At 42.5% G+C, this 288,358-nt stretch overlaps 2 protein-coding genes and 1 pseudogene across 5 annotated transcripts; 1 reads left to right on the top strand and 2 right to left on the bottom strand.

The window, feature by feature from the left end:
* Positions 1–6,358: 6,358 nt before the first annotated feature.
* septin5a (septin 5a) lies at positions 6,359–119,088 on the bottom strand. 3 transcript variants are annotated; one of them, XM_078553905.1, is made up of 12 exons: positions 118,989–119,088; positions 89,233–89,322; positions 30,324–30,420; positions 26,268–26,354; positions 22,167–22,290; positions 18,027–18,161; positions 16,223–16,340; positions 14,367–14,468; positions 11,897–11,993; positions 9,825–9,960; positions 7,682–7,784; positions 6,359–6,752 (listed from the first exon to the last, which is right to left on the bottom strand). In XM_078553905.1, exons 3-12 carry the CDS (start codon positions 30,331–30,333, stop codon positions 6,696–6,698), a joined length of 969 nt encoding a protein of 322 aa, XP_078410031.1. In that variant the 5' UTR covers positions 30,334–30,420; positions 89,233–89,322; positions 118,989–119,088; the 3' UTR covers positions 6,359–6,695. The 3 variants fall into 3 exon arrangements, with proteins under 3 accessions (XP_078410031.1, XP_078410030.1, XP_078410032.1); XM_078553904.1 differs by lacking the exon at positions 118,989–119,088 and adding an exon at positions 116,214–116,407; XM_078553906.1 differs by lacking the exons at positions 89,233–89,322; positions 118,989–119,088 and adding an exon at positions 39,520–39,767.
* A 38,777-nt stretch (positions 119,089–157,865) lies between these two features.
* Positions 157,866–283,674, bottom strand: LOC144687585 (septin-2). 2 transcript variants are annotated; one of them, XM_078553908.1, is made up of 13 exons: positions 283,544–283,674; positions 275,092–275,143; positions 265,383–265,482; positions 262,421–262,507; positions 260,473–260,596; positions 235,037–235,171; positions 233,137–233,254; positions 216,906–217,007; positions 215,617–215,762; positions 193,493–193,576; positions 184,626–184,683; positions 165,353–165,463; positions 157,866–160,556 (listed from the first exon to the last, which is right to left on the bottom strand). In XM_078553908.1, the coding sequence occupies exons 2-12, from the start codon at positions 275,110–275,112 to the stop codon at positions 165,383–165,385; spliced, it is 1,056 nt and encodes a 351-aa protein (XP_078410034.1). In that variant the 5' UTR covers positions 275,113–275,143; positions 283,544–283,674; the 3' UTR covers positions 157,866–160,556; positions 165,353–165,382. The 2 variants fall into 2 exon arrangements, with proteins under 2 accessions (XP_078410034.1, XP_078410033.1); XM_078553907.1 differs by lacking the exon at positions 283,544–283,674 and adding an exon at positions 277,688–277,824.
* Positions 252,783–253,071, top strand: LOC144687586 (small ribosomal subunit protein eS28 pseudogene; annotated as a pseudogene).
* Positions 283,675–288,358: the final 4,684 nt, after the last annotated feature.

The raw sequence follows: 288,358 nt of genomic DNA, 5'->3' as shown, positions 1-288,358 counted from the left end.
TTCTATTGTAAAGGCTAAGATGATGTAGTTAGTCAACAAGTCTGCCATTTCCTTATTTTCATGTGAAATATTAACTGCACCTGTTTTAAGTGCCCTGCATTACCCTTTGACCATTTTTCCAATATATTTGTAAATGTTGCTTTGTTAATTTTGATATCCCTCACAAATTTCGCTTTTCATAGCTCTCACTTTGCTGTTCTTTATATCCCTCCCAATTCCCTGGATTCACACTATTCTTGGTATTTTATATGCTCTTCCTTTTAGTTTTATGTTGTCTCTCACCTCATTTATCAGCTATGTTTTTTTTATCTGGTAAGTGGGTGTCTTTATCCTTTGGGTGTGTATTGGTCCTGTATTAAGTTAACTTTTTTGTTGACTGTCTGCCACTGTTCATCTGTAGTTATACCCAATAACAGTTTTGACATGTTTGCTGTCATTCACCTCTGCCTCATTGTATTAAAGTTAGCCTTGACAAAATCCAAAGCCTTGATAATAGCTAAGTGTCTGCTTTTCAAACCTAATATTGAATCTGATCATATTACAATCTTAGTTGCTTAATGATCTAACATCAAGAGGACAGTTATCTAAATGGTTATTTGTGTGTTACTAAATCCAATATTGTCTGTTGCCTTGCGGTTCTAGAACATACTGTTCCAGAAAGCTTTATTGAATGCTCTCAAAAACGACACAACCTTTCTGACTTGAGCTCTTCCGTTCTTTCCAATCTATTCAAAAATTAAAGTCTCCCATTTCAACAAGTAACCTACATTACAGCAGTGACTACACTCCAATAGTAGTTCATTGGCTGTAAAGTAGTTTTAGATGTTCTGAGATTGTGAAAGGCACTATATAAATTCAAAAACAGTGTCACACAACAGACTTGTGAGCAAAATTCTGGTCATGGAATAAAAGGGAAAGTAGGAGCTTGGATAAGAAATTGGCTGAGTGACAGGAAACAGAGTAGTGTTAAATGGTTATTTTTCAGATTGGAGAAAGGTTTGCAGTGGAGTTCCCCAGGGGCCAGTGTTGGGACCCTTGCTCTTCCTGATATATTTAATGATCTATACTGTGGTGTGCAAGGCATGATTTCAAAATTTGCAGATGATATGAAGATTGGAAATGTTGTCAACTGTGATGGGGATAGCTTTGAACTTAAAAAGGATATTGGCATGTTGGTGGATTGGGCAGACAAGTGGCTGATGAAGTGCAATGCAGAGAAGTGTGAGGTGATTAATTTTGGCAGGAAAATATATGGTGAGACAGTGTAAAAGAAAGGGAGAGCCTCGAAATGAGGTGCAGGAACAGAACGACCTCGATGTATCCGTACATAGGTCATTGAAGATGGCAGGGCATGTTGAGAGAGCATTTAATAAGCATATAGTATCTCAGGCTTTATTTATAGGGGCATTGAGTACAAGAGTAAGGAGGTCACGTTGAACTTGTATAAAACACCTGGTAGGCCTCATCTGGAGTACTGCGTACAGTTCTGGGCGCTATACTTGAGGAAGCATGTGAAGGCATTGGAAGAGTACAGAGGAGATTTGCAAGAATGATTCCAGGGATAAAGAACTGTAGCTACAAGGATAGGTTGAAGGGGCTGGGTCTGTTTTCTTTGGTGAAAAGAAGGCTGAGAGGAGATTTGATAGAGGTATTCAAGATTCTGAGGGGTATGGACAGGGTAAATAGTGATAAACTGTTCCCACTCAAGAGAACATCAAGAACTAGAGAGCACAGATTCAAAATAATTGGCAAAACGAGTAAATGTAATGTGAGGAAAACATTTTTCACCCAGGGGGTGGTTGGAGTCTGGAACCAACTCTCTGAGAGGGTGGTGGAGACAGGTTCAATCGAGGTATTCAAAAGGGAATTGGATTGCTACCTGAACAGAGACAATGTGCAAGGTTAAGGGGATAAAGCAGGGGAGAGGGACTGGGTGGAATGCTGTTTCAGAGAGCCAGTGCAGAATCGATGGGCTGAGTGGCCTCCTTCTGCACTGTAAAGATACTGAGATACTGTGATACTGCGAAAATGTTTTTCTCAATGAAACAACTTTGCTTTTGTTACTCTCTAATTTCTGAATTAACACATTCTACCATTTCATCACAGCTCCTTGGAGGTCTGTAGACAACTCCCATTACAGTTCTGGATTCCCTTTTATCCCTCAAATCTAACCACAGAGTCTCTGCTGATTGTTTTTGTTGACCTACATCCATTGTTATTAATGGATGAAGATATGTTTAATCAGTAAGGCTACTACCATTCCTCCTCTTCTGGCTTTCCTATCCTTTCTAAGGAGTTTATAACTTGAAATGTTTTCCAATCATGACCAGTTACAGACATGTCTCAGTGTGGCCTCCATGCCATACACTCTAAACTTTATATGAGCCTGTAATTTATTCAATTTATTTCTTGAACTCTGTGTATTAATATATAAAACTCTTATTTCTGCTAAAGACTCTAACCTTCATTCTGCCCTCTGCTGTCTTTCTCACACCATTTAGCTTGACATGTTTCTTATTTGTCATTCCTATTTAACAACTTTAGTTATTTTATTATTCCCTTCAACAGGGGGTATCTATGTCATTGCTAGTGACCCGATCTTTTTAAAACTTTTTTAAAATCTTTAAACTATCATTTTTGTTCTTGTTTCTGACTGAGTCCTACCCACTGCCATTCCCCACCCCAGCCCCATTTATTAGCTCAAAATTCTTTTGAGCAGTTTATTCATCCTTCCTGCTAATATGCTGGACCCAGCTGGTTCAGGTACAGCCCATCCCAATAGGACTCCCTGTTATCCCACTACTGCTGCCAGTATGCCATGAAATATAACTTTTCCTCTATCCAAGTGTTCATCACCCTGATCTGCTTTGGCCTTATGCCAATTATTGAGATTACCAAGTTTGAGCTTCTGCCGTTTAATTTAGTTTGTAACTCTTGATACTCCCTCAGCGGGACCTCCTTCCCCATGACATTGGTTTTAATGTGAATCACAACAACTGCCTCTGCCTTTCTAAGTCCCTTTCCTGCCATTTCAGGATATTCTTTATTTTCATACAAAGTAGGCAACACACCCTTTGGAATTCTTGATCATGGCTGGTTATTGGATGTCCATGCCGAATGCATTTCTATTCTTCTTCTCTCGCCTTTGGTCAGCCCTCTGCTGTATCATGCCTGGATCATTGTTCTCTTTTATCCTCATGCATTGTACTTGTTGAACAGGACCAAGGTCGCTGGATCCTCCTCAGTTTCCCCTACCCTGCTGACTGACAGTCACACGCCTCCTTCCTGAACCTGTGCTTTCCTCTGAAGTATGACTGTATGCTGGAGAAAACCATTTCTTCCCGTCCCTTATGTATCGAAGTGGCTCTAACTTGTCCTCCAACTCAAAGGGCAAGATTTTTAGGCTTCGATGGGAGCAAGTACAGAGGTAAGTGGGCATGAAGCTTCTTGCCACTGGCCAACGTGCTAGTTTGCATTCACTTGGCTGATAGCCAACTGAATTAGTTAAAGGCCTATTAAAGTCGATTGTCAGACACCAATTGGATGGGCCTTCTGAGGTGTTGGGGACTTGGCCAGCTGTCTGAAGGAAGCCACCCAATGGCAACTTGGGGGACCAACTCTCTTGTCAGGTTAGGGGGCCCTCCCTACTCCCCTGTCCTCAGCTGTGGTCACAGGCAGTGGAAGCCTGCTGAAGACATTTATAAATCTAAAATTATGAAATGTTGGAGGCACCCTTTCTCTCTTACCTGAACTGCAAGCTCCAATCTTCTTCAGCTCTGAGAGCCTGCCCACTGTCCTGAATTGGGCAGTGAGCCCGCTCTCTGGCCACTACTTGGCAAATTCAGGGAAAATCACTGCCGAGTGGCTGTTCCCCATACAGTGCAGGGTCATGACCTCATTTGACCCTGTTATTGGGACCCAACCCAAAAGGCAAAATCCTGTAAAAAAACTCTGAGCTGGAGTATCTCAAGGCAGAGGCATTTCCTGCAGCTGATTGACTGTAAATGTCCACTGACCTATATATTTTAAAGTTGATAACAACAGACTTCCTGTACAACTACTCACCCATTTTTAGAAAATGTCTGTTGTCATTCTGCTTAGCAGGCAACTCCAGTCAGCAGATTCACCCAACACTCAACAAGTTCTATGATGCATTTCAATTTCATTTCTTTTCACCACACCAAACACAAAATTGAATTCATCCCCTGGCCCTATCTTATGCTACATTCTGCCTAGTTTTGCCTTTATTTGCACCTTGAGACATTTGCACTTCTGAGCCTTCGTGCCTGGGAATGTCTAGGGGGATAGATCTTGATATTTAGCTTTGAGATGGTGGTCAGTCCAGCAGTTAGCGTTGCATATGGCTCTCATTACACAGGCATCCTGCCTGTCCCTCTGCTTGGTGATGACACAGTCAATTAGATGCTATTGCATGGAATGGGTGCATCCAAGAGATCTTGTTGTGAATAGGGAGGTGGAAAACTGTGTTGGTGATTATCAGCTCATGCTCAACCAACATCTTCAAGCAAGAACAAGAGAAGCCCAGTGCTGTTACAATTGCCAACACCATTTTTTCCAATGACCCCTTCCCACACCTGGGGCAGAATTTTGCCCTTGGCGTGTGGGATTTGTGGGGGCAGGTGGGGGTGGTCAGGAAGCCGACCACTGCCCGCGATCGACAGCGTACTGCGATTTCACACTGGTGGGCCAATTAAAGCCCACCCAACATGATATGCATGTGGCATTGCTGAGTGCTGCCTGTGCAGGAGGGCGAGAGAGTGCTGAATAATCTCCCTGAGGCATGGAGCTGCCTCAGGGAGATGAAGATATTGAAAAAGTTAATAAAGCACAGAAAAATGTAATGAAATATGTCCCCTCATTTGACTCTGTCAAATGAGCAGGGACATGTTTTTACTTAAAAAATAAAGTTTTTATTTTGTTTGTATTTGCTTTTGGAAACTTCATCCCACCAGTGAGTGAGGTTTCCAAAAAAATGCAAAGGCCGCTTGGCCTTTTCACCTGCCCGCCAACCATTAGGTTGAACAGGCAGTGAAAAATTAATGACAGTTGATAACTTAATGGCCTTAATAGGCCTTTTAATTGTTGGCAGGCGCACTACCGACTCTGACGTGCACCCGCCGACTGAACTATCGCGTGACCGCGCGATGACGTCGGCACTCGCGGCCGACATCATCACGCATCATTTCACGCTTGGTCGGATCGGACACGCGCCCGCCCGCTGAGCTAAAAATTCTGGCCCTGGTGTTCTGCAACAACCCCTGTGTTGAAGTCTCCAAGAGTGAAGGGCTTGTCTTTGTTTGGCATCATAGCAATCATTGTCTTTGTCAAAGATCACTGGGAAGGGGTGGGGTAATATGTAATGTATTCTAACAGAGGAGAATTGTTCTCATTTTTCTTTACAGTGCATTCATGCTGCAACAGTAAGAGTTTTGCTTTGTAGTTAATGGCATACATGTTGCCTGAATCTAGAGTCAAGACCTGAGCTGAAAGCAATTATCTCACTTTCCAGTTGGTTTGGGCGTTAACACTGAATTCACACTACAAATGTTGAGTTTTTGTGTAAAAGAAAGAACTTGCATTTATTGAGACACCTTCCATAAATTCAATGTGTCCTAGAGCCCTTTATATCTAATGAAGTATTTTTGAAGTGTAATCTCTGCGTAGCATGTTCAATGAAAATGCAACATGAATGGTGCCATAGCTTTGGCAAGGAGACCCTTGGAACCTCCAGGGAATGATGCAAATGGACATTTTTAACAATTTATACCATTTCCCTGGGACTTCTACTGAAGATTCAAAGGGAGATCTTGGAGAAGCCCTGCGTAATTTCAGGACCCTTGCGTCTAGTGAAATATCAAGTTTGGTTCATCTTGATAAACATCTCAATGGACTGGGGTCAAATGCTATGTGCAGAGCAAAGAACCATTCACCTGACACCAACCAGGCAATTTTGTTGTGAGACAACTTATGTGAAACCTAGAGTGAACAGCAAATAAAATATCTTCATTCTCATGCTAAACTCTGGTGCAGTAACAGTCCAGTCAGAGCTCAATGGCATGATCAGGCCAGAGGCAGGTTCTGAGCTTTGTCCAATTCTGTCCCAAGGAAGCCCCGAATGTCCCCAGGCTTTGCCCAGTCTCCAGCTGTAGCTTTGGTCAGAGATTGGGCAGAACTCAGGGGAGAAACATAAATGGCCACTTCTGTCATTTCTCCAGGGATTTGACAGAGAAACCCCACTGCCCCCTCATGAAAAACTCAGGCATGTGTCACTGGGTACAAAACGAATACTTGATCAACACTTCTCAACTTTGAATAACACCCACTGCTTAAAGTCAGACCAATTTGAAAACATTTATTAGTAAAGAGTATTTTCCACGTAAGCATTCCGATGCAAATATGTCGCTGAATGATTTTCAATTGTACTGACAAGATATTAAATACAAACCCAAACAAACAAGCAGGATATGTAAATGATATGGTGGCACTAGACAGAGTAGGCCAGACACATGGTCACCCTTGAGCTGTCTCTAGAGTATAACAGAAAACACGGAACACATTCTGTACAGTGCATTTCCCCCCGAGTCATGGCCTGTGTCTTGTTCAGCCTTCTTCATTCCTATTGGATTTGGCTGACAAGGTGAGTACTTGTTCTTCACTCAGTGTCAGTCCGTCACTCACTGGTCCTGCATTTGCTGTTGCATTCGTTGCAACATTTCTTGCATTCGCCGCAGCTATAGAAAGGAAGCCCATATTACTGTCAGTTAATGCTATACATCAGCAACAAGCAGTAACTATACTTTGTACTATTGACCATTACGTGCCAACATCTACATATCAATATTTATCTAGTCGTACAGTAAGACTATGTTTATCTAAAGAGGTTAGGAACACCCATATGCAGATAATGAATAATCCAGATAACATTCTGCATACTAACTAAATATTACACAACATGAAAAGATATTCATTTACTCTGAAAATTGGCACTTGCTATGATGAAACCTTTCTATGTCAGTAACAAGCAGCTTGGCTATTTGGTCAATTCCAAAATTTGGGCTTGGATTTTCGACTTGCTGCCCAGGCGTAAAACTGACATTGTGGATCAGCCACATGTTATAGGAACTGTGGAGTTTTAATTTCTAATGATTTTAATGGAAATCAAAATTGGGGAGCAACTATTTTGGACAGCCAATTTGCAATTCCATACAGGCATCAAGTTGAAAGTGTAGTCCTTTGGTATTCAGATTTGCCATTACTACAAAGCCTACCACTACATCGGGAAACTTGGGGTGGCCAATAAATTCGGCATTGTTGGCATTAGCCATGTCCTGAAAATGAATAAAACTTTACTAATGATCACAGATGAAAGATAGTGCCTGTCAATTAAGAATCTGTTAATAGTATTGCCCATCACTGGGTAATAAAATGTTCCAACTCACGTGATTTGAAAATTGTCACTACATTACACCTTTTAGAAACAATTCAATGCAAAAAGATCAGACAAAAGGAAGGTCAGCAATTAGATAAAGAGCTGAAGTTACAAGAGCGAAATAAACATTTACTGATGAGTCCATTCACACAGATGGTCAGCACCACCAGGCTTCCCAAGGTCGCGGACTATTCAACCACACAACATGGTCTGCACTCCCCAGATACTCACCTCTTCATCCTTCATTTTGATCAGTTTCTCTGTCTCTGCATCTGGAGTTGGCACGGGTAGTAAGGGGAGTGGACTTTCTGCTCGGTTGTCCTGGGTCAATTTACTGGAAAGTTAAAGAAAGAAAAAAATCAGTGGCTTTATTCTGTTCACTTTGAGATGAATCAGGGCCCAATTTCAGAACATTATATTAAGATGAATAAAGAAATTTAGGTGTCTAAATTTCTGAGCTCCAGTCATAAGCAAGAAAACAAATGAAGTCCCCAAAGAAACATTACAAACAGCCTAAAATGTGTGTTGCAGTCATCCTCCAAGGTTCCACCAGTCTCTCACTAGAGTTACAATGGGCGCGCAGAAGAAACCCCCACATAATTTCAGGGCATTAGTCAATTTCTATTTATAATGGAAAAGAATAAGCTTTAAGTCAGTAATTTCTGTAAGAGGTCTCCAATCATATGGCCTAACTTTGGCAAAAGATTGATGAAAACCATGGGAGAAAATGGTGGAAGTGGCTGCTACAACAGATGATGGTTTGAACTTCCATTGAAAGTCTGTCCCTTCAGTGCCTAACACTGTTATTACTGTTAGAGGGGTGTATGCTTTAACCAGCTTTTGCTCACATTCAATGCAGCTGGCCAAGTGATCTGAATAGTTCTGCAATTGGCTTTACATTGATGGAATCTCAACAATGTGACATAGATTTGATCTAATTTAATAGATGAAAGCAGGTGCAGATGAATGCAAAATGGTTTTACGCTGTATAGATCAATGTAGAGGTATAACTACATAAAAAGTGAATGGAATAGAATTATGACATTCAGCATCTGAGTCGCTGCCTGTGTCTCAATTGTGCAATGAGGCAGTTGAAAATGTTGACAAAATACAAAAATACATAGTCAGAACAGTGGAAAGTCAATTTATCGAGGTCATGCTCAGGTTGTACAATAGACTAGTCAAATCGCACCTGAAGCATTTGTACAATTTGGGCTGCCGCACTGCCAGAGGGATATGCAACTATTGGCATTAAGGTTGTTCAGCTAGAAGAGTAGTTGCCAGTGTAAACTGCATGAAACATGAAGAAATATTTAATTACCAAACCTTCTGCAGCTGCATAGAAGATGGTAAAGGAAGCTCCATGAGGTGAATAAACTATTAAACATCTTAGGTATGGTAATCACTGAATATGACCCAATAATTAGGCAGATTAATGGGACCTGAGGTTACAAGTGTAACTTGGTAAAGAATGAATCAAATGGCATAAGTTCAGAAGTTCTTAAAATGGTGGGGGGGTGGGGGGGGCGGGGTGCAATACAATCAGAATAACGGGTAGTTAAGACACGGGTCTGGAATTTCCATGGGGGTTCTCTGGTCTGCCATCGTTTTTGCAGGAAATGTGTGGAACTCCTGGAGAAACAATGTCAATGACCATGTTTGGTCATTTCTCCAGGAGTTCCACTGAATCCTGTCTATGCTAAGATAGGTGGTCAGGAGAATCCCCTTGAAATTTCAGAGTCACAGTCTTACTTTGGATGTTAGGCTGGGAGAGTTGGAATACTGGAGTGACAGGTTTTAATGGGCCTGCAGGACCTCCTTGATTATTTTAAATATATGGTATAATTACAAAAGAAACCAATTGCACAGTTATAATTTGCTCCCCTCAAAGATATAGGCTTTGGAAGTTCACAGTAATTTAATGAGCAATAGACTTGTAATGTTGGACATGGCTTGCATCATTGCATTGCTGATCCATTTCTGAACAAAAGCCATAGCACCTGTGCCACCCTGTTACTATGGCAACAGAGATGAGAAGTGAGAGCTTTTTGCCAGTTGCTGCTCATCAGCCACCGTCAACAGCGATACACAGCTGTCCAGCAACAAACCTCCCTCAGATTTCCCTTCACTTATAACGGTCTTTGTTTGACATCGGCACACAGAAATGCTTTTGAGGTCTGCAACACAGCAGGGTGGTGTCAGCAGTTAGCTGGGATTTGGGGTGCCTGTATTCCTCCATCAAACTTGTGCATCGATGGTTGAATATGCTTTTCTACCACAGTACCTGCAATAGTGCCCATTCAAATTGATAAAGCTTAGTTGTCAGACCTGGTTCCCCACAAGAGGATGAGTGCAAGAGAGATGAAAAACAGACCTGGTCATCTCCTGAATGCACCTGGCTCTGAAATTCTCGTAATGAATGTCCCAGGTCACATCCTTCAGGTCCTGCATGTGTGTCCGGATCAGCATGTTCCGCAGTTTTACAAAGTCACAGTGTGCCTGATTCTCCACTGTGAAAATAAAACAAAAAGGAAACCGTCATTGATTGGCTGCATTCCCAAACTAGGTGCTGTGTTTGTTTGTCTGCACTTTTCCTTTGGAGAACATTATGAAGTAGTAGAAGGATTAGCAGACCACAACATGGATGTATCCTTCATGCTAGCTGATAAGGTAATTAACCCTATAACTGCCCACAGCTCATTTGGCTCAAATATCCCACTGGATTTCCAATGCAGGATTCAGAACTAGAGGTAGTTTTCACTCGACTATGCTGGTTTCCTTGGTACAGTTCATCTGAAATCAGCACAGCCAATGCAAAAGACCATGAAATTTAAAGCACAAATTTCATTCATCGCAAAGCAAATTTCCACCACCTTTTGTGCTAGTTTGAAAAAAACACTACACTAGACTAAACCTGCCTTGCTCACTGAACTGGCTACGCTCTCAGGGTGAATTCATCACCATTGGGATTTTCCATTAATCCCACTTGTTCACAGGTTTCTGTGGAGGCTCCAAAATTTAAGCTGCCTCTTTTGGATACAAGGACTTGAGTAGGCATGATTTAATAGCTTTTGAATGTATTTTCCTCTAAATTTACTAAGAAACTGTGATTATACCACAATATAACCAGCAAATGGTTCTGTACATTTTTAAGGGTAATTTTCAGTCATTTAAAATCAAGTTACTCCCAGCAAATTGATATTGACTAAAAATGCTTCTCTTTTGAGACAACCACATTTTCAGCTGCATTAATTAAACCACACCAAGTTACCATTCTTAATTGTATCAAGGGATAATTTTTAGGGCAATTTTTTAAACAAAATTGCCCATTTGCATCATTTCAAGGCAGATTTAGTGATAGTAAATGTGTTGGGTGAAAACTCAAGAGGAAAAGGAATTTTTTGAAAAGGTTGCAATTTGCAAAATAGAAACTTTACCTTTTGAATTTTAACCTAACCAGTGTGATGCCAAATCAATTTGGGCACAATTTCTTGATTGTGCCCAAAGTGAAAACCCTATTCAATAATGTTTACCATTGCTACTAAGTAGTAGTACAGTTGCTGTTCAATAGGACTCATAATATACCCTTGGGAGCATTTTGGCCAGTAACCCTGTGACATGCAGCATTTAGTGGAAAATGGAAGGGATGGATGTCTGTCGGTTTCTTAGAGAATGCCAGAATGATGTTGCTGGATTTTTGCTTTCACCCCTGTCTTATTTTGCAGTTAGGGAGCAGCCATGGAGTGTTATTAGGATTGTATAATTGAAAGGGATATAGAAACATTTGGTTGTTTTTTAATGTTTTTCATCCTCTCCTGATGGCTCAGCTGAGTAGGGTTGCACAGGCACCAGCAGCCTTACAGTAACCCACTGAAGTGACTAAACCTAATGTGCAAGCCTATATATATATGGAGTGTCAATGGATTATTTGGTTATGGCGTTACCACCATTGAGCTTGAGCTTATCCTCAGCCAACATCCACACATAAGTATCTACAGCAAGAATCACTGGATAGCAATAAGGAATAGCATTATTGTAACCCCTCCCAAGCACATTTACATTAAGGGCAATTATGCCATCCCAACAGTTGTCCCAGCCGAGATTAGCTAACTGAGCAGAAACCATATACTCAACTTGGGATCTTCTCATTTGTATATCTTAGCTCAATATCAGGAAGTGACCATATCTGTTAGGATATCAGATTAGCTGGAAAGTTGCCTTTCATCTATCTTTACATTCAGTGCCATACCACATTGACGTCCGCATTTTTGTTCATTTCTAGCACATTCAGTTTTGTATATTTATGTAATTCCGTTCAAGGACAGAATAAAGTTCTTGCTAAAGAACTTCTCACAGGTCTAACAAAAGTTGCTTCACACATCATGTCCCTTTCTGAACAAGGTCACTTGGAGGTAGGTAAAACTTCCCCTCACAAAGCCGGCTCACCTTCTACAATCCCCCATGGATACAGTCGTCCACGGACCCTCTGACCCCGTGCCTCCACCACTGTGTTGCTGCCGATGACAGCAAAGGGAATGCTGTCCTAAAAAGAAAGAGAAAAAAGAAAGGCTTGCATTTATATAGCACCATTCAAAACCACTGGATGTCCCAAAGTGCTTTACAGCCAATGTAGTACTTTTGAAGTGTAGTCACTGTTATAATATATGCCAGGATTTTCCCCTCGGCAATTTGGGGGCGGGGCCCGCGCGCTGAGGGGAAAATGATGCGGGATGACGTGGGGAGGAATCCCCGACGTCATCCTGGTCCCTTTAAAGTTTTAGGAAGGCAGGCGGACAGCGAAATCAGCTGTCTGCCCGCCGACCTGTCAATGGCCAATTAAGGCCATTGACAGGCTCACTAAGATAATTAAAGACCTGCCCGTCCAACCTTAAGGCTGGCAGACAGGCCAGGAGCCTCAGCAGGCTCCAGGTTATTCGTGAAATTTCATCCACTGGCGGGATGAAGTTTCATGTCCGTTTTTTAAAAATGTAATAAATTTTAAGTGTTTATTATTAACATGTCCCATCTCGTGTGACATTGTCGCATGAGGGGGGACATGTTAATAATTTTAATATTTTTCTGCTTTTAGGCTTTACTTACCTTTCACGAATCTCCCTGAGGCAGAATTTTGCCTCAGGGAGCAGTGCGCTTTTTCGCGTGCATGCGCAAAAGAGCGCACTTTGATAGATGGCGCACAGTGCTTTCTGTCGGGCAACCGCTGGGCGGGCCTTAATTGGCCTGCCCACTCAAAATAGCAGCAGGCCCCGTTCCAGTGGCAGGGTCGGCTGTCCACCCGCCACCTAGCCGGTGGGGCCCGCCCACCATCCGAGGGCAAAATTCTGCCCATGGGAAACAACCAATTTACACACAGCAAGCTCCCACAAACAGCAATGTGTTAATGGCCGTGTAGTTACATAGATTAAGCAATATATATTGTAAGGACACTGGGGTGAACTTCCCTACTCTTCTTCAAAATGGTGCTGTGGATCTCCTACGTTCACCTGAGAGGGCAGATGGGGCCTCATGTAAAGTCTCATCCAAAAGATGCGACCTGTGAGAGTGCAGCACTCCCCCAGTACCGCACTGGAGTGCCAACTTTGATTTTTGTGTTAAGTGGGACTCAAATCCACACATGTCTGACACAGAGGCAGTAGTGTTATCAATTAGACATCATTGACAGCTGAGTCTTGTCATCATTCATGCCTTTGATTGATATTAAGCGGGGTTACTAGAACCGAAAGGCTAAAGTATTTCATAGGGGAGAATTTTCCCCTCATCGGGCAGGCGCGGCGGACGGCCCAGGAGAGGCTGCGCAACAGCCCACGCCCACAATGGAGCCCTGTCACATGAGCAGGAACATGTTAAAAATGAGATTTAAATTTTTATTTTACTTTTAATCAACATTGGAAACGTCATCCCGCCAGCGGATGTGGTTTCCTCAAAAATCCAAAGGCTGCTTGGCCTTTTCACCTGCCTGCCAACCGTAAGGTTGGATGGGCAGGAAAAAATTCACTTTAATTAATTTATTACTGGGCTTAAGAAGCCTCTTAATTGTCAGCGGGTGCGCTGCCGACTCATGCATGCGCCCGCCAACCGAACTAGCACCCGAATGCGCAATGACGTCAGTACGCTCGCCCGACATCATCACGTGCTATCTCATGCTCATGTGTGTCGGGCGCGTGCCCGCATGCCGAGCTGAAAACTCCAGCCCATAATGTCTGACTAAAAAGTTTCTCAAAAAGTGTCTTAATCCACTGATTGATTCACTCCAAATGCAGCAAATTATATTTCAAAATAAAGCCACTCTAACGGAGATTAATTAATAAAGTTAACAGGAACAGAGAGAAAATAACGGAAGATGATCTTGGGTTGAATGCCCCCTGCCCCCTCCATGCTACTGTGTGCTACAGTGGGAGGCTTCAGTTGCAGATCATTACCTGTTCCAATAAGAAGTAAGATGTGAGCACAGAGTTTCTGAGCAGATGAGTTAAAATTGACCAAATGGCCTTCCTCATCTGTAGCTATCGAGTAATGTTGTGATCTTTATTGATTTAGGATACTTCAATACAGTTGGGATGCAGTTCTATTCCATTAAGTTTTATTCTGGGCCCTGGTCAACATACTAAAATGTCTGAAATGATGTCCTATTCGACTCTGTTTGAGGTTTGGACAGGATCCCATTGTCTCTAACCAGGATCAGAATCAGATCATGTTCAATCAAGACAGTGGTCAGAGTAGATACTGATGTTGAAAGTAGCTCAGCCATAGTTACATTTATCTCAACTTTGTCCTTCCCCAGGGTCTGTTTCCTTTGCAACCTACTCCTGATTCATTCCAATAGCTTTGATCTCCTCTCTCCACCCCTTCCTTCCAGTACTATCCTCTTGCATCCCACATCCCTTGAATTCCATCTCACCTTTAGTTCCTTGTCCTGTTGTTTGAACTCATCATCCTCATCTGAATCGCACTCTGGAAATTGATATATTTTAATTCCGTACTGTTCAATTTCATCTCTAATCTACATTGGCACAGGAATGAACATGGCATAGTTAATTTATTAAGAAACTGACAACTGTACTGCAATATTCATGATGACAATATCAGCAAATGCATTTGACATAGTGAAGCCTGTCAATGAGCTTCAGTGGAGGAAACAGACACCAAGTAAGGGTTAGGACAAAGGTAGAGTGTCAAACAATGGTGTGATCAGAGAGATTGTCTTTGAGGAGATTTTAAGACAAGATAGAGGAAGGAAAAGAAGTGGAGGAAGAGAATTTCAGGGTCTGGATGCATGATTACTGAATGCCCTGTCACCAATTCTGGGGCAGGGGAAGGGGCCAACATAACATACAGAGTGAGAGAGACCAAGCACACAAAGGTTGAAAGTGTTGCAGAAATGGTGGAGAGGTTAGATGGGTAGGGGGAGTCCACGAAGGAATTCCTACTGGAGAATGAGGATTTCAACATAGTTGTGGGACGTGTGTGTATAGGGGTTGGTAAGTCCTCGGGTAACAGGCTAGCACAATATAGAACGCCAGCAGGAATTTTGAATGGGTTAGAATTTGTCCAGGGTGGAGCTGGGGAAGCTGGGAAGAAGAAGAATGGAGAGTGTTGAGCTTGGAGATGACATTAAGTATGAGTTAGGGACAAGTATCAACAGATACACACAAGAGGCAAAAACAGTCAACCTTGGTGATGGATAGGACATGAGGGTTGAAGATCTGTTCAGAATCAAAGTCTGTGCACCACTGGGTTCAGCCTGGGCAAACATCCAAAAGGAAACATGGATTTGAAAGCAAGGGAAAAAAGCTTTTTATCTTTGCCAAAAAGGATCGTGGTTATGTCACTGGACTAATGTTGAGGGATCTGGACTAAAAATCCAGGGAATGTGAGTTGAAGTCCCACTGTGAATTTACTTTAAAAATAACTCAAGAAACAAAAAGCTGGAATCAGTAAAAGTGATACTGGTCAGATTGTTAAAAACCCATCTGGCTCACTAATGTCCTTTAGAGAGGTCAGGTCCATATGAGATTCCAGAAGCAAGCTAACGTGGTAACTACACTCTAAAGTAACCTAACAAGGTACTCAGTTGTATCAAATCTCAGGGCAACTAGAGATAGGTAATCAATGCTGGCCTTGTCAGCAATGCCCATATCTTGAGAATTAATTAAAATAAAAGATGGCTCTGATCTTATTGATATTAAGATGAAAAAGTTCTACATTCTCCACAGCTAGGATGCCAGACAGGCAGTCATATTGTATAGCAGCAGTTGTGGAGTTGAGCACAGTGGTGATTGAGGTAACATTAGGTGTCAAGGGCCTACATTTAGAAATTGGCCTCATGTTAAATGATCAAGAGGCTGTGTACAAGTGAGAAAAAAAGAGGCAAAGAATGGAAGAACGGGAACTTGCCATGAGTGACCAGGCTATCAGAGCCGCTGAGTGTATACAGAGCAGATACAGGAAGGACTAGGACAAATCACAGACAAATATACTATTCTTCATCAACACTAATACAGGCTGCACTGCAGATTTGCACCTACTCAATGAGTGAGTGCTGTTCAATCTGATCAGTCAAATTTTGAACTTATCATTAAGACTAAAAACATGGGCCTTTAATAATACTATTTAGGTCCACAGTTAAATGTGTCTCATGGGTTCCTGGCACATTTCCCTGGTTATTAAAATGGGGCCAATAATATTGACAGTGTTTCCATCTGGACACTCTTGTTTTTAGCTCAGAGTTTTTATTTTATGAATGATGTTTCTCACCCTCTCTTTAAGTTTCTTCACCTCGATGGGTGTGAGCGAGTCGGCTTTCGCAATCACTGGCACAATGTTCACTTTCTGGTGTAACGCCTTCATGAACTCAGTGTCCAGCGGCCGCAACCTTAACCCAAACAGAAGGAATAAATTACTCCTCAGACAGACAAATCATCCCTCCTGACAAAGAGAAACTCCTTCAACAGATTACCCTCACACAGACAAACAGATCATCTCAGAGATAAACCACCCCTTCCACACACACACACAGATCCTCCCAGACATAAATCATCCTCTCTCCACACACACAGAGAAACAAATCACCCCAGACATAAATCACCCCTCCCCAAAAAGGTATACAAACTACACCCCAGAGATAGTTAGGTCACACCCTGGTGCAGATGAGAAGTGGTCAGCAGTGGATTTAATGTGGAGCTGGGGGGAGCACTACTGTTCCTCCTTGCTCCACAATAAGCTAAGTAAAATATACAAATTTAGCTTTCTGGTGGCAGTCTCGAATGGACCCTTTTGTTTTTCTACCAAATTCCTGCATGATTAAGGAAATCTCAAACAGGCATCCGATGACCCCCAACTGCCCCATGCATAGGACCAAATGCCTGTTTAGTGCATGTCCGGGATGTTTATAGAAGAACCTTTACTAATATGATTGTCAGGCACTTGGAACGAGTGCATGCATGCCACCTGCCACATTGGGCCCTTAGGCCTTCAATTTACACCTGTAAAATGAGCACAGTGCCATCCAATTTCTGAGTCTTAGAAACCCTCGCCCCAGGCGGAACAAATTAATCACAGAACCAGACTCCCCAACCCCACCCACGCAGCCTAAAATGTGTCCAAACAGATGGAGCAGCACAGTCACAAAACTCAACACTGGCTTGCAACAGAGGCTGAAAAATTTTAAAAGGGCCCCAAGACATACAGAAATATATGGACTGCAGAGGTTCAAGAAGCTGGCTTACCACCACCTTCTCAAGGGCATTTAGGGATGGGCAATAAAAATGCTGGCCTAGCCAGCAACGTCTACATCCCACGAAAGAATAAAAAATAAATCTGTTTGTCTAACTCGCCAACAGATACACAACCTTCTCCCAAAGCCCTTCAATATTTAAAGAACAAACTGAGCATAGAGCTCAACAATGTCCTGCAAACAACCAGATCAACCAATGATTCGATTCCTTCACCCCACCCCACCCCAACTAGGGCTATCTGTACCTTGCTCATCCTGCTTTCTACCCTTAATTAGCACATTCCTTTAGATAATATCACGACCTTCAACACCTCTTTGTCCTTTTGTCTGTGACATCTTTTGGTTATCTCCACCTATCACTGGCCCTCTATCCAGCTCTTCTTGTCCCACATCCCACCCCCCCCACCCCCCTTAAACCAGCTTATATTTCACCCCTTTTCTATTTTTCCTTAGTTCTGCTGAAGAGTCATGCGGACTCAAAACATTAACTGTGCTCCTCTCCACAGATGCTGCCAGACCTGCTGAGTTTTTACAGGTATTTTTGTTTTTGTTTTGGATTTCCAGCATCTGCAGTTTTTTGCTTTTATCAATGATGGCTCCTCCCTGGAGGAGCATCAACCCCTAAATTAACATTAGGTCCAGGCATCTCCCTCCCCTATAGGCACATGTTCCCAATCAGATCCATATTTGTCCTCCTGCCACACTGATACTTTGTCTCACCCCACAACAGCCTTATTGCGCTCCCAACTCTGCCTCACTTATTCAGTAACAAAGAGCCAATAAAAAAACAATACAATTACCCTTCAGCACAACTCTTCCTCTTACCCGTGTCCGTAAGGAGAGATAAAATACAGGCAACAGTGCACTCGGTTATCCTGAATGTTCTTTCTGTTCAGGCCACTCTCATCTCGGAAATATTGTTCAAACTGTTGGTCAATGTAATCGGCTATGGGCTTCCAGCTGCAACAGAAGAGGGAGAGGCTGGAATCAAAGAGTTCTTGTGCTGTGGGTCTTAGTTGCTATGTGGGCCCACAATAGTCAGCAAAGTAGTATCACAGCTATAATGTTCACTGCCCCTGATCAATCTGAGATTGTTAAGAACATATGAAAGCATAGGAACAAGATGAGGACATTCAACCCACAGAGCCCATTCTTTTCAAGCTCGCCCTGCCATCTATCTGTTTCAGCAATCTTTGATATGTTCTCACATGCAGGGTTACAGCCAATGTAGCCGAATTTAGGAATCCAATAGAGTACAGAGTGGGTCTAGACCATTTGTTCCATCAAGCCTGGTCTGTCCAGAGCATATGAATGATTATTCTATCTGACCTCCCCTCAGCCATTGCTAATCAATCCCCCAGGAGGGCTGTTGTGCTGAGGTTTCTGCCTTGCTCTTTGCTCTACATTCCCTATCTCTCTCTAGCTCTTCAGTCTACAGAACCAATCCAGATGCACTGTGCTCTGTTTGGAGTACAGCAACCAGACAATGGGCAGGGTTTTCCGTTTGCAGTAGAGACCCCGATGATGGCGTCAAATGCAGGTCCTGACCCCGCATCATCTCAGGAGCTGCAACCTGACAGGGATTTTTGCAGAATCGGCCTGTTAGTAGCCAGAGTGTGTGCTTGCCATCCAGTTAAGGACAACTAGCAGGCTCTCGAAGCTGGAGGGATAATAGGAGGCCCTCCAGCACTGAAGGCACTGGAGCCTGCCACTGCAGGTAAGGGGGAGAGACGGCACCTCCATTATAAAGTGCCCCCTCAGCACTTTTAAAATATCTGAAATTAAAAATGGCCACAACTGCCAGACCACCATTGTGGAGGGAGAATCCTTCCTTCCATTGAGTGCTCTGCGGCTGAGGCTGTGATCTGGTTGGTATGGCTGTTGGGGAGTTGGAGCGGGCGTGGCGTTCAAAGTGATCCTGGAGTGCTGGCCCTGCTGATCCACCATCTGGAGGCTGCCTCCAGGTGCCTGTGGGCCTCTGATCAATGAGATGTCCTTAACTTCCCTTTTAATGGACTTAACACACTACCCACCACCCACGAGCAAGTAGCCACTCCATGCCCGATCTGGCTGCCAGGAAAATGGCTGAGAGTTGGGACTGTGGTGGGGAACTGGCATGGCAGATGGCATCAGGAAATTCCACACCTGTCTGCCTCCGTTCCTACCCACATATTGGCACCAAAATCCTGCCCTATATATCCAGAATGTGTCTCAAACCAGTAGGCAAGCATGACACTGAATGGTGACTGTCAACAGAAAGAAATAAAACGTAGGTTTGTCATTAAAATTTAGACACATACCTGATGGCCTTAGAGAAGGAGCTGAGGCCTACTGTAACTGGGAGGCACCACAGCGACTGGTGTGTGTGGTTAACACAGGAAGTAATACTGTCAGTTAAATTATTAAGTTCTTTTTAATTTTTTATGCTTTGGGTTTTATAAGTTGTGCCCATCTAAAAAGAGAGCACTTTTGTTTGATCTTCCGTTTGATGACACTGGGGCATTTACAGTTTTTACTTTTCTTTAACGAGGGCCTGTTTTAATTGCACAATATTAGCATGACTCCTTTTGGAATGTGTGTTAGCATCACATTATATGCAGCAAAACATTTTCTTTTAAATGGTGGACCAAGTGGAGCTATAAATACCCTGGAGCTGCCAGAGAAAAAACTGTTAATTCATGCTTTAGAACTTCTTGTTCTAAAGTGATACAGCTCAGCTGTCCCTACACTCATGACTGAATGGGCTGCTCCTGCTCCTTTTAATGTAAGTGAATGATGGATAATATTTATAGCACAGAGATTGAGGTGCATAACTTTTCCGAGCACAAGTTTCATAAATAGAACAAGCTGTGCACTGAGTTTCACTATTTGTATTCCGTGTGGACATTTCAAATACAGAATGCTGATATATATCAGTAGCACTTCTTGTATAAATCCTGATATAAGTATCGAAGCCTGGATATGCACTGCCAATGTATATCTCTATATATTATCAGTCAGGCTCACAGCATGGCTCAGTAATGCATGTTAGAAGCCACATATATTCACACAAAGGGCCCTGTCCTTTGTAGGCAGAAGGAGCATTTCCATGCATTGCACCTTTTTCAATTAAACAAAAGCTTGGGCATCAGCCATTCCCTGGTTTGTTCCCCATGGCTTTGACTAATCAGTCAACCTGCTTGATTTGACTTTGAACAAATGCTTGGCAACTAACTGTTCCTCGCTGCATTCTCAATGTCGATGCCTCTACCAATCAGAGTCCACTTGCCAACCAATCAGCACTCTTCACTCATGCAATATAAATTGTTGTTCCCTTTACTGTTGGTAATCTTGCAATCTGTCCTGATAAGTGCAAGATGAAAAGCTTAGACAGCTTGTCTCTTTTTCCAGCAATACACAAATATATCTCTATAGCACCCATACTCCAGCAACATTGTATCTATTCTAAATGATTCATTCTAATAATTAATAAATCCGATGAGGAAGTCAGGAGAAACTTTTTTAGAGAATGGTTAGAATGTGAACTTTGCTACCATATGGGATAATTGAGGCGAATGGCATAGATGCATTTAAGGGGAAGCAAGACAAGTACAAGAGAAACAAACAAAAGGAAATGGTAATAGGATTGAATGAAGTAAGTGGGAAGAGGCTCATTTGGAGTATAAACACCAGAACAGACCTGTTGGGTCGAGTGGCCTGGTTATGTGTTATATAAATAATATCTAACATAGTGGGAGTAGGCCATCCAGCCCCTCAAGCCATTCACTTAGATCATGGCTGGTCTGTATCTTAAATCCATCTAAGTGCCTTGGTTCTATAACCCTGAACATCCTTGCCTAATAAAAATTGATCAGTCTCAGTTTTAAAAATTTCAGTTGGCACCAAATCATCAGCTTTCTAGGGGTGGGAGTTCTAGGTTTTCACTGCCTTTTGTGTGAAGAACTGCTTCCTCACATCAGCCCTGAACAGGCAGCTCTAATCTTGAGGCTATGTCCCCTTGTCCTGGACTCACCCACCAGGGGAAATAGATTTTCTATATCCACTTTAATCAAATTTCCTCAATTAGATCATCTCTTAATCTTCTATATTCGAGGGCATACAAACCTAGTCCATCCATTCTGTCCTCGTAATTTAACCTTTTTAGGCATGGTGTCATTCTGATGAATCTACTATTGACCCTCTCCAAGGCTAATATATCCTTCCTGAAGTTGTAGTGTCCCAACTGAACACAGTACTGTAAATTGAATCTAATTACAGTTCTGGACAGCTGTAAAATAGCTTCAACCCCCAGATTTTCCATCCTTCTTACCATAAAGGCCAACATTCTATTAGCCTTTTAAATTATTTTTGTACCTGCCACTAGTTTTTACTGATTTCTGTGATTAGACCCTTAAATCTCTCTATTCACCCACAGTTTCTAGTTTCTCGCCATTTAGAAAATATTCTGATCTATCTTTATAAAGCTCGAAATGGATGATGCCACACTTTCCTACGTTGCTACAGTTTTGCCCACTCATATAATCTATCAATTGTTATAATGCAGCAAGCTGGGTGGTGAAGGATGCAACTGGAGCCAACCTTTACACACTTTCATAAGCATTTATTCATGGAGATACACATTGCAAACATGCACCTCCTCACCCTACAACCACAATTTCAGGCTGTTCCTTTTTCTAGGGGTACAAGTGAATCCCAGTTAATGTCCATCATCTGCATCAGTTAAATACAATTAATATACAATTAACATCAATGTCCCTTTACAACTTTCTGCTCCCATCTGCACTATTTACAGTGTCACCCCAATTAGTGCTTTTGTACTATTTATACTAATTTATAGTAACTGTATCCTTAGAGATGTCAGAGATCTGTTCACACCTCCATGTCAACCAAATCACTCAGTGATGGAATTATGTGTTCACGTTTCCATGATAACCTAATCCTCAGTGATGTTGCATTTGTACACACCTTTGTATGTTGTTCACCGCATCCCCAAATCCAGGCGTGTCAACTATCGTCAATTTAAGTTTGACACCTTTCTCTTCAATGTCCACCGTGTGTTTTATAATCTCCACTGTTTGGTTGATCCTTTCTGTAAGAAGGTTGGGGAAAATGTGAGCAGAAAGCTCCTGAAAACCCAAGAATACATAAGCTCCCCATTGCTCCCCACTTCTCAGCATGATATCTGTATTTTCTGATCTCGATGAATCAGAGATGGCTGATTAATCTTTTCCCACCTTTGATTTTTAACCCATGAAGTAAAGGTTGTTCTTTAACCAGATGCTAACTTCCTGTATTAGGACAGGGTAACATTTTGGCACTGGGACATGTGAATGTATCTCAGTAAATGCTGGACAGACATAATACAAAAACACTGCCAACAAGGCTGTTTTGTGCTGCACTCTGCCTTCACATGCAAGTGTGCAAAATTAGGAAACTGCAAGTCAGGTCAACGACCTTTCATCAGAACTGGAAGATGTTAGGGATGAACAGCTTTTAAGGAAGTACATAGCAAGAGAAAAGGGAGGGAGGGAGAAAACGAAACAAAAGGAAGAAGCCTGCAATAGGGTGGAGGGCACGCATGATTAAATGACAAAAATAATGATGGTGCAAAGCAAAATGAGCCGATAATGAGAAAGGGAAAATAAAATGGATAGCTCCAGAGGAGGAATAAATGAATATGTAGAAAAGCAGACATCATGGAAAATCTGGCCAAGCTGTTGCTCAGGACTGTGGCTGAAGAAAAGTAAATACTTGCTTAAAAACCATTCATCCCTAACATCATTCAGTTCTGATAAAGGGTCATTAGCATGAAACTTTATCCATTTCTTTCACCACAGATGCTGTCTGATCTGCTGAGTATTTCATTTTTATTTCAGAGTTCCAACATTCACAATATTTTGCATTTGTTTAGTAGGAGGTTTCTATGACATAGAATATGCAGCATAGAAACAGGCCACATGGCCCAAACAATCCATGTCAGTGTTTACACTCCACTTAAGAATCCTCCCATCCTTCCTGATCTAATTTATGAGAATGGTTCCGGGGATGAGAGATTTCAATTATGAGGATAGATTGGCGAAGCTGGGACTGGTCTCTTGAGAGAAGAGAAGGTTATCAGGAGGTTTGATAGAGGTGTTCAGAATCATAAAGGGGCTGGAGAGAGTATATAGGGAGAAATTGCTCCCATTGGTGGAAGTATTGAGAACCAGAGGACATCCATTCAAGGTAATTGGCAAAAGAAGCAATGGTGATATGAGGAAAAGCCATTTCATGCAGTGAGTGGTTGGGATCTGGAATGCACTGCCAAAGTGTGTGGTGGAAGTGGGTTCAATTGTGGCTTTTAAAGGAAAATGGATAATAATCGAATGAGAAAAAAATTTGCAGGGCTACAGGGAAAAGGCAGCAGAATACGACTAGCTGAGTAGCTCTTATAAAGGTCCAGCGCAGACAGGGCTGAATCATCCCTCACATGCTTACCCAACCTCCCTTTAGATGCATCCATTTTATTCACCTCAACTAGACCCTGTGGAAGCAAGTTTCACTCTCCCCACTCCCTGGGTAATGACATTTCTTCTGAATTTCTACTTGATTTCATGGTGACTATCGTAGATTGATGGCCTCTAGTTTTGCTCTTGCCCACAAGCAGAAACTCTGAGTGACTACTCTATCAAAACCTTTCATAATTTTAAAGACCTTAATCAGGCCACCCCTCAGCATTCTGTTTTCAAGAGAAAAGAGAGCCTGTTTGTCGTTTCCTGAAGAGTGTAACCTCGGTTTTCTGGTATCAGGCTGTAAACCATTTCTGCACCCTCTCCAACCCACCTATATCCTTTTGATAATATGGCAATCAGAACTGTACACAATACTCCAAGTGTGTTCTAACAAGGTTTGATGCAACTTTAGCATATATCTGTACTTCTTAATTCTATCCTTCTAGAAATAAACTCTAGTGTTTGGTTTGCTTTTTTATGGCCTTGTTAACTGATGTCACTACTTTTAGTGATTTGTGTATTTGTCCTCCCAGATCCCTTTGCTCCTCTACATCCTATTTAGATTCTTATTTTCCAAGTAATGTGTGACTACCTATTTTTCTTACCAAAATGTCATGCCTCACATTTGTCCGTGATGAAATGCAGTTGCCAATTATATGCCCATTCTGCAATTTTTTAAATGTTTTCTTATAATCTGTTGCAGACCTCCCACTACTGCCTCACCCCCATTTTGGCGCGATCTGCAAATTTAGAAATTGTGGGCAGAACCTTCCAGGCCCCCCAGCAGCGGGATGCTTGGCAGGCAGGGGGACTGAATTTGGCAGGAAACCAAAAATCAGCTTCCCAGCAGCGGGATGAACTTTATCAATTATGCTCTTGGGACTTTAAAGGCGGGTTAAAGGCAGTCGAGCTTCCTGACGAACATGTTGGGAAGCCCTTTTGCATGTATTAGTATGTCATGCACGCACAATAAAAGGTCACTTTGCCGGGATTAAGTTCGGCCTCCAAATTAAGTTCCCTGCCAGCAAGAAATTAGAACGTTCACATTCACAACTGCGCATAAGTGTCATATACCTGCCGAGGTAGACTTCTTCCATGTTTAACAATGAGTAGCTGCTGCATTGCCCTCTTTGGGGAGCATCTGTTAATGCCAGTCTATGCTTGAGACCAGGTGATGGCAGTGCAAGTTGCATGGATTATGACCAAGGAAGGGAGGGATGGTTAGTGGGGAAGGGTGGAGCAGTGGCCAGGCAAAGGTGGAAGAAATAGTGCGGGCTATTTGGGTGCCCTTTAAATATGGCACACTGGATCTTCGATCCCATGAGTTAACAGCGGGGATGGCGACTTCCTGTCTGCCCTCACCACAAGAAGCAGCGAGCTCCTCATGATGCATATGTAATGAGTTGAACAGCACAAGATCGCGCATGGTCAGCCACCCAACCCCCACCCTCCGCCCAGTGGAAATCACTCACCTCTGCACCCACCAAACTAAGACTCCAGAGCGGAAGATTCCAGCCTGTGATTTTGATTCCAAAGTCTGAATCATTAATAAAAATTGTGAGCAACAGTGGTCCCAGCACTGATCTTGTGCGACCCCACATCTTCCATTTTATCCCTATTGTCTGCTTTCTGCCTGTAGCCAGTTAGCTATCCATTCAGGAGCTTGTTCCTTGACTCTGCATGCCCTAACCTTATTCACTAGATTATGATGTGGCATCTTATTGAAGGATTTTTCAAAATCTAGATAAATTATATCTGCTACAATACTCTTCTATCACCGCTTCAAAGAATTCAAAGAATTGGGTCTCTTTTGAAATCCATGTTCACTATTCATTATTATATTTTTAGTTTCTAAATGTTTTTCTATTTTCTCCTTAACTACAGATTCCATTATTTTTCCTACTACTGATGATAAGGTGGCTGGTCTATAGCCACATGTACATCTTCCATCTCCTATCTTAAATATAGGTATAATGTTAATTATCCACCAATCCTCTGACACATATCTTTTTCTAACAAATTATTAAATCTGTGTAATATTGGCAGGAACCTCCATCCATTTCATAAATGCTGTCCTACTTCATAGGGGGTGCAGTGAGGGGATGTTGGAGAGGGTGTGGAAGTCATAGGCCAATAACCTCCTTAGCTACAGCCTGGGATCCAACAGGATAACAATGCTTTGGATGAAAGCCGGGGTAATGGTCTCCGAGCCATCAAAAATAGAGACCACCTTAGAGGTCCAGTCCAGGTTCCTGTCAGAGACTCCCAAAGAACGACAACCGGACTGGATCAGCCCCCTTTACAAGAGGACATTTTACAATTAAAGATCTATGGAGTGGGGCATTTATTAATGAAATGAGCAGCTTCAGGCCACTGCTGCTTCTATAACCCAGCCGTACCCCATTAAGGAAGGTGCCAATAGCAGCACAGGCACATAACCCATTAAGGTTAAATATGGAGGATTCCTAGAGGCAAATGCAAGCATTTAGTCCAAAATGGCAGTATGTACTTTCACCTCCCTCCACACCATAGAAATGTCTATTATAATATGACTGCAATACAACTCAGCTCTTACCTTCAGCGTTGAGAAGTTTCCTGTCTTTGTAAAGATCTGTAAGGAAGAGACTCTTTACCAAAGTGGATTTTCCCAGCCCTGACTCTCCTGTGGAGGAAACAATAATGAATTTAAAACACAAGCCTGGGGGAGCTAATTTCCTCAAGTACACCTCATAATCAAAAAAATTGTTTCATCCATCGCACACCAGTTTGTCTATTTGACACTCAGATTGACCATCATAACCCTTTCTTTCAAGTTCATCCATCTAAAGCTTTCTTTATTTTGTTACATGGTAAATGAAATTAATACAGTGAAGTATGAAGTGATTCATTTTGGTAAGAAGAATGAGGAGAGGCAATGGCTAGAATATTGTCAGTCTGTCAGGGTCTGGCCCACTGGTTGGAGAACCAGTGGGGAACCCCCATTAGTTCTATGGCAGAGGCCCAATGGAATCAAGTGCTCTTCAGGCACTTTAAGTGGCCGCCATCGGGTCTTGTGCATAATTGAGATCCTTGACCTCATAAGTCCAACCCGCTGAGAGCTGCCAGCCAAGCAGAGGCCAGCAGCTCCTCATGCCACCAGCACCGGGTCGCAGGGGAGGTGGGGCTGAGGATCTGAGACAAGCGTAGGGGGGTGCCTTTCACTCAGTGTGTTTGAGGGACCCTCCTGGGAGGGTGCCAGCCACTGAAAGGCCCTATGCCCTCACCTCTGACCCTACCCCATTCCCCCTCGCCCACAACCCCCACACTGCAATCCCCATCTCATCCTCACTTGCCTTTGGTCTTGAGTCCCTCAGGATCATGGGCCTCTGGTGGTTGCATGCCAGCAGCTGTCACCACTCTCAGTGGCATGGAAGCAGATTCAACAATAACATTCAAAAAAGGAATTGGAGAATTATGTGAAGTGAAAAAAATTGCAGGGTTATAGCAGAAGAGCAGGGGAGTGGGACTAGTTGGACAGCTCTTTCAGAGAGCCAGCACTGGTACAATGGGCAGAAGGTACTTCTTCTCTCCTGTATCATGTATCGTTCTATGCTTCTGTTGCAGTTTAGTAGTTTAAAGTCAAATCGGGTTAAAAAAAAAATCCAGCCAGTAATTCAAAAGAAGCAGCTGTAACCAAACAGTACTAGAGGCATTTTCAGTGCAAAACTGTATGATTTAGCAATTCAAATTAAACAACCTCAAATGAACAGCAATAGACTGTAGCTGATATATGGTTTACCAGTTTCGACTTTCTCCCATAACCTTTCAGATTGCCCATAAATCTTGCATAAAGGATCTTATAAAAGGTTCTCTTCAGGTAAAAATGTATGAAAATGTTCTAAACATAACAATTGATAACATTCAACAACCATCACCAGCATTGCTCAGTCAAAATGGGGATGAAATTGGACATGGGCCGGAACACACAACAGGCACACTGAAATTTTGCTGACTACTATACAAAACTATGACAAGCTGGATATTCAGTTCTATTGAAGTCAATGGAACTTGACATCAGTCAAAGCATAAGATTAGCAATAAATTGAAGACTGCCTACTTTGTGTCCCCACCAACGTTCGATTTCACACCCACATTCCTTATTATTGGAGTTGCACAAAATGTGTTATATGAACATAATTGAGTTTCCCATGAGAAGTCTGACTCAAAGCAGCCTGGCCCTGAAATCATCTGGGAGTTCTGTAACAATGGCAGAGGATCATCAGAAACCCCATAGATGGGGTAGAAATGGCTAAAAATGGGTGTTCATGCTGGTGCTCTGAGGGTTCCACTCATCAAATAAATTTTAAGCAGTGGACCGGGAGAATCACATTGTGTTTTACATCCTGGCTATTTGTTCATTTTCAGCACTTTCTGTTTCAAAATACCACCAACTTTGAGAGAAGCGGTGACATAAAATACAAGACCCTTCAAAAGCATTAAATCTCAAAGTGTTCACCTTTTCCTATCTTTCTGAGGTGGTTAGCAGTATCGTCTATGTTGCTTTTTAAACCCCTGCCACACCTCACCCCCCACCAACCTTCTTCCTCACCACTTTTGAAAACACCTAATCATTTTGGCAAGTGATCCAAGGGATACTGGCATCTATTCAGTAATTGACCCAAGTGGCAGTATCTGGGGAGCCATTTGCAATGGGTAGGGGGCTATTGCATGTTGGGCTGCCAACCAACATTAAAATACATGGGAGGCGATGGATTTCCTTAGTGCTTCTCGCACTCCTTCATTGGAACTTCAACAGACACTCGACCTCTCCACATAGAAAGAGTTTCCACCAAAGAAAGAACAAACCTGCACTTATAAAGCGCTTTTCATGACCGTAGGATGTCCCAAAGCATTAAACAGTCAAATAAGTGCTTTTCAAGTATATTCACTGCTGTAATGCAGGAAAAAAGCATCCAATTTATGCACAGCGAGATCCCACATACAGCAACGTGATTAATGATCGGCTGATCTGTTTAAGTGATGTTGATTGAGGAATAAATATTGGTCAGGACATCAAGGACAACCCTCCTGCTCTTCTTCGAATAGCACTACAGGATCTTTCAAGTCAACTTGAGTTTAATACCTTATCTGGAAAATGGGCCCTTTGTCGGTGCAGCACTCCTTCAGTCTGCAAAGTTATGGTGGTGCAGTGGGGAAAGCGCTAAGAAATATCGCCACCATGCACTTGCCACAAGGGTCATGGGATGGAGACTCAGAGCAGAAACCCTGGTTGACTTTTTCCACTGCCTAGTCTGTGGTGCTGAGACTTATTGTTCCATCCTTACTGCTGCTACCCCAGCTGATGTCAGCTAATTCGGCACAGGCCAAGAGTTGAACCCAGAATTTCCAAAGTTCTATAATCAAGACATTTCCTGTTGTTGTATTTACCCACTGAACCATTATTCCATGTTTACTTTGAATCCACTCTCCTTCTCCACTAGTTTACTATGGCTGCAGTGTGTACTGTACTGCCTACAGGACGCACTTCAGCAACTCACAAAGGTTTCTTCCAACAAAGCATCCTAAAACTGCAACTTCCTGTACCTAGAAAGAGGCAGACAGTAAGTTCATGGGAACACCATCACCTCCATGCTCCCTTCCAAGACAAACACCATCCTGACATATATTACCATGTATTCATCACTGGGTCAAAATTCTGGAACTTCCTGCTGAACAATAGTTTGTGAGTGCCTTCACCACACAGAGTGCAGTCGTTGAAGAAGAAAGCTCTACACCACTATAAATAAATTCCTGGTTTGCCAGCGATGCCCACATCCCGAGAATGAATTTAAAAAACAAAGGTTTGTTTATTCTCATTCAGACCATGTGAATTGCTTTCCTAATAATAGGGTCCTGTGCAGATATTGACAAAGCCAAAGTTCCTAGACAGCTTGGCTAGGGAGACGGTGACATAGTAGTAGCATCATTGGACTAGTAATCCAAAGGCCCAAGCTAATATCCAAATTCCAACACAAGTGGAATTTAAATTCAGTTCATAACCTGGATTGTAAAACTAGTCTCAGTAGCAGTAACTATGAAGCAATTGTTTATTGCTGCATTTTTCTTTTATTTATTCTTTCATGGGATGTGGGCATTGCTGGCAAGGTCAGCATTTGCTGCCCATCCCTAATTGCCCTTGAACTGAATGCCTTGCTAGGCCACTTCAGAGGGCAATTGAGAGTCAGCCACATTGCTGTGGGACTGGAACACATATAGGCCAGACTAGGTAAGGATGGCAGATTTTCTTCTGTGAGGGACATTAGTGAACCAGATGGGTTTTTACAATAATTGATGATAGTTTAATGGTCACCATTACTGAGACTTGCTTTATAATCCAGATTTATTAATTGAGCTGCTATGGTGGGATTTAAACCCATGTTCCAGAGCATTAGGCTTAGACCCCCCCCAATTACTAGTCCAGTGATGTTACCACTAGGCCACTGTCTACCCCCTGTGAAAGCCCATCTACTTCGCCAAACTAACATGCAGGCAAAACAAATTAACTCTTTTGTCTGCTTATGTCACCATTTTGGAATGCCATAGTTATTTTGTTCCACAGGTTTTGAGAAGTGTGAGCAAGTAGCATTCTTACCTGCTACCATTAACGTAAAGTCAAAGCCTTTCTTCACTGATTTACGATGGACCTGGTTGGGAAGTGTAGCAAATCCCACATATTCTTTTTCCACATCCTGAAACAAAAAATAACCAATCGTTAGACATTGGAAAACCTCAAAGGGATAATACACAACAGGGACCAGAGGAGGCTCCAGCTTACCCCAGACATGAGGAACCTTCACAATTCACCTATAGTAAACTACAGTTCCCACTATATTCTCCTTGTTTAACTTACACTGTAAGTTCTTTTTGGTGATTATTTAATGTTGTCAACTACAAGCAACTACAGGCACTACAACCAATAATAATGTTGGGAGTGGAGCAACTTGCCAGTGTCAACAGCCTGCGCCCCAAGTCAGGTACAGAACAAATTAAACACCCAAAAAATGTATCTCAACCAATATCACAGAAGAGCATCCGCTACTGCACCTACTCTAACTTCCCATAACAACCACCCAGTGATCTCTCGAATTGGATGGCCAGTTTAGTCTGAAATGATGCTGTATGATTCTGACCACTTGGACTATTGTTTTTGCTGGGACAGAAGGTGAGGTTTGTTGGAACACCATAGACGGGGTAACTTTGTAATAAACATTTCTGCTCATTTCATGAGGCTGTTGTGGTAATACGAGGAGACACTTACCTTAAGGATCTAAACTGGCTCCTGGTCCAGCAATCTCCCAAATTTAAGATCCCACTCCTTGTGCTCAAACCCCTTTATTGCCTTGCCCCACCCCTAATCTCTGTAACTTCTTACAACCCTCCAGGAACTCTGCCTCTCTGCTATTCTGGCCTTTTGTGCAGTACTATTCATGCACATTAACTAGGGCTACTGCCAGTTTTCCAGTGAAATGAGGAAACAGCTCCAAAGAAATTCTCAGCCAAAGGTTCCACGCATGATTGTCAGATATCTGGGTTATGAAAATCACAGTTAAAATGATTTTCATTTGTGAATCTTTTTGCTGATTGAGGTGAGGGATGTTAGTTATAGAGGACACAACCGTTTTCCATTTCGGGCTCTCTTAGATCAGGCACAAAGTGGCTGCACTCTGTGAGACCCAATGTGTCCCTGCCAAAACATCAGAAGAGCAGCAACTAGTGCAACTGTGTAGCATTTTTAACCCTTTCCAAGATGACCATTTTGAGGACACTTACGGTGATTGCCAACTTAGCATTAAAGGGGTATAAATTTACCTTGAGTGTTAGAGTAAAACAGCAACAGCAGCCATTCTGGCTCAGGCTTCAAGGGCTGTGGAAGTATACAGAAGGGATAAAGATTCAAGGTCCATTGGGCTGTGTGATCAAATAAATGATGGAAGATGAGGTCAAACTACAATTTTAGACACATCTCTGTGCCATGCCCCTGTTTCTCCATCTCCATCAGCATACCACTGTCTTTCAACTATGATTACTGCAAAGTCAAACCAATGGGGTAAAGTGGGGCGGGTGATGCAATTGAGAATGCTCAACATCAACAAGGTGAAAGGGGTGGGTTGACAGTTGAGGGTAAAACTGTTTCTTCAAAAGAGCGTAAGAATAAATAAAGCAACTACAGGCCAGTCAGTTTCTCATCGGTGGTGGGGAAGCTTTTAGAAACAATAATCTGGGACAAAATTAACAGTCAGTTGGACAAATACAAATTGATCAAGGAAAGCCTGCATGGATTTGTTGAAGGTAAGTTGTGTTTAACTAAATTGATCACATTTGTTTGATGAGCTAACAGTGGGAGTTGTTGAGGATAATGTGATTGATGTGGTGTACTTGGACTTCCAAAAGACATTGATAAAATGCCACATAACAGGCTTGTTAGCAAAGTTGAAGTCCATTGTGCTCAAACTGTTGAAGCTGACTGGGCGGGTTGAAAAAGTGGTTAAAAAGTCTTATGGGATCCTGGGCTTTTCAAATAGAGGCAGAGAGTATGTAACCAAGGACATGGGGCAGAATTTTCCATTTGGCGTGTGGGGCCGGGCCCAAGACGCCGGAACGTAAACTGACGTGCGATGACATCAGGCGTGTGTCCCAATATCATCACGCTGTCTCGCGATATTACATTCGGCAGGTGTGCGCCAGAGTCGGCTGTGCGCCCACCAATAATTGATAGGCCTATTAACTCCATTAAACAGGTAATTAACATGAATGTTACGCTGCTCGTCCAACCTAACGGCCAAGCGGCCTTTACATTTTTTAGGAAACCTCATCCACGAGCAGGATGAGGTTTCCTAAAGCTAATAATGATTATAATAAAACTTTTTCTGAAAAATAAAAACATGTCCCATCTCATGTGACACAGTCCACAGCTCCGTGCCTCAGGGAGATTGAAGCGCTCTTTTGTGCATATGCGTGAAAGAGCGCTGGACCCAACTCTCCCTGCTGCCCCTGCCCGCACAGGCAGCGCTCACAGCTCGCGTGTTATGTTGGGTGGGCCTCAATTGGCCCACCTGTGTAAAATGGCAGTGCGGAGCTGATTGCAGGCAGCAGTCGGGTTCCCGACCGCCCCAAACCACTCCTGCCAAGCCTGCCCAACCAATGAAAAATCCTGGCCATTATGATGAACCTTTATAAAACACTGGTTCAGCTTCAACTAGAGTATTGTATCCAATTCTGGGCACTGCACTTTAGAAATAAAAGGGTCAATAGCAGCATGGATACAAAGTTGGCTGAGTCACAGGAAACAGAGAATATTGATAAGCAGTTAATTTTCAGACTGGAGGGAAGTATACAGTGGAATTCTACAGGGATTGTCATGGTGACCACTGTTTCTCTTGATCTATATTAGTGACCTTAGGTTTGAGTGTACAAGGCACAATTTCAACATTTTCAGATGACAAAAAACTTGGAATATTATGAACTGTGAAGAGGACAGTGATGGACTTCAAGAGGATATAGACCGGCTGGTAGAATGGGCAGACTCTTGGCAGATGAAATTTAATGCAGAGAGGCATGAAGTGGTACATTTTGGTTAGAAGTATGAGAGGAGGCAATATAAAATAGAGGACACAATGCTAAAGGCAGTGGAAGAACATATAGGCCTGTGGAGGAACAGATAGGCCTCGGGATATACGTGCTCAAACTGTTGAAGGTGCCTGGGCAGGTTGAGAAAGTGGTTAAAAAGTCATATGGAATCCTGGGCTTTTTTAAATAGACGCAGAGAGTACATAACCAAGGAAGTTATAGTGAAACTTTATAAAACACTAATGCAGCCTCAACTGGGATATTGTATCCAATTCCGGGCACTGCACTTTGGGACGGATGTGAAGACTTTAGCGAGGGTGTAGAAAAGGTTTACAGAATGGTTCCAAGGACTTCAGTTACAAGGATAGATTGGAGAAACTGGGCTTTTTCTCCCTAAAGAAGAGAAGGTTGAAAGGAGTTTTGATAGAGATGTTCAAAATTATGAGGGATCTAGACGGAATTGATAGGGAGATCCCTTTAGCGGAAGTGCTGACTCACCAATTTAAGGTGATTGGCAAAAGGAGCAGCGGTGACATGAGGAGAAACGAGTGGTTAGGACCTGGAACGTGCTGCCTGAGAGTGTGGTTGAGGCAGATTCTATTGGGTTTTCAAAAAGGAATTGGATAAGCAACTGAAGAAAGAAAATAATTGCTGGCCTATGGGGAGCATGTGAGACTATGAGAGTAACAAAGTTGCTCTTGCAAAGACATGGCACGGAAGCCTCTCAAAAATAAAAACAAATGGATTCCATGCTTACAAAGTGCTCAATTATTGAAAATAAGAAAACACAATCAAATACAATCTTGATGTAAATTGAGGTTCCAATTCCAGAGATAGTTACCAAAGCTCAACAACCAGGAGAAAGAATAAGGCAGCAACAACCAATCAGATTCAACTGCCTGCCAAACAAGCTAATTGCGTATAATTCTCAGAAAAGTAATGACCACAACTCAAAACTTCCTTCCCCCCAGTCCTTTCGTTACATGTGATAAAGGAGCAAGATAGTGGAAAGAACATTTTGTATAGATAGAGAGCAAGAGAATTTCTTATCATGTTCCAGAAAAGTTCCAGAGTATTGCACATGCCATGAATTAATTTGAGCACAATCGCTGTGGTTATGTAGTCCAACAAGACTACAACCATTTTGTACACAGCCAACTCCCACAAAGAGCATTGAGATGAAGTATAGTTAGTCTGATTTTTGGTGGTGTGGCTTGAGGGAAAGATGGTCAGAGATGCCTGGAGACCCATTAGTTCTACTTTACCCAGTACCATTATCAACATCTGCCTGAACCACCTGAACAAGGCAGGTAGGGCTTCAGTTTGTCACAACCCAAAGATGGCACTTCCAATAAGCAATTAGTATTGCACTGAAACCTAGATTTGACATCACTGGCCTCCTGCTCAGAGGGATCAGAGCCTAATTTAAACATGAAACCAACTAGTGCTCAGTCCATGGGGTATGGGATGGGCTTCTCTTTGACAACATCTTGGGCTTTGACCTGAATTGCATTTCCTTGACATGGACCATGGACCATACAGCAAATACAGTTGCACCGAGCCCTGAGCTAGCCAGGGCTCCCGAGTCAGTCTGGGATGCCAATTAAGTCAAGGGTCTTGAGTGGATTCTCATGAAAGGACATCTATGCAATGATAATAGTTAATCCCTGATTATTTACTCAATCACTGTTATGTTACCTATTGAAAGCATGCTTTTTCACAATGATACATGTGAGGGTTTGACACCAAATTAATTAATGTTTAGTATCGTGATTTAGTAGATTGTACTGTCCCCAATTCAAACCCCTTGCTGTGAAAGCCAACAAAAGGAAAACACCACTCCTAATGTACACAAGTCCTCTCCAATTGGATTAACAAGTCAGAGAATCTCATCTTCAGGGACGTTGTGCAGGTCACATTTAGAGCGAGTGTGGACTGCCCAGACACATTGCCCATATCAGATTCATAAAGATAATACCAGAACTGAGAAGTTATAACTAACTTAACTTATTGAACAAGCTGAATAAGAGATAAGTGATTGGTGACCTGGTAGTGGTCTTTAAAATTACAGCATGAAGTTGTTTGATAGAGCAAACGAAAGACGTTTCAACTGTGGGGGAATTCAAACAAAGGGCCATAAATACATTATATTCATGAATAAAGTTCACACTAAGGTCCAGAAGTATAATAAGTCATGAAGAAATCTAGAAAGGAATTCTGGAGAAACATCTTTACCCATGGAATAGTTAGAAGGTGGAACTTGTTACCACATGGAGTAGTTCAGGTGAATAGCATAACTGCCTTTAAGGGGATGCGTGAATACTATACAAGGAAGGATGCTGACAAGGTTAGATGAAATATGGTGTGAGAAGACTTGTCTGGGGCATAAACACTGGCAAGACCAGTTGAGTTCAATAGCATGATTCTGCACTGTAAACCCTATTTAAAATAATTTGATGTATTTCTGTTTGTGGGATCTTGCTGTGAGCAAAATGGTGTCTATAATTATCTATATTCAAAGAAAAGTCACTGCCTAATAATTTGTTGTACAAGATGTGTTTTGAGATGGGTTTGAAAGATGATAAAGTGCAATATGAGTATAAGGTTTTCCATTAACCCTTTCACCATCTCACTGCTGGTTTGTAGAAAAGTAAAACCGCCCTGTTCCTCGCAAAGGCAGCGAATCTTTCAAACATTTTTGCTGAGATACACATTAGATTACTTGCCCCAGCTCTTCCCATAAGCAGTGGAACACAGGGAATCAATAGCAACTCTGCCATACCCCCGATTCATGTGGGTGACCCCATTCAGTTTACAGCCACAGTAACAAGAAATGGTGGAACAGAATCAGGTAGCACACAATGAGGCCATTCAGCCCATTGTGCCCAGCCAGCTCTTTGAACAAGTTACCTGATCACTCCTACTCCCCTGCTTTTTCCCTACAAATTTCTTCTGTTCAAGTAAATATCCAATCTTTTTTGAAAGTTACCATTAAATCTACTTTCACCACCCTCACAGGCACTGCTTTCTAAATCAAAATAACTTGCTGCAAAAAATAGAAACTATGGAAAATGTTGTACGGTGTCGGGTGTTGTGTGGTAGGTCTTATTAAGGTATTCTTAGTCTTAGGTAGTTCAACAGCAAGTATTTATCGACTACTAGAAACTATATACATATGTATATTAAAGGGTCCAAGCTAGGAGCTGTCTCCATGCTTGCTTCTACACAAAGCTCTATCCAACACTGCACTGACCCTTAGATGTGAGTCATGTGTTCTCTTACATCGCTTTCTGGCCGGTACTGTACTCAGTCCCACCTTAACCCTTTACGTTCCAGACCCTTATACTACACAAAACTGCTCTACGATTGTTTCTGGTGATCAAAACCAGTTCAGGAGATCACATTTATCATTTTATCCAAACACTTCAGATGGGTGGGAAGCTGAGTTTAACCCAGTCAGGATTTGTACCCAGGTACCTCTGTCCCTCAGTCCAGTGCTCACCTTGCAGAGCTGCCCACCCATATCCTGTAAGCAGATGCCCTCAGTTTCATTGTAGTTTTACTTGGATGTATTCTTCTGCACCCCTTTATAAAACAAACAAAAACAACTTGCATTTGTACAGCGCCTTTTAATGCAACAAAATGTCCCACAGTGCTTCACAGGGGTGTCATCACTCAAAATGTGACAAGAAGCCACATAAGGAGATATTAGGGCCAGTGATCAGAAGCTTGGTCAAAGAGGTAAGTTGTAAGGAGTGTCTGATAGGAGGAGCGAGGTAGAGAGGCAGAGAGATATAGGGAGGGAATTACAGAGCATAGGGCCAAGACTGTCAATGGTGGAGGAATGAAAGATGGGGCTGTACAGGAGGACAGAGCTTCAACAACAACTTCAACAACCTGCATTATTATAAGCAAGCTGCAGACAAGGGCCATTCCCTGAAGCACAGCCACTTTCTGGGAAACTGCATGTTTCCGAAAACTTAAAAGGAATGATGCATAATCCATACAGTTCATACAGGACAACATAAAAAGCTCACTCAGTGTAGTAATCAGTTCAACCTTATGTCTGTAACATGCACAGAGCAAAAGATAAACTGCTGTGTCGAGCTACACGATGGAAAGTCCATTTTATTCTGTAAGATCTGTAATTGCTTAGTGATAGAGCTGTGTGTCATGGATACAGCAGGAGAGATGCAGGATGGGTAGGGGTAGGAGGGGACGGTGTAGAGAGAGACACAATCAGCAGCATTGCCCTGAATCATTTATGACACAGTAGAGGAAGACAGGTTCAGAAACAGCCCTCTGGGACATAAATCCAAATATTCAGCTAATACTGAGCAACTTCAGTGTCACAGGACAGAATCTTATGCTCTGAAGTCTAAATTCAATGGCAGGCATGGAAGTGTGAGTGATTCCCGCTGGGGAAGGGGTGATGGGATGGCTGAACATGCGCCATCTTGTGCTATTTAGCTCATTACTTATTCATCTGTGCAGAGCACAGTGAATCTTGTGGCGGGGGGCGGGCAGGAGGTCGCCCTCCCCACTGTTACCTCATGGACTCCAAGGTCCGGGCGCCATATTTAAAGAGCACCTGGAGAACCTCCTCCACTTCCAAGTCAGCCTGCCTCCCAGAACCAGCCTCTGGCCCACCCTTCCACTCTAACCCCCTCCCTTCCAGCATTCAACAACTTTTGCTACTGGGACCCAATACGGGTGAAGTTATGAGTGATCCCCAAGGAGGTGAAAGCAGCATCTACTGACCTCAAAGTCATGAAGAGGTGAAGCTCGCCAGGTGCACGCCACTTATATACAGTTGTAAAACTGAACGGTCTGATTTCCTGCTGGTGGGGAACTTAATTTGGAGGGGGAGCTTAATTCTGGCAAGGTGGCCTTTTAACGTATGCATGACATGCTAATACATGCAAAAGGGCTTCCTGACATTGTCCATCGGGAAGCTCAACCTGCTTTTAACTCGCCTTTAAAATCCCGAGAGCAGAATTCCAATCACTCATCCCGACGACATGAAACTGATTTTTGGCCTTACGCCAAGTTAGGTTCCCTCGCCTGCTGCTTGAGGGACTGGATGATGCCACCCACAGAGTGGACACCCCGGGATACAATCATCCAGTGCCAGGTTTTCAAAGCGGGGTTGGGGAACCGACAGCCAGATGAATTCTGGGTCCCGATCCCACACCTCAGCAGCCCCGCTCTTGTGAGGCTATTTTAAAATTCAAATGTCGATGCCCAATTAGAGGCACCAAGCACCTTCAGGAGACGGGGGCTGCCTGCGTGGCACCAGCAGTAAAGGCAGGCAGCAGTCATGCTGGGGGCTACAGCTGCCTTGCCGATTAGAGCACGCAGCTCCTCAGAGGGTTAGCAGCATCGGCAGGGCTGAAAGGGACCTTGAAAGGAAAATGAAGGTCCAGCACTCACACTGGTGCACGTGCGTCCCAGGAAAAACAGGTTAAAACCAAAGACAGATAAACTTTAATTAGCCCTGCAGCAAACCCAGCAGCTGTGCGCCAGACTGCTCAGATTGGCTAAAATAAAGTTTCAAAATTCAACTTTGAACTGGGCCGACCCTTTAATAAGCTCCTAAAGAAGCTTAGGGGGCTGTTAATTGGCAGCAAGCGGGATTCCCATTCCCTCCCCTTCCCCCCCAACCCCCCCACACCCCCCACCACCACTCCCCACCAGCCCTTTAAAAATTGCAAACTGTCCTAGACAGTCAAGATCCCAACCAGGAATGTGATTTTCAAATGCCACCCACACCAGGTCTCAAACCCCAGACATTTAAAAATTCAGCCCCCAATGTTTCTGAATGAAGGGGCCTTGGGGGTCCCAGTTACAGCTCCTCACATCACAGTTTCAGAAATTCTTCCCAAAGCGTCTATGATTGCAGCATCTCGCAGATACTTTCATTCAAAGAGGACAGAACCATTCAGCCTGGTTTACACAGTAGATTCCAAACGAGCTCGTGTACCTTGTTTGATCAGAAGAACAAGCATTAGGCGCAACTTGCTTCCCAGCTGAAACTTCTGTGCCCTCATTCCCGCCGCGTGATTCACTGAGGTAATTTGCACAGAAAGTACAAAAAAATCTTTCTGCCGCTTTGTTTTACACTGCCTTCTCCTGTCAAGTTTGTGTGCTTTGCGAGCACCTCCTGCTCCTTTCATTTTAGTTCTTTTCCCCACACTGACCTACCCTAAACCTCACTGTACCTTCAGCCATGCCCGCCGGCACCTTTCTGACACATTCCTGGGAGATAGGAGTCGCTCCACCAAACGCTCCTGGATTATGATGGCATCCATGTCAGAGATCGGATTTCTCCCGACCCAGCAGAGAGACCTCCCCAGCTCTGTCAGACTCCAATGAAACCCTCCTGCCGGAGTGGCCGATCGCAAATGAATTGCAACAGCTTGGTGCCGAGGAAAGACTGGACTGACGAACAGAAACCTGGAATTTCCTGCTCCATGGGCTGCATCAGGAGCGGGGGTGGGGTGACAGCCACAGTCTCATCCAGATAGATTTCCTTCAGCCCCAACTTTAAAGGTTTTAAGAACAGCACTGCTACAGGATGAGATTTTTAAACTTGATGGCTGATTTTCTTAAGCCTCTGCCATTAAACAGAAATCTCAGAGAAAATGCTCCCCAATCATCAAGATGTACACTCAATTCCAGGAAATGTCTGTGATAGGATAGTCACTCCAGCTAAGTGACAGCTTATGAAAAAAATGATTCAATCCCCACCCACCCCCGCTTCCCATTTACAGTTAGTCACTGGGAAGCCCTCTCCTGGAGAAAGATTAACCCTTTCACCCACCTCTGTCTGTCATTGTGAAATACAAGGGAATTAACTCTGTCAGCAATGACTTCTCACTTTCAGGAGAACTGGCCAGCCTTGTTAGAAAATGGAATTAACACTTTCACCCATTTTTCCCCCAATTACAATTACACTACCTCTGAATAGTGGAAATTAGGCTGTTCACCATATTCTGTTTACAGCGAAATGCTGAAGGGCACATTCTCATCCCAAACTCCATATTACAACCAGTTGTATTGTGGGGAAGACTGCAGACAACTTGCACACAGCAAGATCTCACGCACACAATGAGATAATGACCGGATAACTTCTTTTTGTTAAGGTCTTGATTGAGGGAGAAGTATTAGATCTCAGTTCAACATTACACCAGAAAGGTGGCACCTTTGACAGTGCAGCACTCATTCAGTACTCCACTGGAGTGTCAACCTAGATTATGTCCTCAAATCTCTGAAGCAGGGATTTGAGCCCATGAACTTCTGACTCTGAAATGGCAGCATTATCCCTGAGCATCAGCTGGCACGGGAGATTGATTCATTCTCCTCACCCACTGACTGCACTAACATGCCTGACACAGCACAGCAGTGAGAATGGATGTCAGACATATTGGCATATAGTGTAGAATAAGGGCAGAATTTTATGGCCCCACCACAGCAGAAGCAGGGCCATAAAATGTGGCGAGAAATTCAGTAGTCCATTGACTTTGGCAGGACCGTAAAATCCCGCTGGCGTAAAATTCCGCCGTAAGATTCACTAAATGGTTATGAAGGCTAAACGGCAAAACAGGCCCCGCATGACCTCACTTTGGATCAGATCAGCTGTGTTTCATGTAGCTAATCCCAAAGACACAGAACATGCGCCACTCAGGACCCAGTGGGATGAAGTCAATCTCGATCTTAACACCTCCCAATGACGCTGAGCTTTTTTTACCAGAATGAACCTACACTAACTTTGATTTTCTCACTGTTCACAGCAGATTAAGAGGCTCAAAATGGGGCTGTAAAAACATTTAATCTAAATCAATTGAATATTCATGAAAACCCACCCTATACAAAGATGCTCACATACGAAGACACAGATTTGTGATTTGTGCTGCCAATGATATGAATCACCTCGTCCAGATCCAGGAATGCCTGATTAATATGGCAAACCTAGAGAACTACCCAATTTGTTGTAATTTATTATGATGTGGGTGTGGCTGGCTAGGCCAGAATTTATTGCCCATCCCTAACTGCCCTTGAGAAGGTGGTGGTGAGCTGCCTTCTTGAACCGCTGCAGTCCATGTGGTGTGGGCACACCCACAGTGCTGTTAGGAAGGGAGTTCCAGGATTTTGATCCAGCAACAGTGAAGGAGCGACGATATATTTCCAAGTCAGGATGGCGTGTGACTCAGAGGAGAACTTGCAGATGGTGGTGCTCCCATGTATCTGCCGTCCTTGTCCTTCCAGGTGATAGAGGTTGCAGATTTAGAAGATGCTGTCAAAGAAGCCTCAGCAGGTTGCTGCAGTGCATCTTGGAGATGGTACACACTGCTGCCACTGTGCATTGGCAGTGGAGGGAGTGAATGTTTAGTTGTTGATTGGGTGCCCATCAAATGGGTTGCTTTGTCCAGGATGGTGTTAAGCTTCTTACGTGTTGTTGGAGCTGCACTCACCCAGGCAAGTGGAAATTATTTCATCACACTCTTGACTTGTGCCTTGTCGATAGTGGATAAGCTTTGGGGAGTCAGGAGGTGAGTTACTCGCCACAGGATTCCTAGCCTCTGACCTACTCGTGTAACCACAGTATTTATATGGCTGATCCAGTTCAGTTTCTGGTCAATGGTAACCCCAGGATGTTGATAATGAGGATTCAGTGATGGCAATGCCATTGAATGTCAAGAGGAGATGGTTAGATTCTGTCTTGTTGGAAATGGTCATTGCCTGGAACACTGGCCTGGCGTGAATCTTACTTGCTTCTAAAAGCCCAAGCCTGAATGCTGTCCAGTTCTTACTGCACATGGACACAGACTGCTTCAGTATCTGAGGAGTCGCGAATGGTGTTGAACATTGTGCAATCATCAGCGAACATCCCCACTTCTGACCTTACGATGGAAGGAAGGTCATTGATGAAGCAGCTGAAGATGGCTCGGCCTAAGACACTACCCTGAGGAACTCCTGCAGTGATGCCCTGGGACTGAGATGGTTGACCTCCAACAACCACAATCATCTTCCTTTGTGCTAGGTATGACTCTGACCAGTGGAGAATTTTCCCCCTGATTCCCATTGACTTCAGTTTTGCTAGACTGGTGGGATCTGATGAGATTGGTGAGATCTCACTATACAACAGAAAAAAACAACTTACATTTTTACTGCACCTCCCAATGGTAAAACGAACCAAGGCATTTCACAAGAGCATAATCAGACCAAAACTGACACTGAGCCAGAGAAACTGGCAATATGACAGCTAACCAAACGCATGGGAAAAGAGGTAGGTTTTAAACAGAGTTTAAAGAAGGAAAAAGTGTTGAAAAGTGAAGAGATCTGGGGACGGATTTTTAGGGCTTTGTTTCCTAGATAGCTGAAAGCACAATGTCAATGATGCAGTGATGAAATTTAAAGATGCACAAGAGGCCTGAGTTGGAGGAAAGTAGCACTTTTGGAGGTTGGGATGGAGGAGATAAAAAGAGGCAAAGACCTTGGAAAGATTTGAACAGGGGGGTGAGAATTTTAAGACTGAGGTGTTTTGGACCAGGAGCCATGGTAATTCAGTGAGCACAGGACTGATGGATGCAAGTTGAAATATGGGGAGGAGTATTATGGGTAGGGATAAGCATATGGAGGGAGGGAGATCTGAGGCTGACCGTGTGTATTAAAATAACTGATTCTGCAGGTAAAAAAAAATAATGAATGTGGGTTGCAGAAGCAGATCAGCTGAGGCAGGGGTAGAGATGGGCAACATTGCAGAAGTGAAAGATCTTTGTGATGGAGAGAATATGGGATTGGAAGCTTAGCCCCCATAAACCTGTGTGACTCAGTCATGAGATCATGTTTGAAGTATCAGTTTTGATAGGTTCCAATCAGAAGTAATTTTACCTTGTTTTAACCAGGGTTAAGGTAAACAGTTTGTAGTTACTTATGTCTGTTTGGAAACCAGCCTTTAAATTCCTTCAGGAGTCTTTATCAATTTGTACCCATTTACAAGCTTATACTTTCATGAGTGAGTGAAGAAATTTGTGAATCTGTTGCACAACTCCAATACCAACTCATTTGCCTTATACATGGCATTCTCAGCAGAGAAAGAACTGAATGAATCTGAGGATAGTTGATGATGGTCACAAATTGTACCTTAGACAGCTGTCCATCTGAGCCTGAAGGTTGTGGATTCAACTGGTCACCTGTCTCATTGCTTGTTTCTCTGGCTCCAAAGACTCAAGCACAAAATCCAGGCTGACACCTCAGTATAATACTGAGGGAGTGCTGCATTGCCAGAGGTGCTCTCTTTTGGATGAGATATTAAAACCATTAAACAGAGGCCCCATCTACCATCGTAGCTGGATATAAAAGATCTCATGTCACTATTTGAAGAAGAGCAGGGGAGTTCTCGTGGTAATATTTACCTCTCAACCAGCAGCACTGGAAATAGAGTATCCAGACAATATTGGGGCAGAATTTCCTGTTTGTCAGGCCTGACCAAATTGCGGGCGGGCACGGAGCCGCTCGTCACCAACGATTGGGGCCTCACCGCCATTTAATGTGGGCGGGCCAATTAAGGCCCGCCCAGCGTGACATCAGCCGGGAAGCACTATGCGCTCCCTGAGTGGGCGGGGGGGAATCCCTAAAATCGAGAGTGCACTCTTTTGCACATGCACACGAAAGAGCGCACTCATCTCCCTGAGGCTAAGTGCTGCCTCAGGGAGATCGCCTCGACTTTTAAAAATATTAAAAATGGAGAAAAGAAAAATCCCTTACATGTCCCCTCATGTGACAATGTCACATGAGTTGGGACATGTTCATAATTTACAGAATAAATTTATTACAATTTTTAAAACCCTACGTGAAACCTCATCCCGCCACTGGATGAGGTTTCATGTTTTCTCTATTTGCCGCCGGGGCTCCTGGCCGACCCGCCAACCTTAAGGTTGGACGGGCAGGTCCTCTAATTGGTTAATTGATCCTGTCAATGGCCTCAATTGGCCATTGACAGGTTGGCGTGCCCGCAGCTGATTTTGCTGTGCCCCCGCCTTCCTGAAAATTTAAATGAGGCGGGGTGACGTCGGGGGTTCCACCCAATGTCATCCTGCATCATTTTACGTGTCAGCGAGTGGGCCCCGCCCCCTGCTCACAGACGATAAAATTCTGCCCTTGGTGTTCATGGGACATTGTGGTGTGCAAATTGGCTGCTACATTTCCTATATTACAACACTGGCCATATTTCAAATGTACTTCAGTGGCTGTAATGCTTTGGCATGTCCTGAGGTCATGGCAGGCACTAGATAAAGTCTTTTTTCTCTCTCTTTATTGGTCCATTGGACAGGGCAAATACTCAAACAGACCTGCATATTTTACATGGAATATAATGGCCTCCTTTTCCAGAACAGGGGAAAAAGGCCTCAGACTGGAATGTGCTGAAAAGACCATTTTCAGCGAAGAATCTGTGGTCTCCAGTATTGTTTAGAGGTTGTTAATAGTTTGACTGGACATCCATTCGTTGAGTTTATGGCACTTTCACAAAGATGGATGACTTGTTTTTGAAGCTGGGAGGCTCCAGGTGTCTGGAATCACTCACAAGCTGCCAAAAAATTTCTCTGGAAAGATATACATCCGTGTGAAAATGAATGAAAGGCTGCACTCACAGCACAACACTAACACCTTGTTCAAGGCAATCTTTGCACTGGAGTGGAAGCCAGGATATACAGCAAACAAAATAATTTTGGAATTAATTGAAAAGAGTTTTAATAAAATCATAGTCCAGCAGTCCAACAAATAAGTTTAACTTGGCTTGTAAGACAGGGCACTGTGGCATTCTATTAAACTGGAGCTACATCGAGCAAAACTGCAGCCAACACTAGCATGAGAAACAAAGAAATTAGATTTCAGGCTGGTAATGACCAATCTGAATGGCTGAACAATTTTATTTCAATGCAAAACTGTTGTTTGCATTTTCCAGTTTTCTCCTCTCCTTCACCAGAACCATTACTTGTGCATCATGAATTGGAGTTCCCTTCCAAAGTGCCCGTTCCTCATCTGTACGTTTATTGGTGAGTGTTGGCAGAGTACTTGACCATGGAGTTGGGGGGTGTGAGGTATGGGGGTGGTGACATCAACGCCCAGTCTACGCTTCAGGGAATCACCAGGTAGCGACTGGGGAATACAAACCATGATGGCTTTTCCTGCTCCCTGACCCAGGGCACTGCAGTCAATTGTAACACCCCCTAGTGTTACCATGGCTGAGGCAGAGCATGGATCAAACCCGGGAGGTTTTAATTGCACATGGCTCCGATCCACACTGGCCCCTGTTTTAATCATCAGGAAACCTCTACAGAGTTATTGTTTCTCTTCTCTTGTACTCTCAGGTGACCTGCTACAAACTCACATTCCAAAGTATTGTAACAAAATTAAGGATCACATAATCCAAATTCTTATCTCAGTGAACGAATTTCTGAGGAAGGAGACTCCAGTTGCAATCAATGGTTAGTTGTGTAATACAATCATCCCAACTCTTGATCCAAAACCAGGTTAAACTCTAGTGTTTCTCAAAGTAGACACCTGGCTAGGATTCAAATAAGCTAACCCACCATAATCGGGTACAACAGCAACCATCCCACCATAACCAGGCATCAAACTAGCTGTTGTACCTTGATCGGCCATGCTGGCAGTTCACTTCATGCATTTTCCAGGCAGGAGATGACGGGGAAGTGGTTCCTGGACTTTAGAAAATGGGATGGGCCACCGACATGAGAGTAGACATGGGCAAAGGGATTTCCAAAAGGGCGCTGTGGGATGCAAAATGGCTGCCTGTGCACAGGAACACAGAAATTTTCCTTTCGTGCTTGGAGGAGAGTCCTTTGAAGGAAAGTAAAGACAAAAGCCCTACAGTGCCTTCTATGATCTCTGCATCTCCCATTTTTGATTCACCATTGTAATGTCAGAAATATAGCAACCAGTTTGAGCACCGCAAGGTCCCAGAAATAGCAATGCAATAATGATCAGATAATTTTTATTCATGATTAAAGGATAAATATTGGCCAGGACACAGGGGAGGGCTTGATGTTTTTTGAGACAGTGTCTTGGGATTTTTTTACATCCACCAGACAGTGCATAAGTTTATCATCTCATCTGAAAGACAACATATCTGGCAGTGCAGCATTCCCTCAGAACTGCACTGGGGTATCAGCCCAGATCATACACTCAAGTCTTGTTGGAAATCACAGCCTTCTGACACAGAGGCGAGAATGCTGCCATATAGCTATCTAAACAGCTAGAGAGCTGTTTATAGAAAGGTTCTACAATCATTTACTCATCAATGGTCATGAAAATTCAAAGAGGTAGATTTTCAACTTGTCACCAGGCATAACACTAGAGTTTCAGATGGGAATAAGTATCAGGTGGATTTTATAATGGACAGTTCATGTAAAAAGTCATTAATATATCCAGGCAGCAAGTTGATCATCTACCCCAATGTGCCTCAGTTATCTCAATGAGGCTTCCGGCTAATCTGCCACACTTTAGAGAAATCAAATCATGGCAAATGGGACACTCAGAGTCAAAGCAATCTCGAAACCTGTGGGAGTCATTCAAGTGTTGCCCTGATAATCAAGTTACGCCACTCTAGTTCCCACCTATCACTAGTGCCAATAATTTGATATAAAGCCTGCATTCAGAGGCTGACAAACTTTGCAAAAGGACAGCTTGAATTGAAGTCTTTATGACAAAGGAGTTAATTGTTCATTCACATTACGGTGTGAAACTCCAAGCTTCTCATTCTGTGTGACCTTATCTTCCACCAGCCTATCTGGACAGGAGAGAGTTTGGCTCCCAGGCTGGGCCCTGATCCCAGAGTCACTGTGGCTGGAAGGCTTTGTCAGGCATCCTGTTACTATAAATACAGGTTATTCAATTCCTTTGTAGAGGGCTTCTAAATGAAATGGAGCAAGTGCCAAACTCTGACATCACCCAGGGCTGCAGCCAAAGAAGTCATCACCAGCTGGGAGTTCACTATGAACAAGGGAGAAAGGGGGTGAGAGAATAGAGAGAGCAGGAGCTACAATAAAGAGAGGCAAAAGAAAAATAAAAAGAGAGGTAAAGAAATAGGGAAGGGGAAAGAAAAGGTAGGAGTTGGGAGGCAAAGGGCATGTATAAGAGAGGTATAAGAGAGAGGCTGAATCAGAAAGTACAGCACTCGAGCAAAAAAGTTCACAGCAGTCATTACTGTACAGGAGGCCATGTGGCCCATCGAGTATACTGGCACTCTGTAGATAAATACAGTCCACACCACCATTCCATTCCATAGCCCAAGTCTGCCTCCCTAAAGTGTTCATCCACCCACCCCTCAAAACCACTGATCATCTCTGCTTCCAACATCCTCACAGGCGGCGAGTTCCAGGTCTTTACCAATTGCTGTGTTAAAGAAGAATCTTTCCTCACATCCACTCACATCCCTCAGCCAAAACCCCAAATCTGTGTCCCCCAGCTCCTGCGCCAACAGCCCCTCCCTGACCACACCACCCAAACCTGTCACAATCCTGCACACCTCCCCTCAACCTCCCCTGCTCCAAAGAGAATAATCCCTGCCCCTCCGACCCAACCCCCCAGCCAAATTCCCCCATCCCTGGAACCACCCCAGCAAATCCCCTCTGCACCCTCCCACAGACCCCCACATCCCTCCCAAAGTGTGGTGACCAGAACCAGACACAACACTCCATTTGTTGCCAAACCAAATTCCCACAAAAGTCCAGCACAACTTCTATGTTGGAAGGCAGCAATAAGAGAAGAGGGCAAACAGTAACTCGCATTTGTATAGCACCTTTATCAAAGTAAAATGGTTCAAAGTATTTCACAGGAGCATAACCAGACAAAATTTGACACTAATCCACAAAAAGGGAATGAGGTAGCTTTTAAGGCGTGGACTAAAGGAGGACAGAGAACAGCAGAGAGACAGAAAGGTTTAGGGAGGTGATTCCAGAGCAGACGGCCTGGACAACTGAAACCATAGATGTCAATATTGGAGTAAAGGAAATCGGAGATGCACAAAAGGCCAAGATCGGCGGAGTACAGAGATTTCAAAGTCTTGTAGGGTTGGAGGAGGTTACAGAGGTAGAAAGGTGTAAAGCCATGGAGAAATTTGAAAATAAAGATTTGAACTTTAAACTGAGGCACTCCTGAAGCCAATGTAGATCAGTTGTTCTTCAGGGCGACATGAGTTGAGTCAGTGATACAATGTGATGCTTGCTGCTGTGGGTTCAGATCTTCCTGACCAAAGTGGAATTTAATATCCTCATCTGAGGCAAGTTTGGAGGCTGGGGGTCATTTAATCAGGTGAGACAATATCGGGTGTGGACCCCACCACCTTCCTGCCTCTGCTTCTATTAATTCTGAGGCAGGAAGGCTTGTGAACAGTCTTCCTGTTCCAATGCCAATTAAGGCCCTTAATTGGGCAATTAAAGCCCACTTTGGGACCTCATCCAGCCGCCAGCGGTATTCAGCCAGCAGTGGGCACAAAAATGGCTCTGGGTGGCGGTGGGGGGTTTCATTGTCAAGCATTCACTGTCTGGTCGAAGGAACCGGTATCAGGAAGCGGGGCGTGGTTGGCGTGCAGTTCTCAAGCATGGGATTTCCACCTCTGGGGTCCTAAATCTTTCCCTGGGAGAAGGCCTGCTAGTGGCCACTTAAGTGCCTGCCTGGCAGTTAATATAGGGGCCCTCCCAAAGTGGAGGGCACAGGACTCTCGCCAGCTCTCTAGCCAGCCTTCGAGGCTCCTGTAACCTGGATTAAATTTCACCCATGTGCGACAGTGACTCCCTGTGTCCTGGTACAAACCTAGTGCCCCCCCCATTGTTCTTGAATAACATACCATTCCCCATGGTGTTAGTGTTCCTTGCACTGGAATGATATCGGTCTTCTATTTGAAGACAATGGAGAAGAAAAAGTGTGGTGTCAAATGACTGCCATTACTACGAGCTCAGTTTGCACTACTCGTAAACATCAATTTCAAACCCCTTTGTGTTGATGACAGTATATTATCAGGTAAAAAAGTGAAACAGCAATGACATCCCTGGTTCATCCCAGAAAAAGGATCGCAGCAGCCTGCAATGTCTGGTGGTTTCCACAAGAGGAAGCCACAGGATAGCAAGAGCCTGTGACAACCTTCTTCAGCACAAGTCTATTTGCTATTAGGCTGCACACCTCCTGTTGTGTCAGTTTTTCCCCGTTCTTGGCCCAGAAGATGCTGCGTCAGGGCAGTCCCATTAGTGCAATTTTCTTCCTCAGCCTTCACCCCAAAATAACCTGTGCCATAAATCGCTGCAAGTGCCAGCTGATTACAATACGCCAACTTCAACAGTGCACCTAGGGCCTTGGTAAATGACAGGACTAGCATCGTACAGGGTATTTCCTCAAACAATGAGATTTAAGGCCGGGGAAAGAAACAGAGGGACAATGGTGAAGGAAATTGTGTTGAATTAAGAGAGAGAGAAAAACAAGTGACAAAAGGAACAATTAAAATAATTTAAAATTTAAAATTTTGGGCTAAAAATTGGCATTGTTGTTTTCTCAGGCAGCAGGGGCGCAATTCTCGACCTGCCTGTGGAGTTAAGCGGTCCACAAATTTGCTGTCTGACTGTAGCTTATGCTTGAGTGTTTGCCACGCTGCTGACTGCCTCAGCCCTCAGCTGGGAGCCGAGCAGCATGCACTGATATCATGTGGTGCAGCCAGCCTTCTGTTCTTAAGTGCAGTCTGTCCCTCTCAAAGGGAAGCTGCACTGAGTTACAGGAGGCTGCTGCAGAGTACTATCAATGTAATTCTAAATAAGGAAAATGCATCACCAGGGCAGCGAGACGGCTCCAGGATCACAAATGCAGTACTGGAGTGGTGGTGGTAGACAAGAGGAGAGATGTTAAAGGACTGTTAAGGACAGCCTCAGAAGACAGTGGGAGTGTTTGGCTCGTGGGGTCAATTCCCTGTGTCAAGATCTGAGGACCTGGTTAAAATGCCACACAAAGTCTAATGGCCTCACAAGAGTGTTCAAGGTCAGTGAATACATCTTCATATGACATCTCCTGTCCATCGTTCATGCTGCTCAATGCACCACATCACTAAGAGCAGTCCCTGGCACTCAGAGTCTAAGCATAGCAGACAGATAATCCATCTCACCCTCACATTACCAATGCTGCAAGCCTCACCCCCACCTATGGCTTCCTCCGCATACCTCCAGCTATTCAGCTATAGCGGGCACATCACCCAAATACAGTGCAACACAATCACTGACATTTTTCCCTCTCTCTTGCAGGTCAGAATAGAATGGAGGAAAGCAGTGTCGGAGGGCAAGGACTCCTGCATCTCCTGAGCCCTATGGAGGAGATGGTTCTTTGTACCATGGGGCCAGCTGTAACAGAGCCCATGGCATTTGGTGTAGCTGAGAACCATCAGACTGAGGATGACAGTCTGTTCCTGTCTTATTCCCCTTGTCAAACCCCAGCTCACCTTCAGCCTGCTAGCTGGCATGATGAGCAAGGTGCAAATGGTGTGACAATGGACATTCTGCTTTCCATTCCGCCCCTTTTCCTTCTCCCAATCTTCCTCTTCTGATTTTCAGTCACATAGAAACATAGGAAATAGAAGCAGGAGTAGGCCATTCGGCCCTTGAGCCTCCAGCCATTCAACTAGATGTTGGCTGATCTTCTACCTCAAATCCATTTTCCCGCACTATCCTCATATCCGTTGATATGTTTAATATCTAGAAATCCATAGATCTCAGTCTTGAACAAATTCAATGACTGAGCTTCCAGAGCCCCCTGGGTAGGGGTTTCGAAAGATTCACCACCCTCTGAGTGAAGAAATTCCTCCTCATCTCAATCCTAAATGGCCTGCCCTTTATTCTGAGACTGTGTCCCTTTGTTCTAGACTCCCCCACTCCAAGCCAGGGGAAATATCCTTCCTGCATTTACCCTGTCAACCCCAGTGAGAATTTTGTATGCTTCAAGGAAATCACCTCTCATTCTTCTAAACTCCAGAGAATAAAGGCCGAGACTCCTCAATCTCTCCTCATAGGGCAATCCCACCAAGGATCAGTCAGGTGAACCTTTGGTGCACTCTCTCTATGGCAAATATATTCTTCCTTTGATAAGAAGACCACAACTGTGCACAATACGCCAGGCGCAGTCTCACCAAGGCTCTAAACATTTGCAGCAAGACTTCTGTCCTCCTGTACTCAGATCCTCTTGCAATAAAGGCCAACAGACTATTTGCCTTCCTAATTGCTTGCTGCACCTGCATGTTAGCTTTCAATGACTTATGAACAAGGACATCCAGGACCCTTTGAACATCAACGTTTCCCAATCTCTCACCATTTAAGAAATACTCTGCATTTCTGTTTTTCCTACCAAAGTGGATAACTTCACATTATTCCACATTATTTTCCATCTGCCATGTTCTTGCCCACTCACTTAGCCTGCCTAAATCCCCTTGAAGCCCCTTTGCATCCTCCTCACAATTCACATTCCCACCTAGTTTTGCTGCCACGTTTCCTACATTACAAAAGGGAGTACACTTCAAAAGTATTTAATTGGCTGTAAAGCACATTGAGAAATCCTGCAGCTGGTTATGAAAGGTGTTATAGAAATGCAAGTTTTTAAAAATTTTATATCTTAGTAGTTCTTTCCTCCTGCCTGGCAGGGGCAAAAATTCCTAACCTCCAACTAGCACCCCTCCCTACTACCATACATCGCACTGTACCCATCTACTCCATGACCGTGCACTGCAACCGTTTGGCCTGGACATTTATCAGGGATTCTTCCCATCATCCAGCTGAACCTTGGTGTGAAACTGACAGAAACTCCAAGAAGCAGATTAAATGGCCTCTTTCAGCCATTCATGTCATTTCTCTGATGTGGGGCATCACATTGTACATCTGCTGCATTCACGACAAAATTGGGAGAATCCCCTGAAAAATCTCAGGGTCGCTGTTCATCATTGCTAATTGTTTTCTTTTATGGTCCCCCTTCTTCCCCTGGAATTGACTGAGGTACAATTCCGAGGCACCATCAGCCCCCCCACACCTTCCCAATGGAGGCATGCCTACACCTAGGCATTGAGTTTCAGCATGATATTCAACAGTGTAAGGCATCACAGCTGAGGGCCAGCCCTGAACTCACCTGATTCCAGCTAAGTCCAGTTTTCAGCAGCAAATGCTGGATCACAGTCAGGAGCAGGAACCCTAGTTTGTCCTTTGACCTTAGCTAAAGGGGCGCTGAGACTAATTGTAGCATCCCTAATCCTACGCAGGTTGTACTCAGCTATCGCATCACAAAATGCTAGGTCCCTGTGGTGGGTCTGATATTTTGATCAGTCCCATCACTCACTGAGGCACTGGGGGGAACTATTTGGTTTTTAATTCATAAGGCAAAGTTTCAAATAACTGGAAAAGCCAATTCCTTAACCCATCATGGCCCTTCTCCCTGCAATCAAACAGACTGATTGGGAATGCATTGGTGTGGCCTGCTCTGCCCATCCTATTAAAAAAATATGCATTTTAATGACCTCCAGAGGTCCCAAATTGTGTTATATTTGATTGAATACTTCTGAGGTATAGCCACTTATAATGTAGGAAATGTAGCAGCCATTTTGCACAATGAACTGTGGCAACAAATGCTACCATGTAAGGGTCAATTTTTTGAATCAATGTCCCAAGGGGCAGCCTCACCCATGACAGTGCATTATAATAAATGGACAGTAAATGGTGGGAAGCGGTCCCCTCCATCTCCACTATACTGTCCCAGTAGGCAAGGCTCCCTGCCACTATGAATTTGGATTAATAACCCTTTACAGTCAAAACTCATTTGTGAAGAATTGAACATGGGTGAGATTCTAGAGGAATGCTTATGCTGAAGAAACCATCTCTACATATCAGTCCTCACCAAGACCACTGTTCTACTGTCAGTGAATAAATCAAAGTCTGTTCTTTATGACACAGGTTTCCAGTATTGTAGGAGAAAGAACAATCCTTCATGTCTATAGCACCTTTCAAAATCTCAGGACATATGCATTACAGTCAATGAAACACTATTGCAATGTAAGAAACACAGCAGCCAAATTGCACACAGCAAGGTCCCACAGATAGCAATGAGATATACACAATCTGCTTTTAGTGATGTTCGTTGAAAGGTAAATATTGGCCAGGACACCCATAGGGGGAAAGAACTCCCCTGTTCTTCTTCAAAATAATGCCACGTGATCTTTTACATTCGCCCAAAAAGGCAGATAAGGACTCAGTTTAATGTCTCCTCCAAAAGCGCAGCACAGCACTCCCTCAATACTGCACTGGAGCACCAGACTACATTATGTACTCAAAGTCTCTATAATGGGACTTGAACCCATGACCTTCAGGTACAGAGGAAAGCGTGCTACCACTGAACCACAGCTGGCACATTCATGTTAAAGTAGTGTTTTGGGAATCTGTGAGAACAGACAACTGGCTTTGCCTAGAAAAGGGCTGCCATTCTTTATAATCAGGGTCACTGGCTTATGGTAAATTCCTTTTTATTGCCTGGGATAATGGGATTCTTACTGACTGCAGCTGGGAGTCTGCCTGTTCTTCCCAGGGAAAAAGAAAACCATGTGGCCGAGCTCAATCCCTTCAGCAGAAAACTGAAACAAAAACAGGAAAATAAAATGACTTCACAGGTGGCACAGCAGGCTTATAAATGAATTTGAGCTGGGATTGGTCGACTGCAATGTTGCCATCAGTGCCTCATTAATGGAGACCGCTCCTTCAGTGGAAGGCTCTGGCCACAAGATGGTGCCCATCACCATCATCTCTGACACTTGCCTCTGGGAATGGTACTGGAAGGAGCTCATGGATTTCCTTCACCAGAATTCAGTAGCTTGTATCATCAAATTACAATGCAAGGACAACGCACTCTGAATTCGTAATTCTGTGTGTGATATGCTTGAGTGGGATCCTGCCAGATCCACAGAGAGGCACACTCAATCCCAACCTTTTACAGGATATGATGATATGAACTGCCTAAGCTTACTTGGTTTGAAAATAATAATCTAAATAACATCCTCAGGTCAAACCATCTGGAACGCACCTGGTCTCATCCACTTCAAATGCATTTCCAATCTTTTAGAGGAATTCATGAATAATGAATTCATCAACGTCATTATTTTTAATGACTGCAAGCAAAATAAATGTCATAAACATGACCAAGGCTAAGCAAGCTCCTAGCATCAATCGTTGATGGCGGCAGGGCAGGTTTAGAAGTGATTAATAAGGCATGCAGGAGCCTGGGCAGAAATATAAAAGCAAGGGATTTATGGTGAATTGGTATAGAACACTGGATCAGCCTCAATTGGAGGATTGGCTGGGATTTAATGTGGGCGGCATCAGTCGCTCCCACCATTTGAAGAGCTGGTGAAAACCCTATGTCGCTTCCATGGGGGAAACCTGACAGACTTAAATGCCCACCAGGCACTTCACTGGCCAGTGTCAGGCCTTCCCCAGGATTTAGGGCCCCGGGGGCGGAAACCCCACCCGCTGAGAGCTGCGAGACAATCAGAGGCCGGCAGCTCTCCATTGCCGGCACCCCACCGGGAGCATTGACTGCTGCAGTTATGCTCTAAAGACATCACAAGGGATTATCGTTAGATCCCTGGACTCAAGTGTTTGGGGTGGGATGGGGTTCACAGGAAGTAGGTGGCTGGAGGGGGCAGGGGAGTTGGAGGCAATGGCAAGGCGGTGGCTTTCAGCGGTTCCCCCCTACCCCGCCTTCCCAATAGCGGGCCTCTCAATCAGGCACCAAGTGCCTTTGAATGAAGGGACCCCTAAGAGGCTCCAGTTAAACCCAAAAAGGTTTGCTGGGCAGCCTACGGGAGGCAGGGGCGAACCATGTAACCCCTATTTAATCCCTGAACCAACACTGAGTTCCAGTGGGCTCTGGGATAATTGGTGTCAAATCAGTCATTAATGAACCCAATTGACAGCCCGGTCAGCCAGGCAAGGTGTGCGTATCGGCTCCTTTCCCCCTCAACTCAGTCGCATTAGGACTGAGGTGCAGCCTCCCGCACGGTTTAGTGGGTCCAGCCACCATGTTTCCCATCGTAACCAACTGGATTAAATGCCACTTATTGTGTCCAATTCTGGGCATCTTACTCTAGGAAGATGGTGAAGGCATTAGAGAGGGTGCAGAAATGATTTACGAGAATGATTCCAGAGATGAGGGACTGCCGTTGCATGGAAAGGTTGGAAAAACTGGGACTGTTCTCCTTAGAGAAGGTTGAGAGGAGATTTGATAGAGGTATTCAAAATCATGGGGGTTTGGACAGAGTAGACAGGGAAAAACCGTTCGCGTTGGAGGAGCTGAGAAGCAGGGGACACTGATTTAATGTGAATGGCAAAAAACCAAAGGCAAGATGAGGAAAAGTTTTTTTACGCAGTGGGTGACTAGGATCTAGAATGCACTGCCTGACAGTGTGGTCGAGACAGATTCAATCATGGATTTTAAAAGATAATTGGCTGATTGTCTGAAGGGAAAACATCGCAGTGTTTTTGGGAAAAGGCAGGGAAGTAGGACTAGGTGAGTTGGTCTTGCAGAGAGCCAACACAGACATGACGGGCTGAATGGCCTCCTTCCGTCCTGTAACCATTCTATGATTCAATGATTGTAGACATTCTCCACCTCCTCTTCCCCCAGATGCTGGAGATAGCCCCTCACCCCATTTACTTCTCTCCTTCAACCAGAGACATCCTAACTTGGGTCTTGCAATCTTTCTCTCTCACCCTATTTCATCGTCAGATTGCCAGCTTCTAGCTGGACGTGATCCTTGAGATTTCATCACATGACCTTCCACCTCCAACTACCCACCAACAACCTTTATTGCATTCCTCACCCCTGCTGCCCCCACCTCCAATATTTTTACATCTTTTGAACCAAACGTTTTCAAAGACAACTGAAAGAAATGCACAATTCTTCCTTTAATGTGCCAGATTGCTCACAGTAGTGAAACCAATCTGTAATTCATAGAGGGTTGGCAGCCCTACCTCCTGGCCCATTTCTCTCAAACTGCACCCTACAATTCTTTTTATTCATTCATGGGATGTGGGCGTCGCTGTCTGGGTCACCAGTTATTGCCCATCCCTAATTGCCCTTGAGAAGGTGGTGGTGAGTTGCCTTCTTGAACTGCTGCAGTCCCTGCGGTGTAGGCACATCCACAGTGCTGCTGAGGAGAGAGTTCCAGGATTTTTATCCAGCTACAGTGAAGGAATGGCGATATATTTCCAAGTCAGGATGGTGAGTGGCCTGGAGGGGAATTTTCAGGTGGTGGTGTTGCCTGGAAGTTCCCCTTTGCATTCCTCAGGGGACTTGACATCAAGATTCCATCCACCCATCTTGACCCTGGGTAATATTTCAAACCAGGTGTTCACCAGATGTTGTGCAGAACTGGCCATGGTACCAAATAGACGTAATGGCTTTATTTTTGAGTTGTTCATATTTAGATACTGTAACAACAACAGCTTGAATTGATATAGTGCCTTCATCATTAGAACAAAACAATCCAACCAAGGTGCTTCACAAAAGTTTAAGGATTAAAATAACACTAGGATATTAAGAGGGCTGGTCTAAAGCTTGGTCAAAGGGGTGGGCTTTAAGGGGAGGGTATTAAAGGAGATGGGGAGATGCAGGGGCAGAGGTATTTAAGGGATGAAAATCTGGACGTGTACCCAAGACAACTGTAGGCTCCCAGCCTAAAGGGTGGGGGAGAATGCACAAGAGGCTACAGAAAGGGGAACAAAGAGGTCTTGGACGGGTTCATTCAGCTGGAGTCTGCAGAGATAGGGAGGGGTGAAGCCATGATGGGATTTAAACACAAGGAGGAGGATTTTAAATTTGAGGAGTTGGAGGACAGAGAGCCAATGTACATTGTAACAAAATTGGTTAAGTTCTAAAGTCCATAAAGAGCACGTAGCTATAAACGCACCTCACCACACTAACTTAATATAAGGACACAGAGACAAACCACATTAGATAACAGACAGGCCTACTCTCAGTAACAAAACTGCGTGACCACCCTTAGATTTTGCACTTTTGTTGCAAAACTGGTTTTAAATGTGACTCGTCTGATCGGCCAGAAGTAGGCACTCTTCACTGGAGAAATGCTGGTACCCTGTAATAATGTTGCATTCAAACCTTTTTGTCACTCCAAAATCTAATAAGGAACTGGTTTGAAATTTTGCTCATAGTTATCTAGGCCCAACATGGCTGTCACACACAAGCCAATTCATTAGTCAACTTATGGATTGCCTAATAATTCATCAAGAGATACCAGCAGCTGAATAATACAGAGGGGTGGGGCGCAGATGGCACGTTCCCACCAACCCCCACCCACCCTGTCGGTGCAGAGCCAACATGTTCCACTCCAACCTGCACCACAGCAATAAAGCGCCACAGGGCGAGCTAACAAGAACTGCCGGGACTACAGGAGAATGGGAGCATCAAGGTCCATGGATCCACTGAGGTCTTGGGCAGGAAGGGTTTGGATAGGTTAGGGAGAAGGGTGGAGGGAGAGGTAGTGATTTTAAGGAAGGGAGTGGGCAGGAAGGAACGGGGGTTCGACCTTAGGGGGGCCCGCCCCGCGATCGGTAAAGGGCAGCCTCTGAAGAGCAACAACCCCCTTTCCTTCCCTCCATTTGAGCATTTGATTTTTAACAGTCGGGCTTCCCACTCCTTCCCGGCTGCCCAACATTTTATGATGTGGGCAGTGTATTATCAGGATCAATCGGCTTGATAAAAAGCCTAATTGACCCTCAATTATTCATTTAAATATGGCAGGCGGGCTGCCGATTTCAGCACCCACCCAGCCCGCATATTATGAGGGTAGAGCTTGGGGGTGGGCAGGAAAGTGGAGGGATGGGTCATATTTTACATGCCCCCTATGGGAGACATGCCCATCGGGGACACATAAAATTCAGCCCCATGGATTGACATTAACATGCTTACATGATATTGCTACATTATTTTTTGACCTCCTGAAAGTGTTCTATCATTCACAACCTCACATGAATGAAAGACTCACATATGTATCAGTTTATTTTCTGCACCTTTAATGAACCCCATTAAAGGCTGCATTCCATGTGATGGTAACCAAAGGGCCTTTATAGTCTCCACTTTCTACTTGAGGGAATGGATGGCCCCAGCCAAAGACAGAGAGTTATATACAACCACAGGCATCTCTTCCCTCATGAGCATGAAGCCCTTGAACTCCTGAGCAGGAATGTGTATGGGGAGCAATGGGAGATGGCAAAGCAGGAGATAACATGGATGCTTCAGTAAAGTGAGGAACTTCCTTGTTGTTGTGTATCTTCACTTCCTACAGCTCAAATGCAATCTGCCATCAACATATTTTATCAGTATTAAGCTCATTCCTGATACTGAAGGGGCAATGGCAATTAGGCAGCTCATCTACCCCGGCTAACCTCTTTTTGTCTTCTATCCTCCAGACGTGTCACAGAGGAAGACCCTCACCCTAGAAGTTTAGCCCTCCTCTTCTTCAGCACCATCATTCACCTTTTCACCAACTCCAGACATTAGAGCACACAATTAAGGCTTTCACTCCATGTAATACCGAGGAAATGCTGCACTGTTGAAGGTGCCACCTTTTGGGTGAGACATTAAAATGAGGCCCTGTCTACCCTCTAAGGTAGACCAAAAAGATCCTATGGCACTATTTTGAAGCGACATCTGGTCTCCCAGCCAAAATTTATCCTTCAATCAGCATCACTAAGAAACACGTTATCTGTTCATTGGCTCATTACTGTTTTTGGGGCCTCGCTGTGTTCACTTTGAAAAGTATGTCATTGGTTGTAAAGTGCTTCAGCACATCCTGAGGTTATTAAAGGTGCAATATAAATGCAAGTCAGTCATTCATTACTGCCTCTCACCCAGGTAAGCAGCGGGTCAGAGACACCTAAGCAGGATGACCAACTGTCCCGTATTTTAAAGGATTGTCCCTTACTTTGACTGTTTGACCCACATCCCTTGTGAGATACTGTTTATCCCTTATTTGTAGCCTGTGGGAGACTGAGCCTGGGAGTTTCCTCTTGCCTCTGCCTCTTTGTTTTTGTGAGCATGCACACTGTAGTCAACAGCCACCCCAGGGGGGATTATGGTCACCAGAACCCCCTCCCCCTGCCATTTTTATGGTCACTCCCATCTACAAGATGCACTGCAGGAATTCACCAAGGTTCCTTAGCACCTTCCAAACCCACGGCCACTACCATCTAGAAGGACAAAGGCAGCAGACACATGGGAACACCACAACCTAGAAGTTCCCTCCAAGCCATTCACCATCCTGACTTGGAAATATATTGCTGTTCCTTCACTGTCACTGGGTCAAAGTCCTGGAACTCCCTCTCTAACAGCATTGTGGGTGTACCTACACCACCGGGACTGCAGCGGTTCAAGAAGGCAGCTCACCACCACCTTCTCAAGGGCAGTTAAGGATGGGCAATAAATACTGGCCTAGCCAGTGGCCACCTCCCACCCCAGTCCCACGATTGAAGTGCCCCTTATATTTTATTTCATAAGAGTTGGTCACCCTGCTCAATGGGGGTTGTTGGTGGGGTGGTGGTGGAGGTGGCTTAACGGTAAGACTGAGAGGAACTCACTTGATGCACAGGGAAGGAGTGGTCAGGTCAAGGTGAGGATGAAGGATGAGGAGGTAGCCATTGCAGACTGGATGTTAGAGAGATGACCAGCCTCATCTGAGGTGTTTGGGGGCCTAGGTTCAAGGGGTCCAGAATGCAAAGGAATGATGCCTGAAGATCAAGCATTAGGCAAAGGTAGTGGAGATAGTGTCCCAAAATGGACTGAAGTTGGAGGGTCAGTTGAAGAATTCACTGTGACATCATGATACCAAGCAGTGAACTCTGGAGTCTGTGGTAACCCTGGAACAATCTACAGCAGAGGCCCACCAAGACAGGAACTAAGTCAAGGGTCAATCAGTCATTGGGCATGTTCAAGGCAGAGATTGATAGATTTTTAGATATTAAAGCTATCAAGGAATATGAGGGGGGTATGCGGGAAGATGGCGTTGAGGTAGAAGATCAGCCATGATCTAGTTCATGGCAGAACAGGCTTGAGGGGCCGAATAGCCACTCCTGCTCATAGGTTCCTATGTTTCTATCCTATTTGGCCCCCTCCTATTTCTCATCTACATGATGCTCCTCGGCAACAACAGCAATAGGTTTCACGTGAACGCTGACAACACCAAGCTCTAAATCATCATTACCTCCCTCAACTCCAATATCTAAATTATCAGGGAGCTTGGCCAACATGCAGTACGGGATAGACAAATTTCTTCCATATAAATATTGGGAACAGCAAAGACATTGACTTTGATTCCTGTTACAAACTCTGTTCCCAGCTATCAAATCCATCCCTCCACCTGGCAGCTATGTGTGGCTGAGCCAGACTATTGCAACCTTGCTGTTATATTTGACCCTGAGATGAGTTTCCCAGCACACATCTGCATCATCAACATGATCACCTATTTCCACCTCTTTAACATCACTCAACTCTGCCCCTGCCTCAGCTTATCAGCCGCTGAAACCCTCATTCATGTCTTTGTTACCTCGAGATTTGACTATTCCAATGCACTCCTCGCCAGCTCCCCACATTCTACCACATCCATAAACTTGAGTTCATTCAAAACTTTACTGTCTATGTCCGTACTCGCACCAAGTCCTGTTGAACCATCATCCCTGTGCTTGCTGACCTACATTGGCTCCCAGTTAAGTAACAACTTGATTTAAAATTTCTCATCCTTGTTTCCAAATCCCTCCATGTGTACCTCCTCTCTATCTCGTAATCTCCTCCAGTCCTACAACTATCCGACAAATCTGCTCCTCTAATTCTGGTCTCTTGGGCATCCCTGATTTTAATGCTCCACTGCTGATAGCTATGCCTTCAGCTGCCCAAACCCTAAATTGTGGAATTTCTTCTCTTATCCCCTCCTCCTCTGTATCCACCTTTCCTCCTTCGGGATACTCCTTATAACCTACCTGTTTGACCCAAGCTATTTGTCATCTGCCCTAATATAACCTGACTGTATATCAAATGGTGAAGTGCCTAGGGATTGTTTATTACTTTAAAGGTGCTATAGAAATACATGTTGTTGTTGTAAAGCCAGGTAAAGACTAATACAGCAATCCTAACTGATACCATGGCCTCCAGACTGGAGAGGGCCAGCTTTTGGAGCTGCAGTACTTTAATTCATTCTGTTCAGGTTGCTTTCATGCTGGTCAATAACAAAGCAGAGCCAGAGCCCAACACAAGTAGCCTGGCAGGTGGATGTCCCACGACGTTGCTGTCTCTCAGGATGGCACATGTGTTCCGACCCCTTCCCCTTCAGATGACCTGAGATGAGGGCTACCTCAGCCCCTAGCCCTCTGCAGAAGAACACCAGCTGGGCATCTCTGAATCTCCTGCCACTGAGGGGCATGTAGGAGGTTAGATTTAAAGTTTTTATGCACCAGGTGAGAGCATGCTGATATGTTTTTCTGTGAATTGGAGAACTAATAGCACTGAAGTACAGGCTGATAGTGACAAAGTGATAGAATCTGGAAAAAGAGGAGCATAATTTTTTCTCAACTGGTTGCACAGGCGGTTGTGCAATGGCTTGGACTGCCAGGATTCAAATAATTGGTGTCTGTTCAAGAATGGAGGCAGGGAAGTGATTTAGCTGAAGCCCTCCTTATGAGTTCCACAGATGCCTGGCAGCTGGCAAAGGTTTCTCCCACATGAGCTCTTCTTCAGCTTGCTGATCTTGGCCTGCTGCCACTTCCTACCAAGATGCCATCTCCTGGTGTATCAGTTTTCTACTGCAATGCCATGGCTCTCTCCTAAGGTATTGGAGTCAAGCCCCACTACAGAGACTTGAGCACAAAATTCTAGGCTGACAATCCAGTGTAGTACTGAAGGAGTGTTCACTGCAGAGGTGTTGTCTTTCAGATGAGACATTAAACAGAGGCCCCAATGTTTTTTTAGTTTTTTTTAGGTGGATGTAAAAGATCCCCAAGCATCATTCTGAAGAAACACAGGGAAGTTATCACCAGTGTTCTGGCCAATATTTCCAAGCAAAATCAATCAGCTATTCAATTAAAATTACTAAAGCAGATTATCTGGTTATTATCTCATTGCAGTTTGTGGGAGCATGATTACCAGAATGATGCCTGAACTCCAAAGGTTGATTTATGAGACAAGATTACACAAACTAGGGTTGTATTCATGGAATGTAGAAAATTATAATGTGCTTTGAGCAAAGTTTTCAAGGTGTCAAGGTGCAAATTTGCTGTCATGTCTCCTACATTACAACAGTGACTACACTTAAAATGCACTTAATTGGCTGTAATGCATTTAGGGATGTCCTGAGGTTATGAAAAATGCACAGAAATGCAAGTCTTTCCTTCCCTCTCTAATCGATCATCATGTGTAGTCCAAAACATTCCAAGAGACCCCAAGCTAGACTGTACTGGAGTGTGCCCATTCTCCAACCGCTATCCTGGCACCTGAAGTGTACCTTTAGAATCCCTACTGTCTGTCTGATGTCAATCCTGGCATGTAAACGCCAGCATGTCAGTGCTCCAAAGGATCTGAACCAGCATCAGCAAACATTGCTATAGAAGTGGCTGTCAAATGCTTTTGGATGTCCTTAGGTTGTTATCAGTCCTAAGAAAATATAAGGTCTTTCTAAATGAACCCTCAGCAGTGAACAGCATAGTTACTTGAAGGTGACTTCTAACCTTCAAGGTGATACACTGCCACTCAGCAATCCAACAAGCCGCCATCCCTAAAATTCCACAAGGGTTCCCCAGATCTCCCACCATAACTTTTGGGAACAGTGATGAACAGAGTTTCTTGATGGGTTCCTGTCAAGGCTGGGAGGACACCCTGTAGAATCTCAGGGCCAGCACTTTGGAAATCAATCTTCATTCCTCCACAAGTGTTAGCAGTGACCAAAGCTCATAAGCACCATTAATCGAATGAACAGGAGCCCCTCGGCTGATGGTTGGAAGCAGGGTTTACATATGCCTCATGCAGTGGGAGTTTGGAATATCTGCTGGGTGGAGAGAGAAGTGAAGAGGGGGTTTAGGGAATGTAAGTTGAAATGGGACAGCTGAAGTCACTGCCATCAAGGCTGGGGTGGGGAGGGTGTGGGCAAACTGAAGGACAAGCCTAAGATGGAGCAATGGTGCAGGAGAGGACATAATGCTGAAGGATAGCACAGTAATAGGGTGAGATTAAGCGATATATGGATTTGAGATGAGGATGAGAATTTTAATGCAGTGCAACACAGAGGGGCAATGTAGATCGGTGATATCTGGTGTGCTGAGTGAGCAGGACTTAGTGCAGAACAGGCTTCAAGTGGCTAAGGGTGGGAGCCTCATTCAGCTACCACCAGGTGAAGGCTGTCTGGGTCAGTGGGTAAATAAACTTCCCTTATATGATACTGATAAGCCAGAACACAAGGATCCTAGATTCACTCAGTGATCTCAGCTGAATCAGCAGTGGTCCCTGCTCCTGGTAACTTCACTACAAGTTCTGGTGGGAACAGCAAATGTGATAACAGCCTGGCAAATATTGTCCAAGCCTATTCATGAGGAGCTACGACTCATAATTTTTGTGACAGCCCAACAGACTTCACAGTCATTTTCCTTTCACATAAATTTTCTGATTTATTGAATTCAATTCCTCAACCTGTCAGCTTGAGATTTGAACTTGCAACCTCTGGCTCTCTAATCTGGTACAATGATCACTACATTACCATGCACAGTACCAGGGAGTACACCAACACTCAGGAAGCTTACAGCCAGAACAAATTTTCTAACACCTTTAACATAGTAAAACATTTCAAGGTGCTTCACAGGTACATTAAATTTTGACACAGTTCCAATAGGAGCTATCAAGACAGGTGACCAAAGCTTGGTCTAAAAGATCGGTTTTAAGGAGCAGTTTAAAGGAAGGGAGAGAGGCGGAGAGGGTTAATAAAAGAATTCCAAAGCTGAAGACATGGCCATCAATGGTGCAACAATAAAATGCACGAGAGGCCAGATTTGGAGGCACACAGAGATATTTGAAGGTTATATGGCTGCAGGAGGTTCCAGAAATCGGAAGAGTTGGGGGTGAGTGTAAGGCAATGGAGGTATTTGAAAACAAGGATGAAAATTTTAAAATCAAGACTTTTCCAGGCCAGGATCCAAGGTCAGTGAGCGAGCACCTGGGTGCTGGGTGAACAGAAATTGATGTGAGTTCGGATACAAGCAAAAGAGTTTTAGACGAGCTCAAGTTTATGGAGGGTGCAAGGTGAGAGTCCAGCCAGAAGAACATCAGGATAACTGAGTGCATGCCCCGGTCAGACTAGTCTATTAGCAGATCGGGCTGATAGCCAGAAAAGAAGTGGGAAAATATGTGTGCTTCCGCAGATAGAAGGGTGAAAAGAGGCAGGATTAGAAAATAGAAAATAAACAGACTCAAATCACATACTATATCGTCGATTCCAAAGTCATTAACAACACACGTGCCAAACAGCTGCTCCATTCTCCAGTAAAATTCATAGACAGGCCAGTCATAAAAGATCAGAAATCTGTCTCCTGCATTACACAAAACTTCCATGTGCAGAGGAAACTGTATCAGGCTCCCAGACTCTTACTCAGCCAACAAGTCCATTCACAGCAACACACCCCAACAGCTGTAAACACAGCTAAGCCACAGCTGCCAATTTGCTATTAAAAAAGTTCCAGCAGATATTGCAAACTCATTCAGCATTGGGTACATGTATAGCCTGCCTCCAGATCAAGGGATTCCTCCTGTTCAGTCGATAAATGAATTACCAGTTGTGATGCTGAATCACAGACACCAGCAAGGTGCCAGGTTTAAACTCCAGTTAGATGATCTCAGCTGACTCAGCTGGAACTACATAGAACAGCAGCAATTTGCATTTATATAGCACCTTTAATGTATTAAAACAATCCAAATCACTTCACAGGAGCATTATCAAACAAAATTTGACATAAAATCACAGAATGGTTGCAGCACAGGAGGCCATTCGACCCACTGTGTCTGTGCCAGCTCCATAAAGGAGCAATTTACCTAGTGCCACTTCCCTGCATTCTCCCTATATCCTGCACATTCTTCTTTTTCAGATAATAATCCAATTCCCTCTTGAATGCAAGATAAAAGCAAAATACTGAGGATGCTGGAAATTACCTCACAGGAGCATTCTCAAACAAAATTTGACATAAAGTCACAGAATGATTACAGCACAGGAGACCATTCGACCCACTGTGTCTCTACTAGCTCCCTAAGAAGCTCTGAAACTCTGGAGCTCATAGGACTCGATATGTTAACTCTGTTTCTCTCCACAGATGCTGCCAGACCCGAGTATTTCCAGGGGCAGGATTTTACTTTCGGCAGGCAGGCGCGCGCCTGACCCGATCAGGCGCAAAATCACACGTGATGACGTCGTGCAAGAGTCCCAATCTCATCACGCACTCTCACGATCTTTCAGTTGGCGGGCACACACAAGAGTCGGCAGCACACCCGCCGACAATTAAGATGTCCATTAAGTCCCTTAAGCAGGTAAGTAATTTGTATTTTTTGCTGCCCGCTCAACCGTTGGATGGGCGGGCAGGCGAATAGGCTAGGCGACCTTTGCACCCCGGCAGCTCTGAGTGTCTCAGCACTCAGCAATTAACGGCCAGCCAGAGTGAAATCACGGTCGGGGCCCGATCGCGGGCGACAGTCTGTTTCATGGCCACTTCCTTTCACCAGCCCACCGCACCTTCCTAATGAAGGGAAAGTGCCCCAGCATTTTCTGTTTTTATCCTTCTTGAATGCCTCAACTGAACCTGCCTCCACCACACTCTCAGGCAGTGCATTCCAGATCTTCACCACTCGCTGCGTGAAAAGTTTTTCATTTTGCCATTGTTGCTTTTGGCAATTACCTTACTTCTGTGCTCTCTGGCTCTCCATCCTTCCACCAATGGGAACTGTTTCTCCCTATCTACTTCTGGCCAGACCCTTCATGACTTTAAATACTTCTATCAAATCTCCTTTCGAACTTCCCTTCTCCAAAGAAATTAATCCCTGGAACCATTCTCATGAATTTTATCTGCACTCTCTCTAATGCCTTCACACCCTTCCTAACACGTGGCTCCCAAAACTGGGCACAATAACCCAGTTGCGGCCAAACCAGTGTTTTATATAAGTTTAACATAACTTCCTTGCTTTTATACTCTCTATTCTTATTCATAAAGCCAAGGATGCTGTATGCTTTATTAACCACTTTCTCAAACTGTCCTGCCACCTTCAATGATTTATGCACATATACCCCCAGTTCCTCTGCTCTTGCACCCCTTTTATAATTGTCCCTCTGTGTTCTTTTGCCAAAATGCATAAATTCACACTTCTCTGCATTCAATTTTATCTACCATTTGTATGCTCATTCCACCATTCCATTTATGTCCTTTTGAGGCTCTACAATATCCTCCTCACAGTTCACAATACTCCCAAGTTTTGTATCATCTGCAGATTTTGAAATTGTGCCCTATATACCAAGCTCTAGGTCATTAATATATATCAGAAAGAGCAGGGGTCCTAACACCAATTCCTGGGGAATTCCACTATAAACCTTCCTCCAGTCCAAAAAACATTAACCGCTACTCTCTGTTTCCTGTCACTCAACCAATTTCGTATCCGTGTTGTTACTGTCCCTTTTATTCCATGAGCTCTAACTTTGCTCACAAATCTGTTGTGTGGCACTTTATCAAATGCCTTTTGGAAGCATTAACCTCAACAACATTCTCTACACCACATCAAAAAATTCAAGCAATGAGTTAAACATAATTTGCCCTTAACAAATCCAGGCTTTCCTTAATTAACCCACATTTGCCCACATGATTATTAATTATGTCCCCCCCCACCGAGATTGAACTGACTGGTGTGTAGATACTGGGCTTATCTTTACACAATTTTTGAAAGAGGGTTTAACATTTTCAGTTCTCCTGTCCTCTGGCATCACCCCTGAGTCTAATGAAGACTGGAAAATTGTCAGCACCTCCATGATTTCCACTCTCACTTCCCCGAGTATCCTTGGATGCATCTCATCTGGTCCTGGTGCATTATCAACCTTAAATACAGACAACCTATACATCACCTCCTCCTTTTCAATTTTCAACCCTTCAAGTGTCTGAACTACCTCCTCTTTCACCATGACCTGGGCAGCGTCTTCTTCCTTGGAAAAGACAGGTGCAGTGTATTCATTTAATACCTTAACCAAACCCCCTGCCTCCATGTGTAAATCCTCTTTTTGGTCCCTGTTCAGCACTCCTTTTACCACCCTTTTATTATTTATATGTTTATAGAAGACTTTTGGATTCCCTCTTATATTAGCTGCAAGTCTCTTTTCATACTCTCTCTTTGCTTCTCTTATTTGTTTTCTCAATTCCCCCTGAACCTTCTATATTCAGCATGGTTCTCAATTGTATTATCCACCTGACATCTGTCATAAGTATACTTTTTCTTCTTCATCTTAATTTCTACCTATTTTAACATCCATGGAGCCTTGGATTTGTTTGCCCTACCTTTCCCCTTTATGGGAATGTACCTTGACTGTGCCTGAAATATCTCATCTTTAAAGGCTGCCCATTGTTCAGTTACAGCTTGCTTGCCAATTTTGATTCCAAGTTATCTGAGTCAGATCCATTCTTACCCCAATGAAGTTGGCTTTCCCCTGATTATTTATTCTCACTCTGGATTATTCTTTGTCCTTTCCCATAGGCAACCTAAACCTTATTATAGAATGATCACTGTCCCATAAATGTTCTCCTACTAACACTTGATCCACTTGACCCACCTCATCCCAAGAACCAGGTCTAGCAGTGTCTCCTTTCTCATTAGGCTGGAAACATACTGCTGTCGAAAATTCTCCTGAACACACTCTTGGAACTCTTGCCCCCGCCCCCCTTTTCTCTTTACACTATCCCAGTCTATATTCAGATAATTAAAATCCCCAGTTATAGTACTCTGTAATATTTGCACTTTTCTGTACTTTCCTTGCAAATTTGTTCCTCTACATCTTTCCCACTAGTTGAAGACCTATAGATTATCATAAGACCATAAGACCTTAAGACACAGGAGCAGAAATTAGGCCATTCGGCCCATCGAGTCTGCTCCACCATTCAATCATGGCTGATAAGTTTCTCAACCCTATTCTCCCGCCTTCTCCCCGTAACCTTTGATCCCCTTACCAGTCAAGAACCTATCTATCTCGGTTTTAAATACATTCAATGACCTGGCCTCCACAGCCTTCTGTGGCAATGAATTCCATAGATTCACCACTCTCTGGCTAAAGAAATTTCTCCTCATCCCTGTTCTAAAAGGTCTTCCCTTTACTCTGAGGCTGTGCCCTCAGGACCTAGTCTCTCCTACTAATGGAAACATCTTCCTCATGTCCACTCTATCCAGGCCTTTCAGTATTCTGTAAGTTTCAATCAGATCCCCTCTCATCCTTCTAAACTCCATCGAGTATAGACCCAGAGTCCTCAAATGTTCCTCATATGTTAAGCCTTTCATTCCTGGGATCGTTCTCGTGAACCTCCTCTGGACCCTCTCCAGGGCCAGAACATCCTTCCTGAGATATGGGGCCCAAAATTGCTCACAATATTCTAAATGTGGTCTGACCAGAGCCTTAAAAAGCCTCAGCAGCACATCCCTGCTTTTATATTCTAATCGTCTCGAAATAAATGCCAACATTGCATTTGCCTTCCTAACTACCGACTCAACCTGCAAGTTAACCTTAAGAGAATCCTGGACTAGGACTCCCAAGTCCCTTTGCACTCCAGATTTCTGAATTCTCTCCCCATTTAGAAAATAGTCTATGCCTCTATTCTTCCTACCAAAGTGCATAACCTCACATTTCCCCACGTTGTATTCCATGTGCCACTTCTTTGCCCATTCTCCTAACCTGTCCAAATCCTTCTGCAGCCTCCCCGCCTCCTCAATACTACCTGTCCCTCCACCTATCTTTGTATCATCTGCAAACTTAGCCAGAATGCCCTCAGTTCCTTCATCTAGATCATTAATGTATAAAGTGAAAAGTTGTGGTCCCAACACTGACCCCTGCGGAACTCCACTAGTCACCGGCCGCCATCCTGAGAAGGGCCCCCTTATCCCCACTCTCTGCCTCCTGCCAGACAGCCAATCTTCTATCCATGCTAGTACCTTGCCTCTAACACCATGGGCTCTTATCCTACTGAGCAGCCTCCTGTGTGGCGCCTTGTCAAAGGCCTTCTGGAAGTCCATGAAGAAATGTAATCGCCACATTAGAACAGGTATCCAAAAGCTTCATCAGAGAGGTAGATTTTAAGTAGCGTCTTAAAGGAGAAATTGGAAAGCTTTGGGGAGAGATAGGGAGTGAACTCCAGAGCTGGTAGCTTGGACAGCTGAAGACACAGTCACAAATGACAGAGTGATGAGAATCAGGGACATGCAAGAATCCAGAATTTGAGGAGCATAACATTTTCGGAGAGTTGTGGGGCTGGAGGGGTTACATAGATAGGGAGGAGCAAGGTTACAAAAGGATTTGAAAACAAGAAAGAGAACCTTTTAATTGGGGCGTTGCCTGACAGGGAGTTAATATAGATCAGTAAGTGCAGGGGTTGATGATGATGTGGTTACAACATGAGAAACTCTTACCCAATCATAAACAGGACCTCCTGCAGTTATATAATGAATAACCCTTGCACTGCTAAAGGAACATAGCTCTATACAGTTACACAGTGAGTGACACTCACCCTGCTGAATATATCACTCATCCCTATTTTTACATAGCAAACCACTCATGCTTTAATTCTTAACCCTCCACCCCACTGGGAACAACAACAATCAGCCGGTCAAATCCACATCTCTTGTACCTGCAGGTGATGGAGGTCTAGAAGTGGGTTGGCTTTTCACCCTCTTTGCCTGTGAAAGGCATGAACATGGGGTCATGAAAGAGGGATGAAAATATTTTTTGCATGAGTGAGTCATGGGAGCTGGGTGGTGAAATGGGTTAAACACCGGCCTATTATATCTGGGACCTAAATTCAAATTCAGCCCAAATTGATGGAAAAAAGTCTCCTCTCTCTGTTAACTCAAATATGTGGTTACCTTGCACAATCTGTATCGATGGGGCAACTGCTGACCTTGGAGCAGAATAAAGAAAGAGTCGCATTTATATAACGCCTTTCACAGTCTCAGCATGTCACAAAGCATATTACAGCCAATGAAGGACTTTTGGAGTGTTGTCACTATTGTAATGTGGAGAGACAACATGGACCAACAAACAACAACACAATGCTGACCAGATCATCTGTTTTTAGATGTTGGTTAAGAGGTTAATAAATACTGAACAGAACACCAGGAGAATTCTCCTACTCTTCTTCGAATAGTGTCATGGGATTTTTTTTTGTTTCACCTTGGAGGGTAGATGAGGCCTTCGTTTAATGTCTCATCTCACCAAGTCAAAGCAGCCGCTTGATTGGCATCCCATCCACCACCTTAAACATACACTCTGTTCACCACCGCCACACAGTGGCAGCAGTGTGTACCATCTACAAGGTGCAGCAACTCACCAAGGCTCCTTCGACAGCATCTCCAAACCCACAACCTCTGCCACCTAGAAGGACCAGGGCAGCAGATGCATGGGAACACCTGCAAGCTGCCCTCCAAGTCACACACCATCCTAACTTGGAACTACATCACTGCTCCTCCACTGTCTGTGGATCAAAATCCTGGAACTCCCTAACAGCACTGTGGGTGTACCTACACCACATGGATTGCAGCAGTTCAAGAAAGTGGCTCACCACCACCTTCTCAAGGGCAATTCGGGAGGAGTAATAAATGCTGGCCTAGCCAGCGAAGCCCTCATCCCATGAATAAATAAGTAATAATAAAAATTTGAGAGACATCTCCTTCAACAGTGCTGTGCTCCCTCAGTACTGCACTGGAGCATCAGTCAAGATTTTTGCACTCAAGTCTTTGGAGTGAAACTTAAACCCAGACCTCTCTGACTCAGAGGTGAGAGTGCTCCCACTGAGTCAAGGCTGACAAAGTAACATGATAGGTAGAAAGCTTTGGATGGTGCCCCAGTTGGACCAACATTTCTCACCTGAGAACAAGTTTCTCGAAGAAGCCGCAAACAAAATAAATAATTATTGCTTTTATAATGGAAATATCATTGGATGGTTCCACACCCTCTGCCAAGAAGAAGTGTGTATCTATGGAAACCAATTACTGGAAGATTGAGTGGTTCCCAGATGTGAAGCCATTATATGTTTCAAGCAGTAAAACAGCAATGCATGACATCATCAGAATTTCTTCCAACTGGCCATGAAACAAGCATGTTCGATGGTGACTCAAAGTGCATTTCACTCTCACCAGTAACCATAGAAACTGTGGATCAATGGCTCAGGTCAAGCTCATGAGTGATTAAATTTTCTGTATAAATATCCAGCCTTGACACTACAGAAAAACACAGGAGGGAAAGGAAGGTGCTTCAAAAGATACTATTTTTGCTTTCTGGCCTCTCTTCCTCTTCTCACAGTCCAATCTCATGCAGGAATCTGATTCTATAAGCACTGATGCCCTTCATTCCAAATTATCACTCTCCTAATCACCATGTGTAAGTCTAACAAGCTAATTGCCCATGGGGACCCTCCTAGCTGAGACCAATCTTAGCCCCAAACAAATTGTACACACACACACGTACATACACCCAACATGAGCCATTGAATAGTAACCAAGAAAGTTGCTCACTTCCATAGTCCAGGTACTTGAAGGCCAATTTGAGCTCAACCACATCATTCCAGGTAAGACCAGCTAACTTAGCACAGACTGAGTCATGATCCTAGCTCCTTCCTGGGTTGCACAGCCTAGCTGTCTCCTGGATAATAAAATGACCAGCAAAGTTATAGAAGAAACACACAACAAGAAATCCCCCTTACTTGCACAGTAGCGAATCACAAGTAGTTACTAACCTGTAGGATCGACAGAGAACAGAAGAAATGTTTTATCATGGTTGCACTACAGGAAAAAAATTGTAAAGACACCAAGTCAAAGACTAGTGTGGGACATGTGGGTTCCGGTTTGTGGGGCACTGGCTCCAGTACTGGGAAAAGCGGGGGCTGTGCCATTGGGACAGTCTACACCTGAACCAGGCTGGGACCAGTGTTCTTGCGAACCACATAACTAAAGAAGTAGGGATTTAAACAAAATTATTGGGGCAAGGGATCAAATGTGGAAAGATGTGGTATATCAAAGAGTGGAGACAAGGTAAGAGAGCAAAATAGTAATATGGAAAATGAGGGTCAGAGAATAGCAGGAAGGGACACAGAGAAAAAACCTAAGAATGCACAAAGAATCAAGACTAGATGTCACAAAGATAACAAAAAGTCTAAACTAAAGGCTCTGTATCTGAATGCACATGGCATTCATAACAAAGTAAACAAATTGATAGCACACATTGAAGTAAATAAGTATGATAGCCATTAAGGAGGAATGGCTGCAAGATGACAAGATAGTTTCTTAGAGCAGCATGTTCTGGAACAAACCAGAGAGCAGGCTATATTAGATTTGGTATTGTGTAATGTGACCGGATTAATTAATGACCTCAGAGTAAAGGCACCCCTAGGTAGCAGCAACCACAATATGATTGAATTTTACATCCAGTTTCAAAGGGAGAAGAGTAGGTCTAAGACTAGTATTTTGAACTTAAATAAGGGCAACTATGTATGTGGGCGTGAAAGCTGAGCTAGCTGAAGTGAACTGGGATACTAGGCTAGGGGATAAATCAATAGAGAAGCATTTGCAGACATTTAAGGAGATATTTCAGAATACTCAGAATAAGTATATAAATACTATAAAGAAAATTTCTAAAGGAAGGACCCATCATGGGTGGTTAACTAAAGAAGTTAGGGTAAGTATCAGATTTGAAGAAAAAGCATATAACTGTGCAAGGATGAGTGGCAGGTCAGATGATTGGTCAGAATATAAAGAACAGACAATGACTAAAAGGTTAATCAGGAGAAAGGAATGAGAGGAAACCAGCTAGAAATGTAAAAACAGATAGCAAGAGTTTCTACAAGTCTTTAAAAGGAAAAGAGTAGGTAAAGTGAGTGTTGATCCTCCAGAGAGTGAGGATGGGGAGTTAATAGTAGATAATAAGGAAATGGCGGATGAAATGAACAAATGTTTTCCTTCTGTCTTCATTATAGAGGATATAAAAAATATTGAAGCAATAGCTGTAAATCAGGAGGTGGAGGAGAGAGAGGAACTTGGGCCGGAATTTCACGGCCTCATCGCAGCCAGAACGGGGCCATAAAATGCAGCAAGCCATTCTAAACTCCATTGACCTCGGCAGGAATGTAAAATCTCACTGCTATAAAATTCTGCCCTAGGGAAGCGGTACTGAGGAATCTGATGGCGCTCCAGACTGATAAGCTTCTGGGTCCAGATGGACTTCATCCTATGGTCTTAAAAGAGGTGGCTAATGAGATAGTATATGCATTGGTTTTAATTTTCCAAAATTCCCTTGATTCTGGAAAGGTTCCATCAGACTATAAAGTAGCAAATATAACCCCTCTATTCTTGAAGGGAGGGAGGCAGAAAACAGGTAACTATAGGCCAGTTAGCTTGACGTTTGTCATGGAGAAGGTGTTAGAGTTGATCATTAAAGAGATTAGATGGGCAGTTAGAAAAGCTCAGGTAATTGGGAAGAGTCAGCATGGTTTTATGAAAAGGAAATCATGTTTAACCAATTTATTAGAGTTCTTTGAAGGAATAACATGTGCAGTAAATAGAGGGGAGCCTGTAGACGTACTGTACTTGGATTTCCAGAAAGCATTTGATAAGGTGCCACATCAAAGGTCATTGTGGAAAATAAAATTTATAGTGTAGGGTGTAGCATATTACCCAGGATAGAAGATTGGCTAGCTGGCAGAAAACAGAGAGCATGCATAAATGGGTCCTTTTTGGATTGGCAGGATATGAGGAGTGGAGTCCCGCAGGGGTCCATGCTAGGGTCTCAACATTTTAGAATTTACATCAATGACTTAGATGAGGAGAGTGAAGGCGTGGTAGCTAAATTTGCAGATGACACAATGATAGGTAAGAAAGTATGTTGTGAAGAAGACATAAGGAGTTTGCAGACAAATATAGACCAGTTTGATTGAATTTTTCAAAGAGGTGACCAGGTGTGTAGATGAGGGCAATGCATTTGACATAGTCTACTTGGACTTCAGCAAGGCTTTTGATAAGGTCCCACATGGGAGACTGATAACGAAGGTAAGAGCTCATGGGATCCAAGGCAATTTGGCAAATTGGATCCAGAATTGGCTGAGAGGCAGAATGCAGAGGGTGATGGTCGAGGGGTGTTTTTGTGACTGGATGCCTGTGTCCAGTGGGGTTCCACAGGGATCAGTGTTGGGTCCCTTGCTGTTTGTGGTATATATAAACGATTTAGACTTGAATGTAGGAGAATTGATCAGTAAGTTCACAGATGACAGGAAAATTGGTGGGGAGGTAAATAGTGAGGAAGATAGCCTTAGATTACAGGAAGATATAGACGGGCTGGTCAGATGGACTGATCGGTGGCCAATGGAATTTAATACAGATAAATAAGTGTGAGGTGATGGACTTGGGTAGGACAAACAAGGCACGGGAATACATGATGAATGGTAGGGCCCTGGGAAGTATCAAGGATCAGTGGGACCTTGATGTGCATGTTCACTGGTCCCTTAAGGTAGCGGGACAGGTAGATAAGGCGGTTAAGAAGGCATATGGGATACTTGTCTTTATTAGCCGAGGCATAGAATATAAGAGCAGGGAGGTTATGCTGGAACTGTATAAAATGCTGGTTAGGCCACAGCTAGAGTATTGCGTGCAGTTCTGGAATCTGCATTATTGGAAGGATGTGATTGCACTAGAGAGAGTGCAGAGGAGATTTACCAGGATGTTGCCTGGGCTGGAGAGTTTTAGTTATGAGGAGAGTTTGGATAGTCTGGGGTTATTTTCCTTGGAGGAGAGGAGATTGAGGGGGGACGTGATTGAGGTGTATAAAATTATGAGGGTCATAGATAGGGTAGACAGGAAGGAACTTTTCCCCTTGGTGGAGGGATCAATAACCAGGGGGCATAGATTTAAGGTAAGGGGTAGGAGGTTTAGAGGGGATGTGAGGAAGAATTTTTTCACCCAGAGGGTAGTGGGAATCCGGAACTCACTGCCTGAAAGGGTGGTAGAGGCAGATACCCTCATAACTTTTAAGAAGTATTTGGATATGCACTTGCGATACCATGGCATACAAGGCTATGGGCCTAGTGCTGGAAAATGGGATTAGAATAGCTAGGTACTTGTTTGAACGGTGCAGACTCGATGGGCTGAAGGGCCTTTTTCTGTGCTGTCGACCTCTGTGACTCTAAATTGCGTGAGTGGGCAAAAATCTGGCAGATGCAGAATAATGTGGGAAATGTGAAGTTGTTCACTTTGGCAGGAAGAATAAAAAAGCAGAGTATTACTTAAACGGAAAATGTCTGCAGATTCCGAGGTGCAGAGGGATCCAGGTGTTCAAGTACATGAGTCACAAAAAGTTAGTATGCAGGTACAGCAAGTAATCAAGAAGGCTAATGGAATGCTATCCTTTAATATGAGAGGAATTGAACATAAAAGTAAGGATTTTATGTTTCAGTTATACAGTTCATTGGTGAGACTGCATTTCGAATACTGTGTGCAGTTTTGGTCTCCTTATTTAAGGAAGGATGTAAATGCATTGGAGGCAGCTCAGAGGAGGTTTACTAGATTGATACTTGGAATGAGCTTATGGGGAAAGGTTGGACAGGCTGGGCTTGTTTCCACTGGAGTTTTGAAGAGTGAGGGGCAACTTGATTGAAGTGTCTAAGATCCTGAATGATCGTGACAAGGTGGACATGGAAAGGATGTTTCCTCTTGTGGGTGAGTCCAGACCTAGGGGGGCACTGTTTTAAAATTAGGGGTCGCCCTTTTAGAACAGAGATGAGGAGAATTTTTTTTCTCTCAGAGGGCTGTGCGACTTTGGAACTCAGCCTCAGGAGGCAGTGGAGGCAGGGTCACGAATATTTTTAAGGTAGAGGTAGATAGATTCTTGTTAGGCAAGGGAATCAAAGGTTATCAGGAGTAGATGGGAATGTGGAACTCAAAACACAAACAGATCAGCCATGATCTTATTGCATAGCAGAGCAGGCTCGAGGGGCCAAATGGCCTACTTCTGCTCCTGTTTCATATGTTCATATGTTATGACTTGACCAAAGGAAAGGAATTTGGCTCCCCTGGTAGATGTGTGTGGAAAACCCACTGCCCTGTACAGTGTGAAACCAGAAATGTCCACATTTAATGCCATGTTTGTGCTGATTTAGGTGAATAAGCAGGGTGAAAGTAATTAGACAGTTTTCTCTGCGTTCTATTGGGGCGGGTGGGGGTGGTGGTGGTGGGGGGGAGGGGCGGGGCGGGGGGGGGGTGCGGCGGGGGCAGTCCTCGTAACCAGGACGAGATCTCAAACCCACCGACCAACAAATACATCAATTCCTTCTTCCTCTAAAACCCAACCAATTGCTCTCAAACCCTTTCATACTTTGTTAACCTTGCCTGACTTCCCACCTGGCTCCAAACGTTTTAATTTTTAAACTTGCGACACCTGATAATTGAATGGCAAACGAATGGCCTGGATCAATTTTCTGAATCTCTTTTGAAAAAAATAATAAGTTACTTCAAAGTTGTTTCTCTTCCAAAGAAAACAAGCTCAGTTTCTTTAACCTTTCTTCACAGATTAAACACATGGAATGATCTCCTTGCTTCCCTCTGTACTCTTTCAAGGGCAATTTTATGTTTCCTGTAATTAGGCAGCCAGAACTGCACTTTGTGTTTCACCAATGCCTTATCCACCATGTTTTTGGGACTTTCCATCAACTTTCACTATAAAGAAAAGCAACCTCCAGAACTCAGGCCATGTCCTTTCCCTGTCGCACCTCTGTCCTGCTCCAATATACTTCCAACCTGACCTTTCTTTCCCCATACCCATTTGCTCTCCCATCCCATCCCTATTTTGCCACTTATAGCAACAGATCAACCAACCACCAAAAGTTCTTTGATTCACCCTCTGAAATAATTCTATTGTCATTTAGGATCTAAAGAATACATTTATTTTGTCTTGGCTGCCATTTATCTTGTAGTCAACAACACTGAAGCAGATTAGCTAATCATTTATCTCTTTGCTGTTTGTGGGACCTTGCTGTGCAAAAAACGGTTGCCGTATTTCCCTACATTACCACAACTGTGATTCAAAAGTACATCACTGGCTTCGGATAGCTTTCAAATGTTCTGAGATTGTGAAACATTCTATAAATGCAAGGTGTACATTGAAACTTTGTATTAGTGATTTTACAGTCTTGTGTGAGAGACCTTTATTTCTTTGCAGAGGGATTTGGATGTTTGTTTATGCTGTGGTCCCCTTTTTTGTGTATCGAGGGTCTTGATTTTTTTGTTAATAGGGACTCAGATTTCAGTATAACCATACACAATCCACTCACTAGTCTCTGATTCCCAATATTAAAGGTTAGTCATCCTCACTCAAGGGCATTAAAAGGCTGACATCAGATCTCAATGGTGTGCCCTAGAAATTCCATGGGGGTTTTCCCAATCTCCTGCCGTAACTTATGCCCCACGAAGAAGCAAATTAAACTGGAGATTTGTCGAGGCCCCCTCCGTCTCCATGAGATTTCAGGTCCGGAATTCTGCCCATTAAGTTACCTGAGTTCAATGAGGGAGGCTGTTGGAAGGGGTGGGGACTGCGGTGACAGGAAGGACACACCGGCCTGGATTTTCCATTTGTAGGGCGAGCTCGGTAGGAGCGAGCGGGGGCGATCGGGGAGCCAACCGCTGCCCATGATTGGCTCCGCACTGCGATTTCACGCGGGCGCACCAATTAAGGCCCACCCTGCATGGGACGGGGGGAGGAGGGACAGTCTCCAGTTTGCACGGAGCTGCCTCAGGGAGATTGAAGTGCTTTTTGAAAAAATTAATAAAGAGCAGAAAAATTCTGTCCCCTCATGTGACTGTCACATGAGATGATCTTTTTAAGTTCAAGTGAAACTTTTTATTTAATTTGTAATAGCTTCAGGACACCTCGTCCGGCTCGCGGATGAGGTTTTCTGAAAAACATAAAGGCCGCTTGGCCTTATCATCTGCCCATCAAACGTAAGGTTGGACGGGCAGTGTAAAATTCAGGTTAATTACCTGGTTAACGGCCTTAATAGGCCTTTCAGTTATCAGCAGGCATGCAGCCGACTCCGGCGCGTGCCCACCGAACAAAATATCATGCAACTTCGCAATGACATCATCGGGAGTCATTTTACATTCCGGCATGTCAGGCGTGCGCCCGCATGCCGAGTGTAAAATTCCGCCCAAGGGTTTTTTTAATTCTTTCAATAGGATGTGGGCATCGCTGGCAAGGAACTATTGTTGTTCCCTGTGGGGTAAAGGGTTCAGAATTAAAGCATCAGTGGCTTGTTGTGTAGATTTATGGAATAGTGATATATTCAGCAGGGTGAGGGTTACTCACTGTGTAACTGTATAGAGCTATGTTTCTTGAGCAGTGCAAGGGTTATTCATTATGTAACTGCAGGAGGTCCTGCTTATGATTGGGTGAGAGTTACTCATGTTGCAACCACATCATCCATCATCCCTGCACTCACTGACCTACATTCGTTCCCTGTCCGGCAACGCCTTAATTAAAAGATACTTTTTCTTGTTTTCAAATCCTTTCATGACCTTGCCCTCTCTGTAACCCCCTCCAGCCCCACAACCCTGTGCTTCTCCAATTCTGCCCATCCCTAATTGTTACAACTGAGTGGCTTGCTGGGTCATTTCAGAGGGCAGTTAAGAGTCAACCACATTGCTGTGGGTCTGGAGCCACACGTTGTCCAGACAGGTAAGGGTGACAGATTTCCTTCCCTAAAGGACGTTAGTGAAACAGATGGGTTTTTACAATTGGTGAAAGTTTCATGGCCACTATTACTGAGACTAGCTGTTAGACCCAGGTTTTTTTTTAATTCATTGAATTTAAATTCACCACCTATCTTGGTGGGATTTGAACACATATCCCCAGAGCATGAACTTGGGCATCTGGATATCAAGTCCAGTGACATTCACACTACACCACTATCTTCCTGTAAATGGGCTAAAATAAGGCAGGTGCTTGCACAAGAATTGCCAGACAAATATAGATTTAGTTTGCCTTCTACCATCTTTGGTAGTCACATGATACAATGGTAATGGGGTTTGTTGATTTACTGTAGCAATTAACTTCTATCAGTTAGTCTACAACAGACCTAGACATGACACAAGGAAAGCGTCACTGTGGAGAACTTTGGAGAAAACAACATCAAAACAAGAATTGCCATGTGGATTATGATAGAAAATGTCACTGAGTATTGGGTAATGTCATGGCACATGGACAGGACAATTCCCTCACTGGGGTTAGTTAGAAAAGGATGTTTATCAGACCCAATATCTCATCAGACAGAAATAACAGGGCACAGGATAGATGAGAATAACAGAACAGAACAATAGGGCCCCCATTGCCTCACAATCCCAAAACCAAGCCGCCCAACTGTATTACAGTCCCAACACCACCCCACTGTATTACAGTGTGTGGGGGGTGGTGGGGGTGGGGGGGGGTGGTGGGGTGGATGGCGGGGCGATACGAAGCAGGGGATGTGTGACACAGTGTGAGGAGGTGTGGCAACATGTGGGGGTTGAGACAGTATGTAGAGAGGAGAGACACAATGGTATACAGCCCAAATACCACGACACACACCACTTAACAGCCACAACACCGCCCGCCATCATATGACACCCCATCCCACACTATATTACCACTCCCAACACAATTATCACTCTTCCCCATACTGTGTCACCCCTCTCCCCACAGTTATCACCCCTTCCCACTGTGTCTCACCTGTCTCCATACTGTATCAACCCCACGTTATCACACCTCCTTACACTGTATCGCATCCCCCCCAACACATCTAATCACATTGCACCCCACCCCCCCACACACTGTATCACACTTCCCCACGGAGCATCACACCACCCCTCACCATAACACAGCAACCCCACACCGTATCATCCCTCTGCAAACTGTATTTTCCTTCCCCACCATATCACACCTCCACACACACGCACTCGTGCACACACACACACACGGACAAACACAGTCTCACGCCCTACCGCTGTCACGCCCACCCCCATGCCATACAGTACAAGAGCCACAGTAGCTTAGTGCAGCTGTCAGCAACTGAACTGTATCAAGCCGCTAGGTCAAAATCCTGGAACTCCCTTCCCAGCAATGCTGTGGGTGTACCTACACCACAGGGACTGCAGCAGTTCAAGAAGGCAGCTCACCACCACCTTCTCAAGGGCAATTGGGGATGGGCAATGAATGCTGGCTTAGCCACCGACGTCCACATCCCATGAATGAATTAAAAAAATGTAGTTCCCCACCTGCAAAATATTGCTTGCAGTCTCAGTGTGAGTCGAGTGCTAAAAGTTTAATCCTCTCTACTGCAGGATAGGCTGAGCATAGTTGATTCTGAGGTGACGAAGGGGTTAACACCAAACATTTGAAGGAAGCATTCAGTGTGAGAATGAAGCCTCAATCCCGTGAGCCTATAATGTATTTTTCACGCTCTGTGGGCATTGTTGGTTTCTTTTTCCTCAATTGTCTGCTGACAAATAAACACTCCTCTTCCTGTAAACATGGTTCCCTGCTTGGCTCCCCTCGAAAGCTAGACTTAAAATTCCTTTGCGCCTATTTGTTAAAACACACAACTGGTGTCTGCCAAAGAACTGGCGCTTGCATGAACCTTCACAGGCGCGACTGAAGACTCCTGGCGACCATGGGCAACCCCCGCCCTTTGCCCCCACTGCCAGCAGACAGCCCTATTGGAGGTTGGCAGTGACCAACACTTTCAGCATAGTTCTCCTTCCGCTACTCGGGTGACTGCGTGGACTGTGATAACCACAGGCTGCAATAATATTTAAAGAAATGCATGAATCCCAGCCAACATGTCCAGGGCAGACATTGGCCCATTCTTGAGGCTGCCAAGTCATCATCATTTGCTTGCTGCTGGCATTAAATCAGGATATCGTATAGCACAGAGGAGGCTTTGCGACCCATCCTGCTACTGCCAGCTCTTTGAAAAAGCCACAAAATTAGTCTCTTTCCCTGTAGCTCTGCAAATTTCTCTTTTTTAAGTAGAGATCCAATTGCCTTTTGAAAGTTACTACTGAATCTGTTTCCTTCACCCTCTTAGGCAATACATTCCAGACCACAACAACATGCTGCATGAAACAAAATTGCTCTTCATCTACCCACTGGGTTTTTTCCAATTGGCTTAAATCTGTGTCCTCTGATTTCCGACTCTTCTGCCAGTGGAAGCCCTCCTTACTCTATAAAAAGCCCTTATAATTTTGAACATCTCTGTTAAATCACCCCTTAGCCTTCTCTGTTCTAAGGAGAACAATCCTATTGTCTCTAGTCTTGCCATACAACTGAAACTCCTCATTCCAGGCGCCATTCTAGTAAATTTCCTATGCACACTCTCCAAGACCTTGAAGTCCTTTCTAATGTATGGTCCCCAGAATTGAACACAATACTCTAGATTGTGCAGAGGAGTTAGTTGGTATTTTAAGCTAAGGGCTACAACCTCTTGCCTGAGGGCCACATCCAGGAGTACGACCCCATGGAATGATGGGATACAAATAAGTCCCTGCAATTTCAGCTTCAATCAAGTTACTTTGGGTTATTCCCACAGCTGAAGACTTCCCTGCAGCAATACAAAGAAAATATCCAATGACAGGACCAACTACTCTAGTTAAACACTTTAATTGTTACATTGGAAACAGGCATAATTTTCCCACCAACAGTATTCATGAATCAAGGTACCATGTCATGTTGTCAGGGTTCCCACCTAGTGCCAGGTTCAAAAAGCAGATGATAGTGGACGGGCCCAGGAGAACAGACTTGACTATTTGACTTCTGGATCTGCGTCACTACTGATAAAAATTAATTGAAAGTCTTAATATCTGCAGATCAGTGTAGAACCAACAGGGAGGGAGGGCGCAAAGTGTAGGGGTGGTGGTGGAGGAAAATAAGAAGACTTGTCCTCCAAACATTTTTGGTCTGGCCCCTGTGATTGTCTAGTTTCTGTGATTAATGCATCTTCAAACTTAAAAGTTGTTTCATTTCTTTGCTGGGAAGTCAGTAACAAGTGATTCTGGTGGGCTGGCTCCTTCCCGTCTAACTTAAAGTGAGAAACTCAAAAATCAAAAGACACAACACTTTGAAATCAAGCATTTTTGGATATCTTGATATGTGAACTTGCACTATATAAACGCAAGCTTTTTTATGCAATATGGAACTGAATCATATCTATAAAGAATCCCATTCAATTTTTCATCCAAAATGACAAAACTCTTCCCTAAGTGATTTTTTAAATCCAATATGTCATCCGCTGCTCCTTGCCTGATTTTCCTGTATTCAGTCTGCCCTCCAGCAGTTTCCCAGCTTTCACCCCCTGTCTTTTGTTGGACTCATAGCCTCGGTAGTGCTGGGCTTGAAAAGGAAGGAACATATCAGCCCATTCTCTCATTCCTAATCTCCAGCCGGTGATTCCGTTCGGAAAGCTGTCGAGGGTGAATATTAGGAGAGGACATAATAGGGCTCAGCTGCGATTACCTTCTTTTAGGAACAGTTTGCTGACACCCGATGTGTTACACACGTGAATAATAGTCAAGTGAAGAACGGAAGGAGGGACCAGCACCTGTGTAGCTCATCTCCCAGTGTGAGCCGTGGGCTCCAGGAGAGAAGTGACAGGAAAAGGAAACACGATTGCATTTAACTAGCCAGTCAGAAAGTTAGAGAAATAGAGGGTGATCCCATGGAAAAGATCCAGTTAACCACATGACTAAGAGAAGCCATCATGCTATATGACTAACAATTCTTCACTTCAGTAAAGGGCTACATATTGCAGGGTTTGGCCATATTTAGCTTCTTTCGAACAGTAGAGAGAGGTTATACTTCTACAGAAGTAGAATATGAGTGGACTGATAGTGGAGTGAGAGCACAGTCACAACCCCTCTACTGTAAGTAGTTAGGCTGAGATTCCACTTCAAAATGTAGTCCTGTCATTTTTTCTCTCTCTCGTCATCGCAATCACTTTGCCTTTAGTGCACTTTACCCTTAAATTGGATTACTCTGCCAAAAGAAGGTGTCTTATTCTCTCAGAGTGCTGCTTCTCCTGTGGGAACTCTGGTCTTTACCTCACACTACTGTTTACTGTGAGATGGATGGATTATCAGTCGATTTCTATTTCATCTCATTCATGCCAAAAGACAAGGGCTCCCTGTAACAAAAGACATGAGCTCACCTTCCTGTTATTGAAATCGCCCCATATTCCATCAATAGAAATAATCCAGGCAGATTCACCTCTCCCTGCTTCATCTTCATATTCCTTATGAATCCACTCTCCCCCACGCTCTAATACTTAACTGAACTGGGATATAAATTCTTGGGAGGTCCATAATCTGAGCACCATCACAGGATGGTGACTCCTTCCATGAAAAGAATAGGGTGAGGAAACTGAGCTCTTGAACCATGACAAATCCATTGCTTGTCCTATCATTGCTTCCTTTTGCCTTGCACGTCATCATTTTTGTCGTTTGATCACTACTCTCTTCCACACTTTCCTTGCCATACCCCCATCCCCTTTTATCAGGCTCCGTACTTGCTTAAAAGCCATTAATCTCGAACATTTTCTAGTTCCGATGAAAGGTCATTGACCCAAAGAATTAACTCTATTTCTCTCTCCAGAGATGCTGCTGGACCTGCTAAGCTTCTGCAGCATTTTCTGGATTTAAGCTAGGTGAGTCACCTATTGAGTAATCATGAAGCATCAGATGCAGCAAGGGGTGGGGCAGCCTTCCCTATTCTTCAGAAGCAGGCATTCCTGACTCACCTGTCCAGGCTCCAGAGGGCCTGTCTCTAAGAATTGGACAAAATGTTGCTAAATTTTCAATTCATCAAGCAAGATGAGGACAGTAGCACCCCAGCACTTCAGGCTACAAACAACCCAGACCAGTCCTACAGCTTCATGCAATTCATTGGTAAACAGTAAATAAGCAGAGTTAAGATTTTACACACCGCTTTTGTGATCACCATTTCAGAGCCATTAAGCCAGTAAGCTACACCCTCACTCTATTAACTGTTCCATGCTGTTACATTTTGGATCTTTCTAACCTTCATACTCTGGATTATTTTGGGTCAAACTTGGATCCTGGAACCCTGGCAGGTTTGCCTGGAATCTGGCATAAAGTTAACCCTTAGAGATCAGCTGTTTTTAACCTTTTACTCTTGTAAAAGACTAAGACCTCATCTCATATATTCTTTTTTATAAAATATATAGAGATGTGTTCTATATCTCTAAAAAATTTAAAATGGACAAAGACCCAAAAATGGTTGAATTTATTTCTGTCTGTTACCCTCGAACAAAAGGAGTGACCTGGCAGTATCAGAGAAACTCACACCTCATTAGCTCTGAAGCGCCACTAACGACCCCCTGTGACTGCACAAACCAAATTCAAAGAGAGCTATACAAAGGCCATCTGCATTTCATAACCTAGGCTGGCCAACAGGAGTCTGCTCATCTGCGAAGACAAAGGGTCCTGCAACCTTCCTTTCAATTCTTAATGGTCGAGAGATTCAACAATCTCAGGGACCCAAGTGAGGGATACACATCTTTTGTCAAGGGCAATGCGAAGAGGTGGGAGTCATGTGACATGGACCTCTGGCTTATGGAGCCAGTAATATTGCTTTGCTGTACTGCACAGTCTCAGTCTGTCATTTTACATCTAACTAGCAGCATCACAGTCAAGGATCTCTGGTCCAGGTTGGACACCTGGCCCCATATACACTGCTTCTGCTCTGAAACTCTGTACCATCACCTAAAAGACTGATTCATCTCTGCATGCCTAACTCATCATGTGAATTTAACATCACTGGAAAAATGGAGTAACCAACATCGGTTTTCAGCCTGCCGACCTCAAGTGAAGGAATGCCTTATTGGACTTTGATTCTGGACTCAGAAACCCATGTGAAATAACATTTATTTTCTCTGTGGTCTCCGCACTGTAAATTTTTCTTTCGTCTATCCCTCTTTTACTGTATGAATGCAAAAGAGACAACATTGCGATCCTCCCCCAACATTTTCATTTTGACTTCATCCTATCTCAAGTTTGCTGTGGGGTTATTAATAGAAATTGGATCACACCAAAACTGAGGGGTTGGGAAATAAGAGTTCCCCCTTATCAAGGGGGAAGCAAATCAAAAATACCTTTCCGTTTATGGACGGGTGGTGAGAGGAGAGATTAGTGCTGTTTAAATTAACCCCCCTCCTCTCTGTAACACACTGTTCCTGGAGGTTCTGGCAATCACCCACTGAAGCAATGGCTGGAGATTGGGAGAACTTCTGTACTCTTCATCCTTATGGTTAAAATGTTAAATTAATTTATTAAACAAACAATGGACATGAAAATAAGTTCAACACTCTTTTTGTTGGGGGGTTCAGGGTTATGGATAATGCTAGCCAGGCCAGTATCTAAAGCTTATCCCTAGGTGCCCTTAAAAAGGTATTGATGAGCCTTCTTGAACAACTACAGTCCATGTGGTGAAGGTACATGCACATTGCTGTTAAGTAAGGAGTTCCAGGATTTGACCAGGCAATGGTGAAGGAATGGCAGGGATAAATGTCTAAGTCAGGATAGCATGTGGCTTGGACGGGCACTTGGACGTGAAAATGCTGCATGTACCTGTTGCTCTTGGCCTTCCAGATGGTGGAGGGCAAAGATCCGGAAGATACTTTTGAGGAAATTTGGTAAATTGATGCAAAACATACTATAGATAGTGCACATTGCAGGTGCGATACACAGGCAATGGAGAGAATGGATGTTTACCCACAGTAAAGTTATAATAGTTATAAATTTACAGTAGAAATCTTTTTGTAACTTCAAGTAGACAAAATAATTAAAAAACTCAACTATAAAAACTTACCTAATGTTCATAAATTACTTTTAAGCAAACAGTATTTCTTCTTTATCTTTCAACAATATAAACTTCTCCTGAGGTTTTCAAATTGCCTTTTCTCTTGAGATTCTCAAACTAAATGCCTCTTTCATATGATCATAAGTCTGTCCTTTGCTGACTAGGTTCTCCCTATTTTCTTTCCTGCAAAACGTAGTCATGGGACGCTTGGTATTTGGAATATCACATCCCTTAAATTCAAATGAGAACAAGCAATCAAGTACAGACTGAACCAATCACAAATTCTATACAAATTTGAAAATGTGTGTTAGATGCCCTTTCTCATTTGCCTAACTCCATATAATGGGCTTGATATTGAGCACATGCCAGTGGAAGATCACATATAAACAACCCTTCAAGAGGATGTGTAAATTTAAAGGGATGTGGCCACTTAAAGATGTGCAGTCACATGAGGGGGTACAGAAAAATTGATGATAACATTTACAAAGCTTGTTAATGTCTTTAATGTATATTTCAGTCTGTGCAAATGTTGCTTAAATGATAAAAGTGTTTTGCACAATAAACGTGGGGGAAAAAAGAAGCAATGGAATGACACAATACTCCAATCCCTGTTTGACAGCTGGCAATGTGGAGAGGTGCAGGTGGTAGCAGCATGTCCCTGCCTGCCACTCAATGGTACCCTCTCTATAAGACAGCAATATAGCATGCTTGGAATAATGAGGAGAGGCAATATAAATAAATGGTACAATTTTAAAGGGGAATGCAAGAACAGAGGAACCTGGAAGTTTGTGTACATAAATCTCTGAAAGTGGCAGGGCAAGTTGAGAACGCTTTAAAAAATATCCAGCATCTTTTGCTTTATAAATAGAGGCACAAAGTACAAAAGGAAGTAATTATAAGTTTTTATAAAGTACTGGTTGGACTCTAGTGGAGTTCAACACTAGTCCCCACACTTTAGGAAGGACACCAAAGTGTTAGGGAGGATACCGAGGAGATTTATTATAATGTTATCAGGAATGTGGGACTTTAGTTATGTGAGACTAGAGAAACTGCAGCTGTTCTCATTGAAGTAGAGAAGGCTAAGGGGAGATTTAATAGAGCAGTTCAAAGTCAGGAAAGGTTTTGATAGAGTAAATAAGGAGAAATTGTTTCCAGTGGCAGAGGGTCATTAACCAGGGCACAGATTTAAAGTAATTGGCTGAAGAACCACAGGCAAAATAAGGAGATTTTTAAAAATGCAGTAAGCTGTAATATTGAATCCAATTCCAAATGGCCTGGTGCAAGCAGATTCAATATAATTTTCAAAGGAGAATTGGATAAATATTTTGAAGGGAAAGGAAAGGCCAGGGGAATGGCTCTAATTGGATAGCTCTTTCAATGAACCCGCACTGTTACGATGGGCCAAATGCTTCCTTCTGTTCTGTATCATTCTATGATTCAAAGGCAAAGCAATAACGCCTCTGGGAGCAGCTGATTATCACTGCCACTCATGGCGCTATTGCAATGGCACATGCTAGTTGGATATATTATTGCTGCACGACAGTTCTGCATTTGGTTGTCTGCTGACCCTGAGCTTATGTAGGCATTTCTGCACAATCAGTGTCAGGAAGGTGAACCTCTGCCTGTAAGTGTGGTACAGATGGGCACAGATGACACCTGGAGCAGCCTGGTCTGCCTGGTATTCCTGTCTTCTTCTTCATCCAAGATGCCAGGGGGAGCTGGGGGCTGTGTGGGGATGTTTGGTTGGGGCAGCGGGGGTGGGGGGTAGGGGGGGGTGGGGGGGGGTTTGGGGGCGTTGGTGGTTTCAGTCTAACTGGGAAACCCATTGTCCACATCTTATGGTTTCTGTGACTGTAGCAAGGTAGGAGGAAGATTAATGACTGTGGTGGTTAGGTTGAGGGTTTCTGCAACTTTCTCCAGGACAATAGAATGAGGTGACCCTCTTATGGATGTACCATATGAGGGGAACTGAACTAATACCAGCAATGGAAGGGTGGTCTTATGAGGAAAGGTTGAACAGGCTATAGGCTTGTATCACTGGTGTTAGAAGAGTAAGAGGCGATTTGATTGAAACCTCTAAGGTCCTGAGGGGTCTCAACAGGGTGGATGTGGAAAGGATGTTTCCTCTCATGGGAGAATCTAGAACTAGGGGTCACTGTTTAAAAATAAGGGGTTACTCATTTAAGACAGCGATGCGGAGAAACTTTTTCTCTCAGAGGGTTGTGAGTCTTTGGGACTCTTTCTTAAAAGGCGGAAGAAGAGTCTTTGAATATTTTTAAGGCAGAGCTAGATTCTTGACTAACAAGGGGCTGAAAGGATATCAGGGGTAGGCAGGAATGTGGAGTTGAAGTTACAATCAGAACAGCCATGATCTTATTGAATGGCAGAAGCAGGCTTGAGGGGCCAAATGGCCTACTCCTGCTTCTAATTCGCATGTTTGTATAAGACAGATTCTGAAAAACAAACAGGAAAAACATGTGTGTGTATATATATATATATATATATATGCCCCCCCACACACACGTCCCTCTGCACCATCTATCAGGCCAGACAGGTTTAACAGTCAATTGAAGCAGGTATTTCCTTTGCTCTCGTCATACTAATTGTGTATTACATTCTATATTTAAACATTCCCTCTTCTGTGAAGCATGCAGAAGCTTTCAACCACACTTTTCCCTTTGTGTGTGCTAAGCCTCACCCTTGCTGTATCGCTGCAGGCCAAACTCCTCCTTCTTTCGCTTGTGAGTGACTCAGTCCGTTCGGCAGCCGAGAAAATGCCTGTCTTTACCTGTGTGTATATAATTCTTGAGTCAGACAGCCATCCAGATGAAGTTGTCATAAACACTTCGGATAGACCTCAGGAGGCCCAAGCACTACATTACCCATATTCTATTGCTAATATAAGCAGGGACACTCATTCTATTGTCCTACAGAAAGTTGGAGAAACCTTCATCCTTACCACCACAGTCATTAATCTTCCTCCTACCCAGCTACAGTCACAGAAACCTAAAGTGGCCGGCTAAAGGAAAATCAAAGCAGACCTTGTAACAGCTGTTGGCTTTCTACAGGAAATTTATTCCATTCAACATTGGGGATCAGATAGGAGTCTGACTCCAGAGGTTCAGTAAATAATAGATGAGAGTAAAGAAACATTATTCAACAAATCACGAAGACTGGAAGGCAAGTCCAGTTTACTGTTCAGTAGCTGGGTTGCATGAAACCACATCAGCATGTTTAAGGCACTACAAAACAAACTGCTGAGTAATCTACACAGGTATCCTTTCCCTCCACCCAATATGGAGTGTACACAATCTCCCTTAAGGGGCGTATCACATCTATGTAAGACCCAAGAGCTTAGTTTTGGAAGAGTAAACTATCAACCGCAGTATTCTGTAGGTCTCCTGCTGTAATTTTAATAGAAGGAGAATGGAAACCCAGGCAAAACAGCACAAGTTTTTAACCATTCCATCCATATCGCTGGAGGTTCCTGTGGAGAAACCCCCATAACTTTCCACCCTCACCAGAATTCCTAATGGTTACAGCCTACCAGCAGAGAGCACTCACAGTCATTCACAACCTTGTGCCACCACACCAGCCCTCATATTAGGACACTGGCTTGCAATGTTTTCTGGAGACAAATGGGTATAATCTCTGCTCCAGTAACAGGTATCCCCTCCAGATTCCACTGAATGAGGCAGGCTGGCCCATCAATCATTTACAGCTACCATGGACCGATTTGGTTTAGGTGCCAGATTATCAGGTCTACCTTGGTTCCAAATTTTCCATCAGCAGAATTGCCACCTTGACCCGAAACAGAGGCCACTCACTTTCCCAAGATGGACAGTTACAAGTTGGTCATCAGACAACAGAAGAGGATGGGTTTCCACCATCATTAAGTCAACAGCAGGCAGCAAGAACTTCCCTCGATGGGCCCAGTAAGTAGCTCAACGCACTGTTAAATCTATCAGTTTGTTGCCCCAACCTCCATACCACAGCATGATACGAATCAGTCATTGGAACATGTGCATCTAAAGATCAATACCCGTGAGAACCCAATAAAATTGAGCTAGTGGGATCAATGCTCCTCAATTTTTGTCCACAAATGACTATTTTCAATCTGGTATTAATCACTGGGAGCATAATAATTAGAATCATAGGACCTTACCGCACAGAAGGAGGCCATTTTGCCCTCTTTGGAAGAACCATGAATCCCATTCTCCTGCTCTTTCCCCTTGGCTTTGCAATTTGTTTCCTTTCCAATTATATATCCAATTCCTTTTTTAAATTATTACTAAATCTACTTCTACCATCCTTACAGGCAGTGCATTGCAGAGTGTAACAATTGTTAAATAAAAAGAATTCTCCTCATTCCCTCTCTGGTTCTTTTGCCAATTATTTTAAATCTGTGGTCCCTGATTACCGACCATCCTGCCAATGGAAACAGTTTCCCCCTCTTGATTTCTAATAAATCTCACCTTAACCTTTTCTGCTCTAAGGAAAACAATCCCAGTTTCTCTAGTCACTCCACATCACTGAAGACCTTCATCCCTGGCATTCAAGCAAATCTCCTTCATAGATCCCCAAGGCCTTGATAACCTTCTTAAAGTGTAGTGTCTAGAATTGGACACAACACCCTAGCTGAGACCTAGCCAGACATTTATAAAGCTTTAACATAACTTCCTTGGTAATATAATAACAGCTCTGCCACAAACTGCATGAAAGAACAATAATCCAACTTTGCCTGGAATGGAAGTATTATACAGCTGTTCTATTATATATTTATAATCTTTTCTGTAGTTCCTCTTGTCTTTTCCTAAAAAAAGGGATTGGAGACTTTAGAACTCTCTGCCCCAGAAGGTGGTGGAGGCGGGGTCATTGAATATTTTTAAGGCAGAGGTAGATAGATCTTGTTAGGTAAGGGAATCAAAGGTTATTAGGGGTAGATGGGAATGTGGAACTTGAAACACAAACATATCAGTCATGATTTTATTGAATGGCGGAGCAGTGTCAAGGGGCTGAATGGCCTACTTCTGCTCTTATTTCATATGCTCATATCTCAGTCAATATCTGAAGCTGGTTAGGGATAAACCCTCCACCAGCATCCACCATTCATCTTTTCATAGGTTACATTTTTAAATTAATATGTATACCTGTCACTGCCAAAGGAGGGACACCAGGAAGATTTATTCATGCTCTGGATTATGCACATTATGTTTTTCCCTCAAAGCTCTAATCAATATAAATGCATTATGCTAATCATAAAAAAGATCGATGACCAGGAGTGAGCGTAATTTTTTTTTTAACAGAATTACATTTTGTATAGTGCCTTTCACAACCTCAGGACATCTCAAAGTGCTTTACAGCCAATGAAGTGCTTTTGAAACGTAGGTCACTGTTGTAATTTAGGAAATGTGGCAATAAATTTGCATAAGCAAGATCTTATAAACAGCAATGTGATCAGAACAGATAATATTTTTTTTGTAGTGATGTTGGTTGAGGATGTTGACCAAGCCACTAGGGAAAGCAGCCCTGGTCTTCTTTAAAGTAGTGCTATGGGATATTTTATGTCCACCTGAGAGGGCAGCAGAGCCTTGGATTAATTTTTCAACCAAAGGACAGCACTTCTGACAGTGCAGTGCTCCCTCAGTGCTGTACAGAAGTGTCAGGTTAGATTACGCACTTAGGTCTCTGGAGTGGGATGTGAATGCATCACTTTCTGTTCAAAGGCAACAGTATTGTCACTGAGCCACCTAAACTAGCATAGTCTGGAACTGAGGGTGGAATTTAATTGAGCCCACTGGGGTGGGCATAACGGCAGGGAGAATTAGTGTGTCCGCATCAGATTCTCCTATTATGTTGGGAGCAGGAAGGCCCCGATGTGGGAATCCTGTCCACCAGAGGCAGGATATCAATTAGGCTCATTAATGAGCTCTCCAGAACTTAATGGCAGCTCAGGGACTCGCATGGCTTTCCCGTGCTTCCCAAAGGCCACCCAGCAAACCTTATTGGGTTTTCCTGTGGCCATGTTGAGGGCATGCCTTGTTGTGGCACTCAGTGCTCAATCAAGGAACCTGGCATCAGGAAGGTGGCGGGTGCAGAAAGCTAACCTCCTGCTGTTGCCTCCGATCTCCCTGTTCTCACCTGTCCAGTGACCCCCTCCTCCCCAGCGACCCCCCTTCCCCTGGCCCTCATCCTGCCTCACTCACCAGTGTCCAGGGATCCAGTGTTGATCCACAGGCCTTTTTCTGGGAGCATTACTTGCAGCAGTCATTGCTCCCACTGGCACTGCCAGTAATGGAGAGCTGCAAGCCTCTAATTGCCCAGCAGTTAGACTTCCCTTAAGGTAGGACCTCCCACCTGTTGTCCAGCTGGTTGATGTAATCGAGGCCAGAGCAGGTAAGAGCTGGAAGGTGCTTAGGAGAATGGATTCTGTTTTATCAGCATTAAGCTGGATGAAATGTTTAACTCCTTTGGTGTTTAATGTCAGATAGGCAGCTAAAGAGTGTAGGCCATGCTCTGATTTGAGGGAAAAGGCAAAGAAATAGAGCTGGGCATCGTTGGCATACAAGAAAAAGCTAGTCCCATGTTTTGAGATGATGCCAGTATAGAATATCAAAGGGACACCTGGAAGTGTGTTACAGGCTGAAATACAACACAGGACTCGAAACACACTCCAACAAAAGAATAACAAAAAGTTTAAGAATCACACTGCAATAAAAGAATAACAAAAAGCTGCTCTTATATCACGCCATCAATGCAGAAATATGTTCAGTGGGGTATATTTTGACTTTGTGCGATAGTGTAAAATGGACAATGGTGAGCTCATTGCCTTCAGTGAAAATCCAAATACGGAGACACAGGGGCTGCTGACTTACTATCAGCCAGTTTACACTATCACACAAAGTCAAGATTCCCTCCAATCACCCAACAAAGTCATAAGGTTAAATTATTCCCTTAAAATTACTTCAAATATGCATAATTTTTGAAATGTACATGATTAATTTGATATGCAATGTCTGTTCACTTCTGAGCCCATCCGACAGTTGTCTGCTTTGATGCTCAGTGACATTCACACTGACTGATTTAACGACTGTGATTTAATTTCTGCAAGTTTATTGATTTCATTGCTGATTACTGGACATACAGACAAAAGGAAAGAATTCCCTTTTATCTAACACCTTTCACAAATTCAGGACATCCCAAAGTTCTTCACAATCAATTAAGTACTTTAGCAGGGTAGTCATTGTAGGCAAAATGACAAGTTGTGCACAGCAGGATCCCCACTGTAGTGTACGTCACCCACTGTAAATAGAGTATCTGCTAAAAATATACATCCCCTACTGTGCACAGAATACCTCACAAGTGTGTAGATCCTCCACTTTACACAGAGCTTCTGTAAGGCATGTGCTCCCCACTGTACATGCACCATCTGTCAAAAGTATATAACCCCCACTGTATACTGATCCCGTGTGGAATGTGCACTTTAACACTATCTTCAGCAAATGCTAGGAGTTTGCCCCTCCGCAGCACCCAAAGCACGCAGTACAATAATCCACCTCCAAAATATCCAATGCAAACATCTGCCTTGAATCACTAAGACCTTGACAAAGTGTGGCTTCCAGAATTGGCCACAATATGACAACTTGGCACTAATAAAAGATTTATAAAGGTTTAGCATAACTTTCTTGATTTTGCCTCTATTAATAAAACCAAGAATCCCATACACCATTTTTAACAGCCTTCCTAAATTGTCCTGTCACCTTCAAAGAGCTGTGCAAATATATCCCAGGTCTCTTTGTTTCCCCCCCCTCCCCCACCACCACCCACCTTAAAATTGTACCATTTAGCTGATATTGTTTTTCCTCATTCTTCCACCAAAGCGAATCACTTCACACTTCTCTGCATTTAATTGCTTCTACCATATGTCCCAGTCTGCTCTATCCTCTTGGAATCTATTACTATGCTCTTCACTGTTTACTACACTCTTGAGCTTTGTGTCATCTGCAAACTTTGAAATTATATCCTGTGGGTCCAAGTCAATATCATCATTATGCCAAAAACAGCAGTGGTCCAAACTCCGACCCCCACACAGACACCACTCCATGCTTCCCTCCAGTTTGAAAAACAACTGCTCACCACTACTCTCTGCTTTGTGTCCCTTAGCCACTTACATATCCACACCACTTTAATCCCATGGGATTAATCATAATACTTAGAGACTGTAAAATGAACACAACTACCTAATAAACACAGAGGGGAGAGATTTCTCCCTGTCGGGTGGGCGGTTCGGGAGCGGAAGTGGGCGCAGGCGGGCACGTAGCTGATCGCTGCCCGTGATCGGCTGTGTGCCACCATTTTTAAGGCCCGCCCAGCGTTATGCTCACCCGGAAGCACTGAGTGCGACCTGTGCGGGCGGGAGGAGGAGGGAGAGTTGGGGCCTGTGCTCTTTCACGCATGCGCGCGAAAGAGCCAGAAATCTCCCTGAGGCACGGAACTGCCTCAGTAAGAATACTTTGATTTTGAAAAGTTGAATAAAAGAATAAAAAAAATGTTCAGACATGTCCCCTCATGTGATAGTGTCACATGAGCTGGGACATCTCAATGAATTATAATAAAAACTTTTATTGAACTTGTAAACCCTTCATGAAACCTCATCCCCCCCCCTCCTGTGGATGAGGTTCCATGAAAAATGCAAAGGCCACCTTGGGCTCTTCGCCTGCCCGCCAACCTTAAGGTTGGATGCGCAGCCCAGACAAGTACCCCAATTAGTTTAATAATGGCCTTAACAGGCCTTTGACAGTTCGGCAGGCGCACCGCCGACTCCGCTGTGTGCCCGCCGAACTGAGGATCAGAATGACGCACGGCGATGTTGGGACGGTCACCCAGCATCACCGCGTGTCACTTTACACGTCGGCGAGTGGGGCTCGGCCTGACACACCGACCAGAAGATCCAGGCCAGGGTGTGCAAAGCATCAACCTGCATTTATATAGCATTTTTAATCTAGTAAAATGCCCCAGGACACTTTTACAAGAGCTTAATCACACACAAATTGACATTAAGCCAAAGAAGGAGCTATTAGGGTAGTATTTAGCTCTGCACTATCCAGAGGCCAGACAGTGAACGTGCATCTCACTGTACCTAGAGCACCATTATAATGAGATGTAATTCCATAGTACTTGGAGAACCATGCACTGAAAGCACATCCCTAATGCACCCAGGCACCTCAAAGTACCAAGAGTGCACATCAAGAGGCTGTATTACCCCTCAGGTCAGAGCATGCACCATAAGTGCATCCTAATTGAAACTGCCTCATGGTGCCTATGAGGGGGGAGAAGTAAGAGTAAACAATTCCACAGTTATTGAAAGGTAGAATGTTATTTATTCTCTATTAACTTAACTGAGGGAGAAGTAGGAGACTTATGAAGGGATAAAAGTAACTGAGAAATTGGGGAAACTTGTCCAATACCTAGGGGAGAATGGGCACCACTGAACTGAACAGCAACCTGCGTTTATTTAATACCTTAACCATAGAAAACTGTCCCAACGTGCTTCACTGGAGCAGAATCAGACAAAAATTGACACCAACGCCAAAGAATGAAAAGTAAGGTTGCCAACTGTGAATAAGTATACCCCTGGAGGTTTCATCATATGACTTGTCCCCACGTTCCAGCCATCAGTCGGCCAACACATCCATTGTGACGTATGGTCTTCCTATGCCAATTGGAAAGCAAAAAGACTCATTACCCAATTGGATGATGCTTGACTGTCAGCCATACAGTCATTCCCGTACCCCCCCACCCCTGAAACATTCCCACCACCACCCCCACCAAATTTTCAATATTTTTGAATCTGGTAGAGAAATGTACAAAGAAAATGACAAAAATTATTTTTAATATCCCTATGCTTTTTCTCCAGAGTCGCACACAGCAGTGTCCTGTAGATTGAACTTTAATTCCTAAGACTCCAGGTCAATCCTGGAGAGTTGGCAACCCTAATAAATGACTAAAAGTTTGGTCAAAGAGGTAAGTTTTAAGTAGGGTCTTAGTGGCTTTCAAAAGGGAATTGGATAATTATCTGAAGAGAAAAAAACTGCAGGGTTTTGGGGAAAAGGCAGGCGCGTGGCACTAGCTGGGTAGCCCTCACAGAGAGCCAGCATGGAAATGAAGGAACGAATGGCCACCTTCTGTGTTGTAACCATGCTGTGAAAGGAAGAAAGGTAACAGAAGAAAGGGAGGGAATCCCAGAGCATAGGGTTTGAGCAGCTGAAGGCACGGCCACCAATAGTGGGGCAAAGGGAGTGGGACTGGGACATGCACAAGAGGCCAGAGTTGGAAGAACGCAGAGCTCTTGGAGGGTAAGAGGGCTGGTGGTAGACAAGGCCATGAGAGGGAATTGAACACGAGCATGAGAATTTTTAAAAGTTGAAGCTGAGCGATTTTTTAAATCTTGGTTTTTCTACCCTTTCTGCATGGAGCAAGCAGCCCAGAGGAATAGTGCAGAGCACGGTTTGTACGCCACGAGCAGTCCTGTTATTTCAATGCGCCCACGCCTAGTCCCATGTGATACAGGCTACTGGAGCTGTGAATGGTGCAGTGTGCCCTTTAACAGTGCAACACATGACAGCTCAGGGGATTGTATTTTTTCTGCGCAGTTAGTTCATATAGTGGAAAGCAGACGGTTTAGCTGCAAGGGCTGTCAATCAAACTCGTCAAACTAGCTCCGTTGGTCTGTTCCCCAAAGATTGGGGAATTGGAATCACAGCGAGATGAGAAACCTCCTGAAAGCCTGCAGTCCAGCCCACCACAGCACCGTCTGCTTAATGCAGGGAGTGAGATCCAGACGTACAGTCACACACTGCATGTTTGCACAGATTGGAGCAGGGGTTTTGATCTGTCTGTCGGGGTTGTCAAGGCTGCAGCTGCCGCTCTTCCGAAGGGAACACTCGCTGTGCTCCTTAAACGATAATCTCCGGATCTGGTGGGAGATGATCAGCATCAAGCTGCGACATTGAAGAAGTGACGGCGATGCTGGAGAGAGCGCACACAGAAATCTCCGCGCCGTGTTGACCAGTAGATTCCTCAATCCGCCGCACAAACAAAGCAGGGGGGTGTCAAAAGAGCGTGAGAACCCCCACACTCTCCACCCTTTGCCATGCACCATCATCCTTTTTGTCATTTCATCACTCCTGCCATCCACCCCATCACAGATCTTCTCTTTTGCCCCTCCCCTCCCCCAATCTTTTCCCTGATTCTCTACAGTACTTAAAAACGGTTAAATCTGTAACTTCCTCCAGTCCTGACGAAACGTCATCCACCTGAAACATTAACTCTGATTCTCTCCCACAGATGCTGCCCGACCTGCTGTGCACTTCCAGCACTTTCTGCTGTCATTTCAGATTTCCAGCATCTGCTATATTTCACTTTTGCTGGAGAATAACACCATCCCTCATCCACATATCCTGTATCTGTCTCCTAGCCCTTACACTACAACCAATATTAGATGGTGTGATGTGCAGGGAATCCCCATTATACTCCGTGAGATTACAAATAACATGTCGCAATTTTGCCCACCCCAGCTGGGTAAAATACTGATGTGCTTATTACTCATGAGCCTCCATTAAACCCAACAACTAGTAAAATGCACTTCAGAAGGTGCCCCAATGACCAAGTGTGCAAAGACATTGCTCAGAATGTCCCAGGTCCAATTCCCAGGCTGTACCAAATTTGGTGACCCCAAATGGTTGCCTTCAGTGCCTCTGGTCCAGGAATCCAAGAGCTATAATCTAATCACCAACTGCTGACTCTGTTGAATGAACCAAGTGCCAGATTTGTGGAATAGAGGAGATTCTTTGGTGTGAATAGGTTACACCATTATTGGGTGTGTGTGTGCATATGTGCCTCCCTCTGTATAATAAAAGTGTAAAATCAATGACATGGCACTGAATGCCAAGTGCCAGTAATTTTCTGATGAAGTTGGTGCTAAGCAACACTGCTGAATTGGAGAATGCAAATTCAGAGAGAATTTCTAGTCTTGTAATCATGATTGGGAAAGCTCACCCTGACTGAACAGGTTAACCATCCTAATACCCAGTAAATTGCCACAGATTTTATACCTATGATTATACAGAGGGAAGCACATGCACGTATATACACACACACACACACACACATTCAATAATGGTGTAACCTAGTCACACCAAAGAATCTCCTCCATTCCATCAGTCTGTGATCAGACCTGCAGCCTGTCAGCCTGAGCAATGCCACTTTCAATAACTCCATTCAATTTAATCATAGAAATGAGCAGTTTAATGGAAATCTTTCATTATATTCTAATAGCTTGCTTTTTAATCTGTAACCCTCATTTGTATTAAAATTTACTCTTGCACCTCACCCTGACACTGGCCTTTGTAATCTACAAGAGCAGCTCATTGCAATTGGACTCCTCATTACCCTCCCCAGGAACTCCATCAGACCAGCAAGTTCCATTTGAAGAAACAATCAGTAGAAAGGAAAGAAACCCGACCTCATACAGACAAATTATTCAGGCGCCCAACCATCATTATCCAATTACCTGGGGTAATCACGTGAAAATCACGAAAAGTATTTTCATACAACAGGTAGTAAAAATCTGGAACTCTTTCCCCAAAAGGCTGTGGATGTTGGGTCATTTGGAGCTTTCAAGACTGAGATTGACAGATAAGGGAATCAAAGGATAAAGAGCAATGGAATTGATGTGCAGATCAGTCATTATCTAATTGAATGGGTCAAGACTCATGGGGCTCTATGGCCTACCCCGGTTCCTCATATTCCTTCGATAACTCCACAATGTGGAAAATTGCCCAAGTATGTCCTGTCCACAAACATCAGGACAAATCCAATCTGGCCAGCTATCGACCCATCAGTCTACTCAGCAAAGTGATGGAAAGTGTCGTTGACAGCGCTATCAAGCAGCCCTTACACAGCAATAACCTGCTCACTATTGCTTAGTTGGTTCTGCCAGGGTGTCTTAGCTTCTGACCTCATTACAGCTTTGGTCCAAACATGGATCAAAGAGCTGAACTCAAGGGGTGAAGTGAGAGTGACTGCCCTTGACTTCAAGGCAGCATTTGACCGGGTGTGGCATCAAGAAGCCCTAGCAAAACTGAAGTTAATGGGAATCAGGGGGGGCACTCTCCACTAACTGGAATCATACCTAGCATAAAGGAGGTTGGTTGTGATTGTTGGAGGCCAAACATCTCAGTCCTACAACATTGCTCCAGGAGTTCCTCAGGGTACACCACCAACCATTTTCAGATGCTTCATCAATGACGTTCCCTCCATCATAAAGGTCAGAAGTGGGATGATTGCTGATGTACCATTCACAATTCTTCAGATACTGAAGCTATCCATGCCCATATGCAGCAAGACCTGGACAACATTAAGGTTTGGGTTGATAGTGGCAAGTAACATTCATGCCACACAAGTGCCAGACAATGGCTATCTCCAACAAGAGAATCTCACCATCTCCCCTTGACATTCAATTACATTACCATTGCTCACCTTAAACATCCTGGGAGTTACCGCTGACCAGAAACTGAATTGGATCAGCCATATAAATATGGTGGCTATAAGAGCAGGTCAGGGGCTGGGAGATCTAAGGTGAGTAGCTCATCTCCTGGCTCCCCAAAGCCTGTCTACTATTTATAAGGCACAAGTCACAAGTATTATGGAATATTCTTCACTTGGATGAGTGCAGCTCCGACAACGCTCAAGAAGCTCAACACCATCCAGGACAGAGCAGCCCACTTGATTGGCACCCCATCCACCAACTTAAACATTCAGTCCCTCCACCACCAATGCACAGTGGCAGCAGTGTGTACTATATACAAGATGCAATGCTGCAACTCACCAACGCTCCTTCGACAGCAACCTTCCAAGCATAGAACATCTACCACCTAAAAGGGCAAGGTCAGCAGATGTATGGGAACACCATGACTTGTAAGTTCCCCTCTGAGCCACATGTAATCCTGATTTGGAACCATATCACCCTTCCTTCACTGTCACTGGATCAAAGTCCTGGAACTCTCTTCCTAACAGCATTGTGAGAGCACAAGATGGACTGCAGTGGTTCAAGAAGGCGGCTCACCACTATAATATTCTTGGTCTCACTGTGCTAACACAGAATATTTATAAAGTCTGCTGAGGTAAAGAAAACGATAGCATTAGTAAGAAACATCTTACAAAGGCTTCATCTTGCCATGAGTAAGAGAGAGCAAGATCATGAAACACTGCATCACTTCCTGTGATGATGTATACTGTGTAACATTAGCACGTTACACAGTTAGAAATAATTCCTAACAGTACATCCCCCCCAAGTCTCTGATTCTCCCTTATATCACATTTCCCTCCAAACCTTTGACTTCAATTTCTTTTTTATGGAGACAACCGCTGTGGCGGTTTGATTAGTCTACCTGAATGGTCCTCAGCTCCTTTGGAGGAAATTGAAGATTTGAGTTCTGCATGTGATCTCTCGTCTACTGGGCAGAAGGAGAATGTGTAGATGACTCAGGTTCACCAAACTGGTTGTCATCTGGATCTCTCAATGAATGCAGCATCTCTTGTCTGTTCGGTTGGGCAGATGACTGCTTCGACTGTGTAGAAAGTTGATTCTGTGTGGCAACTAGAGCACATCTGCTTCGTCTTACTGTATCATTATCTTGTTTGGATGAGGTAGGACAATGGATGTGGTGTCTGTTCAACCACTTGTCCATAGTGAGCATGGTCTCAGATCCAAACTGGCTCTCCTGGTTGGAGGTCTGGCAGGTTGCTTGCTTTGTAACATTTGTCATAGTTACACATCTGGCTGGAATGATATTCATCCTCTTTCTCCCTCACCTTGCCCGAGTCATCAGCTTGTACACGTGGCATAAGTGTGTGTGGGAATAAGGAGATGAGTTCTCAGTCTTCTTCCCATGAGGAGTTCACATGGTGCTAAACATTTTGGAGTGGAATTGAATGATAGCTCAGAAGTGCAAGTTGGATGTCATCATTCTTCTTCAGCAATGCTTTCACTGTGCACACTCCTCTTGCAGCTTCACCATTGGCTTGAGGGTATCTTGGTGAGCTGGTAGCATGGATAAATACAAATGGTATTGTGAACTCTTTAAAGTATTCATTGGCAAACTGCCATCTTTTGTCTGAGATTACAAGGTCTTTAAAAGTGTGATCCTGCAGTTCCTTGGCTTCTATCCATCTTGAGTAGTAGTCTATTATGATTAAGAACATTTTACCTCTGCGTTCAAAGACATACATCTCAAGAAGTTCCCATGGTCTTGATGGAAAGGAAGATGATATCAATGATTCTCTTATCTCCTGACAATGAATAGCACACGTAATACAGTTTGATATCATCTCTCCCAATGACTTGAGGGACCTGACTGCCAAACCTTGCTGTGGCTCAACATTTTGAGATGCTCAAATATCCTTGGTGCAATTGGTGCAGTTTGTTGAGTCTCAGGGACTCTTGGAATTACCTCATCATAGATGAATAAATCATCAGCTACACTGAGGTGTCCCCTCTGTAGCACTGTCTGAGAATGGGATTGTGTGGCATGTATGCTGGTCATCCTTTGATGCAGTAGTCTCTGACCTGAGCACATTCTTCATCAGATTCCTGTGCATCTCTGGTTTCATTCAGTGGCCGAGTTGTTGCTGATAGATTGCCAGCATCCGCAGTAGTTTTTTGTTTTTATCTAAGGAATACATCATCTTGTTCAGGCCTTGCTACTGGGATACGGGGCAAAGCATCTGCTGTAGACTGCTGCTCTCCCAGGACACACTCTGTCTTTGCATCAAACTTTATCAATCTCAGTCTGAATTGTTGTACTCATGGAAGCATTTTTGCTAACTTCTTAGAACTTAAGTGTCACTAAGGGTTTGTGGCCTGAATCTATCTTGAAGTTGAGACCAAGAAAATATTCTGCAAACTTTTCACAAGCCCATGTTGCAGCTAATGCTTCTTTCTCTATCACTGCTTATCTCTGTTCAGTCTTTGTCAGTGAACAGGATGTGTAGTAATCTGGTCTACACTTATCACCTGTTTGGACTTGAACGAGTACAGTTGCCAGCCCTGTAGAAGATGCATCTGCAGCAATGATAGTGGGTAGCTCTGGGTCATAGTGAACTAAAATATCAGGTGATATCAATATCTGTTTCATTTCGCAAAAGACCTCTGTTGTGTATCCTCCCAGCGCCATGTATTACTCTGTCACAACAGCTGATATAGTGGCTCATTGACCATCTAGGTTGATATCTAGGCTGGACTGGAACTTTCAAACTTGGTTTACCATACCCATGAATCTCTGGAGCCCAGTCTTGTTCCGAGGAGCAGGAAACTCTTTGATTGCTCTTGTCTTCTGTGGATCAACTTTGACATGGGATCCATCCACAACATGCCCAAGAAACTTGACAGTCAGCTGCGAGAATTTGCATTTGTTGAGTGGAAGTCCTATGTCCTGTAGGCATTGTAACACAGCTTTCACTGTAGTATAATGCTCTGCCTGAGTGGATCCATTGATCAGGACATCATCCATGTGACATACAACTCCATCCAGTCCTTCTAAGATACTTGACATTATCCTCTGGGAGATTTCTGGTGCTGATATGATGCCTAAGGGCAATCTATTGAAACAAAACCTCCCAAATAGTGTAATGAGGGTTGTGAGCAACTTAGACTCTTCATCGAGGGGTAGTTGCCAAAAACCACTATTTACATGTAGCTTCATAGAGTTTGAACTCTTTCCCAATTTTGCTAAACTGTCGTCCAAGGGCGACATAGGATGAATTTGCATTCAACTGCTTTGTTCAACTGTGTAAGATCTACACGAACTCTGATTGGTCTGTTGGGTTTTGGCACTGGGACCATCCCCAAGCACCAGCTTGTTGTTTTCTGTCACAGGTGGAATAACCCCTTGCTTCAACATAGAGTCAATTTCCTTTTCTACCTTTGGTAAGAATGGATGAAGAATTTTTCTGGGACACACTGGCTTTGTTTCAGGATGTAGAGTGATGTGGTACACCGTCTTCAGCTTTCCCAGTCCTGTGAACGGCTGTGGAAATTCAGCTCTGAATTTTTTAGGCTGATCTTCTCGGCTTTCCAGATCCTCTACTCTGCAAATCCAATGTAAGTCAATACAGGCTTTCCTGCTTAAGAGTGAACAACTCTGGGTCAAGATCATGTAGAAGGTTTCAGTGATTTTTCTCTCTCTATATGACCTCTCTATATGACCAAGGTCCTATGACCTTGAGTTCAATACCTCCTGGCCTGTGTAGTTTACTACATGATGGCTGAAGAGAATTTTTCTCAACCTCAGTTCAGCATCAGAAAGACCAAAACTGCTGCAACTTGTGTCGAACTTAAAGCATCTCTTGTTTCTCTCTGCTAGGATATCAGCACTCCAGTAGTTTCCACATGGTCCCGGGATCTCTCCAAGTAAAGGCACCTCAACACCATTGATATCTCCACTTCATCATTTTTGCCACTTTTTGAAGGCTTCTCTTTTTCCTCATTCTTCCTCCGACACCAGCCTGAAGTGACCTTTCTTTTTGCAAAAATGTCATTCGGCCTTTTTGACAGGACAACTTTTGCGTCTGTGTTTTTCCCGCCATACCAATTACAGTTAGCTGAAGTGTTAGATGGATGCTCTTCCTGCCTCCCTTGCTTTTGTACAGCCACCTCTCTGCTTTAGAGTCATAGAGTCACAGAGGTCTACAGCACAGAAAAAGGCCCTTCGGCCCATCAAGTCTGTGCCAGTCAAACAAGTACCTAACTATTCTAATCTCATTTTCCAGCGCTAGGCCCAAAGCCTTGTATGCCACTTCTTAAATGTCATGAGGGTTTCTGCCTCTACCACTCTTTCAGGCAGTGAGTTCCAGATTCACACCACCCTCTGGGTGAAAAAATGTTTCCTCACATCCCCTTTAAACCTCCTGCCCCTTACCTTAAATCTATGCCCCCTGGTTATTGATCCCTCCACCAAGGGGAAAAGTTCCTTCCTGTCTACCTTATCTATGCCCCTCATAATTTTATACACCTCAATCATGTTCCCCCTCAATCTCCTCTGCTCCAAGGAAAATAACCCCAGTCTATCCAATCTCTCCTCATAACTAAAACTCTCCAGCCCAGGCAACATCCTGGTAAATATCCTCTGCACTCCCTCTAGTGCAATCACAGCCTTCCAATAATGCAGATTCTAGAACTGCACGCAATACTCTAGCTGTGGCCTAACAAGAGTTTTATATGGTTCCAGCATATCCTCCCTGCTCTTATATTCCATGCCTCAGCTTATAAAGACAAGTATCCCATCTGCCTTCTTAACCACCTTATCTACCTGTCCCGCTACCTTAAGGGACTGATGGACATGCACATCAAGGTCCCCCTGATCCTCAGTACTTCCCAGGGTCCGACCATTCATTGTTTATTCCCGTGCCTTGTTTGTCCTGCCCAAGTGCATCACCTCACACTTATCTGGATTAAATTCCATTTGCCACTAATCAGTCCATCTGACCAGCCCGTCTATATCCTCCTGTAATCTAAGGCTATCCTCCTCACTATTTACCACCCCACCAATTTTCCTGTCATCTGCAAACTTACTGATCAACTCTCCTACATTCAAGTCTAAATCGTTTATATATACCACAAACAGCAAGGAACCCAACACCGATCCCTGTGGAACTCCACGGGACACAGGCATCCTGTCACAAAAACACCCCTCGACCACCACCCTCTGCTTCCTGCCACTCAGCCAATTCTGGATCCAATTGGTTAAATTGCCTTGGACCCCATAGGCTCTTACCTTTGTTATCAGTCTCCCATGCAGGACCTTATCAAAAGCCTTGCTGAAGTCCAAGACTATGTCAAATGCATTGCCCTCATCTACACACCTGGTCACCTCTTCGAAAAACTCAATCAAATTGGTCAGACATGACCTCCGCTTAACAAAACCATGCTGACTGTCCTTGATTAATCCCTGCCTCTCCAAGTGTAGGTTAATTCTGTCCCTCAGAATTGCTTCCAATAGTTTCCCCACCACTGAAGTTAGACTGACAGGCCTATAGTTCCCTGGTTTATCCCTTCCTCCTTTCTTGAATAATGGTACCACATTGACTGACCTCCAGTCCTCTTGCACTTCTCCTGTGGCCAGAGAGGTATTGAAAGTTATTGCCAGCACCCCTGTTATCTCCTCCCTTGCTCACTCAACAGCCTGGGATACATTTCATCCAGTCCTGGAGATTTATCTACTTTTAAGCTGCCAGACCACTTAGAACCTCCTCCCTTTCTCTGCTAATTTATTTAATTATATCACACAGTCCTTCTGCCTGATCTCCATACCCACGTCATCCCTCTCACTTGTGAACACCAACACAAAGTATTCATTTAGAACCCTACCTACATCTTCAGGCTCCACACACAAATTACCACTTTGGTCCTTAATGGGCCTTACTCTTTCCCTAGTTATCCTCTTACTGTTAATGTACTTGTAAAATAACTTTGGATTTTCTTTTATTTTACCTGCCAATGTTTTTTCATGCCCTCTTTTTGCTCTCCTAATTTCCTTTTTAAGATCCCCCCTACACATTCTATACTCCTCTAGGGCTTCCGCTGTTTTGAGCCTTCGGTATCTGCCATAAGCCACCCTTTTTCTCTTTATCCAATCTTGAATATCCCATGACATCCGGGGTTCCCTGGATTTGTTGGTCCCACCCTTTATCTTTACTGGAATATGTTAGCCCTGTACTCTCCCTATTTCCTTTTTGAATGAATCCCACTGCTCTGACGCCGATTTACCTAAAAGTAGCTGCTCCCAGTCTACTCTGGCCAAATCATATCTGATCTTATTAAAATTGGCCTTCCCCCAATTTAGAACTCTGATTTCTGGCCCATCCTTGTCCTTTCCCATACAACCTTGAATCTAACGGAGCTATGATCACTACCAGCAAAATGCTCCCCCACTGATACCTCTACCACTTGCCTGGCTTCATTCTCTAAAATTAAGTCCCGGACCGCCCCCTGTCTTGTAGGATCTTCTACGTACTGGCTTAAAAAGCTCTCCTGGATACATTTTAAGAATTCCGCTTCCTCTAAACCTATCACACTATGACTAACCCAGTTAATGTTGGGGAACTTGAAATCCCCCTCTATTACTACCCTATTAGTTTTACACTTCTTTGAAATTTGCCTACATATCTGCTCTTCTATTTCTCTCTGACTGTTTGGGGGCCTATAGTACACTCCCAGCAATGTGATTGCTCCTTTTTTGTTTTTCAGTTCTACCCATACGACTTCATTTGAGGAGCCTTCTAAGATGTCATCCCTCCTTACTGCTGTAATTGATTCCTTGATCAATATTGTGATACCCCCTCCTCTTTTACCTCCTTCCCTGTCTCGCCTGAAGACCCCATATCCTGGAATATTGAGCTGCCAATCCTGCCCCTCTCTCAACCATGTGTCTGTGACTGTAATGACATCATACTTCATGTGTTAATTTGTGCCTTATTCGTCAGACTCCTTGCATTAAAATAAATACCATCCAACCTTGCCAAACTCCCTTGTGCCTTAAATGGCCTATAATTTCTATGCCTTCCAGACTCACTTGCTCTCTCTTCTAATTTTGGCTGTGCATCTCTCCCTGCTGAACCTCCTCTCAGGATCCCATCCCCCTGACAAGTTAGTTTATACCCTCTCCAACAGCACTAGCAAACCTCCCTGCAAGGATGTTGGTCCCATTCCGGTTCAGGTGCAACCCATCCGCCTTGTACAGGTCCTACCAACCCCAGAAACGATCCCAATGTCCCAGAAATCTAAAGCCCTCCCTCCTGCACCATCTCTCCAGCCATGCATTCATCTGGACTAACCTCCTATTTCTATACTCACTAGCGCGTGGCACCAGAAGTAATCCAGAGATGACTACCTTTGAGGTCCTGTTTTTTAATCTGCTTCCTAGCTCCCTAAATTCTGCTTGCAGGACCTCATCCCTCTTTCTACCTATGTCGTTGGTACCAATATGTACCATGATCTCTGTTTGTTTGCCCTCCCTCTTTAGAATGACCTGCAGCTGTTCAGTGACATCCTTGGCCCTGGCACCAGGGAGGCAACATACCATCCTGGAGTCATGTCTACAGCCACAGAAATGCCTGTCTGTTTCCCTACCACTATTGCCCTTCCCCTCTTTTTCCTCTCCCCCTGTGCAGCTGAGCCACTCACAGTGCCATGAGCATGGTAGCACTCCCCAGAAGAACCTTCATTCTCACAGTTTTCCAACACAGAAAAACGTTTCTCGAGCGAGATGTACCCAGGGGATTTCCTGACTATCTGCCTGACACCTTTCTTCTAACTGATGGGTCACCCATTCCCTCTCTGTCTGCACTTCTGTAAGCTGTGGGGTGACCATGTTTAAAAACGTGCTATCCACGAAACCCTCAGCCTCGCGGATGCACCTCAGTGCCTCCAGCTGCCGCTCAAGCTCCGAAACTCAGAGCTCAAGTAGCTGCAGCTGGTGGCACTTCCTGCACATGTGGTCGGTCAGAGCACAAGGAGCATCTAGGACTTCCCACACGTTGCAGGCGGTACATAACAGGGCTGAGCTGCCCTGCCATGTCTTTAGTTGAAAAAAAAACCCTTACTTTAAGCTAAATGCAGTAAAAAAAAGTTAAATTATTTATGTATTTTAAATAATAACTAGAACTCTAACCTTTCCTTAGCTCAATCTATTTTAAACTGGAGAAAAACACTTACCCACTACTCACCAATCAGCTCTCACCCTTGTGCTGATGTCACTTTTTGAAGCTTCCCTGCACTCGTGCTAGTTCTGATCTCTCCGCTGCTCTCTCACACTGTCTTGTGATGTCACTCTTGTTATTTTCAACAAGAACTGTCTGCAGGACACTCTTCCCAGACTGCTTCACTGCGATGCTGACTGCAGGACACTCTTCCCGGACTGCTTCACTGCGATGCTGACTGCAGGACACTCTTCCCAGCTTTTAACTTTAACATACTCCGCTGAGTCAGTCGTATTTGGGATATGGTTCTCCCTGTCATTCTGAATCACTGATAGATTTTGCTTCCTGACCTCAGCTTGTCTGCTCAGTAAAATAGTCTTTGTTAAGGTTAGATCATCTCTCGACTGCAAGTGGTCAGACAATGCTTCATCCAAGACTCCAAAAAAAATTCTGTCCTCGATTAGTTCATCTTTTAAGCTGCCATATTCACAGTTTTCTGCAAATATTTAAGATCGTTGATAAATGTATCAGTACTTTCCCCTTGTTATTAGGTATGCTTGTTAAATTTAGCCCACTGGACAATGGTATTCTTTCACAGATTGAAACAGGCATCAAGTGCTTTTATTATTTCCTCCTGATCCACTGTCATGGATCACATACGCAGAATGATTCCTCATGTGTTGCACTGAAAGGGTGATCACTTCCCTTGGAAGTCTATTCCATCATGGCATCACCCCTTCAGGAGAGGGGAGGTTATAAAATTAGAGGTGAAGAAACAAAAAAAAATTAGAGCAACAATAAACCCATTTATTTTGAACAAAGGTTCAATAAGTATCTAGAAGGTCCTCAATTTCCTGTTTCTCCAGGTTGTGAGTTTGGCCTGAAACTCACTTCATAGCTGTGGTCCTGAGCCTTTTCCTGCTGTTGAACTAGAATGAGCGCCGTTCATACGTTTATTAAAATGACTGCACGAACTGAGTGAAATAGCTTCAAGGCAGGAGACATTGGATTCAATTGTTCTGTGAGATACTTTCCACTGTTCCTTAAGGGGAAAGATAATAGAAAATTAACAAATGGCATATCCAGTTGGCTGGAGATGGAATTTAAGATTGCAAGTCCTCTCTTTCCGTAATACATGTCTCTGAACTATAGAGAAACAGGTATCAACAGCTAATGTTTGGGCCATCCAATAGCTCAATAAAACAAGAGGAAACTGGGATTTGGCTTTTCTACCGTGCTTCAGATCTTCTCACTGTGAAAACAATAACCCTTTAAAAGCGTCCGAAATTACACACTTTCTGTTTCTCTTTTTTGGTAAATTATCGCATTGAAACAGCAGATTGAATTCAGTCTCAAATCCTTCATCCAAACATAACTTAATCATCCCCCATTTTAACAGGATATCTCATATCTGATTAGAATTCAGGAGAAGAAAAACACAAGTCAAAATGGGAAGCCTGCAGGAAATGGGTGGGAACACATTACTATCATACAACTATGCAAGAGTAAGCCCAAGGAATGTTGTGCTAAGATTGGCACAAATACTGGCTCAGCAGCACCAGGGTTTCAATCCATGCCAATACAATTTACAAGAGCATACTGGCATAGCTTACAATATTGTGGAAAAGGGTGCAATTTATACTATTGCATTGATCAACATCGAACACGGCACCAGCTGGACTTACCAGTTAGCATTAATAATGACTGTGCTAGGATAACTGGTCACTAGTGATATTGACACATATTATTCTAAGATATTGATCAACATCAACAGAGGCACTGCCCACAGAACCAATCTCTGCTCATGTAGACACAGCCCATGCTAACCCTACTATAATGCATGAAACACGCACTATCTGTTTGAACCATGAAGGTCCTTTCTTCCAATAGTCAGGTCTGTTTTATAACAAGTATGGACTATCCTCAGCTTTTTGTTATTCTTTCACAGGATGTGGGTGTCGCTGGTTAGGCCTTCATTTATTGCCCAACCCCAATTGCCCTTGAGAAGGTGGTGGTAAGCTGCCTTCTTGAACTGCTGCAGTCCATGTGGTGTAGGTACACCCACAGTGCTGCTAGGAAGGGAGCTCATTAATCTCATCATGTAAGTGACTAACTATAAGTAAAATGTCCAAGAAGATGAAGCAACATGAGGTTTCTCCATCGCCGCAAAGCCAATCAAGCAAGTGCTCCATGATATTATTCTAAAATACTTGCCCTCCACCACCAAAACACAGTGGCAGCAGTGCATACCATATACAAGATGCACTACAGAAACTTACCAAGACTCCTTTGATGGCACCTTCCGAACTCAAGACCTCTATCACCCACAAGAACAAGAGCAGCAGATGCATGAGAACACCACCACCTACCAGTTCCCTGCCAAGTCAAACACTATCCTGACTTGGAACTATATCACTGTTCCTTCAGTGTCGCTGGATCAAAATTCTGAAACTCCCTTCCTAACATCACTGTGGATGTACCTATACCATATAGACTGCAGTGGTTCAAGAAGACGTCTCACCGCTACCTTCTCAGGGGCAATTAGGGATGGGTAACAAATGCTGGCCTTGTCAGTGACACCCATATCCCATGAAATAGTTTTAAAAATATTCATTTATCAACCCAGATACTTGTATTCTACAGATTTGAATCTCATTATTCCACCAATACTGTCCCTGTATCAGTTCTGGCCAGTACCTTAGCATGGACTGCCCTTATAGCCCTGCTGGCCAGTACCTTAGCTTGGGCTGTCCCTGTAGCATTGCTGGCCAGTACATCATCATGGGCTAACCTCCAACTATAACAATATTTTAGTATGGCCTGTACCTGCATTGTCGCCTTCCAGGCTGGAACTACAGGTCTTCAAAAAGTAATTTGCCATCTTTGTCTAAACTAATCTTTGATCCTTTATTAGAGTACTATCTGTTTACTTTTTTTTAAGGAATTGATTGATAATATTAACTGCTTTTGATGGACATGCTCACTAAACTGATGATGAGGAAGAAGGCATGCCATCTAATTTACAATCTTGGTGGGAAATTTCTGTCCTCTAGTTACACAATTACAGGTTGAACAATCTGCTGATTTTGCCTTATGTGCACTGTTAATATTTTGTACAGCTGTATTATGATCCCTTTTGATATCCCTTTCTACAGGCAGCCTATCATCAGCACTGTTCCCTCTTTGCTACCTCCACAATTTGCTACACAAATGTTCCAAATGTGAGTTTACAAGTAGGTTTCAAAAAACCAAAATAACCTGGAACCAAATTCTCTCAAGTTGTATCTCATTACTAATTATGTTTGCCATTGCTAACAGCCTCACATCAAAAGGTAATTGCAGGGAATGGTCAACAATGACACCCAAAGCTACTTTGTTTTTCACCTTTCCTTATAAATTCATCCATTGTGTGCTGGCAGCTTGTCCATATATTAAGGCAGAGTTCCATACCAGGATGTTTTGTCTGCCACTTCACTGGATAACCCTTACAACCAGAAGGCACTAAATGGGACATTTGCTTTAGCCTGAATCCATTGTTTTGATTGGATGTTGTTGCTTTAGTTACTTGCATTATTTCTCTTTCTCTTGAAGCCGGTCTAGGTGAGTTATCCTCCCTGAAAATTATGCTGGTCCTTTAAGGAGATGCACTTGTTCTATCCTAATGAGAGTGGGTTTAGCTCAATCTAACATTGGCCTGTCCAAAATAAGACACGCCCATTATGTTTCTGTGCTTTGCCCATTTTGCACATCTGGGCAACACTTCAATTTCCAAAATGTGGGCCAAGATTTTATGCCCCTTCCACCCAGCAGGATATTATAGTCCTGCCGAACTGAATGGAGATTTAAATGGCTCGCCGAATCCGCCAGGGGAAGACATACCATGGCGGGGCCATAAAATTCTGGCCGTAGTGTCTGTCAGCGCAAAGACACTTTCTGTGATTAGTGAACACCCTTTGACATTTTTGTTTTGATTTGTACCTTTTAGTAGTTATTGTTATATTAGATACTTTTGCTTATTTGATTCGATTGCTTTATAGCAGCTGGGTCACAATCCTGAAACTCCCTCCCTAGCAGCACTAGAAGTACCATCAGTACATGGACTGCAGCAGTTCAAGAAGGCAGCTCACCACCACCTTCTCAAGGGAAATTAGGGTTGGACAATAAATGCCTGCGTTGTAAGCAGTACCCACATCTCATGAATTAATTTTTTTAAATACTATGAGTAGCTGCAAAAAGTGTCCACTGAAGTGTCATTTGCTTCTTTTTCTTGAGTTCTCTGTCCAAAGTCAGGTCCTTGGTAGTAATTGGTCAAATCACGGCAAAGTGTTGTGATTTTTTAATACATGTAGGGCACGGAGGCAGGCCCCGAGTCTGCCTCAGCTAAACAGTGCTGTTGGCATTAATCTGATCCACAGCCTAGCCATCTAGCCAACTGAGCTAACCAATCTCCCTGCCATTGGTTTAATATACCCCAAACTTCTCATTTCCATTTAACTTTATTTATAAGAATAAATTGACTGTGCCATCCCCCGCTGAAGCTTTGGTGATAGCCTCTCTTTAAGCAGAAGAGCTTGACACCAGCTTTTTAATCCAAAATGGGATTCCAATGAGTGTTTAGTTTACACCTGACTAATCATTAAATCCCAATGGATGATGTCTGTTGCTTCGCAAAATGAACTGTGTGAGCTGTGGGCACTGCCTGGTACCTTTGTCTGCTTTCCCTCGATTTGTTTGTGTAGAGTAAATCTCCCTGAGCCTTGTATGGTCTCCATTTTTCAGGCAAGGCATTTAGCTATTGCTATGGAACTTGGCTTTGCCCAATCAAATAATTCTGACCTATCACAAAATCAAGGCCTTACATTTGTGTTCCAATTGCTTGTTTATGTTTATAGCTTCAGTTTATGTTTCTATGAGTTTTGAACACTAATAAGCAGTGTCTGTAGCTCATCGGCTGTAAGTTATGTACAGTTGACAATGCATCAAACCTTATGTTTTATTTCTCCTGGCTTAACCACTTTCATTTCTATTATTTTAGTTTGTTTCATTAAAGTCAGTTTCAATGAATTCCACTCCTGAAATGTTTAATGTTGCCCTCCCTGTGAGATTTCTGCTGATTTCCTATCTTTCAAAAGGAGGTTAATGAATTCCCCCAAAGAAATGGTGAAAAAGCATAACTTCAGGACCCCTGTGTCTTTAATGGCTCCCCTTGCCCAGTCAAGGTAACTGACTGATCCCTACGGAAGTGGGCATTTGGAAGTGGGATGTCCTTCTTGAATGGTGGGCACAATGTTGCTTTGTTCAGATTCCCCCAGTTTTACTGCTTGAACATAATATTTGCTTTTTTATCATCTGCTAATGTCAGGCTGGCTAAATTCCTCGTTGCCCTTGTACACAGAGGAAACTAATGATGTATTCCTCCAGTAGGTTCTCAGCTATTACCGCTACTTTATCAATAATGTTTTTTCCATTGTAAGATCAGAACTGATGATTACACAATGTTTAACTCCATTCAGAATTCTGCAGGTAATGAAGCAGTCCATGCCCACATGCAGCATGACCTGGATAAGTTCCAGGCATCCCCGAATAAGCGGCAAGTATCGTTCACGCCACATATCTGATAGGCAATGTCCACCTCCAACAACAGACAGCCTAACTACCTCCTCTTGATAGCCATCAGCATTATCATAGATGAGTTCCCAACATGAATTTCCTGGGGTTATCATTGAACAGAAATTCAAATGGAACTTTCGTGCATTACACCAGCCTCCTAAAAATAGGATCCAAGCATTATGTGCATATGTTATGAGTTCCTTGCCTCAGTTACTTACATTATCCCATTTACTATGATCTGCCACATCTATAATCTATACATCTGTTCAATCTGTCTAGATTGCTTTGAATATTTTTGATCTACCATGATCAAACAGCCTGATATGTTCAATGAATCCAATTTTGTTTCTAATCGTTCTTCAGAGTGTGGCATAGCTAGCAAGGCATGAATTTATTGTCCATCTCTAGTTGGCCTTGAGAAGATGGTGGTGAGTCATCTTGAAACACTGCAGTCCATGATGTGAAGGTGTCCCCATAATGCAATTAGGCAGGAAGATCCAGGACTTTGAGCCAGTGACAAAGAAGGAATGGCGATATATGTCTAAGTCAGGAGAGAAGGGGACTTGAAGGTGATGGTGTTCCCATGCACTTGCTGCCTTTGCCCTTCTAGATGGTGGAGGTTGCAGGTTTTGGAGATGCTGCTGATGCAGCCTTGGCGACTCACTGCAGAGCATCTTGTAGATAGGACAGCAGGTGAAGGTAGTCATTTCTTAGCTGATGGCTGGAGAAGTAGACAGCTTGGTCCTGCAAAGTGCCAAATTTCTTGACTGTGTTTGAAGCTGCATCCAGGCAAGGGGTTACTTCTGATTTATGTCTTGTAGGTGAGAAAGACTTTGGTGAGTAAGAGATGAGCCATTCGCCTCAGAATACTCTCTGAACTCCTACCTTAGCCAAGGCATTTATGTGGCTGTTCCATTTGAGTTTCTGTTCAATAATGACCCCAGGATGTTAATGGTGTGGCACTCATCAATGGTAATGCTGATGACTATCAAGGGGAGGTAATTAGGCTCTCTGTTGTTGGAGGTGGACATTGTGTGGCAGGTGTGTGGTGAAAATGATACTTGCCACTTATCCATCCAAGCCTTGGATGAATCAGGTCTTGCTGCATGTGGGCATGGACCGCTTCATTACCTGCAGAATTCTGAACATTGTGCAATCATCAGTGAACATCTCCATTTCTGAACTTACAATGGAGGGAACATTGTTGATAAAGTAGCTGTAGCTATCCAGGCCTATGAAGCTGTCCAATAGAAACATCCTGAGATAATTTGCCTCCAGCAAACATAACCTTATTCCTAAACAAAAACAAAAATACCTGGAAAAACTCAGCAGGTCTGACAGCATCTGCGGAGAGGAACACAGTTAACACTTCGAGTCCGTATGACTCTTAATAACCTTATTCCTTTTTGCCAGCTGTCATTCCAGCCATTGGAAATTTAACGCCCCCCCCCACCCCCCACCCATTGCAATATATCTCCGTTTCTTTTCAGGCTCTTTGGTAATGTATTTGGTCGAATGCAGCTTTGATGTCAAAAACAATCACTCTCGCCTTCCTTTGCCATTCAGCTCATCTCTCAATTTTTGGACCAAGATTTTAATGAATTATGGAGCTGAGTGGTCCTTGCAGAGCATCAGTGTTATTGCAAGCATCTACTATAATAAGTAGCATAACAAATCCAAATGGTACTCCACTCATTATTGCCACAATGTGGGGCTTCACATTGTCAAGACAATTTTCAGATTGACAAAGTTAATTTCCATTAACTCGTGATATTTTTTTAAAAAACAAGTCTTACATGTGGAACGTTATAAATTTTGTTTCTGAAAATCTAAACAAATTATATTGAATGAAAAAAAATTGTCAAACAATGCAGTTACCTTAAAGAACTCCAAGTAAATATGCATTGTGACATGGGCACATGCCCAGATGGAGTACACAATACCAGCCAGCAGCAGCAGAGGCCTCCCCCAACTACAATACACATTCCCAAACTGTGCAAATATTGCATAATCGTACTTTGTTACACAGTACCAACTAGCACCCATTACAGGCATTACTGCGCTAAGATAAATGATGGTGATCAGTATGTTACAGATATTTCCTGGGTGAAGTTACACAATTTCAACCAGTACCCAATCTACAGATACAGGCGCCACATAAAACTAATATTCTGACTGGGGTGCTTCAGTTGAACCTTCCAGTTTAATAGTTAGTCTGACATTTACATATTTCTATGCCAATGGGTCTATTGTCACAAATTGCCTTGGAGCCTCTTTATGTATTAACCATCTACTAAAGTGTGGTATATTCACCTCTGTCTGCAGATTAAAGTACCAGTGGATGGGCACAGCACATATCTCATTCAGCTTGGCCTGTCTGCCATTCCTTTGGTTGTCCTCCTCTTCTTCCACACACATGAGGTAGGGGGATTCCCATTGCGAAACCTCATTGGTGCCAAAAGGTATTGGGGGAATGGAATCAAAACAATTGCCATGATGGCTCACGAAACCCTGCATGTTTGCAGAAAAGGTAACAGAAGAAATCAATGGCCCATGAAAGCCCTAGAATCATCCTGGCCCTTTAAACTTATTTTCAAGTACAGCTCACCCTCTAACAACCCTGGATATCCATTTTAATTGGCATGATGTGGAAATGGTGTAGACCCCAGATAAAAACACACGGGGTTTTATAATGTAGATGCTGCATTACTTGAATTTAATAATGAAGATCGCTTTTACAAGTGGGGGTTTCATTCACCCACCACGACCTGCTCGAGATGAAGACAAGACCAAGTCTCTCGGGTCTAAACTCCTTTTTCCATGCAGTACTGTCCCAGGGATTTATGCACACACAACAAAAACTGACCTTTGCTGTATCAACAATATATATATATAACATATACACACAGATACATATATATATATATGGAGATACCGCACAAATAAATTTACAATGGTTGCACCAATATGCAAACTAGTGCTGAATTTTTTCTAATGAAGAAAGAGAAATAACTTTCAATTGTATAATACCTTTTTACAACATCGGAAGGGGTTTCTCAGTCAATGAACTATTTTTGCAGTGCAATCTCTGTTGTCATTTAGAGATGCAAAGCAGCCTAATCTCTCGCAGCGAGGTCCCACAAATGGCAATGAGATAAATAACCAGATAATGTGTCTCACTGACGTTGATAGAGGGCCAAATGTTGGTCAGGGGACCAGGGGAATTGACCTGCTCATCGTTGAATAGTGCCATGGGATCTTTTATGTCCAGCTGAGAGATAAAATGAAGACTAAATTTAATGGCCCGAATCTTCTGAGGATAGCAATCACCGTCGGATTGCCTCTCTGCTCCTGCATTTCTGCACAATGCCCGAAGCCACAACATTCTGACTCAGGGGCCAGAGTCAGGGCTGTGACAGGAGACGAAGAAACGAAGACAAGTGAATACGTGAATGCCACTTGACTTCCTTCTGAAGCTTGTGGCTTTAACCACTGTTAAATATTCAGCAAACCTAAGGCTTAATGGATCTTGACTGAAAATCTCCTACCCTAGCTTTTGAAAGTTCCGGGTTCAATTCAAACCGAAGCCCAGCGCTCAGAAAAGCGACAGTGAAAACAGCCAAGGGTTCTGAACACGGGCCCAGTTTACACCACATTGTATGGGTGTAACAGCATGCTCCCACACAACTTGTTCTGATTGGTTAGCGTATTTTCCTACTTTCGTTATTTCCTATTTACATAAGGCAGCAAACACATGCCCCCTCCGACTCCCATCCAATGAGCTGCACAAGGATAAATGAATGACCGAAACTCCTTTGATATCACGTCGAGTCTTTCAAGCTGCCATCTCTAGTTACAAGTAAAAACACGTGGAGCCGGAACCCTTCCCTTAAAGTGATGTTTTGACCACTTGGGCTTTTCATCGAGCCCTTCCGCTGATGTGGCACCAGGTTAAATAAATAGCACAAAGTATTGGGCGTCATGGGTCTTGCGCCCCTCAAACCCCTTGGAACCCAATGCACAATAAACACCTTTCGATACAGCGCTGGGCTGCCAGGTCAGAGGTTTGTATAAATAATTAAATGTCAATTTTAAACCTGACGCAACGGCGAAAAATTAGCCACTAGGTTCCCTGTGTACGGGTTTTAGGGTGAACGAGACTGGGCACGGTCTAGTCCCTGAAGAATAAGCAGAATCGGATTAGGGCAATTCCAAACCAAACGCCTTTATGCACATCAGTCAGTATTTATTGTCTTTACAATATGATACATCCGCACACCAACATCCATCCCACTGGGTTTACAAAATAATTCAGGACAAGCCTCCTCAAACTGCAACCAAAGATTGAGATCTGACAGCCAGACATGGTCCCAACCAAATAATGGAGATGGAGTTACTATGGGGATCGTTCCCATTGGATTTCCTGCGTGTTGAACTCATCCCAGGTCGATCCCCCAAGCCTTTACTCTTGCCTGCAATCTGCTTTGCCGGCTCCAAGCAGCTCTGCCTCATTTGCTTTGCAAATCTCTGCACAACATTGAACAAGAGGTGTTTAAATGGGCTGGGGAGGAAAATGACAAGGGGAGTGAATGTCGTCCAGTCGGAACAAGGGTGCCGAATGGACAGACACGGGTCCGGCCAGTGATCCCCACACCCCAGCTCGGTCAATTCAATATGCACATTTTTTTTTTCCCGATCGGGACGCTATAGCACGAAAATTTGCACGTCAGATACGGCACAACCCATTTCCATTTCAGAGCACACTGCCACTAAGCGCTTTTACAAGCGGAAGGAGGGCGCATCGTTTCTGCAGCGAGGCCGCCTCAATGCCATTTAAGAAAGAGAACAGGAACGTGTGGGGCTCACCTCCTTCTCCTCTGGATCCCACAAGAACAACCGAATGCATCAAGCGAAAGCGGCGCAGGTCGGTGAAATAGAGCAGGTTCAATATCCCAGCGACGCCCATCGGCAGCCGGCGTACCGTGCAGAGAAAGGAGAGGCAGTGAATGGAAGGGTTTATTGAGGAACACAAGAGACCGATGGTAATCGTTAATCTGGTTCCTTTTCGTTGCAATAAATGGGACTTACCCGATTTCAGCATTCGGCTTTTAAACCTGACGTTGCTGACCATTGTGACAGGTTTAAATCCCTCTGACACTGGGGCACACGGAGCCTGATTCACCGAGAGAGCCAGGATTACTGACACAGTGAAACTGGTACCCAGCGCAAGCACGGAGCCAATCACATACAGCAGGGAGGCACATAGGGCCAATCACATAACAGGACACTGACAGCTAACCAATGGTATTCAAGAGCAGGGCACGGACAGCCAATCGGGCACAAGATACTTCCCCGATCAGCCAATCGAAGGCGAGCTACCGAACCCGCAAGCCAATCAACGGGCCACTAAGAGACCAGTCGCAGAATCAATCAGGTGCAAAGGAAGTGCCAGGGAAAACCAATCGGAGGCTGAGTGCAGGCATAATGAGCCAATCAGGTGAACGCGCAAGTAGAAAAAAAATCAGATAAACAACTGGAGGAAAAACAAACACAAAAAATGCTAAACAGAGAGAACGCAGGCAATTAGCACAACTGTCAACTTAAGAGAAATGTTAACAGTAAGACTTAAGGTAAGAAGTAGTGACTGCAAAACCATTAAAAATTATCGATTTTAGCTTTTTGTTTTTTAAAAATATGGATTGGCTGACATCATGCCCAGAGATAATAGGGTAATTTTCATTCTGGGTGTGAGTGGAAAATTGATAGTTGAGGATTTGTCGCCCATTGTACACTTCGCCCGATTTTCCTTTCGACTGACTTAATGTCAACCACCAGTGATGCAGTCAACACATGGGAGAGGAGGGAAATACAACATTATGTTTATTTTTCAGACTGAAATATATTGATATAGTTTACATTCTTAAAACTAAAATAAGGAAGTTTCCAGCTGATTCAATCTGTGATAGGACACCGAGAAAAGACAAAAACTGACTACAGGTAGAAAACATCCAACAAATCAGAAATTCGACATAGATACACAAACAGGAGCAGGCAATCAGATACAGAAAGCTGGAGATTTCTACCCATTTTCCAAATATAATTCAAATTGGTCTATTCTGAGTCAACTCAAGTCAGAATATTGGTCACCTGAGACCATGTAATTTTTTTTCTCTGCCTTTTAAATACAGTAGTAAAATGTGACCTCTGTGTATCAGCACCGCATGAATAAATTATTAAGCAGAGAATTGCTATTCCTTAAATTTAATTGTGTCTTTCTTATTATATGGTTTTGCTTTCTGTACTTTCTTCTTTCTAAAAAAAAATTCTCTCTATGTCCACATTATTCACTTGCTTTCCCCAGTGAGATCCAGCTTCCACTCCTTTGGCTCAGTAATCTAAAATGTAGAATTATCCATACAGAGAGAGTACTGAGAATGTGGAATCTGCTCCTACATGGAGTGGCGAAGTGAACAGCATAGATGAAATTAAGGGAAACATAAGAACCTAAGAAATATAGGAGCAGAAGTGGGCCATTTGGCCCTTCAAGTCTGCTCCACCACTCAATAAGTTCATAGCTGACCTTCCACCTAAACTGTCCCATTAACTCTATGTATTCAAAAATGTCTAGGTGTCTGTTTTGAATAAACTTAATGACCGAGCATCCACACCTTCCTAGGGCGGAGAATTCCAAAATTCCACAACCCTTTGAGTGAAGAACTTTCTCCTCTAAATGGCCAATCCCTAGCTCTAGGCTCCCCATCTGGGGGAAACATCCTTCCAGCATCTATCCAATCAATCTCCTTAAATAGATATGTTCCAATGAGAACACTTCTCACACCTCTAATAAGGACAAAGGGCGGAATTTTCCCATGCCTCCCATGGCAGGTTTTGTGGCGGGTCGGGGCAGAGAATCCACGGTAGGCAAAAAGTTGGAAATCCACCAGTGTAAAACAGCTTGCAATTCACCCGATAGTGGGCTTGTGGCGGGTCAGTTGTCCTGCCAACTAGTGGCATGAACGCTATTTGCATTCATTAACATGTCATGAATGCTCATTGAAACGGCTGCTCACTGGAATCTTGTCACGCTTTCCAATCTTGCGTCACGCCAGTGGGAAATTATGTCGGCCTCAAATCTGTTCGAAAAGGGGCGCGTGCACTAGTGCACAACTCAGTTCACTGGTAACTTCGGGGTGAGTGGAATGTACATAGCCTACCTGCCATAGTGCTTCACCGGTGTTGTAGCGATGAATGCCACATTGCTGGGGCTGCAGGGTTGGTCTGCTCCTGCTCTCTGCCTACATTGTCCCGAGGAACACCACTGTGCTGTGCTCATGCAGCCCTCCACTTTCAGAAACACTTCAACCAGGGGTGGGCTGTGAGGCGAGGGTGGGGTTGACGGACATGGGAAGGGGGGGTGCAACAGTGAGGGAAGGCTGTGTATGGCAGCATTGGGGAAGGGCAAACATGAGAGGGGCGATGGGGAGGGAAGGCTGTGAAATGGCAGTCGGGGGTAAAGGTGAACATAAGGAGAGCCTTTCTGGGGCTGCCCTCTAACCTCTTGTTGCTGCAGGAGTGAGTGTGCAGGAGTCTACTTAGAAAGAAAGGAGGAATATCTCCTTGCGATGAAAGCCACTGAAAGCCAATGGCTTCATTAGCTCCATTAAAGGGCTACTCAGAACTCAGTGGCTACACCATCACAGTCGCTGCATCTCAAGAGTAACACACAGGAATGTAGAATTTGAGAATGCAGGCAATAGTGAAGGAGACACAACTTTATCATATATGGCATTGCGTCAATGAAGGCCTGTCATGTATTCACCAGATTTGACACTCCTAACGGGCCAAAGGGCATCCACTCATTGTCCATGAGCAACTAATTGGTCATTAATATGCCACATTAGAGATTGAAGCACAGAGCTAGGTCGGGTCACTCATCTCAATTAAACTTTAGGATCCCACACAGGGCTCAAGGTGTTACATCTGTGATGCCATCTTGGTCATCTCGATGTGTGCGTGTGCATTGGTATCTCAGGGACAAAGTGGCATCAGCCACCATGCAAGTAGGGCAGGAAAACCTATGGACTCTTACAGTCTCCAAATGTGTCATCTTCTGAGCTTCACTTTCTTGCCCCTTGAATCATTAATGTCTTCAATGTTTCCTTTCAGAGAGAAGGCAAAAGCACATATGGATCCAGGGCTCAATGCTGCTTTTGTCAGGGTCCAAATACAATGCAGGAGGTGAAGGAGGGAGAGGTGACACAGTACTCAGCTCCAGCAGGAGGGACATGGTCAAGTGGAGCCAGAGCATGAACAGGAGGGTCAGGAGCAGAAACTCAGACAACGGAGGCGACCCACTAGACCTAGGATTTATCATAGAAGAGTCTCCTATTTACAAATGTGTGAGAGGCAATGCTTTATACATTTGTGTTTGTCCCGAGCTCTGGTACATCACATAGGCCTCATTCTTTGTGAATGACACCATGTGGCGTTGCCCTGCCAGTGGCTTTGAAGGTGACCACAGTGATCAATTTCTTGGCCTCTGGTTCTTTCCAAGGATCAACAGACGACCTGTGTGGCATCTCTCAGCCCGCAACACATCGATACATAAAGAGATGCCCTTTACAGAAAGGCCCATCATTATGTCAGGTTTGTTCTGGATGAAGATAGCCAGGCTGTGAGATTCACCAGCTTCGCTACCATCTCAGGCTTCCCACGAGTGCAGGGTGCAATAGACTGCACACATGTGGCTATACGGGCTCCATGGCAGCAGACCCTAATGTTTATAAACCACAAGGGTTATCATTCCATCAATGAACAACTGGTGTATGATCACCAGGACCACATACTGCATGTTTGTGCACAGTACCCTTGAAGTTGCCCACACTCCTACATCCTGTGTCACTCCCAGGTACCTGAGATTTTTGAGGGGTGTTACGTCTGCAGGGATGGCTGCTTGGGGATAAGGGGTACCCACTGAAACGCTGGCTGATGACATCTGTGCGTCGCCCTCAGAGTCGTTCTGAGGAGGGGTACAATGCTGCTCACAGCTCCATATGCTCCCTTACTGAGCAGACTATAGGGCTTCTGAAGATGCATTTCAGATGCTTGGATTGCTCAGGTGCCTCACTCCAATACATCCCCGACACGGTTTCCTGCATCATTGCAGTGTGTTATGCCCTTCACAATCTGGTTATGCAAAGACGTGACCCCCAGCCAGAGGATGACCTGGAGGAGGATGAGAGCTATCGGAGGATGAAGATCTAGAGGCCCAGAAACCTCAGGAGGCTGCTGAGGGTCTGTCTGGGCGCGATCACACCATGGAGGAAGGAAGATATGGGAGACGTGCCCGTGATACGTTATTTGCTGACAGATTCCAGGAAGAGTAAAGTTAAGTAAGGGAATATGGCCACATCTTTTGTAGCCTTCAGTGCTATTTTCTTTCATCTCAGGGGATGTCCACTGACTTGCAGCGAGAATGAGTCCCGCATTCACATTTGCGCGTTCTGGCCTCATGAATCGCCAGCCATGATCTTTGCTTTGGTCCATGGGGCCCTGTGAATGAGCTCACTCTGGAAACTGAGAGCCCACTTAGGAACAAGATCGATGTGAGAACAGACTTGAAGCCTTTGCTGCCTTCTAATGATGCAAACACTGCTGTGACTGAGATGTGGACATGCCTAGGGATCTCCTCCTCCAGTGCATGTCTTTTCTTCTGCCACTACCACTGAAGAGACACAAATGCTGCTAAATTATCAACGCTGATGAGCTGCCCTCGCTTAATGGTGTTCTTTTAGGAAGAAGGGTTAGAAACGCTTACATCACACACTTGCAATAAAGATTTTAACACATTTCTCTGATGTCACACAAGGGTGCAGAGATTAGGTCAACTGAGTTTGACATCACAGGAATGTGAATCTCACAGTGGGACACTATCACTGAGAGGGAGGAAGGCTAAACCTTGAAATAAGTGGATTTCAAAGAATAAAATCACAACCCCTTCAGTAGCCAAGAACATTTACATAACCATCAAATGTAATCACAAAAGTGCAATTTATTTACATGTCTAGCACACTCATGACCCAAAAGTGACATCAATTTTCTTCACTTTCCTAACTCTAGCCTGGGTGCAGCCCCAACATCCGCAGCAGAGATGGAGGCAGCCTGCTGACTGCTACATTGTGATGTCTGTGATGACATTGGCAGACTCCTCTGGTGGCTCAAGGTTCTGGATGGCCCCAGCCTGATAAGGGTCACCTGCTCAGGGACAGAAGCACCCTCGGCAGCCTGAGAAGCTGGAGTGGATGAGGGAACAGGCAGAGGGGGCTGTGAGCGGTTGCACAACCTTGGAGTGTCCTGAGAGGAGGCCCCCGGGGTGTCCGGCCAATGCTCAACTTCCCTGTGGGTGCCTGAGGGCCCCGTCCTGACTCCTGCAGGAGATGGTGCACCTGGAGGGAGGTCAGGGTGCCTCGTCCCCATGTTGCCTGTTAGCACTACCGCCATGCTAAATGGGATAGATTTTGAACAGATCTAGCAACTCAAGACTGGGCATCCATAAGGCGCTCTGGGCCATCAACAGCAGCAGAATTGTACTCAAACACAATCTGTAACCTCATGGCCCAACATATCCCCCACTCTACCATTACCATCAAGCCAGGAGATCAGCCCTGATTCAATGAAGAGTGCAGGAGGGCATGCCAGGAGCAGCATCAGGCATAGCTAAAAATGAGGTATCAACCTGGTGAAGCTATAACACAGGACTACTTGCACGCCAAACAATATAAGCAGCAAGTGATAGACAGAGCTAAGCCACAACCAACGGATCAGATCTAATCTATGCAGTCCTGCCACATCCAGTCGTGAATGGTGGTGGACAATCAAACAACTCACTGGACAAGGAGGCTCCACAGATATCCCCATCCTCAATGATGGAGGAGCCTAGCACCGCAGTGCAAAAGATAAGGCTGAAACATTTGCTACAATCTGCATCCAGAAGTGCCAAGTGGACAATCCATCTCGGCCTCCTCCGGAGGTCCCCAGCATCACAGATGCCAGTCTTCAGCCAATTCAATTCACTCCACGTGATATCAAGAAATGGCTGAAGCACTGGACACTGCAAAGACTATGGGCCCTGACAATAGTGCTGAACATGTGCTCCAGAACTTGCCGTGCCCTTAGCCAAGCTGTTTCTGTACAGTTACAACACTGGCACCTACCCGACTATGTGGAAAATTGCCCAGGTATCTCCTGTATACAAAATGCGGGACAAATCCAACCCAGCGAATTACCACCCCATCAGTCTACTCTCGATCATCAGTAAAGTAATGGAAGGGGTCATCAACAGTACTATCAAGCCGTACTTGCTTAGCAATAACCTGCTCATTGATGCCCAGTTTGGGTTCCGCCAGGCCACTCAGCTCCCGACCTCATTACAGCCTTGGTTCAAACATAGACAAAAGAGCTGAACTCCCGAGGTGAGAGTGACTGCCCTTGACATCAAGGCAGCATTTGAAAGAGTGTGGCATCAAGGAGCCCTCGCAAAACTGGATTCAATGGGAATCAGGGGGAAAACTCTCCACTGGTTGGAGACATACGCAGCACAAAGGAAGGTGGTTGTGCTTGTTGGAGGTCAGTCATCTCAGTTCCAGGACATCACTGCAGGAGTTCCTCAGGGTAGTGTCCTCGGCCCAACCATCTTCAGCTGCTTGATCAGTGACCTTCCTTCCATTATAAGGTCAGAAGTGGGGGTGTTCGATAATGATTGCACAATGTTCAGCACCATTCACCACTCCTCATACTGAAGCAGTCCATGTCCAAATGCAGCAAGACTTGGACAATGCCCAGGCTTGGGCTTACAAGTGGCAAGTAACATTCATGCCACACAAGTGCCAGGCAATGACCAACTCCAACAAGAGAGAATCCAACCATGGCCCCTTGATGATCAATGGCATTACCATCACTGAATCCCCCACTATCAACATCCTGGGGGATACCATTAACCAGAAACTGAACTAGACTAGCCATATAAATACTGTGGTTACAAGAGCAGGTCAGAGGCTAGGAATTGTGCAATGAGTAACTCACCTCCTGACTCCCCAAAGCCTGTCCACCATCTACAAGGCACAAGTCAGGAGTGTGATGGAATACTCCCCACTTGCCTGGATATGTGCAGCTCCCACAACACTCAAGAAGCTTGACACCTTCCAGGACAAAGCAGCCCACTTGATTGGCACCACATCCACAAATATTCATTCCCTCTGCCACTGTCGCACAGCAGCAGCAGTGTGTACCATCTACAAGATGCACTGCAAAAATTCACCAAGGTTCCTTCAACAGCACCTTCCAAATCCACAACCACTATGACCTGGAAGGGCAAAGGCAGCAGATACATGGGAACACCACCACCTGGAAGTTCCCCTCCAAGCCACTTACCATCCTGACTTGGAAATATATCGCTGTTCCTTCACTGTGACTAGGTTAAAATCCTGGAACACCCTGTCGGCACTGTGGGTGTACCCACACCACATGGACTGCAGCAGTTCAAGAAGGTAGCTCACCACCACCTTCTCAAGGGCAACGAGGGATGGGCAATAAATGCTGGCCCAGCCAGCGATGCCCATATCCAGTGAATGAATTAAAAATATATATATCCTGACAGTGCCCACCAGGATGTGTGACCATGGTGTGCAGGGCTGAGCGCAAATCCAGCAAGACCTGCAGGACCAAGGTCGCCATGGTGCTCGCCAGCCTTCCCATGATGACCTCGAGGCGCTCATTGTCGGATCCACGACATCAAACAGAACACGGTCTGACTCCTCCATCGTTTGCTCTAGTCTGCTGAGTGACTGTCGAATCTCTGCCTGATGTTCCGCTGCCTGTTGTTGCATTTCCAGCATTGAATTGGTGGCTGCTCACAGAGGCTCATCATCTGACTCAGACCGAGCGGGTGGCTGGTTTCCTGCAGCCACTCAAACGTTGGAGACTTGGGCTGTCCCTGCCTCCAACTGCTGCGGTGACGTATCAGTGAGGTGTTCCCCAGGAAGTGAGCCTGAGCCTGGACTACATTTGTGCCCCACCTACATGTGTGTCTCTGAGTGGTGTGAGCACCATGACGGTTCTTCCAGAGCTTCCTCTTCGGATGTAGTCTGGGGGCTCACACTGTTGCTGGACTGTCTTGGGGGCCTGGATCTGCTGGTGCCTAGAAAATAAATAATAGAGTTTCAGTTAATGAGCATGAGCTAGATAAGACTGCATGTGACTCACTATGATTGTCAGGATTTGATGAAGTGCTGGAGCAGTGATCCTTACTGGGTTGGTGGGGGAGGCCAATTTCCCCTTCCCCACAGGAGTGATCCCTGTCCTCCCCAGCCAGCTCAGCTGCAGCCCTCTCAAACTCACTGAGGGCAATGATGTTGGCCGTCCCTCCCTCGGTCTGTGCTCTCTCGTGCCTATTGTGCACCAGCTTGGCCTGTATGAAGAAGAAAGTAAGGCATATGTTGAGAAGGGTTAGGTGAGATGCATGTCCCCTGTTTGTGGTAAGCCCTCCCCGGAAGGGCCAGAGGGTGGAGTGTGAGCAACATGATGGATGGGATGGTGACAGTCTCGGTAAGAGAATGAGTGTTGATATGTGTCCCCCGCTAATGGTGAGGTCCCTGAAGAGTGCATGATGCCATGATGAGAGTTTGATATTGGAGGGTGTTGAAGGATGACTTACCCTGGCAGAGTGGATAAGATCATTCATCCTCTTCCTGCACTGGATGGCTTTTCAGGCACGCTTGCACTGGCCTGCTCTGTGACGGCCTCCCAGGCTGGAGAGGTGAGGCTGCTGTGTTTCCTGCAGCAATCCCTGGGTTAGAGCACTTGCCTGTGTGCCTGTACCCCTTTGATCAAGACTTGGAGGGCCTGGTGGGTGAAGTGGGGTGCTACCTTCTTCTTGAGGCTCTTGGCCTTCTTCTTCTGGCTGCAAGACATCTCAGGTGAGCTAGTGAGAGTGAGATTATGTGTTGGACTGGCCTTTAAATATGTCACCCGGACCTTGGAACCCGCCAGTTGACAGCGGGCGGATGAATCACCTCCCGACCCATGGGTGATTCAGACCGATATGTGCCTTTGCATAATTAACCCTCCAAGTGACCCTCCAAGCGTGGAGTCGGGCATGAGTTATCGCTATTCTAGGTAGCATGGTGGGAGCTACTGAACCGCTTGCCACCACACTTGGTCTCATTCATGGAAAATTGCGCCCGAAGTCTATTCAGTCTCTCTACATACAGTCCCCTTATCCCAGGATCAGTTTAGTGAACATTTGTTGTACTCCCTCAAAGGCAAGCATATTCTTCCTTTGGTAAGGAGACGAAAACTGTATGTACTACTTCAGGTATTTTCTCATCAACATACTATACAACTGTAGAAAGGCTTCTTTACCCTTATACTCTATTCCCTTCATAATAAAGGCTGACAACCATTTGGCTTACTAATTGCCTGCTGCATGTTAATTTTCTGTGATTCATGTCTAAGACCACACTGGTCCTTCAACACCAACATTTCCTAATCTCCCACCATTTAAACAATACTGTGCTTTAAACAATACCCTGTTTGTCTATATTTCTTTCCAAAGTAGATAACTTTACACTTCGCTATACTGTTTTATATTCCATGATGTCATATTCTTGCCCACTCACTTAAAACGTCTATATCCCTTTGCAGCCACTTGACACCATCGTCGCTAAGTTCATGAGGGAATAAGAAATATGAGGGAATAAGAAATATGAGGGCATATTAATATGGTGACATGAAGTGAGGTGGAAAGGCTTGTCTGGAACATAATCACTGGCATAGACCTTTTTTGTGCATAAATACTCTGTAATATTTTCACCTTTCTCTGAATTTGTCATCAACCCCCATATCTTTTCTTAATTAAATAATCATAAATGAATAAAATACTCCACTTGTAGTCACTCTGATATCGAGTGTCTAATCTTTAGATTTATATTTATAAATCTACCTACATTTTATTTGACTTTAATGGTTGCCCTACATTATGTTGACATTTGTACATCTCAGGATTTTTATGACTTATTTACTGGTATGTTCTTTCCAATTCTAATCATTGTTTTTATTTTCGATATACATTTCTCAGTATCACACACTTTTCCTGCCCAGCTGCAAAGTCTCTCTAGAGCTCTCTGAATGTGGGCCTCTTCTGCACAATTTTATGTTCTTGGCAAACTTAAAAATTCTACTTTCAGTAGCTTCACTGTCAAATATTGTCAGCAACAAAGGTCCCTGCCTCAATCCTCAGGGAACTCTGCTGATTGCAGATCTTCAATTAGAAACTATCATTGCTAACTTTCCTTTGTTCCCTATTATTGAGTAATTTTAATGTTTATTCTGACTACTTTTACCTCTTGCCAAGCATTTTCACTTGATCAGATGGTTGTTATGATGTAACTTCAACATCTGCCACATTTTCATTAATTCTGTTCCACCATGAAAGCTTCATTAAGAGGATGACTTCCTGAGATGTAAATAGTGAGCTACAGACTCAATATGCAATGTCTTCAAAGGATACAAAGACCAGGTGGTGATGAATAGGCTTTCATTTCTTAATCACCATACTTAAGCTAAGGCCCTCAAAAGGCATCTGTTTAACCACACTTTTTTTCTCATTTAGACCTTTGCTGATTACACCACCTGTTACATAATGGTTAACTCTTTAACCAAATGTCAAGCTGCAAGTGAATCAATGCAGACAGAATTGGACAGTGGATGGATGGATAAACACAGTGTTGTGGTCGGCACTGAAATGGCTGAGCCAATAATTTGATCCAGAAAGAACTGACTATGATCTTGTCCCCTATCTAGAAAGGTTGCAAATTCTCCAATTAAAACATTCAGGTAGTTGATCTTATTCATCAAATCTTAAAGAAGACTTGGCTCCATTTTTCAGCTCAATATTTGAAATGAGTTTGAAAATCAGCACAGAATACTGAAGCGAAAGCTTGTCTCACTGTTTCTCCCCAGAACTCTCTTCCCTGTGCACAATTTAAATAAAGATTTAACTGTCACATGCTGAATTGAAGTTCCTGCAGTATCATTGAACAATGAGAAATCTGTGGTTCACTTATGCCACTTACAATCTTCTGGTGTTTTTAGCAACCATAATGGTCAGTTTTGTGAAACATCACCTTTCATTACAATTCTTTCCAGTTAAATCCTATTAGAACCTTTGATGTTAAAGAAAAGTTTTCCATTAAACTTAAAATTGACCTGGACTCATGTAGCTTTGAAATAATTGTTCCTCATTAACTTAAATTGCTCCCCTTACAATAGCCTCCAATATGTTCCCATTACAGATATCAAGTTAACAGAGCTGTACTTTTCAGGAACATGTTCCTAACCTCCCTAAAAAATTGTAGTGATAATAATTATTTTCCGTTCATCTATCATTACCCTTGCGTTTAGTAGCCTACAAAAATGTTATCTTAATTTTCCAAGGTACTTTCCCCTATAACACTGTTGTGAACATTAAAGCACCAGTCTCTTAAATATTACAAGCTTAGATGCATCTCCTAATCCTAATAACTACTTGAAAGGATGTTTTTTTTTTGTTGTCAAAACTATTGAAAAAATCATTTGATACTGCTGCTACTATTCTCCCTCAATGACTTAATTGATAAGCACACTGACAAATATGGAATTGAGTCATCAAGCTCAAGAAAGTCCTAGGTTTAGTCCCCTTCAGGAGAGAAGGTAAAATATTTGGGAGAAGTGTATTTCTACCATTTATATTCCTTCTTTCTCTGTCTCCCTTCTTCTATCTATAAGGGGCTAGAGTAGTTATTTTTATTCTCTTTTTGATTTTCTATCCTTCTCACCTGTTAGATTCCAACAACCCTTCTACCTTAAATCTTTGAACATATAATGCTGTTTCTTCTCTTTTCTTGCCAACAGACAGACTATAAATGATAGGAGTTTGTAATAGTTCAAAATTTTACATTTCCCTGAAGTTTGTGAGTTAAGCCTTAGACGACTCCCAGGCACTCTACAGTACCTTATATGATAGATGATACATCTATAATGGGGTGATTGATGATGACTGGGATGACAAATGGTATCCAAACATATTGGCAGTGCTACATCTCAGAGTTCTTTGTAGATCTAACTCCCCCACCCTCACCATTATTATAGTGCTATAATCTGTATAAACTGGCTTTGTGGGTCTTGGGAACAAGACCATCTTTGGGAGGGCTGCAAAACAAAGTTTGCTCAGCCGTCAAGTCAGCTCACTAAGAACAGGAGTAGGCTATTCAGTCCCTCAAGTCTGAATTCAGCTATCCAATTAGATAATTGCTGATTAACCAGACTTTGTTCCATATCCCTTGATACATTTAACTAAAAGTGATTTCCCTTGATACTTACCCAGGGAAAAATATGTTTGAAAATATGTTCTCTTTCTTTCCGGATTCAGGTCTTCACCTTATCACTATGTTTACTCTCTCTTTAGGACAATTGGCATTGTTAACTCTGTAACAAAGTGTCACAACTACTAGTAGTTTATAGTGTATCAGAAATGAAATGCACAATATCTACTAGATTCTAGCCTTGCTTAACTACTTACAACAAGTGGAGCTGACTGAAGCAGATCTGACTAATTATGAAACGGCAAGCAACATGGTGACTCAGGGTGACTGGCAATGCAATGAGTGGCTTAGATGTTTTATCCAGTGTCTCAGTCCAAACAGTATCTACTGTTCCAATTGACTGAAAATAGCACAAATAAATGGAAGCTGTTCCTTATAACTTTCATTTTTAGATTTGTATTTTGAGAAGTGACTAGGAAACCCTGTACATTGCTTTCACTCGCTTCACCCAGGACAGTCTCTTCAGGAGTGGTCAAGGATCTCAAACTGGTGTCAGTGCCTTGGCCAGCTCGGCCGCCCTGGGTTTCTACTTGTGCTGAGCAACCAGAGGCCATCTCCCTGTTCCTCAAATTGCTTGGACGTACTTCAAGAGAGACCTGAGAAGAGCTGCTGTAGGTCTGGACAGTGCTTCAGAGGGGTGATTTATTGTTGAATCAGCATGTAGACGGTGGTAATATTCTGATTCAGACTGGAAGACTGGCAGCCTAGGATCATAGAAAGAATTATTTATGCATTTGAATACATACTGTGTTTTTCTCTGACCCAGACTGCTGGGAGCTTTCACACCTACCAAATCTAACTGTATCCTGGAAGCTTCTTGATCTGAATTTTAAGGAACTTATGGGGTGGGAAAAGGCAGTGCCCTCACTGTAGTATAAGGGTCTGGTACATAAAGGGTTAATGTGGGGCTGAGTACAGTACCACCCACACAGTAATGTCAGAGAACATATGACCTTCATGTAGGGGTCGGTGCAGTGTTGGACAGAGCTGTGTGTAGGAGCAAGCATGGAGACAACTCCTAGCTTGGACCTTTACTGTACCTATGTATATACATTCTAGTAGATAATATGTATATACTATTGAACCACTTAAGACTATGAATACCTTAAAAAGAGCCACTGAACTACGCCCAATACCTTACAACACTCATTAAGGCATGCAGACCAGTTTCTCAGCTTTCTCTCCAGGTCAGAGCTGAGTTAGCCAATCTCACCCAGGGCAGTGGTTGAGGAGCTAACTGTCCCCCATTAGCTCCTGATTACTACCCAGTGACACAATTAGAAATGAGGAGAATCAGGATCTACTGTGATGGAATGTGCAGGCAAATATCTGCCAATATTCTGACCGGGCTTGCACAGGAAAAATGGGCATTTAAGTATGGTACCAGAAGGGCAGATATCCTGCCTTCAGAAAAGGAGGAAATAAAATGAAATTTTAGTGAAAAAGTCAGGAGAAATCTAAACTTGTAATATGAATGGTACAACCTTCTCCCTATTTTTATTCAATGTTCCCAACTCCAAGAAAATGAATCACTGGGAAAAGCTGATGTGTCATGTTCTCTTTGATCATTATCTCACTTTACCTGTCCTGGCCAGCATTTATCCTTCAACCAACACCCTTAAAAGCAGATTATTTTGTCACTTAATCCAATTGTACCTGGTGGGAACTTGCTGTACGCAATATATAAATATATTTTCCATGTTACAACAGTAGCTGCATGATAAAATAATAGAGCTTCAGTGACTTTGAAGTGATTTACAGCATCTTGAGGTTAGGAAAGACACTGTATAAATACAAGTCTGTTCTTTCTTAGCTTATATGAAGGATCACTACCTCAAATGAGCTCACCCTGTTTGGTCCCACAAGAAAGAATGCCAATTATTACAACACTCTAATTCCCCTATAGTTCCCAAGGTTGAGGTGTGTACATCAAAGCACAGCTTGAATAGTTTATGTTGTTGGACGAGTAATCTGGGGCCTGAACAAATTAGCTAGAGAATATGAGCTTGAGAATTTGAATTAAGTTTCAAAAAATATGGAATAAAAAGCTGGTTATCAATAAAAGCAACTGGATTATAATAAAAACCTCACTAGTTAACTGGTGTCATTTGGGGAAAGAAACCTGCTGTTCTCACTTGGTCTGACCTATACGCGACTCCAGACCCAGGCCAATGTGGTTAACTCTTAACCAGCCTCTGAAGTTTGCCAGCAAGTCACCCAGTTGTATCTAGAGCAACCAGGAATGATAATGACAACCCATCCCAAGAATGAATGAATGAAAAATTGCTTGTCCTTCCCCATCACTTAGATGGAACAGTGGCGTAGAGGTTATGTTACTGGACTAGTAACCCAGAGGCCTGGATTAATTAAACATGAGGTCAAATCCCACCACAGCAGCTGGCAGAATTTAAATTTATTTAAACAAATCTGGAATTGAAAGCTAGTCTCAGTAATAGTGACCATAAATACCCATCTGGTTCACTAATGTCCTTCAGGGAATATAATCTGCTGTCTTTACCCAATCTGGCCTACATTTGACTCCACAGAAGTGTGGTTGATTCTTAACTGCCCCCTGAAATGACCTAGCAAGCCACTCAGTTGTATCAAATGCTACAGAAACATGAGAGAAGAATAAAACACCCATCAGGCTACCCAGCAATGACATACACATCGGATAGCACAAAAGCACACTCTGCTCAGTGGACCTTGCAAAGTTCTCCTCCTCTGGAGACTTGGACCAAAATCAGGAGAGCTGCCCCATAGACTAGTCAACAGCCTGACATAGTCATACTCACCAAATCATACCTTACAGACAATGTCCCAGACTTCTCCAGCACCATCCCTGAGTATGTCCTGTCTCAGCAGCAAGACAGGCGAACCAGAGGTGATGGAACAGTGGGGGATTCTGGACCCCATGAAGCTGCATGGAAACAGGTCAAATATAGGCGAGGAAAGTTCCTGCTGATTATCACCTACTGCCCTCCATCAACTGATGGATCAGTACTCCTCCATGTTAAACCACATAGAAGAAACAATAATGGTAGCCAGGGAACAGAATGTACTTTGGGTTAAGGACATCACTCTCCGTTGCCAAGAGCAGCTTAATAGCACCACTACTGACCAAGCTGCCCTTTGCATGAAGAAGTGTTTCTGAACTTCTCTGCAAAATGGCCAGGTCTGATTTTAAGATGATGTCCTTTTGGACTTAGATTTCCTCACCATTAGAAAAAGCTTTTCTCTATCTACCCAATCAATTCCTTTCAAAATCCTAAAAATCTCAAACAAGTCACAACTTAACCTTATATATTTCAGAGAATGCAAGTCTAGTTTATGTAACTTGTTCTGATAATAGAAACATAGAAAATAGGAGCAGGAGTAGGCCATTCAGCCCTTCAAGCCTGCTCCACCATTCATCATGATCATGGCTGATCATCCAACTCAATAGCCTGCTCCCACTTTCTCCCCATACCCTTTGATCCCTTTCGCCCCAAGAGCTATATCTAACTCCTTCTTGAAAATATACAAAGTTTTGGCCTCAACTACTTTCTGTGGTAATGAATTCCACAGGCTCACCACTCTCTGGGTGAAGAAATTTCTCCTCATCTCAGTCCTAAATGATTTACCTCAGACTGTGACACCTGGTTCTGGACTCCCTCGCCATCAGGAACATCCTTCCTGCATCTACCCTGCCTAGTCCTGTTAGAATTTTATAGATTTCTATGAGATCCCCCCTCATTCTTCTGAACTCCAGCAAATATAATCCTAACTGATTCAATCTCTCCTCATATGTCAGTCCCGCCATCCCAGGAATCAGTCTGGTAAACATTCGCTGCACTCTCTCAATAGCAAGAACATCCTTCCTCAGATAAGGAGACCAAACCTGCACACAATATTCCAGGTGTGGTCTCACCAAGGCCCTGTATAATTGCAGCAAGGCATCCCTGCTCCTGTACTCGAATCCTCTGGCTATGAAGGCCAACAGACCATTTGCCTTCTTTACCGCTTGCTGCACCTGCATGCTTACCTTCAGTGACTGGTGTACGAGGACGCCCAGATCTCATTGCACATTCCCCTCTCTCAATATATAGCCATTCAGATAATGCCTTCCTGTTTTTGCGACCAAAGTCGATAACCTCATATTTATCCACATTATACTGCATCTGCCATGCATTTGCCCACTCGCTCAGCTTGTCCAAATCACACTGAAGCATCTCTGCATCCTCCTCACAGCTCACCCTCCCACCCAGCTTTGTGTCATCTGCAAATTTGGAGGTATTAAATTTAGTTCCCTCATCTAAATTATTAATCTATATTGTCAATAGCTGGGGTCCCAACACCGATCCCTGCGGTACCCCACTAGTCACTGCCTGCCATTTGGAAAAAGATCAGTTTATTACTACTCTTTGTTTCCTGTCTGCCAACCAGTTTTCTATCCATCTCAATACACTACCCCCAATCCCATGCACTTTAATTTTACATGCTAATCTCTTATGTGGGGCTTTGTTGAAAGCCTTCTGAAAGTCCAAATAAACCACATCCACTGGCTCCCTCTCACCAACTCTACTAGTTACACCCTCAAAAAATTCCACTGGATTTGTCAAGCATGATTTCCCTTTTGTAAATCCATGCTGACTCTTTCCGATTCTGCCACTGTTTTCCAAGTGCTCAGCTATTAAATCTTTTATAATGGACTCTAGAATTTTCCCCACTACCGACATCAGGCTGACTGGTCTATAATTCCCTGTTTTCTCTCTACCTCCCTTTTTAAATAGCTACCCTCCAATCTGTAGGAACTGTTCCAGAGTCTATAGAATCTCCGAAGATGACCACCAATGCATCCACTATTTCTAGGGCCACATCCTTAAATACTCTGGGATGTAGATTATCAGGCCCTGGGGATTTATTGGCCTTCAATCCCATCAATTTCCCCAACACCATTTCCTTACTAATACTGATTTCTTTCAGTTCCTCCCTCTCACTAAACCCTGTGTTCCCCAACATTTCTGGTATGTTATTTGTGTCCTCCGTTGTGAAGACAGAACCAAAGTATGTATTAGTTGGTCAGCCATTTCTTTGTTCCCCATTATAAATTCCCCTGTTTCTGACTGTAAGGGACCTACATTTGTCTTCACCAATATTTTTCTCTTCACATACCTATCGAAACTTTTACAGTCAGTTTTTATGTTCCCCGCAAGCTTTCTCTCGTATTCTATTTTCCCCCTCTTAATCAATCCCTTAGTCCTCGTTTGCTGAATTCTAAACTGCTCCCAATCCTCAAGTCTGTTGTTTTTTCTGGCCAATTTGTATGCTTCTTCCTTGGATCTAATACTATCTCTAATTTCCCTTGTAAGCTATGATTTGGCCACCTTTCCTGTTTTACTTTTGCGCCAGACAGGAATAAACAGTTGTTGCAGTTCACCCATGCGCTCTTCGAATGTTTGCCATTGCCTATCCACCGTCATCCCTTTAAGTAACATTTCCCAATCCATCATAGTCAATTCGTGCCTCATACCATCGTAGTTTCCTTTATTAAGATTCAGGACCCTAGTCTCAGAATCAACTACGTCACTCTCCATCTTGATGAAGAATTCTATCATATTATGGTCGTTCATCCCCAAGGGCCCTCGCACAACTAGATTGCCAATTATTCCTTTCTCATTACACAGTACCCAGTCTAGGATGGCCTATTCTCTAGTTGGTTCCTTAACGTATTGGTCTAGAAAACTATCCCGTATACACTCCAGGAATCCCTCCTCTATGGTATTGTTACTAATTTGATTTGCCCAATCTATATGCAGATTAAAGTCACCCATAACTACAGATGTTCCTTTATTACATGCGTCCCTAGAATAATCTAAGCCTTGAAGCCCTGGAAACATTCTGCTGAACCTGCGCCGCAATCCTTTCAAGCCCAGTATTGTATATGCTTTCAAACTGTACACAGTTTTGTCCAGCCAGGTTTTTATAACCAAACTTCCTCCCCTTTATAGCCTAGCCTTCTAGTTATAAAGCCTAACATTTCATTAGCCTTTTGATTTTTTTTGTACATGACTGCTACACTTTAGTGATCTATGTATATGGACCCATAAATCTCTTTAGACCTCCACTGTTCCCAGCTTCTCACCATTTAACATAAACTCTAATTTCTCATTTTTTGGTCTAAAATTGGTGACCTCACACTTATCTGTTTTCAGAAATCCATCTGCCACAGTTTTAATTTTAATTCCCAGTCTCTTAATTGTCCCTTCTTGAATTCCATCTGGAAGTCCATATAAAGCATATCCATAGACACGATCTAACCGTTATCAATCCATGTTGGTTGTCTCCAGTCAGCTCAAATCTCTCTAAGTGTTCAGTCTCTCTGCCCTTAATTATAGGCTGCAATAGCTTCCCCACAACATTTGCTAGACTAACAGGTCTATAGGTACCTGGATTTTCTCTCTACCCCTTCTTAAGAAATCAAGTTACATTTGAAATTTTACAACCAAAAGGGGTAATTCCCTGAATTGGGCATACTTTGGAAAATTATGGCTAAAGCATCTGCAATTTCCTCACCAACTCACCTTAACAACCTGAGTAAAAAGCATCTAGTCCTGGGGATGCCAATCTTTAGTGCCTTTATATTTTATAATACTGTTTTTGTGTTTACTTTCACTTTAATAAGTTCCAGCCCTTGATTCATTATAAGGTTTCCTGGTAGGTCAGGTGTATTATCCTCTTCCTCTATTGTGAAGACTGATGCAATGCAATTATTCAACAAGTCTGGAATTTCCTTATTTTAATTTGCAATATTACCCCTATCTGTTTTTAAATGACCCACATCCCCCTTGAGTACCCTCTTTCTTATCATACTAAAATCTTTTTCTGTTAAGCATGACATCCCTCATAAATTTCTTTTTGTATTCCTTTCAGCAGTTCTTACTGTCTGTTTTGTCTTCTTTTGCTATAGTTTATATCTCTTCCTGTGTCTGGGATCTACACTATCCTTTGCACTTTCATATGCTTTCTTCTAATTTGGTATTATCTCTCATCTCTTTGTCAACCATGGCTATTTTATTTGTTAATTAGTACAGTTAGGCATAAATATTGGTGCTGTATTAAGCTAAATTCTTTTTTGAAAATCTCCCACTGATCATTTTATCCAATAACTGCTTTGACCTGCTTGTTGTCATAAGTCTGTGTCTTTCCGTTTTTATTAGTCTTATCAAAGTCTGGAATGTCTAACTGTGTTAAGTTTCTCCTTTTGAAACCTAACATTGAAATCAATACCATAATCACTGTTAGTCATTAACAAACAGTAAGACTACATTGATCTAATTCAGGCTCATTCATGATTAAATCCCTCTTGTTGGATCTAGAACATGATCCTTTCTCTTGAGTTCTCTGCCCAAAAGCAGGTCCTTGGTAATTATTTGCCAAACCACAGCTAAGTGCCATGATATTTTAGTATGGGTAGGGTGAGGATGCAGGGCCCGAGTCTGTCTCAGCTGGCATGGGGATTGAATCCTGCGGTGTTGGCATTCATCACATCCATACACTAGCTATCTAGCCAACTGAGCTAAATGGCCCCCTTGCTAGAACATATTGCTATAGAAATCTGTTGTGAATGTACTGAAGAAACTGAGTATCTTTCCCACTTGAGCTACTCTGCTCCTCTCATTCGATATAAAAGTGAAAGTCTCCCATTAGAACAAATCTGCTTTTGCTACAAGACTCTCTAGTCTCTGAATTAACACATTCTGCCACAAGACTGATGCTATCTTTCTCCTGAACTCTTACTTGAATCTCTGCTGATTACATTCCCTTATGTACATCCTCTCTTACTACTATTTAAATAGTATATTAAATCAATAAGGGTACATCCTCCTTCTTTCCTAGTTGTCCTATCATTCTAAAGACCATATAACCTGAAATATTTAAATCCCAATTATGACCAGCCTGCGACCATGTCTCAGTAATGGTCTTTATGTCATGCCCTGCAAGCTGCACTTGAGCCTCGAATTCACTGCATTTATACTTAATACTCTGTGTGCTAATATAGATTTGTTCAGGAGATCCTTCTTCCTTGATAATGTCTTTTTCACATCATATAATTTAGCACGTTTCTTATTTGCCACTCCTGTTGTAAAGAGAGATTTGAAAGTGAGACTTGTATTTATATAGCGCCTTCCATGATGTCAGGATTTTCCAAAGCATTTTACAGTCAATAAAGCATTTTTGAAGTGTCAAATGTTTAAATGTAGGAAACACAGCAGCTAATTTTCACACAGCAAACCCTCAGAAACAAAAATGTAATAATGACCAGATAATTTGCTTTAGAGATGTTGATGTTAAGAATAAATATTGGCCAGGGCACCGGGGCTTACTTCCCTAACCTTCTTTGAAATAATGTCATGGGATCTTTTACATTCACCTGAGAAGGGCCTTAGTTTAACATCCATTCCAAAAGATGGCACCTCTGACAAAGCAGCACTCCCTCAATACTGCACTGGAGTGGCAGCCTAAGATTTTGTTATTTTAGTCTGTCCTTCACCTAGAGTATCTATTCCACTGGTTGTGACTTGAACTCTACTCCTGATTTAAAGATTTAGAAAGAAAAGAAAGGCTTGCATTTATATAGTGCATTTAATAACCTCAGGACAAGAAAAGGTACTTTTCAGCTAATTAAGTACTTTTGAAGTGTCACTGCAGTAATGTGGGAGAAATAGCAGCCAATGTTGACACAGCAAAATCCTAGAAACAGTAATGTGGTAATGGCCATATCATGTTTTGGTTGAGGGATAATAATTGGCCAGTACACCAGGGGAAACTCCCCTGGCCTTCTTTGAATCATGTCATGAGATCTTTTAAGTCCACCTGAAAATATGTACAAGGCAGTGGTTTAACGTCTTATCTGATAGACGGAAGCACACTAGTAGAGCATTTGCACACAAGACTAGGGAACTTGGATCCTTTTCCCTTATTCTGGGGGAGGATTAGAATGAATTCCAAAGTCTGTCTGAGTGAGAACAAGCATTTTTTTTTCTTGTGAATATGTCTGCATTTGAAGCAAACACATTTCCTGGACTGGGTTCTGAAACTCTGCTATATTCGTACTGAGGCAACATGCCAAACCAAACAACAATCTCACATTCCTTAATGTTTTTAAGCAGCTTTTAAGTTTAGCTTGCCACAAAACAGGAATCGAATGCATGCCTGTGGTGTTCTTTATTTGTAAAGAAATGTTACCTCCGTGACAATCAGTCATTTCACATTACAGAGCCTTAGCCTTCCTCATGCAGGTTACCACTGGTAGTTGTCATGTGCCGTGAGATGAAAGTGAGGTTCATGACCCCTCAACTATTTTTATTATTATTCTTTCACAGTGTGCAGGCATCACTGGCTAGGCCAGCATTTTATTGACCACCCCTAATTGGCCGTTAAACTGCTGCAGCCCGTGTGATGTAGGTACACCCACAGTGCTGTTAGGGAGGAAGTTCCAGGCTTTTGATCCAGCGAAAGTGAAGGAACGGCAATAAAGTTCACAGCCAGGATGGTGTGTGGCTTGGAGGGGAACTTGCACCTGGTGGTGTTCCCATGCATCTTTGACCTTCTCGGTGGTGGAGTTTGCAGGCTTGGAAAGTGCTGCTGAAGGAGCCTTGGTGAGTCGCTGCAGTGCAGCTTTTAGATGGTACACACTGTTGCCACTGTGTATCAGTGGTAGAGGGCGTGAATGTTTAAGATGGTGGATGGAATGCCAATCAAGCAGGCTGCCTTGTCCTGGATGGTATTGAGCTTCTTGAGTGTTGTTGGAACTGCACTCATCGAGTTAAGTTGAGAGTATTCCATCACACTCCTGACTTAAGTCTTGTAGATGGTGGACAGGCTTTGGGGAGTCAGGAGGTGAGTTACTCACTGGAGAATTCCCAGCATCTGACCTGCTCTGTAACCACAATATTTATACAGCTAGTCCAATTCAGTTTCTGGTCAGCAGTAACTCCCAGGATGTTGATGGTGTGAGATTTAACAATGAATGTCAAAGGGAGATGGTTGGATTCTCTCTTGTTGGAGACGGTCATTGCCTGGCACTTGTATGGCACAAATATTACTTGCTACTTGTCAGCTCAAGCCTGAATGTTATCGAGGTCCTGATGCATATTACATCATTTAATATTACATCAGCCTCTGTATAATGGTTCATACCTCCCCATGGAAAAATAATTTAATGATTCAGTGTAATTGTGTATTGCCCTTTTTTGTTGTCAGTTTCCAAAGACACAACTGTGCACATTGCTATCTACCTTTGATATTCTCATCAAAAAAGAGTATCCATGTCATTCAAAATAAGGCAAGCTGTGGTTATGTTACACTGAATGGTGCAAGGCACTGGCCATTTCACACTGAATGGAGTAGGATACTGGCCGTATGGATGGAGCAAGGCATTGGTCATGCCACAATAGAGCAGGCACTGGCTGTGTCACACAACAACAACTTATATTTACATAGCGCCTTTACTGTCATGAAATGTGCTGAGGCACTTCACAGGAGCATTATAAAACAAAATGTGACACAGAGCCTCATAGGGAGATATTAGGTCATATGGCCAAAAGCTCGGTCAAAGAGGTAGGTTTTAGGAATTTCTTAAAGCAAAAAAGTGAGATAGAGAGGCAGGGAGATATAGGGAGGGTATTCCAGATCTTGGGGCCAAAGCAACTGAAAGGCATGACCACCAATGGTGGAGCAATAAAATCCGGGATACTCAAGAGATAAGAATTAGACGAGTATCAATATCTTGGAGAGTTGTGGAGCTGGAGGAGATTATAAAGATAGAGAGGAGTGAGGCCACAGATGGACTTTAAAACAAGGGTGAGAATTTTAAAATCAAGACGTTGTTTGACTGGGAGCTAATATAGGGTCAGCGAGTACAGGGGTGATGGGGAACCGGACGAGTTATGAATGTATGACCTTCAAGTTTATGGGTGTAGAATGTGGGAGACCAGCCAGGAGTCCATTGGAATTGTCAAGTCTAGAGATAACAAAGGTATGGATGAGGGATTCAGCAGCACATGAGCTGAGATGGTGAACATTGGGCAATATTACGGAGATGGAAATTGGCAGCTTTAGTAATGGAACAAAGATGGAGTCAGAAGCTCTTCTCAGGATCAAATGTGGCACCAAGGTTGCGAACAGTCTGGCTTAGTTTCAGTCTATTAGACTCTAGGGAGAGGGCTGGAGTCAGTAGCCAGGGAACAGAGTTTGGAGTGGGGACCAAAAACAATGGCCTCAGTCTTCCCAATATTTATTTAGAGGAAATTTCTGCTAATCCAGTGCTAAATCTTGAATAAGTAATCTAATAATTTAACAACAGTGGAGGAGTTGAGAGAGGTGATGGTGAGGTAGAATGGTGAGAAACATCTCTCCCAGCTGGACAATAATGGAGAGGCATTGGAGGATGATGGTGTGTCAACCTTGTCAAAGACTGCAGACAAGTCAAGAAGGACGAGGAGGGAATGTTTACCTTTGTCACAGTCACATCAGGTGTCATTTGTGACCTTGATAAGAACCATTTCAGGACTGTGACAGGGATGGACACCTGATTGGAGGGATTCAAACATAGAATTCTGGGAAAGGTGGGATCAGATTTACAAGATGACAACATGCTTATGGTCTTTTGAAAGGAAAGTGAGGTTGGAGATGGCAGTTTGCAAGGACAGTGAGTTCAAGAGGCTTTTTTTGAGAAGCGGAACAGTGATGGCAGAATTAAAGGAGAGAGCGACAACACCTGAAGAGAGAGAATGGTTTACAATATTGGCTAATATAGGAGGGGGAAGTTATGTGACCAGCAGTTTAGTGGGAATGGGATCGAGGAAACAGGAGGTGGGTCTCGTGAACAAAATGAGCCCAGAGAGGGCATGAAGAGAGAAATTAGAGAAAGATACAAGTTCGGGACAAGGGCAGGAGGTAGCACTGAAGGAAATTTGGGCCATTAAGCTAGTGGAAGGCAGGGATGCAGCTAAGGCAGCTGAACAGATGGACTCAATCTCTGTGACAAAGAAACCCATGGGCTCCTTGCACTTGTTGTTGGAGTTGAGGGTGGAGTGAACATGAGAGAGGAGCTTAAGAAAACATTTCAATTTGTGTTTTTATAATCAGTTCGGCAAGCTGCTTGCAAGTCATTTATTACCTTGTGTACTTCCAGGTCATCGTCCAAAGTAGTATTCATATTAACTTGTAATAATTCAGCTTCAGGGATCATTATGGCCTGTTGCATCAGCAGTCTGACTCACGAGGTGCTGAAATTAATTTCAATTCATTATTTCCATTCCCCTGACCCCGTGTTGCACTTCCTGCCCACCTGCTCCATCCATTGGCTCAATGCTCTGCTCCTTGATGGTTTCTCTACTCTCTGGACCCCAAGCTCTGCTCTCTGGAGAAAATCTGCTTTCTGGCCCCATGCAAGGTAATAGTCATTTCCAAATAGGATGAACTAAGAATAAGGGACAGCTCCTCCTGCTTCATCTAACAGTGTGAAACTCCGAGGAAACCGTTCATTTCTTTAAATAGTGAGTGCAAAGTTATATTTAGATATAATTTTGTTACAACTCATTTGGAATGGAGGGTGGGTGTCTTCTGATGATGCTTGCAGCTGATCTGAGGTACATGACTAAAGAAAATGACCTGGTTAATTCAGCAATGATAAAGAATGCACGTTAAACTCAAGAAATGCAGCTCAAAGGACAAGACTGCCGATGAGTAATCTACAGGAGGTCCAATAGGAATAATGCAATACATTAATATGAAACAAATATCAGTGGAATGGTGTGTGGGTGTGTGTGTTTTATTGGTCAGGATGAATTGTTGTATCCCTTACAGGATAGATGTTAATGTTGTAGGAACCACACAAACTTCTGGAGCCAACCTCAATATCAGACCTGTTTCACGTTTAACGCGGTCAAATGTGAGGTTGAAGTTCGCTCTCTTTTAATCTGAGAATTTTCTTCAGAACAGCAGCCTTAACTGCACCACTGAGACTTTTTTTCCAATACTCACACCAGGCATCCTCGTGGCCTTGCTAAATGATTTTACCACAGCAGGTTTTGACAAAAGCCCTGGCCACTTTGGAGTGGATTGAGAGTTTCCAAATAATTTTTCAACAGGCTTTGTGGAGTGAAAGAGGAAGTCTTCAGCTGCAGGATCCAGTGGTGAAAGGACATTTTGCTAATGTGGTGTGTCACCCAGCCACCAAGGCATCTTAGTTCAGACAAAGATTCCCAACAGGTTCTGGAAGTCAACCATAGTGAGAATCAGTTTTTTTTCCAAAAGGTGAAAATATTGGAAACAATCTGAAATAGTTAAAAACAAATTCTAGTAATAGGGATGAATATATTTTCCTGGCACCACCCTTCAGCACAGGCCTAGAGAATCTGAGAAAATTACTATTTGTAAATAATAATTATGAAAAAGGACTGCTTAAATGAGATGTTCTGGGCTTCACTGGCTGACCCCCGTCGCTTTGGGACTGAGCTGTGTCTTCATGCTTTATTTTAAGATAGATTATTAAAGTGGGAAAAAAGACTGGGCCAGAACTGAAAGAAAAGAAAAAGACAGCTCCTGATATTCTAAGTGGAGATGCTGGGAATGGCTTCTCCCCTCCATGCCTCTAGAGAAACATTAACATTTTTGTAAAGTTTGTGCATTATTTCATTTCCTGTATATTACTCTCTACAATACAATACTCTGTCTTCTATGTCTTGCCTTTTCCCTTTGTAAATTTGCCTTTCTTACACACTATATTGTTTTCCAGCTATTATTTCACTTCCTGCATATTGCTCTGTACTTTGTTAACTGGTACTGGCGGGTTCTGGGGACTACAGATTTCATTAAGTTCAGTTTTCAACTCGTTGCCCAGGTGTTGCAAGTCACCAGAAATGAAAACTTGGCAGTTTCCATAATAGGCAACTCCAGTTTTATACCTGGATAGGAATGTATAAATCTACCTCATTAAATTGGAAAACAAGCCAGCAGGAATGGCCCAGGACAATTTTCTGCTGGTACTCTCTGCTGATGATCAAGATTGGTAAGAGGATGTTGATCGCAGCCATCCTTGACGTTAATATGCGGATCATACTTCAGCTTTAAGAACTTTTCCAATGCTGAGTCAATCATAATCTTGGCGATGACCTGGTCAGCAATTTCTCTGACATCGTGGAGGATGGACATGGCAATGGGGTAAGACCATTGTCATCAAGTTGATTAGTGTGAATGGCTTTAGACTATACTGAACCCAGAATTAAGAGATGTACAATCCATCACCGAGTTTTGTCGAATGGCAATGGCAAGTATAGCTGAATACTATTGAGGAGTCTCGCCCTTATCATTGTTTTCAGCCATGTCTGTGCCAGGCCCCCACACCCACTGCCCTGTGTAAATGGAAAAGTGACCCCAAAATCAAGGCGTTTAGTGCGTTTAAAAGAAGACTGCTCAACAATTTTCACAGCTGATGCACTGACTTAGTTCTGGACAGAAAATTAAAATAAGACTTGCATTTATTTAGCACTTTACAGCCAATGGAATTCTTTTTGAAGTGTATTCACTGACGCCATTTGATTATTCTGTAGTTCACCTATAGAATCACTTGGTCGCTGCTTATCTATCCGATGGGATGTCATCAGCAAACGTCATGTTTGAAGTGCCCAGGGGTCATTAAAAAGAGAAAACAATTAGGGCCAAGCATATGTTCATTCAAAGCAATGTATAGCTGTCATTGATGATATAAATAATCATGCATCATGATCCAGTTTTGTGTCCACTCGCAGGCTCAGACCTTAACCCTGTGCGATTATGCAAAACGGATGATAGCATGTCGGCAGCCCATTTTATATCTCTCCTCATTCTTTTTACCAAAAATTAGAATCAGAGGAGATGTAAAACGGGCTGCTCACTCACTCTCACTTATTTTACATTATTATGCAAAGATAATGTCTGTTCCACTATCACAAAAACAAAATACTGTGGATGCTGGAAATCTGAAATAAAAACAAAAATTTCTTAAATACTCTGCAGGTCAGGCAGCATCTGTGGAGAGAAACAGTGTTATCATTTACTCAGTTTCTCTCCACAGATACTGCCTGACCTGCTGAGTATTTCAGCAATTTTTGTTTTTATATCTATTCCACTGTGTCTTGCATCCACTGTCAGCTCAACCTGATGTACCAAAATGTGACTGTATAAGGCCGCAATGCCATGTCCCACCAAAGGCCCTGTTCCTTTAAACTTATACTAGGTGTGCTTTTGATTTCCTATTACTCTGTTCCTGTACCTCAGCCTGACCCACAGGTAGCTTCCTTGTATTTTTGTATACTCTTCTGTGCCCCAGCTATTATTTTAATCCCATATGCTACCACAATACCTTACATGTTCATACCCTATCCCCTGCATACTACTCTACAGAGCCAGCAAAATTAGTTTCATTCAATAGAACATGTTAGCACTGGAAGAATGGCATCTACTATTCTGGAAATTTTATTAAAATTTTATTTCTCTTGCCTTTGGCTAAAAGCATTAACAAGCCATTTCCCAATTTTTTTTTTTGATGCTATACATAAATCCATTAAATCTAATTCAATTACTGATTTTTTGGAATGTCTTAGTTAAGCCTTAAGGGTGTGATAACAGCGCACTTGGAACATCACTGATTAGACAGGGTCAACACTGTTGTTGTAGGCAGCTTATACTTTAAACTGTAGGACAGAATTTTCCCCTTTTACTTTTAGCACAACCAAAAAAAAACACTTCACAGGTATACTTTATACTGTCCCTTAACTAGTCATGCAATTTTCCTGGACCCGTCCAAAGTGATTTTTAGCCTTTGAGGGTTTACTTCAGTTCCTTTCCTTTCCCGGTGTGGTAATTTTTAATCCCAGAACAGTCATTCAAGATGAGGGCTTTTCCTGGAGATTCTCCCTCCAGCACAAGTTAGGTGAATCTTCCAGCCTCATTTCAAATCCCCACAAATTTTCCCTTTTTAATCTGAGCGCGAACTTCTACCTGCATTCCAGTGCAACGAACCGGGGGGCTGCTCTCTCCCCCCAGATCCTGGCAGACTAACTTGTCTGTGAGATTCACTGATATTTTAGGAAAGTTTGCAGTCCAATTCTTGACTGGTTTCTGAGGACTCTTTCCCTTCTTAAAGCCCGTCTCCATGAATCACATGGGCCTTGTATCCAGATGGAAATGTTGATTCACTAGTCTTTAGACCCCAATTATATTTTATCTTGGAAGTAAATGGACACTTTGAAGTATAAATGTTTACAACCTGATATTCTCAACGCCTTCCTGGAAAATTTGGAGACTAACATTCTAACCACTGTAAATACAGATGCTGCTACCATTGTCTCTAACTCTTGCACCCTCTTCCCAGTGAAACAATGCTGGCTTCCCTTTAATCCCTAACATCTGTGTCACCCGGGCCTGTTGTCAGACAGGCTGCAGAATGGGTCACATGACCCCCCCCCCCTTTATTTTTCCAAAATTAGAGGCACAGTTCCAAATATAACCTTATTAAAACTTGGCATTTGTAACACCACTTAGGACTAAGATGAGAAATTTCTTCACTGAGGGTTCTGAATCATTGGAATTCTCTACCTTGAGGCTGTTAACACACATTTGATGAATATATTCACGACTGAGATCGATAGACTTCTGGCACTAAGGGAGTCAAGGGATAGTGGGAAAATGGAGTTTATGTAGAAGTCCAGTCATGACCTTACTGAACATGGCACAGGTTCTTTGGCCAAATGGGCTACTCCTGCACCTATTTCTTATCTTCTTGACACAAGCAGATTGGAGAGTTAATGGACCCATTAGAAACTAAATTCTTACTTCGTAAGAATTATTATTCTTAAGTGCTAACTCAAAACAGTGAGAAAATATTGCGCTATAATAATATTTACTGGAAAGGGGCAGCTTCATGATGAGCAAAACACTACAGTGTAAGCCTGTGCCATCTGTTTTACTGATGCACAAACAAATTAGGTGACTAAGTAACCTGAATCTGAACTACCGTATGTAACGCACAATTCTTCACACTCATTAAACAAAATTACCTGTCCTGTATTTCTAGCATTTCATTAAGAACATGACAGTCAAGGAGTTAACTCAATTCACACAAATACATTTCCATGTGAATAAACTGTACTCCTTGCTCTAGATATTGCCTACAGATTTTTCCCCATTAAAGATTACACACTATAATGAATTGCCACAAACCAGCAGACTCGAGTGGAATTGAACGTGCAGCAAAAAAACCTAAAATATCTTGGAGAGGTGCAGTTCTGACAGACCTTTGTCTTTACTTAATATCATTCTGAATTTTTCCTCTCAATTATCATACAACCTCTTCACTGCTAGACAAAAGCAAAACACTGCAGATGCGGGAAATTTGAAATAAAAATAGAACATGCCTGAAACACTCAATAGATCTGTCAGCACCCAGAGAGAGCGAAACAGAGTTAAAATTTCAGATCATTTCATCAGAACTGAAGAAAGTTACTTCAGCAACGACCAGACAAGATGGGGCAGGTTTTATTCATCTGTTATCATTGCATGGATCTTCAGACACTGAGAATGCATTTCAGGAATGTGGACATGGAGGTCAGTGGGCTCAACAGGACATTCAATCCATTCCTGATGATGGTAAAACTTACTCTCAACTCTCTACACGTAGCTGTTTAAAATGTTTGAACCCTACCTGTCTTTTATTCCAGTCATCTGTCTTAGCTTATAGATAGCTGCTCAGGATATCCAAGTTATCTCAGAAGCCACAGTGAATTCCCTGCACGTTACAACAAGAGTTCTTATAGGGTTCCTCATATGTGAAAAAGATCTCAAAAGCATCTTATGATAAAGAGCAGAAAACAACAGACGCTTTGCAACAGAGAGCAAAATAGAAAGAGTTAGGATAAGGGACCAAAAGCACAGTTGAAGAAAAGTTTTAAGAAAGTTTTTGAAAACAGGAAGACTTTCCGAGAGCAGGGCTGACTAGGCATCAGTGATGGAGCAGAGAATTGGGACAAGAAGAATCTGTGGTGGATGAAGGAATGGCAGAAATATTCACAGAATCACAGAATTGTTAGGGTGCAGAGTGAGACATTTGACCCATCATGTCTGTACCGGCTCTCCGAATGAACTCACCTAGTGCCATACCCATGCCTTCCCCATAACCCTGCACATTCTGCCCTTTCAGATGACAGTCTAATTCCCTTTTGAATGCTTCAACTAAACCTGCCTCCACCACACCCTCAGTCAGTGCATTCCAGACCCTAACCACTTGCTGCATGCTAAAATTTTCTCTCATATCCCTTTTGCTTGTTTTAGTAATTACTTTAAATATGTGCTCTCTCATTCTCAATCCTTTCATGAGTGGGAACAGTTTCTCTGCATCTACTCTGTCCAGATCCCTCATGATTTTGAATACTTCTACATCAAATCTCCCCTTAGCCTTCTTTTCTCTAAGGAAAACATTCCTAACTTATCCAATCTATCTTCATAACTGAAGTTCCTCATCCATGGAACCATTCTTGTGAATCTTTTCTGTACTCTCTCCAATGACTTCACATCTTTCCTAAAGTTTAGCGGCCAGAACTGGTCGCAATACTCTGGCTGAGGCCGAACTAGTAACTTACACAAATTCAACATAACCTCCTTGCTCTTGTCCTATATGCCCCCAGGATACTATATGCTTTATGAACCACTGTCTTAACCTTCAATGATTTATGCACACTTACATCCAGTTCCCTCTGTTCCTGCACCCCCTTTAGAGTTGTACCCTTTAGTTTATATTGCCTCTCAATGTTCTTCCTATCAAAATGAATCACTTTACTTTTCTCTGTATTGAACTTCATCTGCCACCCGTCCGCCCATTCCACCAACTTGTCTATGTCCTTTTGAAGTTCTATACTATCCTCCTCACAGTCCACAATGCTTCCAAGTTTTTCATCATCTGCAAACTTTGAAATTATGCCCAGTACACCAAGGTCTAGCTTATTAATATATATCAGGAAAAGCAAGGGTCCCAACACTGACACCTGGGAGACTCCACTACAAAACTTCTTCTAGCATGATCTATTCTTACTCCATAGAAGTTGGCTTTCCCCTAGTTAATTTTTCTCACTCTGGACTGTGTCTTTTTCCAAAACCTTAAGATATGATGATCACTGTCCCTGAAAAGTTCTCCTACTGACACTTGGAAATGAGGTAGGCCAAGTAGATCAAGAACCAGGTCTAGTAGTACCTCCTACCTCAACATAATGAAGAAATTTTTCTGAACACACCCTAGGAACTCTTGCTCCTCTCTGCCCTTTACTCTAATTATCTAAACATATCCTGGAATAGTAGTAGAGTTCCCCATTATTAGTACTGTATAATTTTTGCTCCTCTGTAATTTCCTAGGAAATTTATTCCATCCCACTAGTTGGTGTCCTAGAGACTACATGGAGCAATGCAATCACGCCTCATTAAAGCTCATTGTCTTAGTTTTCATAGAGGAGTGATGCATGAAAACTGATAAAGCATCAGTTTCCCCAACATTCACAGCTTTTTGGAGATGAGTGCTCCAGATTTCCACCACTATTTGTGAGAAAAAAAACACTCTTATTTCAGAGCTAAAAGGACTAGCTCTAATTTGAAAAAAGCTCAGATGAAAGGGCATCAACCTGAAACATTAACTTTGTTTACCACTCCACAGATGCCATCAGATCTGCTGAGTATTCCCAACATTTTCTGTTTTTATTTCCGATTTCCAGCATCTGCAGTGTTTTGGTTTTGTGTTGGGGTTTCAGTGTTACACTTCTTTCAATTGAGGAGTCGATCCTGAGCATTCAATTGCTGCTTGATGCTTCTGAATAAAACTGATGAAAATAGCAACTCACAATTCCCCTACAAGTTAAAATGCAGCTGATGTGCCACAAAATAAAACATGAGAAACCGTGTAGAGCACTCTGAGCACAAAGGAAAACAGCTCATTGTATCAGGAATTGAACACAGTATTGCTGGTCCTCCTCCATTGTTAGTGCGTTTGAAAGAGACAGCTCATCTGAAGTTCCAATTTACAAATCAACATCTTAAACTATTTTGAAAGCAGCACCACTGTTCAAGTTAGCAGACGATATGATACAAGGCCATTTGATTTCCCTCACTCTTCAGCAATTATACTGCAATTTAAGACCATATGTAAAACAAGTTCATAAATTTTAAATGGAAATATATTCATGCAAAATTTAATCTATAACATGGTACAATCAGGCAGAATATTAAATCAGTTTACAGATACACATTTATCAAAGCTGTCAGGGGCTGCTGACAGCTGGCCCCTGCTGAGCGGCAGCGATTTACAGAGCCAGGTAACAGAGACAATGAAAGAGGTCAGTAATTTAAAAACAGAGCAGCATTTGACTGTTAACCAAGTCTTTGATTTTCTTACAGCTTTTTGACCACTTAAATGGAATGCCCCCTTGTCCTTGACCCAAATCTCACTCTGATTTTATTTGCTTCACAATTTGCCTTGCCTCCTACACTAGCAGAGAGTTAATCCACCTTGGAGATGTTTCACACATACCAGGTGCCCTCTGATACCAAGTCCAATTATATAGTGCACTAGCCCTCCAAGACATACAAACACTTGCTGTGCAGGCTATTTTTGTTGATTGCAAGTCAATAGCTTGAAGGCTAGTGGGAAAGGCTGCTTTGTATTTCTCTGATGTCACTGTATCACACATGGCAACACAGATTTGTCACATTTCTAGGGAATGGAAAAATGAATTTGTAGTGAACTGTGTTGGGAAATAGAGATAGTTTAAGTAAGTTATATGGGTATTTGGATGTGTTAGGAATAAGGTATATCTTTAACTTTAATTTATATTTTTTTCTATTTGTGGGTCCAAAGGTGAAACCTGGGATCTATTTTCATTTTTGAGTAGAGACAGCAGGTTTAAAGCTCTGTTTGTATACCTGCATTTCTAATGAAATTTTTACGACTCTTGAAGGAAAGTTAAAGCAAAAAAGAGTAGAAAAAAAACTGTGGTGCCGCCTAGTAACAGGTTTCCAGAGAGGGAACCAAAGCTAAGGAGTGAGACAGAAAGGAGGGGATCCCAAGAAGACCTTCCAGTCAAAGAAAGAACAAGAGTCTGCAAAAGGTCCTGTTCTGTGGAAGTGACAGTAAGGAGCAGAGAGGAAAGCTCTGAGCCTTGAGCTTAAAGAGATGAAAGCTGCAGGCAGCAGATTTAAAGCAAGAAACCAGGTGGTCCAAAGAGACAGCTGAAGGTCTGCAACTCCTTACTATGGGCATATGAAGCAGTGGTGTACAGTTGGCATGGCTGAGCATTTAAGAAAGAGTGCATGGAAAGAGACTTGAATGCACATGGTGATCCAGAGGAGAAGAACATAAGAAGAGTTCGAAACCCTGGAGGTAGACCCTTGTGGAAGGCATGAGAGAGAAAGCGTCGGCTTGGGGGAAGATTCTAAAGCGAGGTCAAGAGTGGAGATTGGAAATCCCGTCTGTGAAAGGCGGAGTTCAGTGAGGCCGGTTGGCTCACGGTGTGACAAGCGTCAGTGGGGAGCTGATGAGAGATCCATAGCAGCTGTTTGGGGTGGCATCTGACACTTGGTTTCAGAGTGTGGTGTGCCTGACCACAGGTCACCTAGGTTTGCATGGCTGCATACTTACTGTGAACATGAGAGTTGAAAGCCCAGAGAAATGGCGTCAACAGCGAAAACGGACAAGCTACCCAAGGGTACTGCTAGTTTCCCATTGGACTTGTAGCCAGGAACTGATGTAATGGAAATTTGAAAGGACAAGATCATTCAGTCTGTGTGATCAACAGATCTTTTTCCCCATCCCAGTTAACTGCCCAAGATGAAATTCACCCATACAAAGCAAAAGGATTTCAGGTTCTATCAATCCGGTGCTCTAATAGCCATCTTCAGCTAGGGAAAAATGGGAACAAAATAATTGAGCCTCAGTACCCAAGGCGAACAATGGATAAAAAATTGACCAGTCCTGATCACTTCCAAAGGTTCCTGCTTGAAGGAGTACAAAATTAGCATGTTAGATGGTGAAACAGTCAGCTAGCTGTCTGGTCTCATGGGAAGAATAGTCACTTGGGCGAGGTAGCAAAATAAACACACTAGGAGAGGAGAAAATTACAGGACAAAGAAAATAAATTCTTCTGTTCTCACTTGAATTTCAAGAGTTCAATCACCTTTGTTAATTTTTGTTAACATTCAAAATCCACAACCAAGCAAGCCTGAACTATACAATTGTATCCTTTGGAAAACAGGTTGACCAAAGACCATTTTGTCGCCGCTAGAAAAGTTATTGCATTAGCATGCGGTGAGTGCATTGTGGGTAGGATGATACTAATGTGACCAGTTAGAGCTCTGTAGATGTCATTGATAAAAATAAAACTTCCCACAGAACTTTGGCTGATGAACAGAATACTTACTAGGTTATGACATGGATTTCTCTTGAAGGATTTAGAGCACAAGCTGATTTCAACTATGCCATCCTTCTCAAAAAGCACTTCACAGACAAGCAATGGCAATTCCCCTGGTAACAAAAGTATGCAATATCATAGACTGGATTTCTGTAGAAAATCAGGACACTTCCCAGAGGGTTTTATTAGTGAATAAACTATTGGAATGTCAGATGTGACAAAAATAATCAAATTCTTCTTTAAAGTAAAGCAACACAAAAGAAATGCCTTCTCCCCAACCCATTTGAATATACAAGAGCTAGTCTTGTGCAACACAGTGTAAAGCTTTTTAAAATCACTTTCTCATGTAAGATAAAGTCCAGTTGGCCAGCAATTATGCAAACTTTAACAATTGCACAAAAAAACCAACATTAAAAAGCAATTAAACAGAGAACTAGTCCATAAAAGTTGGCGATTTTAATATTTTGATAATGGTAATTTTTCTTTCTTTGATCCATTAAAACAAAAATCTATGAAAGGAGATTCTTTTTCTGGTGTTTTAATTTCATAACATTTTACAGAAGTTCACGTGAAACTCCTGGGCATTCATTAATGCCTTATTTCACAAAATAGATAAGAAAGCTCTAGTTCAGTTAAATCTCCCAGAACCTTCTGCGTCCAATCAGTTGGTACAGGTGAAATCACTTAATAGAACATTTTCACCACATTCAAGGTACACAATGACATATCTTTCACACTTTTTTTCACATGCACATCTAAACAACATCTCTTACCAATGCTCCTCAGCATAGGTAACATTACAATAAATGAACATGGGTAAGAACATTGCACGGTTGTCAATTATAGCCTTTAATTTATAACAACTATCATTTTTAAAATGCATCACCAATCTTGCAATTCAACTATGACTGAACGTTTATTTTATATAGGTTAGCAATCGGAAGTCAGAGGATTTCGTTAATAAAGATAAGAATATTGTCCCATATAAAACACAGTTCTACAGGTAAATGAGGATGCGTTGCCTCTTCAAGATTACACAGTTCAATTGATACGTAGATTGGTTCATTCAATTGTTACTTGTTTAGAGATTAGAATCCTGGTTTGGTCTGTGGGAAGGTCAGAAACTGCAACACAGGCCCTAGTCCATGCTGGCTTTTATATCCAGATGTGCAGTATGGCTAATCACATGCGTCTGTCCCGTTCCCCATAACCCACTTTCCCCCCAACCATCTATCTAACTCTTAAATAGTGACATAATCTCTGCCTTTAAAAAGTGCCTGCAGATGTTGTGCCTCTAATTCACTGAGTTATTGGACCGTAACTTCCAAGTTCCAGGGTGCGGTATTGGTTGCAGGGGGTAACTCAACAATGCACTGGGGAATACCTCTTGGAAGTTCACAGGTAAGGTTTGCACAGCAATTGCCCAGAAGTGCAAAAACTTTCCATGGGCAATTGCCCTGCACTGGGAACCATCTGAAAATGCAATTTAAATCACAAACATCGGATGGTTTCAACTGTGTCCTAGCAATAGTTACCCAGAAGAAGTTAGAAGAATTGTACAGACCCACACCAACCCCCTCACGGAACTCCTCCTCCACCTCCCCCCCCCACCCCACAGAGGGGCTTCCCCCACTCCAAGGGGCTACACCCCCGAAGGGAACTCCCCAACCCTTGGGATTCCCCCAACCCCACAGGGAATCTTCCAACCACCACCCCCTCACCCTCCACCCACCCTCAGCCTGGCCCAACCCAAACCCCAGCTCTCTGCCACAGCAGCTCAGCTAGTCATACTCCCTGGCCCTTTCCCCATAACCCTGCAAATTTTCTCTCTTCAGGTGTTTATGCAATTCCCTTTTGAAAGCCACGGTAGAATCTGCTTCCACTACACTCAGGCCGACCCTAACCACTCGTTTCATGTTGCTGTTTCTTACTTGCGAAAGTCAGCATCCCAAATTGCCCTTCAGAAGGTGGTGGTTAGCTGCCTTCTTGACAACTGAGTGACCTGCTATACCATTTCAGAGTCAATCACATAGCTGTGGCTGTCATATATATGTATATTTATATAGGCTAGATTACATGAGGATGGCAAATATACTGCCTAAAGGACATAAGTGAATCAGATGCGTTTTTATGACAATTTGTTAGCTTTACGGTTACTATTACCAATGTTGACTCTTTACCTCAGATTTATTTAACTGAATTTAAATTCCCCAGTTTCTATGGTGGGATTGAATTTGGATCATTAGTCCAAGCCTCTGATTTGCTTGTCCAGTGACATAATCACAATACCACTGTTCCTAATAACATAGACATTGCAATGTCTCCCATTATATTTGAAAATAAGTTACACTTAAAACAAATGGACAGAAGTTTGCTTAAGACAGTGTGTAACATCCCGACTGTGACTGACAGGAAATGCATGCATGGTAAAGTTTTATAACACTGCGGAATCTCATGTGTTGCTACTCAAGGAAGCCTAACCGCCTCATGACAAATGGCATTACCATCGCTGAAACCCACAATTTGGGTTGCCAGTGACAAGAAACTCAACCAGACCATGGTTACTAGATCAGATCAGAGAATGGGTATTTTCAACAAGTGGTCATTCTTGACTCCCCAAAGCCTCTCTACCAACTGCAAGGTACAAGTCAGGAGTGTGATGGAATACTCTTTATTACCTGGATGGGTGCAGCTGCACCAAATTCAAAGAAAGCACCGATTTACAAAGGAAGAAAACATGAAAACAGAACGTATTTTTCTCTTGAAGTTTGTGTGTTTCCCTTTAAGACTACAAAGCCTAATTAATACTTAAGTAAACATGAGGTGAGTTCATTCACAGATAAGAGGCAGTAGACCCGGCTCTGAACGTACTATTTTTTGGTGGAAAGTTCAAAAGGCTACCATTGCTTGTTTATACTTGTTTGCAAGTTTTATAGGGAAATTTGTGTTAGACAGACATTAAGTACGCATACATATAAAGACTTTACAACACTATTTCTTAGTTTCTCTTCTTGATAACCCACCGTACTTCTCATTTAAAATGTTAGTTTTCTTTTTCTCTTTTCCTCCCTGACTGGCAACCTGCTCCCAAGGATTGCTCAATCTCACTTTGTAAATGGCCTCATCAGGTGTCAGATGCTCTGAACAACCTATCCTCCAATCTTTTCCTCCCTTCCACTGGGTACATTAGTAGTGTTTGCTTTGCAACTATCTCTCAGCACTGTGCAATTTTAACTAATTTAAACGAAGCATCTAAGATCAGACTTCCTATGTTCAATGAGATGCAATGAGATATAACAAAATAGCAGAGTTGTGAAAACTTAGCAGCTGCTTAGACATGCCCAGAAAAAGAAAATAATTAAAACTGTGCAATTGGACCAGGTCAAATTTCTCTCTTTCTTAAAGTATGTTCAGACAAGCTGTTGTACCAGCAAGAAACTTCTATCATTTGATGGTTTAAAATTCTCTTGTTACTGGATGATTGTTTACACATCACTACCTAGCCAACTAACTGCTTCTGAGGACTAAGTGGAAGCTATTTCCTCAGCTTTGCTTTGGCTAACCTCCCAAAGACCATTGAGGAAATATCAACACAACTTCCTTTAATAAATCATTGAGTAACTATATGGGCAGAGTCTACAAACAAGGAACCATATTTCAAGCCATTATACTCATGTTACATTGTAGCCCATACATCTCACTCACTCAGCATCAACACATCTTAATTACTACTTCTGGCAACAAAGCCTTAGTGGTGAGCAAAAACCTTATAAATGGAGACATCCTTCATTGCTGTTCACTTGTCAGCTGTGAGATCGAAGTCTTTGCACATGCTTTTCACAGCAGATAAGCTTAATATCACAGACACTATTAAGAAGCTTCTTGCTATCATTAAATGCCCAGCTCACAAAAACAAAGAAGCAAAAACATCTGTAAGCAGTTCTGCCTTTCCACTCACCTGGCATCTATTATATGGTCATACAGTAGTCAGCGACCAGGAGAGTCCTGTTCTTGTGGCTGATGGAGGCTTTAAGGGAAATACACGATAAATATAATGAAATAATGAGACAGTCAGTTGGTTCAGTCCTGTACAGTTTATTATTGACTACCTGTTACAAAAACAAATGTAGTGTATAAAGATAAAAGCATTTTTATGAGTATGTTTAAAATTACTAACAAAAGCTCCTACAGGCAGATTATTGTCAACAAGCCAAACAAAACCAATCCCATTCCCCTTACCAAAAGAAAGTAAAGTAACTGTCAATCATAAAGCAATTGGTGAACATAACAGTGCCTGGCTACAAAAACGATATGACAAACACTGAACTAAACGGCTAGGGTTTTCCCTTCTAGCACAAATGGAAAACAACTCATTCTGTAGTATGCTCAATTCATACACAATGAACACAGCAGCCACTTTAATGCAAATATCATAGCTACATACATCGCCAGGAATGTTGCCGATATAAAAAATCTTGACCATGCTCAGATGGTCAGTTCTCTGGAAATGGGCAACTCCTGAGGCAGTGATACCCTTTAATCAATAGGTCCTTGAAGGACAAACCAGTCATTTAGTGTTTTTGAAGCATCGTTATTTTCAAAACTGAGGTGCATGCTAGCCGGTTTGGGAAGTTCCTGTCCACAGGAACCGGCTAGACTGCTGAAAAGACCTTTAATGTTAAAGTCAACCATTTAAAAGAACTGCACGTTATAGCTATTACGCTGTAACCAAATAATAATTGCATTAAAGGAAGTTGCACAGGTATAAATCAAGTAAATGACTTTTCTCTGACAGTTTAAAAATAATCTGCAGTTTTATCATACCAGTTGAACAGTGTTGTTAGCTGAAGGCTACAAACTGATAAAGCTGTATCACGGAGGAACTTTACAGCACCAGTAAACTTGCTTTAACTGTTCCAATATAAACTGAAGTGGAGGTGGAAATACAGGTATAAAACTTGAATATTGTATAGTGTGAAAATCCATAAAATTTTGTGCAGTTCCATTTATACATTATCCTTTATATCACAGATCTTTGTACAATCAGTGAAGCTTCAGACTCAAAGAGTGTACCCAAATGCTTCATTTAACGCAGACTTTACTAATCATATGATTTTATTGAATTGGTGTTTGAATCTATAATAAAAGTAACTGAATTGTGTTTTTTAGTGGAAAAGAAACAAAACTTTGTGCCATGTGATTCTCAAAATTGATAAAGAAATTCTGTGCCAATTATAATAAAACAAATCAGTCGCCTGGCTTAGAATATGTTCAAATATAAAGATGTGCATTTATTTAATACCTGAAAAACTCAAGTCTCTCAATGAACTTCCCAGACAATTAATTAATTTGAAGTGCGGTACCTGTTGCTAGGTAAACAGATGTGGTAGCCACTTTACACACTGCAAGGTGCTACAAACAGGAGTGAGGTAAATAAACAGGTCATTTGTTATTGCTAGAGTTAATTGAGGGAAGACCATTGGCCAGGATACTGGCAGAACACCTTGTTCTTGGAAAAGGCCATGATTGTTCACTTGAGCCACCAAAGATCAAAATCTAATGCAAACAATGACATCTTCTACAATGCAGTCTTTCCTTGGTGTGTTGGTGCATCAGCAATAGATTACAGGTTCAAGTCTTGGAGTGTTATGGCTTGAACTCACAACTCCTGACTTCCATGCAAGATTGCCAACAACTAAAAACTAAAAAGAATAAGCACCTTTAGGGCAAAGACAGGCCTTAAGATATCAAAATATGGAAGTAAATAACTGAAGATGCACACTTAATAAATGTATGAAATGTTAATATCCCTACAGCACAGCTAGACTTCTATATGTTAGCATGTACTGTGCATTTAAGGAAATCTGTGGCATGTCTTAATCCCACTTTTATGATAGTGTATTATGAGGTTTAACCACAGGCTTTCACATTGCAGCTTACAGAATTATGCAAAAGCATATTTGCTGGCACTAAAATTGAGGCGTATAACCTGATGTAAAATAACTGGACAATAGTCTGAGTCTGCCACAAATCATGAGTAAGCATTTCAGCTGCATCTGTTGCAGATTGGCAAGTAAATGGGTAACTATTAGTTTACTTTGGCTCTTCATCAAAGTTTAAAAAATAATGACAGGGAAGGGAATTATCAACATTAACTGTGTTCACTTATCAGTGAACTTGTTAGCAGGGCTACTTGTGACACAAAGCAACTGTGCCAATTAGCTGGGCAGGATAACGATCATGGTGTTTAATTCAGTTGGCATTTTGGGTCTTTGTCAGCAGTATATTTTTGCTTTGTTGGCAAATTAAAGAGAAGGTTGGTGTACTGGCTATGCTTTTTCTGCATTTAACCCAATGCTAATAGGTTATTTTATTTCAGGGATTCCATTGGGCAGCACTATTGGCTGTACTTTCACCTCATTGATGAGCAATTTTGTGATGTTGAGAGGGGCTCTGTGGAACCTACCAAAATCTGTCACTTGGAGGAAAGGGGTTAGGTGGCTGTGAAAACTTGACGTGCGTAGCAACAATACAGAAAGGTTTACAAACTATATAAAAACCGTAAAGATTCCCATCGTAATCAAGTAACATCAGTACAAATAGGCAAGGTAGAAAATATATCTGTGATTACAATAGTGATAAAGTAATTCCATGCAAGGTTTGTGAAGATCATTTTCTCTTCTGTTTTGTGATAAACTCATACAGTCAGCATTGAATCCAAGAGACATCAAGAGTGTTTGTCGGCAAGAGACTTGCATCACACTCTATCCCTACAGAGAAAAACACAATGGCTTTACTAACTGACAGCAGTCTTTACCATACAACATTTATGTATGTCATAGGTACCATATACAATTATCTATAGTAAACCTACCATCAAAATGAATACCTTCATTTACAAGTAATTTTTCATTATTTGAACTATTATAAGGACTGGAAAGTTCATTATGCCACTAGTTTTAATATTATGCCAAAATGTTACTGAACAATTAATTACAGTGTGAACATCCAGAGGGACAAGACTGACAAAAGCTTTCAGCACAGTTATGGTGCTCAGATAAAAGAATCTACAAAAGTCCCCACAACTTTGTGTTCAATTCTGGGCACCACACTTCAGAAAGGATGTCAGGGGTTTAGAAAAGGTGCAGAAAAGATTTGCTAAAATAGTACCATGGATGGGAGCTTAACTTGTGTGGGCATACTGGAGAAGCTGGAGTTCTTCTCCTTAGAGCAGAGAAGGTTAAGAAGACAATTGATTTCAGTGTCCAGAAAAACTGTTTCCAATAGCAAAAGGATCAATAGCAAAAATACCAGAGGACAAAGATTTAAGATGACAGGCATAAGAACCAGAGGTGGCATTCAAAAAGAAATTGGATAAATACCTGAAGGGAAAGAGCAGGGGAGTGAAGCTAACTGGATGGCTCTTTCAAAGAATTAGCATGGATGTGATGGACCGAGTGGCCTCTTTTTGTGCTGTATCATTCAATGATCCTGTGAATCAGATGGTGCAGAATCTTGAAAACACATCTATTCACTACTTTCTATAAGGGATCCAAAGGGGAACACCCCCCGCATGTCCACCTTGTGCTTTGATGCATCCAATTCCGCTTCTCATTTCTACGCAACCATTCTATGTTTCATTTTAAAAAGAAATTCCATTCTTTCATTCTTCTCCTGAAGGTGGGCCATAGTTCTATATGTTCCATCTTTCTGCTCCGACCATTCTTTTGACAGACTATATAGGGAATGTCATTAATGCCCTTCATCCATGGGGAACATCATAACTGAGCATGATTCAACCAATGTCTTTTATTCACGCATTACTCAGCAATCATAAATATGGTCCCATGGTGATCTTTCTCCTCTGCAAAATTATAGTGCCCCTGCCATTGCTCTGACTGAGATCGATTGATTTAAAACAGCATCAGGAGGATCAAACATCCTAGGTCCATATTTCAGTTCCACAATGAAATGTGCATTCAGCAACTGAGTCTTAGGGCAGAACTCAATGTTCACTATTTTAATCAAGGTCCATTCTTGGCTACTTTTAATTGCTTTTAGGATATCCATGAGGGAGCAGGAATGGAACCTGCTTCCAGGGATCCAACACATTTTTGTAGGTAGATAGTGCATGAACATGCCTCAGAGACTCACCTAGTATCCTTCTGTGGAGACACAACAGCCAAGTGCATGAACTAACTCCCAACCCAGGCTGCGATCTGCAACTCCAGCACAGACCAGGATTGAACCACTGATGTTTTAGTTTCATAGTGCCTTCTGTCAAGACTGCTAGACTTGACCAACCAACAGATTTGTTGGCTTAGAGGTATGATTCTCACTTCAGGATTGTTGGTTAAAATGCTTCAGGATGTGCCTCAAATTCCTGGATGAATTCCAAAATTTTACAAAAAGGGGGGAGAATTATTAAAACATAGCAAGTTATGATGATCTGGAATGTGCTGCCTGAAAGGGCTTGATAAGCAGATTCAATATTAGCTTTTAAAATGGGATTTGATTTATATTTGAAAATTTTAAAAATGGGGAAAGAGCAAGAGAGTGGGCGTAATTGGATTGTTCTTTCAAAGAACTGGCAAAAATACGATGGGTCGAAAAGTCTCCTATTATGCTATTGATTTTATGAAGTGAGATGCAGGAAAATCATATTCAGAGTTCAATAAAAATTCCTTAAATACAAAGTTTGAACAAAATATAATAATCTCCATTCGCAAAGGATTTTAACAACTAACTAGAAAATAATGTGGAAAAATGTGAGATTATCCACTCTGGTAGGAGGAACAGATGTGCAGGGTATTTCTTAAATGGTGAGAGATTAGAAAGTGTAGGCGTACAAAGGGACCTGGGTGTCCTCGTCAATAAGTCATTGAAAGCTAACATGCAGGTGCAGTAGGCAATTAGGAAGGCTAATGGTATGTTAGCCATTATTGCAAGAGGATTTGAGTACAGAAGTAGAAAAGTCTTCCCTCAATTGTATAGAGCATTGGTTAGACCGCACCTGGAGTACTGTGTGCAGTTGTCGTCCCCTTACTTTAGGAAGGATATTATTGCCATAGGGAGAGTGCAGCAAAGGTTCGCCAGACTTGTCCCTGGGATAGCAGGACTGTCCTATGAAGAGAGATTGGGTAAACTGGGCTTGTATTCTCTAGAGTTTTGAAGAATGAGAGGTGATCTCATTGAAACCTACAAAATACTTAAAGGGATAGACAGGGTAGATGCAGGTAAGATGTTTCCTTGGTTGGTGAATCTAGAACAAGGGGACACAATTTCAAAATAAAAGGGAAGTCACTTAGGACCGAGATGAAGAGAAATTGTTTTACTCAAGACGATTGTGAATCTTTGGAATTCTCAATCCCAGAGGGCTGTGGAAGCTCAGTCATTGAGTATGTTTGAAGCAGAGACTGAGAGATTTCTAGATACCAATGACAAAGGGATATGGGGATGGTGTAGGAAAAAGGCATTGAAGTGGATGGTCAGCCATAGTTGTTTTGAATGGCGGAGCAGGCTTGATGGGCTGAATGGCCTACTCCTGCTCCTATACTCCCTACGTATATTTCTAACTTTTTCCTATGATGACTTCCTTTCAGCTCATTCCAACTTACTCGTAAAAGTAAACTGGAGAATGATACCAAGATTAACTGCTTGGGGTAACTGTTGTCCTTACCATTTGGCCAGCAAATCAGTGAAGCGGATTGGCTGCCTGTTATAGGGTCCAGTGAAAACGAAAACGAAACAGGTCTATAACAGTCATGCGATCTGCCTTGTTAGTTCATCAACCAAATAATGAAGATGAAAACTACACTCTGTCAAGGTCTTGGAAAGGGTGCAGGGAGGTTTACAGGGAGGAGGGACTTCCGTCATATGGAGAGACTAGGATAAGAGATTAGGGCAGAGAATGTTGAGAAGAGATTTAACAGAGGCATTCAAAATTCTGAGGGGTATTACTAGAGTAGGCAGAGGTGAAATGTTTCCACTGGTAGGAGGGTCGGTAACCAGAAGACACAAATTTAAATTCATTGGCAGAAGAATCAAAAGGGAAATGAGGATAAAAAATTTTACACAGTGAGTGGCTACAATATGGTACGCAGGACCTGAAAGCTTGTTAGAAACAAATTCTTTAGCAACTTGCAAAAGAAAAGTGGATATATACCTGTAAAGAGAATAATTTGCAGGGCTATAGTGAAAGTGCAGTGGAGTGGGGCCAATCGGATAGTTCATTCAAAGAGCCAGCAAAGACACGATGAGTTGAACGTGCTCCTTCTGCACCACATGATTTAACGATTTCCAAGAAACTAAAATTACTGGAATTTCAATTCTGCAGCCGAGAATAATAGGAATACTGCTGCAGGTTTTATCTGAAGTAGTTTAGTGAGTATTTCACAATTCCACTGACAGCGAGTCCTGTCTGTCAAACTTGCATACATACAGTCATTATCTGCAGATAAAATAACCCAAACCACCCACACTAAAAGGAAGCTGTTCAGAGATACAACCATCAAGAATTTGTAATTTGATGTATTTTGCAAAGTAAACATCAAATCCCGCACCAAAAAAAAAATTTAAAAAGAAAAAAAATCAGACATATCTGCGGGTCCATTTGACCTCTGGCCAGCCCCACAGTTCGAATTCCACAGAACCACACAACAGCCTGATTGGATAGCTTGAAAAACATGCCGAGGTGGAAGCAATTAAACAGAAGCAGTGGGAGGATTCTTTGGGGCATTGTTTAAAATACAACTGACAGAGTTTCCCCATTTTCTCCTAACTCTCATATTTTCACATACATTCCTGTCCCAAATTAGAAACTCTGCGGTAGAACTGCACAATCCTGAACATTTATGAAAAAATAAATCATTTTTCACAGCAACCTTCCAGCTGTTGCTTCTTTGATTGTTCTTTGCAATCAGGCTCTATTCAGCCAACAATAGGACAAAATGTTCCAGTGAAGACCTAGCTGTGCTTTTTGATCTGGTTGAAAAAGCTCCCACATTAACCCTTTGCTGTTACATAGCCTTTTCACAATGTGGAAATGAAGATGGCCCTTAATGACAAGAACTGTCTCATTGTGGCTCTAAAATTCCACATGCTTTCTTCCAAGACCCTCCACCCTCCCCAACCTCAGACAGCTGGCCTCAGTGGCTAAAGATGGACATTTACCCCTTTCTCTGGAGGGTTCCAGTCATTTCCTGTTGAAATTATGGTGGGAAACCAGGAGAATCCCAGTGGAATTTCCAGACCTTTGTACTTCCAGCAAGACATTTTGAGGATGCTTAAAGAAACAGACTCCAGCTAGAGTGGTCACAAATAAAATGTTTCTGCACACATGAAATCCTGAGAGATGGCTTCATGTGAATGATAATTCAGGCTTATGGATACCCAGGAGCTGACTTCATGTGAGTGATTGTATAGATGGATGAGCACCCAGAAGCTGGGTTCAGGCAAGTGAGGGGTTACTGAAGTGCAATTCCATTTGTTAAACCCTGACAGCTAGCATCGAATTACATAATTCCAATAACCTTTCAATCCCAGGGTAGGGTTGAACAACTCTTACCTGTAAATAGAAGCAGAGATGGTTCATCACTCAGTGTCCATCTCCATTATCTGCAGGCTTCATTCGCATCTGAGCCTGCATCTGAGCTATCATTTCCTGCATTCTGCGCAACTGTGAGGGGAAAATAATTATGTACTAAAGTTACAATATTATTACTGTACAGCTCAATACAAATACTTGTACAAGGGGAGCAATGCCACAATTGCACATCAAAACAAAACACCCCACTCATTTAAAAAAAATCCAGCAGCAAAATATGAGGCAATGTGCTGTACAAGCACATACTGTACATTATTAACCAGGCAGTTATTTCATTAATATGAACTATCAATGTGGTACAGTTCAGTCTCAGTTATAAACACTACCTTTGACAAAAGCAACCCTCAATAAATAGCACCCAGTGAAAACAGAATCTCCTGACTTTTTCAGAATATATTTTATGTTTCATCTGATGGCTATTCACTGCTGCACATGCTCTGTATAAACAAGCAAAATGATAAGCTTTAAAAGGCCATGTTATAACAAGGATGGTGGTTGGGGGCCGGGAGGTGGGAGTGTAGAGTCTGAGAAAGATCCTTTTACAATGAAACCAAGCAAAATGCATCCTGTGCAGTATACAGCCTATGCTTTTAAAGGGCTGAAAATAGTTCTGTGGAGTAGATTAACAGTTCTAATGGATTTGGATAAGCAGCTTCTGTAGGCTGTAGCTCCTGTCTCAAGCAGAGGTTTGTAGATCACAGGATGACAATACTGCAGGCCTGAGGCCCCTGTGTATTTAGGCCATTTAACGGAGGAGACTTGTATGCTGTTAAAACATTTATTTTTAGAATTACTTCAGGCACCTCTCAAATAGTTTATGTCACATAAACTGTTCAGATTTCAGTTTCTTATGCCCTTCGTTGACGTTTCTTTAATGGGCGAGGTCTTGTCGATGAGTAACTGCTTATTCTGGGATACAAAATTCCAACATTTTATATATTTAAAAAATGATGTGGAGGTCACAATCTCTGCTTAAAATAATTTATACTAAGTCCCAAACATATTTATACATGGGTGGTCCCAGATGGATTGAGTGTATGCGGAACCATGCGCAGATCCCGGTGTTACATGGTGAAATTATCTGAGCTCGCAAGGAGATGCAGTCTTGGTCATTATATTACACTGATAGAACAGTTATCTCAGTGCTTGAATGCAGTCTTGGTACTGTATTATTCTATCATATTCAGATGGAAATGATGCTCACAGTTCATCTCTGCTAGAGTAGGTAACTACTGTTCGCATGTAACTGGCTACCATTGAGGATGTGCCGAGTACTGGTCAGTCTCCAGCTTTCCTCAGCATTCATACTCTGACAGTACTGTGCCATCCAGTGGCAAGCACCACCAATCACTTGAGCTACTTGCTCCCGCCCTCCCCCCACACTCACCCCCTTCCTGCAGTGCTGCTGAACATTCACAATGAAATTAAATTCCAGACCACTGACTGAGAATATTTAATTCTGTCCTCAGCAGGCAAGCTTGTACAGCCAGTGAGGAGCAAAAAAAACTGCAGAATTCTCAGGAAAAGCTCTCTGAATAATTACATGTTGCACAGACCAGAACAAAGGGAAAATGGAATGGATGGATTCATCAGGTCTGAGACATTGCCAGATTAGATGCATTTCTTGCAGATGGAATGGCACATTGGATGGATACAGAATGATTAAATAAAAAGCAAGCCAGAATGACTGTCAGAATTACAGCACAGCCATGAAAGAGACAGTCAGTCACACTAGCTAGAAACCAAGCAAGAACTAGCACTACACAGGGAGTACAACATTCGTGTAAAGAAAACATTTACATTCAAATCTGAAGGAAAAGCAATGCTTGTATAAGGGAAACAAGACTTCAATAGGGTTTGTACCATGAGGTGTAATGTTTTGCTGTTGTAAAGAATCCCTTTGAATAGCTGGACTGAGAAATGCTGAAATGCAAAGAGCTCTTGACATCCTGCAAATCAAACATCAGGTAAAAATCTGGGTCTTCAAATTAATACCCATCAGCCATTTGCAGCTTGTTCACAAAGCTTTAGCGACTTTCTATTTTCCGTTTAAGTTTCTAATGCCTCAGCCTTGCACTGCTGCATTTCTTATGCTACTAGTTTTTCCCCATTTTGAATTTTATGGATTGGCTGATTTTGAAACATCTGCTGTTGCTGATAGGTTGAGAATTTGTCCCTCAAATGAGGGAACAGTACTGTGGTTTTAAATAAACAAATGTGGTATTAGAATCATTAGATGCATCCCCATAGTGTTCCATGGTCCATAAGCAGAAATGGTTTAGACACCGGCAAGACCTCCCTGTGGAATTCAGAGCCCCTATCTGTAACAAGTCATTAATGGATGGGGGCTCTTAATTATAACAAACTATAATAGGTCAATTATAGGTGTACTGACTGCACTGCTCTGAGACTTGGTCACATTGACCAAATTGAAGTTGAAATACTTTCTCCTCTTGCGCTCTATTCCAAAAAAACAATTTGAAATAACAGATTATCTTCATTTTGCAACAGTTCAGATGCAGTCAACAGTACAAAAGTCAGCATTCGTACTGAGGTTACTGGACTCTGGACCTGGTCTCAGACTGCAGCCATTTGGTGCAAATCAGAGTTCAGTGGAAAAGTGTGACAGATCAAGGGCATCACTGCACACACAGGGTCAGAGTTTTAATTTTGAAGTTGTTTTTGTCTTCATCAGTGAATGCCAGTGCTGTGAGGCTGGTACAGTAAAGGAGCTTGTGGTTGGAAAGTGAAATAGAGACATACGCCTGCAGAGCATATGTGGAAGAAACCTTTCAAAAAATACCACAGGAGTTAACAGGGCCATTTCCAGACATTCAGACAACGTCTGTAGTCAGCAGGAGCCTGGTCTATACCAGATCGAATGGTGCAGTTACCTTACAGCTCAGATAATGCTGCAATACTGAAATGTAGATAAAGAAACATTGTTGCTGTTGATATAGAGGACAGCAAGAGGCAAGAAACCTAAAGTACTCTTGCCTTCCAAGTCTGCTGACAGGCTCAGCATACAGCTGGCATAGGGCAGGATTTTGACATTTTTCTTACAGTTCTGTATGAGCCTCCTCCACCCTCTGGGGAAGAAAAGTTCCAATCACAACTTGTAAGCCACTGCGCAAATGCAAAATTGTTCCTGCCATTGCTCATCTGTCGCCACCCACACTGTGCAATCCTCCAGCATATAAACAGCCCACAGCACCAAAGGTCATCAGCACATGGAGGTCTGCTTCTACTTCTGTGCAAAACAATACAGAAAATCTGCATCAAATGATTTAACCGTATATGTACAGTATAGAACTTGGATAGGTCTGGCAGTGCATGATGTGAGTTCCATGTGCGAGGAGAAGTTTTAATATAAAAACCCTGCTGAATTCAATATAATCACACAGTAATCAACCCTTAACGAACAGAACAAAAAAAGCCCCACACAGTTATACTCACATACATACTGACTAATTGAAGCAATATGAGGCTGACATTACAGTTGCCTCCTTTCCTCTATAGGTGAGCACCATAGACAACCCTGTTTTGTCAAGGATCTGACTTATTTACTATTGGAGGTGCAGAAACCTGGCTCAAGCAAGGGTTTTGCACAATGTCTTTGACAGAAAGTTCCAAAGACTGTAAAGCTACGGGACACCCGTTAATATACTTAGGTCAGGTTTACCATTTTCCATCTGGCTGCAACCTCTCAGCCAAATTGGCCAACAATTTATTTTCCAGGACACTGGCATTTATAAAACTCCCATCATCATCAAGAATCATACATTTGATGAAGTATTTGCGACACTATAAATGGGGGCGATTCAGCATCATACGATTAGGGGAACAGTAATACTTGTGAGTCTAAGGAATGGAGGATTTAGGTTAGGACATATAGCTGCAGATGGTTCCTCAAACAAGCCATGGGAAGTATTGTAATGATTTAGAAATGAGGCACTTGTGGAAGCATTGGTTGCTGGAAGGGCTGGGCAAGGACAAAACGCCAGGAGTTAGGGATTTAGAGAGGCAGAGGATTCTGGCCACAGATTTCTGGATTTGCTGACATTTGTGAGGAGGTGAGGAGTGCTGCGCAAAAAGTAGTTGTGAAGTCAATCTTTGCAGTGTAGATACAGGTGAAGGTTTTTCCAATGACCAGACAGCAGAATGGGCCATTGTTTAGCAATGGAAGGGTATGCAAAGTTGAAAACTCAGTTCAGGATCAAGCCAAGACTGCGCTTCACTGGGTTCAAATAAGTAACTAGGGATGTAGTTTGATAGTTTAATAACCTGCACAAAATAATTGCAAACATGTTAAACACTAGAGTCTGAAATCCTTGTTCTGCTGAAAAAACAAAGAGTAACTGTGAAGAGTAAAAATATGAATTATTGATCACAGTAACTGCAAGTATGAAAGCGTGAAGTGTTGAGACTTGACTCCTCAAATGCAGCAAGATAGCGTCATTACTGGATTTAATCAGCCTTTTCAATCTTCTTCTTTTGGGGTATCTCCACTAACTAGGCAGGTTCTGCATCAACCAGGCCCTGATGGTTTACTCAGCGATGACCAGGTCATCATTTTACAATTACCATGGAATTAAGGACACAGCTAGCTTGAAATTCAAAAGGGACAGATAGCTCAATGTCAGCATTCTGCAACCACCAGTCCAATTTCTAAATTACATATGACACAAAAGGCGTCTCACGACAACATTCTGCAAGAACTTGTGTGCAGTCTGACATTGTCGCAGCAGCTCTTGAGAATTCCCAATTCCCCAATACATTACTAGCTTCCTGTCTTACTTAAAATGCACGAATTGAAAGGTTTTCATCAACTGGTAATGATTAGAACAGGTGAAATTTATTGTGTTTGCAAGAAAACCATACCAAAGCCAACAGTACCCCCTCTCTAAAAATAAGGCTGGTTGCATAAGGGGAACATGTGTGCATGAGAGATGCAAGACAACTGCCTGGTTTTGATTTTGTTAATAATTTAACATTCAATTCATGTTTTGCACTTGTAAGTCAATATTTTAGTGCATTCAGGTGCCATATCAATTTTCATGCTGAATTGCATTATATGAATTCATGCAAAACAGAGCATACAAATGAAATTCTCACGCAGGAAACTTCAGGAAAATTGTAATTAATATAAACACCCGTAAATGAACAAAGCAGGCTTACAAGAGCCGAAAAACACTAATTTAACTGCAACTTGTCTTAACTGAATTAAACTAATGACAAACTTTTTGGAGGAGGGATGGGTGGGTGAAGGCAGGGGGAGTAACAGGGGATGTAGAAGAAATCTATGAACCAGCTTCACTCCCCATTCATAAAGCCTTTCAATCCTTCATATATCTGCAGACAGTGCTGCCTCTCAATCATGACACTTTCTATGCATCTCTTTTCCCATCCCTCCAACTGCAGATGTCCAGTTGACGGGCTGCTGTAAAAGTAAAAAATGCTAGAAACACAGCCAGTATCCAAAAGAGTGTCAAAATAACAGTGTGTGTAACATCCAAAATCTTCTGTTGTCTTCCTCTCTTAGATCCTGACCAACTTGCATTGCATTTCTTTTTTTTATAATTTCAGATCTTCAGTATTCATCTTTTCTTTCACCCTTCAAGTGTCAGTCTTGGCTCGGCTGGTAGCACAATTAACTGAGCCACAAGGTTATGGGTTTGAATCCCACTCCAGACGTTGGAGCACAAAATGTCGGCTGACACTCCAGTAAGGTACTGAGGGAGTGCTATACTGCTGGACACAAAGCCCCACCTGCCTTCTCAGGTGGATATAAAAATCCCACAATACTATTTGATGAGCAGTGTGAGGTTTCCTGGCCAATACTTAAACCTCAACCAATATCTAAAAGAACAAATAGTCTGGTCATTTGTCTCATTGCTGGCTGTGGGAGTTACCTCTGCGTTTCCCACAACAATGTTTACGTTTCAAAAGTACTTCACTGATTGTAAAGCCCTTTGGGACATTATTAGGGCATGAAAGGCACTATATAAATGCAAATCTTTGTGTTTTCTATGTGTACATGCATACATGCAATAACTTTTACTTATAAGTGTTTATAGTGCTTTAAATGTAGAACAAGGTCCCAAATCATTTCAGAGAGGTAATACTCTCCAAGAGGATCCTTTGCTTTATGTCATCCTCACATCTCCACTGTTTTCGGAAGGGAGTGGTTTAGCACATAGGGTCCTACAGAACAGCTCTGTTAATGGAAACATTTATAAAAACCTAGCATTTCCACAAATCAAAACAAATATTTGTCCCTAATAAGGGGTGCTGTCATTGCTGACTTCCTGAGGTAGTAACTGAGGGAGTACAAGTACACAGAGACTGCAGTGTGCATTTCTAAAAATAGCATCTAACCAGAGGAAGTCAGCCCCATACTATTACAAGTTTCCAAGTCACCTGCGTGATAGACAACATTTGTCTGTGGGACAAACGGCCCATTAAAATGATTTGACTAATACCATATAAACGTCTGCAGGCCAAAAATGTTGTGTTTTTATAAGAAAATTGGAGAAAAATAGTGTTGAACCTGCGTTGTTCCTAGGCCTTGAGGGTCATAGTGCAATTATTCAGATGAGCTGCTGGAGCCTAACCAATTCAGTGAAATTAAAGTAACTTTGACCTGCTCTTGTAGCTACTGCAGAGGCTGGGAATTCTGAAGCAAGCAACTCAACTCCTGACTCCCCAAAGCCTGTCCACCATCTAGAAGGCATAAGTCAGGTGTGATGGAATACTCTCCACTTGCGGCTCCAATGACACTCAAGAAGCTTGACACAATTCAGGGCAAAGCAGGCCACTTGATCAGCACCCGATCCACCACCTTAAACGTTTACTTCCTCCACCACCAACACACAATGACAGCAGTGTGTACTATATACAAGCTGCAGTGAGGCAACTTACCAAGCCTCCTGCAACAGCATCTTCCAAACCAGCGATCTCTACCACAAAGAAGGACAAGGACAGCAGGCACATGGGAACACCGCACCTGCAAGGTCCTCTCCAAGCCACACACCATCCTGACTTAAATCATATTGCTGGCCCTTCACTGTCATGGGATCAAAATCCTAGAGCTCCCCACCAGGAGCACTATGGGCATACCAGCACCAGGTGGACTGCAGTGGTTAAGAGGGTGACTCACCACCACCTTCTCAAGGGTAATTAAGGACTGACAACAAATGCTGGCTTTGCCAGCGATGCTCACATCCATAGAAAAGTTACAGCACAGAAGGAGGCCGTTTGGCCCATCTTGTCCATGCCAGCCCGAGGACACCCAGGCGCCCTTTCTAATCCCACCTTCCTGCACCCGGTCCATGAAAGAATATCTAAAAAGTTGTGGGTATGTGTTACTGGACACCAAGGCTCATTTCTCCAAATTTATAAGTAGCCATGGACTAACACCCATTGATAAAAAAGATACCAATTGTAGCTCAGTGCATTTATCTGTGTTCAACAGAGTCCCTCTTTTAGCATACTTATAGAACATTTGAGAGAGATTCCATTCTTTGGGTCACCTGTGAGCAAATCTGAGTCAGGTTTCCCACTTCAGGGTGTTTTTCTGCAAGTATCACTAGGAGTCACTCTTCTCGTAGAGATGTTTTGTACAGAGGTCAATATTGTGATTGAGGAACATTAATCACCAAAAAGAAAGACTGTGCAATTATGGCCCCCTCCCTCCCCCACCCACTCCCTCAAGTGAATAATGCATTCAATATCATGAAAAATTCCATGTGAGTAGCTGCAGAGATAGTAGATACATTGATTGTGATCTTCCAAAATTCCCATGACTCTAGAAAAGTCCCAGCAGATTGGAACATTGCAAATGTGACTCCTCTATTCAAGAAAAGAGGGGGACAAAAAGCAGGAAACTATAGGCTATCTAGCCTAGTACCTGTCATAGGGAAATGCTAGAATCTATTATTAAGGAGGTAATAGCAGGACATTTAGAAAATCATAATACAATTGGGCAGAGTTAACATGACTCCGTGAAAGGGAAATAGTGTTTGACTAATTTATTAGAGTTCTTCAAGGAAGTAACAAGGTGGATAAAGGGGAACCTGTAGATGTGGTGTGCTCGGAATTCCAAAAAGAATTTGATAGGGTGCCACATCAAAGGTTACTACACAAAATCTCAAGGTGTAGGGGGTAACATATAGCATGGGTAGAGGATTGGTTAGCTAACAGGGAGTAGTGCTGGGGCTTCAACTATTTACAATCTATATTAATGACCAGAATTAAAGGACCAAACATATGGTAGCTAACTTTGCTGATGACACAAAGATAAGTAGGAGGATAGGTTGTCAAGAGGACATAAAGAATAGTGGTAGCAGTGGTAATATTACTGAACTGGTAATCCAGGGGCCCAGGCTAATAATGTGGAGACGTGTTCAAATCCCACCACAGCAGCTGCTGGAATTTAAATTCAATCAAGCTAATTTCAATAAAACTAGTCTCAGTAATGGTGACCAAGAAACTATCACTGATTGTTGTTAAAACCCATCGGGTTCACTAATGTCCTTTAGGGAAGGAAATCTGCCATCCTTACCTGGTCTGGCCTACATGTAACTCCAGATCCACAGTAATGGCTGACTCTTAAATGCCCTCTGAAATGGCCTAGCAAGCTACTCAATTCAAGGGCAATTAGGGATAGGCAATAAATGCTGGCCTTGCCAGCAATACCCACATCCCATGAAAGAATTTTAAAAAAAATCAAGAGTCAGTCTACAAAGGGTTTAGATAGATTAAGTGAGTGGGCAAAATTTGGCAGATTGGGTATAATGCGAGAAAATGTGAACTTGCCCACTTTGGCAACAATAACAAAGCAGTCTATTATTTATTTAGAGAGAGACTGCAGAATTTCAATGGTACAGAGGGATCTGGGTGTCCTAGTACATGAATCACAAAATATTAGTGCGCAGGTACAGCAAGTGATTAGGAAGGCAAATGGATTGTTGGAGTTTATTGCGAAGGGAAACGAGTATAAAAGTAGGGAAATGTTGCTACAGTTGAACAGAGCCTTAGTGAGACCACATCTGGGGTACTGAACAGTTTTGGTCTCTTTACTTAAGAAAGGATATAATTGCATTAGAAGCAGTTCAGAGAAGGTTCACTCGACTCATTGCTGGGGTGAAGAGATTGTCATATGAGGAAAGGTTGAGCAGGTTGGGCCTATAAGGGAGTTTAGGAGAATGGAAGGTGTTCTTACTGAAATATATAAGATCCTGAGGGGACTTGACAGGGTGGATGCTGAGAGGATGTTTCTTTAAAAATTAGAGGTCTCCCATTTAAGACTGAAATGAGGAAACACTTTTTTCCTCTCAGAAGGTCATTAACCTGTGGAAATGTCTTCCCCAGCAAGCAGAGGAGGCTGGGTCATTGAATATATTCAAGGCTGAGTTAGATAGATTTTTGATCAATGAGGGAGTCAAGGGTTATGGTGGGGCGAGGGGGCCAGGAAAGTGGAGTTGAGGCCATAATTAGATCAGCTAGGATCTTACCAAATAGCAGAGCAGGCTTGAGGGGCTGAATGGCATACTCCTGCTCCTGGTTCTTGTGTGACACATGGATAACTTTTGGGAGACCATTATGAGAATGATCTCAAAATGTTGTGTTTAGAACTATCATATTGTCCATATAAGTAATCAGTAATCCTGAAAAGTGTGAGAGAGATTAAACATCATGGAAGCAATGAGCAGTGTTTGAAGGAGGGGGTGGGCTTTGAGATGGAGGTCACATTTTCACTTCCCAGCCTCAAATATTTTGGGAAGGTGGTTGTCCTCTTTTGGAAGCCAGCAATCCTCTGGTGAGTTACTTTTAGTTCAAACTTATTTGAAAAACTAGTTCCATGGCATGTTTTGCAAACATTTGACCATAAGGCCATGATAGGGACTTGGCCTGAATGTTTATCTGACACAATTCAAACAGGCGCTTAGCTAATTATCTTTAAGAAGGTATGGAACACTAAAGAACAGTAATCCCTACTAGGAAAGGTTGATCTTATTAATAATTAGTCATGTTTTACAGGTTGTGTCCTAGCAATGAATACAAAAACCTGCTCTTTTGACACTGATGGAGCACAGTGGGTTAGCAAAGCTTTTTTTAAAAAATGCACAGAATCCATACAGAAGGTGATAAATGAACAGGAATCAGTGCGGGGAGTTTATGTACATTGGTAACCAAGGAGGCCATCGAGAAGAGAGTTAATAGAAGCTGAATCTGAGAGATGACTGGTGGCCACTGATTACATCGGAAAGTATACATGTCATAAAGTGGAGCAGCAGTGAAGGGGTTGGAATAGTTGACCAAAAACCAGAGATAAAAACAAAAAGCTAAAAGCTACTGCGGATGCTGGAAATCCAAAACAAAAACAGAATTACCTGGAAAAACTCAGCAGGTCTGGCAGCATCGGTGGAGAAGAAATCAGTTAACGTTTCGAGTCTTCACGACCCGAAGTTCTGCCGAAGGGTCGTGAAGACTCGAAACGTTAACTGATTTCTTCTCCACCGATGCTGCCAGACCTGCTGAGTTTTTCCAGGTAATTCTGTTTTTGTTTTTGACCAAAAACCAGGGTAGTTGAGGAGGATGATGAGAAATAATGATGATTTTAGTCAGTGCTGTGGGCAGGAGACTACTTTTTTCCCCAGTTAAGAAATAGCAAATGGAGACACATTTGTGTTCCCATTGATTTTGTGTTACACCCCTGTAAAGAGGTACCTGGAAAAACATTACAGCACTTTTTCTACCTTGCTGTTTCCCTCACTCTTTCATCAGAGTTATGCCTTTTCGGGCAAGTATCTGTCACCTTATCTTTTGATTCAGTAATGATATCAAGGGATATGGAGCTAAGGCAGCTAAATGGAAATGAGGTAGAGATCAGCCATGATCTAATTGAGTGGTGGAGCAAGCATGAAGGGCTGTTCTGTTCTTTGTTTCCTAAAAAATCTGTTCACCAGAACCTGCTTATTTTCTTTGCTAGGTGCTAGTGAATCCAGCAAATGGAATACAACTGATCTTTTGTCTTTCTAGTTTCAGTTCTTTCTTGGCCACCAGCTCTACTCACCATCACCTCTCTCAAACCCCTCAATGGTCTCAGATTTCTCACGCTACTTATCTGGAATCCGGTGCTGGATGAACAGAAATCTTCTCTATTGGTATAAGCCACTGACTTCATCCCTCTCCCTGGCAACTGCCTGATGCTCAACCTATCCTTTTGCAGATGTGTTGTCTTTGACCAGAGATGAGCTTCCAACCACATGTCCGACTCTGCCCCACTTCAGCTCACCTGCTGCTGAAACCCTCATCGATGGTTTTGTCACCTCTAGGCTTGACTATTCCAATGCTCCCACAGCCCATCTCCCAACTTTCACCTCACATAAATTATGCCGCCCGGATGCTAACTTGTACCGAGTCCAGTTCACCCTTCATCCCTATGGCTCAATGACATACACTGGCTTGTGGCAATCCTAAAGTGCTCATCCTGGCTTTCAAATTCCTCTGTGGTCTCGCTTCACCTTGCCACTCCACCATCCTGTAACTTCCTCCAGCACTAAAACTCTCCAGCATCGTAGGATACTGGTAAAGTTTCTTCTGAATTCCCTGTTTGATCTTTTGCTCACTATCTTACATTGATGACCTCTAGTTTTGTTCTTCACAAGTAATATTCACTGTGTCTACTTTATCAAAACCTTTTTTAATTTCAAAGACTTCTATTAAGTCACTCCTCAAGCCTTCTCTTTTCAGGAGAAAAGAGATGCATAATATTGCATTTCCAGTAGCATCCTTGCTTGATCAAAATTTACAAGTCTAGAGAAACTACTGCCTTTGGTAATTGGGTTGGTAACCAGAGGTCATACATTTAAAACAATTAAAATATTTTTCCACTCAGTTGTTAAGGTCAAGAATATCCACCTAAAATGTGGTAGAATCAGATTCCATGGTAACTTTCAAATGGCAACTGGATACAAACATGAAGAGGATTAATTTTCAGGATTTTGAAGAAAAAGGTTGTGGTGTGGGACTACAGTGGACAGCTTTCAATGAGCTACTACAGACAACATGGGCTGAATGGCCTTCTGTGATGTGTAAGATTCTATTCTAGAGATGGTTGCATTAAGCATCCATGTTGCAAACTGGCAAAACCCTCCTTTTGATCAATACTGCAGAAGTGTGCCAAATTTTGTATAAAGTGAAATTCTCAGATCGAGTCCTGCCAAGGGGAAATCCAAAACGTACTCACAAATGATCTGCCTCTTATTGTCTTTTCTATTCTCACCTCTATATTAGTGACCTTGGTAATCTGATTCCTGTTTTTATTTTGGTGCCAGATGCTGATCTCCAAATTGAGACCCACTTTGCTTTTTTAAGCATCAACCTACCTTACCCAGAGGAGTGGAAGCATTTATCAGAAACAAACTAGTGACTGAAAACCTCCCTTTCGATGGTTGCACCTGTATAGCAGAAACTCAAAATTTTCTTAAGGTTGTGTAATCATATCAGCCACAGCATCTCAAACAAAAAATTACTATCCAGAGTCACCAAAACATTCTTAACTTGCACAGGAACAGACTCACATGGTTGTTGCTGTGCGCTGCACTGCTACATGCCACATGTGGCACTGAGTGATGAGGAAAGGGCAGTATAAATTGTGCCAGTGTCATTTATTTTACTTGTTTGTGTTATATAACAGCTGTTGTTCAGAGAAGACGACTATAAAGGAGTAGGTGTTCAACTTGCTGCCTGAAGGTAAAGCTGGCGTTTTGGACAAACCACCCCTTATAAGAAACCACCCGTAAAGTGAAAACCTACCCTAAAAAATCTTATGCTGGAATTTGCACCAACATAATTAGGTAAGAAGTCATCTAAGTTGTGCTGGATGCCACTCATTTTCTCTGCCGGTACATTGTGACAGGACATTTACTGCAAAAGCCCAGGAACTATTCAGGGAAGGAAGCAAGTGTTTGTTTTTTTAAGAAATTCCCAGAAGCCACAGGCTATCAGCTTATTTCCTCCCAACCCAACCAGAAAGTGTTCTGCTGATAAAGGCACATTTCACAACAACTGAAAGATGCAACTCAGACCCTTATAGTATGAAGCAACTAAAGACAACACATTATATAAAAGTTGTTATTTTCTTTCTTTTGGGCAAGACTGTCAGGTATGTCAGTTAATCATAAATTGAGCTCCACTTTCGGAGAATAAAAATAAGGTACGTTTATGGCCTTGCCACATCCACGCCCTTCAATGAAAGAATACGTAGCCTTCCAATAAAAATGCTATCGTAAAAGTTTCAAAATAATTGATTGTTGCAGTAAACCCATTTTTATTCCAGTCATAAAAATTACACACAAAATGTTATTCTATGAAAAGAGGGGAAAGGCAGAAGCTATGATCACACTGTATCAAATGCCTGCGTGTGTGCATTCATGTGGTTGGGGAATAGGGTGGGGGAACCTGCATGTACCTGAAGGCCAGTAAATTTAATATATTCCATTCTTTTGTATTCAGCATACAGAAATGCAGGACATGTGTTGCACAAGTGAAATAAAGTGTGAAAACATGACTTCAGCATGGGAAAAGTATTACACTGGTCACTATCTGCAGCAATTTCACAAACTCACACTTTAATGCATGTATAGTCTTGCTCCATTCAGCGCTCGGCACAATTCTTTCAACCACCCCTCTGCATAACCATATCTGAAATCCAAACTCAACACATCCCCACTGCACCACTTCTATTTAACACACAAGCCATCCTGAAAAAGATGGCAATTTTCTGCAAATTTGTTCACAATTTTAGGCATTTTTCTGTTATGAACAGACCCATCAGAAAATGCTCTGAAATGTCATCAAACTCTCTTCACTTAGGGCCTTAACAGTCAACACAAAGAGAGAACATTCATCTTATCAGTACGAATTAGATTGGAATCAGGACTCTGGGCTGAAAGGGACAGTAGCAAACCCATTCAGACTTCACACACATCTCGCACATTTCTCAACATTTCTGGTTACAAAAATTCATGTGGCTCTTCAACTGAATGAACATTACAGTCTAAATTATTTCATTGGGACACTAAAGACCATAGGCTTAGAAGCCAGTCAGTTCCACATCAAGCTATGCACTTAAACCACACCCCTTCAACAATGTCAAGCTGCAATTCCCTAAGGGAGTCAGCAGCTTGCATGTATGTGATTAGATTAATCTGAGTGCTCCGCACAGACAGACACACGCACAGACAGACGCACGCACAGTCAGACGCACAGACAGACACAGACTTTAGCTGCAAAGCAATTGTGTAACTATCATGTGGCAACATGCCAAGCCATGCGACCAATAAGCGCATCTCAGGGCAGAGAGAAATTAGATTAGAATGGATGCATGCACAAAACAATGGAATCACTCCAAGTGTAGCTGTCTGACTGGATTGTAGTAATCAAATGAAGAGATCAACTAGTGGATATTTTTCTTCCTTGATTAGAAAAACCAGTGAACCTGATTAAATGATATTTGCAATAGCCTTATGCAATACGCCTGCTCTCTCTCCATCTTTACACATGCATTCTCCCCTCAGTGTTGCAGTTCTTTCACTCTCTCCAGTATTGTGCATTAGCTATGGCTCAGTTGGCAGCATCCTTGCCTCTTGAGTCACAGGGTTCCTGGTTCAAATCCCACTCCAAGGACCTAGACACAAAAATCTAGACTGACACTTTGGTGCTGCACTATGGGAAGTGCTGTCTTTCAGATAAGATGTTAAACCCGTGGCCTCATCTGCCCTCTCAGGTGGGCATAAAATGGTGCTATTTTGAAGGAGAATAGGGGAGATAGCCCAGTGACTTGGCCAATATTGATCCCTCAATCAATATCACAAAAATGACAGATTATCTGGTAATTATCGCATTTCTGTTTGTGGGAGCTTACTGTGTGCATTACACAATAGTTCAAATGCACTTCATTAGCTGAAAATCACGTTGGGATGTCCTGAGGTTGTGAAAAGTGCTATATAAATGCAATTTTTAAATATATTACAGCTCGCTCTCTCTCTCTCTCTCTCTCTCTCTGTGTGCCAATGCGCTCTCTCTCTACCCAGTATGACAGATCTTAGCACGCTGAACAGCAAAGGTGAGTAAAAGCATTAATCTTCAGTCGCAAGTGAGATCTGCATTAACATGCCAGGTTTTGTCTCAGGTCATGATCTTGTTTTCTAGTGCAAAGGAAAATTGTACTCTTGAAATGAGACACATCAGTTTGTGCTATTGCAGCCAGCGGACATATTGGAGGATTATGTCGCAAGCTGGAAATATCCAGAAGCAGCAATCACGTTCTATCATAGCACATTACTCTCAAAGCTCTCTCTCTTTTTTTGGTTAGTCACTACACATAAATCCTGCTCTAGGACTGGATAAAGTGTTTTACTGACGTGAATTTATATAGGATAGCTTGCCTGTTGTCCAAAATGAGGCAGGTAATCCTCAAAGTAAGGGACTGGAATACTGGCAAAGTTTCAAGAGAAGCAAACAATATTTATCTGAAGAGGCAGCAGAGAGCAGTGCTGCTTTTAACCAGCGTGGCAGCAATTTTTTCTTACTAAGCGTTCCAGCTACTCTTAATGTTAAGGTAAGTGATGGAGATAGGGCAACCCAACCCCCTCCCAGCAAATATCCACCTTTTCTAAAATACAAACACACTGAAAGATTATAAAATAGCAGTGTTCAGTATATAATGCAGTTGACAAAGTTGACAGCAAATACTGACAACTGTTATAAGAATGGAAGAAATAGAAGCAGGCGTAGACCTCAAGCCTGCTCCACTATTCAAGGCGTTGAGACCTTATCTTCTGCTCAACTCCACTCCCGCAATGCCCCCTTTCCTCTTGACCCTCTTCTCCCAGACTTGGGCAACATTCAGGCTTGGGCTGATAAGTGGCAAGTAACATAACATGCCACACAAGTGCCGGTAAATGGCTATCACCAACAAGAGAGAATCTAACCATCACTTCATGTTCAACAGCATTACCATTGCTGAAACCCCCACCAACAATATCCTGGAGGTTACCATTGATCAGAAACTGAACTAAAGCAGCCATAAAAATACAGTGGCCTGAAGAGTTGGTCAGAGGCTGGGAATTCTGTGGCAGGTAACTCAGCTCCCTAGAAACTGTCCACGATCTACAAAAGTCAGGAGTGTGATGGAATACACTCCACTCGCCTGGATGAGTGCAGCTCCGACAACACTGAAGTAGTTCAAAACCATCCAGGATAAAGCAATCTACTTGATTGGCACCCCAACCACCACCTTAAACATTCACTCCCTCCACTGTCAAAGCACAGTATAGCCATGTGTACCATATACAGGATGCACTGAAAAGCTCACGAAGGCTCCTTCAACGGCACCTTCCAAATCCACAACCTCTACCACCTCGAAGGATAAAGACAGCAGATGCACGGAAACACCACTACCTGCAAGTTTCCTTACAAATCAAACACCATCCTGACTTAGAACTAATGCCGTTCCTTCATTGTCGCTGGTTTAAAATCCTGAAACTCCATTCCTAACAGCACTGTAAGCGCACCCACAATGCATGGACAGCAGAGGTTCAAGAAGGCACTTCATCATCAGCTTCTCAAAGAATTAGAGATGGTCAACAAATGATGGCTTGCCAGTGACACTCACCATCTGATGAATAAATCAGAAAAATTCCCATTTCCTGCCCCCCATGCCTCACCTTCCCTTTCCCTTCTTCCCTGTTCTTCTCCCCCTCTATTCTCTCCTCCATTCCACTCCCCCATCCCCCTCTTCTCCATTCCTCTCCCCTTCACATCGCCCTTTCCATCTCGACCATTCCCTTCCCCCTTTCCCTCTTTTTGTCCATTCCTCCCCATTTCCCCTTTTTCCCTTCCCCCCCCCTTTCCCTCTTCTTCCCCTCCTCCTTCCCCTTATTCCCATTCCCCTTTCCCTCTTCTCCCCCTTTCTTCTATTGCCTCGCCTTTCAACCTTCTTCCCGTTTCCCTCCCCTTTCCTATTTCCCACCCTTTTCCCCATTCCCCTCCACCTTCTTCCCCTCCCCTTTCTCCCTTTTTTCCCATTCCCCTCCCTTTTCCCCCATTTTTCTCATTCTCCTCCCCTCTTTTTCTATACCCCACCCCTTTCCTTCTTTTCCCATTCTCCTTTTTCCCCATTCCTCCATTTCCCCTACCCTTTCCCCATTCCCCTCCTCTTTGCCTTTTTACCATTCCCCTTCCCTCTTTTCCCCCCATTTTTTCTCATTCCCCACCTACTTCACTCTTTTTCCCCCTCCCCTCCCATTTTTCCAATTCCCCTCCTCCTTCCCCTCCCCTTTCCCCCTTTGCCCATGCACCTTTCCCTTTTAACCCATTCCCCTCCCCCTTTTCCCATTCCCCTCCCCTCTCCCTATATTTCCCATTCTGCCCCCTCTTTTTCACAGCCCCCCTCTCCCTTATTCCGTTCCCCTCCCCTCTTTTCTCCCATTCCCCTCCCCCTTTCCCCCTCTTTCCCATTCCCCTCCCCCTTTCCCCTCCCCTTTCCCATTCCCCTCCCCTTTCCCATTCCCCTCCCCTTTCCCATTCCCCTCCCCTTTCCCCTCCCTCTTTCCCTTCCCCCCCCCTTTCCCTCTCCGTGCCCTCCCCCTCACCCTTTCCCATTCTCCTACCCTTTTCCCCCTCTTTCCCATTCTCCTACCCTTTTTCCCCCTCTTTCCCATTCTCCTACCCTTTTCCCCCTCTTTCCCATTCTCCTACCCTTTTCCCCCTCTTTCCCATTCTCCTACCCTTTTCACCTTCTTTCCCATGCTCCTACCCTTTTCACCTTCTTTCCCATGCTCCTACCCTTTTCACCTTCTTTCCCATGCTCCTACCCTTTTCCCCCTCTTTCCCATGCTCCTACCCTTTTCCCCCTCTTTCCCATGCTCCTACCCTTTTCCCCCTCTTTCCCATGCTCCTACCCTTTTCCCCCTCTTTCCCATTTCCCTACCCTTTTCCCCCTCTTTCCCATTCCCCTACCCTTTTGCCTTTCTTTCCCATTCCCCTACCCTTTTGCCTCTCTTTCCCATTCCCCTACCCTTTTGCCTCTCTTTCCCATTCCCCTACCCTTTTGCCTCTCTTTCCCATTCCCCTACCCTTTTGCCTCTCTTTCCCATTCCCCTACCCTTTTGCCTCTCTTTCCCATTCCCCTACCCTTTTGCCTCTCTTTCCCATTCCCCTACCCTTTTGCCTCTCTTTCCCATTCCCCTACCCTTTTGCCTCTCTTTCCCATTCCCCTACCCTTTTGCCTCTCTTTCCCATTCCCCTACCCTTTTGCCTCTCTTTCCCATTCCCCTACCCTTTTGCCTCTCTTTCCCATTCCCCTACCCTTTTGCCTCTCTTTCCCATTCCCCTACCCTTTTGCCTCTCTTTCCCATTCCCCTACCCTTTTGCCTCTCTTTCCCATTCCCCTACCCTTTTCCCTCTCCTTCCCATTCCCCTACCCTTTTCCCTCTCCTTCCCATTCCCCTACCCTTTTCCCTCTCCTTCCCATTCCCCTACCCGTTTCCCTCTCCTTCCCATTCCCCTACCCTTTTCTCTCTCCTTCCCATTCCCCTCCCCGTCTCTCCTTCCCATTCCCCTCCCAGTCTCTCCTTCCCATTCCCCTCCCCGTCTCTCCTTCCCATTCCCCTCCCCGTCTCTCCTTCCCATTCCCCTCCCCGTCTCTCTTTCCCATTCCCTTCCCCGTCTATCCTTCCCATTCCCCTCCCCGTCTCTTTCCCATTCCCCTCCCCGTCTCTCTTTCCCATTCCCCTCCCCGTCTCTCTTTCCCATTCCCCTCCCCATTCTCTTCCCCGTATGTTGTCCTGTCCCAAACTCCTTTCCCAACTCTTCCGCCAACGAGCTGCCCATTGCACTACAATCAACTACCAGTGTTTGATTTGCACTGTTTAACAAAGTATATATTCTGGCAAAAAAAAAAATCCATACTTGAAAGCCAGGGTGTGATAGCAACAAGAATCAATAAGGCAGCTGTAGGCAATGGAACCCACTAAATTCAGAATTGTTTCCTGTTTTGCTGCTGTATTGAAGATCATTCAGAAACAAAAAACATAACTTTTTTCACCTTTTTCCCCCATGTTCTGTGTAGGAGTCTATAGCTTAAGTGCTGAAAATGTTTATGATAAAGGCTCTTGTTACTTTTTATCTCTGCACTTCACCTCTTAGAAATTGATACACTCACCTCAGCCTCCTTCTGCAGCAGAATCTTGTCCTTGTCAACCGTTTCATCTTCCACATCCCTAGTGGCACAAAAGAGAGAGTCAAAAACCAGGATAATTCAATATCACTTGATCATCCCAGTCCAGCCTGGACTGTGACCTCTCTCTATGGTATGCCCTTCCTTGGGGCAGTAAGTATGTCAATTACGTACATCAGCCCAGTAATGAACTGGAAATTACTTGCATATAAACCTGCACGAATGCATTCATGATCATCATCTCTAAGTACAACCAGACACTGTGAATATGCATCCAAAAATATGGTAGAAATAGCGACATAAAAACTTGATTTCAAAGTGAACTTAAGCACCCTATTGGATGAAAGTATTGTATTAAAGAATACACTACACCCGAAGTCATTTCAATAGTAGTTTGAGGATTTTTATCATGGCATCTCTTCTGGAGTTAACAGCTTGAAATCTCAAATTAAGATTACTTATTTGTATCTACTCCCAGTTATCCATTATTCTCTGAATATTTAATAATTTGATACATGAGTTGTATTAACCTAATCATTGGGTCCCTATAAAAGTATGATTGTTATATTTTCCTATCAGTGATGCAGCTATAAATAATGAAGACAGGCACAAAAATGGTGGGTCTATGGGCAGGCTAATCTGGAGAAATGTGATACACAATTAGAAATGTTACATTTAGTCAAGCAGGATAATGTCATTTAATGTTATAAAAACCAGAAATGCTGGAAACACTCAGTGGGTCAGTTGGCATTCGTGGAGAGAGGCCTCTTTCTCAAGACTGGAATATATTACAGATGAACAACATTTTAAAACGTATAGAATGACACAGGATTTACAGCCCAGAAACAGGACATTCAACTCAACTGCTCCCTGTGTTGACACAGGCTTTCTCCCATCCTATTTAATCTACCCCTATCAGCATATCCTTTTATTCATTTTCTTTATTTCCACAATGTATTATTTTATATTTCTCTATATTAAACTGTCTCTACCATGAATGTCTATCCTGCTAACTTACTCCCATCTTCCAGAGGCTTTTTACAGCCATTGTCACAATTTGCCTATCAGTGCCATTTGTAAATTTCATCATGCCCTCAATTCCCAAGTCCAATCATTCAAATAACATACAAGCACAACAAAGTCAACCATGCCCTTTCAGTGTGAGAAACTTCCTTTTATCTCTACCATTTCTATCCCCCAAATATTCCTCTACTTACATGGCCATATTCCTCTTAACTCCATTCATCATTATCTTTGTCGCAAGTCTTTTAAGTGGTATAGAGTAAAGGTATTTTGTCAAAATCCATATCCGCTGTATTTTCTGTCTGTTATTTCTTTGAAGAATTCTGTAAAAAAATTCTGCAACAGCCCACCATTTTAAAATCCACCCTATCTGGTCCTGCTTAGCTCAGGGCTCTCCTAGGATTTAATATTCACCTAATTATAGATTTTAGAAGATTACCAAAACTGAGATAAAATTAACTTGCTTATGATTTCCTAGCTTATCACAGTTTTTCCTTTTTCCAGAACGTGGGGGTTCTGGTTAAAACGTTTTCAGATTATACCAAAACTGGCTGTGTGATTGATAAAGAAGAAGAAAGCTGTAGACTGCAGGAAACTATCAATGGACTAGTCAGGTTGGTGGAACAGTGGCAAATGAGTTAAATCCGGAGAAATGCAAGGTACCTGTAATACATTTGGGGAAGGCTAATAAGGCAAGGGAACACATTAGAAATGGTAGGATACTGAGAAGTGTAGAGAAGCAGAGGGACATTGGAGTGCATGTCCACAGATCCCTGAAAGTGGCTGGACAGGTAGATAAGGTGGTCAAGAAGGCATGTGGGATATTTGTCTTTATTAGCCGAAACATAGAATATAAAAGCTGAGGTTATGCTGGAACTGTAAAAACACTAGTTAGGCCACAAGTGGAGTAATGTGTGCAGTTCTGGAGTATGGTGTGCAACTCTGGTCACTGCACTATAGGAAAGATGTGACTGCATTAGAGAGGATATTGAAGAGATTTATGAGGATGGTGACTGGACTGCAGAATTTTAGTTATGAGGAAAAACTGGATAAGCTAGCATTATTTTCTTTGAAAAAGAGGAGGCTGAGGGGAGACCCTAATTGAACTATATAAAATTATGGGGGGGAATCTAGAAAGTGGATGAGAAAGCCCTATTCCCCTTGATCGAGGGGTTCATAACCAGAGGCATAAATCTAGGGTAAGAGGCAGGAGATTTAAGGAAAAATATTTTCACCCAGACCATGGCGCGGATAAAGAACTCACTGCCTGAAAAGGTGGTAAAGGCAGAAACCCTAAAAAGGTACTTGAATATGCACCTAACGTGCCATAACCTACAAGGCTATGGAGCAAGAGTTGGAAAGTGGGATAGGGCTGGTTGGCAGGTGTGGACATGATGGCTGAATTGCCTCCTTTGGTGCTGCAAATTTCTATGATTTTATGACAGACCAATCTCTAGTGGCTCTTCAGTGTCAACTGCCACCTCCTCTAAAAACTGAGGCACTTACTTAGTAAGTATTGTTGCTATTCCCTATCTTGCCGCCTTCATTTCTGTGCAGCTGCATTGCTACCTTAACTATGCTCTCATCAATGTGTCTATGTAAAACCTATTTGTTACCATTTACCAAGCAAAATACTGCGGATGTGGAAATCTGAAAGAAACAAAGAAAACGCTAAAAATACTCAGCAGGTCTGGCAGCATCTGTGGAGAGAGAAATAGAGTTTCAGGTCTGTGACCTATTATCAGAATGGATCTGATTTCCATAATTTTCTTTATGTATATTGTTACAAGTTATTTTTTTCTGATAATATTCCTCATCATCCCTTTTAGCCTTTTTAAGCTCACTTCTTGTAGTTTTCTGACATATTCTCTATATTTGTACTGGCTGGTTTTAATTTTTAATCACCTGCCCTGTTAGTGCTATTATTTTAAGTTTCAAATTTGACCTAATCCTTTTTTGTTCCCTTTACTTGGTTTGCACTCTATTTCCTGTTTAAATATTTCCCCGTTGTCCATGCTGTGTTATAGGTATATTTGACAATTTTATCTCCAAGATTTTATCTGGACAAAATTATTTTTGTCTTGCTATAACTTTTCCTGTCAAATTTCCTTGTCCTGAACTGTTGCCTTTTCTATTTTTAAATTGAACCCAATTATTATGGTGGTCACTGTTTCACACATACTCCCATCCTTTCAGGTCACTTGACTGGTTCTGCTTAAATATCTTGAACTAGGTTAAGTGGTACAAAAGCGAAATACTGTGGATACTAGAAATGTGAAATAAACACAAAAAATGCTGTAAGCATTCTATAGCGTCTGTAGAGAGAGAAACAGAGCTGTTTCAGGTCGAAGACACTATAACAGCTCTGAAAATTTGACTCCATGTTTCCCTCTCCACAGATGCTGCCAGAACTGTTGAGTATTTACAGCATCTTCTGTTTTTATTTAAGGAGTGCATTCTTCCTTGTTGCAACATATTATTGGGCAAAACAGTGGCAAGTACATTACAAACAAACCTGTCTATTTTTATCACATTTTCCCTAACTCAGTTTAGTCTTGGAAATAATTAAAACAGCCCATAATTATAACTATCACAAATACATCCCTCTAAGTTTGTCTGCAAATTTCATCCTTGATTTCTTTTCCACTGCTTACTGAGTTAGAATGCATTCACAGTAATGTGTCTAATCTTTTCACATTGTTCAGTTCAATGTTAAGGGAATCGCTTTAGGCTACTTCTCTATTTAAGTCCTCACATTCTCGTCCTACAATATAGTCTCTAATTAAATTGACTACCCCTCCTCACATTTTTCCTTACCTACACATCCTGAAAGCATTATATACAGGAATATTTAATTGCTAATCTTAGCACAGCTGCAGTCATAGTTCACTGCTATTATATCATGTTTTCCATTTTATTCAGACACCCAAATACGTTTCTTGTTCTCTGTACATTAACATACAATTTAGTTTGGATTTTTTTATTTTCTCATTTTTGCCTCCCCATCCTCATTCCTTTTGCCCTACTTTATACTGTTTAATCTCTCTGCTTTTCCCTATGCACCTAAATTGACGTCTTTCCCAAGCTGCTTAACTCACTCTCTTGCTTTTCACCTCTCCCTGCTATATTCAGTTAAACCCTCCCCCGCAGCTCCAGTTGAGAGGATTCTGGTTACAGCCATGGTCATGTAAAGGCTTTCCCACTGGTGCAGCTCACTCTTCCCCTAAAACTACCTGACCGCCTCATGAATCTGAATCCTTTCTTCTTGAAAAACATCTCTAACCATGCACATATAATATAGCTCAAGTTTATTCCAACAACGATGGATATAATCTCGAACTATTGAGCCTTATATATTTTCCTTTGTACTGTGCTCACCACGGTTACCAAGGAACAGACAGTCCCAAACATACGCTCATGATCCATACCCATAAATCAGACATAAGCTCCTCCCCAGCCTGAACATGTGTTCAGCTATCAGCCTCTCTTCCTTTGCCCAAGACACAAACACAGGGCGGGCAGTTATAAGACCTCTTCTTGGTGGTCAGGTTATCAGGCATGAACAGCATGAAGGAAAGTGGCATTAACATCAAAAATATGTTCTCTTTTTAACAGGGATTTATTCTTAAAAATACTATGAATTAACTGATATCTCATGGTTGTTTTATTTTTCTAGTTCTACTGTACTCTACAGATGATCTATTTTTACAGAATTAGTATCTGAAAGCACTTATATGGTTTGTAGGATCTGAATTATTTTCAGATATGATAAACATGGATTTAATCATATGACCATCCAAATGCCAGAATGGATAAATACTGCCCTCTGCTTTTCAGTATATGTCACCAGATCATACAGTTTTGTATGAGATACCACAGTGTAACAAAAGAGTAAAAAAAAACATAGGCTTAGTGGTTGGGAGACTCTGAGTGAAGCTTTGCTGTATATTCTGCAAATCTCTAACTCTCATGTGGTGCAGAAGGACGGTATCTGCCTGAATCTAACAATATACATTTAATCGAGTGACTTGTAAAATTAAAATAAACCCTTTTGTGAATCATCAAAACACTTAAAGTTTCAGTTTTATAAATGAATGGAATTGGAAGTGCATGGGATAGGTGCAGACACATCGAAAAGTTTTCGCAACTGGAAAAGCTGATAAAGAGTAGATTTTTACTGAGGGATAACCAGGGGAAATGTGCACTCACCAGCAGCATCGCAATGCTCATCAAGCCCAAATAACTCTGAGCTTCTTGCAAATCAATCTAAAACTTTTTTATTGACACAATTTTAAAGCTTGGATTAGATAATTTGAACCAACCTGTAAGCACTGAATTATGAAGCACATTTGAATCTGGACCAAGGGATATATAGCTACATTTCAGCTCTTTATTTCTGCTCACTGAGTGGAACGATAGTAAAGCTTGGGGCAGGTGCTGACAGCTGCAGGGTTACTGAAGAGTATCTTAGAAAAACACATTTTACCAAAGCCAAGACATGCATCAACACATTCCCTCCTTGGGTGGATATTATGCTCTCACTCTCGTTTTTATCTTTCATTGGGGCCCTGCTGGCTAGTCTGCCCATCTATGTTTTGCTACACAATATTAGCATCTACATTGTTCCAAATAAACAGAATTATAATGGGGAATGTCACCTTATTCTGAATTTTGTCCAAAGGTCTGGAACAATATAACAGCTGTGTCATGTGAGTTTTCCACAATAATCTGCACTACATAATTACTGTGGGCACCGTATTCAAGAGTACTAAGCAGCTAAGTCTATTAGTCACATTTATGAGTCTGACCTGAGGCTTTAACAACAATACAATCAGGTTCTGCTCAAGAGGACATTCCAAGTAACTGAGGTCATGGAAATAGTGAAAAGCTCCTGCTAGAATATTGTTGCAAGACTGCTGTCTGGTGAGTACATGGTAGCATTAATTGGCCTGGACTGGGTAATGAAGTGGAGCAAGCAGGTGACCTAAGGTGAACATTTGAGATACAGTGACCGCAATATATTTGGGTTCAGTTAAAGTACGAAAAGCAAAAACGAAAAAGTACTTGGCTGAAAAATGAAAACGAATTAGCGAAAGTTAAGGAAGGAACCTTGCCTGGGCAAATGGAAGAAAAAGAATTGACAAATCGAACTGTACATTAGTGATGAGAAAGAATTGAGAAGGCAGAAAAGTGCATTCTGATAAAGAATACACTAATCAAGCTATACTGAAAGGAAGATTATAGGAAGCAGAAAGCAAAGGAGTTTTAAAAAGTTCCTTAGCGTGGAAAAATCTGGTGAGTTATGCTCCACAGGGGTCTGTGTTTGGGCTACTCCGGTTTATTTTATACATAAGTAATTTGGATTAAAATTTATGGAACAATATCAGAATATGCTGACAATTTCAGAGTGGGAAATGATAAGTTCTAATAAAGACTGTGAAGACTACGGGAGGTCATGGGAATGCTAGCAGGCCGGGCAGATAAGCAACAGATGAGGTTTAAAGCTGAAAGATGTGCAATAATATATTTTGAAAGAGAATTACATTTGAAATGTTAAGGTTTTAAATGAAGTAAAGGAACTGAGAGATTCAGGTACGCAGACACTCTGGTCATTCTGAAGTGCTATGCGAGTCAATTTCACTGATCAGCGATACGGTGACCAGAGGACATCAATTAAAAATGATCATAAAAGGAATTGAAGTGTGATGGGGGGGGTGGTTTACAAAAAATCTTTTTCACAGAGAATGGATAGAATGTGAAATTCTCTGCTACAGTTGTTGAAGGCAAGTCCAAAGCCCTTTAAAAAAAGCTAGATAGTTGCCTTGAAAAGGAAAATATTTGAAGGATGCGGGAGGCAAGCAGGAAAGCAGGATTAAACTCCAAGTGACTCTTAGAGGTAACAGCAGCATAGACTTGATAAGGTAAATGGCCTATTTCTGTGTTATAACATTCCAAGATTCCACATATGTAACAATGGAACTTAACTGGTCCATGCACACAAATACTGTGCTGACAAGAGCAGGTGAGTAACTCACCTCCTGACTCCCCAAAGCCTTTCCACCACATACAATGCACAAATCAGGACAGTAATGGAATACTATATACATGCCAGGCTGAGAGCAGGTCCAACAACACTCAAGCAGCTCAGTATAAAATAACCTATTTGATTCACACCCCCATTACTACTGGCAAGAGTGCAAAAGGTCTGACTGAAAACTAAGAACATGTTTTCTAAAGCTTTGCCTCCATTAAAACTAGGTCAATTCTACAATTTAAGAAAAAAACAGTGCCTCATGAAGGGTTCCATCACTATCAGGTAAAATGGGACATATTTCATCCTCGATGCATCCTGAATGGTGTCCTAAGTGTCCCCCTCCTTGCCGTGATATGCTTATTCATATGGTGGTTTAGGGAATCTTACCAGGTGGACACAATTAATCTGGGAGCTGGCATGTTGCAGACATTCAATCACAAGAACATCACATCCAAGCCGAATTCGGTCCTTGGCCAGATGACTACAGGGCCAATTAGTGCACCATGCAACTACATAAAGTTTTGTGGCAAAGTCTGGGGATCAAAACTTGGGCGTTTCCTTGTCCATGTGGCTTAGCCATTCGCTAAGCAGTGGTGGGAGTCCCACCTACATTAAATACAAACCTTTATCTCTAACTTTGCATATCACAGTTGATTGGCACACTCTGGAAACACAGGGACAAGAAGTTGACCAATAAGTCCTCAAGCATGTTTCATCATTCAACTGGACCATCACTGATCTGTACCTCAACTCCATATCCTTCGATATTCGTTCCCAACAAAAGTCTATTGATCTCAGTTTTGAAAATTCCAATATTCCAACCATCCACAGCCACAGGGGAAAGAGGGCTCTTGATTTCTACTACCCTGTGTGTGAAAAAGTGTACCCTGCCTTAAAATGGCCTAGCTCTAAACTTTATTATACCCTCTTGTTCTGGATTTCCATCACTAGAGGATACTGTTTCTCCATATCTATCCTATCGAATCATTTATCCTTTTAAACACCTCACTGGATCTCCCTTTAATCTTCTAATCTCAAGGGAATTCAAAGGCTGATGAAGACTCTATATAACTGAAGCACTGCTTCCTTCCCTTTGTATTCTAGCTCCCTTGAGATAAAGGCCAACATTTCATTAGCCTTTTTTGATTACTCCTTGCAATTCTGCATTAGCTTTTTGTAATTTTGTGAACTTGAACACCTAAATTAATTGCTCCTACATTGCTTTATATTGCTCATCATTAAAAATTAACAGGCTACTGTTGGAGGTGGTTATTATTTTCTAGCATGCATTTTCCTGCATTAATTTTTTCCTTAGATTGGTTCTTTGCCACACCCCATCCCAGGTCCTCAACTCAAAATCGAACAGCTATGATTCATATTGCAGGCAGCAGCAGCTCTCTAGTGCCTCATCCAATAAGCCATGCTTCATTTGGACAGTGTGTACTTGCCCAATAGAGGACATTAAACAATAATCAAAAGCAATGATCATGGGCTGACTTTTCTTTTGGTCCTCCTTATATTAAAAGGTGCAGATGCCAACTGGAGCACAATCCACTATTCCAGTTCAGAACAGTTAATTCAACACAGACATAGGAGAGAAGCTGTGATGTTTGTGGTTGAACACACCCACTAAACCAACAGGATTCTGCAATTTTTGAATTTACAGTGTTCACACATTGAAATAAATACTATATTGAGACCACATGAGCAAAAGATGAACTTGTAGTAGAAATTTTCTTACAGAAACATACATGTTTGATGGAAAGAAAAAAAGGGCAGTAGAAATATAACTAACCTGCCAACGCGTTTCAGCCGCTCAGAACGGAAATTTTCATAGTGCAAATCCTGGGTAACCTCCTGTAGATCCTGCATGTGCGTCCTGAAAGAACACAGCAAGGGTTTAAATATACAATTCTAAAAAGTCAACTTTCTCCCCTTCTTCTCTACTGCTTTCCCTACTTTCAACCATCCTGACTTGTAAGTGGAGACTCTTGCTGGTGGGATGCTGGAGTTTCTTGGGCAGCGATGTTGCCTTAGTATTTCAACCCACATTATCATCCATCATGTCAAACTGCTAGACCTAGCAGCCCCTCAACTGTGAAGGGTCCAACTCTGTCCATACCCAATGCCCACGTCAGCACTTGCCAGGAGTCACTAGATAATGATCAAAAATAAGAACCCTGGCTGATTCTTTCCCAGTTTTTATGCAGTAAGGCCAGCTATGCTGCCACACTGTATGACATCAGCCAAGTCAGTCCAAACTGGGTATCAAAGCTTTCTACCAGTATGGCAATACGACATCGAATTCTAGATTTACCTACTATACCATCTGGGATTCCTAGTGTTATTGAAAATGCAGTATCAGCTCAGTTTAGGATGGATATATTGGTCTGACTTGATACAGGTTTCTATCCATCCAAAAAGGTTTACTGTAGTGTACTGCTAAGGAGGTGCCTTGTCCTAATGTGAACAGTCAGAACTCACTACACATTACAGTTAATAATGGCACTGGAGAACGATAAATTTGCTCAAAGCAACTGTTCAGCCACAGGTAATACAGTGAAAGCTGCATTATATTTTAAAAAATCAAGGGGTCAGTGCAGTAGATTCACCAGGATGATATCAGAGAGGCAAAACTGTGGTTATTAGCAAATACCCTAGATACTGAACTATTCACATGGTGCAGAGGTGTTCAAGTGGAGATTTAATAGAGGGCAGATATTAGTGAGAAGCAATTTCTTGGTACAGAGAATTGTTAAAACTATTGATGTTTTGCCACAGGGAGAGGCTGAGATCGAGGCCACTGTACCTTTTAAAATGATGAATTCATTATTAAGAAAATGGTAACAAGGCACTTAGAAAATCATAATATGATTAGGCAGAGTTAACTTATGCTTAATGAAAGGGAAGTAATGTTTGACAAATCAATAGATTTTTTTGGGTAATTAGCAGTGTACCAGTGGGCATAATATTTTTGGATTTTCAAAAGGCAGTCAATAAGGCAGCACATCAAAGTTTACAACACAAGGACTCATGGGATTAGGGGTAATATATTAGCATGGGTTGAGGATTGGTTAATAGTTAGAAAACAGATCCTTGTCGACATGAGAGCTAAGTGGCGGAAGAAGTGTATACGCAAGCTGAAGCATAAAAGACGAAAGATGAGGCAGAGGTCCAGGTGAACAACTGCTGAAGATGCAGTAGTGATCAGGCTTTGTTGAATCGTACATGGCGCTTCTGCTTATACATCTTTTCCTAAGGCCAACAATTTAGAGGCACTACAGATGCTGGTCATGAAAAATTCTTGTACATTGATCTATTGTGGTACTATGCCTTCATGTACAGTAGTTGCAAAAAATGTGAAAACTCAAAAATGGGTCATTTTCAGACTGGCAGGTTGTCACTAGTGGGATGCCACAAGCATCAGTGCAGGCACCTCAGCTGTTTACAATACATATTAATGATTTAGATGAAAGGACCAATTGTAATGTATCCAAGTTTGCTGGCAATGTGAGGCAAGATGGGAAAATAAGCCGTGAGACAAAGAGTCTGCAGAGAGATATAGACAGGCTAAGTGAGAGGGCATGAAGGCTGCAGTCTTTTTAATTTATCCATTCATGAGATGTGGGTGCCACTGGCTAAGCCAGCATGTACTGCTAATTGCCCTTGAGAAGGTAGTGGTGAGCCACTTTCTTGAACTGCTGCAGTCTATGTGATGTAGGAATACCCACAGTGCAGCTAGGAAGGGATTCCAGGATTTTGGCCCAGCGACAGTAAAGGAACAGCGATATACTTCCAAGTCAGGTTGGTGTGTGGCTTGGGGGGAAATGGCATTGGTGGTGTTCCCATCCAGGTGCTGCCCTTGTCCTTCTAGTTGGTAGAAATCATGGGTTTGGAAGGTGCTGTCAAAGGAGCCTTAGTGAGTTGCTGCAGTGCACCTTGTAGATGGTAAACATTGCAGTCACTGTGCTACTCAGTGCCCTCAGTGGTGAAGGGAGTGGATGTTGAAGGTGGTGGATGGAGTGCCAATCAAGGTGGTGTCCAACTGGATGGTGTCCAGTTTCTTGAGCGTTGTTGGAGCTGCAATCATCCAGGCAGGTGGGGAGTATTCAATCCCACTCTTGATTTGTGCCTTGTAGTGGGCAGGCTTTGGGGAGTCAGGAGATGAGCTACTCTTTGCAGAATTCCCAGCCTCTGACCTGGTCTTATAGCCACAGTATTTATATGGCTGGTCCAGTTCAGTTTCTGGTCAATAATAACTCCCAGGATGTAAACAGTGGGGGATTCAACGATGGCTATCAAAGGGAGATGGTTGGATTCTCTCTTGTTGGAGATGGCCATTGCCTGGCCCTTGTGTGGCGTGAATGTTAATTGCCACTTATCAGCCCAAGCCTGAATATTATCCAGATCTTGCTGCATATGGGCACAGACTGCTCTAGTATCTGGGGAGTTGTGAATAGTGCTGAACATAGTGCAATCATCAGTGAACATCTCCACTTCTGACCTTATGACAGAAGGAAGGCCATTGATGAAGCAGCTGAAGATCTTTGGAACTAGGACACTACCCCAAGGAACTCCTACGGTGAAGTCCTGGGGCTGAGCTGATTGACCTCCAACAACCATAACCATGTCCCTTTGTGCTCGGTATGATTCCAACCAGAGGAGAGCTTCGCGCCACCCTGCCCCACCGCCCAATTTCCATCAATTCCAGTTTTGTTCAGGCTCCATAGCACGTTTAGGACTGAGATGAGAAAGTTCCCTACTCAAAGAGTTGGGAATCTTTGAAATTCTCAATCCCAGAGAGCTATAGATGCTGAGTTATTGAGTATATTAAAGGCCAAGATGGATAGATTTTTGGACTCTAAGGGAATTAATGGATATAGGACTCAGATGAAAAGTAGAGTTGACGTTGAAATCAGCCATGATGTAACTGAATGATGGAGCGGGCTCGAGGGGCCTACTCCTGCTCCTATTTCTTATTTCTTTATGTAGAACAATCAATCCACATTTGAAACAGGGGATACAGGGTCATTAGGAGAATACACAACAGCAAAGAACAGACACAGGATGAGCCAAATAACCTCCTTTCATGCTGTAAATTTTCATACTCAGCAACTCATTTGGAGGTGCTTGACTACATCATGCACTGCACAGCTCACACCAGCAGCGAGTTAAGATCTCCCATTGGTGAGCGTATGCAAGTATCACATGATTTCCCCAGCTCCAGCAGTGCTTACATCACACACTTCAACTTTCACTTCCCTATCAGAAGTCTTGCATTACACCTCTAATCCCGTTTAAATTCCCTGCATTGTGTTTCTACATATCCCATCAGCAGTTCTGTTGCTCCAAAATAACAAAATTCAGAATATTGAACCATGAGCCAACACCCAAAATAGTTTCAGAAATCTTCAAAATCTTCTTACATCAACTTAAGTCAGTGTTATCCCCTATCCCCAGTAATACTGCCCATATGCACTAGTAGAGTATGATGCCTTTTGTGGATGCCTATTGTCAAATGTACTGAAAGGGGTAAAAAGACAAGGCTGTTATACACTATAACACTATCAACTACTGGAAGACTGAGAAGGTAGCAAAGCCTCCACCACTTACACCATCCACTTACCACGGGCAGCACATATATCAGGCATAAAAACAAAAAACTACTGCGGATGCTGGAAATCCAAAACAAAAACAGAATTACCTGGAAAAACTCAGCAGGTCTGGCAGCATCGGCGGAGAAGAAAAGAGTTGACGTTTCGAGTCCTCATGACCCTTCAACAGAACTGAGTAAAATTAGGAGAGGGGTGAAATATAAGCTGGTTTAAGGTGGGTGGGGGGTGGGGGGAGAGAAGTTGGGGGGTGGGGTGTGGTTGTAGGGACAAGCAAGCAGTGATAGGAGCAGATAATCAAAAGATGTCACAGACAAAGGAACAAAGAGGTGTTAAAGGTGGTGATATTATCTAAGAAAATGTGCTAATTAAGAATGGATGGCAGGATACTCAAAGTACAGCTCTAGTCGGGGTGGGGTGGAAACACTTACAGGGCATTACAGGTACAGATTTAAAAATAATGGAAATAGGTGGGAAAAGAAAAATCTATCTATGCTGCCAGACCTGCTGAGTTTTTCCAGGTAATTCTGTTTTTGTTCTTGACATATATCAGGCAAATGCCTTTGCCATTGCCAAAGGAGTCAATTACAAAGGTGGTTCTTAGAATGTATTAAGCACACCAACTATTAATTTCAGGCAATTTTGTAAATTCTTACCCTGTACTAACCAACTTGCCCTGCTGATTTCAACCAATTTTAGGTCTTCAAACAGTTTCAATTAACTTTCCAACCTTGTTAAACTGCGAGTACCTTAGCGACGAGTCTGCATACAACTGAATAATTAGAGGCAGTTGCTATGTGAGGTTTACTTTTTTTTTTAAAAGTTGCTTAATTACCTTTAGTGCATATGCCTAACTCAGTCCCTTTCCTGTGTTCCTGTCCTGTATAAACTGATCCCTGAAATCCTCTCAGCCACCAGGGGGCCAACTATTCCAACAATTCACTCTCGGATGCTGGAAATGGAGAACGATCCTTGCTGGCAAATTCACAAGTGTTCTGACAAGCAACAACTCATATGACTCAAGGTAGCCAAGCTTTGGTCTAACTGAAATTTTTATTGGCTGTTGGAGCCCTACAAATGATCACCGAATTTGCTCCAAGGCAGTAATATAGGTTTCCTGGAGCTAAGCATGTCCAGATAGATTCAAAGCCACTCACTGCTCTTGTGCCAATATCCCCATTGAGGCACCTATCAAATTGTCCAATCAAGCCTTGTAGTATACATGGAAGAAACTGCTTCAATGAAAAGGGAGTGTGTGATTGGTTCCAACTGCCTGCGCAGTTCATTCCTGAGCTAAAGCTGGTACCTGCTTAGCTGCAGGCAAGGTCTGATTGATGCAGTACACACTGTTCCACAGTTACACCCATTACCGACCGAGGGTACTTGTTCACTACTGAAATTATGCTAGGCATCAAGGTTGGTTAATCTTCAAACTTCATCACAATTTAGGAACCTTTCACAAAATTGATCTTCCTTCAAATTGTATAAAAGAAAACGTCAACCAGGCATCTAACCATTTAAGTTGCAAATATTTTCCATCAACACATTTCTTTGTCAATAACTGGTTGAAACTAAGAAATCATGCCTTCTTTTCTTTGTCCATTTTCTCTCTTCCAAAGAGACCGTCCCCTTGCTGGCTCCTAATCCACTTCATTGGTTACATTCTTAAGATTTTGCCCAAGAGACAGCGAGTCTGTTCCAGGCTATTTTACCACAGGATGCATCGTAGCCAAATCCATTACTATTCTCACCTGGTGTGCATACGTGTATTTACAGCAGGGGTACTGGATAACAACCAAGAACGGGAATCCTAATCAAATTTTCTATACCTGCACCAAGGATGCAGAGGACAATTATGAGATCTAATTGCTGCCCTGACTGATATCAAGTAAATCAGCATAAACTCAAGATCAAAACAGGGAATTTGCTAGTCTGATGATTCTGCTGCTCACTCAAATTGCTTAACTGAGTTTGTGTTAAAAGTCCATATTAAGCAATATGGATACATCTCAAGAAATAAAATGTCAAATGAAGTTGCAGTTGCAACATTGTAGATTTTACATTGATACTGCAGCATTGTTACAATAATCTGATACTTCTGATTCTCTTCTACATGATAGAGGATGGCTTTTGTGTACAAGGTTACAATGAACGTCAGTTCCTTCCACAATCTGAGAGTAAAGCTCATGCCAACTGATCTGTAACACATGGGGAAACCTTGAAATGTACTGCTGCACATTTTGAGTCGAAATATTTACAGTCCCCACTGCTCTTACCGGATGCATTGATGTTAATGCAATTTGCCCAATATATGCAGTAAAACAAAAAGTAACCAGCATATTCTTCAAAAGCAGGGAATCTCACTTAGCAACTGCCTCTAATTGTTAGCAGTTGCCTCCAGAATCTCATCACTAAAAATCAGGTTGTATTTTTGACATGAAAGAAAGAAATATTGTAAACACTAACTGTAATTGTAAAGGTTGTGAAACACCTCAAGGTGTTACATATTATATTGAAAGAAACTGATTTGTTTTACACTTTCTGTAATGTACTTTTATATATTTTATGAATAACGTACTTTTGAGAAAAAAAATCACATCACTAATCTAATCTCACTTTAACGAGATGCAAGCAGCAGATTGAAACTGTTTGAAGAGCTGACATTCTTTCCTCATGTCCCTGCAACTTTTCTCCTTCAAGCATTTATCCAATTAACTTTTGAAGGCTACTATTGAATACACAACCACCACCCAATCAGGCAGTGCATTCTAAATGTTACCACTTATTGCTTAAAACAGCTTTTCCTTATGTTGCTTCTGGTTCTTTTGCCAATCATTCAATCTATGCCCTCTGGTTTTCAACCCTTCAGCCTATGAAACAATTTATTTTTATTTACTCTATCTAAACCCTACATCATAAATTTTAAACAGCTCAATCAAATCTCTTCTTAGCCTTAGATAAAAGCAAAATACTGTGGATGCTGGAAATCTGAAACAAAAACAGAAAATGCTGGAAAAACCCAGCAGGTCTAACAGCATCTGTGGAGAGAAAAACAGAGTTAATATTTCAAGACTGTATGACTCTTCTGCAGAGCTAAAGAGAAGTAAAAATGTGATGAAATTTATACTGTTTAAAGGGGGCGGGGTGGAGCAGATGGAGCTGGATAGAAAGCCAGTGATAGGTGGCAACAAAGGATAGATTGACAAAGATGTCATGAACAAAAGGACAAAGGGGGTGTTAATGGTAGTGGTAAGGGCGAAAGGAGGTGCTGATAGTGGCATAAAGGTAAGAAAACAGAATGTGATAATAGCAGAACAAGGGAGAGAAAGAGAACCGCTTGCATAAATATAGCACCTTTAACTTTATGGAGTGTAAACCGATAAATTGACACTGAGCCAAAATGGAGACATGAACAGAGGTAACCAACAGTTTTGGTCAGAGAGATTTTAAGGAGGGTCTTATAGGATGGCAGGGAAGTGGAGGGGTTTAGGAACAGAATTCCAAAGCTTTGGGTTAAGATGGCTGAAGGAATAGACACCAACTCTGGAGGTGAAGGAAATGGGGAATGGAAATGGGGCCAGTATTGGAGGAAGGGAGAGTTCCCAGAGGGTTAAAGGGCAGGAGGAAGCTCCAGACATAAGGAGGGGCAAGTCCATGGAGGAACTGAAAATAAGGCTAAGAGTTTTTAAATTTGTGTAGCTGGACTGGGAGCTAAGACTTACTATGAATTAGAATTTAACAGTAGTGTTTTAAATGAGCTTTGTTTTGAATGAGCTAAGTTTATGGAGGAGCGGTAGGTAAGAGGCTGGTCAGGAGAGCTTTGGAATAGTCGAGTCTGGAGATAACAAAAGCGTGGGTGAGAGTTTAAGCAGCATATGGACTGAAGCCGGGTGAAGGTTGTGAACAGTCTGGCTCAGCTTGAGATTGTGTCCCATCCAGGGCTAGACCTCGGACAAGCAGTTTGACAGTGGAGAGAGGGAGGTGGGGTGGAGAGAGGAAGAGAGTGTGAAGTGATTCATTTTGCTAAGAAGGATGAAGAGCCAACATAAACTAAACAGTACAATTTTAAAAGGGTGCAGAAACAGTCACCTAGGGATATACAGGCATAAATCTTTTAAGGTGACAGGACAAGTGAAGAAAACTGTTCAAAGGGCAAATGGGATGCTTGGCTTTATAAATAGAGGCATAGCGTGAAAAAGTAAGTTTTGGTGAGCCTGTATAAAGCACTGGTGAGAGTCCAGATGGGGTACTGCATTCAACTCTGGGCGTCAAAATTTAGAAAGGCCCTGGAGAGGAGGCAGAGGAGATTTACTAGAAACATACCAGAAATGAAAGACCTCAAATATGTAGAGAAACCAGAGGAACTGGGGTTGTTTTCCTCCTTGGAAGCAAAAGATACCCCTGGCTTCTTTTCTCCGCTACCAATCATTTCCTTAAACCCCTCAATGCTTCACCTAAAGAAGTATGAGAAACTCATGGGCTCCTTTGTCACTAAGAGTCAGACCAGCTATTCAGGTGCCTTATCCCTCCCTCCCCCAGCCCATCTAGTCAAAAGTCCCACCCCTTCCCAAGCCTCCTTCGACAGCGCCAGGGGTATAGTGCTGCAAGACGTCGCTTTAGCACCTCCTGTTTACTTCTGTGGCGACTCCTGAACACTGAGGAACTTACTGGTGTTATTAGAAGTCTGAGATTGGATCGGGAGTTTGGAGGCCAGGAGCTATGTTTCCCAGCAGCTCTCAAACTTTCACACATGCGCCAGCTGGAAGCCGGCCGCACATGCACAGTTAATGTTCTTTCGTTCCTCGGACCAGGGAACAGTTATGCGCACCTGTGCAGAGGAAAGGGGAATAAGGAATTGAAACAGCACGAGAAAACAGGTCAGGCAACCTGAACAGGAGAGTCATTACAGAGAGGGTGGCTCACGGAGCAGGACACATGGAAGAGGACAGGGAAGGTCTCAGGAGTAAAGTCCCAGGTAAGGGGCAAAGATAGGGATCAGAGATAGATCCCATTGAGTCAAGATAAATGACAGGAGCAGAGAAAAAGGCTCCAAGTTAACGAAAGAGCTGCAGGGACCAAACTTGAAGCGAAGTGGGCTTGAAAGAAACAGTGAAGATCCGAGGAGGCAGCTGAAGGTTGGTGACTCCTTACTGATGACCTTTGGAACAGTGGTGTTCTGCCTGACACAGCCGAAGATCTGAAAGTGTTCTTGGAAGGTGAAACTTGAGTGTACGTGGAGATCCAGAGAAATCACAGAAGCTGAGATTGAAACCCTGGAGATGATGAATGTGCCAAAACTACTTTCCATTTCTAGTGCCACTGCATTGCGTGCCAGTTGTCGCCTGTTTAGTATCTACATATTTTGTCTTTTTAACCCCGACGCCCAGCTCTCGACGTCTCGAAGTGGCAGGTTAACAGCTTATAAAATACAACAGCCTAAAATCCACTGGTCTACTCAGTACTCACTGCCAGCCTAAAGGGAGAAAGGCTTCAGTCAGAATTGCCAACAGCTGCCCACAGGAAACAGGACTATTTCTAAAATCAAACCTTCAAAACCACCTCATGGCAATACAATGACTGAGAAACAATAAAGAATAACCTTTTTCTTTCGAGAGAAAAAATGAAGTAAAGAAAAGAACATTCAAGTACTGTCAAACTGAGTAATAATTTAGAGGAGAGCTCCAGTGCTGTAACTGCCTCAGAGTCAGAGTCAAAATTGGCCACAGTGTAAATCTGAAACTGGGCTTGATACGGTGGCAGGTCTGTATCCCTGTGCAGATGTGTGGGCAGAGGAAGTGTGGGGAAAAAAAAGAGACATATCCTTGGTAAGACTACGAGGATGAAAACCTTGGGTGTAAATATTGGTAGCTTATCACTTTTCACATCCAAGGGATTGCTTATGAATGAATGGCATTAGTACAAAGTGTCATACTGGAGTGCACGTTTGAAATCTCTCTCAAAGACAAACTGTCAAAAGCTCACATCACTGTGCAACATGTCGCTGAAAAAGCAAACGAAGACACTCTTGGAAAAATTTGTGACAACCTTGAATGCATCACATCTAAAGGTGGCTTGTGCAATTTTCCGTTCTGCATGCTAGTTGGCTCAAAACAACAGACCTTACTCTGACCACTTTGGCTTGCTGGCATTTCAAAGTGAAAATGGTGCTGACATGGGAATTGGGTTGCATTCCCACTCCAGTGCTGCAGAAATTATTGACCACATAGCTACCCAGATGAGGAAGAAAATTTGTCAGCATATCAAAGTAATAGAGGGTAAAATTTTGATTCTTATTGAAGAATCTAGAAGCCTAAGTACCAAAACCGCTCTAGTAGCTTACCTGAAATGTGAAAGTGATAAGGAGGATGATCCACACTTCACGTTTTTAGATCTGGTTGAACTTCCAGATCAAAAAGCGATACAATAGTTAACTATCTTCTTGAATGTCTCAAGAAACATGGTTTTGATGACTCCCAACTGAAGCAGCTTCTTGTAGTGTTCGCTCATGATGGAGTGAGTGTTACACTGGGCACCAAATCAGGTGCAGCTAACAGACTTATGGAGCAATACCCAGATATTATTTGGCATTGCCTGAACCATAGATTAGAACTTGCAGTGGGTGATTCAGTGACAGAAATTGGTGGAGTGAACCATTTCCATCCATTTATGGATAAATTATACTCTGTGTATAACAAATCACCTCTCAATCGGAGGCAACTGGCAGAATGCGCTGCTGAATTAAAACAACAAATTTCCTAAATAGGCCACATTTTAAGCACCAGATGGGTAGCAAGTTCATCTTGAATAGTGTTAGCTGTGTGGTGCAACTATGAAGCATTATGTGCTCATTTTGAACTGGCAATGAAAGATGAAACAAGGTATGCATCTGACAGTAAAACATGAGGGTCTGTTAAAGAGAATTTCCTCAAAACAGTTTCTCTTAGACTTAACTCTGATGTATTACACATTACATGAACTCAGCATGCTCTCAAAGTGTTTGCATAAACGCACTACAACGATTGTGTATGCAGGCAAACTGATCCTTCACAGAAGAGTGACCCGGCACAAAAACTCTTGAGGCCAAAGTTGCAGCCAGACAGGGAAAGTTTGGAACGGTTTTGTTAGGGAGCAACAGTAAGATTATGAGTATTATCAGCAGTTTCTTACCAGTCTAGTTAATAATTTAGAAAATCGAATGTTCACAACCATGTCATTGAAAGGCTCTTGTTCAGCCTCTGAAGCCCAATCCAGTTATGCATCTCTGATCGGCCAATTGCGTGTCTTGTCCAGCTGAAATGCCACCAGATTATGGAAAATCGGCAATATCTTCTCTCTGCAAAGTGGTTTAAATTGTCATCTACTTCTGTAATCAATGCATTCAGAGACTATGTGGAGGAAGCTGGACGACGCATTCCCCAGGACTTATGACCATTACTAAATTGTGCACAAGTAATTCCAAGCAGTACTGCAGATTGTGAGCGAGGATTCAGTCAAACGAACTTAATTATAACACCAGCCACTCAAGAATTCTCATAAGCAAGTATCAGCACTTATGTTTGTCAAACGACACGGAGACACCCTCCCGATACATTGGAATCCAACACCATATGTCACAATTTGATTGCTTTGTCACCGATATGCAGAGGACTCAAGGACAAGATCAGCTTCTCCCTCTAGCATAAGTGTGCAACCGGGCCTGTTGTAGAAATTGGAAGTGTTGGTTGCAGAAATTCAAGAAGCCTCATGGTATCAAGTTTTTGAAAGTTTGTGGTGATAAAGCATCTGCAAACTATGACGCCACTAAAAGATTTATTGATGAGTTTGCTATGCTAAATTCCGACGAAGGCCTTTCACCAGAACAAATTTACAATGCTGATGAAACTAATCTGTTCTAGCAATATGCCCCAAGGAAAACACTAGCAACAGCTGAGGAGAGCGCACCAACGGTTGTTAAGGATGCTAAGGATAGGCTGACTGTCCTTGGTTGTGCCAAGGTAGCTGGCACACACAAATGTAAATTGGCTGTAATTGGGAACAGCAAATGTCACAGGAGCATCAAGGGTATTCGGACATTACCTATTCACTACTATGCCAATAAGAGAGGCTGGGTAAACAAGGACATGTTTTCTGGTTAGTTTCACAACCACTTTGTACCAGAGGCACATGCGCATTGTCCAGTAGCTGAACTTGAGGAAAACTGCAAAACCATGTTGCTCCTGGACAATTGTAAGGCACATCCCCCTGTTGAGCTCTGGTTTTCACTGTTTACTTTCCCCCTAATGTAACGTCATGAATTCAGTCAATGGACCAAGGCAATTTTCGGTTCATGAAGCGTACATATAAAGGCTCCATCTTGAATATTATGCTTGGTGCTGTGAACAGAGGCCTGGGGTGGAAGGCTTCCAAAAGGAGTTTACAGTTAAGGACACCATCAATGCATCTGCTAATGCCTGGTGCCTTGTTGATAAAGACACCTTGACCACAACAAGCTGCCACAACCTTTGGCCCACAACAATGTCAATATTGTTGCCTTCAATGAACAAAGACTTTGAAGGTTTTCATGTGAACAAGGGTAAAAAACTGGTAAACCAGCTCCTTGAGTATTGAAAAGATATACCCATGGAATGTATGAATACACTGGGGGCCAAGGAAGTGTTTAATGTTGACAACAATGCTCTCTTCGTGCATTCTTTGACTGACGGTGAATCTGCAGAAATGGTGTTACATCAAGATCAACTTGATAAAAACAGTGGTGACAAGGATGACATAGTGGAAGTCCCTTTAGACAATATTATTAAGATGTGTAACCAGTTGATCAATGCTCCTGAATAACATGCATTTATAAGTGAGCAATAAATAGTGCCAATCTAAAAAATAAAAGACAAACTTATGAAACAAAAAACAATGCTGATGAGGCAGACGAAGCTGGAAGAACTATTCATGAATGCCTCCCAGCAGAGTGCATCGACACTTGGAACCCTCTCCTACAAACAGAATTGCAGATGGTGCCATGGGTGGGAACTTATTACAGGTACCCTGCATTTGTTATTCAGTGATACTTTTCTAGCCATTTTATTCACTTCAGACTAAAGCTTGCCTAGGCTTAGGCTACTAACGTAAGTGGGCCTAGTCCGATATGCAGATCTGAAAACTGAAATTATCTAAAATCAGAAATGCAATTGGCCCCGAGGATTTCGGATAACTGATACTAGATCTGTAAAATGTTACATAATTAAATTCTAGCTACGCTAAAGACTAATGTTTCAAAATACCACACGGTTCAAAATAAAATGCCTACTGGAACTAATATTTTTCACTTAAAAAGCATAGTTTTACTAATTTTTGGGGACTCAAATGATTAATACATAGGAAAACAACGTAATAGTAGATTTAGAAATTATATGGTCGACACAATATCTTAGAGCGCCTGCACCTCAAAATTTGGCGCTAAATCCCTGGACAGCATTTTCAAAACCAATGAACTCTACCACCTTGAAGGACAAGGGTAGCAGATGCAATGGGAACATCACCACTTGCAAGTTGCCCTCCAAATAAGCCACCATCCTGACTTGGAACTAGTCAGTTCTTTCACTGGCGGCTGGGGCAAAAACCTGGAGTTACCCTCCTAACAGCGCTGTGTATGTACCTACACCAGATAGACTGCAGCAATCCAAGGAGGTGGCTCACCACCACCTTAAGGGCAGTTAGGGATGCACAACAAAGCTTTGCCAGAACAGAAACAAAAATACCTGGAAAAACTCAGCAGGTCTGGCAGCATCTGTGGAGAGGAGCACAGTTAATGAGTTTCGAGTCCAAATGACCCGTCAACAGAACTAAGTCAAAATAGAAAAGAGGTGAAGTATAAGTTGGTTTAGGGGCGGCGGGGGGGCGGTGGGACAAGAAGAGCTGAATAGAGGGCCACTGATAGGTGGAGATAACCAAAAGATTTCACAGACAAAACGACAAAGAGGTGTTGAAGGTGGTGATATTATCTAAAGGAATGTGCTAATTAAGGGTAGAAAGGAGGACGAGCAAGGTACAGATAGCCCTAGTGGGGGTGGGGTGGGGGGAAGGGATCGAGATAGGCTAAAAGGTAGAGATAAAACAATGGATGGAAATACATTTAAAAATAATGGAAATAGGTGGGAAAAGAAAAATCTATATAAATTATTGGAAAAAACAAAAAGGAGGGGGAAAATCGGAAAGTGGGTGGGGATGGAGGAGAGAGTTCATGATCTAAAATTGTTGAACTCAATATTCAGTCTGGAAGGCTGTAAAGTGCCTAGTTGGAAGATGAGGTGCTGTTCCTCCAGTTTGCTTTGAGCTGCACAAGAACAATGCAGCAAGCCAAGGATGGACATGTGGGCATGAGAGCAGGGTGGAGTGTTGAAATGGCAAGCGACAGGGAGGTCTGGGTAATGCTTGCGGAGAGACCAAAGGTGTTCTGCAAAGCGGTCACCCAGTCTGCTTTTGGTCTCTCCAATGTAGAGGAAACCTCATTGGGAGCAACGAATGCAGTAGACCAAGTTGAGGGAAGTGCAGGTGAAATGCTGCTTCACTTGAAAGGAGTGTTTGGGCCCTTGGACGGTGAGGAGAGGGGAAGTAAAGAGGCAGGTGTTGCACCTTCTGCGGTTGCATGGGAAGGTGCCGTGGGAGGGGGTTGAGGAGTAGGGGGTGATGGAGGAGTGGACCAGAGTGTCTCGGAGGGAACGATCCCTGCGGAATGCCGCCGGGGGTGGGGTGAAGGGAAGGTGTGTTTGGTGGTGGCATCATGCTGGAGTTGGCGGAAATGGCGGAGGATGATCCTTTGAATGCGGAGGCTGGTGGGGTGATAAGTGAGGACAAGGGGGACCCTATCATGTTTCTGGGAGGGAAGAGAAGGAGTGAGGGCTGATGCGCGGGAGATGGGCCAGACACGGTTGAGGGCCCTGTCAACTAACGTGGGTGGAAAACCTCGGTTAAGGAAGAAGGAGGACATGTCAGAGGAACTGTTTTTTAAGGTGGCATCATCAAAACAGATGCGACGGAGGCGAAGGAACTGAGAGAATGGGATGGAGTCCTTACAGGAAGCGGGGTGTGAGGAACTGTAGTCGAGGTAGCTGTGGGAGTCGGTAGGCTTGTAATGGATATTGGTAGACAGTCTATCACCAGAAATTGAGAGAAAGAGGTCAAGGAAGGGAAGGGAAGTGTCAGAGATGGACCATGTGAAAATGATGGAGGGGTGGAAATTAGAAGCAAAATTAATAAATTTTTCCAGGTCCAGACAAGAGCATGAAGCAGCACCGAAGTAATCATCGATGTACGGCCCCAGCTATGCCTGTCTCTTTATGGGGTATGTGGAACATTCTTTGTTCCAGTCCTACTCCGGCCCCCTCCCACAACTCTTTCTCCGGTACATCGATGATTACTTTGGTGCTGCTTCATGCTCTCGTCTGGACCTGGAAAAATTTATTAATTTTGCTTCTAATTTCCACCCCTCCATCATTTTCACATGGCCCATCTCTGACACTTCCCTTCCCTTCCTTAACCTCTCTGTCTCAATTTCTGGTGATAGACTGTCCACTAATATCCATCACAAGCCTACCGACTCCCACAGCTACCTCGACTACAGCTCCTCACATCCCGCTTCCTGTAAGGACTCCATCCCATTCTCTCAGTTCCTTCGCCTCCATCGCATCTGTTCTGATGATGCCACTTTCAAAAACAGTTCCTCTGACATGACCTCCTTCTTCCTTAACCGAGGTTTTCCACCCACGGTGGTTGACAGGGCACTCAACCGTGTCCGGCCCATCTCCCGCGCATCCGCCCTCACACCTTCTTCTCCCTCCCAGAAACATGATAGGGTCCCCCTTGTCCTCACTTATCACCCCACCAGCCTCCGCATTCAAAGGATCATCCTCCACCTTTTCCGCCAACTCCAGCATGATGCCACTACCAAACACATCTTCCCTTCACGCCCCCTGGTGGCATTCCGCAGGGATCATTCCCTCCGAGACACCCTGGTCCCCTCCTCCATCACCCCCTACACCTCAACCCCCTCCCACGGCACCTTCCCATGCAACCGCAGAAGGTGCAACACCTGCCACTTTACTTCCCCTTTCCTCACCGTCCAAGGGCCCAAACACGCCTTTCAAGTGAAGCAGCACTTCACTTGCACTTCCCTCAACTTAGTCTACTGCATTCATTGCTCCCAATGCGGTTTCCTCTACATTGGAGAGACCAAAAGCAGACTGGGTGACCGCTTTGCAGAACACCTTTGGTCTCTCTGCAAGCATTACCCACACTTCCCTGTCGCTTGCCATTTCAACACTCCACCCTGCTCTCATGCCCACATGTCCGTCCTTGGCTTGCTGCATTGTTCCTGCGAAGCTCAAAGCAAACTGGAGGAACAGCACCTCATCTTCCAACTAGGCACTTTACAGCCTTCCGGACTGAATATTGAGTTCAACAATTTTAGATCATGAACTATCCTCCATCCCCACCCACTTTCCGATTTTCCCCCTCCTTTTTGTTTTTTTCCAATAATTTATATAGATTTTTATTTTCCAACCTACTTCCATTATTTTTAGATGTATTTCCATCCATTGTTTTATCTCTACCTTTTAGTCTATTTCGATCCCTTCCCCCTACCCCACCCCCACTAGGGCTATCTGTACCTTGCTCATCCTGCTTTCTACCCTTAATTAGCACATTCCTTTAGATAATATCACCACCTTCAACACCTCTTTGTCGTTTTGTCTGTGACATCTTTTGGTTATCTCCACCTATCACTGGTCCTCTATCCAGCTCTTCTTGTACCCCCCCTCCCCGCCTCCCCACCCCACCAAACCAACTTACATTTCACCTCTTTTCTATTTTGACTTAGTTCTGTTGAAGGGTCATTTGGACTCGAAACGTTAACTGTGCTCCTCTTCACAGATGCTGCCAGACCTGCTGAGTTTTTCCAGGTATTTTTGTTTTGGATTTCCAGCATCCGCAGTTTTTTGCTTTTATCTTAAAGCTTTACCAGTGTCATTCACATCCCAGGAACAAATTTTTTTTTTAAAAATTCTCTCGTTTCTCTGCAATCACCGATGCCTTTGCTGATCTAATCTTGTCCATGAGATTCACTCTCTGTTCTCTCGCTCCTACTCCCACTGAACTGACAAAAGCCCCACTTCCCTCCCTATGTTGGCTGACATAATTGAAAGTTCTCTCTCCTCTGGTACTGTACACCTCTCTTTCAAATATGCCTTCATCAAGCCCCTCAAACATTCTACCCTCAGCCTTTGCATAAGAAAACTGGAAAGTAGTTTCTTCATAAAGGCAAGTGACAAGTTTCAAGGAATGAAGCAAGAAGTTGATAAACCAGGCAAAAAGGATGAAGGAAACTCCCATATCCAAATTTGTCAGGCAGTCTGAGCTTGCACTAAGGGGATAGACAGAATGAGGTGTTAAAAATATTACAAAGTACCCAATTTATAAAGAACTGCAAAATCAATGCAGATAACATGAGAATGATAAAATAGGAGGTCATTGAAACCTTTGCGCCAGAAGACACTTTGAAAGAGCAACTCAATTAATTCCACTTCCCCTGTTCTTTTCCCATGACCCCTGTACTTCCAAGTATTTATTCATTTCGCTTAGAAAAGGAAAGGAGGAAATTTGATACAGGTATTCAAAACCATGAAGTTTTCAATAGAGTAAATAAGGTTTCTTATTATAAAAAACTGTTTCCAACAATCGAAGGTTGTTAACCAGAGGGATTTAAAGTGATTAGCAAAAGAACCAGAGGCAACCCGAAGACATATCATTTTTACACAAAAAGTTATGATCTGGAACACACTGCCTGAAAAGATGTTGGAAGCAGATTCAACAACTTTCAAAAGGTCTGTGACTGGCTCTGCTCTGATAAAAGGTCACAAACCTGAAAGGGTGACTCTTTATTTTTCTTTCCTTAGATGCTGCTTAACATGCTGAGTATTTTCAACATTTCCTGTTTTTATTTCAAATTTCCAGCTTCTGCAGTACTTTATGTTTGAATTTTTTTCCCTCTGTATTTCTCCATGTCCTTTTCCATAGCTAACCTAAACTTTATGATACTACGATTATTGTGCCCTAAACGTTCTCCTACTGACACTTCATCCACTTGACTGATCTCATTCCCCAGAACCAGATCCAGCAAAGCCTCCTTGCTCGTCGGTCTGATGTAGAAAATTCTGCTGAACACAGTTCATAAACTGTTCCCGCTCTCTGCCCTTTATGCTATTATGAAGTCTATATTAGGATAATTAAAGTCTTCAATTATAATTACTCTACAGTTCTCACACACCTAATTTCCAGTGGTCTCATGAGCAACACTGAAAATGTCATTTAAAATCATACTGGAAAGAAAACAGGAAATAAATGAAGAATTAGGTGAAGAACAGTTGGTTTTAATAATATGACAGAAGCATGAAGAAATGTGGTTTGAGCAGACAAAGGAAATTATATGAAAAAAATGTTAAACAGAATTCCAAAGTTTCGCAGATTTCGTGCAGTGTTGGAATTGATGAGGAAAACATGACCTTATTAGAAATCTTTAATAGAACATGAGTTGATAATGAGTTTACAAAATAAGACAAAAAAAATCACCCGTGAGAAATGGAATGGCTATATCACTCAATCTCTAATACATACTCTGGATTAATTAAGAGACATACGGATAACTTAATAATAGTTGGTCTCAAAATCAATAAATTTAGTATGTATAGGCATGTGTATATGAATTTAATATGTTATAATAGGAGCGAGATAGAGAGAGAGAGATTTGAAAAGGTTTGGCACATAGACTGAAAAGTGAGGAAAGCACAAAGCCAAGAAAACCTTCCAAAATCTGACCTGTTAATTGAATGATACAGAGTAGGGAAAGGTGATAAAATTAGTTACTTCATTAATCACATCACAAAGACAATGCAACAAAAGACATTAAATGGAAGGCAGCAATTGCAAAACAGTGTAACAACATGAAATTTCTATGTAACCATGAAATCAAGGTAGTGACAAATAGGAGAATGCTTAAATGTTTTGTAACCAGCACTGTCCAGTTGTGAAAAGTTGACCTTGAGGGTTTCAATAATAGTATTAGGCTAAAAATTAGCTGGGTGAGGAGAATGACTAATGAGAGAGTCTGAATGAGTATAAGAGAAGTGATTAGGCTGATAAGAACAAAGACACAATATTCAGAATCCACAAGGAAATAGGTTGGGTTGTTTGCGTTTCGAAATGTAGATGGTAATAGATCATAAAGCAGGTAAAGAACAATGTGGCTAGATGATGTGAAGGAAAGGGAATTTGTGTGGAGATGGAGAAGTATGGAATATACCAGTCACCAGCCTATGGATTGGAAACAAGAGAAATATACAGACAAACAAAACACATCCTTCAACCTACTGTTGCTCCTAAATCCACATGCATCCTTCCTACAACTCCATCTCGATCTTCCCAATCAGATTTCCATCTCTGCCAAAATGACCATAACCAGTTACGAATAACATCCTCTGTAACTGCACCACAGTCTCTGTGGACAGGGCATTATGACAGCACAGACACAGTGGAGGGGTGAAACAGAAAAGTCTTGCTATCTCAAATTCCTTCGTTCCAGTGACACATTCAAACGCTCCTAAGCAACAGCAAATCTAAATGGCATGAATTGAAATCAGACCTCATGAAACATGGGCGGTCAACATGGCAGAGCAGATTACTCCATTCAAATATCAAGTTAATCTCTGGTGTGGAAGCAAGGTGACTCATTCACTCAAGTACCAATTAACTGCACTCAGTTACAATCAGAGCTAGAATTCAGGTTTCCCCAAGTCAGTTCATTCACATTTCAGAACATAAGAAAATATCTTTAAGTGAACTTGCCTGGTTTGAATTTAAACAAAAGCTTGCAGGATAAATGTTCCCTGGTGTATTCTCCATGGCAATGTCTCTAAAAACCAAAGTCCACTTGCCAAACAATCAGCACCTTTTTCTCATGCAGTATAAATTGCTGCTCCCTTTGAAATTTGGTATTCTTGAGATTCTGTCCTGATCAGTGCAAGACAAAAAGCTTCAACAGGATGTCTCTTTGCAGCAGTGCATATTTTTTTTAAGTGTAGCTTATTTAGCGAGTTTGTGGCGCAGTGGGTAGTCTCCCTGCCTCTGAGCCAGGAGCTCAAGGAATGTTCGTTCATAACGTACCCAAACAGGTTGAGTATCAACTTGTAAATCTTTCCGCATATGCCATGATAGGCAGTAAGAGCGGGAGAGATTTCTGGCCAAGCCATGTGATAGAAAGAATGTTGGAGCCTCAACAATCACTATCCACATGTAAAAGTACATGTTGCCACAGCAGCTCAGGATCCTTGAGGGCTGGTTAGCTTAGATGGCTGACGACCAGTGTGCATGAGATTGGTGCCATCAGCAACTGGTTCGATCCCTGTTCTGGCTGGCGTGGATTCAGGACCTGCTCCACTGCCCTGCCCATGGCGGAGATTGCAGTACTGTGGGTCGGACCTGCTGTCGAGCAGAGAAATCAAGATGATGATGACAGTTTATTTGGTTTGAAGCAAACGGTGAATGGTCTTAACTTGGCTCTGTGAACAAACGGAAATTACAATTGTAGTGCATTGTGCAGGCAGCAGAGCAAAGTTACTACTGAGGTCTGTGAAACAATACATCTATGCTGGATGCCTTTCTCTATATCATCAGTCTGCATTCAAACATGGTTCAAACATGGACAAAAGAGCTAACACCAGAGGTGAGGTGACAATGACTGCCCTTGACATCAAAGGAGCATTTGACTGAGTGTGGCATCAAGGAGCCCAAGCAAAACTGGAGTCAATGGGAATCAGAGGAAACCTCTCTGCTGGGTGGAGTCACACCAACACAAGATGGTTGTGGTTGTTGGAGGTCAATCAGTTCCAGGACATCACTGCAGAAGTTCCTCAGGGTAGTGTCCTAGGCCCAACCATCTTCAGCGGCTTCATCAATGACCTCCCTTCCATCATAAGGTCAGAAATGGGGATGTTCGCAGATGATTGCACAATGTTCAGCACCATTCACGGCCCCTCAGATACTGAAGCAGTCCATGTCCAAATGCAGCAAGACCTGGACAATATCCAGGCTTGGACTGACAAGTGGCAAGTAACATTTGCACCACACCAGTGCCAGGCAATGACCATCCCCAATAAGAGAGAACATAACCATCGACCCTTGACATTCAATGGCATTACCATTGCTGAATCCCCCACTATCAACAACGTTGACCAGAAACTGAACTGGACTAGCCACGTAAATACTGTGGCAACCAGAGCAGGTCATAAGCTAGGAATCCTGTGGAAAGTAACTTACCTCCTGACTCCCCAAAGCCTGTCCACCATCTACAAGGCACAAGTCAGGAGTGTGATGGAATACTCTCCACTTGCCTGATGAGTGCAGCTCCAACAACACTCAAGAGGCTCTAGAGCAAAGCAGCCCGCTTGATTGGCATCCCATCCACAAACATTCACTCCTTCCACCAACTAGGCAGTGGCAGCAGTGTGTACCATCTACAAGATGCCTGCAGGGACTCACCAGGCCTCCTCAGACAGCACCTTCCAAACATACAACCGCGACCATCTAGATGGACAAGGGCAGCAGATGCATGGGAACACCGCCACCTGAAAGTTCCCCTCCAAGTCACTCACCATCCTGACTTGGGAATATATCACCATTCCTTCACTGTCGCTGGGTCAAAATCCTGGAACACCCTCCCTAACAGTGCTGTGGGTGTACCTACACCACATGGACTGCAGCGGTTCAAGAAGGCAGCTCACCACCACCTTTGCAAGGCAATATGGGATGGGCAATAAATGCTGGTCTAGCCTGCAACACCCATATCCATGAATGAATTAAAAAAAAAATTAAAACCATTACCTTGAGATGAACCAGAAGGCACCACTGGCAGTGCCTCCTTAATCGCTTATTTTGCAACATGATTTAAGAGTGATGCAATTCTGATAACAAAAGAGCAGATACACGCTAATGGCTCATTCAAAAAGATGTCCTCTAAAAAACAGCCCATAGATAATCAGAAGCAGTAACCCGGATCCCATGATTCTGTATAACAGCACTTCAAAACATTAACAATGCAGCAAGTGCAAAGCAGTTTTCTCCAGCAGGATCCTATGTTCAATCATGTGAGCATCTGTGATTGAAATATTTAATTTGATAAAGTTTTATTATTGATACTGGGCTTGTACAGAGTGTCTCTATTGATGGTTATGGTAAAAAGCACATCATTGCATTCATGATGGATACTTACACCAACATTGTGCGTAGTTTGAGGAAGTCATTATGTTCTGGGTTCTCCACTTCAACCACGCCCCAGGGGTAAAGGCGACCTCTGATCTTTTTACCTTTCACCTCAATCAGCTGGTTGGAGCCAATCACAGCAAAGGGAACGCTGGCCTAGGAGGAAAAAGAAATTTGGATCTGGTGGACGTAAGAACAGGAATAGACCATTTAGCCCCTTGCGCCTTTTACGCCATTCAATTAGATTGCAGCTGATTTGTATCTTCATCAATAGCTTGGCTTTGCAACCCTTAATACCCTTGCCTATCAAAAAATTATCAATCTTAGTTTTGAAATTTTCAGTGTTCTCAGAATCAACAGCTTCGTTAGGGAAAAGGATTCTAGGTTTCTAACGCCCTTGTGTGAAAAAAGTGCTTCCTGCCATAATTCCTGAGCAGCCTCACTCTAGTTTTAAGGAATGCCTTCTTCTTCCGGACTCCCCCACCAGAGGAAATCTTCTGACCCAATCAAATCCTTTAATCTTTTATACTCAAGGGAATACAAGTTTAGTTTATGGAACCTGTCCTCATAATTTAAATCTTTTAGCCCCGATACCATTCTGTTGAATCTGCACTGGACTCCCTCTAAGGTCATATATCCTTCCTAACATGCAGTGCACAGAACTAAATGCAGTACTCTAGATCAGTCTAACAGACTAATCAGAGCTTTATACAACTCCAGCATAACTTCCATGTCTTTGTATTCCAGACTCCTTGACATAAAAGGCCAACACTCGATTAGCCTTTTAAAATGTTTATACCTGTCACTAGCTTTTCCCAATTTCTTGGACTGCTAGATCTCTCGGCTTCTGCCTTAGTTTGCAATGTTCAGCATGAATTCTATAAACCATATCGAACAGAGGCGCTTCCTTCGAATTTTCAGGTTGACAAAGTTTTTATGTCTATAAATGAATACATAGGAAGCCAGGGAATGGCAAAGTTTTACGGACTGAAAGGATTTCAACAACTGAATTTCAACTGTCAAACAGAAGCTTGTTTGAACCCATGTAAACTGCTCTCCACAAGTGAGTTGGCTCTGTTTCCCCTTGGAATCATCTACACAGCGATAGGATCTGCTTGCCTCATCTTGAACCCATTTGAAAACGAGTCTCTCCACTTTCCCCAAAGGCCACATTCTCTACATCCAAGTGGAATTTGCCCCTACCCTACTCAGCAAACTCACTTTCCAAAGCCACCTCCACTAGAATCTGACCACTTGTGCAATATGGTAGTCAGTCATACTCATTCATTAATGTCTTACCTTCAGAATCATGGTCTGCTCCTTGAACTCCTCATCCTCATCAGAGTCCGCATCTGGCAGCTGGTAGATTCTGATACCATGTTCAGTGATCTCATCGAGGATCTAAGGAACAAACTACAATTAGGGGTCCCAGCAATGTGATGAATAAGCAGGATGTAAAATTTCAAATTTTATGGAGACTAATAATTATTAAACTAGAGGGAATTGCATTTTAGAACTGAAGTTGAACAGTAAAAGAATTTATTGTTGCACATGAAAAAGAGTAGATATTAGGCAGACTACTGAGATGACAACACAGGTCATTCAACCCATCATGCCAGTAATTTGAAAGTCTCCAAGTCCCATGCCCTTGTTGTTTCTGCATAGCCCTGCTGATTTTTGTATTTCAAGTATTTATCCAATTCCCTTTAAAAGTTAACCACCTCAGGCATTGCATTCCAAATCATCATAGCTCACTGTATGGTACTTTTGCCAAATATTTTAAATCTTTGTCTTCTGGTTCCTACCCTCTTTACCAATGGAAAGTTTCCCTTTATTTGCTTTATCCAAAACCCTCATTTTTCATCGCCTCTATCAAATCTTCCTGTAGCCTTCTCTGCACTGAAGAGAACAATCCAATTGCTCCACACAAGTACATACTTCATCCCTGGTATTATTATATTACTCTCCTCTGCAGCCTCTCCATGGCCTTGAAATCCTAAAGTGTGATGCCCAGAATTGGACACAATAGGGGTAAATTTACTACCCCAAAAAGAGGTGAGTTTCATTAAATTGAGAAGTTAAAAAGCTAAAATTCTGAAGCAGAAACCTAATCCACCCCAAACCTGTCCATTTTAATGGACACAGGATGAGGGGTGGATATCCAGGTGGTCACTTTTAAATCTTAATGAAGCTGTGCCCTTTCATTTTAAGTGATTTCATTTTTAATCACAGTTTGCTATGTTTCCCTGGCTTTGGAAACACAAGTAAGGGGAGGCAAGGAGGACTGAATCAATAAAGTGATCTCTCTTCCCACCACCCATCCCTCCACCACATCAGACCCACTTAATATCAGTTTGGCTGCAGCCTTGTGCTGCAGGCTTTCCCCCCCACCCCATTGGGCACGAAACCTACAGAGAAAAATGAAAAGACAACCTCCACTTATAAAAAAATACAGGCTATTCAGGAACCTTTACTTTTGGAATTCCTGTCCCTACCTCCAACCCTTACAACACCCAACCCACCCCTCCACCCCCACAACAGATATACCCTGAAGATGGGGGCCGATTCTCCAAATGAGGTGTAACCAGTGATTTACAAAGGTTTAGCTAATATAGTAACACACCATGCACTAAATCTACTGCTTTAGATAGCCGACCTAGGTTTGACCAAGTGTATCCATGATCAGCTGGGATAGATGCTTGAGAGAAGAGGGAGGGTTATAAGCTGACTTAGTTAATGTGTTGAGGCTGCTTAGAAGAATGCATTGGCAAGATTTTAGTAGATCTGCCTCCTCAGTGGAGAGTGGAGAAATGATCTGGAGCACCACCCTACCCCCCACAAAAACTTCTCAAAAGAAATAAAATATTTTTAAAATGTACCCTTACTATTGCAGCTGAAAAGGAATTACAATGCAAACATTTTAACAAGTGAGAAGGTGACTAGTTTGTCCTGGTATTTATACTCTACAAGTTAATAATAATGTCTCCATATCAGGCAAATGACCCCGACATTAACAAGGATCAGTCCATTGCCACTTCACTCCCCTTACAGCCAACTATAACTCTTCCAATCAAAGGTACAGGACCTTCATTGGATGTGTCACCCTAGTAACTGGAAGCTGCAAGACAGCAATTTCAAATAAAATGACAGTTGCAGATGGAAAAAAATCAAAGATAATTGATCTAGAAAAAAGATCAAGAGCCTAGTTCGTCTAACCATCTCACCTCCACCCCCCCACCCCACCCCGCCCCGATTTCATTGAAAGCTGGATATCAGAAAATTAGAGAGCTTTCAGCATTGAGTTAGTCAGTTCTACAGCGCTCACAAATAGGCACACTGATTTTCTGCAAGTGAGGAGTAACTCTGCTATGAGCTTCCCAATAAAGCTTCCCAAATCAGCAAGATCATATGCTCTGAAACTGAGATAACCACAAGGAGGGCTACAGAAAATTTCAAACTGCAAATAAGAGTTTTGTCATACATATTAAGTTTTTAATTCCGGAATATCTTATTATTCAATATAATGTACTGTAGTGCACCAGAAAGTAATTACAACCGCCAAATGCAAACAATATTTGAATATTTCCTCACACACTTGTCCAATTCAACAACCCATTGACACTGCTACTCCCAGGATATTTTGATTAATGACTACAATGACACTACTTTTGTTTTTAAAAGAGAAAAACAATTTGCACTAAAAGTGCCAGCATCTTAGGCTTCAAACAGCAGAGATTATCCTATAATGTCACAGAAGAACGAACTTGCATTTATACAGCTACCGTCACATCTTTGGATGGACGAAGGTAACCAATCAATTTGTTTTGCTGTGGTTACTACAAACAAGTCAACCAAGTTGCAAGCAGTAAGATCCCACAAACAAGGGAATAAACAACCAGTTAATCTTTTTTGGTAGCCAGTAAGAATAAATTGATCAGGACAACAGGAGAACTCTTCAATCTTCCTCATCTGAACTAACTGAGCCTCAATGGGATAACACCTCCAATGATGCAGCATTCAGCCAGGACTGCACTATAGTATTAGCATGGACTAAATCCTGGAAAAGGGAATGCACCTATAACCTTCTGACTCCGAGGCGATAGTGCCACCATTGAGCCAAACTGATACTCCAGGGAATAAACGGCATCCATGGGGAAGTGAGAATAACCTGAATCTAAGCAAAGGGTAGCGATGCTACATGTGGCAGAAGTATTGACAAAAATGGAACTTCTGAAGAGATGTGAGCACACTCCTGGCCCATGTGGTCACACCCATAAACAAAGAGCAGAGAAATGTCTGCAGAGATGGAAAAATGTGCAGGCAAAATACTCCATTAAGTTGAAGGGCATTTAAATATTTATTTATATATTTTGGGCCAAAGCTCAGTAAATAGGCAAGTGAACAGTTCAAGAAGCGTGGTGAAACAGCAAAACAATTTGCAGTTCGAATACACATTTAAACCATCTTCAGATAAAGCACATTATCCAATGCTTCACAATTATTGTGGAAATGCTCAGCATCAAAATTCATCTTTACTTTGATTATGCTGTACCGCCTCAACAGCTCTGAGCTTGAACGGCTCTCATTGATGCAACACAACTATGGTTATGCAGAGATAGGTTGAAACTCTAGTCATCAGTGATCAAGGAGGACAATAAAGCAACATAGAACATATAGCACAGAAGCAGGGAATTTGTCCTGGTATTTATACCCTATGAGTCAATAATAATTCCTCCCCATCAGGGAAATGACCCCAACATTAACAAGGAACAAGTCATTTCTACTTCACTCTCCTTACAGCCAAATATAACTCTCCCATTCAAAGTTACAGGACCTTCATTGGATGTGTCACCCTAGTAACTGGAAGCTGCAAGACAGCAATTTCAAATAAAATGCCAGTTCCAGATGAACAAAAAACAGCAAAGATAATTGATCTAGGAAAAGGAATGGGAATCTAGTTCATCTAACCATCTCACCTCCACCCCCCACCCCCAACGCCCACATATTAAATTGAAAACTGGATATCAGCAAAATTGGCAAAATTCACTCACCATGAATTGAATTTAAAGTTAAATCGTTTTAAGCTAGTGTACATGATCCAGCTGAACTTATCCTGCACTTGGCATGCCCACCTTATTACATTCCACAGGTTTGCATTCTACGCTGCTTCCCGCTGTGTAAAAAAATTCGAGGGCGGGCCACCTCCATTTGGCTGGCTCGCCCCGCTTTAATTTTTCAGCAATTGCCCCTTGAATGAGGCAGGACTTCCCACTGTCTCATAGAGCTGCCGGCCAATTGGAGAGCTGCAGCTCTATGCCACACCAGGATCAGTGGCCACTACCAGTATTGCAGGAGGCCCTGGGGGAAGAGATACCCAGGTAAGTCTGGTATCTCACCAGGGAAGGGGTTGTAGTCCCCAGCAAGAGGTGGGGTGGGGGTGCAAAACTGTGGAACGGCGCCTCCGTTTGACACCGAGGCCTGGAAAGGGGGTGCCACCATTTCACTGACCAGCAGCCCAGAGGATTAAACTTACTGGCTACACATTGGGCACAGGCCTCGGCTGTTGCTTGTCAAATTGGAGCGGTGGAGGATGAGGACCTTAATTGGGTATTAATTGCCCACTTAAGGGCCTTCTTTGGGCTACAGACAGGTGCCCTAAAATCGTGGTGGGGCAGATAGCAGCATGCCACCGATGGCACAGCGCCCTTATTTATGGGTTCATCTGCTTGTTTTCCTGCCCTGTCTATAAAATTCAGCCCGTAGTGCAGCTGTATACAACATAGCTGTATGGGGTCCTGGTATGTTGTATTCTTGCTGAAATTATATTGAGAGAAAGTGGGTGGAAAATGGAGAGGATCAATCAGATCTTTCATATACAGCACAGATACACAGCTTGTACAGGCTAGTTTGAAGCCAATTAATCACTAGCAGTGCCCATTTTAGCTAGGTTCCATTGAACCAACTGAACTGAAAGCCAATTCCGAAGTATTTTAAGTGTTGACTTTTCAGCCCCTTTTAAGATGCACATGTTTCGATGAATACCATCATTACTCAGACAGGAGACAGTCTGTAATGTATTTTTCCAGTAGACAACTGACATTAAAATTCTAACCCTAAACCAAATTAATCTAAATCAAAAATGACAAGCAACAGGAATTTATCGGTGGCTGTATCAGGGCACAGTTTATCAATATAGATACGTCTTCCTTTCCAGTGTGATATGTTAGGATTAGATTCTGTTGGAGAGCTCTCTGGTGCTCCTTATCTTTCCTTGTGCTGATTATGGATCTTGTTGACCTCACGTACTATATAATGTAAACATACTGTGGGGCTCTCACTGGGACACTGGCTCCTGTCTCATTCCAGCTGACACCCCTGCACAGCATCGGCTCACACCAGCTACACAGCAGCTTCAGCTAATCCTGTAATTCTACAATTAACACACCTATGGCAGACAAGGCATGAAGGCCACCAGCACACCCAGGCTCAAAGACCACATCGATGTCCATTTCTCATACTCAACATCTGCTATCAAAGCAAAACAATCTTGTTCCTGTTTTTTCACTAGATTTAGAACAGCCCCTTACAAAGATCTGTACAGAAACTATGCACAAGATGACCTTGAAACAATTAGATTTGTAGCAATTGATCTTTACAATAAATTTCCATAGCCATTTTATAAAGCAGTAAAAGATAATCTGCTACTGCTCATCTTGCACAGGACAATACTGAACAATTTTGCTAACTTAGTAAAATATATCAGTATGCAGGCCCTCATTTTAAATACAAGGTCAGATTCATTGTAAAACATCCTTTTGTCCATATGCTTGCAAATTCTGAACTCCAGAATTGTCTTCAGATCAGTAAGAATCAAAATTTAGGACTCATTAAGCAAACCATTAATACATTCAGTCACTGGCTGATATAAACTGCCAGTTTGACCAATTACTTCCAATTCCCAGCCTTTGAAGCAGTAATTTGTCCTCTATTTCTCCCTCATACCTGAAAGCAAATTCTTGCTTCATATTTTAAGCAAACAGTACATTTAAAACTCTCATCTCAGAGAATTTGAACAGGGAAACAGAAATAGGGCTGTGATAAATTGGTGTGGGTATCAATTTTATTTCCTTCCGATCCTAAGTACGTGCATTCATGCACAAAAATGTTGGCTCACAGCTTCTTCCAAGAAGCAGTTTAAAAGCACAAATACACAGGAACAAAGGAAGACTGAGTACCAGCAAACATGTTGGAACATTGGTAACATAAATTACAAGACAACTCAATAGAACACACAGTCTCTTTTACACAGAGGCACTTTCAGGTCCACTACGTAATGTTTTTGGAAAGATGTTGCACAACAGTTTTCACCTTTAAAAAGAGCTCTTATCCTGCTTTGAATGCAGTGACTGAGGAATTTTTACAGTTCAGACAGTGAAAGTCAGCCATTGTGCAATGAGAATATTCAACCGGCCAGAAAGTAGCTCCTCATAAAATATAATGGAAAGGCATAAGGGAATGCAATAGCATTGGCTGTCTGTGGGAGTGGCTGTCATTCAAGCCAGGTCACAATACAGAGAGAGATGAGGAAAGCCATCTGACTCAACTTAGACTATCCATCCATCCAGAAAGACCCAATAGTAGCCCCACCATAGCATGCAAATTGTTTCTTAAAGGATTCAAGAGCACTTGCCTCGACTACTATACCTGGAAACCAGTTTCTCTTTACAGGAAGGACTACATGAAATCAATCCTAAATTTGCCTTTTATATGTTTGACCCTTTGTCTTAGTCTCATTTTCCATTTTTAGGTAATATTTCAGTTGACCATTTCAATATAATTTACATTTTTGTATAACTCGAGAAAAGATTACCTCCCATTGTTTCCCATTAAAGCTACAAACGGCCAAGTTTCTCCAGCCTCTTTATGATTCAATCCTATAATGCTAGTTGTTGGAGTCACCACTTCTTTGAATGACATCCAGAGCTTAAATGTCTTGGTTACCAGAATTGGATACAGTAGTAAATTTTGGATTTATAGTGCACAAATTTATAAAATCCCTTTTTGCACAATGCACTGTGATAGATGCTATCCTAGAATATAGTATGGCAAACTGTAGCAATTACTACATTTTCTGACAGTGCAACAGTAGGGTGGAAAAGCTCATTTGACTGGCAGTTATTATACAATAGCCAATTCCCACTTGGGCGACCTGAAAGACAATGCAGCAAGTTAAAAACCTTGAAATAAAAGGAGAGAAAAATTAAAGACTGGCTTGCTCTTTCAAAAGCAACAAGCTTCAATTTTTGAAGATTCATAATACATTTCAATATACTTATGGAGGGAAATAACATTGAAAATGTGGCGTGACGCAAGCACTGTACTGTTTCGACAAGCTTTTTCTGACTTGTTTATCACTTTTTTGGGGCATATGGTTCAAATTTGTTTTGTCGAATGCTGCTCAGCAGTGGTTGGACATGTCATGTGTCATCTGCCCAGTCCTTATTTATCATTCACTATTTCGGCATTCATTGAATGTTACCGATTGTTACCTATTTTTCCTTCCTTTGCACTTGTGTATTTTGCCCAACTCATTTTGCAGTTTCAAATCAAGCTCCTTAGATTCAACTGCTCATCTTGGTTTGGTGTAATTTGCAAATTTTGACCAACTTCCATTCAGTTTCCAAATCCAAGTTATAAATTGGAGAGATCTCTGTTTCCAAGATGTACATTGACTGTAGGGGGTCTTGCCTGTAACTAGTCACCTACTATGTCTCCAGCACTGATCCCATGGATATTTCACTCAACATGTGCCCTACAATGACAATACTGCCAACAAAATACTCTTCAGCAAACTTCTTATTCATCCCAAATTTAAACCTGAATCCTTACACTCTGAACTTTACTTGCAAGTTTCCATGCAGGACCTTTGACATGTGCTTTTTGGAAGTTAGGGTTCCGCATGCTGTAATAATTTTCACAGTCCATGTAGAACATAATTATCTCAAAAATTCAAGGAGTTTGGATAGGATCTTACCATTCTGGATCCATATTGACTGTTTACTAAGTTATTATTCCAGAAACATTGCATAATTCTGCATTAGATTCAAAGAGCTCTGCTTTTTCAGATATCAATGGACAGAGTTATGACATAGTTAGCCTCAGCTGATCCCTTCCTTGATTTGTCAAGCTAGAGGTTGTTGAGATAACTTTGTAGAGTCACTTTGTAGAGAAATGCCTTCCTGCAGTCAAAGTACATCTTGAAACCAGGGATGCAGATTTCAATAAAAACCTATAAAACATTTGCAGTAACTGTCTGAAAACTGAAAACGTGAGCTGATTTTTACGTGCCCCCGGCAGATGTGTTTCCCGTAAGTGGGGGAGGGGGGGACATGTAAAATAGGGTAGGTGCCCAACCCATCACCTTCCCTCTCACCCCTGAACTCTCACCCATAATACGGGGGAGCAGGCGGGCACCAGATCAGCAGCCTGCCATATTTAAATGTATAATTAAGGGTCAATTAGGCTTGTTATCAAGCAAATTAATCCTGATCGTATGCTGCTCACACTATAAAACATGTGGCCAGCAGGGCGAGAGCAGGAAATCCGTTTTTTAAACTCTAACGTTTAAAGGGCAGGAAGGAAGGGGGGCCGGATCGCTCTTTGGGGCAGTCCTTGGCCCATTGCAGGGCGGCCCCCCCTTAGGTCAACCCCCCCCTTTTCCTTCCTACCCACTCCCTGCCTTAAACCTACCCCCTTACCCCCACCTAGCCTACCCAAACCTTCCTGGCCCAAGACCCCAAACTTGCCTGCTCAGGGATCCATAGGCTTTGATCTTCTTTTTCCTCTACAATCACGGCAGCAGCCACTAACGCCTTCCTGGCGCCTGTGGGGCTGATGACGCTGCCAGACAGTCGGATTAGCCAGCAGCTACAGAGGGCAGGACTTCCGCCCCAATGAGAGCCGAAGTCCCACTCGACCGTTGTTAGTCCGCCCCACAGCGCTTTATGGCTGTGGGGCAGGTAGGCATGGAGCATGTCAGCTCCATGCCAATGTGGTTTCCGGCGGGGTGCCATCCGCTCCCTCCCCGGTATTATTCCACCCAATGGCTGCCAAGAGCAAATACATATACACACACACAGATTACCACATCTCTGCAATAATATATTTTGTAAGGTAAAACGTAAAGTGAACATTGGTTTTCAGGTAGCCAATTAATTTTGGATAGGAAGGATTCTTTGAGACACAGTGACGGAGTCCAGAAACATGAATTTACTAGACGCCAACCTGCATACCTCATCATTGGCAATAAAGTAGCTGTGAACCCATAGTGACTGAATAGGGAAACATTTCCCAGAATAGTTGGTTGCGAGGTAGCAAAACGCTGGATTCAACCATTGTCTTGACAAGTTTAATGCTAAGAACAATATATGTAGAAGATCCAAGCAGCGTGCGCAAATGCTTAGTTCATTAAAGGTTACTAGATCTAAACAAGTAGTAAAAGTAACCAATGCCATGACCAGTACACTTCTTACCAGTGTCAAGAGAACAGAAGCAAAATGGAATGAATCTTATCATATGAAAAACTCAAAGAAAAGAAAATCCTGCAATGTCAAGGCTACAATCTCAGCTTAGTATGTCACGTGTAAGGCAAACCCCTCAGTAAGATTACACTTGTAAAGCTGAGCTCCGGGAGGTATTGTAAGTACCATAACATTCCAGAGACAAAAAAATAAACTAAAGGATGATGTTAGTAACAGACACTGTTGTAACTGACCGAATATTCCCAATTTCTAACCGAAAATGAATTTCCTCCTTCTGTAACATTCCATGTGCAGTATCAAAATTAATAGTCAGTAGCTCAAATAGATAGTTAGGATCCCAGATTACAATTGCAGGGGATGTGAATCAAGGTTGACATTTATTGTAGCATAGATCTCCTTTACAACAATTGCATAGCCACCAGATACCATAAAGCACTGGAGTGGAGCTGGTTCATTAATACAATTTTCTTCTCATGAAACAAATGCTCATTAGATGTTAAGCAACTGTGGCATTCAAACCAATTATATCCCATTCCAGCAGCCATTTGACAACTTTGCCCAAGAAAAAACATTAAATCGTTGTTGTAGCAGTGATCCTTCAGATAACACCAAGTGAAACAATGCAGGGAAAGCCCCAGCTCGGGCTGTTGAAATATTTATTACAGCCATATCTGCCTTCAGCTTTCCTGTGGAAACGTAGATTTACAACACAAAAAAACCTGTCATTCTCTTTCCGAAACAGTCTATTTAATTCAGTTCTGTTCCTCCCAAAAGTCAGACTTCTTACAATTAACTTTCTCATGAGAAACAATAAGTCCAAATATTAGTTTTCAACTTACAAAGCTTTGGTTGCAGAATGGCTATAAAACATGTTGACAATTTCTTTGAATAAACATACACAGCATGAACGTTTACAAAAATGTACTGCATGTCTCCACCACTCCACATTATAGCTGCCAGTTTCTTACATTGTCATATGAAATTCAGTTGTGCTGCTTTTACACATCCCTACTGAAATACATCAGGGTGGTCCAGGAGCATCAAAACTGATGGGTTTCCTTTATTTAAGAAAATAGGGTAAATGTGAATAGTGTAGGGCAGGACCAAGTCTAAAAATAATAAGAAATGACTCGATAAATCAGGAAAATAGGATTTTGTGATGCCAAACTCAAGTTTTAAGGATAAAGATTGTTGATAGGCTGAAGGTGGTAAGGGGTTCCACAGTTTTGATTTAGAGTAGGAGTCCAATGGACTCTGAGGGCTCTTCAGTTTGACACTGAAGAGGATCAATAACAACTTGCATTTATATAGCACCATTATGACCCAAGGTGCTTCATAAGAGCGTTATCAAATAAAATTTGACACCAACATAGGAGACATTAGGACAGGTGACTAAAAGCTTTGTCAAAGAAGAAGGTTCATGGAACATCTTAAAGAAGGAAAAGAGGTGGAGAGGTGTTTGGAGGGAATTCCAGAGTTTAAGCCTAGGTAGCTGAATGCATAACTGCCAATGATGGAGTAATGAAAATCAGAAAAGTGCAAGAGGCTGGATACTGGTGGAGTGCAACAACAATTTAAGAGAGCTACCAGAACACTGAGCACAGCAGTTCTTACTTCAGAGACAGAACGGTTCCGACGACAGAGAGTGACTGGGAAAGAGGAGATTGATTGGAGGGTTTGCCCATCAGTAAGAGCTTTTCTTGCACCTAGTCAGGAATGGCAGGGTGGTGGTAAGGCCTTCCCAGATATGGAAGCAGCACTCAAGTCTTCGGTAGCCTTACATTATCTCACAATTCCAATTTTTCTCCTGGCGTTGCTTCTATTAAAGAACTTGCTAGTTATGTTCAACAGTCTCATTTAGAACAGCGATGCTAAACACTCTCCATGCAAATGAGCTACTAATGAAAGGTCATCAACCTGAAATGTTATCTGTTTCTCCTTCCACAGATGCTGTCTGACCTGAATATTTCCAATGCTTTCAGTTTTTATTTCAGTTACTATGGGGTTTTTTTTCGAAGAGTTCAGAACAATTCAGAGTAAGGCCATTTGAGATATCAGGCATTCTCCTTCCAATGGCCATATACAATTTGCACCATTAACCCAGACATCAATTCCACATAGCCACTGACATGCTTCAGTTGCAGCCTACAAATGACATTCCAATGGATATAATCATAGAATGGCACAGAAGGAAACATTCAGTCCTCCATGTCCATGCTAGCTTCCTGCAAGGGCAACTCACCTGGTCCCACTCTGTCATATTTTCACCGTAGTCCAGCAATTTTTTTCGCTTCAGATAATTATCCAATTTCCTTTTGAAATCCATGATTGAATCTTCCTCCACCACACTCAGAGAATGCATTCTGGGTCCTAAACACTCATTGAGTAACCACGTTTTTCCTCATATCATCTTTGGTTCTTTGCCATTCACCTTAAGTCAGTGTCATCTGATTCTAGGCCCTTCTGCCAATGGGAACAGTTTCTTTCTTATCTACTATACCCACATGCCTCATGATTTTGAGCACCTCTAGCAAATCCCCTCAAATTCTCTTCAAGGGATACAGCCCCAGCTTCTCCGATCTATCCACATAACTGAAGTCCCTCACCCCTGGAGCCAATCTCTTAAATATTTTCTGCAACCTCTCTGATGCCTCCACATCCTTCCTAAAGTGTGATGCCCAGAATCAGACACAATACTCCATGGGAGGCTGAACCAGTGTTTTATAAAGGTTCATCTTAATCAAAAAGGCTAATCAAATACTGGCCTTTATAGATAGATACTCTTTACAAGAATAGAAGGGAGTAGAAGTTATTCTAGAAGTATAGAAGCCCTGGTTAGACCATGCCCCGGAGAACTGTGAACAATTGTGGGCATCACACCATAGGAAGGATATATTGGCCTTGGACGGAGTACAGAATGATACCTGAACTCCAAGCGTTAAATTAAAGGAGAGAATGCACAAACTAAGATTGTGTTCTCCATAATTTAGAAGGTTAAGTGGGTGGCTGGGGAGGGGGGATGTTGGTGGTATCTCATTGAAGTTTTCAAGATATTAGATGGAACAAATAGGGTAGTTGGAGAAACTGTTTCTGCTGGTTGGGGAGTCTAAAACTAGGGGGGATAGCTTAAAAATTAAGAGCCAGGCCCTGCATTGACAATTTCACTGTCATCAGTTTGCAAGGGGGGCCCACATTGCTTGTGACCATCCTTTTTTTCATAATTTGTCACCCTTAGCTGTTTTTTGCATCCCTCTCTCTCTCTCTAGGATCTGTGTTTTTTTTAAGCATATTAAGATAAATAAAATACACAGCTTAGTTGAATCAAAACGGAAGCGAGGCTACCTGTTGAATTGAGGGAAATCAATTATGTCTTTACTCTGTATCTGCAACATGAGACATAGTATGTTAGCATGTCATTTGAACAAAACATTGAATGAGTCAGTTTCAGCCACAGAAGAGCCACAAGTGGCTGGCAGAACACTCCGAAATGTTTGATGTGTCCTCTAATCAATTTTAAATGTCAAAACAACATCCTTCTTTACCCTAGAGTTCAGGCCCCATGCAGGTTATTGTCTTTTGTTGAGACATCCTATAACTGCAAATCTAGGTACATTAGCAATGAATTTCAAAAACAATAATGATATAACCTACCTTTTATATATCCATTTGTTTGGAAATTATTGGGGTAGAATTACCACTAGTTTTGTGCCCAGATTCCAGTGCAATCGGTCGATCCAGGGCAAAAGATTGAAGTGCTTAAAATGTGAGTTATGGCCATAAATACCATATATACTCAAGTAATAGACAATCTCATGTAAAAATTGACCCTCAGCTTCTGTCAAAAAAAGTTAACTCTTTCAACTTAGCACCTGCTCGCCGCCTCTCCCATTTGCTGCTTCCCTGCGCAACTCTCCCATTCACTGCTTTCTCCCCCGAAACCATGCTGAGTGAGAGATCATGACAGGGGCGGTGAGAGGGAGGAACTGAGCAAAAGGAGCAGCGAGTGAGAGAGCCAGGCGGGGAAGTGGCGAGAGGGAGAGGCTGCTCTAAAATGGGGCCGATCATTTCACGCAAGCTCTGTCAGCACTGGCGCAAAACGATTTCAACTCCTCAAAAATATTACTCATTCATAAGTCTACCCCCTACTTTTTGACTAAAAATTTGGACTCAAAAACCCAGTTTTTACACGAGTATATATGGTACTTTACACTGGTGTTTTTTGCAATCTTTTCCATTGGTTCAAGATTCAGTTTGTCTGAAGCAGCCTCACCCACAAAACCGGCCAGACCCCCATGTTGAAATTGCAAGGTTCTGCTGCTTCTAGATGGCTCCTTCAATTGCATTTTCTTAGGCGCATTAGAAATCATAGAAACTTAAGGCACAGAAGGAAGCCATTTGCCCCATCGTGTCTTTGCAGGCTACAAAACAGCTATCCAGCTCATCCCACTAATAGGCATGTTTGAAGTATTTTTACACCAAAAAATTTTCACTTTATTAAGAAACTGCTAAATGGTCCAGTATACATATTTTAAGCCATTTGCAGTAATCTTAAAAAGGTTACCCACAGGTGGAGATCTAGACACAAACTAAAAATGTTTATTTGTGTGGAAAGCCAAAACTGCACTAGTTTACCACTCTTTAATACAAAGAATACTTATTAATAGAAAAAAAGGAACAATTATATTACAGTTGTGCTAGCTCATTTTTTTGCGATTAATCAAAAAGTTTAAGTGGAAAGTTGAACCGTAACCTAACCAGCACAATTTTAAGAATATTTTTGTGCACAATTTTCCAATTGCACCCAAAAGGGAAACTCTACCCCATTGACTTTAGTCATTAATTGTAATCCAATTGCTTCCTTTACAGTGCATTCCAATATTTTTGCCAACTATAGGTGTCAAGCTAACCATTCTACAATTCGCATTATCGTGCTTTTGACCTTGCTCACAAACTTGAGTGTTTCAGCTTTTTCAAAATGTCCAGTTGCATGAACTCAGATGCATTTCTCAACCTTTCTACCAAATATACATTACTGGAGAGGAAGGCTTGCCCTTAGTCTTCAATTCCGTTCTTAGCTAAAATTGCATTCAGTTCCATTTTTAAAGCAACTTTACCGATGTGGCATTAAAGAAAGAACTTGCATTTATATAGCATCTTCCCATATCCGCAAGGCGCTCCACAGCCAAGATTTGCCTTTGAAGTGTAGTTGCTGCATTTGCTTACAAAACAATGACCAATCTGCTAATAAAGGTCTCACAAGCAATAGTGATGAACAATTAGCTTGATTTTTAAGTAGTGGTGCTTCAGGGATAGATGTTGACCAGGAAACAGAGAATTTCCTGCTCCTCTTTTACTTCCACCTGAACAGGCAAATGGAGACTCTTGTTTAATAACTCATTTAGAAGACAGCAACTTCAAGAAAACAGCGCTCCCTCAGTAATACACTAAATTGTCAGTCTACATGCTAAAGTCCTGGTGTGAATCCTGAACCCACAATCTTCTGACTCAAGGCAGAAGCGCCATCAAAAGAGCCAAGTTTACACATAACTGCTCCATGAGGAAGAGGAAACACTTATTTTTGCATAAACCTAGCAGAACACGGAGGTAGTATTTTCATGAATGCAACATATTTCTTGTTAACACTGTGTGCCTGATATAGAATATGTATACGCTGTATAGAATGAGTGCAATTCTGTGTGGAAAACAAAAGGGAAGTAGTACATTTTAAAAAAAGGTTCAGCAAAGGGACTAAATGGCTAGCACTTTCAGGGATGGCACAGACATGATGGACCGAATGGCCTCTGTCTGTGCAGTTAAATGATGTGATTTTATGTTGATTGTTGCCCATTTTTAAACAAAAGCCCATTTGGTCTTTTACTTCTGCTCACTTGCAGCATGACTCATTGAACGGGTTTTGGTACAAATATTGCAAAACTACTTTACAGGATGCACAGTTTGACCCAAGCCAAAAACAAAAGAATAATAGGTTAATAAATTGTACTTTTCCCAGGATTCAAAAGTGGTCTACAGAGAATCACAATCAGCCTTTCAAAGAAACATTTGTGAAAAAACGCTGCATGCCTATTCAAAATATTTATTTTTTCAAAAGTCATGGTGGAAAGGTATCTTTATCACTGGTTTATAACTTCTTGCAGAAATAGCCTCAACCTTTTGATAAAGCGTGACTTGCACAGAAGTCTTGATTTCTGCATTCATGAGAACAAGAACTGGCACATTGAAATGGCTGGGTCCACAGTCCCTGCAACAACTTGGTTTACTGATAAAGACTTTTATACTTCCTTGTAACTAGTACAACAGTCAGCTACAATTTATGCACTGAGTGGCCCACCTACCCAGCTGCAAAAGATACTGAAACAAAGACTTCATCAGAAACAGGCACCGCTACTAAACCTGTTCTTAATATTAGCCCTTTCCAGTTTCAAAGGCCAAACAAAAGGCAAGCAAATTAGAAAAAATACACCCAAGCAACTCTGTACTGGAAACAAGAGAGCAGCAGAAAAGCCAGCCCCAAACTTCCCCACTATTCCAGGAAACTATTATCACTGGATGGATTTAAACAGTTCAGTTTAATACATGGTGATTGTAGTTACCGATGTGCTATATAGGAACTTTATTGTAAGAATGGCCACCTGGTGTGGACAAAAAGGAACCCAACATCCTGTATGATACTGGGAAGGATATTACCAATAATCATAGAAGATAGGGCTCTGGGTGCAACATTGCAAAGCTACATGGTTGTGTCATCACTGCACACTCCATGGAGAGTTGTGCCCAAACATTACAGGAAAGGCTTAGAAAAGTTCTTTTGGATACTCATGTCTAATTTCCAGTGAAAACAACCTACAAAATTTATAGCAGACAAATGGGTTAACCAACAGAGTGAAATGTAATAAAGTTAAGGCTTCACTCAGCTTTTGCCACCGCTCTCTGCCAGACCTTTACAAAGATCACAAGCAAGAACTACTTACTCTGCGCTTCAGTCGCTCCCGTTCCCTCAGTGTCAATGTATCCGCCTTGGCAATCACCGGCACAATATTTACTTTGCTGTGTATGGCTTTCATAAACTCTACATCTAAAGGCTTCAGGCTGCATGAGACAATAAACAGTTAAGCACTGCATACACTTCCCCTAATCCACAACATTGGAATCACAGAAACAGAACTCAATGTCCCCAACAAAATTAAAATTTATTTCTAGAGTAGTCAAGTAGTTTTTAGATTATTGGTTTAGCATTGTTTTTGGTTTTGTAAATTTAGTGTAACTCACTGCAGAACCAGGGTGCAGCATCCAAGATCATTTGGATATTTCAATAGACATCAGTGGTATAGAATACTGTAATCTCCAGTACTAAGAGTTGCAGATGCATTAAAAGTCACGCTTGTGCTTTTAAAATACAGGGGCTAAAGAGTGCTACACTAGAGGTATGTTCACCACATGCAGTTCAGTTTACAACACCCTCTAGAAAATGCCCCTGCTAAATTCAAGGACCAGGTCTCCATGAGAATGGTTACACGAATCATGTACAAGATGCCTATGGCATCTTTTGAACAATGGCCCAAAATGAGCGATCATTTTGAGAGGAGAGAATGAGTAAGTGGAAAAAATTGCAAGCTAAATATACTAAAAAAGAGCCAGGTTACTGGCAGGCAATGTCTTCAGAGGAAGCAGGAGTTTTTTATTAAATAGGAATTCTCAATTGTGTAAATAGAGATCTGAAGAAACAACTTCAAAGAAGAAACACTAGGGGAAGAGATCAAGAAAACATAATAGTTCCAACAGTACATACACGAACTACCAAGCACAGGATAAAGAGTTCATTCTGCAGTTTTATGGCTATCTGAACTCACCTGAGCATTGTGGCAGTAACAGATAGCTCAAAGGAGAAAAGATGCTATAACATGGACTAGTACCACTGCAGGAATTGTCCAATGCAGTGTGTAGCAATAAAGCTCTATATTCAAGAAATTTCTCTATAACCTCAATTCCTCTTCTCAACAGATGTCAATTAGCAGCTCAACTGGGCCAGTTGTTCCAATTCCCATTTGACAACTGGTTCAACTAGGCCAGTTGGCAACAGGTTCGGTTGCATGAGAATCCAGCTCATCATCCCAAATCTTCTCTGAAAGTTTCTTCCACATATGCACTATCCTATATCCTAGTCAAGCCTTCTGAATTTTGTATGTGTGTTTGTCGAATTTAAATAGATTGCTTATTTCCACTATGTCTGACCCGTTTATTACAAGGACCTGAAATCACATTAAAGAATATCATAAATAACATTTACTGAAGAAATAAACAGAAATTATCCGATAAGAAAAGTCAGTTATTACTTGGAACAAAATGAAAAGTACAGATTCCAGAAATCAGAAATGTCAAGTGATGACAATAGATTAAGAAAGTTGGGCTTGTTTTATTTGGAAAAACAGGTTTTGAGGTGGTTGAAGTTTTCAAGATTAAGAAAGGAAGTAAGACAGCTGCTTGATAACAATATAGGTTAGGAAGAGTATAGGGAGAGTGGGGCTAGGCTGGTGACCAATGGATAAAAATACTAACTCTGGTCCGATGATCAAAATGGCTTGTTTCAGTGGTGTAACATTCAATGATTTCAAAAGACCCTTTCCCCAGTTTTTCCTTACTTACAGTTCAAAGAGTGGTGGCGTAACTTTATTGAGTAGTTAATCTTGCTCATATGTAATTCTGGAATCATCCAAGAAAGAGTTGGCCTTACTCACTCAAGGTTGGCACAGCAATGTACAATATTATGGGCCACCCTTCCATAAACAAGCTCTATTGTAGCAGCAACAATAGTGAGTATGTGGACAAGCATATTTTGATCACATACCCTGCAGAATGAGAGATTTTTCTTACCCATGGCCGAAGGGGGAGATGAAGTAGAAACAGCAGTGGACTCGGTTATCTACAATATGTCGTCTGTTCAGGCCACTCTCATCATGAAGATATCGTTCAAACTGATGGTCAATGTATTGAATGATGGGTCTAAAGCTGAAAGGGAAAAAGGGTAGGGTCTTTGAAACAATGGCACCAGTCGCAATAGCACTTGAAAATCTGGTTTTTGGGTACCTTAATACTGACCCACTAACTTCCAATTAAATACTATTACCTTTGGTAGTCTAGATACCTGCCCAGCCACATCATCATCACTTTTACTACAAAGGGGATTTTGGAAATTCTCTTCTGGATATTACTGCAGTATGAGTTGAGGGATTTCATACTCCTTCAGATCTTACCACACTGTTAACTTTCGTACATTTTCAAGAATGCTACATTGCATTTGCCAAGCATGACAGACAGTAAAAAAGAGCAAGCTCCTTGCATACCTGCAGGATGTCCCAAAAGAGCTTCAGAACCAATTGATTATCATTGTTTTGTAGGCAAAACCAGCAGCCAACACATTCAGGGCAAGGACTCTCAAACAGCAAACAAGATAAATAACCAGCCTTTTTTTATTCATTCATGGGATATGGGCATCACCGACTAGGCCAGCATTTATTGCCCATCCCTCACTGCCCTTGAGAAGGTGGTGGTGAGCTGTATTCTTGAACCGCTGCAGTCCATGTGATGTAGGTTCACCCACAGTGCTGTTAAGGAGGGAGTTCCAGCATTTTGACCCAGTGACAGTGAAGGAAAGGCAATTATTTCCAAGTCAGGATGGTGAGTGGCTTGCAGGGGAACTTCCAGGTGGTGGTGTTCCCATCTATCTGCTGCCCTTGTCCTTCTAGATGGTAGCAGTTGTGGGTTTGGAAGGTGCTATCTGAGGAGGCTTTGCGAGTTGCTGCAGTGCAGTTTATCTGTTGTTTCCTGTGTTAGTTGAGGGACAAATGCCAAATAGGAGAACTCCCTGCTCTTTTCTTGCACATACATTGTTCATTCATAAGGAAATTATATTTAACATCCCAATAAAAAATACCACCTTTAACAGTGCTGTAATCCCTCAGGATTACATTGAAGTGTCAATCTAGCTATGTGCTCAAATAACAGTAGAACTACACCTATGCTCTTTTGGTTGAGATGTGAGTGTGCTACCACTGAACCAAGATGACACTAATACAGTAGAGAAACGATATGTTTTTACAGACCAAAATAACATCGCAATATCTTTGTAATGTTAAGTGCCTTAAAATGTATTGAGTAGTTGGTTATGGTGTTTGTGTTTTTCCTTTTTCTGAACATTGTGGTTTAGCAATTCCATTATACAACCACTTTGTCCTATTAGAACTTACAAAAGACACCAAATTCTAGGAATCAGACAGATCGCATCCAACTGTGTACAAATAATTACAGTCCGCAGCTGCATATAATAACACTGGTATTCTCTGCCAATATGAATATCTTTTGTTAAACTCCCCATCAATCGTGTCTGGAGACCCCACAGCTTGTAAGTGACTCAGTTTAATTTGACACACAATTTATAAGCAACTATCCTCCACTTTCAGCACTTTCTTTTATTAGGAGATGTTGCTGCAGTTTCTGTCATGACCCCTGTTTGCTGCACAAGAACACAAGAAATAGGAGGAGTAGGCCAGACGGCCCATTGAGCCTGCTCTGTCATTCAATATCATAGCTGATCTTGGGCTTCAAAACCATTTTCCCGCCCCTCCCCAAATCCCTCAATTCCCTGAGTTTGTAGGAACTATTTAAGTAGACCTTGTAGACTGTTTACTGGAGTAATTGTTTTAACAGACTCAGCTGAGTAAATGGATTTTGCTTGTTCTAAAATATACTGTATGCTGAGTCTGCCAAGTCCCACCCTGGCTCCAACTCATTGGCTGACAGTGGTGCCGATAAAGACTGGTCAAACTTGCACATAAATTACAAAAGCACCTGCAGCTAATAGTCCATTATTGCTGATGAATCATCACACGATCGGATTCATTAACGCCTGAAAGACTGAGTCTGACAACGAGGTCAATCTCGCACTTAAACTATTTTAAAAAAATAAAGAACAAAAGAGTTCAAAATCAGTGCAACTTCTTTGCAACTGATCTTCAGAAGAGTTGGAAAGTGAAGTGGTCATTAAAACAGTAATACAATATAGAAATTTCAAGAAATTTAGAAACTGCCTGTTTTTAGAATCATGAGATTTGAACAATTGAATACTACTACTATTTAACAACCAGATGTCAATTGTCCTATACACAATGACCTTCTCAGCATGGCAATGAAAATCTGTTTTCCTTCACAATGTATCCATGCAGTTAGACCTGTGATCTTCTTCCTCTATTTGGCATGAGCCAATGTTATGCTGTCAGCCCACAATGGATTTCAAATTGACCTTGTGCTAACAATGAAACATCATCTTGCTGCTCAACAAAAGGATTCAGATCCTCACTAGTTACCAACTGAGTGCAGGGAGTGGAACTTCCCAGAATCAAACCTTAGCTTGTGCTGAACTAATTGATCTTGCTCACGGTAGCAGTTGGGGTATTCTAATTCAAACCTCAGTACTCCAGGTTAGACACAGCCAGGGGCCCAACTCCATCACTGTGATGCCTGCTGGAAAATTCTGAATTATAGGCAGCAGGATTAGGCACATCTATGACATCCCCATGAATCAACAGCTTGCCAATACTTAGCTGTGTTTGCAAATGAATAATAGCTGCTTAGGCGAGATACCAGAAGGACACAGAACTTCAAAAAAAAACTATTCATGGTATGTGGACAACACGGGCGAGCATTTACTTCCCCCTCCCGATTTGCCCTCAAGAAGGTAGGGGTGATCCTCAAGTACTCCAACAATGCTATTGGGGAGTTCCAGGATTTTGATCCAACAATAATGAAGGAATGGCAATACATTGCTAGGATGGCTTGGGGCTTGGAAGGAAACTAGTAGATGATGGTGTTCCCATGCGCTGCTGCAGTTGTCCTTCTAGGTCTGGGGTTTGCCAGCTGTGGCTCTTTAACATTTCAATTGCAGCTTCCACCGTTTTCCAGTTGGATCACATTGTCATGAAAATATCCAAACAAAAATTAAGTCAAAAAAAGTAAAGAGCCATGTTTTTATTGTGGGGATAAAAAGGTAATCATTATGCTGCAGTTTATGGTTTCAAAGGAATATTTTAATTGAAAAACAGTGTTCTAAATAAGCCCGTTTTCGAATACAGCAGCTACACTATGGTTATGGATAATATCTTCGGTTTGAGAAACAGGTTTTATGATTGCGATCATTATTGTTTCTAATATAGCTGAGATGATAAATTATTCTCAATGTGTTCTTATAAGCTATATTTTTTAAATCACGAGGATCAACAGCCGAAAAAAGATGTCTTAATTTCATGCATTTTAAGTTGAACTTCATTTTGAAGATGACTCGATAGTTTAAAAAGAAAATCGAAAAATGTGATAATTCAGAGTTAGGTGCATTTTAATTGAGATTATTTTTTCTGTTGATACATAAATTCAATTACCTGTATTGAATTTATGTAAGAAACACTTGGCAATTTGTCAAGTGCTTACTTGGTTTAGAATTTTTTTTTGTCTTGCACCTTCCAATACTTCACCTCATCCTCCCCAACCTGCCTGCCGCAGATGCATCTGTCTATGACAGTATCGGTAGGAGTGGCCACCGCACAGTCGCTGTGGAGACAAAGTACCACTTCACATTGAGGATACCCTCCATCGTGATATGTGGCATTACCACTGCTAAATAGGATAGATTTTGAACAGATCTAGCAACTCAAGGCTGGGCATCCATGAGGCACTGTGGGACATCAGCAGCAGCAGAACTGTACACGAACACAATCTGTAGCCTCATGGCCCTACCATTACCATCAAGCCAGGGGATCAACCCTAGTTCAATGAAGAGTGCAGGAGGGCATGCCAGGAGCAGCACCAGGCATGCCTAAAAATGAGGTGCCAACCTGGTGAAGCTATAACACAGGACTACTTGTGTGCAAAACAACATATGCAGCAAGTGACAGAGAGCTAAGCGATCCCACAACCAAAGGATCAGATCCAAGCTATGCAGTCCTGCCACATCCAGTCGTGAATGGTGGTGGACAATTAAACAACTCACTGGAGGAGGAGGCTCCACAAATATCACCATCCTCAATGATGGAGGAGCCCAGCATATCAATGCAGAAGATAAGGCTGAAGCATTTGCTACAATCTGCATCTGGAAGTGCCAAGTGGACAATCCATCTCGGTCTCCTCCGGGGCACCCAGCGTCACAGATGCCAGCCTTCAGCCAATTTGATTCACTCCAGAAAAAGCAGGACAAATCCAACCCGGCCAATTACCACCCCGTCAGTCTGCTCTCGATCATCAGTAAAGTAATGGAAGGAGTCATCAAGAGTGCCATCAAGCGGCACTTGTTTAACAATAACCTGCTCACGGATGCCCAGTTTGGGTTCCGCCAGGGCCACTCAGCACCTGACCTCATTACGGTCTTGGTTCAAACATGGACAAAAGAGCTGAACTCCCGAGGTGAGGTGAGTGTGACTGCCCTAGACATCAAGGTCGCATCTGATCGAGTGTGGCATCAAGGATCCCTAGCAAAATTGGAGTCAATGGGAATCAGGGGAAAACTCTCCACTGGTTGGAGTCATACCTAGCACAAAGGAAGATGGTTGCAGTTGTTGGAGGTCAGTCATCTCAGCTCCAGGGCATTACTGCAGGAGTTCCTCAGGGTAGTGTCCTCGACCCAACCATCTTCAGCTGCTTTATCAATGACATTCCTTCCATCATAAGGTCGGAAGTGGGGATGTTCACTGATGATTGCACACTGGTCAGCACCATTTGCGACTCCTCAGATATTGAAGCAGTCCATGTCCAAATGCAGCAAGACCTGGACAATACCCAGGCTTGGGCTGACAAGTGGCGAGTAACATTCACGCCAAACAAGTGAGAGGCAATGACGGTCTCCAACGTGAGAATATCCAACCATTGCCCCTTGATAATCAATAGCATTACCATCACTGAATCCCCCACTATCTACATCATGGTGGTTACCATTAACCACAACTGAACTGGACTAGCCATATAAATACTGTGGCTACAAGAGCAGGTCAGAGGCTAGGAATCATGTGAACCTCCCGACTCCCCAAAGCCTGTCCACCATCTACAAGGCACAAGTCAGGAGTGTGATAGAATACTCCCCACTTGCCTGAATGAGTGCAGCTCCCACAACACTCAAGAAGCTTGACACCATCCAGGACAAAGCAGCCCACTTGATTGGCACCACATCCACAAACATTCACTCCCTCCACCACTGATGCACAGTGGCAGCAGTGTGTACCATCTACAAGATGCAGTGCAGGAATTCACCAAGGCTCCTTCGACAGCATCTTCCAAACCCACGACCACTACCACCTAGAAGGACATGGGCAGCAGATAGATGGGAACACCACCACCTGGAAGTTCTCCAAGTCACTCACCATCCCGACTTAGAAATATCACTGTTCCTTCAGTGATGCTGGGTCAAAATCCTGGAACTCCCTTCCTAACAGCACTGTGGGTGTGCCTACATCACATGGACTGCAGTGGTTCAAGAAGGCAGCTCACCACCACCTTCTCAAGGGCAACTAGGGATGGGTAATAAATGATGGCCCAGCCAGAAAAGCCCACATCCCGTGAATGAATTAAAAAAAAGTTTTTATTTTGGGCAAATGTTTTTTGAAAAGGTTCTTCAGATAAAAAAGATTGCCAGACCCTTTTCTAGGTGGTAGAGGTTGTGGGTTTGGGAGTTCCTGTTGAAGAAGCGTTAGCAAATTGTTGTCGTGTACCTTGTAGATTGTCTACTCTTGCACCGAGCAGAAGTTGCCATCTGGAGAGGTGATGGTGAACTTAGTTGATTGTTCAAATGGTCCTTCTATATATAGTTTAGTGACATCCTGCAGAACTAAGGAGCAAGATGGGCACCATGCTTGCACTTTCCAAGCCCTTCCTCCTCCTTGCAACCAGGGATTTTCCTAACACTCAGCATCTATACCAGCCCACTTGTAGAGCTGTATGCTAGCGAAGAACAAATGGAGAAACTTCCATTACATAGCACCAGTCACATCCTTGGAAGGTCCCATTGTTGTAGTCTAGGCAGTAAAATACCTGTTTCATGGAAGTCCAGCAGTTTGGAGTGAGCATGTGTATATTTTTGTATTTCAAACAGCAGTCTGAAATTCCGTTGGTAGTTCTCCTAGCGGAACTGAGGTAATGCCAGAATATGTATTATGGCTTAAAATGGCTATTTATGTCATTCCTCTGGGAGTTCCGCCAGTCTCCCAAACTTATACCAGGAAGTTCCCTGTGGAATTTCAGGGCTAGAATTTTAATTCTGAAGCATCAAATCCAGATTTACAAGAACAAAACACGTTTACTACGGAATTGACACGAAAAAACCGAATGAAGATCAAGGAAGATATTTTGCAGTCATTTCAGAGCAGATGGTGTACCCACCCTTTGTTATTTTCTCCCCCTATAAACGGGAAGAGCTGGTTTTATTTCAAAACTGCAACATATTTTCACGCCATAGGGAATAAACACACCTCCCACACTCCTTGCACCCTCCACCCAAACCCCTCACCCTAGTTTAAAGTACTTTAATCCTTTCTCTCTCAGAGGCAGCTATTCATGTTGGGGTACCATTCTGCAGGTTTTGTGTACCTTTGATACTTCACCCAGGTCCTCAACTCTTTACATGCAAGCCCACTCCAAAAGTATTAGTAGTCTGTTGAACCAGACAAGCCAATCAGCCATGAATAAACAGGCCATCTCTCACAAACACGTGCTGCCAGGAGACCTTGTGGGATAGTGATCAGGAGCAGGAATTGTACCCAATCTCCTCCTGCCCCAACACCAGTCAAAGTGCAATGAAGCACCTGGGACAATATCTGTCAAGTTGACAGAGAAATGATTTAGTTCCTACAGTTCAGTAGCATGGCATGAGGCATATATACTTACTGAGCTATCAACTGGGTCAGGGAGAGAAAACTTTTATTTCACAGAATCTTGGACGAAGATTTGAATGGAAAAGATTTGCAGGGCTATGTGGAAATAGCAGGGAAATTAGACTAATCGGACAGCCCTTTAAAGAATTGGTACAGGCACAATGGGCCAAATGGCCTCCTTCTGCCCTGTATCATAATCCATGGTTATAGGATTTCAGTCAGAAATCCACAATGGTGTTGCTCTGCATCTCAAAGTGCAAGAACAGTTCCTCAACATTCTCGTGACAAATGCTTTCTTTCAATTCCCATTCCCTTTTGTGGAAATGAACTAATGGAAAACACCACTCAGCAACCTGGGAAGAAGAAGAACATTCCAATCCCATGACTACCGACTCAACATTCACAGAGCAAACATATGTGACAAGGTCCCACAGTCACAGTGAATGATAAAGGCCGTAATGACTTCATCGTGTCTCAGGTTTGTGCTTTATATATGAAATGAAGTGTTACACACCCCTTGGTGAAAATTTCTATAGGGCAGCACAATTGAAAGGAAGAGAGGTCATTGTAACGCCTTACTCAAACCACTGAACTAACTGCTCCCATGGGAGGAAATACATGGGCAAAATTCAATTGGATCAAAGCAAAGAGGTATACACAGCCTGGGTATAAGAATATAGCACTGCAATATTTGTATTAGTCTGCTGAAATACTCCCAAATACAGAATTGAAGTGTTATGGGCCAGCCTTGTGCATCCGACATGGTTGGGGTGGAGGCTGACCAATTTTTTGCACACTGACAATATAGGGCAGTTAGCTGGCAATGAGACTCCCAACATGATATAGGATAGGATCCCAAACACAGGTATTCAGGATAATGCACGTGAATCTGCACTCGTTCACTGACCATCACGATTCTCTCACGAGAGCACGGCAAAAAACTGGTGCATGTGACAATAAGTGATGCTTGCAAGAAAAATTGCTACAAGCACTTTTGTTTCTAAATACATAAAAACAACCTGCACTAGGTTAGGTGGGAACCTTAGTAAGTTGTTTCCCCCAAATATTGCTGAGTGATTCTCATTTTAAGGTTTTCCTGTAACAATTTGCACTGAAAGACTCCTTCCTGCCACCCCAAAAATAAAATGCATCATGCCTGAGATAGCGTCATCTTTCAGAGGAAGAGTGCACTCTGTCAAACAGACAAAATAACTTTACAAGCAACAGGGCAGTCTGTAAATAGTTTATGGAGTTCCAGGTCAGTTAAAAATCTTGTCGTTGGCCTGAAATGTGCAAGCATTCTGCAAATGAAAGGAAACTTCAACAGAACAGTGTGGCAGAGCTACATTTCTCCTACAAATGTGGGTGGGTCCCCATGGAGTCACATTTTCTTCATTGTTGATAACATGGTGAAAAACAATGTTTCTAACAATGATAAATGTTTCACAAGTCTGTGGTACATTGTGATTTTAATACAGTTGCATTCACAGAAAATCCCATTCACTGTTTCCAGATAAAGAGTATCTGCATCAGTAAAACTTTCCATGCATAGCTACGAACAGACAACTTTGATATTACAGCAAACTGTTAAATAAAGGAGCTGGCATTTATATGGTGCCTTACACCTCCTCAGAACATCCCAAAGTGTTTCACAGCCAACTAATGACTTTTCACTTCGCTATGCAGGAAAATGCAGTAGCCAGTTTGTACAGAGAAGTCCCACAAACAAAAAAAAAAGTATGGCAAGACCAAAGTTGCATAGGATTTACAGCACTGAAACAGGCCTTTCAGCCCACGGATCTATGCCAGTGTTTATGCTCCACACAAGCCTCCTCCCAAACTACTTCACCTAAACCAATCAACATATCCTTCTATTCTTCTCTCCTTTATATGCTTATTTCGCTGCCACTTAAATGCATCTGTGCATTTTCCCTCAACTACCACATGTAGTAGCAAGTTCCACATTCTAACCACTCACTGGGTAATCAAGTTTCTCCTGACTTCCTTTTTGTATTTATTAGTGACTATCTTATGACTTGTGGCTTTGTGCTCCCCACAAGTGGAAACATCTTCTCTGCATCTAACCTAACAGGCCTCTTCATAATTCTATAGACCACTATAAAGTTAACCTTCAGCCTCCCTTTTCAGGGTAATAACAGCCTTCCACCTGTTTAGTCTTCCCTGATAGTTATATTCTCTCAATTCTGCTTTCATCGTTGTAAATCTTTTACACACCTTCTCCAGTGTCTCTATATCATTTTGTTTGAGTCTTGACTGCCTGTCTGAGCCTGGAGTTCAAGACTTAAACAGCAAGTTATGAAGGAATCTCTCCCAGAGAAACTCAAGAGTCCTGTGTACAGGGAAAATGTACACCCACTGCATTGAGTCTGGCTGGGCGACCTTCAGGGATATTGTGTATTCCACTGCTCTAGAGGTTCATGGCCTTACCTCTCGTAAGCATCAATATTGGTTCGATGAAAGCAACAAGATAATCCAAAAACTACTAGAAGAGAAACATAACGTCTACAGTGTTTACCTCAATGACAAATCATCACTATCCAAGCACAATGCCTACTGAAACATCCACAGGACTGTCCAAACTCAGAGATGCATGACACTTGGCTGAATCAGAAAGCAGAAAAATTTCAGTCACATGCATACCACAAAGACTGGAAGTTACAAGAATTGCCACAATGCTCTGAAATCTGTCTACAGGCCCCAGTCTACTGGTTCATCACTAATCCTTGGTGCCAACAGGTCAACACTGTTCACAGAAAAAACCCAAATTCCAGAAAGATGGGCAGAGCACTCTACCACATCCTCAATCAGCCTTCATCTGTCAATGAAGAAGCAATCAACAGGCTGGCACAGTTTGCCATCAACTACTCTCTTGATGAGCTCCCACACTGTTAGAAACAACAAAAGCAATCAAACTCCTGTCTAGTGGCAAAGCTCCAGGAGCTGATGTCTATAAAGATGTAGGCCAATGCCTAGTCAGGAAGCTCACTGAACTCTTTCAGTCCACATGGGAGCAAGGAATCATCCTGCAAGGATACAAAAACACCTGTAATATCCACCTGTACAAGTGGAAAGAAACTTGCTGATCTTGTGACAGAGGAATCTCGTGCCTCCCCATCATGAACAAAATCTTTGCCAGAATCCTTCTAAGTCACATAGTGCAACATCTCAACCAGAATCTGCTGCTAGAAAGTCAGTGTCGTTTCAAATAAGGTCGAGGAACCACTGATATGGTGTTTGCAGTTAGGAGCTCCAGGAGAATTGCCAAGAACAGAACATGGACCTCTACACCATGTTTGATACAGTCAGCCTTCGGAAGGGTAATGAAGAAATTCAGCTACCCTGAGGTCTTCATCACAATGTTCGACAGTTCCATGACAGCATGCCCGAGCATTTACTAGCTCATGGTGAGTCTTCTGACCTATTATTCCCAGTCACTAATGGAGTTAAATAGAGCTGTTTGCAAGCGCCAACCCTATTCAGCATGTTTTTCTCTGCCATGCTCTCTCCGATGCCTTCCATGATGTTGATCCTGGCATCGAAATCAGATAGCGCATGGACAGGAAGTTGCTCGAGCAAAGACCTAGGTCTCCAAGGACATACTTCACGATTTCCTGTTTGTCAATGACTGAGCTCTAGCTGCCGGTTCGGAGCCGAACATGCAATGTAACATGAACTTGTTCTCCAATGCAACAACTTCAGCCTTACTATCAGAATGAAGAAAACAGGAGGATAAACCAGTCTATTCCAGGAAAGCCCCATCTCAAGCCCTAGGTTTCAGTCCATGGCCAGAACCAGTAGCGGTCAAGATGACTTATCTCTGCAGCACACTCTCTATATTGCAAATAAGACACATGCAAGAATTGCCAAAGCAAGGGTAGTCATCCACAGACTTTGAACATCTGCCCAGGAACATGGAGGATTAAGTCTGCCTACCAAACAAAGTCTACAGAGCAATAGTCCTTCCCACTCTGCTCTATGCATGACAGACTTGGACTGTGTACCAGGGTCATGCCAAGAAGTTCAACCACTTTCATTTGAGCTGCCTTCAGAAGCTTCTGAAGATCAGATGACAGGGCAAAATATCAGACACTGAGGTGTTAACCCAGGACTGCATGTCAAGCATCCACACCGTATTAAGATAGTCACAACTAACTTGGGCTGGTCATGTAACCAGAATGCCAGAAGCTTGCTTACCAAAGTAAATCTTCATATGGTCTGGGGTGTGCTCTCATTGCAGTCAAAGGAAGCACTCTAAGAAAACTCTAGAGGCTTCACATAGGAGTTTTGATATCAATTTTGAGTCCTGGGAGAAGCTTACCCAGGATCACTGCACCTGACAAAACCAAATAAAAAAATGTTGCCGCCTCCTTCAAAAGTAAGCGCACCTCAGAGGCAGAAAGAAAATGCAAGGACAGGAAACTCCAAGCCAGCAACTAGTCCAAAACTCAATTATCTGCACTATTCTGTCCCATTTGCAGCAGAACCTTCTGGCCGTAGATTAGCCTTAGCAGTCACCTACATACCCATCGGAACCCTACCAAACACCCGAGATGATAAACATCGTTATCTTTGCCTCAAAGGACAAACAAGATCCTTTTGTTAACAGACAGGCTAGAACTGTGCACAGTATTCTACCTTGGGTATAGTTGGAGGCATACATGCTGGCCAGAACACAAGTATTACCGTTGCTGTTTTGAGTAATGACGTTCTTTATGGTCACCTGAAAAGACCGACAAGGCACCAATTTAACATCCCATCTCAGAGATACATCTAATGATACAGCAGTCACCTGAGTATTGCACTGAAATATCAGCCCAAGTTTTATGCTGAAGTCCTGGAGTGAAGCTCGAACCCAGAGCCTTCAGAGTTGGAGATGAGAGTGCTACCACTGAACCAAGCTGCACTTATCTCACAAAACAGTCTTCTCCATCAGAATTCCCCTTAATAGTGTACCATTCAACATCTTCTCAATTAGTGAATCTCCTGACTTTTGCAAATAGGTATTTAAAAAAGTTATGGCAATAAGTTGCAAAAAGTGATTATTCATCAATAGGACACTGAAGATCAAATCTCCTTCACCTACATGACTCACTGTTCTGAGATCCCATTCATGGAACAAATTACTTTTCCGACAGTTTACCGGTAAACATGCTCAAGATCTTGCTCATATCAATTCTCAGATTAAAATATTACTTCTAAGCTAATAAATCATGTTCAGTAATTCAACACTCTATCTGTAACTAACGACATTAGCCCAACCTCACCAAGAGCCACAGGGGGCCCAGCTGGCCACATCCCTACTCACTACAAATGCTAGTGGGATCTACTTTAGGGGATACCCTTTATCTCCAAGCAAAATTTAGATGAAAACCCATGTTAACAATCCTGCCTTGGAGCCATGATATCAGATTGGAAACTTTTGCTTACGGATTGTTTTCTTGGCTTCTTCAAATTTTAAAATTATTTACAAAATTTAAAATTATTGACACAGGTCAATAGGTCCATGGCTAGTTTTTGTATGCGTAAACATTTAAAGCAACTCCTAATACTGACACCAGTGATGAAAATTGAAACGTTCTGTTTTAACCTCCAAAAGAAACTGGTATGGCAAAATCAAAAGGGAATTCTTCCCAATATCCTGGACAATACTTTCTCTCTCAATCAACTTCGTTATAAAATAGATTATTTGATCACTTAGGTCATGACTTTGTGTGGAGCTTGCTATGTGCAAATACACTGCCTGATTTCTGACATTACAAAAAGTGACTACACTTAATCAGCTGTAAACCTCTTTGCGGTATCCTGATGTTGTGAAAGGTGCTATATAAACATGTCTTTTTTATTCAGTGAGTCGATTTCAGTGGAGTCACAGCTTCTTCATTGTTGAGTGTAATTGCATTGCCACTGCCAATCATGGAGCTGTCTGCAACCTATTTGTCAGCCTCTGCCAAGTGGAAGGCAGGAGATTTACCCAGGAGCTAAATGTGTGCCACATTTGTCAACCATCCAAGAATCCTACCAGACAACTGAAAATGCTGACCATATCCAGAGTATCACTGTTTTGACATGAAAGGGAAAGCTTTATGACTAGTGTTTCTGGTGTGGAGCCTTCACTACATATTTGAAACTTGCATATGCTCCACACTTTCTCATCCACTGAAAATGAACACACTCAAAACTAATAAGTGTGCACATGATTTCCTGCACTGCAATCTCAGGAGGTGAGATTTTGCACCTGGAGCAACTTTTGTAAAATTTACCCTCAGAGTTGCCAGTACATGATTTATATATTATATATCTATTTATCTTGACTCTTTTGACAGCACTGCTTTGTGATTTGATTCCTAATACTGGATTCTTAAAGTCTGAATGGACGTTATTCAAATCTCAGATCTTCATATCAATTTTAGCTTGGCAAAGCATTGCTGGCAGAACTTGTACATCACTAAAAGAAAGAAATAGCTTGCATTTATATAACAGTATTCATGACCCCAGAATGTCCTAGTCACTGTTGTATCAAAGGAAACACAGCAGTTAATTTTAGCATAGCAAACTCCCACAAGCAGCAATGTGATAATGACAAGATAATCGCTTTTATGATGTTGTTGAGGGATAAATATTGGCAGGAGAGAACTCCCTTACTCTTCTTCAAAATTGTACCATAAGTCCTTTTACATCCAGCTGAGGGGCCAGATGAAGCCTCAGCTTAACATCTTACCCGAAAATCGGCACTTCCAACTGTGCATCACTCCCTCGTTACAGCATTGTAGTGTCAGCCTAGATTATTTACTCAAGTCTCTTAAGTAGCTCTTAAGCCCATAACCTCCTTTCTAACTCAGAAATGAGAGTTCTACCACTGAGCCATGGCCAACACCTGGTTACCACCAGAAGCATACAAAATATAGGGTCTAAACTGAGTCTCTGACAGTCCCTTGGACCTGAATGTTTGTGCAATGTGCCACCAAAGGTAGCATAATACAGGGCAACTGACCAACTTCATCAGGACAAATCACCCAAATTACAGCAGGGAAAGCAGTGGTTGCAAGTCATGGATTGCTCCTTCAATGTTGCTTTCGCAGCAGCCCAACAGGATCAAAATACTGTTAAACTGTAAACACAAGTCCAGCAAGCTTGATAAGTGACCAATACAGTTCACTACTGAGATTTCCACTGTAGAGTCCAGCTTTAGATGACCATCAAAAGCAACACCAATTACTCTAAGGGAAGATAGGGGAATAGAAATGATCTTCACAGAGAGGGAGCAGAGAAGGGTAAAATGCAAATAAAATGATTTAGTAATTCATCTAAAGATATCTGATACAATCCACCCAACTCAATTCCTCAATGCACAGCAACGTGTAAATCAAACTGTACACATCAGAACAGAATAGGCCATTAGTTTCTGTCATTCAAGAAGATCACGGTTGATCTATACTTCAAATACATTTGGCCACCTTTGCCCCATATCCCTCTACATCCTTATCTAATAAAGATTTGTTATGATCAGTCTTGAAAGTTTCAATTGCTCCTGTATGCACACAGTCTGTTAGGGGACAGAATTTCAAATTTCTACAAAGTGAAAAAATGCTGCCCAATTTCACTCCTAAATCTCATAGCTCTAATTTTCAGATTATGTCCCCTCGTTTTGGATTCCCTCACCAAAAGACATTGTTTCTCTGTATGTACCTGATCAAATCATTTTACTACCTCAAACATCTCAAATAGGTCATTTTTTAACCTTGCAAACTCAGGAATAGTTATCATTTATGCAACCTGCCCTCAACTTAACCCTTTAAGCCCTGGTTTCATTCTGATGCAAGTCTTCACACTAAATGGTCATAAAGAGTTATGAGTGAATTCACCTAATTAATATGCAATGTAAAATAATGAACACATTGCATTTCGCACACCAATAGGTTGAGGGAATCTACTTTAAAAAATCGATCTATCATATTTTCAAAATCTATAGGAAAATGATCAGGGCATTCTGAAATGTGAGTGTTGATTTGACTGATCTCAGCAGGGGACAACAATTGGATTCAATACCTCTAGACTAGGCAAAAAAACAAAAAGGCGGCAAAGATTCCTGCTGTTTAGTAACCTCTCCTTGAAAGATCATGCATGCCTGTGTACATTTCACAAAACAATCTGCTCAGGTTCAACTTTTATGTCCTCCACATTCAACAGTCAGTCCACATTCGATTACAGGAGTTCACACACAGCCACTTGAGTAAGGTACTGGAGGGTCTCCAGCAACTACGGTACAAAATCCCAACAAGACAGTGCTGTGAGAAAAGGATGCAGCATAAGTGGGCATTGTGTTTTAAAATAAAAACAAATTTACTGAGCTAATACGGGCCACCACTTTGAGTTCCACTGGAGCAGTGCCACTAAAAACACCAATGGGGAAGGAGCCACCTGCATCCTGAAGCAACTTTGATCATTTTTGTGTGGAGTGAGGTCACATTTTTATCATGTTCTGGCAGCCTATTCAGACACACCCAATCCCAAAACACATGTTAATAGCTGTGTTCTGCTGTATGTTCAGTACCAGGAGAATTCCAGCACAGTCAGCTTCAGATTGACTCTCTCAATAATCAAACATTAAGCTCCCCTGAAAATAGGGAAAAAAATATCACTGCAGCTGCTCTGGACTGAAAGCTGACGTGTTCTCTATTGGGACAGCAAATTTTAAACCTTACCTTAAAAAAATGAACAAATACATGTTTGTTTAAATACACAGAGGAGCACAGAGCAGAACATACCACCTCCCTGGACTTTATTCTCCTCTATTTTTAATGCAAATCTGAAAAAAAAAATTTAGACATCAGGAAATTAATCCTTCTACAGAAAACATACCAATGGTACAATTGGTAAGGAAGAACTGCAGTGAAAAGATCAAATGTGGCAAAGATCATGCAGATGAAGTGCTGAACAGGGGCAGAGGGAGAAGGTACACAATATTATGTGGAGCTGACAGCTATCTTTATTTGGAGCTGGACAATAACTATCTGTGGGTATATATCACAAACTTCTGATCAGCACTAGATATTCCCATAGACTGTGTTATCAGTCTCTCCTGTAAGCACTCCCAGTGTTCTTTACAATGCTCTGCTGGCCAATATCTAGTCAAACTTGATAGCGTGACCTTGGGTCATAACCCTGAAACTCCTCACTGTGTGCACTGATATCATACTCTCAAACACGCTTCTACCTGCATTTGTCCTAACTTCCAGAAGGTGGACTGGTGGACTTCCAGAAGGTGGACTCTAGTGAGTTGAAGCCAATCGCAAACCAACAAGCTGGTTTATTTTACTTGAAATGAATGAACAGAAAACATCTTACACTGAAGTTCAATCCAATACTTATTTCTCAAGTAAAATCAGTATTTGCTAAACTGGCTGGCTCCAACCTCAAAAATGATCTCTCTCCCTGTGACTGCTTCATTGCCAAGATTTTGCAGACTGTTCTTGTATCCCAGCAATACAGAAAGCCAAATACTTATCCTCTGACCCTCCCCCCAGCTCTCTTTGCCCAGTGACTGGCAAATTGAGCTGGCAATCAAACTTGTTACTGCCCTAAGTATATGGTCCTGGCAGCGAGATGGGGTGTGGTAGCTACTTCCCTATTAGGCTCTAATGAATGAAACCATTCCAAAATATGAATTGTCCAGAATGTCTCAACAAAGCCAGTTGTCTCAAAGTGGCATGCTGTGTGTGAAACCCCAATCCTAACAGAAGCTTCATCTGGATTTAATTTGCATCTTCAAAAGCAGGGGGTGATGTGAGATGAATTTATCATGGTGTAATCCCAACAGAAATCTATCCAAATTTGCTCTCAGTTAAAGGGTTTCCACATTCAGAAAACCTAATATCTCAACCAACACCCATGGCTAGAAGCCCAAACATCACACAATTCTGGGTATGGTACAAATGTATCATAAACCCATGGCCAGAATGCCAGAAGGGTCCTCTAGACAATGCAGACTTGCTCAGCACCAGTCTAGGCTAATACTCTGATGTAATGAATAACCTAGGCTAAGTCCTACAGCAAGATTTGAATCTATGCTTCTGACGGAATAGAGCAGTGCCAAACTGAATCAAGTATCGACTAAAGTGTCAAAGTTGCTTCAGCAATGGCCATCAAGAACAATTCAATGTCAAATCGAATTGCTCAAACTTATAAGCGCCTGAAAGAGCCAGTATATTAGCATAGTGGAATCCAAATCAGCGTATTTTAAAATCTGATAGAAGCCTACTTCAAACTCTATGCACTTTGGCAAAACATAAGAAATCATAACAATTTGGGCAATTTAAGGAGGGCAAGTTCCTATTAAAAAGAAAGCACTAAAGATTTAAATTCATATAGCATTGAATTGTGTCTTTCAAACATCCCAAATGCTTCACATGCAATTAATTAACTTGAAGTGGAATAACTATTACATCGCTGGCCTGTCCTTGTTAGTATAGTGCTTAGTATCCTCTCCTGTCATGCAGGAGACCTGCATTCAATTCCCCAACGGTTCCAAATGTGTGCAGTATAGGCAATGCTCATGCTTTGGGCTCCCCTTCGATAGCTCAGCTGGTAGAGCTGAGGACTGTAGGTGACTGTAAAACGGGTATCCTTAGGTCACTGGTTCATTTCTGGCTCGAAGGAAACCCTCCTTGTTTTCCTTTTCCACCGCCGCTGCCATCATGGAGGGACCACAGACTCAGACCATCAAACTGGCTCCGCTTACTAAAGTTCTTGAAAGGCGGGATCCCAGAGACAGTGTACTCAGGTCCGTGTGGAATTTATGGATGACAGCAACCGATCCATCATTCAAAATGTGAAAGGACCAGTCAGTGAGGGAGATATGCTCACACATTTGAAATCTGAGCGTGAAGCAAGAAGATTACGATAACAGATCATCAAAACTGATGCCAGCTGAAGCCACTATTGAAGTAATTGGTTATGGACATTTTCACAAAGTTTTTTTGACAAAATGGGACAATAAACATTATAAATAAGTAACCTTTAATATAAAAAAACAGATGGCTGTTTGCGCATGGTACAATTCCACAAACAGCAAGCTGATAGATGATCTGTTAATTTGTTTTTAGTGGTGTTGCTTGGAAAGGAAACTGCTCTATTCTACTGCAAATAATGCCATGGGTTCTTTAGGTTCATGTTAGCCATCAAGTCAGAAGGGGTCTCAGACAATACAGCACTTCCTCAGCGCCAGTCTAGGCTAATACTCTGATGTAATGCATGACCTAGGCTATGTCCTAGAGCAGTATTTGAATTTATGCTTCTGACAGAGTAGGGTGGTGCCAAACTGAATCAAGTGTCGACTCAAGTGTCAATGTTACTCACAGTTTTGCCAGCAGGCTAAAAATGTTTTAGCAACAAAACACTGCAAGGAAAAAGAATCATGTACTTCAGCCAATATATATAATACATGAAACTTATAAACTGAAATTACTACCATCGTAACTAAATAATGGCAGTTTTGTAACTACCAATTTCACGCAGCATAATGCTCTCCAGAGACAGCACAAGTTAGGAAGGACAAAATCCACAATTCGATTACAGGCTGCCATTCAATTTCACTGAACTTTTTATGCACTCACATCATACTTCACTGAACCAACATTGCACTCTGGATCCTAAACCACCCAAGAATGTAAACAAGGCTGTAATTCATAATCAGCATTTATTATTCTGCACATGCATAGACCCCACGTTCATTATTCCGTGGCCAACTAATTAAGTGTTTCTGCAGATGTTCTGCTGTTGAACCAAGTAATCGTTAAATGCCGACTTAGAATCCTACAACTTAGCAGCTGTGGCTCAGTCCATAGCACCCTTGCCTTTGAATCAGAAGGTTGTGGGTTCATGTTCCACTCCCGGAAACCAAGAACTGTGATTGTACTCAAAAGAGTTGCAATCTGTGACTGTTGATAACTCGAAAGAATTTTAAAGAGACCAATTCTTCACAGAGAAGATACACCACAGGTCCACTGGAGCACTGAATAATTTTTCCTACCTTTCTCCCTTAGATGCCTTCCTCCAAGACTGTTCAGGCTGAGATTCTTTGCTGTCAATTGGTCGAGTCTGTACCCTCTTCATTGTGCCTTTTTCACTATGCTGATTGAGACGGAATGCAGTATTTCAAGTGTGGTCTGCCTGGTACACTGCAAAGTTCCAGCAACACCTCTGGACATGGCCACTGTTCTATATATCCCAGAATTCTGTTTGCTTTTTAATTGTTCCACCATATTGTCCAGCATTGAAATTAGCATTTTTACTATTATTTTTGGGTCCTTTTCTCCTCTCTGCCAATTCAATCAATTAGGTGACTAATGTGCAACACTTTACACTCATTTTAAAGCATGAAGTCTGGGTTGACACAATAGTGCAGTCCTAAGGGAATTCTGCATTGCTGGAGTTGTAGCCTGTTAGAATGGGATGATAAACCAAAGCTCTGTCTATCTGTTCAGGTACTTTAAGATGGACAGGGAGCTCTCCCTGTGTCTTGGTCAACATTCTTTCTTTAACTAACACTACCAAATAAAGTACCTGTGAATCATCTCATTTATTGTTTGTGGAACATTGTTGTACACAAATTGCTCACCACATTTGTTGCTGAATGTAAATCACTTTGGGGCATCAGAGGTTGAGGTAAGATTGCATAGGATTACGTAGGACAGATAGCACAGAAACAGGCCATTTGGTCCAACCAATTCATGACAGTGCTTATGGTCCAATCAATCCTCCTCCCATCCTTCCAATTTTTAAAATTTTTTCATGGGATGTGGGCGTTGCTGGCCTTTGTTGTCCATCCCTAATTGTCCTCGAGAAGGTGGTGGTGAGCCACAATCTTGAACAGCTGCCATCCATGTGGCCCAGGTACTCCCACAAAGCTGTCAGGAAGTAGTTCCAGGATTTTGACCCAGCAACGGTGAAGGAACAGAGATATAGTTCCAAGTCAGGATGGTGTGTGTGTGTGTCTTGGAAGGAAAATTGCAAGCTGCCCTTGTCCTTCTAGATAGTTGATATCGCAGGCTGCAAGGTGCTATCAAAGGAGCCTTGGTGAGTTACTGCAGTGCATCTTATATATAGCCCATACTGCTGCAACCGTGCGTTGGTGGTGGAGGAAGTTTAGGTTGGTGGATGGGGTGCCGAACAAGTGGGCTGCTTTGTCCCAGATGTCATTGAACTTCTCAAGTGTTGTCGGAGCCACATTAATCCAGGCAAGTGGAGAGTATTCCATCACACTCCTGACTTGTGCCTTGTAGATGGTGGGCAGGCTTTGGGGAGTCAGAAAGTGAGTTACTCACCTCATTATTCTCAGTCTCTGATCTGCTCTTGCAGCCACAGTACTTATACGGCTGGCTAGTTCAGCTTCTGGTCAATGGTATCCCCAGGATGTTGATAGTGGGGGATTAAGAGATAGCAATGCCACTGAATGTAAAGGGGAAATGGTTAGATTCTCTCTGGTTGGAGATAATCTTTGCCTGTCACTTGTGTGACGGATGTGTTACTTTCCACTTATCAGCCCAGCCCACATGTTGCCCAGATCTTGCTGAATATGGCCATGGACAGCTTCAGTATCTATGGAGTTGTAAATGATACTGAACATTGTGCAATCATTAGTGAATATCTCCACTTCTGATCTTATAATGGTTGGAGTAGGGTGGGGGGAGGGGGGTGGAAATGGGAAGGGAAGGTCAAGGTCATTAATGAAGCAGCTGAAGATGGTTGGGCCTAGGACACTACCCTGAGGTCAGGAGCAGAATGTTCCTGGCACAAACCAAACTGAGCATTGAAGATAAAAACAAAAAACTACTGCGGATGCTGGAAATCCAAAACAAAAACAGAATTACCTGGAAAAACTCAGCAGGTCTGGCAGCATCGGTGGAGAAGAAAAGAGTTGACATTTCGAAACGTCAACTCTTTTCTTCTCCACCGATGCTGCCAGACCTGCTGAGTTTTTCCAGGTAATTCTGTTTTTGTGTTGAGCATTGAAGAGCAGGTTACTGCCGTGTAAGTGCCGAATGATAGCATTGTCAATGACACCTTCATCACTTTGCTGATGATCGAGTGTAGACTGATGGGGCAATAGTTGACTGTATTGGATTTGTTCTGCTTTAGTGGACAGGACATAACTGGGCAATTTTCCACATTGTCAGGTAAATGCCAGTGTTGTAGCTGTACCAGAACAGCTTGGCTAGAGGATCGGCTAGTTCTATAACTTAAGTCTTCAATGCTATTGCCAGGATGCCGTTAGGTTCCATGGTCTTTGCAGGATCCAGTACCTTCAGCTGTTTCTTGATATCACGTGGATTGAATTGAATTGGCTGCATACTGGCATCTGTGATACTGGGAACCTCAGGAGGACACAGAGATAGATGACCCACTTGGCACTTCTGGTTGAAAACGGGTACAAATGCTTCAGCCTTGGTTTTTGCACTGATATACTGGTCTATTAATTTCGGAGTTTCTTAGAGGAAGATGATGCAGTAAAGGTTTTGTAGAATAATTTCCAGACTAATTATGCAACGGGATAGAAAAATAGCAAATAAAACTTAACAGTACCATGTGGTTTGCCTACTGGAAGAAAGAATAGGCAATATGCATATACTGAAAAGAAAACAGAATTAGCACAAGGAAACTATGCAATGGCCTTTTTACCCTTAACTTTGTTACGTTCTTATGATTTCCTTAGCAACTATAGTTACCCGTTAATACATTAAAGTCAGGAAGTCCAGACTAAACTAATTAAAAACAGGCTGAACCATGACAGACATGACACCTGAAAATTAAACACTCCAATCAAAGGCAATCAGAATGCATTAACATATTCTCATTGGATCATATTCTGAAAAGCAACTGCACCCAACAACCAGAGAAGTAAATTTATCTTCACTCATCAATTTTTTTAGCAAATGGAAAAGTTAATTTTCAATTCTACAGACATTGGCACATTCTAGTTTTTTAAAAATTTCCAAAAGAATAATGGAACAAAAAAAAAACAAACCCATCCTCTTTCCTCACCCCCTATTGTTGTCTTATGTCATCAAGGCATTGATTTTAAATTAATTTTTCAGTAACTTTTCCTCATTAGTAAAGAGCAGAGTGAATCACCCCAAAGGGAAGCATTGCTAGAAAGCAACAGAATTTGGTAAGCAAGGATATTAGGAAACAGAGTCTAGAAAATATATGAAAAAGGAATTGCTCTATGACTAATGGCGTGTACTTCAATGCATGTTTAGTGAATAAGGCAACTGAGTTGAGGGCACAGACACAGACTTGGAAGTTTGATGCCATAGCTATTACTGAAACATGGATCAAAGAGGGCAGGAATGAAAGCTCAATGTACTTGGTTACAAGGTCTTCAGAAGGTGTAGACCGTGGGATAAAAAGAAAGGAGTTGGGGTCGCAATATTCGTTAAGAAACAATCACAGCTGTGAGGAGGGATAATATGCTAGAAGGATCAAATGAGGGCATATGGGTTAAACAGAAGAAAAAAGGGACGCACTCTTGGGAGTTTACTACAAAACCGCAAACAGACACAGGGAGGTAGAAGAGATAATATGTAGACAAATTTCTGAGATCTGCCAAAACAATACCATAGTAATAGTATGGGATTTCAGCAACTTTAATATTAACTGGGATAGAATCAGTTTAATAGGCATAGAGGGCACAAATTCTTAAAATGCATTCAGGAGAACCTTTTGTAGCTGGTATGTAGACGCCCACCAAGACATGGGGCAGTTCTGGACTTAGCTTTAGAGAATGAAGCTGGGCAATTGGAAGGGGCACCAGTGAGAAAGCATTTTGGTGGCAGTGGCTGTAATTCAGTTGGATTTAGTTAATTGTGAAAAATGATAAAGATTGAGTAGAGAAAACTTTTTTAGCTGGGGCAAGGACAATGGTATTAGGATAGATGTGATATACCAAAAGTGGACTGGAAACAACTAGTAGAAGGTAATTCAATGTCAGAGCAGTGGGAGGCATTCAAGGAATTAGAGGGTTCAGAACAAATATATTCTCACACCGAAAAAAAGATTAGGCTCCCAAATCTAGAGCCCTCTGGATTTCAAGAAGTATACATGGTAGGACAAGGAAAAAAAGATAAGCTTATGTCAGATACCAAGAGCTCAATACTGCAGGACACAGAAGTGTAAAAAGTGCAGGGCTGAAACTGTAGAGGAAATCAGGAAAACAAAGAGAAGGCTTGAAAAAATATTAGCAAGTAAAGCCAAGAAAACCCAGACAATATTTTGTAAATACATAAAGAGCAGGACGATAACTGGGGAAGAACACTGTTGGTTAGAGATCAAAAAGGTAGCCTGAGCGTGGAATGACATGGGAATGCTTCTTAATAAATATTTTGCGTCTGTCCTCACAAAAGAGGACGAAGATACAGGCACTATTGTTGAGGAAGAGGGACGTGAAACATTGGATGGGGTAAACATAGTGAGAGAGGAAATATTAACACGTTTGTATCTTTGGAAGTAGACACATCATCTGGTCAGAATGAAATGTATCCGAGGCTGTTAATGGAAGCCAGGGAGGAAATAGCAGAGGCTCTGACCATCGTTTTTCAATCCTTTCTGGTTACAGGTGTGGTACCAGAGGACAGGAAGACTGCTAACGTAGTACTGTTGTTTAACAAGAGGAAGGAGATAGACAAGAAACTACAAGCAAATCAGCCTAACCTTGATAGAGGGCAAACTAATGAAAGAAATTCTGAGGAACAGTATTTTTTTAAAATTCACTTATGGAATATGAACGTCACCAACTGGGCCAGCATTTATTGCCCATCCCTCATTGCCCTTGAAAAGGTGGTGGTGAGCTGTGTTCTTGAACCACTGCAGGTGTAGGTACACCCACAGTGCTGTTAAGGAGAGAGTTCCAGCATTTTGACCCAGCGACAGTGAAGGAAAGGTGATTATTTCCAAGACAGGATGGTGAGTGGCTTGGAGGCGAACTTCCAGGTGGCGGTGTTCCCATCTATCTGCTGCCCTTGTCCTTCTAGGTGGTAGTGGTCGTGGGTTTGGAAGGTGCTGTCTAAGGCGGCTTGGTGAGTTCCTGCAGTGCATCTTGTAGATGGTACACACTGCTGCTACTGTGCGTCGGTGGTGGAGGGAGTGAATGCTTGCGGATGGGGTGCCAATCAAGCAGGCTACTTTGTCCTGGGTGGTGTCAAGCTTCATGAGTGTTGTTGGAGCTGCACTCATCCAGGCAAGTTGAGAATATACCTTCACACTCTTGACTTGTGCCCTGTAGATGGTGGACAGGCTTTGGGGAGTCAGGAGGTAAGTTACTCGCCGCAGGACCTGCTTTTGTAGCCACAGTATTTTATATGGATAGTCCAGTTCAATTTCTGGTCAATGGAAATCCCCACGATGTTGATAGTGGGATATTCAGCGATGGTTATGCCACGAATGTCATGGCTCTCTTGTTGGAGATGGTCATTACCTGGCACTTGTGTGGCACGAATGTTACTTGCCCAACAAACAGCCCAAGCCTGTATGTTGTCCAGGGACTACAGTATATGAGGAATCGCAATTGTGCAATCATCAGTGAACATCCCCACTTCTTACCTTATGATAGAAGAATGGTCATTGCTGAAGTAGCTGAAACTGGTTGGGGCTATGACATGACCCTGAGGAAGTATTGGCATTTAGAAATCCAATCAGCATGCACTTGTTAAGGGAAGGTCATGTCTGACTAACTCAATTGAATTTTATGAGGGAGTAACAAAGAAGATCGAAGAGAGTAGCATATTTAATGGAATCTACATGGATTTTTGCCAGACTCTGGATAAGGTTCCAAATGGCAAACTGACCAGAAAGTAAAAATGGGATCCAATGGCAAGTAAAAGATTGGATCCAAAATCAGCTCAGTGGAAGTCTAGAACTCACTGCCTAAAGGGGGGAGAGAAGAAAGGGTGTAGAGGTAGAAACCCTCATCGCATTAATGCATTTTAAGTTTTATAACCTACTAGGCTGGAAAGTCAGACTAGGCTAGATCACTCTTTATCAGGCCAGCACAGACACAATGGGCCAATTGGCCTCCTTCTCTGCTATAAATTTCTATGATTCAATTATTCTAAACATCAAATCTTTAGCACCAAAATTGGATGTGGCACTACTGAACAACAAAAAAGCACATTAAAATACAACTGCTCCTCACATAATCTATTCGCAACAATGTAATTGGTATGTAAGAGCTCCATAATGCCATTCCAGCCCATAACTGCTGGTATCAACTCTCACACTAAATTGAAATGAACAGCGTGAGCCTTCAGCTGTTTAACAACTGTGTCCACAATCAAGTTACAGCAAGAAAATTTCTGATTAATTCTACATTATTTGTCACTGGTAACCTACCAATCCTGGCTGTTAATAGCATCACCATATCCTGGTGTGTCCACAACTGTCAGACGAAGTTTGACTCCTCTCTCCTCAATTTCCACGGTTGAGGCTTCAATTTGGACTGTCCTTTCAATCTTTTCTGTGAAAATAATAGTTAACACACTAAACTCAGCGGTTCATGGACATCCCCTTCCAACTTTACTCAAAATAACTAATGATACTGCTACACAACCCCCAAAGCAGTCAATAGTTTCTAACAGCCACACCATTAAAGGTTTTGTTTGAAATTTGATTCATAATTTTAATATGTAACTATACCTTGACACTTCTGAGATTCCAAAGTTATATACAATCACATATACTGCATCTGTCATCTATTTTAATTTGAACTGCCTGTAATTCTTACTCAATTAAAACTCATTTTTTTTACATTTATCATCCAAACACTTTGGCCATTTGTAGCTAAGCTGCATTATTGATGCTATATATCTGTTCTTAAATACTTCTGGCTTTTTCTTTCTCTTTCAATTCTGGAGGGAAAGATTTATGGCCACTAGCAGCAGCTATTTAGGTCCTGTTGTATTTTTGCTAACAGCCTGAAATATTATCACATGGGGAAAGCCAGTCTTTCATGATCCAGGGTTCTTTACATTCTCTTATAAGTCTTAAGCATGGCTTTGCATACTGGACTATGTCCAACTCCTCAAATCAGTCCACTGAGGGCAGGCTAGCATGTAGTTCACTGTGGAATGAAATAAATGGGTGAAAAAGATTAATGGTCTTTCTGCTGGAAAGTATCAACCCTGTGGTTAACTCCAACATGAGGAGAAGAATGAGAGGCACCATTCTGACTCATGCGACAGACAGATTGCCATCAGACTCATGAATGTAAACGCATTCCTGTCAGTGCTCTTTTCCTCAATTATGCAAGTTTGCAACTTGGAAGAAATTCATATGACCACTTAAGGATCTGCAGTTAGGGTGTGCTGAAAAAAATCGGAGGCCACAACGTGCCAAGTTCGAGGGCATACATTATCCGAATCATGTATTAGAATCTTTGTATCAATCTATGTACATAGAGGTTGCACTTCTTTGGAGGATCATATGTTATTCTCATCTGACTCCATATTTGTTGTTTATTATCTATTCGTGATTCATGTTGCTTTTTAAGGAGGGAGGTTGGGTTTAAAACAAAAACTACAAGAGGGTCCAACATAAATGTTTAGTTAACTTGGCAGCACCTCACAACGCCTCTGCTGCAGGAAATTATCGAGTTATCTGAGAAAAACAATGATATTTTGAAAAGATCACATTAATTCCAAACATATGGAGGAGTTTTGATAACCAGTACTATAGCTATCACATTGCACTCAGCAACAGGATTTCGGCATGATAGACAGCTCATCAGCCTTGACTTGTAAATCCAAACAACACTGAAACACTTTAGGAAAACCACAAACAGCAGCCCCAAATGCACCACAGCTGTTTTTTTTAAACCTTTCCCCACAGCAAAATTCTTCTATCTTTTTACTTTTCCTTCACATAAGGGGTCAACTTTTTTCTGGGATGCAGGTTCAATAGCACCTCCAGCCCTCAAGTGTCGTTCAAAAAATAATTCTGCCTGTTTAAGCCTAGATCGTGAGTTCAGGTTGATCATTCAACTGTGGACTGTCACACATGACCCTCATCATAGCCCTCATCTTACATCCATACACAAACACATTCCAGGATGGATCGCCAGACATCTATCAGGAGCAGAGACCCTGGCTATTTTCTCCCTATTTCAGAGGCCCAACTGCAACATTTGAACTTCTGTCCCAGCTTAGATTAACTCTGCAGAAACCAGCAATTAAATCCAACCACTTTCTGTTGTATTTTCTTTATGCAAGTTATTGTTCTTGTGATGCCATACCTATGCTACTGACAGTTATAATTTGATTAAATTTTCCAATAATTGACTCACCTGCAGCCCCAGGTACATAGCGCTCAGGGTAGAGGTCAGTCAAAAACAGGCTGTTGATCAATGTCGATTTTCCAAGACCTGACTCACCTGAAAGAAAGAACATGGTAAAATGAACACAATAGCGAAATGCAGGGCAAAGAGAATCATACACAAGCTAAAAGACAAGAACGAAGAAACAGGTACGAAAAAATGAGAGATAAACAGAAAGGAACAGGTTATACTCCCTTTTAGCCCTTCCCCCCAGCCTCTCAAACATAGCCCCCAAAACCCCCTCACTTCCCTTGCTGGGGCCTGCCAGCCATGCCCCGCCTATACCCTGGACTTGCCTCCATTCTCCATTAAGCTCCTCTTCTTTGTTGACTGGCTGTAGTCCCAGCAGTGGACACCACTTGAACCTGACACTGCTGGGACTGCAGAGCTGCTGGCCATCCAATTGGCTGACAGCTCTCTACGGTGAGACTTTCTTCCCAGATTGGGGCAGAAGTTTCGTCCTGAGCCAATTAACACCCGACCAAATGTTAAATGGCTGAGGAGCACCAGGTATCAGTGGGGATGGTGGTGAGGATGCATGGCGGGGGGGGGAGATCCCGCCATCTGAAAAATCCTGCCCACTATTTCTGTCTTCCACAGAACCTGATATTAACTGTAAAGGTCACTTCTAAATCATTTTTTTGCAACTACTCGTAAATTGCACATGGCATTACTCATAAATAATAGAAACAGAATATACTGGAAAAACTCAGCAGGTCTGATGGCATCTGTGAAGAGAGAAACAGAGTTAACGTTGAGTCTGTAATACCGTTCTTCAGAGCATCACTCATGGCCAGTTTAAGTTTTCTTTTCATAAACGCAAACTCACTTCACAGAGCCAGAGAACTGCAGCTATAGTGAGACCAGGACAGAACAAAATTGTGTGGGGAATGTTGATTGGGCAATTTACATCAGACAAAACTGTGTCAAAAAATCCTCACAACAAGATAGATTTGCAGATAGAACAAATGTGCTCCATGTACGATTGCAAATAATGGCCCAGATTTTGCAGTCTGCTCCAAAATGATAGCACTCCCTGCTGACTAAAAAAAGCTACTCGCAAAAATCTAGCAAGCTCCAGGGCATAGAATTTCTCTTTTCTGACATGAGTTTCAATTTGGTATTTTTGGCATCTGGCAACAGGGCAGACAGCAGGCAGGCTGACCAGCCAATCAAACTGAAGAACTCTCACAGACAGCAAAACAGTGTTTTTTTAAATTCTTTATTGGAATGTCAGCATTGCTGGCAAGGCCAGCATTTGTTGCCCATCCCTAATTGTCCTCGAGAAGGTAGTGATGAGCCACCTTCTTGAAACGCTGCAGTCAAAGCAAATAAGAGGGAACATAAATCACAGTTAAATCATTACAGAAAATTAAATGATGGTTGGAGTTATTACACATGCAATTAACTTCTACAATTAAAAAATTGTATTTTGTTTAAAAAACCTATAGAGTTTTTACATGCTATTTTAAGGGAATGAGACTCCACACTTCTAAAATTAATTTTTCAGGGCCAGGGAGGTTGTTCAAAACACTGATTGCTTTAGTACACTGTTTAAAAACTCAGTTAACCATTGATTGAATAAGGTATAAAGTTTCATTGATTTACAAAGAAAGAATAGTGTGCAAGTAGTTGCAGTTCACAACAGTGATTATTAATGATTCCTAAGATTGCAACAGGGGGCGCTGTGAAGAAGCAGGATATCACTGACAGTAACTTCCGGATTTCAGCATTTAACTGTAAATAGGTCTTACACAGTAATAATGGTGAGTGCTAACAGACTAGCTGTTGTTACTACTGCACATTCCAGACTAGTATGTAGACATGCCATCAGGCCCACCCATCTACAACAATTCTATATTCAGTCTACCTGACAATGCAGAAGGGAATTAATGAATAAAAATGATCTTTTTTATAACGTACCCACACAAGGAAGTTTATATACTCTAGATACAGACAACAGCAATGCCACGATCTAGTTTCTTGCTGCGAGAATGGATGACAAGAGGAATAAGAATGAGTGGCATTTTTAGATGTCAAGCAGTTGCCAGTCAATAGGCACTCTCCTCTCTAATTTCCTCACACCTGATAATTAAATTTATAAAAAAGAGTCAGAATATCTGCAGAGTGGCAATCAAAGGGGGATTGGCACTCCGTTCCTCTTTACTTACCTTAGTCAGGAGCCGCAGATTTCTTGCCCAACCTTCTGACTCAAGCCTGCTAAGAAACGTGCAGTGTACCAGCTCCTGGGAGACCAGCACAGTGCAACGAGCTTCAGAGGAACTGAAGTCATGCCCCCTTTTAAAGCAAGTAAGTTTAAAGGTCCCAGTCGTTTTGAGAAGCCAGGGAGAAGTTAAGTCTGTAAGGTAAGTGAGTAGGATGGGATTGGGAGTGGGGGTGGTACAAAGGGACGGGGTGGCGTGTCAGATGTGTCAGGGTGGGGGTGGGATGGGTTGGGGAAGGGGTGACAGGAGGGTAGTCGGGGGGGGCGAGGGGGATGGTCATAATTATAGTTACCTCAGAGTTTGAAGTGGCTTTAATCCATCCAGCTACTTTGTTAAGGGAATTGGAACGATCTGAAGTCTCCAATTTAAATCAGAGTATTTAATGCTTCCCAGTGCAGAGTAATGGCCCATCAGAAGTTTAAACTTCCCAAACAATTGCAGGGGAATTCCTGGCGGTCACCCAGTGCATCTTCCGGGATACCTCCCGTGCACAACCCCCCAGAGAACCTAAATTATGGGCCATTGTGTTTTTTTCAAACTCTTGAAAAAATTTTGGTTTTGCACTTTCAAAATGATATCGAAACTATGTCATGTTAACACTCATGGAACTCAGTATCACAAACAATACACTGCAGCAATGAAAATTAGGTAATAGACTTTACAACAGTGTGCATTCATTCATAGCCTAAACAGGCAGCATAACCTACCAACTACCATCAGTGTGAATTCAAACCCTTTCTTCACTGATTTCCGATGGACCTGGTTGGGAAGGTTTGCAAATCCCACGTACCCAGCAACATCTGGAAACTGTAGAAACAGAAAAGGGTTTCAATCAGTTCAATTATTTAGGCAAGCTGGAATGGAATTGCAGAAAGATGTGCAGCAGCACAAGAAATTTTCCTTTCCCCACTCCCATTTCTTTCTTTCCCTCAAGAGTCCAATTCTCTCTCTTCTTCCTTGCACGTCCATCCGCATGCTCCCCCATTTCTCAAAACATTCAACACATTCACTTCCTGCTTCCCAACTTAGAAGGCTTGATTCCCAAAGGATTAACAATGCACTACATCTTTCTATTGCCCCACCCTACCATTCCAACCTGACTACACTTGAACCAATGGAGGCATTTCCTCCATCATATTGAACAGGCTACACAGATCAGTGAAAAAGTCCATCATTGATCATTCCTCTTGAATATATTCTTAGTCCAATAGGTAGGGTATATTGATTCCATCAGCCAAAGCCCAAAATAGAGGGGCAATGATTTTGTAGTCCTTGATTCTTTCATTTTGACTTCTGCCATTACAGGCTGATACTAGATTGAGTTACAATGGCCAAGAGCTTCCAATAGCAGACACCAAGCAGTGCAAAATTACTATACTACCATTTTCTCAAGGGTCCATCAGACTATGTCTTAACATGGTTAACAGGTCCAGAACATGAACCTGGTGTTTTGAATCAGTGACAGATCTGGTCTTGAAATGGTATGTCATATAGCCTCTTTACAGGTTCCTTCTATGTTTAGTTTGTAACAGATCCGGGCCAACTTGTTACCTCATCAGATTTATTTTCCAGTTATCAACACACAAACCTTTGTCGATTAATAAAGGAAATCTCCCCACCAAAAATAACAATTGTAATATACACAAATTAATGTCCAATTCTGTGACCATCTTTGATCATTTTCTTTCATCTGAAACTATGTTGTATTTCTGCTCTCAAAATTGGAGCCTATTGTTTGTACTCCTTTGAGAATCTCATTTTCAGGGATACAGTGAGTGCAAATTGCCAACTACTTAGCTGTAGAACAAGGAACTTTACAAGTCCTTTAACAAAGTGATTCCTGGTTTATTTATCTACAAAAAAGGTTTCCTTTCTATATGTGTACGTGCCATGATTCTCATCATTGGGAATTTTAGGAAATAAATCAGACAGCAGAAAATGATGATTCTGCAACCACTAAAACCTTCCTCATCCGAGACGCAACAAAGCTTTGCTGGGTCTTAAATGTATCCTATAGGGATTTACTTTTAATATAGAGTCACTTTTCACAAATCCCTTTCCGTCATAATATTTTTGTGACCTTGCAATTATTCTCCAATTTCCAAGACCACAGGAGACCACGTGACTAAACAAGAGCATTATGCTTAGCTTCCTGCAGGTGTTATACAGCCTGTAGATGAGGCTTGGTCTAGCCCCTAACAATGCTGTATATCTTGAATTTTTTTTACATTTGTTCAAACTTTGTGATTGCGATTGTGATATCCAGAGACATTGAACAAAAACATGAGAGAAAAAAGTCAGAAAACTTCAGGCAATTTTGTTTAGCCAAAACAAGATCACTATTTTTGCAGTCAGTGCTGTACCGCTCCCTGTTCACCCACTAAGGTGGCAAAACAAGCAGTCAGCATCATAATGAACAAATGAACTGTTTCAGTTTATAAAAACAACAGATTGATGCATCACAAATCTGATAGTCAACCCTGCTGCATAGAATTTGAAGGGTTTTGCAAATCAGTCTCATTCACAAGGATCATAAATTTCACCCCTAGTAAAAATTCATATACACTGTTAGATTGGGAGGCAGCTAATCCAACAATTTAGCCAGGGCAGGTATTATGGAAGAAGTAGAAAGGTACAGAAATGTCCGCAAGCATGACCCAGACCTCCCTGTCGCTTGCCATTTCAACACTTCACCCTGCTCTCATACCCACATGTCCGTCCTTGGCCTGCTGCATTGTTCCAGTGAAGCTCAACGTAAACTGGAGGAACAGCACCTCATCTTCCGACTAGGCACTTTACAGCCTTCCGGACTGAATATTTAGTTCAACAAATTTAGATCATGAACTCTCTCCTCCATCCCCACTCCCTTTCCGATCCCCCTTTTTTCCAATAATTTATAGAGATTTTTCTTTTCCTACCTATTTCCATTATTTTTAAATGTATTTCCATCCATTGTTTTATCTCTGCCTTTTAGCCGATTTCGATCCCTTCCCCCCACCCCACCGCCATTAGGGCTATCTGTATCTTTATTATCACATTCCTTAGATAATATCACCAGCTTCATCACCTCTTTGTCCTTTTGTCTATGACATCTTTTGGTTATCGCCACCTATCACTGGCCCTCTATCCAGCTCTACCTGTCCCACCCACCCTTAAACCAGGTTATATTTCACCTCTTTTCTATTTTTCCTTAGTTCTGTTGAAGAGTCATACGGAATCAAAACGTTAACTGTCAGGCCTACTGAGTTTTTCCAGGTATTTTTGTTTTTATTTTGGATTTCCAGCATCCGCAGTTTTTTGCTTTTATTATACAAAGGTACAGGGCCTGGACCACTGTTGAAATAAAAGTCTCCACAGTGCTACTTGCTAGGATGACAAATAGGACAATAAATCAAAACTAGGGAGTGAAAGAAAACACAGAAATGGTGCACACATAAAAACGTGGTCTACTGAGTATTAGAAGTGCACTAACCTCCCTACCCTCCTCCCCCCCACCCCAAGGAGATAGTTATCAGTTCAGGGCATGACCCAAATTCCTCTACACAAGCCACTCTATAGCAATGTAAACATGGATTGCTTCTAAATTTACAACAAGTTACAATGAACCCGTACTATGTAAGCACTGCTATCATTGACATGACACTTTATTCTCCTCTACTTCAACAATAATATTGCAAGTAAAAGGGTGAACTACATATGTGAAAAGTTCTTCTCCATACTTGTAGATGTCCATCTGGCTTGGTTATGCTGGTTTCCTGCTGAGGACAAATCTATCTATTGCTACACCAGTTTGATAAATCACCATATTTTTCAACTGAATTTTTTTTAAACTAGTCCTGTGAATTTTTATTTTTGAAGAACGGATTCCCAGCATTTCCCATGTGGAAGTTATTGTCTCCACAGCTTGATATGCAAAGTCAGGATCAAGAAAATTCACAAACTCAGACGCCAATTCAAAAGCAGCGCTTGGACATGTGTTTATGTGGATTTGCTCAACAAGTGCTAGAAAACACAATTTGTCAGGTGATTGAAATAATCAATACTGATCACATATACTTCCATGTGTCCCATCAGCAAACCCTGTGAGCAAGAATCTCAATTTGACTATTTTGAAGGTGTTTTTCTGGGTGACTCTCCAATGCCTGTGAACTTAGTTTGTCACTGTTTCACAATTAATTAGTTTTGACTGATTGTTCACAATCTCTGACCCAACCTAGATGAATGAGATACCTATATAAATAATACTGGTATTTTTAGTTCCTTTCTTAGTATATCACCAGCTGATGCTGGCTAATGAAAAATTTCACAAGGTTCATTTCATATTTAAATGATTTCTTCAAAAATGTGAGAACACAAGTATTTAAAGAGGCTAAAGTAATTAGTTTCTTTGTTAACACTGGGTTACATTGAAGTGTTATAATGCAGTGAAATATGTTGTTATTTTAATCTTGCTCTTATTAAACTAATTTATAACTTTTCATCCAAGTTTTAGGGACTGTTAGTATGATATTTGTCAACAGTTGTGAGTTAAGAGGCATATGATGAAATCATATTGTTTTCAGTACACACCTTATAAAAAGGATTAACTATTCACCCTATCCCATAGTACATCATATACACCTTCACATTCAGATTCAAAAAGAAGGGCTTGCCAAGGAAAGTAGAATTGTATGTTGCGCATGAACTTTAGATACAGGAGTGTTGTCAGAAGGCTAGAGGATTGAAAATATTACACCCTTGTTCAAAATAGGGAAAATGGATAAACCTGGCAATTACAGGTCAGTCAGCTCAACATTGGTGGTGGGGACAGCTTTTCGAAACAATAATCTGGAAGAAAATTAACAGCCACCTGGACAAGCACAGACCAATAAAGGAGAGCCAGCATGGATTTAAGCGCAAATTGTGTTTGCCTAACTTGAGAGGTTTTTTTTGATGATGTAACAAATGATGATGGTGTAGTTTAAGTTCTGTATATGGACTTTCAAAAGGCATCTGATAAAGTACAATGTAATAGGCTTGTTAGCAGAGTTGAAACCAATGGAATAATTAGTAGTAGCATGGATGCAAAATTGACTAAGGGACAGAAAACAGAGGTAAAAGCAAAATACTGAGGATGCTGGACAGAAAACAGAGGGTTGTGGTAAATAGCTGCTTTACAGGCTGGAGGAGATTTACAGTGGTATTCTCCAAGATTCTGTACTAGGACCACTGCTGTTTCTGATATATAAGGAATTGGGGGTACAGTATACAACTTGAGAAATTTGGAAGTGTTGTACACAGTGAGGGAGATAATTATAGACCTCAAGGAGAACATAGGCAAGCTGGTGAAATGGGCAGTCAAGCAGAAGAAATTCAATGCAGAAAAGTGTGAAGTGATACATCTTGGTAAGAAGAATATGGGGAGACAATACAAGACAAATGTTACAATTTTAAAGGGGATGTAATAACAGTGATCCCTTGGGTATTTTTGCACAAATCTTTGTAATCTCCTGATAAACGATCCCTGATCTTGACAATGAGTCCATTTATTCAACAATGGATTGAATATGTTCGGAACAACAGGCTGGTGCACGACCCCTCTCCACTGCAGTAAAACCACAGGCTCACTTACTGCACCTCCGCCCATGCTTTGGGAGCTTCTCCCGGTTGCTTTAAACCCGGGTCAAAGTGGAAAGGGAGATTTCTGATCAAAGAGAGGTGAGCTGATCACAAATCCACTTGAAGAGAATTTAACCCCTGCAAGTCTAAGTTGCTCCTCCTGCCTCTCATCTCCAAAACCCAACGCTCACAGCAAGGGTTCAGGAGAAGGAGGCAGACAGTGAGAGAATTGGGCAGCAGGAGTTCAGTGAGATCAAGGATTGCCGAGCGGTTACGTTAGGGAGTGGGAGAAGCCACGAACCAGTGGATTAGCAGCAAGAGGGTGGGTTAAGGAGCAGGAGAGACCACAAACCAGAGGGCTGGCAAGAGGAAGGGTCGCAGCAACCAGGAAGGTCAAGAGAGGGGCAGGTGTGGTGAGCAGCATCAGCAGCAAGCTGATGACACTATAAGTAGAAAGATACCATGTTTATTTTTGAAGTTTTTTTCATTTACCAATATACAAATTTTGCATTGTAAAGTATTTCAACTTAAAGGGTATAATATTTTTAAGTTTTTTGTTCCTGATGCTTTCTCATAACCTAACCACAGCTTTTACATTGGTTTTAATAGGGAAATGTGATTCACTTAAAGTCACTTCACTTAAAGTCGTGATTTCAGGAACGCAACTACAACTTTAAGTGAGGACTTATCGTAGCTCATAGTCTCACAGGCATATTGCGCCTTAAGTCACTAAATAAATAGAGTTCATCAATATGCAGAAATTTTGTGTATTGTTTACATTCCCTAGATTATATTTTTCTCGCATGGGGCAGAGATGAGAAAGTGCATGTTACAATAGAAAATTTGCAGTAAAAAGAATTTGTAATTGCATACAGCAGAGAGGGTAGTGCAAGTACTGAAGGGCGATTAGGTGATCGCTTTGCAGAATACCTCTGTTCAGTTCTCAAGCAGGACTCCGAGCTTCCGGAGACCTGTCATTTTAATTCTCCGCCTAACTCTCATGCAGGCATTTTTGTCCTCAGCCTACTGCACTGTACCAGTGAAGCTTGATGTAAGCTTGAGGAACAGCATCTCAACTTTCAAATAGGCACTTTACAGTCTTTCAGACTCAGAACTGAGTTCAACAATTTCAGACCATAATCTCCATCCCATTTTGTTTCCTTTTCTTCACTTGTTTTTTTTCTCTTACTATTTTTACTTTCAGACAGCAGCAGCACCTGCTCTAGGCACCTCTTTTATTTGGTTCTGTTCTTGCCCCATCACTGTTCCCTTTGCCCCCTTAAGGTTAACTCTTCTGTCATTCAATCTCTCCTGTCTTTCACCCTATCACATATCTTCCTTTTATCCTTGTCCCATCCACCCCTTGCTCAAAACCTATTTCATTTCTAACTTTTCGCAATTCTGATGAAAGTTCACAGACCTAAAACGTTGACTCTGTTTGTCTCACCACAGATGCTGCCTGACCTGAGTATTTCCAACATTTTCTATGTTTGTTTTAAATACTGGAGGGGTTGGATTCAAGTATAGAAACAGGAGCATATGCAGAACTAGTAAACAGTTTGGCAGGAAGAATAGAGAAACGGTACATTATTTAAAAGCAGAGAAAATGCAAACTCTGCGGTACAGGGGGATCTGAATATCCTGGTGCATGAATCACAAAAAGTTAGCATGCAGGTGCTACAAGTGATTAGGAAGGCAAATGGAATGTTGTCGTTTATTGTGAGGGGAATGGAATATATAAGTAAGGAAGTTTTGTTCCAATCGTATATAGCGTTGGTGAGACCACATCTGGATTCTTGTGTACAATTTTGGTCCCCTTACTTGAGAAAGGTTATAATAACATCAGCAGTTCGGAGAAGTTTGTCTTAACTGATTCCTGGGATGAAAGGGTTATATTATGAGGAAAGGTTGGACAGCTTGGGCCTGTATTCATTAGAGATTAGAAGAATGAGAGGTGATCTTATTAAAATTAAGATCCTGAGGGGAATCGACAGGGTGGATGCTGAAAGGAAGCTTCCCCTTGTGGTACAGACTCGAACTAGGCGACATTGTTTAAAAATAAGGGGTCTCCCGTTTAAAATAAAGATGAGGAGAATTTTTCTCACTCAAAGGGTCATTGGTCTGTGGAATTCTCTTCCCCAGACAGCAGTGGAGGCTGGGTCATTGAATATTTTTAAGGCCAAGTTAGATAGATTCATAAAACAGAAGGTGTGGCTATGGGTACCCACATGGGCCCCAGCTATGCCTGTCTATGGGGTATGTGGAACGTTCCTTGTTCCAGTCCTACTCCGACCCCCTCCCGCAACTCTTTCTCCGGTACATCGATGGTTACTTTGGTGCTGCTTCATGCTCTCGTCGGGACCTGGAAAAATTTATTAATTTTGCTTCCAATCTCCATCCCTCCATCATTTTCATATGGTCCATCACTGACACTTCCCTTCCCTTCCTTGACCTCTCTGTCTCAATTTCTGGTGATAGACTGTCCACCAATATCCATTACAAGCCTACCGACTCCCACAGCTACCTCGACTACAGCTCCTCACACCCCGCTTCCTGTAAGGACTCCATTCCATTCTCTCAGTTCCTTCACCTCCGTCACTTCTGTTCTGATGATGCTACCTTCAAAAACAGTTCCTCTGACATGTCCTCCTTCTTCCTTAACCGAGGTTTTCCACCCATGGTCGTTGACAGGGCCCTCAACCGTGTCCGGCCCATCTCCCACGCATCCGCCCTCACGCCTTCTCCTCCCTCCCAGAAACATGATAGGGTCCCCCTTGTCCTCACTTATCACCCCACCAGCCTCCGCATTCAAAGGATCATCCTCCACCTTTTCCGCCAACTCCAGCATGATGCCACCACCAAACACATCTTCCCTTCACCCCCCGGCGGCATTCCATAGGGATCGTTCCCACCGGGACACCCTGGTCCACTCCTCCATCACCCCCTACTCCTCAACCCCCACCTATGGCACCTCCCCATGCCCACGCAGATGTAACACCTGCCCCTTCACTTCCTCTCTCCTCACCATCCAAGGGCCCAAACATTCCTTTCAAGTGAAGCAGCATTTCACTTGCATTTCCCCCAACTTAGTCTACTGCACTCGTTGCTCCCAATGCAGTCTCCTCTACATTGGAGAGACCAAACGCAAACTGGGCGACCGCTCTGCAGAACACCTGCGGTCTGTCCACAAGAAAGACCCAAACCTCCCTGTCGCTTGCCATTTTAACACTCCACCCTGCTCTCTTGCCCACATGTCTGTCCTTGGCTTGCTGCATTGTTCCAGTGAAGCCCAACGCAAACTGGAGGAACAGCACCTCATCTTCCGACTAGGCACTTTACAGCCTTCCGGACTGAATATTGAATTCAACAACTTTAGATCTTGAACCCCCTCCTCCATCCCCACCCCCTTTCCGTTTCTTCCCCCTCCCTTTTGTTTTTTCCAATAATTTATACAGATTTTTCTTTTCCCACCTATTTCCATTATTTTTAAATCTACAACTGTAATGCCCCGTCAGTCTTTCCACCCCACCCCCACTAGAGCTGTACCTTGCGTGTCCCGCCATCCATTCTTAATTAGCACATTCTCTTAGATAATATCACCACCCTTAACTCCTCTTTGTTCCTTTGTCTGTAACATCTTTTGATTATCTGCTCCTATCACTGCTTGCTTGTCCCTACAACTACCCCGCCGCCCCCCCCAACCTTAAACCAGCCTATATTTCACCCTTCTCCTGATATTGCTCAGTTCTGTTGAAGGGTCATGAGGACTCGAAACGTCAACTCTTTTCTTCTCCGCCGATGCTGCCAGACCTGCTGAGTTTTTCCAGGTAATTCTGTTTTTGTTTTAGATAGATTCATGATCGACAAGGGAGTCAAAGGGTACAGTGGGTAGACAGGAAAGTGGAGTTGAAGCCATAATCAGATAAGTCATGATCTTATCAAATAGTGGAGCAGGCTTGAGGGGCCAAACGGCCTACTCCTGCTCCTAATTTGTATGTACACATGTTCGTTTAGGTCTCATTTGCATCAATCAATAATACTAACATCTTATTTTATTCTGTTCATGTGGTTTGGATGAATTAGTGTTGTCTCAGCACAGATCAGTTCCGGATAATCTCATTCAAACATTTTATAGACATGATGAAGTCTTCCCTAAACAGGGGATTCACATTAATATCAGGGTATCAAGGGTAGATTCCAGCTCTTTCTTTACATCCTTTTTTTTGTTCCGAAAATTTCACATTAAGATGAATCAAATAGAAATTGACCGTGTGGATGTGCAATTCAGAGTTTGATCGTTTCATAAACTATTCATCGTTTGATAAACTGTTATGGAAACACTGATCTATAATCTCCTCCCATCAACCCTTTATTGGAATACAATTTTCTACTCCCCTAAGCCAACTGTGCAATGATTAAGCACAAGAAAGATTGTTAATGATAACACAAAACAGTACGTATCTTTTCTATTGTTTATATGCAATATTAAGCTCAGGATGGTTATTCATAATGTGCCACCTGCCCCGGCCTTCCCATAGTTATCTGACATCCACACATTATAAATTCAGAGCCGACCTAATTGTAATTCTCCCAAACACACATATACCACTTGCCCCAAACCATCTCACATTAACACACAGTATACTGATCATTCACATCATTCTATAGTAGTCAACCTTGAACATTTCACAGAGCAGCATCTTTCAGGCATGTTTACATAGAAAGATAATTAATTGTGTAATATAAAATCCATTACTATTCTATTCCAGAAGCAGGCCAGGAAGTGCAACAATATAGCTACACAATAAAATTACTCACCTTTGCCTTCTCAGTCGACATACTGGCTTTTAATTTCACAGATCACAACAACCTACAGGAAAAATCCAATACAAATAAACAAGGTATTAACGAGATGGATCAGGGAGCCCAGCATTAACACAATGGTTTAGGAATCTTGGCACATCTCCAGGATAGAGCACACAAAGCAATTTCTAACTTCATCACATGTTTAGGCATCATGCTATTTCAGGTTCAGCACAAATTATGGCACTGTTAAATCACTGACAGCTATAGGTTATTGCACAGAAATGGAACTGATAGCCACCCAATTTACCAAATGCAACTCTTCATCAGGCAGATGCACTCCCAAGGTAAAACTTCCAATCAGAATCACAATTAGAGCTGTAATAAAACCACATGTCAGCACATGATGTACCAGAGAAAAGGAGTGCACCCATCTCACAAACGATGGGAGTCTCAAAGCACTCCAGGAACATCAGGCAAGACTTCAGCACAACACAAAAGCTCAGATCTTACAGCAGAGCCGAGCTTGAAGAGGAAAGAATAGAGCAACATTTCTCATTTCAGATTTGGCAACAAGGTCGATGTAGTTTTCGGATTTGATTATGTAGTCATTGCTGAATGATATTACTGCTAATGTTTCAGGGCAACATTTGGTAGTTGACCTAATCAATTGTCTAAAAGATGGGTGTTTCTTTTCATTTTTTGCAGAGGGACTCACATGCAACTGACTAATGAGGGAGGATAACATGAACTCGAGAACTTTAATTATATCCTTTAATTCACCTCGCTGATTATGGATTATATCTTGTTTTGCCTCAGAAAAATACAAAAGGTATTCTTTATCATGCGGTAGATACAGTGCCGGCTGGAAATTTGGCAGGAACACAGGGCACCTGCTGCATACATGAGCTGTAAAAAGAACAGGAAGTTCTACAATTTTCACAACCAGAAGCTTATACAAAGCCCTTTCCATGCTGACTCAGCTTCACAACCATCCTGGAATTCCTATGTTTCATAGCATACTGGAAATAAAAGCACTTAAAGATCTTTTCATTCCTGACACAACTGCCAAGTTGATTCAAAATCCCACTGGCTCACTCACACAATCAGTGTGGAAGATAAAACTCTACAGTATCTGTGTTTCTCAACAGGCTGTGACTTACCTTAATGAAAATGCTGACAACAATTGAGTAGCTAAGAAAAGCATATGGAGCGTGGATGAGATTAGAGGGTGCCCAGTTGGAAAACAGCACTTTCTGTATAACATTCCCTATTCCATGTAAATTTGTTTTTGAGAACAAATATACACACACACAGTTTAATGCCCGGCTCTGGTAGTAATTACTGAGTCCATTCTCCAAACTAAACACTTTATTGGAGTTACAGGACTCAATGGGTTGCACCTTCCCCAAAACTGCTTATACACAGCACAGCTACATTAAACAACTTACATTTACATAGTGCCTTTAACATAGAAGTGTTGTTTGGTAGTACAGATCTTGAGTATTGCTGAAAATACGAGACATGCTATCAAAGCTTTTCGTCTTGCACTCATCAGGATAGCTGACGAGAAATTACCAACTGCAGTGGGAGAACAACAATTTATACTGCACAAGAAGAGGGTGCTGATTGGCTGGCAAGTGGACTCTGTTTGGTGGAGGCGTTGTCATGGAGAATACTGCATGGAACAGTTAACTGCTCAACTTTGTTCAAATTCAAACCATGCAGGTGCACTCAGGTTGGTCAAGATAGTGCCCTGGGGAATGAAACAAGGAGTGACTGGCGCCAGTACCCCATGAATCAAAATCCATTTCTTCCACACCAATCTTTGAACCACACATTCATATCATTCATCTCACTACAGTGACTTCAGTGGTAGGATGGTGTAATTTGAGTGTGACAAGTTTACAAAATTTTTCTTATAAATGTGGATGAGGAAATTTATAGTGGGGAAAATTGAGGTGTATGCAGGTTAAGGTTATTATTTCATTACTTGTCAATTTTGTGCATGAGAAGTCATGACTAAGTTTAGTTTTCAGGTGAAGCAGGATTAGAGGACAGGTGAAAGTCAGACTGGGATGAAGATGTAATTCAATTCCCATTCTCAGGCTCAGACAGACAGATTTTTAATCAGTAAGGGAATCAAGAATTATGGGGAAAAGGCAGGGAATTAGAGTTGAGGATTAGCAGATCTCATTGAATGGCGGAGCAGACTCAATGTGGACCCGAATGGCCTACTTCAGCTCCTATGTCTTGTGGTCTCAAGTCACACATTCTATCTCTATGTTTGTGTTTCCATTAAAAATCCTTATGTCCATATTTGTAATAGAAGCTGCCTCTGTAAATTTGTCACATGATAACACCACCATCCCTGGCAGTGTTTGGGATGCAGTGTTTCCACCCAGGGACAGAGCTGGGAGAAGGGGAAGACAATGTAATTACAGTTAGAAAAGCTTTACGTAAGTTCATTTATAACTGTGGCCACAGGAATTCACCACAGGAAAGTTAATAGGAAGTGCATTGAGATGCCATATTTTTAATATATTAAACAGATATACAGATTCATCTGTCTAATTTTCTGCCTTTCGTTGATTATAAGGTTTTCCTATACCTTTGGTCCTTTGTTGTTCACTGCAAAGACTGAAGCAAAGCTTCCCAGCTGGCTGAGAAAGATTCTGCAATAGTTAACAGACTTCAGGCAACTCCTAGGTCCGATCCCCAATCGTTACTGAGCTAACTGTTGGCAGACAGGACACTCAGTTGGCCTCAGCAACCTTGCAGTAGAAAGAAGAAAATAAAAACAGTTAGTTACTACTACTGCTTACAGATGTACCAAAAGTCACTGGGTCCTACCATATAAGCAGATGGAGAGATAGTGGAAATTCATGTTAGACGGAAGCACAAAACAGGAGTTATCGAATTGACCGCCAGTTATACTTCCCACCCAATATTTCATTCTATTGACTGAATATTGCAAATGGCGTATAATGGAAGGCTGTTTCAATATCATCTGCTTTATCAATGGTCAAGACAAGTTTCTGCCCAACAGTCTTTATGGAATATCATGCCTCTTACTTAAACATCGAGTATAAAATATTTTAAAAGGAGAAACAGCCAGAGTCACATCCAGTCTTTCAACCGCCTGCAGACCAATTGCCTAGTTAATAGACTCAATATATTCAGAGCATTTAGCTGCTACAGTGAGGGCAGCATACACATTCAAATGTGTCTGAATGTTTATGCCAGGACAGTCTTGAAAAACACTGCTATTTTCCCAGGACTAATAGTTGCATTCCTGCATTAAAATGAATAGCAAGGAATGGTGCTGTTTCTCAGGGTGACATTGTAGCACAACACACTGGAGATCCTGGAAGCAACCCACTAGGATTCAAGTAGCTAAGAGACACAGTTATACAGTTTAAGAAGTATTTAAGGTCTGTGTGCGAAGCAGTCAGTAAATTATGGAACATTCCCACGTCCTAGCACTTTTAAACATCAAACGCGGACTCTCGCGCTTATACATTTCATGAGCCACAGGCATGGTGCCACCGTGAGCTGAACTGGTGCCAAAGGGAACAATCAGCAAACATTAAAAGTCTTCAGAACCAGCTGTGCCATTGAGCACAGCACAGTCTCTGTGTATCACGTCGCTGGTTTGTCACATCAATAAATGGTTTGATGCAATTCACTGACTTCCAAGGTCACCGCCTCTGTTAGTCCAAAAAGATATTTAACCTTCAAGGATAGAATCATGAATATTACAGGACAGAATCAAGCTTTGCAACCCATTACACCTATACCACCCTCTTTAACTGAAGTTAACTAATTTAATGCCATTTCCTTGCCCTTTCCTCGTCTTTTTCAATGCCAGGCCTTTTCAAATACTTAACTAATTTCCTTTTAAATGGTGCTATAAATCTCGGCTCAACGCTGCTTGTGGTAAAGCATTCCATGGTCTAATAAACAACTGTGAAAGCATTTTTTCTGATGCACACATCCTTTGTTCCATTGATAATCTTGAGTTTTGCCCAGTTACCAATTCTCCATCAGCAGAAACAAACTTGCATTATTTGCGCTCTTAAAACCTTTCAGAATTTGAAAACCTCTGTTTACGATTTAACATTGTTCCAGTTAAAAAGCCCCAGTTTATTAAGCCTTTCTTCACAGCTACACTCTGGTATCATTATAGACAATATACCATTATTGGAAGGATATTAGAACGTCTTAATGGGCTGTCCAGAATTACACACAGTAAAAGAAATAATTTGCATTTATATAGCACCTTTCTCAACCTCAGGATGTCCCAAGTGTTTCACAGTAAATGAAGTATTTACGAATTGTTGTAATGCAGGGAAATGCAGCCTCCAATTTGTGCACAGCAAGCCCTACAAACAGTAATGTAGATAATCTTGTTTTAGTGACATTGGTTGAGGGATAAATGTTGGTCAGGTCATCGAATGGGGCTTAAAACCTTATCCAAAAAACAGTATGTCCCTCAGTATTGCATTGAAGTATCGGCCAAGATCTGTGAATTAATGCACTATTCTCTAAGCAAAAGTACCAACTAAAATGATCCCAGTACAAAGTCAATGCTTGAAAAAGTTATTCCAATTTAGTCAGACATGGCCAGTTCACTCCAAATCCTTGCTCTCAGTTCCTGATTAGTTCACACCATTCTACATACAGTATTCACTGATCTCAGCCTATGGTACAGACTCCAGAGATACTCCGTAGATGGGTAAGACTAACTGGCCCACAATTTCAGACTTACCCTTTTCCCAAAAGAGCAGCTAAAGGTTTTCCACTTTCCAGTACAATTCCTGGTTTCGAAATAAATTTTTCAAAAATTATGGTTAATGTCTGTGCTACCTATAGCCTGTCCTTCCTCTTTATTTGCTGAATAATCAATGGAATATGTTTACATACTGCCTATCAGGCTCTTCAAAACAGAGACAACAAAAGGGGTACTACAGTTGTAAGAATTCAACAAAAGTGATTTTGACACATCAAAATAAAAAAAACTCAGGACTTCAAGCATGTTTCATAATGGAGTGAAAGATCATAGGTTCATGTGTTCAGTTCCATAATGGGATGCAGATCACATCTATACCATTGCATAGAGGAGCAATGGAAAAGAACAATCAGGAAGATTAGGCTAAACAACAGGCACATTAGCATACACAAAAGCAAGAAAACTAAGAAATTGGGTTTAGCATCAAGAAAGGCAATATTTTCAAAAGGGGAATGAACTTTATGGGGATGAGAACAGAGAAGTTATATTTTCAATAAAAAGTACTCCCCGTTTACATAATTAAAATAGGACAGATTTTTCATAAGGTTCTAGCTTAGATTTCGTTCTCCTCCCCTCCCCCCTCTATATATCTCCTCTAATCTCTTCTGAAATCCAGCAACCATTTGGATGGCATAGGTTGTGGGGACCCAAAAGTCATTTGGATGCCACTTACTGCACAGCATTTCTATTTTTGTAAAAATCACAGTACAAAGAATGCATGAAGCAAGTTGGTGGTGTTCTTGATCATCGGTTGTCATATTCCGCTAGCAAGTTAGCCTAATGAAATTCAGATAGCAACTTGCAATTTAGTACTGACAATTAAGAACACCACCTTGTCTCAGTCCTTGTTCACTAGGCTAGGAATTAAAATTTTTCAAGAGGGATATTAATTTACCACAAGTTAATGAAATGAAAGTGACAGAATTAGTTCCATATATCACACCTTTAGGTTAGATATAAAATTATGTTTCCCAACTGGGTCTTTTGCCCCTTTCCCAAAATCAAACTATAAGCCTCACAAATTTCTGAAACAACTTACCTTATCTGCAAATGCTAAGTGATACTAATGTAGGACAACAGAAATTCCTGCTTCTGCAAATTCCAGCCACACTCAACACATTGTCAAATCCACAAACTCAGCCTACCCTCATCTACCCAATCTCTGCCAACAGGGTTCAATGAACATAGAAGATTTAGGGATATCAAAAAATATGTAAAATATTATGCAAGATGACCTAATCATTTAATTATGTTGTAGACATCTGGATTCACCAAACCCAAATGGGCTACATCACCTAGTGATCCAACAAATAAACAGTATGATACTCTTCTGTATAAACCATATAGCCAACGGTTTGTTGGCAATCCTCTATTGAGTTTGTTGACCTCAACCGGGGAACAGTGGGATGCAAATGCTGGCCCCAGTGCCCTGGGACTAAAGTGGGGAAAGATAGGCCAAGCAGCCCACAACCAATCACTATCTAGAAATCCCATCTGGCAAATTGGGCATTAATGTATGACATCCAGCATGGTGGAACAGCATGCTGACACTTCATCAAGGTTCATCCATGAAGAATGGCCACTGGAGTAGAAAGGCCACAAATGGCATTAGAGAGCTAATTACAGAATCCTAGCAACATTCACAGCCTTCATATGAGAATACTGGGAGCAAAACGCTACTGAACTCCGAAAATCTATCAAAGGGTTGCAACCCAATCAAAACAAGATTAAAAGATGTCATTAACCACTTAATACATTTCTGTCCAGCTTCTTATCCCTTACTTTTTTTGCTTTGAAAATATCATGTTTGTATAAAATATTTATGCATAAAGCAAATCAAGCCCTACCCAGACAAAAAAATGCAAATTTGATTATTTAACGTGGATTCTACATCTTTCATGAAGCAGCCTCAATTTTTGGTTCTTTTTCCTGATCAGGAGTTTCCACATCATACCCTCCATTTGATAGGAAGAGCTCACTGCAAAAAAAAAAATCACAGGCTCAAACCCATGGTCTATCAGAAGAAACTCAATAAAAAATGTAAATCAAGATCAAAGTCAAGTGCATAACTCATTATGAGACATTTAAATTTTAATGCTACCAGTCCTCTGACAAAACTGCAAAATATTTTTAAGATATTTTGATCCTTACCCAATACAGTAGCACTGAAAATGCCAGATAAAATTTGACCATATGCTTCTATTAGCTTTTCTGTATTGCATCTGTTTTCTGAAAAATCATTTATAGACAAGTTTACCTTGATACTGCCACATCTATTCAGATTTCCATAATATGTACACCCTTTGCTCACAATTCCTGATCTCTAGACATACGAACAAGTTGCATTCATATAGTACCTTTCACTTCACAAAATATCCCAAAGACATCCTACAGGAGGGAGGTGAACACCAAGCAGGAAGTATAACAGAATTGCAGAAAGAGGTTAAAAGCATATTCAAAGAGTTTGAGTTTTCAACAGGCTTTCAAACAATGATAGATAATAGAAGACTAACATGGTTAAGACACTTGAGGAGAAAGTCCCAAATGCAGGGATGGATTAGCTGAAAGTTTTACCATTATTTGGAATGGGGAATGCACAATTAATTAGACTTGATGACAAGACAAACAAGATAGAACAAATCAATTAAGGTACTTAAACACAAATATGAAGATTCTGAAATCATTATGCTGAGAACACACTGGAAAATTTGTGTGAAGGTCAGGATACAGACTGCAGAACTCCAAATTAGTTCAAGCTCATGTAGGGTGGTGCCGAAAGATTACCATGAAAGGCTGTCAGTGGAGAAACTGTGAGTGCCAGATGTGTGGATGAGGACCATTCATGGCTGAGGTAGGGGAAATAGGTGGCTGTTGGTCTGGAGATGGAAGTAAACAATCTTTCTGCCTACTGGACCAGAACTGCACTTCAAAGGCCCTGTACTGATTATACAACCCTTGGGGCATCTAGAGGATATAAAAACTGGTATATAAATGTAACTTGCTAGTTGAACAGCATGAAGCTTACTTGATGTTCACGCAGGGCACTTCAATTGTACAGGATTGGATTCAGTCTCAGCAAGCAGCTGATGAGACCATTAGAATCAGCACCAAAGGTGCACATTGCTGTAAACCAAATAGGACTATTTCAGTCTTGCTGATGTTGAGTCACACACTGAGCTCCAGCATTTGATGCCCAACTAGCAGTCAGACAGCACAGTGACAATTGTGGTGACCCAGCTGTTATCATCCTCACGTTATGCAGATTATGCCACAAAGGATACAGACGGGGTATAAACTGAAAGGGGTGCTTCTGACTGCTTTGAGGTAGAGTGGAGTGGAACCAGGGAAGATAGTACTGTGGAGTTGCACCACAGAAGGGAGGTGATGAAGGATGGAGTTTATAGGAATTTACTTGTTACACTCTCGCCTACAATTTCTCTTTCGCAGTCCTCACTTTAATCCATCTTTCTTTCCCACATTCGTTCTTTCCTCCCTACCTCACTCACTTCCTCTCTCCCTCACTCACTTCCTCTCTCCCCCACCCATCCCTCCCACATTCCTCTCTCAGGCGGATAATTTTTTATTACCCTGGAGCTTCCCATATAGCCTTCGGCTGCCCATGTCACAGCTGCATCGTAACTCCACTCCCAGCCGCCGATACTACACAATACTTACACAACAGCTGGGCCAGTATCTCCGGCTCTGTCTAACTCGTTCCCTCAGACCGCACAAAACTCAATCGGTACCGCTCGCCTGATCCTCACAGAGACTCTGTCAGTATCCCGTCAGCCTCCGCGCCGGCAGCTCCTCCGTTATCCCGGTAGGCCCCGCGCCAGGATTCATCCAATATCCCAGCAGGCTCTGCAATTAAGAGGTTATTTAGGGTGTGTTAGTTTTATATTCCAAGTTGTATTTATTGTAAGGTGTACAGTTTTTAATCGGGACTGGTTGCAGTTTTGGTCCTGTATCTGAGGTGAATCATTTCTTTACCTGTTTCCTTAAGCGAGAGAAAGCTTCCAACTGCAAGAGAGAGATCAATAGCCCTGCCCTGCTCAAAGGACCAGCATTAGTGATAGATAAGATACCTGTTATCTCTATAGTAGAATTCACCGCCGCCCCGCACCACCCCCCCCACCCCCCACTCCCCCACTTTTGTCCTGGAATTAAAGATTAATAACCTGGACACTACAAGTAATCCAGGATAAAAATCACAGGGCCATTCAAAAAAATGTATTTATATTTTAATTCTTGTTTATGTTATATATATATATATATATATACATGAAAAAATTGAGGAGGTTAACAGGTTGTTTGCCTGGGTGCGTGTTGGTGTTGGGCGGTAATATGCTGAAATCTCATGGACTATGTCCAATTAACTTTGCTGACAACTGGTTTAGCCATTCACCACCACATCAGGCTAGACCACATAAAGCACTAACGTGTATAAGATTATGAGGGGTATGGATAGGGTGGATAGGGAGCAGCTGTTCCCCTTAGTTGAAGGGTCAGTCACAAGGGGACATAAGTTCAAGCTGAGGGGCAGGAGGTTTAGGGGGAATGTGAGGAAAAACTTTTTTATCCAGAGGGTGGTGACGGTCTGGAATGCACTGCCTGGGAGGGTGGAGGAGGCAGGTTGCCTCGCATCCTTTAAAAAGTACCTGGATGAGCACTTGGCATGTCATAACATTCAAGGCTATGGGCCAAGTGCTGGTAAATGGGATTAGGTAGATAGGTCAGGTATTTCTCATGTGTCGGTGCAGACTCGATGTGCTGAAGAGCCTCTTCTGCACTCTGTGATTCTGTGTCCTGCTCTTGTCTGCCAAAGCTGCTCATTATTCCAGGATTATCCTGAAATACAAAGATAAACCCTGGCTTGTTTTCTCTACTGCCACCCATCTTCTGAATCTGCCATCTCCTCCACCCGTGCCTCCAACAATAAGTGAGAGGATTTAATGGATTTCTTTGTTACTAAGGTTACAACCATCCGACTGGCTACCTCTGCCACTTTTCTCCTTTCCCCTAACCCACAAGGCTAAACTCCCTTTAAGGTTTCCCCCCACCCTGGTTCTGAGATTGCACCTTTCTCTAGTTTCTCTCCAGTCTCCTCTAATACTTTTCTGAACTAATTTTTCCATGAGACCCACCTCCTCCCTCTTGTCCCTCCCACTAAACTGTTGATCACCCATTTCTCCTTTCTGTCTCTCATGTTAGCTGCCATTGTTAATGGTTCACTTACCATTAAAGTACCACAGGTACTTTTGCCCACTCCTGCAAATCTGCTGTCATCACCCCATCCTCAAGAAAAGTCCTTGGTTTCCCTGCTCTTGCAATGTACTGCCACATCTTCAGTCTCCCTATCCTTGCCAAACTTCGTGAATGTTTTGTTACATCCTTAATCCATAACTATCTTTCTCAGAACTCTAATTCCGAATCCCTTCAAACAGGTTTCTGCCCTCCCACAGTACCCAAATAGCTCCTATCAAAGTTACAAATGATATCATACGAACATATGAATTAGGAGCAGGACTAGGCCACTTGGCCCCTCAAGCCTGCTCCACCATTCAATAAGATCATGGCTGTTCTCATTGTAACCTCAACTCCACATTCCCGCCTACCCCCGATAACCTTTTACTCTCTGGCTTATCAAGAATCTATCTACTTCTGCCTTAAAAATATTCAAAGACTGCGTCCACCACCTTCTGAGGAAAAGAGTTCCTAAGAGTCACAACCCTCTGAGAGAAAAAAAACTTCTCATCTCTGCCTTAAATGGGTGACCTCTTATTTTTAAATAGTGACCCCTAGTTCTAGATTCTCCCACAAGAGGAAATATCCTTTCCACATCCACCCTGTCAAGACCCCTCAGGATCTTATATGTTTTGAATCCTATGTGACTGTAACAAAAGTAAACTTTTGCTTCTCAATCTGTTTGCAGCCTTTGACCTGCCTCTCCACCATCATCCAGCTGGGTGAGACTGCAACAGCTTAATTCCATTCTTATCTAATTGTAGACAGAGAATCACCTGCTGGCTTTTCTTCCCTCTGTCGCACCATTACCTTTGGTCTCCTCCAGGGCTCTATCCTAACCCCACCCACCCCCAGCCCCCCATTTCTCATCCACGTGCTGCACTTTGATGACATCATCTGAAAGCACCACATCAGTTTCCACAAGAACACCGATGGCATCCAGCTGTACCTCACCGTCACCTCTCTGGACTCTTCCAGGGTCTCTAAGTTGTTAGACTGCTCCAGTACTGAATGAGCAGAAATTTTCTCCAACTAAATATTAGGAAGACTGAAGCCATTGACTTTGTTTCTTGCCACAAACTCTGTTTTGCAGTCACAGATTCCATCTCTCTCCCTGGCAACTGTTCGAGGCTGAAACAGACTGCTCGCAATTTTGGTGTCATATTTGACCCCAAGACCACATTTCCACACCATCACTAAGACCGCCCATTTCCACCTTCATAACGTTGCACAACTCCGCCCCTACCTCAGCTCATCTGCTGCTGAAACCCTCTTCTACGTCTTTGTTACCTCTCAACTTGACAATTCCAATGCACTCCTGGTCAGCCACCTGCGTTCTGTAAAGTTGAGGTCACCCAAATCTATGCTGTTTATGTCCCAACTTCCATCAAGTCCTGATCAACCATCAGTCCTGTGCTTTTGCCCTACTTTGGCTCCTGGTTAAGCGATGCCTTGGTTTTAAAATTCTCATCCTTGTTTTCAATCCCTCACTCACCCGTATCTCTGCAATCTCCTCCAGCCCCATAACCTTCTAAAATTTCTGTGCACTAATTCTGTCCTCTTGAACATCCCCAGTTTTAATTAGTCCACCATTGGTAGCCATGCCTTCAGTGGGGAGGTGGTGGCATAGTGGTATTGTCACTGACTAGTATCCCAGAGACCCAGCGTAATGCTCCAGGGACCTGGGTTTAAATCCCACCATGGCAGATGGTGAAATTTGAATTCAATAAATATTTGGATGACCATGAAACCATTGTTGTAAAACCCTGGTTCACATCCTTTAGGGATGGAAATCTACTGTCCTTACCTGGTCTGGCCTCGACATGTGACTCTTAAATGCCCTCAGATGGGCAATACATGCTGGATTAGCCAGTGATGCCCACATCCCATGAATGAATCAAAAAAAAGCTGCCAAGCCCTAAACTCTAGAAGTTCCTCTCCAGACCTCTTTGCTCGTTAACACTTTGCTCTTTACCAAGTTTTTGTCATCTGCTCTAATATATCTTTATGTGACTCGGTGTCAAGTTTTCATCTATAATGTTCCTGTGAAGCCTCTTGGGACGTTTTATGTTAAAGGTGCCATATAAATACCAGTTGTTGTTGTGTTAGAGCAGTGATTCTCAAACTTTTTTATCCATGTACCACTTACATGGTTCACTAAACCCTATGGACCACCCACTGGTCCTATGCCATGCTCTTTAGTTGCCACTGTAAAAATACTCAACAGTATTCCTGGAATAATAGTCCTGACAGCACTGTGGGTGTTCCTACACCACATGGACTGCAGAATTCAAGAAGGCAGCACACCACCACCTTCTCAAGGGCAACTAGGGATAGGCAATAAATGCAGGCCCAGCCCGCAAAGCCCACATCCCGTGAATGAATAAAGAAAAAAGAATGAAAGGGGAAAATGGCACTGCTTTTGATAAGACATGAATAAGCTAATGTGTGATTCCAAGCTGGACAGCTTCAATCTCATGTTGGGCTCCACGTCCAGCTAGTTCCTCTTCTTTGTTTCCAGCCCCACAAGTGTTGAAAATCGGATTTCACAGTTGCATGTTGTAACAGTAACAGAAATCTTGCTTATAAAACTACTTTGTTGCTTGCACTTATGACGACTTGTGCTGGCCACTTGGGAGCTGGTCCGGTTGTGTGATGCCCACGAGTGGTGGGGATGAGGGTTCTGGCCTGTTCTCTTCAATGGCCTTAGCACGTCAGTTTTCTTGCATTTTGGAGCAGCTCCCAGACCACACTTTGAGAACCACTGCATTAGAGGCATACAGGGCATCATGCTATTTGAGCTGCATTATTCAGTTACAACCATAAATGTCTTGTGTATGCTAGCAGATCTCCTATGGTGTTGCACACAGAGAGTCAAGACCAGGGTTAATCTTCAGGTGAAGTGGGTTAGTGGATCAGGAACCAACTCTGTCCCAATTTTAAAGTGATACATTCTGTTCTTTTTTTTTTAATGTCGCACTTTTTAAAAAATCAATATTTATAGCTAAATAGCAAAACCTATCAGGAATTTGCAAATTATAGATAGATGGCTGGATCATAGGCATATCTGTGCAATACAGGCTGAGGATCTAGGAGATGCAATACTGAGTATCACTACACCACCACTGGATATTACAGCATGACCAGTTGACACTATTTATTTATTTATTTAGTATGTGCACAGTCACAGGGCCAAGCAATAGACTTGTCAGTGTCTAGATGGAGCTCTTTAAGCCTGCCTTCAAG

This window comes from Cetorhinus maximus, chromosome 12 (genome assembly GCF_964194155.1).
Source record: "Cetorhinus maximus chromosome 12, sCetMax3.hap1.1, whole genome shotgun sequence".
In the NCBI taxonomy this organism is placed as follows: Eukaryota; Metazoa; Chordata; class Chondrichthyes; order Lamniformes; family Cetorhinidae; genus Cetorhinus; species Cetorhinus maximus.
Note: the sequence above shows the minus strand (reverse complement) of the source record. Positions and strands in the feature narration are given on the sequence as shown.

What these genes read in the sequence shown, in the direction of transcription:
- septin5a (XM_078553904.1), bottom strand. Translation starts at nt 116,318, where the DNA reads ATGTGTGTGGAAGAAGAGGAGGACAACCAAAGGAATGGCAGACAGGCC. An exon ending in GCGGTGAACAACATACAAAG is followed by an intron (nt 18,162 to 22,166) that starts GTGTGTACAAAT and finishes CTTCTGTTGCAG; the next exon opens with CTGGAAGCCCATAGCCGATT. An exon ending in ATCTCTCCTTACGGACACGG is followed by an intron (nt 16,341 to 18,026) that starts GTAAGAGGAAGA and finishes GTTTGGGTTAAG; the next exon opens with GTTGCGGCCGCTGGACACTG.
- LOC144687585 (XM_078553908.1), bottom strand. Translation starts at nt 275,112, where the DNA reads ATGTCGACTGAGAAGGCAAAG. An exon ending in ATTCACACTGATGGTAGTTG is followed by an intron (nt 262,508 to 265,382) that starts GTAGGTTATGCT and finishes TCTTTCTTTCAG; the next exon opens with GTGAGTCAGGTCTTGGAAAA. An exon ending in GCTATTAACAGCCAGGATTG is followed by an intron (nt 235,172 to 260,472) that starts GTAGGTTACCAG and finishes TTTCCCTTTCAG; the next exon opens with CTTTAGACCCATCATTCAAT.